Source organism: Puma concolor, chromosome B3 (genome assembly GCF_028749965.1).
Source record: "Puma concolor isolate L17-30 chromosome B3, mPumCon1.1.hap2, whole genome shotgun sequence".
Taxonomy (NCBI): domain Eukaryota; kingdom Metazoa; phylum Chordata; class Mammalia; order Carnivora; family Felidae; genus Puma; species Puma concolor.
In genome coordinates this window covers 57,582,848-57,871,205 of record NC_141672.1, presented here as the reverse complement: position 1 = coordinate 57,871,205, position 288,358 = coordinate 57,582,848, and positions in this window count along the sequence as shown.

The following is a 288,358-nucleotide window of genomic DNA, read 5'->3' as shown; positions in this document are numbered from 1 at the left end:
GGGTGCTCATGTGGGCTAGAATCCTCCTAGGTTTTTTTTTTTTTTTTTGGTATAAGGTGCAGAGGCACTTTTGTTCAGTTATGGATGTTTAATTAAGTTTAAAAAAGGAGAGAGGGGGCACCTCACTCAGTCAATTGAACATCTGACTTTGGCTCACGTCATGATCTCAAGGTTTGTGAGATCAAGCCCCACATCAGGCTCTGCACTGAAAGCATGGAACTTACTTGGGATTCTTTTTCCACCTCTCTCTGCCCCTCCCTTACCCATGCTCTCTCTCTGTCAAAAATAAACATTAAATAATAATAATAATAAAATAATAATAATAAAGTATGGGTGTGAGAAAAGAGAAATGAATTGTCACCATGATACATCATTCCTTGCTGACTTATTTTTTAATGTTAAACATTTGAGGATGTGTATACAATAAAGGAAGGACTTAACAGACAGGAAGAAGTTGAGCATAGTTAAGAGAGAAAAAGAGCTGTGGAGAAAAATGGCATAGGGTGAATAAAGGCAGAAGTGGCACTGTTGATGTTCAGCATCTAATTTTGTCAACATATTTGTATCTTAAAGAGCACATTAGAAGTTCAAGTGTCATCAAGGGGAGGGAAGCAAAAATAATATAAAAAGAGGAAGGAGGACAAAACATAAGAGACTCTCAAATATGGAGAACAAACAGAGGGTTACTGGAGGGGTTGTGGGAGGGGGGATGGGCTAAATGGGTTAGGGGCATTAAGAAATCTACTCCTGAAACCATTATTGCACTATATGCTAACTAACTTGGATGTAAATTAAAAAGATAAAATAAAATTTTAAAAATTTTAAAAAAAGTTCAAGGACCGGGTAGGGAAGATGGCGGCGTAGGAGGACGCTGGGCTCACCGCGCGTCCTGCTGATCATTTAGATTCCACCTACACCTGCCTAAATAACCCAGAAAACCGCCAGAGGATTAGCAGAACGGAGTCGCCGGAGCCAAGCGCAGACCAGAGGCCCACGGAAGAGGGTAGGAAGGGCGGCGAGGCGGTGCGCGCTCCACGGACTGGCGGGAGGGAGCCGGGGCGGAGGGGCGGCTCGCCGGCCAAGCAGAGCCCCCGAGTCTGGCTTGCAAAAAGCGGAGAGGCCTGACGGACTGTGTTCCGACAGCAAGTGCGACTTAGCGTCTGGGAGGTCATAAGTTAACAGCTCTGCTCAGAAAGCGGGAAGGCTGGAGGACAAAGGGAAGGAGAGCTGCTGAGCCCCCGGACGACAGAGCTCAGTTTGGTGGGGAACAAAGGCGCTCGCCAGCGCCATCTCCCCCGCCCATCCCCCAGCCAAAATCCCAAAGAGAACCAGTTCCTGCCAGGGAATTTGCTGGCTCCGCGCAAACACCCAACTCTGCGCTTCTGCCGAGCCAAACCTCTGGCAGCGGATCTGACTCCCTCCTGCTGCCACAGGGCCCCTCCTGAAGTGGATCACCTAAGGAGAAGCAAGCTAAGCCTGCCCCTCCTGCCCCTGTGCACCTTGCCTACCCACCCCAGCTAAGACGCCAGATCCCCAGCATCACAAGCCTGGCAGTGTGCAAGTAGCCCAGACAGACCACCCCACCCCACAGTGAATCCCGCCCCTAGGAGAGGGGAAGAGAAGGCACACACCAGTCTGACTGTGGCCCCAGCGGTGGGCTGGGGGCAGACATCAGGTCTGACTGCGGCTCCGCCCACCAACTCCAGTTATACACCACAGCACATGGGAAGTGCCCTGCAGGTCCTCACCACGCCAGGGACTATCCAAAATGACCAAGCGGAAGAATTCCCCTCAGAAGAATCTCCAGGAAATAACAACAGCTCATGAGCTGATCAAAAGGATTTAAATAATATAACAGAAAGTGAATTTAGAATAATAGTCATCAAATTTAATCGCTAGGCTTGAAAACAGTATAGCTGACAGCAGAGAATCTCTTGCTACAGAGATCAAGGGACTAAGGAACAGTCACGAGGAGCTGAAAAACGCTTTAAACGAAATGCATAACAAAATGGAAACCACCACGGCTCGGATTGAAGAGGCAGAGGAGAGAATAGGTGAACTAGAAGATAAAGTTATGGAAAAAGAGGAAGCTGAAAAAAAGAGAGATAAAAAAATCCAGGAATATGAGGGGAAAATTAGAGAACTAAGTGATACACTAAAAAGAAATAATATACGCATAATAGGTATCCCAGAGGAGGAAGAGAGAGGGAAAGGTGCTGAAGGGGTACTTGAAGAAATAATAGCTGAGAACTTCCCTGAAGTGGGGAAGGAAAAAGGCATTGAAATCCAAGAGGCACAGAGAACTCCCTTCAGACGTAACTTGAATCGATCTTCTGCACGACATATCATCGTGAAACTGGCAAAATACAAGGATAAAGAGAAAATTCTGAAAGCAGCAAGGGGTAAACGTGCCCTCACATATAAAGGGAGACCTATAAGACTCGTGACTGATCTCTCTTTTGAAACTTGGCAGGCCAGAAAGAATTGGCACGAGATTTTCAGTGTGCTAGACAGAAAAAATATGCAGCCGAGAATCCTTTATCCAGCAAGTCTGTCATTTAGAATAGAAGGAGAGATAAAGGTCTTCCCAAACAAACAAAAACTGAAGGAATTTGTCACCACTAAACCAGCCCTCCAAGAGATCCTAAGGGGGACCCTGTGACACAAAGTACCAGAGACATCACTACAAGCATAAAACATACAGACATCACAATGACTCTAAACCCATATCTTTCTATAATAACACTGAATGTAAATGGATTAAATGCGCCAACCAAAAGACATAGGGTATCAGAATGGATAAAAAAACAAGACCCATCTATTTGCTGTCTACAAGAGACTCATTTTAGACCTGAGGACACCTTTAGATTGAGAGTGAGGGGATGGAGATCTATTTATCATGCTACTGGAAGTCAAAAGAAAGCTGGAGTAGCCATCCTTATATCAGACAAACTACACTTTAAATTAAAGGCTGTAACAAGAGATGAAGAAGGACATTATATAATAGTGACAGGGTCTATCCATCAGGAAGAGCTAACAATTATAAATGTCTATGCGCCGAATACCGGAGCGCCCAAATATATAAAACAATTACTCATAAACATAAGCAACCTTATTGATAAGAATGTGGTCATTGCAGGGGACTTTAACACCCCACTTACAGAAATGGATAGATCATCTAGACGCACGGTCAATAAAGAAACAAGGGCCCTAAATGAGACATTGGATCAGATGGACTTGACAGATATATTTAGAACTCTGCATCCCAAAGCAACAGAATATACTTTCTTCGCGAGTGCACATGGAACATTCTCCAAGATAGATCATATACTGGGTCACAAAACAGCCCTTCATAAGTTTACAAGAATTGAAATCATACCATGCATACTTTCAGACCACAATGCTATGAAGCTTGAAATCAACCACAGAAAAAAGTCTGGAAAACCTCCAAAAGCATGGAGGTTAAAGAACACCCTACTAACGAATGAGTGGGTCAACCAGGCAATTCGAGAAGAAATTAAAAAATATATGGAAACAAACGAAAATGAAAATACAACAATCCAAACGCTTTGGGACGCAGCGAAGGCAGTCCTGAGAGGAAAATACATTGCAATCCAGGCCTATCTCAAGAAACAAGAAAAATCCCAAATACAAAATCTAACAGCACACCTAAAGGAAATAGAAGCAGAACAGCAAAGGCAGCCTAAACCCAGCAGAAGAAGAGAAATAATAAAGATCAGAGCAGAAATAAACAATATAGAATCTAAAAAAACTGTAGAGCAGATCAATGAAACCAAGAGTTGGTTTTTTGAAAAAATAAACAAAATTGACAAACCTCTAGCCAGGCTTCTCAAAAAGAAAAGGGAGATGACCCAAATAGATAAAATCATGAATGAAAATGGAATGATTACAACCAATCCCTCAGAGATACAAACAATTATCAGGGAATACTATGAAAAATTATATGCCAACAAATTGGACAACCTGGAAGAAATGGACAAATTCCTGAACACCCACACTCTTCCAAAACTCAATCAGGAGGAAATAGAAAGCTTGAACAGACCCATCACCAGCGAAGAAATTGAATCGGTTATCAAAAATCTCCCAACAAATAAGAGTCCAGGACCAGATGGCTTCCCAGGGGAGTTCTACCAGACGTTTAAAGCAGAGATAATACCTATCCTTCTCAAGCTATTCCAAGAAATAGAAAGGGAAGGAAAACTTGCAGACTCATTCTATGAAGCCAGTATTACTTTGATTCCTAAACCAGACAGAGACCCAGTAAAAAAAGAGAACTACAGGCCAATATCCCTGATGAATATGGATGCCAAAATTCTCAATAAGATACTAGCAAATCGAATTCAACAGCATATAAAAAGAATTATTCACCATGATCAAGTGGGATTCATTCCTGGGATGCAGGGCTGGTTCAACATTCGCAAATCAATCAACGTGATCCTTCACATTAATAAAAGAAAAGATAAGAACCATATGATCCTGTCAATCGATGCAGAAAAGGCCTTTGACAAAATCCAACACCCTTTCTTAATAAAAACTCTTGAGAAAGTCGGGATAGAAGGAACATACTTAAAGATCATAAAAGCCATTTATGAAAAGCCCACAGCTAACATCATCCTCAATGGGGAAAAACTGAGAGCTTTTTCCCTGAGATCAGGAACACGACAGGGATGCCCACTCTCACCGCTGTTGTTTAACATAGTGCTGGAAGTTCTAGCATCAGCAATCAGACAACAAAAGGAAATCAAAGGCGTCAAAATTGGCAAAGATGAAGTCAAGCTTTCGCTCTTTGCAGATGACATGATATTATACATGGAAAATCCGATAGACTCCACCAAAAGTCTGCTAGAACGGATCCATGAATTCAGCAAAGTTGCAGGGTACAAAATCAATGTACAGAAATCAGTTGCATTCTTATACACTAACAATGAAGCAACAGAAAGACAAATAAAGAAACTGATCCCATTCACAATTGCACCAAGAAGCATAAAATACCTAGGAATAAATCTAACCAAAGATGTAAAGGATCTGTATGCTGAAAACTATAGAAAGCTTATGAAGGTAATTGAAGAAGATTTAAAGAAATGGAAAGACATTCCCTGCTCATGGATTGGAAGAATAAATATTGTCAAAATGTCAATACTACCCAAAGCTATCTACACATTCAATGCAATCCCAATCAAAATTGCACCAGCATTCTTCTCGAAACTAGAACAAGCAATCCTAAAATTCATATGGAACCACAAAAGGCCCCGAATAGCCAAAGTAATTTTGAAGAAGAAGACCAAAGCAGGAGGCATCACAATCCCAGACTTTAGCCTCTACTACAAAGCTGTCATCATCAAGACAGCATGGTATTGGCACAAAAACAGACACATAGACCAATGGAATAGAATAGAAACCCCGGAACTAGACCCACAAACGTATGGCCAACTCATCTTTGACAAAGCAGGAAAGAACATCCAATGGAAAAAAGACAGTCTCTTTAACAAATGGTGCTGGGAGAACTGGACAGCAACGTGCAGAAGGTTGAAACTAGACCACTTTCTCACCCCATTCACAAAAATAAACTCAAAATGGATAAAGGACCTGAATGTGAGACAGGAAACCATCAAAACCTTAGAGGAGAAAGCAGGAAAAGACCTCTCTGACCCCAGCCGTAGCAATCTCTTACTCGACACATCCCCAAAGGCCAGGGAATTAAAAGCGAAAGTGAATTACTGGGACCTTATGAAGATCAAAAGCTTCTGCACAGCAAAGGAAACAACCAACAAAACTAAAAGGCAACCAATGGAATGGGAAAAGATATTTGCAAATGACATATCGGACAAAGGGCTAGTATCCAAAATCTATAAAGAGCTCACCAAACTCCACACCCGAAAAGCAAATAACCCAGTGAAGAAATGGGCAGAAAACATGAATAGACACTTCTCTAAAGAAGACATCCGGATGGCCAACAGGCACATGAAAAGATGTTCAGCGTCGCTCCTTATCAGGGAAATACAAATCAAAACCACACTCAGATATCACCTCACGCCAGTCAGAGTGGCCAAAATGAACAAATCAGGAGACTATAGATGCTGGAGAGGATGTGGAGAAACGGGAACCCTCTTGCACTGTTGGTGGGAATGCAAATTGGTGCAGCCGCTCTGGAAAGCAGTGTGGAGGTTCCTCAGAAAATTAAAAATAGACCTACCCTATGACCCAGCAATAGCACTGCTAGGAATTTATCCAAGGGACACAGGAGTACTGATGCATAGGGGCACTTGTACCCCAATGTTCATAGCAGCACTCTCAACAATAGCCAAATTATGGAAAGAGCCTAAATGTCCATCAACTGATGAATGGATAAAGAAATTGTGGTTTATATACACAATGGAGTACTACGTGGCAATGAGAAAAAATGAAATATGGCCTTTTGTAGCAACGTGGATGGAACTGGAGAGTGTGATGCTAAGTGAAATAAGCCATACAGAGAAAGACAGATACCATATGGTTTCACTCTTATGTGGATCCTGAGAAACTTAAGAGAAACCCATGGGGGAGGGGAACAAAAAAAAAAAAAAAAGAGGTTAGAGTGGGAGAGAGGCAAAGCATAAGAGACTGTTGAGAACTGAGAGCAAACTAAGGGTTGATGGGGGGTGGGAGGGAGGAGAGGGTGGGTGATGGGTATTGAGGAGGGCACCTTTTGGGATGAGCACTGGGTGTTGTATGGAAACCAATTTGACAATAAATTTCATATATAAATAAAAAAAAAAAAGTTCAAGTGCCATGCAAATGAAGCCCCAGCTTTGTTAGAAATGATAAAAGCTACTCTTGTTGCACATTTAACAAGGCACTATTAGTATTTTATACATAATTTACATGCAATTATCTGATTTAATCACATATTAACTAATGTGGTAAGCATATAAGAAATCTTGGTGCACAGAGTTTAATTACTTTTAATAATTATGCAGCCAGAATTTGAATCTAGACACATAGTTCCAGCACTTGAACCCCAAATGGCTTTCATTAATGTCTCTCAAATAGGTAAGAGCCTCTGTGGAAACCAGGGGTGGGCAGAGTGTCGGGGGGGGGGGACCCTACTGTGAACCTAACAAACTAGTTGAAGTCAATTGGGTCATGATAAAAGAGATGAGAAACTTCCCAGAGGTAAAATCAAGTTAAGGAAATTAATAGTTAATAAAAGGACAAGTATTTATTAATTTCTGACTATCCCCTATAATAGATTTTTATATAAGGTATCTATTTTCATGTTTATCAATGTGTTGAGATAGTTATTTTAACTCTTTTCTTATTTTAAGAGAAGAAACTTGAGACTAAAAAGGAAAAACAACTTGCCCACATTCACAAATTGAAATACTAGAGTTGAGATTTGAACCCAGGCCTATCTGATTTCATTGTTGACATATTTTTCTTTTTTACCTAATTCTATAATTCTGTCATGTATTTTGACAAAATGGTATATGACAAAATGGTAATAAGCAATAGCAACATACCTCCACTCACTCTTAGAATATAAATTTGCCATTCTATCAATGGCATAGAAAGTTGGTTATAATTTTAATGTAATTCTATAATAATCCTGACTTTTGGATCCTAATGTGAATTATTTGTTTTGTGCCTGACATGTTGCATAGCTTCACAGTCTAAAATCACAAGGCTTACTTTGTTGATTATATTTCATGGATTCATCTTTAGACATTTTGGTTCCTGGAGTCATATAAACCCCTAAATCCCATGAGTGAGTGCCCTGTAAGGTGTGTGATAGCTAAATTCTCAGGGATTGAGTATTAGTATGTACAATTACAATGAACCCAATTCTTTCTTCCAAGAAACATATGTTCACTTTTACTCACAGATACATGCAGAATATACAGCATTCTATGTTATCACTGTTGTAATTTAATACTTATTTTCTTGATAGATTCTGAATGTAAGTTTCTCCAAATATTTTATTGTGCTTACTGCAATAAACCATCCTACATTGAAAGTAACCCATTAAATGCCAAATTAGTGAAACTTCTACATTTTCTGAAAGACCACTGAATCGATAGATTTTCTTTTGTGTGACACTTGGATATAAGACTCTCTTTCAATGGATTAAATAAAAGCAACAGTTATAAAACAGTGTGTTAACATATTCTCAGAAATATGTGGAACGGTTGACAAGTAGGTTGGCCTGATTGAAGTTTAGATACCATTGTAATAAAATTGAAAAGTCAAGGTTTTGATATACTATAAATTTATTTTTTTTATTATCTGCAGTGTTTATAACATGGATTTATTTTGAGCTATAAATGATGAGAAGTTAATATTTTCTTACAATTCACACTAGTGTATTAAAATTCAACATTTAAAAGCTTGGTAGTAGAAGATCTTAATTGCTGACCTCAAAAATTGGAACGATCCAATACTAAGGTTAAAATTGGTGGGTAAACCCATCTTTTATGCCTTTTGTACTGGGATCCATGATTCCATAAACTAGAAACAAATTGTCTCCAATATGCTAAAACAAATAAACATATTTCATAGAGGCTTTCCCTATTGGAATACTCTCCAAAATACTATGTATACTTTTTATATAAAAATGTATATGTAAATTGGGACAGAAGGTGAGTTCTGGCTGTAGCATTCAGAATATTCTTCTCCCAGACAACAATATAAAACTATATTAGAGTAGTGTTAAAACAATTAACTTGGATATAGCTTTTTATAGCTCTTTGGGGACTATGACCTCCATTTCATGTTTAATACTATTGGTGTTAAATACTAGCTGTGATTCTGCCCAAGCATGGATTGTTGAACATATCTTATAGTGTTACTTACCTAAGTAGAATAATATTTAATAAAATGAATAAAATTGTTGAAGTATAACATAGGATTTTGAAATACAGTTTATAGATTGAAATGCCTAGTTCCGCTTATATTTTGAAAGCATCTAACACTGCCAGAAAAAAAAAAAAAAAAAGAGAACAAGTCATCTTAATTAATGAAATACACTTGTTATTTTTAGCTTATTGTGGGTTGAAAATAAGTCTTAAGTAAGAAATGTGACTAGTGGAATACCCAGGGAAGATTTTTAAAATAATGTATCAAAATGCCATTACGACATCTATGTTAAGTGAAATAAGTAAGAGAAAGACAAATACTGTATGATCTCTCTTATATGTGGAGTCTCAAAACAAAACAAACAAAAAAACAGCTAAAGCTCACAGATACTGAGAACAGGTTGATAGTTGCCAGAGGAGATGCTAAACAGTGAAAGAAACCAATGAACTGTTTTTTTTTAGTTTACATAAATTGAATAATGAAAAAAAAAAAAGAAAAAAACACTTAGATGTTTCAAACAGTCTACTTGCAAGCTGAATACAACAGTGTTATTTCAGTGAATGGAAGTGACACGTGTTCTGTAGTGCATGTAGTGAAAGGTTAAAAAACAATTGCAGTAAAGGTATATGTAACAAATGTACTTACAAGCTGTGTTCCACAGTGTGCTTTCAGTGAATGGAAGTGTTAATCATTCTGTAATGCATGTGGTGAAGTGTCCAACAACAATTGTTACAATGTTTCTAGTGAGACACACTCCCTGGGGCACTCACACATACACACACACAGAAAATGGATTTCTTTTATCACATTTTTGGAGGTTATGGACTTGCATTGATGGAATATATGGAGAAGCCTTTTCAGATGACACATTGTATCATCATATCATGAATTGGCAAATATCATTACCCAACAGGCTGCTTCGGCAGATGTGTAAGAACCAGAATAAGAGCTTAGAAGAAAAATGAATGAAGATGTAATTATGTTAATGCATCACTTGATTTCTAAGCTTGTAATAATATAATATAATATAATATAATATAATATAATAATGTACAACACAATATAATATATAATTTATAATTAATATATAAATAATTTTAAATACTTGAGTATTGATTAAATGATGTCTATTAGTTTTCATATTTAGTAATGAAGTAGTTCTTACTAGTATAATATGGGTATGGAAGGACTCTGTTCCCCCGTGAAAATTTTCTCATACCCCTAAATATAGGATAATTAAATTTCCTGTAACATCGGTAGTATACTTGGATAACAATTTCCTGAGCCTTAATAGGACAACCAACTTGACCAGAGTCTGTTAGCAAACAGATGTATCAATTTCCTGTTGTCTGGTCTAACATATACAGAACAATAGATTGTTCAAAGTATATTTTGACTATCCATAAATTCTAGACCAATGCAACTTTTATTATGGGAGATATTACTCTTATCAACAATGAAATATATTAATCATGAGGACAGAAAACCAGTGTCTCTTTTATTTAATGCTATTTTTCTTCTTTTAGTCCGGGGAGAAGGAATACTTCAACAGTGCAATAAATTATCAGGAAGAAAACTTTTCTTTTTAACTTATAAAATACCCTTGAAAAACCTTGGTAAAATATATAAAAATCTAGCCCTTTGAGATAAGCAATTGGCACCTTATAAACTTCCCTTTAATATGGTGACACTTTCCGATTATTTTTAAAGCATAGTGGCTAAAACTGGAAAATTTAATAGTTATATATCAGATTATAAATTTGGCCAAATCTGGATTAAAAAAAGAAATTAAACTGTGCATTTCAAATCCAGTTGCTTGAAGAAATATAAAAGAGGGGGCCACCTGGGTGGCTTAGTCGGTTAAGCCTCTGACTCTTGACTTTGGCTCAGGCCATGATCTTATGGTTCATGGGTTCAGACCCCCATGTCAAGCTCTACATTGACAGTGTGTAGCCTGCTTGGGATTCTTTCTTTCTGTCTCTCTTTGCCCCTCCCCTGCTAGCTGTCTATCTCTCTCAAAATAAATACAATTTTAAAAATTTTTTAAAAATAAAAATAAATTTAAAAAAGAAATACAAAAGAATGTCTTAAACATATATAGCAAAATGTCTCCAACTGATTATTTGGGGAAAAATATGTTGGAGCAAAACTAATGAGTTTTTAAATAAAGGGTCGCTTTTTATTGTATCTGCATGTTTGCTGTTTAGTTGTCACCCTAGATTTGAAAAATAAATGTTCTCCGGAAAAGCATGCCAGACCAACTATTACTCTTTTTTTTGACACAGAATGAAGGCAAGCTTTGTAATTTCTATTCTGCTTGTGTAAACTTTTTCAATTTTCTATTTGTTAAACTTGAGGTTAATTCTCCATGTAGACTTCCATCTTGGCTTGTCAGTTGTGACCACTTCTTGCTTACTAAAGTAGATAACTCTTATCTTTCCCAAGCCCATTTATTTTATCTTTATTACTGTAGAGCAAGGCTCTCAGGGTTTCTTACACTTATTTTATTACAGTTTTCTTATTACTGGGTTTTTCTCATAGAAGTGATAGATTGCCACTGCCCTTTTGTCTTTCAATTCTATCATAATAAAAAGAAAAATACCTCTAAAAAAGTCACATTGGAGAGTGTTCAGGAAGAAGATTAAGTCACAGTTTATAATCCTGCACCTTTATTTCTCTGAGTGAAATAACACCACACAGTTTCATGTTTATTAAAAGAAATTGGTCAGAAATGAACTTCAGAGATCTTCAAATAAATTGTAAAGACATAAGACAATTCTATAACAAAAAAAGCTGTTTTTGAAATAGTTGTTTCTATATTAAAAAAATTGTTTCTGAAATAGTCACTAGTTTATATACTGATATATGGTCTTGTGATATTTATGACCAACTCGGAAACTTGATTCTGCCTCCTGCCATGAATTTCAATATTCCTGTCCTATGCACAATTCTTTCTAAGAAGCAAAAAATGTGGAATTATTAATTAAAAATAAGCTCAGATGCTGTAGTAATACTTTCTGTGATGTAGATAGGAAAGTAATGAGATGAAACCAGTGTCAGAGATCGATAATGATAGATTATCCATAATTCTAAATATGAGCAGCATTCTGCGTCTGAGGAGAGTACTTGTTAGAATGATCCTATGAAAAAAATGTCAAAACCACTACCCCCAGTATCTATAGATGTCTCCATTGCAACAAATATGGTAAAAAAAAAAAAAAAAAAATGCTATTTGTCATATACTAGTAACGAAAAGTTTATTTAAAATGTTCTCAAGACTACATTTATAATGTATAATAGTGTGTGTGTATACATATATATACACATATATACTCACATGTGCTTGTAGGTACTATATGTATGTGTGTGTATACATATATATATATGTATAGACATATATGTGTACACACATGTATATGTATACACACATATATATGTATACACACATATGTATATGTATACATATATATGTGTATATGTATATGTATACATATATATGTGTATATATATATATGTATACACACACACATATAGTACCTACAAGCACATGTGAGTATATACTTACATTGGTTTCTATTACTGCCATTTGAAAACCATCACAAATTTAGGTAATAAATTTGTGCTATTTTAAATGGCTAACAGTTGTGTAGGTCAGCGGCCTTATGTACATCTCAGAAATCTGATATCTAGGTTTTGGCAGGGCTCTGTTTCTTTTTGGAGGCTCTAGGGGGAGAATCTGTTTCCTTGCAGTTCAAATTGTTTGCAGTCAATACCATGTGGTTGTAGGACTGAAGTCCTGTTTTCTTGCTGGCTGTCAACTGATGACTGTGTTCAGCTTCCAGAGACCACTCACACTGGTTGACTCATGATTTGTTTTCTCTGTGTTCAAAGCAAGAAAAAAGGAGTCTAGTTCCTCTCACACTTTGAATGTTTCCTGCTACTTATTCCATTTTCACATATTTTATGCCTTCTGTTCTTTCATTTTTTAGAGACTGTGTCATTATATTGAGTTTATCTGATAATCCAGGATAATCTATTTTAACATTACAACCGTAATTCTATCTGCAGAGTTCCTTTGGCCATGTAAGGTAACCTACTCCCTGACTCCAGGGAGTAGGGTGTAGACATTTTGGGGGACTCCATATTCTGCCCTTTTCAGTTCACCCTCTTGTCTCCAAAGATTCACATCCATAGCATATGCAAAATAGATTCACCCCAACCCAGGTCCCTAAAGGTTTGATCCTATTACAGCACGAAGTCAAAGTACAAAACCTTAACTAAATATTACAGGATTTAAACTCCCGAATTTTACTATCTCAATCCTCTAAATTAGGTATGGGTGAAGCTCTGGGTATTCTGAGACTAATTCCTCTCCATCTTTTGATCCATGCAAGAAACTAAAGGAGCATGTTATTTGTTCCATAAATGCCATGGCAGGGCAGGCGAAGAAAACCACTGACGGACATTCTGGTTCAAAAAGGGATACAATGGAAGGAAAAAGAGAGTCACTGGTTTCAAGCAATTTTGAAATCCACCTGTGAAAACCCCATTTGGTTTTAAGGCCTGGAGATAATTCTCTCTGGTTACTGATTCCACCCTCAGAGTACACTGCTACATCTTCTTAGTCATCCTTCTTTTCCATGAAAGAGGAGAGCAGGTTGTTGTAGTTGAAGAGTTACATCATTCTATTTCCTGCAGGTAGAATTTCTGGAGTCCAAAGATCTTTCATTTTGTACTGTGTCCCTTTCAGTCCACACTGGCAGTGTTTCTGCTGCTATGTAATTCTCAGTCACTTCGTGCATCTCCTTATATGTCATGGGGATTCGGGCCATTAAACATAACATCTTTACTAGGCAATACTATTTCTATTTGGCTGCTACTGAGATGGCTAAAAAAAGAAAATTCCCTCAAGTTTCCTCAAGACCACTGGTTAGTTTCAGAGGTTAAACTTGAGATGCTCACATTTCCTCAAAGAACCTTTTAAATAATATAATACCCTATACTTTTAATCTTAGCAAAATGTGGTACGGTCACATCTTTGACTTTTCCTCTAGAAATGGTTTCCTGACCCTCAATTTCTTAATTTTAGTGTCTTTTGGCCATGCGGGTAGGTTGAATTCTCACAATCGTTGTTTTAGTTATGTTTTATTTAAAGTTTTATTTTTTTTAATCTTAGCATTCCCCTCAGGCATTTTTATAAGGAGTCATTTGCTTTGTTCAACAAAAGGGGAACATGAGTCTTACTCTCAGATTGATGCACTTAAAAAACCCAGTGAAATTTTTATGTTCCTTTCTTTTTTCGCAGTGAGTGTTGAGAAATTAATTTCATAAATGGGTGAAGCTTTATCAACTTGGGACCCTACCACCTTTGTGTGTATTGCTAATTTAAGCTACGGAGTATTCAGGATTATTTTTTTTTTTTACTGCAGCATAATGTAGCCTGTGCTGACTATCACGTGAGGAATTTCAGTGGATTTCTGTTTATTAATGATGGACTACAGAGGTGAACCGAAAGGAGTGTTAAGGAAAGTCTCTGTAGAGAGAAGGACATTTTTTTTAGAAGCATGGATACAAGGAAAAGAAAATAAATAGGCTGTAAGTAGGCTGATCAAAGGCTACTTAAATATGGGTAACTTTTTATACTAAGTAAGCAGGGAATAAATAATGATTTTTTAATAAGGAAAGTATAATAAGACACAATATTTGTAGACACATGAAAGAGAACAGCATGTAAAAGAAAAGAGTGATTTATATTAAATAGCAGAGTAATTTGGTCTTGTAAGTAGATTTAAAACTGACTTTTTTTTTTAGGCTGGGTTGCACCAATTATTTCATGGCAAAGAAATCTAGTCTTGATATTTTCACGGAGCCAGAAATGGGAATGGTAGTATAACCATCTTTATGATTTTCACCTCCCTGCTAATCTACTTATTTATTCTTTTTCAAAACAGAAGAACACTGAACAGAAAAATAAATAAAAGACCAAACATGTTATCAAATATTTGATTTCCACCTAAGATTTTCTTTAAGTCATCAATTCAAGTTGAAATGAAATACATTTGATGGGATGAATTTGTAATGCTACTGTCCTTTAAAGTACCTATTAAGTATTCAGTATAATACAAGGCGTTGTGAAAACACCATTGGAAATCCTTCACAGTTAATGTGGTTTTTAATTTGTGAATGAAAAGGAATAATGGCTATTAATCTGCAGCTATGAAATTATGAATGGTGATAGAATTACTTTCCGTATTTATTGGACAGTTGATACAAAAATCTGATATATTTAAAAGTTTAGAATTACTGATGGCAAGGCTAATCTCTGGATATCCAGTATTAGCAAATAATTGAAGCCATAGTATCTCCTTGGTTTTTATTTTAAAGAAGTTTAATTTCTTCTCACCATTGAGTTTTAGTACATATTTCTATTTCCACCTGCTGAAAAGGAGTCCGTTTTATAGTTGCATGCTAAGTTCTTTTTTAACTCTGTATTCCTCAGGGAAACCTAATTAATAGTGATGGCGGTTGCAAAATGATTCCTTTATTTAACCTTTGTACTTTCCAAGTATTTTGAACATGTAAGAATGCAGTAAAAAAACAATTAAAATCCTGCAATTAAAATTAATTTCTTCTTTACTGTCGCATACTTAGAAATCATGCTTCACTTAAGATATTTTTCCAATATGCCTAATCAGGAATAGACTGTACTATAAAACTGAATATTCTAGATGAAATTATTTTTAATAAAAAACAGTTAAGAGTTAAGATTTTTGATTACCTCCGTTATCTAGGAGTAAGGTAAAAAAATTTAAAGTACTAAAAAATTCTAGTCTAGTTCTTTGATAAAAATTTCATGTTAAAACCAGCAACTTTAAGATTTTAATGAGAGTGTTATATGTTAAATAGGGATGTGTATATACACATTTTTTCTTTTTTTCAACTTGAGAGAGAGTGTGAGTAGAATGGGCAGAGAGAGAGGAACAGAGAAAATCCCAAGGAGGCTCCATGCTGTCACAGTGTCATGAGCCTGGGTGATGCCCCAGGATGTTTATTTCTAAAAGCTATGGTAAACCTGCATAAAACAGCTATCAGAAACAGAATTGTTCAACACAGCTGAACCACCCTGTCATTAAACTCCTGGTTTGTGTGAAGCACTTTGCCAAGACCTATACATATAATCACTCATACAATCCTCACAATTGTATAGAGTTGAGTTTACATAGGACAAATTTGGGCTTTGGGTAGGTTAGATAACTTCCCAAGATCACTTGGTTAAGAATTGATAGGATCTAGATTTAAACCTAAGTGTGTCTGACTCTAAAACTTGTGCTTGAGCAGAGGCAAAAACAGCCCTATACCTAGATCAATATTCTCCTGCCTTAGTGGGCATCAGAATTACCTGCAGCTTTTTCTTCAGTGGATCTGGAGTAGGACCCAAGCTTTAGTATTGCAACAATTTTCCAGTTACTGTTGGTCTGAGGACCATACTTGAGTACCACTGCTGGGTAAAAATTGAAAATAATACTATTTATTATTACTTGTATGCATGAAGAAACATTGGGATTATATTCACACTCTATGTAAGAAAACAAGGAAACATGTAATGCTTTTAAGAGCTTCTATCAGGAACCTCTGGGTGACTCAGCTGGTTAGACGTCTGACTTCAGCTCAGGTCATGATCTCATGGTTTGTGAGTTCGAGCCCCACGTTGAGCTCTGTGCTGACAGCTTGAAGCCTGCTTTGGATTCTGTGCCCCCTCTGTCTGTTCCTCTCCCCTGCTCACGGTCTGTCTGTCTGTCTGTCTCTCAGAAAATAAATAAACATTAATTTTTTTAATAAAAAAAAGAACTTCCAAACACATATTGTTCAAAGGATTAACCTGGAAAGATTTCATAAATTGAAAAATATTCTCTAAATTTGTTCAAAAGGGTGTGTTTTTCAGGTAAGAACTGATCGTGTTTTATTTCCAATATTATTCATTTGTGTGCCTTATGATTTTGTCGGGACATACTTGAGCAAGGTCAATGACATGTATAACTCTAACTACCAATCTGAGAGCCCTAGAAAGTGGAATCAAGATTTCATTGAGTCAGGCTATATTTTCAGACAAATGATAACCCATGCTCCAAACTTCCTTTACCCTCACACGTACACCATGTCAGTGTTAACTGGCCTAAGCACGTTCATTCTTTTGAATGATATAAATTATTTTTAACAAAACAATGAATTGTAAATGATAAATGTAATTCATTGGTAGCTTACAACTGAAATTACAGGTATTTTGAGTCAAAGTCTACAGTCCTGTATGGGTATATCAAGCTGTCACTTTGCTAAGAAATTGATTTGGCAATGTATCACCAGCCTTCTAGAAAAATCTCTCAGTGTCCTGTGTAGGGTAAAGATGAAAATTGAGATGCAGTGGAATTGTATTTCCTTATCTCAGAATGGAATGATGCAACAGCAGAAGCCACATATACATAATTTATATTTAGAGACAAGATGGGAACAATTATCCCAATAATGGTGATCAGAGTTTTGAAATACAAAAATCTCTGGTGATATTTAGTTGATTATAAGACCCCTAGAAATGAAATAGCTGGGCACTCTGTTAAGGTGCTTATTTGACGTTTATAGGCAAGAAAATTGCAGCTTTAGTGGATGAAACCTGTCTTTGAGGTAGCATGCTGTAGTGGAAATTCAGTGTTCAATCCAAAAGAGTTGGCAGACTCTAAGCTCTTTAAATGGGGTGTGTGTGTGTGTGTGTGTGTGTGTGTGTGTGTGTGTGTGTGTGTGTGGCAGGGTGAGGGTTTTCCATCTCTTTGAAACCATACACAGCAATGAGTCCACAAGTGTATATGCATGAATATTCCTGCAAGCCATATTCAAAGGCATCAGTAGCCACTTGTTTAGGTTGAATGTGCCTTCAGAAAAGAAAAATTCTCATGCCTTCTGTAGGTAATTTGATTTGGGCCCTGAAGTGATGGTAATCCTTTGAGACTAAATTCACCATAGTGGTCCAATTTGAAAATAAAGCTTAAAGGATTTAGGCAATGGATGAAGTCTTGGCTCTAGATGATGACCTATTGGTCTAGTGAGACTGTAGCTGCATTTTGGCTCTTTGACCAATTTCAAAATATATGTTGTGACCGGGAGAATCCCCGGATGAATCTCTGAACTGGGTTTTATGGTAGGGTTTTATGATAGGAAGGGCAAATGGAAACTACTGAAACTCCCAACTCTTACAACGTGGTTTACATTTGGAAATATTGTTTTGTTCCACCAGCAAGACATGAAAGATGCAGGGAGGTAACTCCTCCCACAGCCTATATTCCCTCACCCGATGGTCATAGAAAATGGCAGTAGATCATTGTGAATGTAATGAGATGGTGATGCTCACTAAACCTGTGATTACAGGTATACATATTTAATAGGGGAATCCACAATCTCTGATACTGGCATAAAGTTTTTGGCCAGGAAAATAGTTTTATGTTTCTACCCCAATCAGTAGAGAAACTGAGCAGAAAGAATCAGAAGCTTATTTACCCTTGATATGAATATAGGGAACTTTAGTCTTTGCCATAAATTAGCCTAGACACCTTGGTTAGTTTCACGTAGTGCACGATACCGAGCTGATCTATAATAGTATGCTAATTGGGCCTGGAAAGAATGAAGTTGTAAATATCCTATGTGATTTGGTAAGATATGTGCCAGAGTGTAGAAGATATACCTCATGGATGTTTGGCTAAAACTATCAATTGAGCTTTTAAGGTCTGAGACATGTTGGGATATATTTTCTAAAGGGAGAGATGAGGTACAGGCCTCTTGTTATTTTTGGCTATAAATAACCTATTAGGACAAGCTGCTTCAGTCATTTACTTGGCAATCTGTATGACTACCGATTTTTAAAGAGGCCCAGATAAATGGTGCATATTGCTCAATTGGGCCACTTATCCTATCAAATGCATTGGTAGTGGAGGTGGCTAGGGCAGAGAGATGTGCTTTGTGGACCCTCTGACAACCTCAGTAGAAAAATACTATGCAGACTTTGGGTTTTGGAAGAGAGCCAATCCCTCTGTTCCCTACTAGTCATTTCTGTGTGAAAAACAACTCCTGGCTTGCTACTGGACCATAGTAAATCTAAATGGCTGACCATGGGGTCCCATGTAATTATGCAACCAATACTGCCATCATTAATTTGGATTTTTATAACTCCTCAAACCATAAAATAGTGTGTAATGACATTTCATTATAAAATTGAAATGGTACATAAATAACAGGCTAAAACTGGCACAGCTCACAACTAGGTGGTTTACTTATATGATATCTAGTTCTACTGATTTGCTCTATCTCTCTTAATCAGACCCCTGGCCTCTAAATAGTTCATGGGAGGACAGTAATAGCTCTAGTTTAAAGATAGATCTATACATGATGCCATCTCTAACCGGAACTGAGTGGCTGCTTTCTTACAGCACCATCCATAGGTGGCTCTGAAAAATAGTGGTAAAGTGAAATTCTCCCAGTGAGAAAAAATTTCAGATGATACAACTGATTATTTGCTTTGTACAAAGGTAAACTAGAAACAGAAGGGGAAAAAATGGTAACAAGTCCTTTGGATAGCAGGCATGTAACTGGAGCTCCTGTAATGAACACATAGTGAGAAAATATTCAATACGTTTATGTGATGCATCTGTTGCAGAGGGAGTGATTGGCTTCTCTGTTTTCCTTACATTTTCTGTTTTTCCTAAATGAAATACACTTCCTAAATGAACCTCTTTCTTACAATGTGAAAAAACTCATGTATAAATGGATATTTCTAGCTCTTCATCAAAGAATCCTAGTTATGTTAATTTTGTCCACAATCCTTTAGAGTACTGTCTGAAAAAATATATATACAGACTGTAGTGTATAAGTATGACTGATTTGTTGGAAGACTGGGAATATAATCAAAAGGATTTCACCTAAAAATTAACTTCAAGAATTCTCATAATTTAGTACTTTTGTTTAGCAAAATCATCCTAGTGACATGATTTTAGGAAACGTTACTGTTACATGTGGTAAGTAGCAAGGCCAACTCAAACACTGTGCAGAATCATCATGAGGAAGGAACTCCAAATCCAGAATGTCTGCAATCCAAAAAAAATCATGACACTGGTCTCTGAGCAAAGAGAAAGCTGGAGGAAACTCAGACATATTGGCTACATCAGCCATTATATCAGCCATAGCAGGCATATTTTTCATTTTATTAATTGGCCTTCAACACATGTGAAATTGCTAAAGTGAATTTATCGATTAGAATGCAAGACAATACTTTTCAGTATTTTTCTGATTGCAAATTATATTTTGAGCAAAACACATACCCTCTTGAAGAAAAAGGAAAGAAATATAATGATGGCTTATAATGTGATATTTAGAAGTAATGAAAAATAATGGATACCAAAAGAATAAAGTCTAGTAGTTCATTCTTTTCTGGTGTGTAATGGATTACCATTCACTCTTTTATTTAAAAATAACATTCCATTGCATCTCCTGTTTTTCAATGGATGTATTTTGCTATTTCTCTCACAATGCTATCGATTACAAAATTTTAACTCAATGATAAATGCAAGAGTGTTAGCAAGATCTGCCTTTCAATTCATATTTATTGATATAGCTTTTATTTGAGTGAATTACAGTAGAAATATATCAAACAGATACTTTTCGCACCGTAGATTAGGAAGGGGCAGAGTAAATGTTATTTATTATCCATTTTAATCTTATTTTGTACTTAATTAGGACAGCTTCATTTAGGAATAGTGATCTGACATTAATCTTGTTTTCTGAATATAGATGAAATATGAGCTTCATAAAAATTCTGCAACTTATCATCTTTAATTCAAACAAGATTTCTAACCCCTTATAAAGCTTTAGCTTTTCCCAGCAGCGTGGTAATGTCAGTTATCATTTGTCTCTGTAAAGAAATTTGAGAACATAAGGATTTTTTTTTTGCATAAAACTATATTTGAAAAGTTTCATCTATTTTCTGGCTTAGCCAGAAAGCTTCACATAAAATGTTACATATGAGCATTTTAAATGTGTTATGTACACATAAAAAAGGACATTGAGAAATTATTTTAATTTTTGTGGGCAAAGAGAATACAATATGGAGAATAATGTGAGTTTTGACTTAAGTTTTTGAAATGATTTTTATTAAATTGATATTCTTAATTATGGAGACATTTTCTTATTTTATAACAGCTACAAGGAGTGTTCTTTATATGGACTGTTAACGGGTAAATGTTGGCTATAGAATGTTTGTTCCATTTGTCCAAATTTTGTTTCTCACAATAAAAGTGTCTAGTTGGATTAAGGGAGGGATAAGGTTTATTTTTCATTTACTCACACCACAAAATATGTACTTATTCAACATGCATAGATTCTTGAATTATTTTTCCTGAAACTCAAGTCATGTTTCTGTTTCAAAATGAAGAACAAAAAGGTGGAATTACTTTAGTACCATCTCTGTGTTGTGATATCTACAACCTAAAATGACCCACCCTTCAGTCTTTTAAATAAGGAAAAGCTCTGACTTATGGGTGTGTCCTTAGATTGTTTTCGGTGTGTTAATCACTAGTAAGATCACTTTCCTCCAGACTTTTACAGAGAAAATGTGCTATTTCCCCCTTGTAAAAAATATTATAGAGTTGTCAAAAATGAATATTGGCGTGTTTTCTAAATAAAAATATTGGCTTATTTCATTATACTCATTATACTAAATATTTAACAGCTATGCTCAAAGAAGACTTGTATATATCAGTTCTAGGAATGTGGTAGAGATTTTTGGAGTAATAGAAGATGAGATATTCTTTATAGAAGAACGTGGAGTTTATAATCAGAAGTTAGCTTTTATGTTAGCTTAGGTTTTTTTGTGTTTAATAAAAAACTGTAGATTGAAGAAGAAAACTACTAGAGGTTCTATAAATGGTGTAAATTGAAGTGTGATGTTTTATTTAAAACTTGTTTTTTTTTTAATTTATTTTGTTCTTTCTCCCTTTGGATGGGATATTTTCTGCATTTCAACATACATAGAATTCAGACAACTTATGTGATAATTTAAACTTTTACCTGGTCCTTTTTTGAAATCTGTTTTGTGTGTAGACTCTTGTCCACTTGATTCCAGCCAGCTGAGATGTAAACTCACCTAGTTATTTTTCAAATATATTCTAGCCGGACAGAGCAGTTCACTTTTCAGAAATGGTTCAAATAGCTTCTGATTTAAAACAGTATATGATGTTTATCAATAAAAGAACTATTCTCTTTTAGGGGCACCTGAGTGGCTTAGTCGGTTAAGTGTCCGACTTCAGTTCAGGTCATGATCTCAAGGTTTGTGAGTTCAAGCCCGGCATCAGGCTCTGTGCTGACAGCTCAGAGCCTGGAGCCTGCTTTGGATTCTGTGTCTCCTTCTCTCTCTGCCCCTCCCCAACCTGTGCTCTGTCTCTCAAAAAATAAATAAATGTAAAAAAAATCTTTTTAAAAATCTATTCTCCTTTAAAATAATACATATGCTAAAAGCATTGGACTTTTACCCAGATTAAAAGTCTTCCTCTTTTTTTTTTTTTTTGATTAAAAAAACAATTCATCCAATTATCAAGCAAAACTAAAATCATAAAGAATAAAACTGCCTTAGAAACCTTTCACTCAAAGTTATTCCTTTTAACACTTCTTTTTCAATGTTTCAAATTTTTATTTAATTCTAGTTAACATACAGTGTAATATTAATTTCAGGAGTAGAATTTAGTAATTCTTCACCTACATACAACACCCAGTGTCGATCACAGCAAGTGCCCTCAATACTCATCACCCAATTAACCCATGCCCCACATCCACCTCTCCTCCATCAACCCTCCATTTGTTCCCTAGAGTAAGAGTCTGTTCCTACTTTGCCTTTCTCTTTTTTTTTCTTTTCCCTGTGTTCATCTGTTTTGTTTCTTAAATTCCATGTATGAGTGAAGTCATATGCTATTTGTCTTTTTCTGACTGACTTATTTCAGTTAGCATAATACTCACTAGCTCTATCTGTGTCATTGCAATGGCAAGATTCCTTTTTTTGTGGCTATGTGATATTCCATTTTGTATTTACACTCCTAGGTACACACATACATACACACACATACACACACACACATACGCATACATACATATACATATGCATGCCATCTCTCCTTTATCCATACATCAGTTGGTGGACATTAGGGCTCTTTCCATAATTTGGCTGTTGCTGATAATGCTGCTATAAACATCGGGGTGCATGTGCCCCTTTGAATCAGTATTTTTGTGTTGTTTGGGCAAATACCTAGTAATTGCTGAATGGTAGGGTAGTTATATTTTTAACTTTTGAGGAACCTCTATACTGTTTTCCACAGTGGCTTCACCAGTTGGCATTCCCATCAACAGTGTAAGATGGTTGCCCTTTCTCCACATCCTTGCCAACATCTGTTTATTCCTGTGTTGTTAATGTTAACATTTTGATGAGCATCCTCTGAAACATTATGGGTTCATACACTTGACAAGCCCACGTAGAGAATAATGTTACCTGTATAGTACTGATTATTGTTGTAAAATATGCTTTTGTTTACCTAATATTATGCCATGAACAATTTCCTGTATTTCTGATTGTAGATATATGTATATCATCCTTATAAAGTTTTCTATAAAATGTGATGTAATGTTCACACTCTAGTTTATTTGCCAATCTATTTATGGTACTTAATTACAATTTTATTCCACAAATTGAATTTTCTGTATCATATAATAAGGGATGAAAACTAATTTCTTTACCATTTGATTTAACATGTAAATAGCATATAATTCTACTCTATTCCATTTATTTATTTGTTCTTAGTCCACTATACCCCAATGTTGATTATTATAGCCATAGGATTGGTAAAATCTGCCACTGAAAGTTTTCCAATGTTGTTAATTCTTTTTTATTTGATTAAAAATTTTTTTTACATTTATTTATTTTTGAGAGAGTGAGGCAGAGCATAAGCAGGGGAGGGACAGAGAGAGAAGGAGACACAGAATCTGAAGCAGGCTCCAGGCTCTAAGCTATCAGCACAGAGCCTGACGCAGGACCCAAACCCACAAACTGTGAGATCATGACCTGAGCCAAAGTCGGATGCTCAACTGACTGAGCCACCCAGGTGCCCCACAACATTGTTGTAAGTCTTAAGATTATTTTGGCGTTTTTAGGATCACTACATGTACATATTCCTAAGGGTCTTGGAGTCCAGAAAAAAAAGCCACATACTATTAATGTTACAACATAGATCTTTAGAATCTTTCTCTTTGCATATATGTATGTGCACATACATACATACACACGTGTGTATATATGTGTATGTATTCATGGTAGGAGAATAATGTCCCCCTAAAGATTTCCACATCCTAATGTGGAAATGTATTTGTATGTATACATTGAATGGATTGATGACATAAAAATGTATATACAAATATATGTCCACACTTGTGTTTGTATATGTGTATACAAATATTTCATTATTACTCTTGAATTTTTAGCTATATGTGTTTTTATATTCTTACTGATTTGGAAAATATATTATGCATATCTTCCCTGATTTATCTTCAAATATATGATGTTATGAACATGAGAAATTTACAATACTGTTATTTTTTTACTGTTTATTTTTGAGAGACAGAGAGATCGATCATGAGCAGGTGAGGGACAGAGAGGAGACAGAGAATCCCAAACAGGCTTCACACTGTTGGCACAGAGCCCAACACGGGGCTCAAACCCATGAATCTCGAGATCATGACCTGAGCTGAAACCAAGAGTTGGATGCTTAACCAACTGAGCCACCCTGGTACCCCTATAATAGTGTAATTTTTACTTGTCTCCCACATTTTGTGAGAATGTTGATGTTCTGTATTTTACATGTTAAAAAGACATACTACTTTTGCACTAAACAATCAAATGTATTTTAAGCAAATGGAATAAACAGATTATAAATGGCCATTTTTATAACCCTTCTGGTTCTCTTTATTCATCTTGCAGATCTAGGGCACAAGCAGCTAATACTTTGCCTTAGTCTGAGAAACATTTAACCATTTTTTATATTGCTAGTCTAATGGAAGCAAATGCTCAAAAACAAACCCCAATACACCCAGCACTCAGTATTTTAAATTTGAGGCTAAATCTTCTGGCTACAGCTGTATACATTGTACCTGTGTGTTTTATTTGTTAGTTGAATCATTTTTAGTTAGAATTGCTTCTCCAGTTTCTTAAAATAATGGTTAATCATTGACAAGTGAAAGAAATATACTAGGTTGTTCATAAGTTTTGAGGAAACTGTTTCTGAACCCCAAATCAATGGCTAAGAGATATTCACTTTAAACATCGTAAAGTGCCAGCCAATTACAAGATAGACAACACAAAGGTTTGGGTGAGTGAATAGTTTCCCAGTTTGTTGTACTTCAAGAACCAGAGAAAATCGCTTGTCCTCTGTCTCCCTGTTCTCAGGCCCATTAAAATGGGTAATAATGCAGTCATTCTCTTTAGAGTCATTGTAAAGAAAGTCTTTATATAAAATTTTAAAGCCATTAGAAAATGTAAATATTCAATCAGTCAATGAACTGTTGACTAGGGGTTGGTGTGTGTGTTTGTTGGTTTTCTTCTGACAATTAAAAATTGTTTTACATTTAGAATAGCAGTGAAATTATGTCAGAATAAACATAGTACTTTTATCTTCAATTTGAATTTTTTTCTTTTTTCTTTTTTAAATTTAAAAAATATTTATTTTTGAGAGAGAGAGTGCAAGCATGGGGCGTGTGGGGCAGAGAGAGAGGGGGACACAGAATCTGAAGGAGACTGCAAGCTCTGAGCTGTCAGCACAGAGCCCAATGCAGGGCACAAACTTACAAATTGCGAGATCATGACCTGAGCCGAAGTCGGATGCTCAACCAAGTGAGCCACTCAGGCTCCCCTTAAACTTGAATTTCTTAAGCAGAATGTGATATGAAGACAATTATGAATTCTTCTATTTGAAAGAAACTTTTATTCAACACAAAATTAACCCTCTACATGCATTTTTATATAATATGGTGTTCCTCCCTAACAGAAGACCTTACAAAAGTTGTGTTCAGTTTTATTAGTGTATTACAATTGTTCAATGTACAGCTCATCATTAACATAGTGTATTCTGGTCTAGTTAGGATTTGCATAACATTTTCAATTATAATTTAATAAACACCACTATAGCCTCAGCAAATCTTGTTGAGATTTAATTGGATTGTAAAATAATTTTATCTAGTTTTCATTTTATTAAGTGTTCCTGCAGTGTATTTGGTTTTAATTGAAGGAGTTAATTTTGTAATCATTAGTGTTTACCTTTCTGCATTCATTCTCTTTTGAATACATTACCTGGATCATTTCAGTCCTGTAATACTGTTACGTCAGTGGATTTGTCAAAATAGGCTTTTTTTTTTTCTTTTTTACTAAGTGGGCTATAACTAGGAATTCATTGGAAATTGACATCTGTAGGCAGTGGGGTGGTGGGGTAGAGAGGGGGGAAATGTGGAAATTGCTGCCTTTAATGTATCATATTAAGAATATTCAAAATTTTTGCTTCTTGAAGAGAATTTGGCATTAGCCAAAGTGAATTGAGGCAGATTTCCTCTTGTGATATTCTTCATTTCCAAATGACCTGATTTCCTGGTCTGATTGATTATAACTCCACCTTAAATATAGAATCTTAAGGAATGAGCTTGCCTGACTTAAGAGTTATTACTCCATGCTTTTAGTATGCCTTAAAGAAACTATTTCTCATGCCTGGATTCAGGATGTGATAGTACTTCTAGGATAAAAAGTAATAATGATTAGTTAGGAACTCACAGAAAGTAAATTAAGAGCAAAGTCACAAATACAATTCTTACACCTCTTTGAAATGAAAGATATTTTAAAAGTATTTTTTAAAAATCTGTCCAGGGGCACCTGGGTGGCTCAGTCATTTAAGTGTCCAACTTCAGCTCAGGTCATGATCTCAGGGTTTTTGGGTTTGAGCCCCACTTCTGGCTCTGTGCTGACAACTCAGAGCCTGGAGCCTGCTTCAGATTCTATGTCTCCCTCTCTCTGCCCACCGCCCCCCCCCACCCCCCAAAAAATATCAAGCCTCCATCTCTCTTTCATTCCAAAGTAAATAAACATTAACAATTTTTTTTTTGTATCTATCCAGGAGAGAAAGCTATTATTTAAAGGAATACTGCATATTGAATTAATTAACTGGTCTTATGATTATATGTTTGTATATATTGTAAGTCCTTTACATATATTTCTGAAAGTTTTATTACAGTAAATATGAAACATTCATTTTGTTAAATACCCATTGTATTATGATTTTTATGTAAAGCAACATATCAGGTATCCATCAGCAAAACACCATTTCTGTGATATATGAGATGACCGTTAAAACAATATTTTATGGAATAAAGGCATTTGAGAAATGCTAGGTACAAGAAATGTTGAAAAAGCTCCTTAAAGATGATAGAACTTTAATCAAAGTATAATTATTCAAAATGCATAAATAAGATACAATACTTTCCTTATATATTTAACCATGAAAACCATTAAGAATAAAACACATGAGGTCTGAATGCACTTGCTGTTTATGGAAAATGATTTGGTAAATATATTTTATATGTATTTGTAATTGTATGCTGGGAAATAAATTGTAAACCATATATTTACTCTACCAGCAGTACTTTTATGTTTAAAAATTTCAATTGAAAGTATTTGAATCACATCCAGCTGAGTAAAAGCCCTACATTTGAAAAGCAGATGATTAAATGTACTATGCTGTTTTAGGCACAGTTTGTCTAGTGTTGCTATTTAATATGTTATTAAAGTGAAGTTAGGGTTAGGACCAGTGAGTTTCAAACACACAATTTTATGAAGAGATTTCAGGAAATGCATTTTTAAGGTCCTACTCTTTAAAACTCCTCAGGAATGTTTATAGACAAGAAAAATAGGAAGACCTTGATCTTAATGATTGCACTGTAAGTAGAGAAACAGACCTGTATTTAGATGCGAAAATAAGTGAAGATCCACAAATAGAAGATTAATAGAAAAAACAGAGTGTTATCTTGGTAAAGAGGAAGTCGTGTAGCTTCCTCAGTTTAGATAATGATTAAAAAATCAGTGACTTTTGTGAAGGAAAAGGGCCAACAATAAAACAAACAAGTCAACATTTAGAACAGGGAAGTGGAGATGATAGTCATCGAAGGATATAAAAGAAATAAGAAAATAATGATGATGTCCAAGATAAAAATATTTTCTAGAAAAGGGGGATGGAACAGACGTTGCTAAACAGATTTTTAGGAAGATGAAGCCTGTGGAAAGGCCATTCATTGCACGTTTTCAATTCCAGGAATGGTAATGCTTTAAAGGAAACTTTCAGTGAGTAAGTAGTGGGGGGATGGGGAAGCATTTTAAGTCGTTCAACAATGAGTGATGAGGAAGTTGAGTAGTGATTGTAGACTTCTTTTAATAAAATTTACTTATTAAAATTTTACAAAAGAATGGCAATGATGCTAACTTTAAGTTAAATATTATTTTGGAAGACCCGAGATTTTTACCTAAGCAGAAAGTTTAGGGAAAGAGTGACAATGTGAAAAAATCTTTGATGAATTAAGCTTCTCGAGAGATTATAGGGAGATAGAGTTAATGCACACTAGAAGACTTAGCCCTGAAAAGAATACTTCTTTTCCCTGAACAAAGACAATGTGCCAGTGCGTTAAATATGAAGAGAATGAGGTGCAGAGAAAAGTGAAGTCAAAGAATTTGCAGTAAATGGCACTTCACTATTTTATAACACCACAAGTGAGGTTCTGTTAAAAATGAGGGTAGACAAATGGATTTGGTGCTTGAGGATAGAAGCATTTCCAAAGAACATATGATAACACAGGTTTTGAACTGTACAAGTCCATATATAAGTGGAATTTTTTTCAAGGAGTACTGTAAATTCATTTTCTCTTATGATTTTCTTAATATTTTCTCTAGATTTATTATAAAAATACAGTATATAAAACACAGAGCATACAAAATATGTATTAATAGCCTGCTATCGCTAAGGCAACAGTAGACTCTTAATAGTTAGGTTTTGGGGGAGTCAGATGTTATATGCAGATTTTCACTTGCATGGAGAGTCAATGCCCATAACCCCTGTGTTGTTCAAGGGCCAATTGTAAGAATAAACTTTATACCTATGAATATTATTTCATTAATATTCAGGTAGTAAGTCTTTATGATTCTAATCTATCATGTGAAAATAATTTTAAAGAATATAAACTTAAAATAATAAGGATATTTAAACGATGCATATGTGCTAAAAATGAATTCGCCAATAAAGTTAGAGACCTAGCAAACTGGGCGAGGATGCTGGCAATACATAAACAGCTGAGCATGCTTAAATGTTGACAGGAAAATTCTGGTTGTGACAAAGGAAAGCATTCTGGAAATTGTTACTATCGACAAAGTATTTGTTTTAAATCATGTTGACTACAAAGATATTTTGATCGTTCCCTGTGTGCACATACTTAGAAATCAGGAAAAATCTAATGCATCATGAATTTATAATTCCTAAAAGAAAATTCCAACTCCTACTGGATCTCAAGGGGGAAAAAATAACTGCTGGAGCATTCTGTGTGGTCAACATTAAGTGAATATTATTTTATATTAATAAAACGGCTGTTCTCTTTGATTCTAGAAGTTTTTGGTTTTGATTTTTAGATTACGTATTGATAGTAAAGGTGAGTTATCAGTGGAAGAATATAGGAGGAGGGTATTTTTATTTTTATCCTTTCTAAAACTTAGTAGAAAACTTTAGAAAACTTATTGCCAAGGGGAAATCCGAACTACTTTTTTTTGCCCTAAAGTTGTATATAAGAGCATAAGTAATATTCAGGATAAGACACATTTATCTCTTCAATTATTTGCTGAGCCACTACCACAACTATATCATATAAATGAAGTTGAATGAAAGCAAAAGCCAAAAAATATGCTTCAATATTTATGTAAAAATATAAAGCATTTAAAACGTACAGTTTAGAGGCACCCAAGTGGCTCATTAGGTTGAGCAGCCTTGATTTCAATTCAGATCATGATCTCGTGGTTGTGAGATCAAGCCCTGCATGAGACTCCACGCTGAGCATGGAGCCTTCTTGGGATTGCCTCTCTCCCTCTCTCTCTGCCCCTCCATGCTTGTGTTCTCTCAAAAGTAAACAAACATTTAAAAAATAAAATTTATAGTTTATCTGATAGATCATTTAGTACATTTCTAGTGGTAACCATAGATGTCTTTTTTTAACATGACTGTGATTATTGTAGATTGAGGAATAGTAGAGTAAATTTATTTCATATGAAGCATGCCAACAAGAGAATTTGGGAAACTTTAGTAACTTATTGACAACCCTCAGTGGATTAAGTAAGTAAGAGGCAGAATATATCTGCATTCTTAACTATTTTCTCTTAGACACATTGCTTGAAGTCTGATTCCTAATATATTCTAGACAGCAGTAACCCTAATATTTAATCTTACTGTCAAGGAAATTCAGTCTTTCAACTCATTTAGCCAGATAATCCATATGGAATCAAATGATTATTTAAAAATATATCTATGCTAATAACTGAAGTCCAGTGAAAACCATTCTTGTTATTTTGAAGCTATTATTGTCAGAAGTTTTCTCGTTCTTTCAAAATGTATAGAAAATATTTATTTTCCCCTTCTATATTAATATAGAAAGTTTTAAAGAAAAACAATCTATGAACAACAGGCTTGGTTTTCTTTTCTCATAGCATTTAGAATGTGCAATTACAACTCAGTCTATGCAAAATAATATTGCTGATAGCCCTCAATACCTTTTCTCCTACTTTCTTTTTTAAATATGAAATTTATTGTCAAGTTGGTTTCCATACCACACCCAGTGCTCACCCCAACAGATGCCCTCCTCAATACCCATCACCCACCCTCCCCTCCCTACCACCTCCCATCAACCCTCAGTTTGTTCTCAGTTTTTAAATGTCTCTTATGGTTTGGCTTCCTCCCTCTCTCACCTTTTTTTTTTTCCCTTCCCCTCCCCCATGGCTTTCTGTTAAGTTTCTCAGGATCCACATAAGAGTGAAAACATATGGTATTTGTCTTTCTCTCTATGACTTATTTCACTTAGCTTAACACTCTCCAATTCCATCCACGTTGCTACAAAGGGCCATATTTCGTTTTTTCTCATTGCCATGTAGTACTCCATTGTGTATATAAACCACAATTTCTTTACCCATTCATCAGTTGATGGACATTTAGGCTCTTTCAATAATTTTGCTATGTTGAAAGTGCTGCTATAAACATTGGGGTACAAGAGCCCCTATGCCTCAGCGCTCCTGTATCCCTTGGGTAAATTCCTAGCAGTGCTACTGCTGGGTCATAGGGGAAGTCTATTTTTTAATTTTTTGAGGAATCTCCACACTGTTTTCCAGAGCAGCTGCACCAGTTTGCATTCCCACCAACAGTGCAAGAGGGTTCCTCTTGCACATCCTCTCCAGCATCTCTAGTCTCCTGATTTGTTCATTTAGCCACTCTGACTGGCGTGAGGTGATATCTGAGTGTGGTTTTGATTTGTATTTCCCTGATGAGGAGCGACGTGGAGCATCTTTTCATGTGCCTGTTGGCCATCCGGATGTCTTCTTCAGAGAAGCGTCTATTCATGTTTTCTGCCCATTTCTTCACTGGATTATTTGTTTTTTGGGTGTGGAGTTTGGTGAGCTCTTTATAGATTTTGGATACTAGCCCTTTGTCCGATATGTCATTTGCAAATATCTTCTCCCATTCCATTGGTTGCCTTTTAGTTTTGTTGATTGTTTCCTTTGAAGTGCAGAAGCTTTTTATCTTCATGAGGTCCCAATAGTTCATTTTTGCTTTTAATTCCCTTGCCTTTGGGGATGTGTCAAGTAAGAAATTGCTCCGGCTGAAGTCAGAGAGGTTTTTCCCTGCTTTCTCCTCTAGGGTTTTGATGGTTCCCTGTCTCACATTGAGGTCCTTTATCCATTTTGAGTTTATTTTTGTGAATGGTGTCAGAAAGTGGTCTAGTTATATTCTTCTGCATGTTGCTGTCCAGTTCTCCCAGCACCATTTGTTAAAGAGACTGTCTTTTTTCCATGGGATATTCTTTCCTGCTTTGTCAAAGATTACTTGGCCATACCTTTGTGGGTCTACTTCTGGGGTTTCTATTCTATTCCATTGGTCTATGTGTCTGTTTTTGTGCCAATACCATGCTGTCTTGATGATGACAGCTTTGTAGTAGAGGCTAAAGTCTGGGATTGTGATGCCTCCCGCTTTGGTCTTCTTCTTCAAAATTACTTTGGATATCGGGGTCTTTTGTGGTTCCATACAAATCTTAGGATTGCTAGTTCTAGCTTCAAGACTGCTGGTACAATTTTGATTGGGATTGCATTGAATGTGTAGATAGCTTTGGGTAGTATTGACATTTTAATGATATTTATTCTTCCAATCCATGAGCATGGAATGTTTTTCCATTTCTTTATATCTTCTTCAATTTCCTTCATAAGCTTTCTATAGTTTTCAGCATACAGATCTTTTACATCTTTGGCTAGGTTTATTCCTAGGTATTTTATGCTTCTCAGTGCAATTGTGAATGGGATCAGTTTCTTTATTTGTCTTTCTGTTGCTTCATTATTAGTGTATAAGAATGCAACTGATTTCTGTACATTGATTTTGTATCCTGCGACTTTGCTGAATTCATGTATCAGTTCTAGCAGACTTTTGGTGGAGTCTATAGGGTTTTCCATGTATGATTGTCATCTGCAAAAAGTGAAAGCTTGACTTCCTCTTTGCCAATTTTGATGCCTTTAATTTCCTTTTGTTGTCTGATTGCAGATGCTAGAACTTCCAACACTATATTAAACAACAGCGTTGGAAGTGGACATCCCTGTCGTGTTTCTGATCTCAGGGGGAAAGCGTTCAGTTTTTCCCCATTGAGGATGATATTAGCTGTGGGCTTTTCATAATGGGTTTTATGATGTGTAAGTATGTTCCTTCTATCCTGACTTTCTCGAAGGTTTTTATTAAGAAAGAATGCTGAATTTTGTCAAATGCTTTTTCTGCATCAATTGACAGGATCATATGGTTCTCTTCTTTACTTTTATTAATGTGATGTATCACATTGATTGATTTGCAAATGTTGAACCAGCCCTGCATCCCAGGAATGAATCCCACTTGATTGTGGTGAATAATCTTTTTATATGCTGTGGAATTCAATTTGCTACTATTTTATTGAGGATTTTTGCATCCATATTCATCAGGGATATTGGCCTGTAGTTCTCTTTTTTTTTTTTTTTTTTTTTTTTTTTTTACTGGATCTCTGGTTTAGGAATCAAAGTAATTCTGGCTTCATAGAATGAGTCTGGAAGTATTCTTCCCTTTCTATATTTTGGAACAGCCTGAGAAGGATAGGCATTATCTCTGCTTTAAATGTCTGGTAGAATTCCCCTGGAAAGCCATCTGGTCCTGGACTCTTATCTGTTGGGAGATTTTTGATAACTGATTCAATTTCTTTGCTGGTTATGGGTCTGTTCAAGTTTTCTATTTCTTTCTGTTTGAGTTTTGGAAGTGTGTGGGTGCTTAGGAATTTGTCCATCTTCCAGGTTGTCCAGTTTGTTGGCATATAATTTTTCATAGTATTCCCTGATAATTGCTTGTATCTCTGAGGGATTGGTTGTAATAATTACATTTTCATTCATGATATTATCTATTTGTGTCATCTCCCTTTTCTTTTTGAGAAGCTTGGCTAGAGGTTTATTAATTTTGTTTATTTTTACAAAAAAAAAAACAACTCTTGGTTTCATTGATCTGCTCTACCGTTTTTTTAAGATTCTATATTGTTTATTTTTGCTCTGATCTTTATTATTTCTCTTCTTATGCTGGATTTGGGGTGTCTTTGCTGTTCTGCTTCCAGTTCCTTTAGGTGTGCTGTTAGATTTTGTATTTGGGATTTTTCTTGTTTCTTGAGATAGGCCTGGATTGCAATGTATTTTCCTCTCAGGACTGCCTTCCCTGCATCCCAAAGCATTTGGATTGTTGTATTTTCAGTTTCATTTGTTTCCATTTATTTTTTTAAATTTCTTCTCTAATTGCCTAGTTGATCCATTAATTCTTTGTAGAGTGTTCTTTAACCTCCATGCTATTGGAGGTTTTCGGGATTTTTTCCTGTGGTTGATTTCAAGATTCATAGCATTGTGGTCTGAAAGTGTGCATGGTATGATCTCAATTCTTGTATACTTATGAAGGGCTGTTTTGTGACCCAGTATGTGATCTATCTTAGAGAATGTTCCATGTGCACTTGAGGAGAAAGTATTTTCTGTTGCTTTGGGATGCAGAGTTCTAAATATATCTGTCAAGTCCACCTGTTCCAATGTATCATTTAGGGCCCTTGTTTCTTTATTGATCCTGTGTCTAGATGATCTGTCCATTGTTGTAAGTGGGGTATTAAAGTCCCCAGCAATTACCACATTCTTATCTATAAGGATGCTTATGTTTGTGATTAATTGTTTTATATAATGGGAGCTTCCGTGTTTGGTGCATAGACATTTATCATTGTTAGCTCTTCCTAATGGATAGACCCTGTAATTATTACATAATGCCCTTCTTCATCTCTTGTTACAGCCTTTAATTTAAAGTCTAGTTTGTCTGATATAAGTATGGCTACTCCAGCTTTCTTTTGACTTCTAGTAGCATGATAGATAGTTCTCCATCCCCTCACTTTCAATCTGAAGGTGTCCTCAGGTCTAAAATGAGTCTCTTGTAGACAGCAAATGGATGGGTCTTGTTTTTGTATCCATTCTGATACCCTCTGTCTTTTGGTTGGAGCATTTAGTCCATTTACATTCAGTGTTATTATAGAAAGATATGGGCCAAGAGTCACTGTGATGTCTATAGGTTTCATGCTTGTAGTGGTGTCTCTGTTACTTTGTGGTCCTTGCAACATTTCACTAACAGAATCCCCCTCAGGATCTCTTGTAGGGCTGGTTTAGTGGTGATGAATTCCTTCAGTTTTTGTTTATTTGGGAAGACCTTTATCTCTCCTTCTATTCTGAATGACAGACTTGCTGGATAAAGGATTCTCAGCTGCATATTTTTTCTGTTCATCACATTGAAAATTTCCTGCCATTCCTTTCTGGCCTGCCAAGTTTCAGTTGATAGGTCTGTCACTAGTCTTATCAGTCTCCCTTTATATTTTAGAATGTGTTTATCCCTAGCTGCTTTCAGAACTTTCTCTTTATCCTTGTATTTTGCCAGTTTCACTATGATATGTTGTGCAGAAGATCAATTCAAGTTACGTCTGAAGGGAGTTCTCTGTGCCTCTTGAATTTCAATGTCTTTTTCCTTCCCCAGATCAGGGAAGTTCTCAGGTATGATATGTTCATGTACACCTTCAGCCCCTTTTTCTCCCTCTTCCTCTTCTGGAATTCCTATTATACGGATATTGTTGCATTTGAGAGAATCTCAGCAATAGATTCTCTGCTGTCCTCTATACTTTTTTGAAGCCCAGCGACTGATTTTATGACTATTATTCTAAAATTCATGTCCTGTTATATTTCTTAAATAGTTTTTGATCCATTTGTTAGCTGTCTCTACTTCCTGGAGTTTCTTTTGAGGAGAATTCTTCCGTGTCGTTATTTTGGATAGTCCCTGTGGTGGTGTGGAACTGCAGGGCACTTCCTCTGTGCTGTCTGGAGTAACTTGTGTTGGTGTGCGTGACCGCAGTCAGACCTGATGTCTGTCCCCAGCCCACCACTGGGGCCACAGTCAGACTGGTGTGTACCTTATCTTCCCCTCTCCCAGAGGCAGGAGTCACTGTGGAGTGTTGTGGCCCCTGTCTGGGCTAATTGCACACTGCCAGGCTTGTGTTGCTACTTTAATGGGATCTGGCATATTCGCGGGGGTGGATCTGCAAGGTGCACAGGGGCGTGAAGGGCAGGCTCAGCTCAGTCTGTGGTCCCCTGCAGGAGGGGCCCTCCAGCACCTGGAGGGAGGCTGACCCATCAGAGGGATGGATCCACAGAAGCACAGCGTTGGGTGTTTGCATGGTGCAAGCAAGTTCCGTGAGGAGAACTGGTTCCCTTTGGAATTTCAGCTGGGGGATGGGAGAGGGAGATGGTGCTTGCCAGTGCCTTTGTTCCCCGCAGAGATGCGCTCTGTCTTGCAGGGCTCAACACATTTCCCTCCCAGTGTCCTCTCACCCTCCTGCTCTCCAAGCAGAGCTGTTGACTTGTAACATTCCAGATTTTAAGTCCCACTGGCTGTCAGAATTCACAGAGTCTGGCCCCTCTGCTTTTGCAAGCCAGGTTTCAGGGGCTCTGCCTTGCCCAGTGGGCTGCCCGTTAACCACCCCGGCTCCCTCCTGCCAGTCCGTGTAGCCCGCACTGCCTCTCTGTCCTTCCTACCCTCTTCCCTGGGCTTCTCGTCTATGCTTGGCTCCAGAGAGTCTGTTCTGCTGCTCTTCTAGCGGTTTTCTGGGTTATTTAGGCAGATGTGGGTGGAATCTAAGTGAGCCTAGCGTCCTCCTACACCGCCATCTTCTCCAATAATCCACAGTTTCTCCTACTTTTAACTAATTTTCTTCAGATCATTCATGCATTATCACCCCGTAAATAATTATTATGGTTATATAGGATTTATTAATATAGAGGAAGAATAAAATGGTAAGATAAAGGAAAATAACTAAGAAATGCAAAATGGAAAACTGAAAAAAATTATTAGGATTGGTTACTTCCTATTAGAGAAAAAAATATTTTCAGTAAAAGGATCTTTTCTGTAGAAGGGAAAACTCAGGTAGAGCTTGAGATATGAAAGTTAAGTTAGAGTGAAACTGTAAAATAGCTCTAAGCCCTTAGCCTTCATGCTTCAAATTTGACAGAAATTATGTATAATACTGTGATCTTTTTGGTTATGTGATATTATTTTATAAGTTCACAAATACAAAGGGGTAGAATTATTTAAGGCCACATCAGAACATTGATTATGCCACCTATTTGCTCTTAATCTTTCCTTTTCATGACCTACAGAGGAAGAAAATTCACTTAAAAAAAATTCCAAAACCTAGTCTTCAGGTCTTTTATAATCTAACCCTAATCTACATCTCTCTCTTAACCTTTTGTTGCTCCCCAGATCCATCACCCTGAATGTAAATTTCTCCTATTTACTTTTTCAAAATTACAAATTCTTCTGTGACAATTCAGAAAACTGTCAAACTTTTTGTCTCAGTGCTAATGACACCTCTATAATCTAATAGCATATAGTTATCTTCTTATGATAGCATTTACAATTTAGATTATGATTCTTTACACACTTGTCTCCATGAAAAGGACAATATCATTAATCTTTATATCACAAGTGCCTGTATGCTACCTGACAATACACGATAAGTAAATATCTCTTGGATGAGTAAATTAAATAACACCACATTCTTCTTTATGTTTCCTTATAACTTGTTTTTTTTTCTGTTACTTTTGAGCTTCATCACCCAAATAAGAGGTATAAAAAACCTCAAAACCCATTATATGTCTTTGAAAATTGCAGAAGTCTTTGTTTTATTACTCTACACTTTAGTCTTTCTTTTTAATAAATTTAAGTACAAAGGCCAATTACATTGGTGTCTGGATACTCATCACTATCATAAAAATGTCACCTTGATAGTACTTGTTAATCATAGAATCTTTTTCTTCTTTTTAGTTCTAGAAGATAAGTGATAATTGTGTATCCCTTTTGTGCTGTGCCCTACTCTTTTACATGAAGTAATTTCTCATCTTCTCAGGATTTAGGTGATTATATAGCAAGATTAATTATGTGCAAGAATTCCTATTTCCAGTTGTGTAATAACTATGTATCTCTTTGCAGAGTACTTGACTTTTCTTTATGAGGCTGTGACTGTGATATAGGTCATTCATTTAGATTCACAACTACTAGGAATCATCTTGTCTTTATATAGAAGAGGAAGTTACTTAATAGCTATGAACAGAATAATGTGTTTGGAAAAATATTCACTTAAAGAATTTAAGAATGTAAATGCTCTTTTCTCAAAGAAATAAAAGATATTTATCCCTTATTTTAATGAGCAACATTTTAGCTATTCCTTTTTTCTTTTGTCCCTACCTTTTTTTCTCAAGTTGTTGAGCAACTACTCTTATTACCACTTTGATAAATATTAATTGAACAAATTAAAAAGGAAGAAATTCTTGAAGATCTGTTTTTGAAAGATTGAAAAGAAAACCATGGGGTAAGTGCATTGGTAATATGTATTAGAGTTTCAAATTAGATGTTGGCAAAATTGAATTCCAAAATAGAACTAACTATTCTTTAGTCAGGACGTGAAAGTATCTTTCTCCTTAAAATAGTAAATAGGTTATATATTTAGTGATTATATATTTCAGTTTCTTTTGAGTTTGATGGGTTAGCAACATACATGATGTCAATTTGGGGAGTTCTTATGTATTTTTAAAAGTTCCTCAGTAATAGGGTTATTGCAAGAAATGGTTGTTATTGTCAGAGAAGTAACTAAAGAGAGTTTCAATGAAGTGTTATAAGTAGAGATGAGAGAGCCAATCAGGTTTGATGATGCATCCAGGGCTTAGTAAAAATATAAAGTCATAACCACCCCTGTCCCAACACTGCAAAAAAAGGCAACTTCAGGAGTAAAGGAACTTCAGAGAGCACTGAAATCACAGGGACTTTCAAACAGAGCTGTAGTGTTTGACAGTCATAAGACAACCACTGCCAAAAGATTGTTGGCTGTAGAGAAGGTTTCTGAAGGAATATATAACAACACCTCTCTCTGCCACCTTCAAATCTTCAGCTGAAGCCTCTTGTCAGCCAAACTGTACTTGAAAATATTCCACAGAGGTCATTCTCCTGAGACCCAGAGGGAGGGGAAGGATGGGGTGCTGAATTAAAGGACCTCACAGAGGTTAGTGAGCACCCACAGTTACTTTGCAACAAAGAGCACATTTCTAATGTGGAAGATGTTCATGATTTTCAGGTTTGATTTCCACCCATTTGCATACTTGTTTACATGGTAGATCAGTGATGAAAGGTGAATAAGGACTGCTTAACTATAAACCCTGAAATCAACTTTTAAAAGCACCCTTTCACATTTGAAAAGTGTAGGCACTGGACTTTGGCAAGGAAGGAATATGTGTCTATAAGACCGTCCTTGGATACAAATGATAATAAGTTTTGAACAATTTTTCTTCAGAGATATGTTAGACCAGGGGATTAGAAGAGCTAACACATGTAAGATGGAGTTCTTAGATAACTGAAGGTAGAGTCGAATTTATTCCGATCTACTCATACCCAGGGAAATTCTTGGTGTACTTTAAGTTTTTAGTATCAGTTGCATTGAACATGACAAAATATTTTGGTTTTCAGGACTGTCACTAGGTCTCTTAGTAGGCTTAGGTAAGTCATCTACTCAGCATCATTGTCTTTGTCTATTAAGTGGGATCAGTACTTACGTAAGGTTTCTCAAGCATTACTTAAGAGTATAAATTGACTTTCATAATTCCACCATTATTTTAGATCACAAAGATCAAATATCATGATTTCTTGTGGCTCAACCTAGTTCAGTGTAATCTCCTTTGTTGCTTCTAATGTAGAACATTGAAGGAATTAAAAATTTAACAGGGGCTTTCATTTCATTTTCAGGCTTGTCAAATAATCTTAGATATTAAGACTTCAGAGGCTTAAAAGAGGATCTCAGTTTTTTTTTTATTCTTGTATTAATAAAAGCTACTAATCATTAACATGAATTGAATGTTGTTCATGTGCTCTACTCCTTGCTAAAGACCTAGGTCTGTTTGTTTTAGTTTTTTCCATGATGCAAGAAATTTAAGTTTAGGAGAATGTTTTCCTTAAAAATCAATAGAAGATTTTACAGTTGAGTAGAAAAAAGTAAATCACAGCAGTCTAATCATTTCCCCTGAACTTCATATAGGAAAATGTTGCCCCCTTGATCACTAACCATCCCCTTTCTGCTAACATTTAGATCTCTAAACTGTGTATGTTTCAACTGATTCGGCTTTTACTCTCTAAAATATAATTGCATACAGTTGTGTTTTCCTGAGATTACAATTTAATTGGGGTAGGTGTTTTTGAACTATTCAGCAACAAACTTACAGAAATATCTAATTTTGCTCTCATAGAAAGATATTCATATTAACTATGATTAGATCAATGATGTTAGCTTTGAGAGAGAATTCTTACTTTCTCATGACTTTCAGTAATCCTTTGGCATCATCAGTGTGCTGTAAATGCATGGGCAAAGTGCTATGAGAGCATTATAGTAGCAACCAAGTTTTCCTGGTTAAATTAAGAATGTGATATGGCAGTATTTATAAAGTTAGCTTTCTGGGGAAAGAAAACTCATCTCATTCTTGATAGTGGGATATTCTTTTTTTTTTAAAGGTTTTTTTTTTTTAATGTTTGTTTTTGAGAGAGAGAGAGAGAGAGAGAGAGAGAGAGAGAGAGAGAGAGAGACCGAGCATTAGTGGGGGAGGAAAAGAGAAAAGGAGACACAGAATCTGACAGAGGCTCCAGGCTCCAAGATGTCAGCACAGAGCTCAATGCGGGGCTCAAATTCATGAGCCATGAGATCATGACCAGAGCCAAAATTGTATGCTAAACTGACTAAGCCACCCAGGCACCCCAGTAGTAGGGTATTTTTAATAGTATTGTTTCTAATTTATAGAATTAGTAGAACCAAAGGGGCCTTGTAAAAGTGTCTTCATGTTTAGCTGCTGTTGATTATTTAAAGTAGGGGTTTTATAACTATAGTCCAGAGGCCAGATAATGTCCACAGCTACCTATATTTGTAAATAAAAATTTACTGGAACACAGCCACATATTATCTTACATATTGTCTTTATCTGCTTTCACACTATAATGGCAGAATTGAATAGTTGTGACAGACATGGTACGGCCCACAAAGCCTAAAATAGTTACAATTTGGCTGTTTATTTTTTTTAACATTTATTCACTTTTTGAGAGACAGAAACAGTGCATGAGTGGGAGAGGGGCAGATAGGGAGGGAGACACAGAATCCAAAGCAAGCTCCAGGCTCTGAACTGACAGCACACAGCCCGACGTGGGGCTCAAACTCACAAACCGTGAGATCATGACCTGAGCTGAAGTTGGACCCTTAACCGCCTCAGCCACCCAGGCACCCCACTATTTGCCTGTTAAAAAAAAAAGAAAAGAAAAACTGTCTTGAAGTGGTGGGTTCAATGATACAGAGGAGTAAAGACTTGGACAGTTGTAGAGCTGTCTTAGAAGCTTTATTTCACCCAGATCACATTCAGAATTCTGATTTAAATTTTGAACAGCAAAATACTTGCTGACCTACAAAAATCTCCTGCATTGAGAGCCATTTTACAATTGCTATGAATCCTGGTGGGTCAAATAAAGTGTCATTAAATACTTTATGAATCACACGGTGCCTCTTAAATGTATGACATTTACTAATAACTCCTTCTTGAGTTCACATTTGAGTGCATATATGTACTAAGTACTGGATATATCCGTGAAGAAAACACACCCAACTCCATCCCTCAGTATGTTCACTGCTTTGGAGAGATGGACAAATAAAAAGTTGAAAGCTGTGATTGTAATTATCTTCATTGTAATATTTAAAGGGCTGTATAGCCCCATAGTGAACCTAACTCCATATGCTTGAGGACGGTGAGGCACGGTGAGGTGGGAAACGATAGCAAGTGTGCTTATCTGCCTTCAAAGCGGATGGATTTTAAATTTGTTTTGGTCTTTCTTTAGTATATGAATACAAGTTTTAAGAACACATAGAAGTCTTTAGTACACAGCCATTGGTGGGATCTGATACCAGAAATACTTCCTATTCCATAGTGTGCTGAAATTCTAGTATTATGCACTCCTTTTCCACCTTTGGCTTTTGGGCAGTATAATGGTCACCTTAATGTGTCTATAAAAACACTTGGTCAAAAATTATTCTTGTTATCTGTGAGAGTTTTGGGGATGAGTTTAATATTTAAATTGCTAAATTGAGCAACACAGGTTGGATGAGGCTGACACATATTTTTTTTTTTTTATTTTTTTTTTTCAACGTTTATTTATTTTTGGGACAGAGAGAGACAGAGCATGAACGGGGGAGGGGCAGAGAGAGAGGGAGACACAGAATCGGAAACAGGCTCCAGGCTCTGAGCCATCAGCCCAGAGCCTGACGCGGGGCTCGAACTCACGGACCGCGAGATCGTGACCTGGCTGAAGTCGGTCGCTTAACCGACTGCGCCACCCAGGCGCCCCAAGGCTGACACATATTAAGAAAAGCAGTCATTTGAAGACATGAACCAAATGTCTTGCTGCCTTCCCCTGAGCAAGAGGAAACCCTTCTGTCTGACTACCTTCAGATTTACAAAAATAATCTATTTACAGAGAAATAAACAGTTATCTGTCTATCCATCTATCTATCATCTGTCTACCTGTCTATCATCTATGCAGATCTTCTAGTGTTTGTTTTCTGGAGAACCCTGATTGATACAGTTACAACTTCCTATTGGTTCCTTTAATATGTTAGATCTGAGCAGTAATCTGCCATAAATCATGTTTCAAAATGTAAATATTATGAGGGAAAGAAGATAGGAAATTACAACAAATGTCAAACTTCCCTTTTTAGGAAAAATCAACATTAGCGACATGTGTTCCCCATGATGAATGTGCAACACAAGTAGAGAAAATCAAAGGACTGGTTGTAACCAACTCCTTCCATAGTATTACAGAATTTGTGCTGTAGTTGAGTTTATTCCTTAAGTACATTTAGACAGATTTATTTAGCTAAAACTCCATATCCTTGAGATCTATGTCAGTTATGTCCACATGATACAATATTCTGACTTTGCTAAAAACAGATAGCAGAGCACATACATGGGAATAGGTGGGACAACTGAGGTAATTTAATGTAATTTATCATTGCAGTAAACTTAGTATAACAAAACTGTATATCTTATATTACTAAGAAAATTAGGGCAGATTTTACTAATTATTTCATAACTTACAGTTTTTTTTGAACATATAAAAATAGGCATACCCCAAGAATACAGAAATCTGTTTTTTTACAGCATTATTCCATATGTGAAAATATTTGATTTTCTATGACTTTGTATATAGCTAATATTTATTGGCTTTTATTGTAAGTACTAAAATGATTAATAATCAGTCTAACAGTGCAACTGGCAAATGGGTGTATGTGTGCTAATTTGTACTTTTTCCATTTTGCATTAGCAGATAATAACTGTGAATAATATAATCCCTTTAAATGAAATAAATTGTTGGGATGCCTGGGTGGCTCAGTTGGTTAAGTGTCTGACTTCAGCTCAAGTCATGATCTCCTGGTTTGTGAGTTCAAGTCCCTTGTTGGGCTCTGTGCTGACAGCTCAGAGCCTGGAGCCTGCTTCAGATTCTGTGTCTCCCTTTTTCTCTGCCCCTCCCTGAGGTGCGCGTGCATGCTCTGTCTCAAAAATAAATAAACATTAAAAAATAAACAAATTGTTTACTTTTTATTTTTTTAATGTTTATTTTTTTGAAGGAGAGACAGAGTGTGAAGCGGGGGGCGGGGGGGGGGGATGCAGAGAGAGAGGGAGACACAGAATCCAAAGCAGGCTCCAGGCTCTGAGCTGTCAGCACAGAGCCCGGTGCGAGGCTCGAAGTCACAGACCACGAGATCATGACCTGAGCCAAAGTCAGAGGCTCAAGCAACTGAGCCACCCAGGTGCCCCTTGTTTAGTTTTTTGGGGACTAATATTATACTGGCAAAACTTAGTTTCTTCTCTTGTTTTATTTTTGATTCCATGACATTGTGAAAGCTCTGGTCTAAAATCTCTGGGCTCCAATTTCTCAGCTATAAAATAAGGGGGATGGGGCATCTGGGTGTCTCAGTCTGTTAGGCGTCCGACTTCGCCTCAGGTCATGATCTCGCGGTTTGTGAGTTCGATCCCCACGTTGGGCTCTGTGCTGACAGCTCAGAGCCTGGAGCCTGCTTTGGATTCTGTGTCTCCCTCTCTCTCTGCCCCTCCCCTGCTCATGATCTGTCTCTCTCTGTCTCAAAAATAAATTTAAAGAAAATTTTTAATTTAAAATAAGAGGGATGGATTAGATTGTTTCTAGAGCTTCATCCTAAAATTCTGCTGCTTTAGTAAAATATTTTTATGCCTAATTTGTTCAGTTTTTCTCGGCATCAATCAAAATTTTCAGATAATGATCAAATATTAGTATTTTTGAAACTTAAATACATTTTTGTGCATGCATACAGATGATTCAGTACAGAATAGTCTCAATTATTTGAAAGTTTCTTTGAAAATGATGTATTCCCATGCAAAATTAGTGTTCAAACAGGTGCTTTATTACTCAATTTTGCTCAAAGTAGCCACTTCTTAAAATTATGTTCTGTTGGTTTCCTGTATGTAGATGGATGCACAAGATAAAAGGATTGCTGCAGCCTTGGCTCTATATAAATAGTCATTTTTTTTTCATTTTAAAGTTACAATAATTCATTTGGCACCTTGTAGTTATATACCTTACTGAAATATATATCTCATGCCTTGATTTTTTTTTTTCATTCTTGCTGTTCTGTTAGTTCCAACTTTCTTGGTGCAAAAACAAACTAGACTTGGTCCCCAATTTGTGGTGGTTTGAGTTAACAATTGTTTAACTTTATGAGAGTGGTCAAGTGACATGCATTCAGAAAAAAACTGTACTTCACATTTTGAATTTGGTGTTTTTCAGGCTAGCGATAGAAGTATAATACTCCCTTGTGATGCTAGGAAGTAGGGAACCCCAGCTCCCAGTCAGCCATTTGATCATGAGTATGAACAGCAAATACACTTAAAATCATTCTAAATCCATATAACCATTCTGTTTTTACTTTCAGTATACAGTAAGTTGGATGAAATATTCATGATTTTCTTATAAAACCAGATTTGCGTTAGATGGTTTTGTCCTACCATAGGTTAATGTGCTCTGAGCATGTTTAAGTTAGGCTAGGGAATGCTATGATGTTCAGTAGGTATATTAAATATGTTTCAAACTTAAAATATTTTCAACTTACAAGGAGTTTATCAAGACATAACCCCATCATACATCAAGGAAGATCTGTATGTAGTTATGTTAATCTTGAAATTCTGCCAAAGTAACAAGAAACAATAAAACTAGCATAAAGGAAATAAACAACAAATTATTGGGAGAAGAAAATTTGACAACAGAAGCTAAACGAAGCACCACTTACAGATGCAATGCATAAAATAATCACTTTTATCCTTTTTATGAATTCTTATTTTTTAATACCCTATGAAAGTTATTTCATTGATAAATTCTGATTTCCCTTAAATATATTCTCTACTATGTGTAGGCAGGGAAAATTAAAAGGTAAGTTACCTTGATTGGCAAAATGATATCCACAAACAACCTCTCTCTTTCTCTCAACACATACGCGCGCGTGCGCACACACACACACACACACACACACACACACACACACACACATTCGTAACTTCCCTAATCCTTTCAGACTGTAGTTATTTTAGTATCATGCAAAGAAACAGACCACTTATGGGGCGACTGGGTGACTCAGTTGGTTAAGCGTCTGACTTCGCTCAGGTCATGATCTCACAGTTTGTGAGTTCGAGCCCCGCGTCGGGCTCTGTGCCGACAGCTTGGAGCCTGGAGCCTGCTTCGGATTCTGTGTCTCCCTCTCTCTGCTCCTCACCCGCTCACACTCTCTCTCCATCTCTCAAAAATAAATAAACATTAAAAAAAATTTTAAAAAAGAAACAGACCACTTATGAAATACTGCAAAGAAATAATGCTTCTTTTCAATACTTGCAAGAGTTTTAAGTTTTCTGGAAAGCCTTGTGATGGTCACTCTCATAGCATCGTGTACTTTTTAATACATTCATAAAAATTAGAATTTTACATTTATTATTGAAATCATATTTATCTTCCCTACACCTACCTTATAAGTTTCATTTGAGCATGGAGTGTTATTTGTGTGTTCATCATTGCATTCTCTTCATCGAACTACGTGGAAGAGGAGCTCAAGACTGTCAAATTAATAAAGGATGTGTGGTTCCAATGTTAGGGTTTAGTAAAAACAGATGGAATTAAAAGATAATCAGGTATTCTATCAGTACAAAGATTTTATGATATTTATAAATATCAGGCAAGAGATATCATTATCTTCCTATCTGTCAAACTTGGAGGATGGTCTCATAATGGATGGAAGATTGCCAAGACGTCTTCTAAAATTGCTTCTAGGTTAAGATTGTATCCAACAAAAGGGCATATTTAGTGAGTTACTGGATCAAATGATGTACATGACTTATAATAGTTTATATTACCTATATACTTTAAGTATGAAGGTATTTGATTTTTGATAATAGTCATCCTAACAGGTGTGAGATGACATCTCAATATACTTTTGATTGCCTTCGTCTGATGACTAGTAAAGTTGAGCACCTTTCCATATACCTGTTGGCCATTTATCTATCTTTGAAGAAATGTCTACAAAGGTCTTTTGCTCATTTTTTAATTGAGTTATTTGTGGGTTTGTGGGGCTTTTTTGGTTTTTTGTTTTTTGTTTTTTTGTCGTTGCAGCAGAGTTGTATGAATTCTTTGTATAATTTATTTATCCTTTATCAGGTATATGGTTTACAAATATTTTTTTACCAAACTGTAGGTTGCCTTTTCATTCTGTTGACTATTTACTTTGCTGGGCAGAAGCTTTTTAGTTTGATGTAATCCCATTTGTCTGTCGTTTCGTTGTTTGTTACTTTTGGTGTTACAGCTAAGAAATCATCACCAAGGCCACTGTCAAGAAAATGTTTTCCTATGTTTTCTTCTTGGAGTTGTACAGTTTCAGGTCTTAGGTTAGAGGCTTTTTTGTTTGTTTTGTTTTTTGTTTTTATCCATTCTGAGGTGAATTTTGCGTATGGTATAAGTTAAGGGTCCAATTTCAGTATTTTGCAAATGGATATCTAGTTTTCTCAGAACCATTTTTCAAAGGAATGGTCCAATCCCCATTGTGTATTTTTGGCTCCCAAGTCAAAGATCAGTTAATTTTACATGTGCAGATTGATTTCTGAGCTCTCTGTTCTCTTCCACTGGTCTAAATGTCTATTTTTATACCATTACCAAACTGTTTTGATTGCTACTGCTTTGAAATATGTTTTAACACTTTTAAAATATTTATTTATTTATTTATTTTTTTTTGAGAGAGACAGGGAGACACAGAATCTGGAACAGGCTGCAAGCTCTGAGCTGTCAGCACTGAGCCCAATGCAGGGCTTGAACCCACAAGTGGTGAGATCATGACCTGAGTTGAAGTTGGACGCTTAACCTACTAGGCCAACCAGGTGCCCCTGTAATATGTTTTGAAAAGAGGAAATGGAATGACTCCATCTTCTTGTTCTTACTCAGAATTGGTTTTGGCTATTTGGTGTCTTTTATGCTTCTAATAATTTTAGAATTTTTTTTATTATGTCTGTAAAATGACACTGTATTTTCATAATATTGCATTAAATTTGAAGATGGCTTTGGGTACTATGGACATTTTAAAAACAGGAATTCTTTTAAATCATGAACACAAGATACCTTTCCATTTATTTATATTTTAAATTTTCTTTTATATTTTATGGTGTTCAGTGTACCAGTTTTTCACCTCATTGGCTAAAGTTATTCCTAAATGTTTAATTCTTTTTGTTGCTATTATAAGTAGAATTGTTTTCTTGATTTCATCTTCAAATAGCTCATCGTCAGTGTATAGAAAGGATGGTCTACCACACACAAAACAATCAGTGTGATACACATTAAGGTAATGCAAGTTAAAAATCTCATGATCTGATAGGGGCAGAAGACATGAACAGACATTTTTAAATATAAGACATCCAGATACCTAACAGATACATAAAAAGATGTTCAGCATCACTCATCGTTAGGGAAATACAAGTCAAAATCATGATAAGATACCACCTCACACCTGTCAGAATGGCTAAAATTAACAACACAGGAAACAACAGATGTTGGTGAGGATGTGGAGAGAGGGGAACCCTCTTGCACTATTTATGGGAATACAAATTGATGCAGCCACCCTGGAAAATAGTATGGAGGTTCCTCAAAAAGTTAAAAATATAACTACCCTATGACCCAGCAATTGCACTACTAGATATTTAACAAAGATCAAAAATACTGAACCAAAGGAGTATATGTAGCCAAACTATGGAAAAAGCCCAAATGTCCATCAACTGATGAATAATTAAAGAAGAGGTGGTGGTGTCTACATATATATACACACATATACAGACACACATGCATGCATCACATATACAAAAAGGAATATTAGCCATCAAAAAGAATTAAATGTTACCATTGTCAATGATATGGATGGAGCTAGAGTATATCATGCTAAGTGAAATTAGTCAGTTAGAGAAAAACAAATATATTATTTCACTCATATGTGGCATTTAAGAAACAAAACAGATGAACATAGAGTAAGAGAAAAAAAGAGACGCAAACCATAAGAGACTCTAACTATAAAGAGCAAACTGAGTGTTGCTGGAGGGGAGGTGGGCAGGGGGATGAACTAGATGGCTGATGAGTATTAAGGAGGGCACTTGTGATAAGCACTGGGTGTTACATCTAAGTGATTAATTACTAAATTTTACTCCTGAAACCAATACTATACTATATGTTCACTAATTAGAAGTCAAATGAAAATTTGAAAATAAAAATCACATCATCTCAATAGATGCATGTAAAGCATTTGACAAAATTTAACACACTTTTATAATAGAAACTATCAATAAATTAGGTATAGAAAGAACTTAGCACAATAAAATCTGTCTATGAAAATCCCAAAAACTGAAGGATTTTCAAGAATTAGAAAATAAGCAAAGACGCTCACTCCCACTGCTTCTGTTCAACAGAATACTGGAAGTCTTAGAGTTTTTAGGAATCAGAAAAAGAAATAAAACACTAAAATCACAAGTACAATAATTTCTGTTTGGAGATAACATGTTTATATATTTATACCATACATCCAAAGACCTAAAGGCTCCATCACAAAGCTGTTATAACTAATAAATGAATTTAATAATGTGTCAGGTTTATAATCAACATACAGTAATTGTCTTTAAAAGAATCATATCGGTTACTCTTCACTTACCTATTTATATTTTGGAATATATCAAGTCTCTGGTTGCATGGAATCACCATTACCAGGAATCTTTTTTTGTTTGTTTTTCTAAGACTTTAACATTTTAGAGCAGTTTAAAGTTTACAACAAACTTTAGAGGAAGATGCCAAGATTCCCCACCTTCTTGTCTCCATACATGGGCAGCTTCATTCCTATCAACAATACTCATCAAAATGGTGCATTTATTTACCTATGATGAACCCACTGTGACACATTATAATCATTCAGAGTTCACAGTTTACCTTAGGGTTCATTCTTGGTCTTACACTTTCTATGGTTTTGGACAGATATATAATGATATGTATCCATTATTATAATACCACACAGTATTTTCACTGAGTAAAAATATTCTGTGCTCTGCCTATTCACCTCTCTCACCTCTGGCAACCACTGATCTTTTTATTATCTCTACAGTTTTGCCTTTCCCAGAACGTCATGTCATTGAAATTGCATACTATATAGCCTTCTCAGATTGGATATTTTCATTTAGTAATACAAATTTAAATTTACTCCATATCTTTTGATGGCTTAATACTTCATTTCTTTTTAATGCTGAATAATATTTAATTGTCTGGATATACCACAGTTTATTTATCCATTGAAAACTTAAAGGCATCTTGTTTGCTTCCAAGTTTGGGCAGTTATGAGCAAAGCTGCTATAAACATCTGCGTGCAGATTTTTGTCTGGACATATGTTTTCATATCCTTTGGGTAGATCCCAAGTACTGTGACTGCTGCATTATATGGTAAGAATATATTTATTTTTTTAAGAAACCACCAAACTGTTTTCCAAAGCTACTGTACTATTTTCATTCCCATCAGCAGTGTATGAGAGTTCCTGTTGTTATACACCTCACTATCATTTGTTGTCAGTATTCTCAACTTTGGCCATTCCAAAATATCTGTAGTGGTTTCTCATTGTTTTAATTTTCATTTCCCTGATAATATATGATGTGGAGGTTCTTTTGGTATGATATTTAGCCATCTGTATACCTTATTTGGTGAGATGTGTGTTAAGTTTTTTAGCCAATTTATTTATTTATTTATTATTATTTTTTAATATGAAATTTATTGTCAAATTGGTTTCCATACAACACCCAGTGCTCATCCCAACAGGTGCCCTCCTCAATACCCATCACCCACCCACTCCGCCCTCCCACCCCCCATAAACCCTCAGTTTGTTCTCAGTTTTCAGGAGTATCTTATGGTTTGGCTTCCTCCCTCTCTAACCTTTTTTTTTTTTTCCTTCCCTTCCCCCATGGTCTTCTGTTAAGTTTCTCAGGATCCACAAGAGTGAAAACATATGGAATCTGTCCTTTTCTGTATGACTTATTTCACTTAGCATAACACTTTCCAGTTCCATCCACATTGTTACAAAAGGCCATATTTCATTCTTTCTCATTGTCAAGTAGTATTCCATTGTGTATATAAACCATAATTTCTTTACCCATTCATCAGTTGATGGACATTTAGGCTCTTTCAATAATTTAGCTATTGTTGAGAATGCTGCTATAAACATTGGGGTACAAGTGCCCCTATGCATCAGCACTCCTGTATCCCTTGGGTAAATTCCTAGCAGTGCTACTGCTGGGTCATAGGGTAGGTCTATTTTTAATTTTTTGAGGAACCTCCACACTGTTTTCCAGACAGGCTGCACCAGTTTGCATTCCCACCAACAGTGCAAGAGGGTTCCCGTTTCTCCACATCCTCTCCAGCGTCTATAGTCTCCTGTTTTGTTCATTTTAGCCACTCTGACTGGTCAGAGGTGATATCTGAGTGTGGTTTTGATTTGTATTTCCCTGATGAGGAGCGACATTGATCATCTTCATGTGCCTGTTGGCCATCCGGATGTCTTCTTTAGAGAAGTGTCTATTCATGTTTTCTGCCCATTTATTCACTGGATTATTTGTTTCTTGGGTGTGGAGTTTGGTGAGCTCTTTATAGGTTTTGGATACTAGCCCTTTGTCCGATATGTCATTTGCAAATATGTTTTCCCTTTCCATTGGTTGCCTTTTAGTTTTGTTGATTGTTTCCTTTGCTGTGCAGAAGCTTTTTATCTTCATGAGGTCCCAATAGTTCATTTTTGCTTTTAATTCCCTTGCCTTTGGGGATGTGTCAAGTAAGAAATTGCTCTGGCTGAGGTCAGAGAGGTTTTTCCCTGCTTTCTCTTCTAGGGTTTTGATGGTTTCCTGTCTCACATTCAGATCCTTTATCCATTTTGAGTTTATTTTTGTGAATAGTGTAACAAAGTGGTCTAGTTGTATTCTTCTGCATGTTGCTGTCCAGCTCTCCCAGCACCATTTGTTAAAGAGACTGTCTTTTTTCCATGGGATATTCTTTCCTGCTTTATCAAAGATTACTTGGCCATACTTTTGTGGGTCTACTTCTGGGGTTTCTATTCTATTCCACTGGTCTATGTGTCTGTTTTTGTGCCAATACCATACTATATAGAATCTAGCCCATTTTAAACATGATTATTTTCTTATTGTTGTGTTTTAAGAGGTTTTTGTATTTTCTGGAATAATAACCCCTTATGAAAGAGGTCTTGAAAATATTTTCTCCCAGTCTGTGGCTTGCCTTTTAATTCTCTTGATACTGTCTTTTGAGTAGCAGAAGTTATAAATTAAATGGACTCCAGGTTATCAATTATTTTTTCATGACTAGTCTGGTGTTATATCTAAAAAGTCAACCTTACACTCAGTGTCATCTAAATTTTCTTGTATGTTGTCTTCTAGGAGTATTAGAGTTTTGAATTTTATATTTAGGCCTGTTGTACACTGAGTTAATTTATGTGAAGAGCATAAGGTCTGTCTCTAGATTCATCATTTTGCATGTAGATGTCCAGTTCTTCTAGCAGCATTTATTGAAGAAACTATCTTTGCCCCATTGCGTTTCCTTTGCTTCTTTGTTAAAAAGTCAATTGACTAAATTTTTCATATCTATCTCAGGACTTTCTATTTTGTTCCATTTATTTATTCTGTCACCAATAACACACTCTTGATTACTGTAGCTTTCTAGTAAGCTCTGAGGTCAATTATGTCAGTCCTCCAACTTTTCTCTTCGTCAATATTATGTTATTCTGAGTCTTTTCCTTCTCCCTATAAACTATGGGACCAGTTTATCAATATTGATGAAAAAACTTGAGATAAATTATGACTGGGATTACATTTAATTTGTATTAAATTGGGAAAAATTGACATCTTGGCAATATTGAATCTTCTTCTCCATGAACATGGTTAGGCATACAATTATTAGCTTTTCCTTCGATTTTATTCAACATACTTTTGTAGTTTTCTTCAGCTAGATCTTTCATATTTTTGTTAGACTTATACCTAAGTGTTTCATTTTTGGAGAACTTATGTAAATACTGCATATTTATTTTCAACTCCCACCTGTTCATTGCTGGTATGTAGGAAATCAATTAATTTTGTATATTAACCTTATGCCATATAGTATATATGATAACTATCATTTTCTGAGAATGGAAACAGTTTTATATTCACCTTTCCAATCTGTATGTATTTTTATTTCCTTTTCTTAGCCTTACTGCCTTAGCAAGAATTTCCAGTACAATGTTGAAAAGAAGTGATGAGAGGTATATTCTTGACTTCTACCTGATCTTAGTGGAAAAGTTTTGAATTTCTCATCTTTGAGTATAATGTTAGCTGTAGGTTTTTTGTAAATAGCATCTGTCAGGTTGGGAAATTTCCCTCTATTCTTAATTTACTAAGAGTCTGTCACGATTCATAAGTTGTTTTTCTGCATCTATTGATAAAATCATGTGATTTTTTGTTTCAGCTTGTTGATGTAGTCAACAAGCTGAACAAGGATGAATTGATTTTCAAATGTTGAACCAACCTTGCAAACCCAGAATAAATCCCACTTGATTGTGGCATATAATTATTTTTATGCTTTATCAGGTTCAATTTGCTAATATTTTGTTGAGTATTTTTGCATCTATGTTCATGAAAGAAATTAGTTTGTAGTTTTCTTCTAATGTCTTTGCTTTTGGTACTAGGGTAATGCTGGTTTCATATAAATAATTGAAAAAGTATTCCCCCTGCTCTATACTTTGAAAGAGATTATACTTTGAAAGAGAATTGGTATAATTTCTTCCCTAAATGTTTGTTTATATTCATCAGTGAACCCATCTGGACCTTGTGTTTTCTGTTTTATAAGACTGATTATTCAATTTATTTGATACATACAGTCCTGTTCAGATAATCTATTTCCTCTTGTTTTTTTTTTTTTTTTTCACCTTGCACCTTTCAAAGAATTGGTCCATTTTATGTTACCAAATTTGTAGGCCTAAACGTGTTCATAGTATTCCTTTATTATCCTTTTAATTTCCATGGTATTTGTAGTGATGTCCTTTCTTTCATTTTTTTTTTTATTTTATTTTAGAGAGAGAGCAGGCAGGGGAGAGAGAGAGAGAGAAAGAGAGAGTGAGAGAGAGAGAGACTGAAAATCTTAAGCAGGCTTCACGCTCAGTGCAGAGCCCAACATGGGGTCCAGCACATGTCTGGGATCATGACATGAGCTGGTATCAAGAGTCGGATGCTCAACTGACTGAGCCATCCAGGCATCCCTCACTCTTTATATTAGTAATTTGTGTCCTCTCCTCTTCTTGGTTTGCTTGGCTAGAGGTTTGGGTTTTTTTTATTATCTTTAAAAAAGAAAAAACAAAAACCTTTGTTTTTCATTGATGTTATATATTGCTTTTCTGCTTAGAATGTTTTTGATTGTTGCTCTAATTATTATTTTTGTTCTGTTTATTTGAATTTAATTTGCTCTTCTTTATTGTGGTTTCCTAGGGTGGAAACTTAGATTTTTAGTTATATATCTTCTTTTCTAATATATATGCTCAATGGTATAAATTTCCCTCTAAGTACTACCTTCACTACATTTTACAAATTTTGGTTAGTTAGTTGTGTTTTTATTCTCATTTAGTTTCTTTTGATATTTCTTTGACTTGTGTGTTGTGTAGAAGTGTGTTGTTTCAAGGATGCCTGGGTGGCTCAGAGGGTTAAGCATCTGACTCGTGATTTCAACCAGATGATGATTTCCAAGTCCTGAGATCGAGTCCTGCCTTGGGCTCCATGCTGAGCTTAGAGCCTGTTTGGTATTCTTTCTCTCCCTCTTCATCTGCCACTCCCCCACTCGTTATCTCTCTCTCTCTCTCTCTTTCTCTCTCTCTCTCTCAAATATTTGTTTAAAGTGTGTTGTTTAATCTCTATAAATTGAAGTATTTTCCAGTTATCTTTCCATTAATTCTAATTTTTTTTCCATTGTGGCTTGAAAGTCTAAATTAATTCTATTTTTTACATCTGTTAATGTGTGTTTTATGGCTTGGAATGTGGTCTGTTGTGTTGAATGCTCCATGTAAGCCTGACGAAAATGTCAATGCAGCTTTCGTTGGATGAAGGAGTCTAGAAAAGTCAATTTTATCCAGTTGGTTGGTGGTGGTATTCAGTTCGGCTGTCTTTGTTGATTTACTCCTTGTAATTCTATCAGTTTTTGTGTCAAGTAGTTTAATAATCTGTTGTTAGGTGCATACACATGAAATCATTTGCTGCTCTGTTTTTAGGTGCATATGCATCAGGAGATGTTTTCTTGGACATTTGATCACTTTGTCATTATGCCATGTCTTTATTGCGAATAGTTTTCCTTACTTTAAGGTTTGCTCTGAAATTAACATAGCTACTCATGCTTTTTTGTGATTATTATTACATAGTATATTTTTCTCTATCCACTTACATTAAATCTATATATGTCTTTACGTTTAAATTTTTTAAAAAATACTTTATTTCTTGAGAAACAGAGACACTGTGAGTTTGAGAGGGGCAGAGAGAAAGGGAGAGAGACACAGAATCCAAAGCAGGCTCCAGACTCTAAGCAGTCAGCAGAAACCCCGACATGGGAGTTGAACTCAGGAACCACAAAATCATGACCTCAGCCAAATTTGGATACTTAATTGACTGAGTCACCCAGGTGCCCCATATGTGTCTTTATATTTAAAGAGGGGTTCTTGTACTCTACTTAGAGACTACTCACACTTTTTTAACTACTCTGAGAAGCTGTCTTTTACTTGGTGCATTTAGACCACTGACATTCAAAGTGATAATTGATGTAGTTGGATTGATATTTACCATATTTATTACTGTTTTCTATTTGTTGCCTCTATTCTTTGTTCTTATATTTCTTTTTTTCTGCCTTTTTTTAAAGTGTATTTATTTATTTTGAGAGAGTGAGAGAGCAAGAGAGCAAGTGAGCAGCAAAGAGAGAGAGAATCCCAAGCAGACTCCATGCTGTCAGAACAGAGCCTGATCTGGCACTCAAACCCACAAACTGTGTGACCATGACCTGAGCCAAAACCAAGAGTTGGACACTCAACCAACTGAGCCACCCAGGCGCCCCTGCCTTTTGTGGTTTTAATTAGCATTTTGATTCCATTTATCTCCTTTCTTAGCATATCAGTTACAGTTCTTTTTTTTTTCTTTTATTTTTCTTAGTGCGTGTCCTAGAATTTGCAATATACATGTAAAACTAATCCAAGTCCATTCTCTAGCAACATTAAATCTCTTTACAAAAGGTATGAGTACTTTAAAATAACAAAATAATCCTACTATCTGCCTCTATCTCTTGTATCATTCTCTTTCACTCTACTTAAATATAACCATACATGCACATATGAATTGAATGAATTGCTATTATTTTGAACAAATTTATGTGCTCGACCAACTAAGAAAAAAATTTATTTTACATTCATGTTTTCCTGTATTGATATTCTTCATTTCTTTGTAGATTTTGATTTTCTGACTGATTTAGGGATCCCAGACACAGTTCCAACATGGCGGGCAGTTCTCTCACATGCCATATCAAACAGTTCTCAGACACCAGCAGCATGTCTAAGAATTCAGCTCAATTCATACACTATCCATGCAGAGATAGTATCAGATTCCACAGGGTAAGGGTTCTGGTCTACAAGACTGCTTCCCACTCTTCACTTCCACTGCCATTAGCAAGCCCCAGATTGCTACCTGTGTTTCTGACCACCAGTCACAGATTGGTGATTCCAGTGACTTCCTCCTTGACTTTTAATTTGTTAGAATGGCTCACAGAACCCTGGCAAATATTTTATGTCTATCACTTAATTTGTATCATTTATCACATCTTTTAGTAAACAGCCAGATGTGATAAATAATATGAATTAACAACCAGATGAAAGAACACTCCTAAACAAAGGAGTGTCTGACCTCTTGGGGCATCAGGCCCAGTCCAGTGGCATATGGTGAGAGGTAGAACTGAACGTTGTAACCTTATAACCACATGGTTGGTCCTTCTGGCAATCCATCTCTGTCCTTAGTAAGATCCATAAGTCACCTTCATTAATAACAGGTCACCCTTTTTACGTTCATGGACCAAAGCATTTTCAGGAGCTGTTGATGAAGACCAAATTTGTTGCTACTAGAACTTGCTTAACAAGAAATATAAGAAATTTACTTTAAACAAAACAAAAATAAGTCAGTATGATATAATGATTTATAAAAAATACATATTTGATCATTTCAGATAATTTTCTCAGATATTACACTGACCTATTACTTTGTTTAAAGAACTTCTTAACATTTTTTGTAAAGAAAGGTCTGGTACCAATAAATTCAATTTTTGCTTGAGAAAGTCTCGATTTCTCCTTTACTTTTTAAAAATGAGACCTAACTGACATATAACACTGTATTAGTTTCAGGTGTACAACATGATTTTGATATTTGTATATATTGTAAAATGATCACCACAATAATTCTAGTTAACATCTCTTACCATATATAGTTTCAAATTGTTTTCTTGTCGGAAGAACTTTTAGATTTACTCTTAGCAATTTTCTTTTTTTTTTTTTTTTTTTAATTTTTTTTTTTTCAACGTTTATTTATTTTTGGGACAGACAGAGACAGAGCATGAACGGGGGAGGGGCAGAGAGAGAGGGAGACACAGAATCGGAAACAGGCTCCAGGCTCTGAGCCATCAGCCCAGAGCCCGACGCGGGGCTCGAACTCACGGACCGCGAGATCGTGACCTGGCTGAAGTCGGACGCTTAACCGACTGCGCCACCCAGGCGCCCCTCTTAGCAATTTTCAGATACGCAGTATAGAATTAACTATAGTCACCATGCTGTACGTTATATCCCAATGACTTATTTTATAACTGGAGATTTGTACCTTTTTACTCCCTTCAGTGCTTCCAGGCTTCACCATCCCCCACCTCTGGCAACTACCAGTCTGTTCTTTGTATATGAACTGGGTGGAGTTTTTCTGTTTGTTTATTTAAATATTTTTTTTTAATGTTTGTTTTTGAGAGAGAGATGGAACATAAGTGGGGAAGGACAGAGAGAGGGAGACAGAATCTGAAGTAGGCTCCAGGCTCTGAGCTGTCAACACAGAGCCTGATGCAGGGCTCAAACCCATGAACTGTGAGATCATGACCCGAGCCGATGTCAGGTGCTTAACCGACTGAGCCATCCAGGCAACTCTGTTTTTTTTTGTTTGTTTGTTTGTTTTGTTTTGTTTTTTTAATTGTTTTAGATTCACATAGAACTGAGATCATATGGCATTTGTTTCTATCTTATTTCACTTAGCATAGTGGTTTCAAAGTACATCCATGTTGTAGCAAATTGCAAGATACCCTTGGTTTTAATGGCTGGGTAATATTTCATTGTGTATATATACAACATTTTCTTTATCCATTCATCCATCCATAGGCACTTAGGTTACTTTCATATCTTGGCTATTGTAAATAATGCTGCACTAAGTATGGGGGTGTGTATGTCTTTTCAAGTTAGTGTTTTCATTTTCTTTGCATGTTTACCCAGAAGTGGAATTGGTGGGTCATATGGTAGTTCTCTTTTTAATTTTTTTGAGGAACCTCCATACGGTTGTCCATAGTGGCTGCACCAATTTATATTGCTACCAACAGTGCATGAAGATTTCCTTTACATTCTCACCAACAGTTGTTATTTATTGTCTTTTTGATTATAGTTACTTTAACACGTGTGAGGTGATAACCCATCTTCCTTTTTATTTGCATTTGCTTGATGTGTAATGATGTTTAGTAAACTTTTCGTTTACCTCTTGGCCATGTGTGTCTGTTTTGGAAAAATGTCAGATCTTCTACTCATCTTTTAATCAGTTTTTTTTTCTATTGAGTTGTATAAGTTCTTTATACATTTATATACTCCTGACCTTTTTTTTAAAACAAGGTTTGTTGTTTGTTTTCTTGTTTATTTATTTTTTAGTAAAGTTTATTGTCATATTGGCTAGCATACAGTGTGTACAGTGTGCTCTTGTTTTGGGGGGTAGATTGCCATGGTTCAACGCTTACATATAACACACAGTGCTCACCCAAACAAGTGCCTTCCTCAGTGCCCATCACCCATTTTCCCCTGCCCTCATCCCCCCCATATACCCTCAGTTTTCTCTCTGTATTTAAGAGTCTCTTATGGTTAGCCTCCCTCCCTCTCTGTTTGTAACTATATTTTTTTCCATTCCTTTCCCCCATGGTCTTCTGTTAAGTTTCTCCAGTTCCATATATGAGTGAAAACATATGATATAGGTCTTTTTCTGACTGACTTATTCCACTTAGCATAATACCTTCCATTTCCTTCCATGTTGCTGCAAATGGCATGATTTCATTCTTTCTCATTGCCAAGTAGTATTCCATCGTAAGTATAAACCATATCTTCTTTATCCATTTGTCAATTGATAGACATTTAGGCTCTTTCCATAATTTGGCCATTGTTGAAAATGCTGCTATAAACATTGAGGTATATGTGCCCCTGTGAATCAGCACTCCTGTATCTTTGGATAAATTCCCAGTAGTGCTATTGGTGGTTTGTAGGGTAGTTCTAGTTTTAATTTTTTGAGGAACCTCCACACTGTTTTCCAGAGTGGCTGCACCAACTTGCATTCCCACCAACTGTGCAAAAGGGTTCCTGTTTCTGCACATCCTCTCCAGCATCTGTAGTTTCCTGAGCTGTTCATTTTAGCCACTCTGACCTGTGTCAGGTGGTATTTCAGTGTGGTTTTGACTTGTATTTTCCTGATGAGGAGTGACATTGAGCATCTTTTCATGTGTCTGTTGGCCATCTGGATGTCTTCACTGGAAAAGTGTCTATTCATGTCTTCTACCCATTTCTTCACTGGATTATTTGTTTTTCGGATGTTGAGTTTGGTAAGCTCTTTATAGATTTTGGATACTAACCCTTTATCTGATATGTCATTTGCAAATATCTTTTCCCATTCTATCAGTTGCCTTTTAGTTTTGTTGATTGTTTCCTTTGCAATGTAGAAGCTTTTTATCTTGATGAGGTACCAATCATTCATTTTTGCTTTTAATTCCTATGCCTTTGGAAATGTGTCGAGCAAGAAATTGCTATGGCTGAGGTCAAATATGTTGTTGCCTGCTTTCTCCTCTAGGGTTTTGATGGTTTCCTGTCTCACATTTAGGTCTTTCATCCATTTTGAGTTTATTTTTATGTATGTTGTAACGAAGTGGTCTGGTTTCATTCTTGTGCATGTTGCTATCCAGTTCTCCCAGCACCCTTTGCTAAACGGACTGTTTTTTTTTTTTTTTTTTTCCCATTGGATACTCTTTCCTGCTTTGTCAAACATTAGTTGGCCATACATCTGTGGGTCCAATTCTGAGTTCTCAATTCTATTCCAGAGGTCTGTCTTTGTGCCAATACCATGCTGTCTTGATGATTACAGCTTTGTAGTAGAGGCTAAAATCTGGGATTGTGATACCTGATGCTTTGGTTTCCCTTTTCAGTAATACTTTGGCTATCGGGGTCTTTTGTGGTTCCATACAAATTTTAGGATTGTTTGTTCTAGCTTTGAGAAGAATGCTGGAGCAATTTTGATTGGGATTGCATTGAATGTGTAGATTGCTTTGGGTAGTATTGACATTTTAACAATATTTAATCTTCGAATCCATGGGCACGGAATGTTTTTCCATCTCTTTGTATCTTCTTCAATTTCCTTCATAAGCTTTCTATAGTTTTCAGCATACAGATCTTTTACATCTTTGGTTAGGTTTATTCCTAGGTATTTTATGCTTCTCGGTGCAAGTGTAAATGGGATTGATTTCTTTATTTATCTTTCTGTTGCTTCATTATTTGTGTATTGAATTGCAACTGATTTCTGTACATTGATTTTGTATCCTGCAACTTTGCTGAATTCATGTATCAGTTCTAGTAGCCTTTTGGTGGAGTCTGTAGGATTTTCCATGTATAGTATCATGTCATCTGTGAAAAGTGAAAGCTTGACTTCCTCTTTGCCAATTTTGATGCCTTTGATTTCATTTTGTTGTCTGATTGCTGATGCTAGGACTTCCAACACTATGTTAAACAACAGTGGTGAAAGTGGACATCCCTGTTGTGTTCCTGATCTCAGGGGGAAAGCTCTCAGTTTTTCCCCATTGAGGATATTAGCTGTGGACTTTTCATATATGGCTTTTATGATGTTTAAGTATGTTCCTTCTATCCCGACTTTCTTGAGGGTTTTTACTAAGAAAAGATGCTGTATTTTGTATATACTCCTGACTTTGAAGGGTAATGTTTTATAAATTATGGAATTCTAGGTTGTCTGTTGTTTACTCTCCATATGTTAAATATTTCACTCCACTGTCTATCTTGCATGGTTTTTCAGTAGAAGTCAGATGTAATTCTTATCTTTTTTCCTCTATAGGTAAGGTATTGTTGTTGTTTTTCTTCTTGTTCTTTCAAGGTTTTTAAAAATATGTATATTTGATTTTCTGTAGTTTTTAAATAATATGTCTATGTATAGGATTTTGGTATTTTTTCCTGCTGTGTGTTTGATCTTCCTGTATCTGTGTTTTGGTGTCTGATATTAATTTGGGGAAATTTTCAGTCATTTTTGTTTCAAATATTTCTTCTGTTCCTTTCCCTCTTCTCTTTCTTGTATTTCCATTTCCTGTTTGGTATACCTTTTATAGTTGCTTCACGATCCTTGGATATTGTTATTTTTGGGTTTTGTTCTCCTTGCTTTTCAATTTTAAGGATTCTATTGATAGATTCCCTAGCACAGAGATTGTTTCCTCAACCTTGTCCAATTTACAAATAGGTGCATTGAAGGTATTCTTCATTTCTGTTAGTGTTTTGTTTTGTTTTTGCTTTTTTGTTTGTTTTTTATCTGTAGCATTTCTTTTGCTTCTGTCTTAGGATTTTCACCTCTCTTCCTACATGCCCATCTTTTCTTAAATGATATCTACTTTATCCATGAGCACCATTAGCATATTAGGCATAGTTGTTTTAAAGTCACAGTCTGATAATTCCAACATCCATCCATGTCTGGTACTAATGTTTACTCTGTCTCTTCAAATTACATTTTGTTTTGTGTTTGTTGTATAGTATGCCTTCTAATTTTTTTTCCTAAAAGCTGAATATGATATATTGGGTAAAAGGAACTTTTGTAAGTTCCCTGAGTGATGTGGTGGTGAGGTGTACAAGAGGGGAAATGTTTGATATGCTGTAGTTAGGTCTCAGTCTTTTAGTGAGCCCATGCCTCTGGACTGTGAACTTCACTGGTATTTTTCAGATTTTTTTTCCTCCCTCTTAGGTGACACAGGATGGTTACAATGGGCTGGAGTTGGGTATTTCCTTTCCTACAAAGGGGAAGTTACTGCTGACTAGATTTTGGTATTTCTCTTCTCTAGGCCTTGTTAAGAACAGAATGTTTGGCATAATTCAAACTGGTTCCTTTTCCTCTCCCCTTGCTAGAAACCAGAGGTGATTTATCTTATATATTTACTGTGAAAAGCTGGTTGAGTTTCTTGAGATAAATGTCAGAATATTGCGGGGATCCTCCTACACGTGGGTCCTCCTGGAATTTTTAAATCTTAGTCTTACCCATACAGAGTCTCCAGCAACCTGTTAATTATAGTTCAGGTTTTTCAACTTGGTTAAGGTTCAAGTGGCATTGTCTGCTCATGAGTCTCTACTCTGTTAATCCACAACTCCCTGTATTCAGCTCTCTGTCTCTGTAATTATGGGAATAGAGGTTTGCCTGAAGCTTTCCCTCTATGGATGCAAGAAGTGTTGTTGATTTTTTTAAGTCACTTTACCTACTTGTTGTAGGACAACATGGTATCTTTTAACCCCTGACCTGCAGAACCAGAAACCGAAGTCTCCAGGAATCCCTTTTTAAATGAATCATAACCAAAACCCTCACCCTATTGTAAAGTAAAATGCAACTTCTTAACGCAGCCCTTTCTCCCTTTCATCAGCATGCGGCAGCATCAGTGAGTTTGAGGTATTTGGTTTCTAGTTTGAGTTACTTACCAAATCCTGTCTTATACTCCAGGGTGTCTTTGGCAAGTTTTTGAGATAAACTTTTGGTGATGCCTTCCTTTCACCCAGCTTCCCATGAAGGGGAAATGTTCTTTGCTTTTTTAATAGTTCTGAAGATATTTTACCAATAATATTTATAAATCCTGCCCTAAGATATGCCTTAAAAAGGTAAATCATATTGTATGGACTCCAAGGGCAATATGATTAAGAGAAAGCAGGCATAATGCAACCTAGAAGATTTTGTTGTTTAAAGTGAAACTGGAGTGGGGCGCCTGGGTGGCGCAGTCGGTTAAGCGTCCGACTTCAGCCAGGTCACGATCTCGCGCTCCGTGAGTTCGAGCCCCGCGTCGGGCTCTGGGCTGATGGCTCAGAGCCTGGAGCCTGTTTCCAATTCTGTGTCTCCCTCTCTCTCTGCCCCTCCCCCGTTCATGCTCTGTCTCTCTCTGTCCCAAAAATAAATAAATGTTGAAAAAAAAATTAAAAAAAAAATAAATAAATAAAAAAAAAAGTGAAACTGGAGTAAAATTTGTACAATTTCCTAATACTACAATACTAAATCTTTCACTTAATCATTACACCATTCCTTTGGATCCAGACTTATAACAAAGGCAAGTACACTTTATTTTTGGACTTTAAGTATTTGATTTTGAATTAATAGTGTTTAAGAAGTAAATTAGATCATTGCCTAAAGTCACTCAAATGTGTCAGTTTGGTTGAGAGTGAGCATGTAATTTTCCATTCAAACGTGGACACATTTCATGGTGAACAGGAGCACACATTGTAGATGATGTCAGACAAGAAGTATAAGGTGGACTCTACCCTGGCAAAGTAGACACATGGTCACTCAAGGCAGGAAGCTTTTAGCCATATAGAAACATCAACTTAAATTGACTTAAAGTCTGAAGAAGTGTATTAAGGCATGTTATAGATGTCTCACCTCCAAGCAAAATGTTCTATATCTTGCTTTGTTGTACTGGTCTAGAACTCAGCAAGTCATATTGTTGATTTGCCACCTTATTCCTGTTAGTTTCTGTCAGTAGCAAGAACTAGAGGGACCCAGGAAGGCAAGAAAAAGAAGGGTGTTGTTCTGTTTTGATGAAAGGTCTTTTCCCTTTCACACTCCTGTCGGTAATACTTCACTCAAGCAGTGGCAGGTCGTTGGACCGACAGTAGTTAAAGTCAATTTGCAGTCTTTCTAATGCATGCAAAACCATATTCATTATAATCCTTAAGAGTCACCAGCACAAATTATCATACTCTCTTCCAAAATTGGGATCTTAGTATAGAGGGACCCGTCCATGCTCAAAGATAAAAAGAACCACTGCTTAGCAACATATTCTCAGATGTATAGGTTACAGATCCATGGGCTTGCTATGACACTTTTTGTGTCTCCTCCAAAGTCATATGTCGAATCCCTAACACCCATTATGACTTTATTTGGAGATGGGGCCTCTCAAGAGGAGATAAAAGTTAAATGAGATCATAAAGGTGGTGCTAAGATCCATGAACCAGGACCCTCAATGACTCTTTCTTAGGTGCATGGTGAACACAAAGTAAGAAGGCATCATGTGCAAGCCAAGGAGAGGGCTCTCACCAGAACCCAGAAGACTGGCATACTTACCTCAGACTTACAGCATTTAGAACATTGAAAAAACAGATTTCTGGCATTAGAGCCACCCAGTCTATGGCATTTAGTTATTGCAGCTCAAGAAGACTGTTGTAGTCCCTTTCCCCCAAGATACTAAGTTCCAATAATTTTAACCTTTTTTTTGTAGCCCAGCTGTATGGTAGCTGCCCCATTCTTCTGTGATCCCTTTGAAATCTTTGTTTGTTTTCCCCTTCAGTTCTTCACTTTCTAATGAAGAGTTCTTTATATTTGTTTCTCCCTGTTTAAGAGCTTCAGGTGTGTTTTTGTTTGCTGACTGGCTCTTGTTCACTGTACTTAAAAATACACTCAGGGGCGCCTGGGTGGCGCAGTCGGTTAAGCGTCCGACTTCAGCCAGGTCACGATCTCGCGGTCCGTGAGTTCGAGCCCCGCGTCGGGCTCTGGGCTGATGGCTCAGAGCCTGGAGCCTGTTTCCGATTCTGTGTCTCGCTCTGTCTCTGCCCCTCCCCCGTTCATGCTCTGTCTCTCTCTGTCCCAAAAATAAATAAACGTTGAAAAAAAAAATACACTCAGTTTTTTTTTTTATATGGTGTAGGTCTTGATTTAAATCAGTATAAAAAAAGAAAGACTCATATTCAAAGTTTTAATACCATCATCCATAAATGAAGTACCTGTATATGTATATTAATATATATTAATATTTGTAAAGCATAAGACATAATACCCAGTATAGAGTTAAAGTTAACTAATTTAGGGGCGCCTGGGTGGCGCAGTCGGTTAAGCGTCCGACTTCAGCCAGGTCACGATCTCGCGGTCCGTGAGTTCGAGCCCCGCGTCAGGCTCTGGGCTGATGGCTCAGAGACTGGAGCCTGTTTCTGATTCTGTGTCTCCCTCTCTCTCTGCCCCTCCCCCGTTCATGCTCTGTCTCTCTCTATCCCAAAAATAAATAAATGTTGAAAAAAAAAATTAAAAAAAAAAAAAAAAGTTAACTAATTTATTAACTTTGTGTAATATTAGGTGTGGATAGGGGACAGGATGGAATGAATGGGAAATTGAAATATGGTAAATATACTCAAAACCACTGAACTACACATTTTAAAAAGATGAATTTTATAGCATGTGAATTATATCTCAATAATAAAAGAAAAGGTATGGGGATAAATATAAAAAAGAAAGACATTCACAGGGCCCCTGGGTGGCTCAGTCAGTGAAGCTTTGACTCTTGATTTCCACTCAGGTCATGATCTCATGGTTCATGAGTTCAACCCCCATGTTGGGCTCTGCACTGGCAGTGCAGAGCCTGCTTGGGATTTTCTGTCTGCCTCTCTCTCTGCCCCTCCCCCACTCACTCTCCATCTCTCTCTCTCTCAAACATCAATAAATAAACATTAAAAAAAAGAAGACACTTATGAGAATATTAGAAAACTTTGCTGACAATATTGGATGATACTGATAACTATGATTTTAGTAATAATTTTGTGATTTTAGTAATAATTTATTAATTTTAGTAATAATGAAATGTTAAAAATTAGACTTATGTTGTAAAGTACTTATATATTCCAAAGTTTGAACTTAAGTGATGGACACACAGGAGTTTATTATTTTGTCCATACTTTTTTGTATATTTGAACATTTATATAATCAAAGTTTGTTTTGTGCATATACATATACATGCCTAATTAAATCTGAAATCCACGCACAAATTCAATCTCCTGTGACTTCTTACACCACTGCTACTATTCCCCATCTCCTCACTGCTACAATACCCTAACTGATCTTTCACCTTCTCTTTCCTCCATAGAGTTTCTTTTTAACTGAGCAGTTAGAATGATGACTTCTAAAGAAAACCAAATCTTTCCCCTCCACAGAGATCCCTTTGCGTTGCACTCCATATAGAAATAAAAGATCCTACAATACCTCATGGTGTTCTGCATGGTCTAATCCCAATCTTTCAACTTCTTCAATGCTTCCCCTCATCTCCTGCTTCTCTCTCCTTAACTTGCTCCACTCCAGACACATTAATCTCTCTCTCTCTCTCTCTCTCTCTCTCTTTTTTGAACACACCTATTTTACTCAAACTTCTTGAAACACACTTCCCCAGATACTTGGCTGGACTCCTCACTTCCTACAGTTCTTCTGTGGCTACAATATTTAAAATTAGACACACTACTGTCTGTCCCCCTAAACAGATTTCTTTTCTCCCCTATTTTTTCATATTATATTTAATAATAATGTAATGCATGGTAACAATAGTAATTGAAATACAGTGACTAGGGTTTGTCAACTGACTTTTGTCTGGCCTCAGTTGTAGAGGATTCATGGTTAGGATGATATGACACATTTGGGAAGTGACAGGCAACTTTTTTCTCAGGAAACTGGTGAGTCCTCAGATTCCTAAACTTTCTCTAGCTTAGTCTCCTAGAATAGGGCTTTCAACATGAGTGCCCATCTCAAAGAGGTGTAGGGATTCCTGGAGTTGCTCCTACTTCCATAAGTATACTAGCCACCAGGACAGAATTAGACTGACTTTGCATTCCTGCAGAATCCTGGCTTATGTTAGTGGTCTTGGTATAAAACGTTAATAGAGGGTCGCCTGGGTGGCTCAGTCGGTTGAGCATCCGACTTCGCTCAGGTCATGATCTCACAGCTTGTGAGTTTGAACCCCACATCAGGCTCTGTGCTGACAGCTCAGAGCCTGGAGCCTGCCTTGGATTCTGTGTCTCCCTCGTTTTCTGCCCCTCCCCCATTCATGCTCGCTCTCTCTCTCTCTCTCTCTCAAAAATAAATAAACATTCAAAATAATTTTAAAAAAACATTAATAGAACCACGTTTTACCCTTTCATTATAAAAACTGCTCATGCTTTGAAATAAGTTATAAGGCAGTCTTACCCACAATCCTCCCAGTGAGTATTTAAAAGCTGGAATGGACATCTGCCACCCAATAATGTAAAACTACAGCCAGAATGCAAATATATCTGAAGGATGCTAAAAACTCTCAGAACTCTTGGTTTGTTGGGACTGCAGTGTTTTGTTACGTTATAATGATTTAACCCTAATGTTACCTGAGTAAATATTATGTGTCATAGTCATTGATGAAAGAAAACATTTATTATACTTAATGCATTTGGGGGAACCATGTATTTTAGTTAATTTTTGTTTATTATCCCTCTTCTGTATATGTGTAATAAACACTGTGAAAACAGTTTTTTTTTCTCTTTTTGATTCTTTTTCCCCTTTTTACTTATGTATCCACAAAACACAACAGACTACTTGGCACGTTGAAGGTTCTGAATAAATATTTGTTGAAATGAAAGGAGGTTCTAGAATTTATTCTATCCTTGCCATTTCTAAAATTGATTTTGTCATTATGATATTGCTTTCTAATATGCTTTTTTTTTCCCCTCCCCAAAGACAGAAAAGTCATTTTGAATGAAAATGGAATTCTAGCAGAGGATACTTTTTGTGAAATTTAGTTTATTACCTCTTGCTTGTGAAGCACTTAAATTTCCCAAAATCTCCATGGTGTGATAGTTTATATCTTCAGTCTATGATTCATTCACTTTTAAAAGCTAAATAGTAGGTGCAATCTTGCAAAAAGGAACATATTAAAAGGCACACAGTATCAATTCATGAGTTTGGGGAATTTTTTAAAAGGATATTTAGATGTTATTCAAAAGCTAGAAATCAAAGAACTCAAACAGTGTTTTCTAGAAATATCATCTGAAACACTTTAACTCAAAAGTAAAACAAATCCAAATATTTTATATAAAGAAGCTTTCCAATTATTTTTATATACTAAATCCAAATATGTTGTTGTGTCATGTGGCCCATGTTTACACACACATGTTGAACTTGAAATAGCAAAATTAAGTAAGTAGAACCAGTTATGAACATGGACGATGTTATGCTATGTAAAGTAAACTAGTCAGAGAAGAACAAATACTTTGTAATTTCATTTACGTGAGATAGCTAAAAAAAAGTCAAACTCATAGACGCACAGAACCGAATAGTGGTTGTTGAGGCTCGGAAGAGGAGAAAATAGGGAGTCAGTTCAGTGGGATACAGTTATAGTTATGCATGATATACAACATTTTGCATCCAGTTATCAATACTGTATTGTGCACTTAAGGATCTGTTAAGAGGATAGATCTCATATATGATCCCCCCATCCACACACACACACAAACACAAAAGAGGTAATAGATCTCATTACCTTGATTGTGGTGATGATATACCAGATGTTTCCCTGTGTCCAAATTCATCAGAGTACATACTAAATATATGCATAAGCTCTCTGTATATTAACTATACTGAAGCAAAACTACTGAAAAAGTTTCTCCTCTGCAAGATATACAGAACTGGAGGAGGACATATTAAGAACCAGACCTTTTATACCTGGTTGAAAATAGAATAAAAATGCATTAACTCTATACATCACCCCTCTTTCCATTTAAAAGTAAATAGGGGCGCCTGGGTGGTGCAGTCGGTTAAGCGTCCGACTTCAGCCAGGTCACGATCTCGCGGTCCGTGAGTTCGAGCCCCGCGTCAGGCTCTGGGCTGATGGCTCGGAGCCTGGAGCCTGTTTCCGATTCTGTGTCTCCCTCTCTCTCTGCCCCTCCCCCGTTCATGCTCTGTCTCTCTCTGTCCCAAAAATAAATAAACGTTGAAAAAAAAATTAAAAAAAAAAAAGTAAATATTGTAGTTTGGGAATGAACATGAATGTAAGACTCAAGAAACCTTAGACCTTATCTTTTACTCCTCATGAACTTGTAAAAGTCACTCGTCTGTACACTTAGGTTTTTTTCATCTGTTTAATGAGAAATTAAACCTTAATTTCCTCTGTGCTTTGCCGAACTAAAATCCAATGATTAAACCCCTTAGAAATAAAATAAATTAGGTTTTTTATGATACAATGAGGATTTAAATTTACAAACAAGTTAATGTTTAAGACACTGGTTACTATTGTATTTTCAACTACTTTTCGAAGAGATATGTCAATACAGTTAATTGATACAATTGAACTCCTATCACTGGATAACAATGTTATCTTTATAAGAGCAAATAGAAAAAAATATCCTTTTCATGAAATTGTTCTTAAACTCTCATTTTGAACTGAATTCCTGTAAAAATATTTTTTCAGTTTTTTCAGCAGTTTGGACTATAATATTCAAAACCTGTGGGCCACCTGCCTTCAGTTCACATTAACGCTCAGTCTCAAAATTTTCTTCTGCATCTTTAGGTAAAATGCACAGAAGAAAGCTTACTGTTCCATTGATTTTTGCAATATAAAGCCTTTTCCATGGCATAGTCCTACCCACAACCCTCACATGAATGCCACCCATCATTGTTTTTTCATGCCAACTTTCAGTGACAGCCTAGACTCTGAAATACATTAGGTAGTGACTGAAGTGAAATGGGGAGAAGCCAACCAAAATTTTACATGCTGTGGTATGTTCTCTCTCTATCTTACCCTCAGCCTCACAAATGATTGAGGAAAACAAAGGAACTGGATGGAAATTTATCATCTTCAGGCAATGAACTCTAGAATCTTCTAGAATCTTAAATCTACCTGTTCCTACAGTCTATCTCTTCAGTTACAGAAATCTGCTAACAAGCCCAGTTCTTCCACTAGTTCTGTCCTACTTTTCCTCTTCTTGGGTCACTTGGTCTCTTTAATCTTTCTCAGAGATCAGCATGCTCTCTCTCATATGTTAAATCTCCATTTTTTCCATTTCCAGTAATTGAAACTTCTGCATCTGCTGGTTCAAAACAAGAGTTTGAGGTTTTCATTCATTATTTTTCACATCGGTGGTCTGTTGTTTCCAACTAAAAGAGTGTGACTTGCAGGGAGGCCTCACATCTGCCATTCATGTTAGGATTTATTTGTAAACCGAAACCTTATGGGGAAGCTGATTTGATACTATTGTGGCTCAGGTTTAGTAAATATTGCAATACACTTTAGTCTCTGGAGTTGCCATAAAAAGATGAAATTCTTAACCTGAATTGTGAATGCCTTTTCTTTAAGCAAGGGGAATATATGCCAGGTGGTTGGGGCAGCCATTGCTAACAAGACTGGACTGTATTGCTTTGAGACTCGATAAAACAAAACCATGTTTTCCTTCCCCTTTAACATGGCTGCAGCATGGTCTGAACCAAAGACTACCAGAGTGTTGACTGGCATATCAAACTTCTTTAGTATCTCTGCCAGACTGATATATACTGTTTCCCTATCTCTATACAAATACTGAAGCAAATCCAAAAGACAAACATGGAATTAATTATGAAATGCAGACATATGAATACAAAGAGTCTCTCAAGTGTGGTACTTTTATTTGGCATATTCTACCTAGGAAACTGTATTTTAGGCACAAAGTTGAGTGCATAATTTCCCAAAACTCAGTTGTTATTTTTCCTTATCCATTCCCAGTGCATGGAAAATTATAGAATAATAAATAATGAACCTGCTTATAACTGAGAAACCAGTTCATCAGTTACCAAGTCCTACTCAATCTTTAGTCATCTGTACCTCTTCCACTCCATCTTCTCAATGGAATTGCTTTAGCAAATCCAAACATATGACTTCAACCTGAAGTATTTCAGTATGTGCTCCAAAAGTAAAAAAAAAAGAAAAAAGAAAAAAAAAGAAAAGAAAAAGAAAGAATAAAACTATCATATAATACCATTTTCACTTTTAAAAATTAATATCTTTAGTACCTTCAAATTTGTTGTTCTAATATACCCCAATTATCTAATAAATATTTAATACCTGATTTTTTCAAATTATGACCCAAATTCCAACACTGTACTTAATGTCTCACATTTTCATCTCTTTTTTCTTAATGGACATATTTTTGAAATATATATAAATTACAAGCATACAGCTTAATAAATTGTTAAAGTAAACTACTGTCACTCAATAAATAGAATATCAATTATCCACCAGAATCTTTCTTCTAGCCCCTCCCTTGAAAGGTAGCAACTGTTTTGATTTCTATCATGGCAAGTTACCCACATCTGTAACAACTTCTGTAGCGTGTATTACAAGTAGACAATTGCTGGATAATACCTTATGTGTATATTGAAATTTAGTATATTGCCAAGTAATTTTTCTGACGTGTTTGTAACAAATTGTACTGCCAGCAGCAATGTATGAAAAATTCAGTTTCTCTGTAATATCAACAATACTTGCAGTTTTACCACTCTTTAAAGATATTTCTCATTTTTGTGACTATGTGTGGTTTAATGTACATTTCTATGGTCACTCATTTTTTATTTATTTTATTTTATTTTTCATTATGAAATTTATTGTCAAATTGGTTTCCATACAACACCCATTGTTCATCCCAACAGGTGCCCTCCTCAATGCCCATCCCTCACTTTTCCCTCCCTCCCACCCCCCCTCCCCTGATCAACCCTCAGTTTATTCTCAGTTTTTAAGAATAAACTTATGGTTTGGCTCCCTCCCTCTCTAACATTTTATTTCCTTCCCCTCCCCCAAGGTCTTCTGTTAAGTTTCTCAGGATCCACAAAAGAGGGAAAACGTAGGGTATCTGTCTTTCTCTGTATGGCTTATTTCACTTAGCATCACACTCTCCAGTTCCATCCTCGTTGCTACAAAAGGCCATATTTCATTCTTTCTCATTGCCATGTAGTTTTCCATTGTGTATATAAGCCACAATTTATTTATCCATTCATCAGTTGATGGACATTTAGGCTCTTTCCATAGTTTGGCTATTGTTGAAAGTGCTGCTATAAACATTGGGGTACAAGAACCCCTATGCCTCAGCACTCCTGTATCCCTTGGGTAAATTCCTAGCAGTACTATTGCTGGGTCATAGGGTAGATCTATTTTTAATATTTTGAGAAATCTCCACACTGTTTTCCAGAGTGGCTGCACCAATTTGCCTTCCCACCAACAGTGCAAGAGGGTTCCTCTTGCACATCCTCTCCAGCATCTCTAGTCTCCTGATTTGTTCATTTTGGCCACTCTGGTGTGAGGTGATATCTCAGTGTGGTTTTGATATGTATTTCGCTGATGCGGAGTGACATTGAACATCTTTTCGTGTGCCAGTTGACCATCTGGATGTCTTCTTCAGAGAAGTGTCTATTCATGTCTTCTGCCCATTTATTCACTGGATTATTTGTTTCTTGGGTGTGGAGTTTGGTGAGTTCTTTAGGATTTTTGGATACTAACCCTTTGTCTGACATATCATTTGCAAATATCTTTTCCCATTCCAGAGGTTGCCTTTTAGTTTTGTTGATTATTTCCTTTGCAGTGCAGACGCTTTTTATCTTCATGAGGTCCCAATAGTTCATTTTTGCTTTTAATTCCCTTGCCTTTGGGGATGTGTCAAGTAAGAAATTGCTCCGGCTGAGGTCAGAGAGGTTTTTTTCCTGCTTTCTCCTCTAAGGTTTTGATGGTTTCCTGTTTCACATTCAGGTCCCTTGTCCATTTTGAGTTTATTTTTGTGAATGGTGTGAGAAAGTGGTCTACTTTCAGTCTTCTGCATGTTGCTGTCCAGTTCTCCCAGCACCATTTGTTAAAGAGACTGTCTTTTTTCCATTGGATGTTCTTTCCTGCTTTGTCAAAGATGAGGTGGCCATACGTTTGTGGGTTTAGTTCTGGGGTTTCTATTCTATTCCATTGGTCTATGGTCTGTTTTTGTGCCAATACCATGCTGTCTTGATGATTACAGCTTTGTAATAGAGGCTAAAGTGTGGGATTGTGATGCCTCCTGCTTTGGTCTTCTTCAAAATTACTTTGGCTATTCAGGATCTTTTTTGGTTCCATACAAATCTTAGGATTGCTTGTTCTAGCTTTGAGAAGAATGCTGGTGCAATTTTGATTGGGATTGCATTGAATGTGTAGGTAGCTTTTGGTAGTATTGACATTTTAACAATATTTATTCTTCCAATCCATGAGCACGGAATGTTTTTCCATTTCTTTATATCTTCTTCAATTTCCTTCATAAGCTTTCTATAGTTTTCAGCATACAGATCTTTTACACCTTTGGCTAGGTTTATTCCTAGGTATTTTATGCTTCTCGGTGCAATAGTGAATGGGATCAGTTTCTTTATTTGTCTTTCTGTTGCTTCATTATTAGTGTATAAGAATGCAACTGATTTCTGTACATTGATTTTGTATCCTGTGACTTTGCTGAATTCATGTATCAGTTCTAGCAGACTTTTGGTGGAGTCTATAGGGTTTTCCATGTATGATATGTCATCTGCAAAAAGTGAAAGCTTGACTTCCTCTTTGCCAATTTTGATGCCTTTGATTTCCTTTTGTTGTCTGATTGCAGATGCTAGAACTTCCAACACTATATTAAACAACAGCGTTGGGAGTGGATATCCCTGTCGTGTTTCTGATCTCAGGGGGAAAGCGTTCAGTTTTTCCCCATTGAGGATGATATTAGCCTGGGCTTCTCATAAGTGGTTTTTATGATATTTAAGTATGTTCCTTCTATCCCGACTTTCTCGAGGGTTTTTACTAAGAAAGGATGCTGAATTTTGTCAAATGCTTTTTCTGCATCAATTGACAGGATCATATGGTTCTTTTCTTTACTTTTATTAATGTGATGTATCACATTGATTGATTTGCAAATGTTGAACCAGCCCTGCATCTCAGGAATGAATCCCACTTGATTGTGGTGAATAATTCTTTTTATATTAGTTGAGTTCGATTTGCTACTATCTTATTGAGAATTTTTGCATCCATATTCATCAGGGATATTGACCTGTAGTTTTTTTTTTTTTTTTTTTTTTTTTTTTTTTTTTTGCTGGGTCTTTATCTGGTTTAGGAACAAAGTAATGCTGGCTTCATAGAATGAGTCTGGAAGTTTTCCTTCCCTTTATATTCTTTGGAACAGCTTGAGAAGGATAGATATCATCTCTGCTTTAAATGTCTGGTAGAGACTTTTAAAAACTGAGAACATACTGAGGGCTGATGGGGGGGAGGGTGGGTGATAGGTATTGAGGAGGGCACCTGTTGGGATGACCACTGGGCGTTGTTTGGAAACCAATTTGACAATAAATTTCATATATTTAAAAATGAATGAATGAATGAATGAATGTCTGGTAGAATTCCCCAGGAAAGCCATCTGGTCCTGGACTCTTATCTGTTGGAAGATTTTGAATAACTGATTCAATTTCTTTGCTGGTTATGGGTCTGTTCAAGTTTTCTATTTCTTCCTGTTGGAGTTTTGGAAGTGTGTGGGTGCTCAGGAATTTGTCCATCTTCCAGGTTGTCCAGTTTGTTGGCATACGATTTTTCATAGTATTTCCTGATAATTGCTTGTATTTCTGAGGGATTGGTTGTAATAATTCCATTTTCATTCATGATATTATCTATTTGGGTCATCTCCCTTGGCTAGAGGTTTATCAAGTTTGTTTATTTTTTCAAAAAACCAACTCTTGGTTTTATTGATCTCCTCTACCCTTTTTTTTTAATTCCATATTGTTTATTTCTGCTCTGATCTTTATTATTTCTCTTCTTCTGCTGGCTTTGGGGTGTCTTTGCTGTTCGGCTTCTAGTTCCTTTAGGTGTGCTGTTAGATTTTGTATTTGGGATTTTTCTTGTTTCTTGAGATAGGCCTGGATTGCAATGTATTTTCCTCTCAGGACTGCCTTCCCTGCATCCCGAAGTATTTGGATTGTTGTATTTTCAGTTTCATTTGTTTTCATCTATTTTTAAATTTCTTCTCTAATTGCCTGGTTGACCCATTCATTCTTTGTAGGGTGTTCTTTAACCTCCATGCTTTTGGAGGTTTTCGAGACTTTTTCTTGTGGCTGATTTCAAGCTTCGTAGCTTTGTGGTCTGAAAGTGTGAATGGTATGATCTCAATTCTTGTATACTTATGAAGGGCTGTTTTGTGACCCAGTATGTGATCTGTCTTGGAGAATGTTCCATGTGCACTTGAGGAGAAAGTATTTTCTGTTGCTTTGGGATGCAGAGTTATAAATATATCTGTCAAGTCCATCTGATCCAATGTATCATTTAGGGCCCTTGTTTCTTTATTGATCCTGTGTCTAGATGATCTGTCCATTGTTGTAAGTGGGTTATTAAAGTCCCCAGCAATTACCACATTCTTATCTATAAGGTTGCTTATGTTTGTGATTAATTGTTTTATATATTTGGGGGCTTCCATATTCAGGGCATAGGCATTTATCATTGTTACCTCTTCCTGATGGATAGACCCTGTGATTATTATATAATGCCTTTCTTCATCTCTTGTTACAGCCTTTAATTTAAAGTCTAGTTTGTCTGATATAAGTATGACTATTCCAGCTTTCTCTGACTTCCAGTAGTATGATAGATAGTTCTCCATCCCCTCACTTTCAATCTGAAGGTGTCCTCAGGTCTAAAATGAGTCTTCTAGACAGAAAATAGATGGGTCTTGTTTTTGTATCCATTCTGATACCCTCTGTCTTTTGGTTGGAGCATTTAGTCCATTTACATTCAGTGTAATTATTGAAAGATATGGGCTAAGAGTCACTGTGATGTCTGTAGGTATCATGCTTGTAGTGATGTCTCTGGTACTTTGTGGTCCTTGCAAAATTTCACTCACAGAATCCCCCTCAGGATCTCTTGTAGGGCTGGTTTAGTGGTGATGAATTCCTTCAGTTTTTGTTTATTTGGGAAAACCTTTATCTCTCCTTCTATTCTGAATGACAGACTTGCTGGAAAGATTCTCAGCTGCATATTTTTTCTGTTCATCATATTGAAGATTTCCTGCTATTCCTTTCTGACCTGCCAGGTTTCAGTAGAGAGAAACGTCACCAGTCTTATCGGTCTCCCTTTATATGTTAGAGCATGTTTATCCCTAGCTGCTTTCAGAATTTTCTCTTTATCCTTGCATTTTGCTGGTTTCACTATGATATGTCATGCAGAAGATCAATTCAAGTTACTTCTGAAGGGAGTTCTCTGTGCCTCTTGGATTTCAATGACTTTTTCCTTCCCCAGATCAGGGAAGTTCTCAGGTATGATATGTTCAAGTACACCTTCAACCCCTGTCTCTCTCCCTTCTTCTGGAATTCCTATAATATGGATATTGTTGCGTTTGATGCATCACTTAGTTCTCTAATTCTCCCCTCATACTTCTGGATTTTTTCTCTCTCTTTTTCTCAGCTTCCTCTTTTTCCATAATTTTATCTTCTAATTCACCTATTCTCTCCTCTGCCTCTTCACTCCATGATATGGTCACCTCCATTTTATTTTACCCCTCATTTATAGCATTTTTCAGCTCCTCATGACTATTTCTTAGTCCCTTGATCTCTGTAGCAATAGATTGTCTGCTTTCCTCTATACTTTTTTCAAGCCCAGCAATTAATTTTATACCAATTATTCTAAATTCTTGTTCTGTTATATTGCTTAAATCATTTTTGATCAATTCGTTAGCTGTTGCTACTTCTGGGAGTTTCTTTTCAGGAGAATTCGTCCATTTAGTCATTTTGGTTAGTCCCTGCAGTAGCTCCAAACTGCAGGGCATTTCCCCTGTGCTGTCCAGAGAAAGTTGTGTTGGTAGGTGGGCCGCATCAGACTGATGTCTGCCCCTAGCCTCCGCCGGGGCACAGTCAGACTGGTGTGTACCTTATCTTCCCCTCTCCCAGGGGCAGGACTCACTGTGAGTGGTGTGGCCCCTGTCTGGGCTGGTTGCACACTGCCAGGCTTGTGGTGCTGCTTTGATGGGATCTGGCCAAGGACATATTAGATGGGGTGGATCTGCAATGTGCACAGGGGCGGGAGGGGCAGGCTTAGCTCCCTTTGCCCTCAGTGGTCCCTGTGGGAGGGGCCCTGTAGCACCAGGAGGGAGGCAGGCAGTTTGGAGGGATGGATCCACAGAAGCACAGGGTTGGGCATTTGCGGGGTACAGCAAGTTCAGTGACAGGAACTGGTTCCCTTTGGGAGTTCGGCTGGGGGATGGGAGAGGGGGATGGCACTTGCTAGCCTAGCTGAGCTCTGTCTCCCAGGGCTCAACAACTCTCCCTCCTGGCATCCTCACCCTTGCCACTCTCTGAGAGCAGAGCTGTTAACTTTTAACATTCCAGATGTTAAGTCCTGCTGGCTGTCAGAACTCACACAGTTCTGGACCCTCTGCTTTTGCAAGCCAGACCTTGGGGGCTCTGCCTTGCCTGGCTGGCTGCCCCTCCACCACCTGGCTCCCTCCCACCAGTCCATGTAGCACGGACCACCTCTCTGCCCTTCCTACCCTCTTCCATGGACCTCTTGTCTGTGCTTGGCTCTGGAGAGTCCGTTCTGCTTGTCTTCTGGTGGTTTTCTGGGTTATTTAGGCACATGTGGGTGGAATCTAAGTGATCAGCAGGACGAGGTGAGCCCAGTGCCCTCCTACACTGCTATCTTCCCCTAAAGACTCTATGGTCACTCATAAAGTTAACAATTTGGACATCCTTTTGGCCAGTTATTTTGCATATTTATGTTGAGGTTTTGTGGCCATTTGTATTGCAAAATACTCTTTCCATTTGTGGCTTATCTTTTAATTCTTGTTAGGATCATTTTTAATTCCCAAAGAAGTTTATAATTTAGTCCAATTTATTGATTGTTCTCCCTTTTTGGTGGACAGATGATGAGTCATATTTAAATGACTTTTCCCCCCTTCCAGTTTATAAAGTATTTGTCATTGTCTTCTGAAAGATTGTGTAATCTGCCTTATGTATTTATTTATTTATTTATTTATTTATTTATTTATTTATTTTTAAATTTTTAAAAAGTTTACTTTTGAGAGAGAGAGCTAGAGAGAGAGCATGAACAGGGGTGGGGGGCAGAGAGAGAGGGAGACACAGAATCTGAAGCAGGCTCCAGGCTCTGAGCTGTCAGCACATAGTCCAACATGGGGCTTGAACTGACAAACAGCAAGATTGTGACCTGAGCTGATACTGGACACTTAACCCACTTAGCCTTCCAGGCACCCCTTATCTGTCATATTTAAAGCATCATCTGGAATTGGTTTTTTAATATGGTGTAAAGTGGGATTCAAGCTTCATTTTTGCGTGTGCGTATCCAGTTCAACAGAAACTAATTATTGAAAAGACCGTTTTTCTAACTTATTTGCAGCCTCAGCTTATTTAAAAATAGATTGACTGTATATTTATATGTTTATTTTAAGACTTTTCATTTTGTTGTATTTATCTTTCTGTCCCTCTTTATTATTATAGCACAGTTTTGATTACTGTAGTTTTCCTAGTAGTACTAGATATCCTACATGTGAGTTCTCCAACTTTGATCTTTTCCAAACTCGTCTTCCTTTTTTCGGCCCTTGAAATTTCCATATAAATGCTAGAATTGTCGATTTCCATGAAAATCAGAACATCATCAACAACAGCATCGTCCTAAAATCACACTGAACCTATACATCCATAGAGAGAAAAGTGACAGCTTTGGGTGTTCAAATCTATGAACTTAGCATATTCCCTGGTTAAAGTCAAATATTCTTTAATCTTAATTGTAACAAAGGTTTTAGAGTTTTTGGAACATGGTTCATTAAACTTAGTATTCACAATTCTAGCAAAGTATTTCATAGAAATGATGATTAAGCATCCTTATTTCTTTTATGATCTCATCAACTAGCTTTCAAATAATTCAGAAATAAGTGATGTTTGCTATAAGTTATTTGTAGATTTCTTTTAAGAGACTAATTTCCCTCATATTACTAATCAAATTAAAGGTTTTTAAATCATAAGTGAGAATCATTAAATGATTCTTCTAAAATAATCAGAAATAAGATAATCATGAAATAAATATGGTTATTCTCCTTTATTAATTGTAGGTATTATTAAAATTCATTTTACAATATTAAATATACCAGGCTTTCTTGGAAAACTTTTAACTTGATCAAGATACATTATGCATTTGATGTATTGCTGGTTTCAGCTTGCTTATATTGGGCTTCCGATGCTCTGCATTTATGTTCAGAAGATAAACTTATTAGAGTCTTTGCTACATTGTTTTCCAATCACTATTTTCAGGATGTGAGATCAAATTTATGCTGATCTAACAAAATTAACTGAATGTGTTCTTTCTTTTTCTATCCTCTATTCTTTTTTGAAGATTTTGCTTTGAACGCATATGATCACTGAATGAATCATAATAAAATATTTCTCTACATTTATAATATTACATATATAATTCTTCAGATTTTAAATTCTAATCAGTTTGGTAAGTTGTATTTTACCTATTTTTTTAATCAATTGGCACAATATTGTTTAAAATACACCCTTATTACCAATATAATCCTTTTTTAGATTCTAGAGTGATATTTTTTTTTTATTCATCTTCCTGTTACAGTTTTTCTATTTGTTTCTTGATCGGTATTGCCAGAGCTGATGATAAAAAAAAATATTTTAGAGGTGCCTCGATACCTCAGTTGGTTAAGTGTCAGACTTCAGCTCTGATGTTTTGGCTCATGATCTCATGGCTCTGTGCTGACAGCTTGGAGCCTGGAGCCTGCTTTGGATTCTGTGTCTCCCTCTCTCTCTGCCTCTTCCCCACTTGTGCTCTCTCACTCTCTCAAAAATAAATAACACTAAAATTTTAAAAAAAATATTTTAGAAGATTCAATAGTAACTAAAAAGGTTCTATTAGACATTTGCTTTCAATTTTACTAATTTATTGTTTCTATTTCCTTATAGTTTTTATACTTACACTGTGTTGGAGTTGTTTAAACTTACAGAGGTGTGCAATTTTAGCACTGAGTCACTCTTCTTTTCAACAAATTTCTTTAACACTATAAATATCCTTGTGAGTAAAGTTTTAACTGCACCCCATAAATTTTGAAACATCATATTTGATATGTCATTCACTTTAAAATTCTAATTTCCAGGGGTGCCTGGGTGGCTTAGTCAGTTAAGCATTTGTCTTCGCCTCAGGTCACAATCTCCTGGTCCGTGGGTTAGAGCCCCACATCTGGATCTGTGTTGACAGCTTGGAGCCTGGAGCCTGTTTTGGATTCTGTGTCGCCCTCTCTCTTTGCCTCTTCCCCACTTGCACTCTGTCTCCTTTATCTCTCTCAAAAATAAAAATAAACATTACAAAAAAATAATAAAGTACTACATACCTTTATAAAAATTTTAAAAAATCTAATTTCTAATGTGACTCTTTTTTTAATTTAAATTTTAGTTAGATAATATATAGTGCAATATTGGGTTCAGGAGTAGAATTCAGTGATTCATCACTTACATACCACACCCAGTGCTCATCCCAGCAAGTGCCCTCCTTAATGCCCATCACCCAGTTAGGTCATCCCCCACCCACCTTCCTCCATCAACCCTCAGTTTGTTCTCTACAGTTAACTGTCTTGTGGTTTGTTTCCCTCTCTTCTTTCCACTCCTTCACATATATTCATCTGTTTTGTTTCTTAAACAAATATGAGTGAAATCATATGAGTGAAATCATGGTATTTGTCTTTTTTGATTGACTTATTTTGCTTGGTATAATGCATTCTACCTCCATCCATGTTGTTGCAAATGACAAGGTTTTACTCTTTTTGATAGCTTAATGATATTCCATTGTATATGAAATATTCTTCTTTATCCATTGGTTGATGGATATTGGGCTCTTTCCACAGTTTGGCTATTGTTAATAATACTGCTATGAACATTGGTTGCATGTACCTCTTTGAATCTGTATTTTTGTATCCTTTGGGTAAGTACCTAGTGGTGCAATTGGTGGGCCATAGGGCAGTTCTATTTTTAACTTTTTGAGGAACCTCCATACTGTTCTCCAGAGTGGCTGTACCAGTTTGCATTACCACCAACATTGCAAGAGATTTCCCATTTATAGATTGTTGGATCTACTTTGTCCCTTATTACAGTAAAACCTTGGTTTTTGAGCATAATTAATTCCAGAAACATGCTTACAATCAATAGCACTTGTATATCAAAGCAAATTTCCCCTTAAGAAATAATGGACACTCAAATGATTCATTCTACCACCCAAAAATATTCATATAAAATGATTGCTGTGGGGTGCCTGGGTGGCTCAGTCAGTTAAGTATAAAACTCTTGAGTTTGGCTCAGGTCATGACGTCAGTATCATGAGATGAAGTCCTGCATCTGGCTAGGTGCTAAGAGTAGAGCCTGCTTCAAATTCTCTCTCTGCCCCTCTCCCAGCCAAGTTCTCTCTCAAAATAAGTAAATAAACATATAAAAAAATTATTACTCTAATATAATACAAAATAATAAAGAAAATAAAAAATAAAAAAAAAAATTAACCTGCACTTCCTTTGAACCCTTCGGCTGGTGTGAGGGAGACAAGAAAGAGGATGGTTATTGTGTAGGACGACTTTCACTATCACTAAAGGAATTGCTGCTGTCTATTGGCTGAATGGGATCTTTTTATTTTCATGCAACTATAACAAGGAACCTACCCAATGACACTTGCTTTTGCCTCCTTTAGAGGATTTTGCAGAAATGTGACATTGCATTGATGAGCACTCACAATCCCACAGTGAGAGAGAGGGAAGAGCCATTGGCTCAGTCTTGATCGTGTGATGTTTGGCATCATGTACTAGTAGTATTGCAAGGCATTGCTCATTTATCAAGTTAAAATTTATTAGAAATGTTTTCTCATCTTGCAGGACACTTGCAAAACAAGTTACTTGCAATTCAAGGTTTTACTGTATTTAGGTTTCATCAGTATATTTATTATTTTCTAGGTTGATTCCACATTGCCTCTTGTAATTGAAGGTCCTGCCCTCTCCTTTTGTATCCAATAATCTACTTGTGGGAAAAACAAAACAAAACACAACAAAAATGGCGAATAATTTGTCCTATGGACTAGAACATATTTAGATTATACTGATCATATCTCCATAGGGTTATTTAATATCTTCCTTTTCCATCATCTGTTAGGTAGATCTAAAGACTTGTTTAGATTCAGAGTTTTGTTATTATTGACAAGAATACTTCTTGGATGATACTATGTGATCCCATTATGGGACCACATACTATGTGAATCCATTTATGAAATTTCTCATTTGTATTTTATCTAAGTGTTTTTGTATTCTTTCAGAATGATTTCTTATGTAGTTTGTTTCTACAATGATTTTAAACTGAACTTGTTTAATCTTTAGTCTTCATTTATTGCTTAGTTACCGTATGAATAGATGAGGTAGAAGAGGCAGAATAAATGCATCATTATTTCCTTTTTTTTACCATTTATTTTGAAATTAGAATTTTGAAGAATCCTCCAATGATTATTCCTCTCCTTATTAAGCAGTACATTCTTAGAGTTCTCTTAACATGACCTTGGTACTCTTTGATAGCATCTTTGATCTCTGGTAAAATAAGTGTGCTAGACTCATTTTGTACATTTTCTTCTCTAGACTTTAATTTAGCCATTACTAGAAAACATTTGGTTAACTTTCTAATTACTGATCAATTTCCTTACCAATAATTTATCTGTCCAGGTTTTTATATTTATTCATGTTTCAGTCTTCATAGGTTACATTTTTCTAGACATTTATCCATTCTAGGTTTTACAATATTTGCATAGACTTGTTCATAGTAGTCTCTTAGGATCTTTTGTATTACGGTGGTATGTTGTAATGCCTCATCTTTTATTTATAACTTTATTAAGTTCCTTTTTTCTTATTAATTCTAGGTAAAGGTTTGTCTATTTTGTTTACTTAAAAAAACAGCTCTGAGTTTTGTTGTTATTTTTATTGTCTTTTTAGTCTCTATGTCTTTATTTCCATTCTGAATTTATTTTCTTCCTTCTAACTTTGAACTTAGTTTGCTCTTATTTCTTTAAATTCTTGAGGTGTGAAGTTAGGTTATATGAACTCTTTTTGGTTTTTGATGTGTGCATTTATTTCTATAAATTCCCTTATTAGAATTCCTTTTGAAGTATCCTCTAAGTTTTAGTATGTTTATTTTCATTTGTCTCAAGATAATTTTGATTGCTTTTTATTTTTTTTACCCATAGATTGTTCAGTAGCATGTTGGTTAATACGCACATATTTGTAAGCCAGTTTTTTGTTTGTTTGTTTGTTTTGTTTTTTTCTTTGGGTAATTGATTTAATTTCATACAATTGTCTTATGAAAAGATACCTGCTATGATTTTAGTATTTTTTAATTTGCACTTAAAAATGTGTATTTTGCTGTTTTTGGATAGATTGTTCTATAAATGTCTAGCCCATCTGGTCTAACATGCTGTTTAATTTCAATATTTCCTTACTGATTTTCTGTTTGGATGATCTATCCAGTATTGAAAGTTTGGTATTGAAGTCCCCTATCACTGTTTCCTTCTTCAGGCCTGACATTTGCTTTGTATATTTAGCAGAATCTATGTTGGGTGCATAAATATTTACAAATGTTATATCCTCTTGGATTTACTCCTTTATAATTATTTAATAAACTTTGTCTCTTATTACAACTTTTTAGCTTTAAGCCTATTTTTTTTCTAAGTATAGTTATTCCAGCTTTCTTTAGGTTTTCATTTGCATGCAGTATCTTTTTGTGTCTTCACTTTCAGTCTGTGTGTGTCCTTAAAGCTAATGTAAATCTCACGTAGGCAGCGCATAGTTGGGTCTTGTATTATTATCAGCCACTCTGTCCCTTTCTGGAGAATTTTGTCCATTTACATTTAAAGTAATTGTTGATAGGTATGGACTTACTCTTATCATTTTGTTAATTATTTTCTGTTTGTTGTGATTACTCTCTTCCTTTTTTCTTCCCTTCCCTATTTAGCTTTTTGATTTCATGATTTTCAGTAGTAGAATTCTTAGACTGTTTTCTCTTTATCTTTTGTGTAACCACTATAGGTGTTTGCTTTGCATTTCATTGGACTAACATGAAATGTTTGTAATAGTCTTTGTTAATTGGTAGCAACTTAACTTTAAACACATACTAAAGTTCTGTATTCTTTCTCTCCATGTCTTATTTTTTTACTTTTATAATTAACACATTTTTACCTTGTGTATCATTAACAAACTATTGTAATTATAGTTATTTTAATACTTCTGAGATTTAACCTTTATAATAGAGTTATAAGTGATTTATACAACACTATTTCAATATTGGAGTATTCTGAATTTAACTCTGTATTTACTATATTAGTGAGATTGATTTTTTAATATTTTCTTCTTATTAACTCACATTATTTCACCTTGAAGAATTCACTTTAATATTTCTCATAAGGCTAGTCTATTGGTGATGAACCACCTCAGCCATAATTGTCTGAAAATTCTTTGTCTTTTTTTGAGATATTTAATGAATATTTATTACTTAACTTATCACAACATTAAAGTTGCAAGTTACCAAAAAGATTTTCAAAACTATTTTTAGGCAGATGTATATATTATAAAACATAATTATTATTAAAGAAAATCCACCCATATATAATATGTTTATTTCATTTATATCAACAATCTGACACACATGTTCTTAACAGTTTGCTTGGATTGTTCATGAAGATTTCATTAGACAGTAAGCAAAGCTAGACATCATCAAATTATTTCCCTGTTAACTATCTATAACACAAGCATGTTAGGCAGTTATCTAAAAAATGACATAAGCAAAAGCCTTAAGAAAGTTAAATGCATGTTTTTTGTTTTGTTTTGTTGCTGCACTTGATATACATGAAGTAATGGATATCAAAAAATTAATTTTTACTGCAAATTTGCTTGTAATTTGTTCTTAGGTTGATTTATAATTGGTATGATCTTAAACATCTAGTAGATAGAGTATTTAACTAATAAACCCAAGTGGAATAACAGTGTATGCTCATATTATACTTAATGATGATAACTCAGAAGACATACCTGTTCTTATTAAACTGACAATGTCAAACTGATCTTTACACATAATTTGAAAAGCATTGAGTTAGTTCCTATATTTCTGGGAGTTTTAGGAATATTTAAACTTATATCGGTGCTTATGTCTCTTAAGCCAATTAGAATAGAGCATAATTGTCTAGAAAACTCTTTGTCTTTTAATCCTGAAGGATATATTTGCTGGGTAAAGTGTTCTTGATTGGCAGTTTTTACTTTCTGTTCCTTGAAAATATCATCCAACTCACTCTGGCCTGTAAAGTTTCTGCTACAAAATTTGCCGATGATAATCTGGTGGTTCTCTTGCATAACAAGTTGTTTTCTCTTTATGCTTTAGGGTTCTCTCCTTGTCTTCAACATTTGACAAATTAATTATAATGTGTGTTTGGTGTAGGTATGTTTAGATTCATCCTGATTGGAATTCTCTGTATTTCCTGGATCTGGATATCTCTTTCTTCAGGTTAGGGAAGTTTTTGTCATAATTTATTTGAATAAATTTTCTGCCCCCTTTTCTCTTTCTTTTCCTTCTGGTTTATCTATAATGTGTATATTTGCTTGTTTGTTGGTGTCTCAAAATCCCTTGATTTATCTTCACTCTTTTTCACTCATTTCATTTTTTTCTTCCAATTAGATGCATTCCACTGCCTTGTCTTTGTGTTTGCTTTAGTCTATTATTAGATCCCTCTTTGCAATTTTTTAGTTACTGTATTTTTCAGCATTATGATTTTTGTTTGGTCCTTTACTTTCTTCCATTTTTTTGTCTCTTTGTTGAAATTCTTTAGTCATGCATTGTCCTCCTGACCTCAGTGAACATCTTTATGAACATTACTTTAAACTCCTTATCATGGAAACCACTTATATCTGTTTCATTAAGGTCTTTTTTTCTGGAGTTTTATGTTCTTTTGTTTAGAAACACATTTCTGTAACTCTTCATTTCCCTCTACTCTCTGTACTAATTTCTGCATAAGAGCTGAAACAGCCACCCCCCCCTCTTGACAGAGAGGTCTTTTGTAGGAGATGAATAGTGCTTTCGACCCAGCGTGATTTCTTGGTTGTTTCTCAAAGCTTTGTGATTGTATATTCCACTTTCTTTGCTCTTAGTTGAGGATGTGGCAAGATCTGTAAAGGTCCCAAAAGGGAGAACCTCAGTCAGCCCTAAGATATAGTCTCTATGGAAACCAGACCCTCAAGCAGCAGCTTTTGAGGTATAGAGAGATCTCTTTCAAGGAAAGATAGGGAGATGAACAGTACTGTCTGTTCCTTCTGTACTGAGTCCTTGCCAGTTAAGAACTGTTTCTTGTGTTTACTGTAGTCCTGTGGGGCCAACAAATGCAGCCCCCCACTGATCACCAAAGTCAGTTATCAAGGGATGTTTCCCTTGGCTTACACCTGTAAGATCAAAGCACCCGTCATGTGCACAAGCTCCTTCCATAGGAATGTAGGTGATGTGGGACAGACTACAAGGAGAGTGTGGAGATAGTGAGTTTGTTGGGGGAGAATTACAGTCAGCTGGCAGATGTGTGCTACATTAGAACTTTGACCCTCAGGCAGCAGTTCTTAAAATGCAAATAGGACTCTTGGGAAAGACTGGGAAATGAGAATGTATCTGCTCTCTCTGTACTGAACCCTGGAGAAATCGCTCTTTAAGAACTGCCTCTTTGTTGCAGACTTATGGGACTAGCTAACACAAGCTTCTTTGACCAACAGAAGCCGGTGATCTAGAGATGCATCCCTTGGGTGGCACCATAAAATGTGGGGTGCCAGAAGTATGCACAGATTTCTTCTAGGGAGATGCTGGCAACATGAAGCAGACCAGAGGCAGAACCTGGTTAGAGCATCAGCTTCCCTGGTCTCAGGAGGGAGGGTAATTAGGCATTATATGAGTGCAAAATTAGCAGTGTTTCCTTCAGGCAGCTGCTTTTACTGTATGAAAACAGGACTCTGTTGGGGAAAGACTGGGAGATGAGCATTTCTATCTACTCCCTCTTCAGTGAACCCCAGCGGGGGTAGCTGGTTAAGAAATGCTTCTTTGTTGCTATAGCCCTGTGGGACCAGAAAATGAGAGCCCCATTGGTCACCAGAGGTTGGTAATTGAGAGATGCATCCTCTGGGTGGCACCTGCAAAAGGTGGGTCCCCAAACGTGCACAATTCCTTCCAGAGAAGTACCAGCAACCCACTGAGCAGGCCAGAAGAATGTGGAAACAGCCCCCCACACCCCCCACCACTTATTTCACCAGTGTCCAGGGAGGATTGCTGTCAGTTCCTAAATGTGTGCAAAACAAGATACCTTACCCTCAGGCAACAGCTTTTAAAGTATGGAAATAGGCCTTTTTCAAGGAAAGGCTGGGAGTTTCCATCTGCTGCCTTTGTACTGAGCCCTGGGGGAAGCTCTTGAGAGCTTGTTAAGTAGTGTTATATTATTTTGTATAGTCTAGTAAGTTTCCTGGATACAAGTCCCATTGGCTGTCAGAGCTAGATGTTTTAGAGGCCTGTTTCTCAGATGGAAGTCTTAAAAGTTGGGTGCTATACTTTGGGTCCAATATTTTTGCTCTTCAGAGAGTTGGAAATTCTCTCCAGATTGTATGTCACTGGGATGTGGGTGGGGTTCTTGGGCATAGTGTGTCCCAGACTTTCCTATTAATTTGGTTGTAGGTATTTTCTCCTCTACCTTATGTGTAGGAGCCTATACTTGGTGTGTCTGTGGAAGAGGTGAGTTCACGAGCCTCCTATGTTACCTTTGTGGGCCCGAATTGTGGGATGTCTTTCCATTTTTTATTCTCGTTAAATTCTTACATCAATAGTTTACAGTATATGTGTATTTCACACCTTAGTTCAGTTTATTCCTAAGTATTTTATTATTTTTGTTGCTATTGTAAATGAGATTACTTTCTTAATTTTCTGTTCAGATAATTCATCCTTTCTGTGTGGAAATGCAACTGACCTTTGTATGTTGATTTTTCTTATATACCGCTACTTTATTCAATTTGGTTACCAGGTTTTTCTTTGGCTAGGGTGCAGGATGAAGACTCTTTAAGGTTTTTATATTTAAGATCAAGTCTTTTGCAAACAGGAGCAATTTTACTTTTTAGTTTTTGGTTTGAATACCTTTACTTTTTGTGCCCTAAGTACTCTATCTAGAACCTCCAGTACTATGTTGAGTAGAAGTGGTGAGAGTGGGCATGCTTGACATGCTCTTGAAATGGGAGGAAAAGTTTTCAACTTTTCATCAATGCGTAAGATGTTAGTTGTAGGGTTTTCTTACATTGCTTTTATTATTTTGAAGCAATTTCCCTCTATTCCTAGTTTTTGGGTTTTTATTATGAAAGGGTGTTGAATTTTATCAAATTTTCTAAAGTACTTATTAGGATAATGACGTGATTTTTATCCTGCATTCTGTTAATGTAGTATATTAAAAATTGCTTTATATATGTTCAACCATCCTTGTTTCTCAGGGGTCAATCCCTCTTAGTCATTGTGTATGACCTTTTTATTCCATTGTTGAATTCAGTTTGCTGGTATTTTGTTGAGGATTTTTCAATCTATACCCATCAAGGATATTGACTTGTTTTCATTTCTTGTGGTATCTTTTATCTACCTGTGACATCAGGGTCGTGCTGACCTCATACAATGAGTTTGGAAGTGTTTCTTTTAAAATTTTTGGAAGACTAAACAGGATAACCATTATGTCTTCTTTAAATGTTTGGTAGAATTCACCCATGAAGCCATTTGCTACTGGGATGATATTTGTTGGAGGGTTTTTATTAAATTTATTTAATATATATATTATATAATAATATAATATATACTATAATATAATAATATATAATAAATAAATTTATTAAATTTATTAAATTACTAATTTAATCTCTTGTAAACTCATTCAGATGTTCTATTTATTCATGAAATAGTCTTGGTAGGATATATATTTCTAATAATTTAATCATTTATTCCAGGTTATCTAGTCTGTGGTATATAAATATGTACAGCAGTCTCTTACTATTTTTTTTCTATTTCTGTAGTATTTAAGCACTTATTTTTTATATTTTGAACCTTCTCTTTTTTCATTAAACTAGATAAGGAACACACAATGGGGAAAGGATAGTGTCTTCAACAAAGAATGTCAGGAAACTGGATATCCACATGTGAAAGAATTTACTTGGACCCTTATCTTACACTGTATACAAATAACACAAATTAACTAAAGACCTGAAATGATAAAATTCATAGAAGAAAGGTTAAGGGAAATGCTTCATGACATTGGTCGTGGCAATGATTTCATAGATAGGATACCAAAAGCATAGGCAACTAAAGTAAAAACATATGTGATCCCATAAAACTAAAAAGCTTCTGCACAGCAAAGAAAACACCAGGAAAATCCAGCTGTAGTATGAGAAAATATTTGCAAAACCTGTATCTGATAAATGGTTAATTCCCAAAATATATAAGGGACTTCTACAACTAGATGGCAGAGAAAATCTAATAATTCAATTAAAACTGAACAAAAGAGCCAATAGACATTTCTCCAAAGACATACAGGGATCAACAGATAAAATAAAAGATGTTCCATGTCACTGTTACTCAGTGCAGTCAAAACCACAATGAGATACTATATTAGGATAAATATTATTAAAAAAAAAAGTTTCAGGGTGCCTGGGTGGCTCAGTCGTTTAAGAGTTGGACTTCAACTCATGTCACGATCTCATGGTTTGAGAGTTTGAGCTCCACATCAAGCTGTCTGCTGTCAGCACAGAGTCTGCTTTGGATTGTCTGTCCCCTTCTCCCTCTGCCCCTCCCCTGCTGGTTCGTTCTCTCTCTCTCTCTCTCTCTCTCTCTCTCTCTCTCTCTCTCTCTGTCAAAATAAATAAATAACCTTAAAGTTTGGGTGAGGAATTAGAGAAATTAGAAAACCAGTACACTGTTAATGGGAATACAAAATGGTACAGCCACTATGGAAAACAGTAGTTACGTGTCTCAAAATATTAGAAATAAAACTGCCATATGGAACAGCAATTCCAATTCAGGATACTTATGCAACATAATTGAAAATAGCCACAATGTGGAAACAACATGTTTCCATCAATGGATAAATAGTTAAAGAAACTATGACACAAAACACATTATATATATTATTTACCCTTAAAAAAGGAGGAAATTCTGCCACATATAACAAAGTGGATGAACATGGACAATTATGCCAAGCAAAATAATCCAGTTATAGAAAAACAAATTCTGCATGATTCCTCTTATGTGAAACCTCATTTAAGTCAAATTTATAGAAAAAGAGAGTAGAATGCTAACTGCCAAGGTGTGGGTTGACAAAGAAATAGGGAGTTGCTAGTCAATGGGTATGAAGTTTCAGTTATGCAGGATGAATAAATTCTAGAGATCTGCCATGAAGCATTTTGCATACAGTTAACAGTACTGTATTATACATTTAAAAATATTTTAAACAGGCAAATCTCATGTTAAGTGTTCTTTTTTTTTTAAATTTTTTTTTCAACGTTTTTATTTTTTTATTTTTGGGACAGAGAGAGACAGAGCATGAACGGGGGAGGGGCAGAGAGAGAGGGAGACACAGAATCGGAAACAGGCTCCAGGCTCCGAGCCATCAGCCCAGAGCCCGACGCGGGGCTCGAACTCACGGACCGCGAGATCGTGACCTGGCTGAAGTCGGACGCTTAACCGACTGTGCCACCCAGGCGCCCCTTTTTTTTTTTTTTTTTTTTTTTAATTTTTTTTTTCAACGTTTTTATTTTTTTATTTTTGGGACAAGTGTTCTTATACTACAGTAGAACCAAACGTGCACAATTATACACGTACCAGTAGATACAAAAAAGGTGAAATCAGACCAAGGTCATTGGATTATATCAGCATCAATTTCAATTTTAAAATGCTTACAATACTGTAGTTCTGTGGCTCTAAATATTCTAATATAGGTATGTGCTCATCATAAATATCAAAAATATGCACATGTATATATCCTTATATTCACATGTAGAAGTGTTTTTGTGTGTATATGTGTGTGGATGTATGTGCAGTGTCTCCATAACTGCCCTCATCTGGGTCACGTTTTATATGTCACTTACATAATCATCTAGAAGCCTGGTTCTGATTATGTCACTCATGGGTTTGTAAAGTTTTCATCTTTTACTAGATTAAGTTCAACTTAAAAAATCTGGCTTTAGGGTAATTCTTAACCTGACCTAGCAGGATTCTTTGTAAGGCATAAGATACTGAAGTTAAGAGGTGAGAAATTTGATCAGATACCAAGGGTGAGGAATTTTAGCTAAACTGACAGATCTAGCGGAATTTTTGCTAAAACTGAATTAATAGGCCAAGGATAGAGGTCAAGGTGAGGTCTAGTTAAAAGAGGGATTCAGAGGATCCTGACTAAATGAGTCTTTGTCAATGCTGAAATAGAATTCTGGGTGCCAAGTTTATTAGGGAGACCTTTATGTGATCAATACCTGTGACAGAAGAGAAAGAAGTAGTAGTGGGCAGAGAGGGAAGATACCATCACATGCAGGACACAGCTCTGGGTATGAATTTAGATCTTCCTGGACATGGAATTAAGGACCAGGCCTTTATACCATCCCCTCTACCAGTCTTGGATTTAGGCTGTCCCCAGAATGGGTTGTGATTTGGGTAAGCCAGTTCCCTTGAGCAGATGACACATTAGCCTATAGACTACAGAATTCTTAGGCTTGCAAAACACCATTCTTAGCCCTGAAAGGATATTTGAGAAGCACAGGATAGCATTCACTGCAGCTTAAGATCCAAGGTGCTCCAGTTACTCCCTTCCTTAGGATTGCCAATCAAATACAGTGTGGCTTAGAGCAGCCTCTCTCCTGACATATGGGCTATTGAAAATTAAACTGAAGTATTAAGCCAAATTTCTACCTCCATGACTTACAAAGAAAAAGTTTAGCAAGAATAAAGAATTAAACAAATGCAAAGAAATACACAGATGCAAGAAAGAAAATGAAGGTCTTCAACTTATTCAGAGTTTAATTTTCCTTGGGATTAGAAAATATCTAGTATTTTGTGATAGATTTTTAACTTCTATCAGTGAAATTTACTTTTTCCCCCCTTTTAGTGTACAGGATTCTCTTACCTCCATATAAAAGGCATCTAATTGATAGAAGTAGATCTGTTACTTGCTGACTATGAAGACTTGAGTAGATTAGACTTTATTTTATTTTTATTTTTTTAAGTTTATTTATTTATTTATTTTATTGTATTTTGTTTATTTTTATTTATTTTTTATTTTATTATATATTATTTTATTTTAAGTTTATTTATTTATTTTTTTATTTTATTATGGGAGGGGCAGAGACAGAGGGAGGGAGAAAGGGTCCAAAGCCCTATGTGGGACTCAAACTCACAAACCACGAGATCATGATTTGAGTTGATGTTGGATTCTTAATTGACCGAGCCATCCAGGTACCCTGGGGGTATATTAGACGTTTTAAACTTGAGTTTCTTCCCTGTAAAATAATGAGTACTTTAAGATCAAATACAAACTAAATTAAGAGGCTAAATTCTGCCTCCTTAAAACTAAGGGAAGAAATTCCCTTTTTCTTTTTTCTTAGAGCATTTACGTTATGAAACTTGGAATTTAAGTCCTTTCCCTATCTGAAATGTGTGTAAGTCTTTTAAAAAGCTATTTGAGTCTTTTGCCAGCTTTAAGACACTGGAATATCTTTCTGAAGAACTATCTCTTTGAAATGTCATCATCAAGGAAGACAGTGCTCCTATCTCCCAGTCTTCCTGGCTCTCAGTCTCATTTTGGCAGGGTCCCTGGTTTCAAGTTGTAAAACTGCCCCCTCTCATAAAGATACAAGGAATTTATTTTTCCTTTGGATAAACCCAATTAACTAACACAGATGGTAATTCCAACTACCAAGTAAATTTAGGATGAACTCTGTAAAAAAGTAGTGCTGTCAAGTCCTCTTACTTGAGAACCAGTTATTTATCTTGAGAACATGTGTGTAATGGGTTGTATCTGCTTGGCTATGTAAAGGGTGAGATTTCTTTCTGTCTCTGCAGTCTCTTAGCAGATTGCCTGTGATGCACGTCACGTCACATTCTGGTTTCATGCTTATTCAATGAAAAAATTCTCTTCTCTTCTACCTTGGTTGAGTGGTTTCCTGGGTTTGAATGAGATTTTATTAAGTTTCCCCAACACTACTTAGCTTTCAGGATTTGTGCATGTATTGTGTGTGGTTGCAGATTATATAAGTCATTATTAATATTATTTTTACCAAATCTTACTTTGAGAGAAGTTTGAGTTGAACTCACTTGTTAATTGTTTTTTTTTTTTTTTTTTAATTTTTTTTTTTTTTCAACATTTATTTATTTTTGGGACAGAGAGAGACAGAGCATGAACGGGGGAGGGGCAGAGAGAGAGGAAGATACAGAATTGGAAACAGGCTCCAGGCTCTGAGCCCAGAGCCTGACGCGGGGCTCGAACTCACGGACCGCGAGATCGTGACCTGGCTGAAGTCGGACGCTCAACCGACTGCGCCACCCAGGCGCCCCAGTTAATTGTTAAATATCCATTCTAGTGCTTATAACTGCTGAGTATGTACTTATTCAATGAATACATATATTCTGAGAAGTTCAGAGTTTCAGTTTTGATCTTTGCTCTCTTTTTCTAGGCTAGAAAATCAAAAAGGGATTGTGAAGTCTAGTAAATGAATACGTGGGAGTAAAATGAATTACTGATTTAGACATTAAAATACTTTGATGTTGTGGAGACACGTATATATTTTGTTGTCCTTTCTATCCCCAATTTAGAAACTTAAATGGGGCAGGTACATGTAAACTAAAGCTCATGTCAACTCATGTGAATCTCAATATGTTTTAAGACACCACAAGTTGTGTTTATATATTTTTCAAAATATGTGACTCTTACAAATTAATATCACATAATTATTGAAACTAATATTTCCAAATATAGGACATTCCTAATGATTTGTTTTAATGAACCATAAGAAAAAAAAATCTCTTACAGTTTGCCTCCCTCTCTCTCTCTCCCTTTGTTTTTTCTTTTCCCCTATCATAGGTATAGGGAAATTATATGTATTATCATTTTAAAATTTCTCATAATATGCTACACTGGAGACTGACTGCCCTAGGCAAAACAACAACAAAAACCCAGAATTTTCAAGTCAAACCAAGTTATCTTTCATCATTTTCTAAAAATGTAATTGTGTACATATATAATTTATGGACTTGGGGTGGTGATGATGTATCAATGTAGGTTTATCAGTTGTAACAAATGTGCTGGTCTGGGGGCAGGGGGGACCTTGACAATGAAGAGGCTGTGCAGGTGAGGAAGCAATGTGTATATGGGCAATCTCTATACCTTCCCCTCAATTTTGCTGTGAATGTAAAACTGCTGTAAAAAATAAAATCTATTAAAAAACATAACAGAGGTGGGTATTTTAGTTATCACCTTTGGAATTAGTTTATTTCCAATACCAGTGATAAAAGCCTGAGGGCTAAACTGATTGTGAAGTTGTCAAGAACAGTGCTAAAATACCTTAGGCAACTTGACAGTGTTTGAAATGCTAATGACAACCCCTTCTGTTACTTTGGAATTTATTCTTATTAAATTCTACATCTAGGTATGTACAATAAACATCTGTGAACACAAAAATCTGAAACTAAAATGATACAAACTGTGAAACTGCTCTATTCTCTATTGTTTGCTTTAACTTTTTTCTAAGGAGTGGGGAAAAAGGGGGGGGGAATCTTATCCATCCCTATAAAAACAACGCCTTTAACATGTTAATAGACTGTACACAAGGCTGAAAATCTAATCCATTCTATCTAAACTATCTCTGTAAAATCTCAGATGGTGTTATTATCTGAGGGGTGACTGGTATTATCTGTGAGGAGACCCATGGTGTTTTTCCACCTGAGGCTTTGATATGGATTAATAGTAAGGAGATGTGTCTATGAAGACCTGGAGTGAAACTGGGCAGTGTATAAATACGGAAGTGAGGAATACATCCTGGTTTTTGATTTCTAGTTGGGCAATTTTTATCCAACATTGTTAATTTAATTGTTATCAAAATACACATGATTAAAATAAATGTTAATAAATTTGGAAATATTAAAATTGCTTTTAAGATACTATTTCTTATCTGTATTTTAGAATTCTAGGCATTTATAAGATCCTTCAATGACATTTTACAATGTCTACAGGGTAGATGATATCATAAGTTTTGCATCGGGCCAATCTGATCTTGAGTATCATTCCAAATATAGCAGGTTTTTATTCTCGTTAGCTTTTTTCGAAAGTAGTTTTTGGACCTTGCATTAAAGTTCTCCAGAGAACCAGAGAAACATTTAGTTTGTCTATCATCTCTTAAGAGCTCATAATATCAGGTAGTATTACATAGAATGTTTACAATTACTAAAATAAAGTTTTAAAAATATCATCACTTGTAGAGTTTCCATTAATGTTCTTGACTTCCATAATGATCTTTAGCTACTTTTTATATTTATCTGCAGTATTGAGACATTAATAATGGGTAGAAAATACTGAATATTTTAATTATGCCAAAATTATTCCTCAAGTACATTTACTTGTTTGATCCTCACAACAGCCTGTTAGATATATACTATGGTTTTCATTTTTGTACATGAGGAAACTGAAGCACAGAGAGATTAACCATCTTGCCCAATATCACACAACAGGTAAGTGATGAGACTGGGACTTGAACTTAAATACTCTAAATGCGATGCCCACATCTAAGCCAGGATCCCTTACTACTTCTCTGTAAGATAGGCCTAGTACTTCTCTATAATTATCTGGCACTGATTCATAGTATATAATAATCACCGTATTGCTGTGATTATATTTTTGTATCTAGTGTCATCTTGGTAAAATGTGTAGAAATAAGTGAAAATGCAGTCTTCTAAGATATTTTCAAATTAGTGGGAAAGGCATTTTGTAAATGGGATAATTGTAATACGGTGTATGGTGGAAACACAGGAGGAATGCACTCTCTTTTTGTTTGGGACATACACTTTTTGATGTGTGTCATTGTCGAGCAATTTCTAAGCAGCCACTTGGAAACTGACAGGTTGGCTTGCCACACTCCCATATATTTGGCTTATGAGGGACAAGGGGTTCAAGCAGGTGTAGAGAGTTTACCATGGCACAGCAGGAAGAATGAGCTTTCTGTTTGCTTCATTTCCCCAATCCCTGATCCCACTGGAGCAATCACAGAGGCAGACTGGGGAGGGTGCTGTGTACACAACGGGTCTGTGTCACAGCTGAGGATCACTGAGCTCTGGAAAACCCAAATCTCCTTACAGTGCTTCTGGAAAACTTTTCAATGCTTCCCTCTGCAGAGACATTATCTTCACTCTCCTAGATGATAAGCAAACATTCAGAGAGAAGAATTAGAGAGTTTTTGCTTATTTTTAAACTATCTTTGAATATCCAGGAATGGAGTTGTTTTGTGTCTGGAATTTATATAAATCTGAGCTCAAGGACTTAATTCTTAGACACGAAGAAATGTGAAAAATTGATGGAGAGTTATATCTCAAAGTAAGACCCTTTTGGACAGCCTTTCTAGAGTAAATAAATGCTAAAATTTGAAGCTTGTACGAAAGTTATTTAGAATATTAAGGGTCCACAGCATTCCATTATAAACACAGAGAGAGTTGGGGTGCCTGGGTGGGTCAGTTGGTTTAAGCGTCCGACTTCAGCTCAGGTCATGATCTCGCGGTTGGAGCCCCGTGTTGGGCTGTCTGCTGATAGTTCAGAGCCTGGAGCCTGCTTCAGATTCTGTGTCTCCCTCTCTCTCTGCCCCTCCCCTGCTCACATTCTGTGTCTCTCCCTCTCTCAAAAATAAATAGACATTAAAAATTTAAAAAAAAAACACACAGAGCAAGAGTTTTGATATGGCTGGAATAGACACACAGTGTTTGGAAAATTATGTTGAAAAGGCCTCTATTCTGAGCATTTCAGGTGTAGTAAAAGAGATTTACATTTGATCCTGAGATGAGTAGAGGGCCTTTGAATTCTTTTACATGGGTCACAAGTAGTCTTGCTTTAGAGAATTTAACTTTTTGGAAGTATGTCTGGTAGGAGGAGGCTCAAAGCTAATTTTGCTGTTTCTTCACAAACAGAACATAAGCAAACCTTACCCAAACATTAGCCTTTTCAGGTCACATGTTCTTTAATTCTTAGTTTTCTCTATCCTTTTTTTCAGATCCAAATTACTACTTCCTTTCTTCCTCCTCCTCCTATATTTTGCCAGTCCTTAGTTTAATAGAAAACCAGATTTTCCATACCCTCACCATTCCAGAGTCCTTTCTTCCATGTCATATCCATAACTTGTCAAGGATAAATCTTTCATTTTTCACACAGGGCCAGGAAGTAGAGTAATTCATCTAGATTCCCAGTGCTGCCTTCAAATCACTTGTCTTTCATGTTCTTATAAACCTCCTTTCTCGGTCTTGGCATATAAAATTTGGTTACCCACTTTAACTGTTGCTATGTGTAAAATTTTACATATTTATGGAAGATTTTGATATATAGCATAACTGTACTTCCTTATCTCAAGTCATAATATTGTCCCTGTTGATTTGTAGGCTCTTATAGAAACCCTAACAGCATAGTGAATTCCATTTTTTTACTTCTTTAGATCCAAACATTTCAGATATACTCGATTTCAGCTACTCAAACCCACAGCTATATTCTCCAAACATAACAGCATCAGCAAAACCACTTATAACTGCTTTGTTACCAACCTTTTCCAATTGCATTTATTATTTTATCCCCCACAAACCATCACTTGATGCCTTGATTTTCTCCCATTGTAAACTGCCCTCCTTGTCTTAAATTTCTTCTCTATGTAGACTAAAGAACACAAATTTAATTTTAATGATGTAAATGCCTCCAACTCTGTTGTCTCCTTGCCCTTTCTCATATCTGCTGAGAAAACACAATCATAAATTTATCAACTATCTATCTTTTTTTACCTGGGTTTCTGAGCACTAAAGAAAATCCAAGCAAATACATCAGGGACACATTCAATTCATCATAATAAATCTCTAGGTCCTAATCAATAATTTACAGAACCATTGATATTTAATTTTAAAGCTCCATGGGATGTTATCTCTGAGGTCTTTGAACTAAGTTTACCAAATATCAGTGAGATTTAGAAAATATCCTTTAATCCATAGAGTACATGCAAATTTGAATAGGAAGGATCATCCTTTATGAAAATCACAACTCAATATAGCAATAATTCTTGAATGTCTTGCATACTTATGGAAATAGTAAGAGCTTATGTTAATCAAAACAATTTGGATGGTGGATATTCAAAATAAACAGGTATTTCACAAATTGCTTTAAGTATGACTTTTATTATTTCAAGCAGACTTATCTTGTCCTTTAGTGTCTGTGGACATGGTAATTTCCATTCTAGTAATTATTATTCTCTGATACAAAATTTACTTATTGTAGATGCATTTCCTTTCAAGTATAATTCTCAAGTTTGGTGTCTGTGTGTGTGTGTGTGTGTGTGTGTGTGTGTGTGTGTGTGTGTGTAAGTGCACGCACATACTTCAGATCTGGTTTTACATTTATAAATGGAATCTATTTATTATAGCTATAACTAGGGCCTTTAAGATTATTAACATGCCAGAAATAGTTACATTTTTCTTCTTTTGAATCTAGGAGATGAAAGGGCAGAGTACATGTCTGAAATATTCTTTGGCCTTGAATTAACGAAGAGTATTTAATAAATTTTCAAAGATGGTTATAATTTAGAAATATCAAGAAAATTCTGCTGACATTGCTATCATCCCTTTTTATACCCCCCCCCCCTTATACATGAACCCCCAACAAGCAATTTTTCTTTTAAAGCAAAAAAATTTTTTAGGCAAAATCTTTTTTTTTTATCATGCCAGCATAATACAAAGCATGTTTACTTAAGCTTCACCTAATATGTTAAAAGGTCAAGACAAACTCCTTTAAAAGAATAAAATCTACCTTCCAGGACATTTAGATTCTATATTGTTTATTTCTGCTCTGATCTTTATTATTTCTCTTCTTCTGCTGGGTTTAGGCTGCCTTTGCTGTTCTGCTTCTATTTCCTTTAGGTGTGCTGTTAGATTTTGTATTTGGGATTTTTCTTGTTTCTTGAGACAGGCCTGGATTGCAGTGTATTTTCCTCTCAGGACTGCCTTCGCTGCGTCCCAAAGCGTTTGGATTGTTGTATTTTCATTTTCGTTTGTTTCCATCTATTTTTTAATTTCTTCTCTAATTGCCTGGTTGACCCACTCATTCGTTAGTAGGGTGTTCTTTAACCTCCATGCTTTTGGAGGTTTTCCAGACTTTTTCCTGTGGTTGATTTCAAGCTTCATAGCATTGTGGTCTGAAAGTATGCATGGTATGATTTCAATTCTTGTAAACTTCTGAAGGGCTGTTTTGTGACCCAGTATATGATCTATCTTGGAGAATGTTCCATGTGCACTCGAGAAGAAAGTATATTCTGTTGCTTTGGGATGCAGAGTTCTAAATATATCTGTCAAGTCCATCTGATCCAATGTCTCATTCAGGGCCCTTGTTTCTTTATTGACCGTGTGTCTAGATGATCTATCCATTTCTGTAAGTGGGGTGTTAAAGTCCCCTGCAATGACCACATTCTTCTCAATAAGGTTGCTTATGTTTATGAGTAATTGTTTTATATATTTGGGGGCTCCGGTATTCGGCGCATAGATATTTATAATTGTTAGCTCTTCCTGATGGATAGACCCTGTAATTATTATATAATGCCCTTCTTCATCTCTTCCTACAGCCTTTAATTGAAAGTCTAGTTTGTCTGATATAAGTATGGCTACTCCAGCTTTCTTTTGGCTTCCAGTAGCATGATAAATAGTTCTCCATCCCCTCACTCTCAATCTAAAGGTGTCCTCAGGTCTAAAATGAGTCTCTTGTAGACAGCAAATAGATGGGTCTTGTTTTTTTATCCATTCTGATACCCTATGTCTTTTGGTTGGCGCATTTAATCCATTTACATTCAGTGTTATTATAGAAAGGTATGGGTTTAGAGTCATTGTGATGTCTGTATGTTTTATGCTTGTAGTGATGTCTCTGGTACTTTGTCTCACAGGGTCCCCCTTAGGATCTCTTGGAGGGCTGGTTTAGTGGTGACAAATTCCTTCAGTTTTTGTTTGTGTGGGAAGACCTTTATCTCTCCTTCTATTCTAAATGACAGACTTGCTGGATAAAGGATTCTCGGCTGCATATTTTTTCTGTTTAGCACACTGAAGATCTCGTGCCAATTCTTTCTGGTCTGCCAAGTTTCAAAAGAGAGATCAGTCACGAGTCTTATAGGTCTCCCTTTATATGTGAGGGCACGTTTATCCCTTGCTGCTTTCAGAATTTTCTCTTTATCCTTGTATTTTGCCAGTTTCACTATGATATGTCGTGCAGAAGATCGATTCAAGTTACGTCTGAAGGGAGTTCTCTGTGCCTCTTGGATTTCAATGCCTTTTTCCTTCCCCAGTTCAGGGAAGTTCTCAGCTATAATTTCTTCAAGTACCCCTTCAGCACCTTTCCCTCTCTCTTCCTCCTCTGGGATACCAATTATGCGTATATTATTTTTTTTGTGTATCACTTAGTTCTCTAATTTTCCCCTCATACTCCTGGATTTTTTTATCTCTCTTTTTCTCTGCTTCCTCTTTTTCCATCACTTTATCTTCTAGTTCACCTATTCTCTCCTCTGCCTCTTCAATCCGAGCCGTGGTTGTTTCCATTTTGTTATGCATTTCGTTTAAAGCGTTTTTCAGCTCCTCGTGACTGTTCCTTAGTCCCTTGATCTCTGTAGCAAGAGATTCTCTGCTGTCCTCTATACTGTTTTCAAGCCTTCCAGGACATTTATAGAAGACATGTAGAGATTTGTTCTTAAGAAATTAAAGACATATTTGTTTATAGCACATAGTGATGCTTAACACATTTTTCTCCCTTTCTTTAGATGAGGATTAATTTTTCAGTATGAATTGCTGAATTTGAATTCATATTTTATACTTTATTTTTAAATTTAACAGTGTGATAAAACTGAACGTTGTAAACAGAGATTATTACTTGGAAGAAACACTGGTTTATTTCCTGTTTGAATCAGAGATGATCCAATATATTTTTTTTATAAATGTCATCAACTTCTGGAAGAAATCCCCTTTAGAACCTTTTAGAAACTCACTGTTTATATGAATGGCTGAAGGGAAAAAAATAGAATAAGGGAAAAGAAAGTAGAGATTGTTTTTAAAACATAAAGGAGGAAATTACCAGGTTTAGTAAATTAATACTGTGGCTTGCATAAAAACATGGTTGATGGTTCTAAACACTTTTTCCATGTTAAAAACTAAATATTACATTATTAAGAGTTGAAAACAAAAATAATTTGCTAAGAAGGTAACTCTTGGGGCGCCTGGGTGGCTCAGTCATGTAAGCGTCTGACTTCGGCCCAGGTCATGATCTCAAGTGAGTTCGAGGCCCTCATTGCACTCTGTGCTGACAGCTCAGAGCCTGGAGCCTACTTGAGATTCTGTCTCCTTCTCTCTCTGCTCCTCTTCTGTTCTATCTCTCTCTCTCAAGAATAAACAAACACTAAAAAATAAAAATTCTCTACATTAACAGAAACTAAGAAAAAGAAAGTACATATATATGTATATACATACATACAAAAATATTTATTTATGTATTTTTGAGAGAGAGAGAGAGAAGACAGAGAGAGAGAGCATGAGTGAGGGCATGTGGGGGAGGGGCAGAGAGGGAGGGAGACAGAGAATCTCAAGCAGGCTCCAGGCCCAGTGTGGAAGCCCACATGGGGCTCTACCTCACAACTGTGAGATCATGACCTGAGCTGAAATCAAGAGTCATATGCTTAACCAACTGAGCCATCCAAGCGCCCCTTATTTATTTTTTTGATGCTTTGTTTTCTCTGAATGTCTGTTCCATTCTCCTTGCCATCTGCTCATTGCTCTGATTTGCCATTGGTGTCAAAGTAGAGCATTATGTTACATGCTCCAACAAGGCCAGTGCCCAAATGGTTAATGTAGTTTCATATTTCTCCTCTTTCAAATTTTCATAAAAGAGAAGTATGATTGTTTAAACTCCTTAATCTGTTGACCTTCATCAGTCTTCCTTTGGTCCAATAATACTCATAAATAGATCTTCATCATGGGGTTCTTATCAAGATTGAGATAATACCATTAAAATTTTTCCTAAAGTGATTGGCATTAAAATAGTAGCTAGTCTTAATACCAATATGAGAAATATTGTTAATATAAGTGTCAGTAAATCAAACTATTGGATATAGAAAAGAATAAAAATATCAAAATTGGCCAAAGTCAAGAAGATATAAAATCACAAAAGTATAAAGACACTAAAATGAAATTAGAAATAGTAAAATATTAAAATAAGTACAAGTGCTATAACATTGATATTATTACTATCCTGATTAATACAAAATAAAGAAAAACAAATACTAGAAATGAAGGGAGAAATACCTGTCTATCATTTGGTAGTGACAAAATTAATAGCATTAAACAAAGATTTATTTTTTTTTTTAAATTTTTTTTTTTTCAACGTTTATTTATTTTTGGGACAGAGAGAGACAGAGCATGAACGGGGGAGGGGCAGAGAGAGAGGGAGACACAGAATCGGAAGCAGGCTCCAGGCTCTGAGCCATCAGCCCAGAGCCTGACACGGGGCTCGAACTCACGGACCGCGAGATCGTGACTGGCTGAAGTCGGACGCTTAACCGACTGCGCCACCCAGGCGCCCCTAAACAAAGATTTAAAAAAATGGAAACATAAGTCTTTTTACTGATGTGTGACTTTGGGCAAGTCATTTAATCTTGTCATGCTTTATTTTCTTCATCTAAGAGTAGAGATATTAATAACAAAATTATGAGCTTTTGGTACATAACTCAGAGTATAATAGCTATTCAATATATGGTAACTAATAATCAAATTTAATTTATTAAATTTGGTTAAATTACTTACATTTTGGATAAGTTTTTAAAAAACATGTTTATTGAGAAATAATTGGAATACAGTAAATGACACATATTCCCAGTGTGCATTTTTATGTGTCAGGATTTTGTTGTATCAGCATTTGTTAAGTACAACCTCAGGGTGCTGGATGGTGAGCGGCAGTTCTCAGAAAAGACTGCAAGAGAAATTGAAATAGAGAAGTTTATTGGTCATGATCCTGGAGGGAGGTACACAGCATGCTATGAGGTGCCACATGGGGAGATGGTGACAGAGTGCAAGCTGAGAGAGAGGCAATACCTGACGCATAAACCCTTATGAGGGTCTGTGGCTGGAGTGCTTTGGAGTTCCCAAGGTATATCCAGATCTGTCCATTCAAAACAAAGACAGAGGTGTTCTGGGTAAGCAATGTGGGGGTCTTACCTAAAGGGCACACAGGGGAAGGACCTGGAAGGCAGAGACTTTACACAAGGACTATTGGGGAAGTCATATCAGGAAATTAGTTTTACTTGTGACTGGGGTTGGCATGTAGGGCATGCACTTGCATGAGGCACTATATAAAGGTGTCAGCACCACCCCCCTCCCAAGCTCACTCGGTCAAAGGAAATGGATGCTGAGGTGGCAATACTATGCAGCAGCTTACCTAAACTGTCAACAGTATGTTACAACATGTATATGTCAATGAAACCATCATCACAATTAAAAGTTTCCTCATATGCCTTTGTAATCTTTGTAATCTTTGTAATCTTCCCCTGTATTCTTGAATCTGCCCCTTGCTATCCAAACTTATTCTGAAAACAATTTCTATTACTAGACCTTGGTTTGCATTTCTTGGAATTTTTTTATGAATGGAATCATAGAATATGCACTAATTTTTGTCCAGCTTCTTTTACTCAGTGTAATTATTTTAAGATTTATATTGTTGTGCATTTCAAGAGTTAATAGCTTTATTCCTGAGTAGTATTGTTTTGCATGTATGACACAGTTTGTTTAATCCATTCCCATGTTGATGGACATTTTGATTGATTTAGGTGCTGTAGTGAACATGTTTTTGGTATAATTTCTTTGTAGAAATATAAATTTCAATCCTCTTGGGTAACTATAGTGGAATGGGGTATATTTAAATTTTTTTTAAGAATGCTAGACTATTTTCTAGAGTGGCTCTACCATTTTATATTCCTGTCTATAGTGCATGAAAGTTCTTGTTCCTTTATGTCCTACCCGAAACTTGCTCTGGCCAGTATTTTTAAATTTAGTCATTTTAAGAACTGTGTGTTTACTTAATTGTGTGTTTGTGTGTGCTTAAAGTTGTTTCAAGTTTACAACAAACGTGAAAGGAAGGCAGAGATGTTCCATATACCCAATGCCCTCAGACTTGCATACCCTCATCCACTGTCGGCATAACTCACCCCTAATTTTGCAGGCGTTTTTTTTTTTTTAACCACGGTTGAACTTACAATGATATAATCACTCAAAATCCATGGTTGGTTCACTCTTACTGTTAAGACTGATGAATTAATGACATATATCTATCATTATCATAGCATACAGAATATTTTCAGTGTTGTAAATTCCTTTGTGTTCTGCATATCCAATCTTCCTCTTCAACCCCCCATCTCTGGCAACCATTAATCTTTTTATTGTGCCTGTAGTTTTGTGTCTTCCAGAATGTCGCATATTTGCAATCATATAGTATAGTGCTTTCTCATATTGGCTTTATCCATTTTAGCAACATACATTTAAGATACCTCCATATGTTTTCTGTCTTGATAGTTTCTTTTCTTTTAGTTTTTTTTAGTTAAATTCCAGTTAATATACAGTGTAATAGTATTTTCAGGTGTACCACTTAGTGATTCAACATTTACCTACAACAACTGGTGCTCATCACAGGTGTTCTTCTTAATCCCTATAACCTATTTAACCCATACCCCCATGAGCCTCCCCTCTGGTAACCATCAGTTTGTTCTTTGTAGTTAAGAGTATGTTTCTTGGTTTGCCTCTCTTTTATTTCCCCTATGTTTATTTGTTTTGTTTGTTATATTCCACATGTGAGTGAAATAATATGGTATTTGTCTTTCTCTGACTGACTTATTTCACTTAGATCCATCCACATCATTGTAAATAGCAAGATTTCATTTTTTTTTAATGTTTATTTATTTTTGAGAGAGAGAGAGAGAGAGAGCAAGCATGAGCAGGGAAGAGGCAGAGAGAGAGAAAGAGAGAGACTCAGAATCCGAAGCAGGGTCCAGGCTCTGAGCTGTCAGCACAGAGCCCAATGTGGGACTCAAACTCACAAACTGTGAGATCATGACCTGAGTGAAAGACCCTTAACCGACTGAGCTACCCAGGTACACCAAGACTTCATTCTTATTTATGGCTGGTAATATTCCATTTTGTGTGTGTGTGTGTGTGTGTGTGTGTTTCTGTTCATTTATTATATAGAGTTTGTTTTTCTTATTGAGTTTTGCAGTCAGTTGTCTATATCTTCTGAATTTATGTTATCATATATAATTTGCATATATTTTCTCCCAGCTTGTGGGTTGTCTTTCCAAACAGTATCTTTTGAAGAGCAGAAATTAAGTTTTATAATGCCCAATTTACCAATTTGTTCTTTTATAGATTGTTCCCCTTTTTTTATCTTAGAAATTATTTTCTTACCCCAAGGCTACAAAAGCTTTCTCCTGTATTTTCTTTAGAAGTTTTACAGTTTTAGATTTTACAATTAGGGTGATCTATTTTGAGTTAATTTTTATGTAGGTAATAGGCCAAAGTTTTATGTTGTTTTCGTGTTTGTTTTTTCACATGGATATCCAGTTACTCCAGAATAAATTTTTGGAAAGTCTATCACTGTCCATGAAATTTTCTTGCATTTTAGCTGAGAAACAATTGTCTAAGTATGAGTGAATATATTTCTGTACTCTATGTGATCTATTTTGCTGCATTCATGCCTAAACCATTCTCTTATAATGTCTCCAGATTAAGCATTCCTCTTATTTCATTTTTCTTTTTCAAAATTGTTTCAGTCCTTTGAGGTGTTTTATTGTTTTTGTTTTGTTTTTTTAATTTACTCATGGATGTTAGAACCATTTTGCCCATTTCTATAGAAAAGCCTGCTGGTATTTTGACTGGAATTTCACGTAGTTTTAGATTGATTTCAGGAGAACTGACACCTTAACATGATATCTTCTTACCATGAACAGGGTGTATTTCTCCGTTTTTGAAGGTCTAATTTAATTTCTCTCAGTTATGTTTTGCAGCTATTAGGGTACTTTTTTTTTCTTTAATTGGAAGCCTACTATCTTTAGAGACCAATTTTCTGAATTAAGTTTTCTCAATTTTAAAATACTCAGAGTTGTTTGTACTTTCCCATGTTGACCTTTATAGGAACACTCTCCAACTTCTCAACTCCTTTAGTTCTTTATTAAAAGCAGTATTCTGAATAAGTCAACCTGAGCTTCCCCAAAGTAAAAATCAATTTGATTGTTGTAAGAGGAGTGACCACAACAATTACTTAGACTTCCTTCCAGTGTAAATAGACTGATTCTGAGTTCAAAAGGGAATAGATAGAAATGGAGAGGATAATACTTACATTCTTCCTAGGTGAGAAAGAGTCATCTAGAGCACTAAAAAGTGGTTTGTAATTTTAGGAAGTTAGAATAGATATCAGAAAAATTGCTTTCATTATGATAAAGAGTAGATCTGAATAGATGGGTACAATTCTGAAATTTAGAAATGGGGAAATAATTTTTAATTTGATAGAACTGGTTTAAAAATCACTAGACAATAAAATATGGTATTTTTGTTTTGTTTTGTTTTCTTAAGATATACAGTGGTCATGTGAAATCAGATTATGATGACACTGTAATGTTCTGTTTAGATATGTTTTTTAACAATTTTTTTAATATTTTATTTTTGATGCAGAGAATGAGTGTGAGCAGGAGAGGGGAAGAGAGAGAGAGAGAGGAAGACACAGAATCAAAAGTAGGCTCCAGGCCCTGAGCTATTAACACAAAGCCAGTGTGGGGCTCGAACTCACAAACTGTGAGGTCATGACCTGAGCCAAAGTCAGATGCTTAGCCAACTGAATCACCCAGACACCCCTGTAATATTCTACTTAGGAGTTTAATTTCACTCTTTATGTAATAATCAACTATTAAATGTTTTTATTTGCAAGCAATTAAATCAAGCATAAATTTAGGATTATAATCTGGGACCAGTGTGAAGGATCATAGGAGGAAGCACAGACACTGTCATCATGAAGTACTAGAATTACCTCCAATGAGGGGAGTATTTAGGGCAATGAGGTTGGAAATGGGAGCCTATCAGTGATGTGCCCTACAAGAGAAGGAACACAATACATGTGACTTTGACAGGACATTGTTTTGCTATCTGGACTCTCATTCTCTGAATTCTAGTAGACTATTGCATTTCTGTAATGCATGGAAGAAATCCAGCCATCATTAGTCTGCCTTTACTGTGTGCTAATTGTATGTGTCTATAATTAAAATGACGTATTCACTGATGTATGCACTCATTTAACCTGCATTAATTTAAAAATTGTGTTAGTATGTGCTTGGTGATATTTACTTGCTTACTATATGAAGCATTTAGCAGCTATCTGGATATGAATCTATACTTTTATCCCAAATAATTAAAGCAGGCCTAAAGAATGTATATTGACAAAACATTATTGGAATTTAAGTTATAAATAGCTGAAAATAATTTCTTTTGAACATTCTATAATTTTAAGCTTTCCAAAAATCTTTATTTTTGGGCTTCTAATTAGTATGAATTAATGAGGTTCTTGCTATAAAATTCATTCCAATTTTCTCACTAATCAAAATTCATTCTTGCCTGCTATGAAGGTATGGTTTGGATGATTGAATATTATGTTCTCTGTGGTTTCTCCACTCATAGGTCAATTAACTCCTTTGCTTCAACTCCTCTGTTTGGAAAATGGCTCTCTCACTGCTTGTAATTCAGCTTTCTCACAGGAGTGCTGTGAAGTATAATGAAGAAGGAAGCAGCACTGACAAATTGAAATTGAATGGAACTGAGAATTCAAGGATCTATGATTTGCACCTGGTCTTGCTAGTTAAGAAACATTGTAAATTAAACAACTTTTTCTAGACCTAAATTGTCCTTGTATAAAAGAATGGAATGAATTTTTCCATTATTTTTTTTGAAAGACTTAAGTACCACCTGTGAGAGAAGAGATAAAAAGGGGGAAATAATAGCCAGAAGTAAAAGTAAAGAATATTAAGTTGAAATACAGAAAGATCATTCTGGAAAGAGAAAAATGGGAGGGTGGGGGAGGTGAGAAGGAACATCAGCAGATCCTGTGCTTCAAAGGAGAGGACAGAACCTGGGACTCATTTTTCCTTAGGTACTTTTAGGCACATTAGGGTAAAACTTCAAACTAAGAAAGGTGTGGGAAGAACTGGCATTGTGAGTGTGGGAAAAGGTAGCATTAACAGAAAGCTGATCTCCCTGGTAATAGGTTGGCTACCTGTTGGTTCTCATCTGGAGGGAAAAAAAAGAAAAGATGAGTTGAGAAAACAAAGACCCATACAGGAGGAGCAGACAAGTCATGAGAACATCTAAAGGCAGTTCTTTGTTGGAACACATCAGAGAACATTGCAGTGGATCGATCCTTGGGTAATTTGAAGAGTATTGTGAATGCCTTTAACAGATCCTAGGTATGGGAGAGCATTCTGTTAATTGTAGAAGTCTATGCATATGTTTAAAAGAGTATTAGAAGGAAGATGATTAGATTCAAAATATACAGGATTTTTTTTTTAATTCTGGAGGTGGTCTACGTTGGCATTAATGTCATTACACAGGGCAAGGCAAAGTGATTTAACCTATTTAGAATTTTGTTGTTTCCTCAGATGACAACTTCCTATTTAAAGAGATCAACTTCATTTCTTTTCATGAGACTTCCAGTGTGATTGTAGGAAAATGACATAATGAGGAAGTTAATAGCTCATTACTAATACCCTTTAAAGAAAACCGATCATAAGTATAATTAGTGACATGACAGCAGCCATAAATATATAAACTGAAGAGTCAAATAAATGTGCCTCATACTTAAGTATAGACCTGTGCCCAAGGAAGACTACATGAAAGAGGTTTCTATATCAGCATGTATTTGTAACATCGAAAATAGAGGAAACTGATGTATGACCACTAAACCTTATTCAGGTCAATTTGAAAGGTCATACATTTGTATCAGAATTTATCAGAATTTCATATTTACTCAAACATGAGTAAACATGAACATTTTTATTCTTAAAAATTCATGTACTATTCCTTAATAATTCCTAAGCTCTGTTGCTGTCAAACAGTTTAGTATCATATGGTAATATCACCAGTATAGCAATTTTAAATTTATATTTTTATTAGAATTTCACTTGGCAATTATTCAAAGAAATACCATCTCTATCCTTGTCTTACACTCTTACCTTTCACACTTAAATACCATCTCTATCCTTGTCTTACACTCTTACCTTTCACACTTACAAGTGTTTTCTTTTTTCCCTGATTCTATTTGAGACTCAACCCCCACATGGATTCTTACAATGAGGATAATAAAGCAGAAGAAACTTCTTAAACAGATCATAGCTTGTCGGTGGAAGAAGGATTTTGCATAGCTTGTCAAGGCCATTTCTTTGCTTATCTAACTACTTGGTTGTTACCTACTCTGTTCCCTACTCTGTTCCCTACTGTTCCCTACTCTGTTCCCTATCATCCTACTCTGATGATAATGACATACTGCATAATGTCTTTTTAGGTGAACTCTGTAGATGGGAGCATCTTAGTGATATAAATATGTTTTGGCATTCACTTTCACCCAAATACTATTCTAGAAAATCTCCTGAGATCATCTATGTTTATCTTATGTTTAGGAAGTGATACATGTCCTATCTTCTCTGGATATACTTAGACTAGCATTGCTTTTCCAGGTAAATGTCTGGCAGACCCCCTGACTCTTCCTCCTTAGCTAATGCTTTATTCCCTTACATAGAGCCATCAGGAATTGTTTCTCTTCCTCTCTTTCCTTAGATCATGAGGAGGGACCAAGATGGGAGTGTGGTAATAACCCTCCAAGCTTAGCAACCCTTTTACATTCTGCAATCTCCAGATAAAAAATAGGCAACCCCTTGTTCAGGCATACTCCCAAGTTCCAGGGGTATTTCTATTAATCACTATTTTTCTCACCAGAAATATAAACACATTCAAGGAGAAAAAAGTATTTTAAAAAACCCAAAATTTCCAATAGCCGGAAATTCTGTGTCCATTGTGAGAGGTAGTCTCAAAGGTGTTCCCCATGACTACTACCTTCTGGTGCTCATACACGTGTGAAACGCCCTACCCTTGAAAGTTAAGGGAATCTTTGAATTGCTTCTAACCAGGAGAATACAGCAAAGGTGAAGGGATGTATACATGATTACAGTACATTTTCACCTATCTTATCAGGAAATTCTCTCCCCCATCAGATTTGTAGAGGCAAACTGGTCTGCTGTCCACATCTACATGGAGAGGGTCATGAGGCAAGGAACTGAGGACAGTCTCTGACCAACAACCAGGAAAGAAAGAAAAAACAAGAAACAAACAAAAACAACAACAAAGAAAATAAGATCTTTCTTCAGCAAGAAGCAGCTCTTTCCAAACTCAAGCCTTAGATGGTGCTCCAGTTCTGCCAGACATCTAGATCTCAACTTCATGAGATTCTGAAGCAAAGGATCAAGGTAAGCAGTGCCCAGAATCTTGATCCCTAGAAATTGTGAGCTAATAAATGTGAGTGTTTTTAAGGACCTAAATTTCTGAAAATGTTGTTATAAAGGAACAAATAACCAGTATGTTGAGGAAAGGCTAATCTCTCTTCTCTAGCAAGCTTTATATTTTGCATTGGTCAGTAAGAGATAAGTTTGGAGAGAAACTAGTCCTTCTAGTTTGCATAGACCTTACTTCTCTCACAGTGACAAGTTTGCCCCAGCCTTACCAAAAGTGATGGAGGTGGCTGGGAAAGGGAAGTGTTAATGATCTCGAGGAATGGAAATAAATAAAAAGGTGATGGAATTGCAATAAAAAAAAAGAACAAAAAAGGAAGCTTTCATGTGAAGCTGTAATATAGGAGGGACCTGTGGGAAACGGAAGAGAATACATAATAAGAAAATGCTTACTAACAGTGAAAGCATGAGTAAAAGAAGAAAACCATACAAATAATTGTATACTATGAAAAATCTGTCTTCAATCCACCAACACAAATAAATGAAGCAAAGTGAAGGAAGTGGAATACTATAAAACATCCAATAAGATTGTTTTTAATGGAGTTGTAAGGGACAGAGGCCAGTTTGATGTTACCAAAGGAAAATTAAGGCCAGAAATGATCAATTTTAGTAAAAGTAAGGTTCCTAAGTACAAATATGCATCCAATAAAGGAATATTTATTTTTCCAAAAGTTTACTCCTACAGGAAGACAAACCCAATTCAAAAAACATGCCTGCTTTGAAAGATAGGCATGTCAGAACAAACCCAGAAATTGGCAAATACTATTAAATATGCATCTCTTAATGTAATCATTGAAAGTGCAGGAGGCAGAAAACTAAAGTATGGTTAATTTTATTCACATGATATGGCTTCCTTCTCCTATGCTATAATACTCACAGGCTGGAAAGCATAAATTTGTCCCTAGGAAGTAAAGAACATTTTAAAATTCCCACAGAAATGGGGCACATTCAGTCAATTTAGTAAAGATCTTTCTAGCTGTTTGTTAACCTTTGGCAAGTGTTTTGAATGTGATTACATTTTAGAGAACGAGAAAATCAAAATATAGGTGGACATATTTGACGACTCCAAATCTACACAACAATGCAAAATATTATTTTGAAAAGAAAAGGGAAAGTGCACATTTTGAGGCTTTTTAAAAAATTAAATATTAATGATAGTTCAACAAAAAATTAAATTCAAACTGAAAGGAATCTATTCAAAGCCTTCCCGAGCCACACTTAACACACTTAATAAAACTCAGGTGTCTGCATCTGGCCCTACATTGTCAGAAAGTAGACTCCAACTACAAGCATCTCCTTTGCTAGACTGACCACAACCCACATCCCAGACGAGTCCAAGACAGAACCCCTTGAAAAACCTTTCACCTCCTGTCCTGCCTGGCCAAGAGTTGTCCCCATGCCCAGCCCCTGCCATGGGCACAGCTGCAGCCCTCTCTCAAGTCCTTCAAAACCCTTTAAAAGCTCCAGCCTGACAAAAACCCAAGGCCAACATTTCTCTTGATGTCTGTCCTCTCTCCTCCCTTGAGGAGTGAATAAAGTCTGTTCTGCTTCTTGCTCTACTGTTGATGCAATTCTTCTTCCCTAGTGTAACCAGCCACTCTACACAATTGTCAGATATTTGTAGGGACTTGCTGAACTTTTGACTTGTTATCTCTGGTGGTGACATATTTGACAAAAAAATAACAAGAAATAAACATATCACCACATACATCATTAATTTAGGAGCAATAGTGCTTGGAGACACAACAAAATAGAGTGCTTATATCTGAGGTCAGAGCAGCCATCTGACAATGTATCTGGGATTCTGTTTTACAATATGTCAGGTTATTAGTTTTCATCAAATTTAGTGTTGAACTAGGTACCAGTCAATGGAATAGAAAGCAGAAAAATATACTAACGCTCAAGCATTTGTTGCATAAAGATTTTGATGCAGCTTTTAACTCTGAACATGTGCAGTTGATAAGGAAAAGGAAAATGGTGTGTTGAACCCATGGCTGGTAAACAAGGGTATGCTTTTGAAAAGTGATGTGGTGAATAAAATGCATTATGACTCCTACATTTTCAATCTGCACGCAGAGAAAGGAGATGATGAGGAAAAGTAGATCATGAAAGAATTGAATACATGCTATCCTTCATTGTTGGATTTTTGAAAAGTTTGTGAAAAGGCTCAAAGATAACAGGAGAATAAAGTGATTATTTTCCTTTGTAATTGGAATGCAGAGGAAACGATGCTTGAAATAGAATTTGGCAATAAATAAAAATCACCTGGTAGAGAAAAGAAGGAAGGACATTCTAGAAAGAGAAACGACATATGCAAAGGAATGTCAACAGGAGATCTAAGTAGTTTCTTGTTGCTGGTTTTGTCTGTTAACGAGAGGCAGGAAGCAAAATGATACAGTCGGGAGACAGAAAAGAAATTGAAAAATCTGAGGAAAAGTACCAAGAGAACTGGAGAACCGGTAATTAATACGGGAGTGAGAAAGGGTGGAGTACAGGATGTCTAGGCAAGGACAACTGTGTAGATAATGGTGTCACCTACAGAGACAGCAAATATAAGAATGATCTGGGGCATCTGGTGGCTCAGTGGGTTAAGCATCTGACTTCGGCTCAGGTCATATCTCGCAGTTTGAGTTCAAGCCCCATGTTAGGCTCTGTGCTGACAGCTCAGAGACTGGAGTCTGCTTCAGATTCTGTGTCTCCCTCTCTCTCTGCCCCGCCTGCTCACTCTGTGCCTCTCCCTGTTTCAAAAATAAATAAACATTAAAAAAAATAATAAAGTGTTTCAAAAACAGGAATGATCTGATGTGTAGTCCTGAGTGATTAAAAAGAGAGCTAGCAAGAGTAGTTTGAGATAATTTTACTATGTAAGGTAGAAGTGGGGATGCCAATTAAGGCATTTGATATAAGGGGCTAAAGTAAATTTATGATGTGATTTATAGATTAAAATGTATTTTAAAATATCTCACGTTTAAAAAAAATGTTTATTATTTTGGGAGAGAGAGCGTGTGGATAGGGGAGGGGCACAGAGAGAGAATCCCGAGCAATCTCTGTGCTGTCAGCCCAGAGCCCAGCACTGGCCTTGGTCAAACTATTGGGAGATCATGACCTGAGCCAAAATCAAGAGTGGGTGCTTAACTCACAGAGCCACCCAGGCGCCCCATCTTACACTTTTTATTGAATTAAAACTACCTACAGAAAAGTACACCAATCTTAAATATTTATTCCAATGAATTATCATAAAACTGCACACACTGTAACCTCCAGGTTGGGCGATAGAATAAAAATATTATCACAAAAGGCCTGTTTGTGATAACTCTGGAACACCATACACTCTGTCTCCTCAGCAGTAACCAGTATATGCAGTGTTAATATAACAGATTTGTTTTGCCTCGTTTTGATCTGTGTACGGTGGAATCATAAAGCGTATTCTTTTCTGTCTTACTTTCCTCTTTGTTATTATTTTTAAGTATCTTCCCCTGCACCTGTTGTCATTTTTCACTGCCTTTTCATTCAGGATTTTTAAAAAATTTAAAAAAATTGTCCACTGTTCCCCGCACCCCCCCACCCCCGTGGTTACTTCTATTGTTGACTCAGATGACAACATTTTTGTTTCCTTTCTTTTCTTTAAGATCATTCTCTCAACCCCCGCTGACAATATGTAGCCACTATTTTCAGAGTTTTATTTTTTTCAGAGTTGTATATATGTGATTTATTTAACTCTCATGACAACCCATTGGGTAGATATTATTAATATTACATTTATTATATATAATTACATAAATTATTTCCATTGAATTTCTAGTATAATATCCTATAATATATAAAATATGAATAGTATTATGTTTTGTATATAATATTACCATTCCTTTTATACATAAGGATTCTGAGTCTCAAAGTTCAAATGACTTGCTCATTAGTTGTTAAGTGGTATAGTGAGGATATGAATTCATAAATGACTTAAATGTTTACATTTGGCTTATATTTACATTATCCATAGAGAAAAATCTGCATCATGTGAGAGTTGTGTCCACATGTATTAGAATTTAAAATTGTAGTCGCCAGAGGAGAAATATCAGGATCAACCAGGAACTTTTTTAGGAATGCACATGCTCAGGTTGCACCCAGAATTATCGAATCTGTATTGTAACAAACTTATCCTTATGCATGCTAAAAATTTGAGAACCACTGCTCCAAAATACTCTTTGCTATAAAGTTTGCGTAAGGCTGAACTAAAATGAATTAATTTTACTAAAGGCACAAACTCTACAATAATTACTTTGTTAATATTTGCTAATGGCAAGGTAATTTAAAATATCTTCAGGGATATTGATACAATGCTGTGTAAGAATAATAAAGACATGTTGAAAATATGAACACTTCATTTGAATTTTAGTTGGTAAGGCAGTGAACTAAAAATGAAATTTGAGGATCCTATATCAGTGGAAAGCACTTACACTGTCACTTTTATGAGTTGCTGGAATTAAATTTGAGTGCAGAAAAAATAGGTAAGGGTAGAAATGTGGAACACTATCTTATAAAGAGATTTCTTTTAGGGAAAATTGTATTTGAATAAATTTTTAAATGAATCGGTGAGCGAAAAAGAGTTCTTGGAAAAACTGGTTAAGGGATATTAAAAGTCACCATTTTAGAGGAGATTACAAAGAACTATTTTTATGTCATGCAAAATGAAGACAACAGACATAAGATATTTCAGTTCTTTGCTTAGGACTCAGCTTTTAAAATCTGTTTTCAATCTTACTGTCTTATTTGAAAGTAAAACTGAATTAAATCCACTTCAGAATTATAATGTTTACTTGTCTTTTAAAATTTAAATTAGTTTATTTCGGAAAGTCTTCCTTATTCTCAAATTTTTGGCTTTGACTTGCATGTTACTGGGATAATGTACGATATGGGTCAATTTGCAGATCTGGAGACAACTGCACCAAAGATGTGTAATGAAGACATTTATCATATTTGGATTTATGTTTATGGAAAAAAGTGGAAAAAGCCTAAATGGTCAAAAAATATTTGGTTGAGTAATTGTGGTTTATCAGTATAATGAACTGCTATAAAACTAATGTAAATTTATACACTTTCCTAGTTCAGGTTGACCTCAAATCTGAAAAATCTGCAGTAGGAAATATAGCTATAGTCCACATTTTCCTGCCTTTACTGTCACTGTTTGGAACCTCTAGAGTTGCAGCTATAAGGCAGAGGAAGTAGGAGGAAACTCAGAACATCCTTGACCTTAATAATTTGCTGTTAGTATCCTCTGGATGCTGTAATTGCACAATTTTCTGCTCTTTCTCTTGTGGGATCTCCTAGAGGTCACCTTCCTCCTTTGAGAATTTCTCATTACAAATTCTCTTTACACAGTGTTAAATTCTCAGGCTTACTACTTCATCTTCCACCTTTGGTCTCCAGTGATTCATCCCTTATATAGTGTTACTTATCCATCCAGGCAGTTCTTGTCTTTCAACTTCTTCACAAAATGAACCTGGTCCAGCTGTATTCTGTGGGATCTGTATCTCAAAACTGAGAAACTGCTAAGCTACTATCTTCCTCCAAATTTTGGGAAAGCAGGCTCTTTACAGTCTAGTCTCCTTCCTCTGACATTAGAGCAGGCAGTTCTAGGCACTGATCCCTGTGTCACCTGGGTGGCACAGTCTGTTGAGTCTCATTTTGACTCCAGTCATGATCTCAGGTTTCATGGGATCAAGCCCATCACAGAGTCTGCACTGATGGCACAGAGCTTTCCTGGGATATTCTGTCTCTCTCTCAAAAATAAATAACCTTAAAAAAATTTAAAAACAAATTCTACCTATGTTCATTTTGCTGGGTAAACTATTCATCAAGTTTATAGTAGTAATGCTTATATTTTTCATTAAATGAAATTTAAATAAATCTACCTTGTTACATTTAATAGCATCTTGGTCTTTGGTCACTTTTTAATCACATTTATCTAGATTATATATATATATATATATATATATATATATATATATATATACACACACATATATATATGTATATATATATATATATATATACACACATATATATATGTATATATATATATATGGTAATTTACATTCTATTTTTAAATTGCAATACTTGATGTCTCTAGAGGTATAATTTTAAATTATATCTGGTAAATCCTATTTGTTTTTAAGTTTTAATTTTGTTTATGTATAGCTCATATTTAGCTAAACTCACTGTAATGGGTCTGCTTTTTTTTTTCCTAGAGACAGTTTTCATTTGGTATTGCATCTAGAGGTGCTACCTACTTTAATTTGCTTACCTGTCTTAGACATTTCCTAGAAACCCTTCCTAGAAATCAGAAAAGACTGTTACATAGTATTATCTTGAAATACCTCATACAGCCATCACTAACTGTAAGGGAGGCTGTTACATTGAGTACTTGAGTAACGTTTCTGTGTTTAATATCTCCCAAACAAAAGCAGGCTTATCCTAGAAAGCAGAAGAGAATGGAAAGGGATAGGATACGAGCAGTCACAATATGGTCTATTTTGAGGATGATACTGTTTAAACATTCCGGATATAATGTAGCTGCATGAATGTTTCATGTAAAATTCAAAACAAAGAAAAAACATATTTGCATTATTCCCTCAACTTCTTTAATTAGGCTCATAATATTTTTAGAGTATGGTAATCATGTTAGGTATCATTTCTAAAAAAAAATGCAACAAGATACTGTAGTCATTCTATGAAACTTTGGTATAATTTCATGCACTCTCTTTTACACCAGTGAAGATAAAAAGTTGAAGTATGTCAAACACATATTCACAATAAAAATAAAAACTGTGTATTTTATTTTTCATTCATAAAAAATATTTTTAATTATCATTGTTTTTTAGGAAAAATTGTAGTGTCCTAAATATTTTATATTGATAGTTGTTGTAAGGAAATATTTCAGCCTTTAGCTTTTTGTTTTTATTTTTGTTCTATCCAGGAATTTTAGCTAAAATGCTGACTAAACGTATTGCAAGAGAAAGTTTATTGAGTAAAATTAACTTAAATTTTATTTACACTGATCTTTCTATACATTGAAAAAGTTTATGAAATTCAGACATTACTAATCAATATACTTAACACTGTGACCTGCAATTCTTTGGCTCAGGAAATAAATATATTTTTAATCATTTTATGTTTGGCCTTGTCAGAGGTGGTTGAAATTTCATAAGCAAAATAAATGATCCTAGCAGATTAATTTTAAAATACATTTAAGGATGGACCTGTAAGGTAGAATGAGAGGAAATAGTGATATTATCTGACTCTATTATCAAGAAAGGTTTCACACCAGGGGTAAAGACTTCTGTGGCTTGAGAAGAAAGAAGTATTTCATGTCCCAGAGGGGTGTGTTCAGTAAAGGTATTTCAAACTGAGAAAACTCATACACAAAGATGCATAGTTTCAAGGCAGAATGACCTGTAGGTTGGTGTGGTTTGCAGGGAGAAGAAAAGCTTGAGAGTAAGCTCCTATCAGATCACACTATAAAACAATATACAGATTTGAACTTCATTTCCAAGGAACAAAGCCAGCAGATTTTTCTTACTGAACATAAGAAGTCTAATTTCAATAAATAAACAAGCTCATTCATCTTAATCCATAAATATTGGGATTTTGTCTTAACAGTTTTAAGCACTGGAAAGTTGTAAACATGGGAGAGATTGTTACTGATTCATTTATAACACATTTTGATAATTATCCACTTAGCGTGTATTGCCTGTTGCTTGGCTCACCTCTCCATGTGGGAATTGAGCAGGAGTGATTTACTCTTCGGAGGTCAGATGAGATCAGGCGTGTTCAGGGTGGTATGGCTGTAGACAGAAGTGATTTACTCTCAAGTAAGGTTTTGGCATTAAAGCTTATTTACCAGAATGATCTAGAAAAATAAAAAAAGCTTACCTGTTGAATGAATGTATTTTAAACTCATGATAATTATAAACTTATGGGAAATTTATCTTGCCGAGAAGAAAAAAGAAAGAAACTAATAATGCTATTAAGTTTAGCATAGTAAAAATAGTGGAATTACACTTTTTCACATATTTGTGGTTTATTTGCAAGGTTTTATTTAACAAAAGAAGACGAAAGCCCTTATCTTAAAATAGGTTTTATAGTGAATTTTCCAGCTTATCTACTGAAAGATCTTAGCATTCAGAAACTAGTTTAAATTTCTGTAAAATATAAGTTTTAGTAATTTGTTTGATCCTCAGGAGGAACAGAAAGTCAATTTGAAGAGCGTTATGTTTCTCTTCTTCAAGTAAAAGAAGAGTGGCTAATTTAAGAATGTCAGGCTTATCATTTTAAGCCTTTACTTCAAATTGATGTGTGTTCTTGAAAGAATGTAGTTATTTGCATTGCTACTAATAAAGAAGGTATTGTTACATTAAAGCATTTCTTTCCAAACTGAAATTTTGGTAGAAATAGACTCCTCAATGGAAAACTAAGAATCAAATTTGCTTTCCAGTCAACAAAAACACCAAAACTTCTTACGTATTTCTGTGAGGGGGAGCTCTCCTGTTGCATTGGATGGAGGTATAGGCAGTCAAGTTAATGTTCTAGTGACATTTTGTGTGATGATTATTGCAAACTGAAAGGATAAGGTGTGGTAGGTTGAAAAGCAGTCTTCCACACTGACCCTGGTCCTCTTTCCTATTCTAATCAGTCCCTGGTCTCCGCTACCACCATTATTGACCCAAACTTGTCTTGAGCCATTTCTGACACATTCTGTTAAAATCCAACTTCCAAAAAGAATTCCCAAGATATTTTGAGGCAGAACACTGCCCATCTAGTAATTTTATTGAAGTGCCTTCAATCACCGGACAGGCAAAACAAGGACTCCTGTAGCAAGGATCTCTGAAAATAACTTAATGAGCAGCAAAATCACCCTTTTGGCATGCATCTTCTTCAGATCTGTGTGACTGACCTCTCATTTGATGAAGGTCCTTTTGTAAACTTTGCTGGTATTTTTAGTGAGGGTATTGCTATTCAGTGAAGAACTGCACAAACCACCACAACAGTGACATCTTTAGGCCTGAGGAGTCTGATCTGTCAGCCCTTGCACTTGTAAAATGGTGCCAAGTCCCATGACAACTTTTCTACTCTGGTTGGTATTCTAAAATCAGGGAAGGGAATGATGTACTGTTGAGACCTCACACTTCAAAACCTAATCACTCCATTTCTATATTGGTTCCTGGTAGGTAGAAGGGCAGATTGTATTGTTCATGTCAATCATGACTGGGTGAGTACAAATTTGGGTGTGCCTTCACTCTGAAGATGCATCTTTACGATAATTTTCACTGGGCCTTGTGTAGTTAGGTGCATTATCTACGCATCTCCTTTGCAAATACTCTGCAGTCACCAGAGGTCTCCACAGATCAATTTTGGTGGCAGAAAATGTCTTTGGTTGAAGCAGAGCTCAATGATCAGAGAAAAAGACAGGTATTCTGGTGCATTTGGGATATGTTTTGACATGACACTTCTAGTAAGCAAGTTTGGATTTAAGGGATGAAGAACCTCAGAACCTTTCTCCCTATTCCATACATGGACAGCCACTGACAAACGTCCCTCTGCAGCAGACACAGGCAAACCTATCCAAAACCTTGACCTACTCATTTTTTTTAATTTCAAGTTTTTATTTAAATTCTAGATAACATGCATGGTAGAAATGGTTTCAGGTGAAGAATTTAGTGATTTGTCATTTACATACATTTGACATACATGTCAAAACAACTGCCCTCCATATATTCATCACCCATTTAGCCCATCCCACACCCACCTCCATCCATCAATGCTTAGTTCTCTACACTTCAGTCTTTTTTTTTTTTTTAATTTTTACTTTTGAGAGAGACAGCATGAGTGGGGAAAAAGGCAGAGAGAGAGGGGGACAGAGGATCTGAAGTGGCCTCTGCACTGACAGTTGCGAGCCCAATGTGGGGCTTGAACTCACAAATCGCAAGATCATGACCTGAGCTGAAGTCGGACACACAACCAACTGAGCCACCCGGGTGCCCCAAGAGTTTCTTGTTTTTCAAGTAGGCTTCATGCCCAGCACAGAGATCACACAGGCTTGAACTCATTGGTAGTTAGAAGTTATCTAAAGTGTTGGTGCGTGTGATTTAGAAGGGAGCTATGAGTGGCAATGAATGATGTTTATGCTTGAAGGTTTTTAGCAATGACTACAGTTATTCTGAAAAGTTTGGTGCAGTTATATCATCATAATTCTTAGTGATATTTAAAATGGAATGGTATCCTAGCAAAATGGAAATAGCCCAAGTTTGGAAACAATAGGTTGCTATATATACAAACATTATATAGTATTACAAACGAATATATCTATATCTCTCTCTATATATATCTATATAAATATCTATCTATATCTATATAGATATATATATAGATATAGATATATACATATACACACACATGCTTTAATTTTAACTTTTACGTTGTTTCCTCAATTTGATAATTTGAATTGTAATTGTTTCTTGGTACAGTTTTTGTTGGGAGATTTAAGATAAATATCCTTAGAAAATGATTCATTAGGGCTTGTTAAAACCATCATCTTCCTCACTTAAGATAAATACTAAAGAGAAGTTATAATTTTTTTTTTTCCTCTGGTCATTTTCATGATGTCTGTTCCGTCCATCATTCATTACCATGCTTTTTTTCCACTTAGGCAAAACATTTCTATCAAATACTTAAAATGGGACAGCCTGTCTTGTAGATGTTGGAAGTAGAACAGTGAAGTAAAAAAACAACATTCTCAGGGGCGCCTGGGTGACTCAGTCGGTTAAGCATCCAACTTTAGCTCAGGTCATGATCTCTCAGTTTGTGGGTTCAAGCCCTGCATCAGGCTCTGCACTGACAGCCTGGAACCTGCCTCCGAGTCTGTGTTTCCCTCTCTCTCTACCCCTTCCCTGCTCATGCTCTGTCTCTCTCTCTCTCTCTCCCAAAAATAAGTAAACATTATTTAAAAAAAAAAAAAAAAAAAACGATCTCAGCATTCGTTAACTGGTGCCAAGATAAACCTGTAACTTAATATATATTTAATAAGCATTAATTGATCAAATAAAATTATGAATGAATGAAAAATGGATTATAATTACTTTTCAGAATGCGTTTGCCAATTATTTTTTGGGGGTTCATATGTCTGGATTGGGTAGCTTATGGTACAATAAAGGACAGCCCTGAAATTCATGGTGGTTTAAAATAACAAGAGTTTAAGGCATCTGGGTGGCTAAGTAGGTTAAATATCCAAATTCTGCTTGATTCATGATCTCCAGGTTTGTGAGTTTGAACCCCATGTCGGGTTCTCTGCTGTCAGCTCAGAGCCCACTTCAGATCCTCCCCCACTTGTGTTCTCTTTCTCAAAAACAAAAACACATTAAAAATAACAAGAGTTTAGGGATTCCTGGGTGGCTCAGTTAAGCATCTGACTCTTAATTTTTTTTTTTAATATTTATTTATTTATTTATTTATTTATTTATTTATTTATTTATTTGAGAGAGAGAGAGAGAGAGAGAGAGAGAGAGAGAGAGAGAGAGAGCAAGCAGGGGAAGGGCAGAGAGAGATGGAGGCACAGAATCCTAAGCAAGCTCCAGGCTCTGACCTGTTAGCACAGAGCCCAGTGTGGGGCTTGAACCCACAAACCATAAGCTCATAACCTGTGAAGTCCACAGCTCAACCAAGCGAGCCACCCAGGCACCCCTTGTGTCTGTCTCTTGATTTTGGCTCAGGTTGTGATCTCATGGTTCGTGAGATCAAGCCCCACATATGGCTCTGTGCTGGATTGGGATTCTCTCTCACTCTTTCTCTCTGCCACTCCCCACCCTCTCTCTCTGTTAAAATAAATAAATAAATAAATAAATAAATAAATAAATAAATAAATAAATAAATAAATAAATATTTTTTTAAAAGTATTTAGCCTTTTTTTTTTTTTTTTTTTTCTCAGACTACTTGTCATCACCAATCAGCACAGAAGCATTTAGGGACCCGAGCTGATAGAGCCGCTACCATCTCAAATATTGACAGTTTCTGTTTGACAGAGAAAGAGAGTACATCACTGGCCAAACAGCTCCATCTAAAGACAAGTGTAATTATGCCATGGGAGATGAATCAGGGAACCACATAAAATGTTACGTAAAATGCAGTAATGACTTCGATTAGGTGTCTTGCTAAATATTTGATGGAGAAAGGAGATTCACTTCAGCTGATCAGGCTAGGGTGCTAAAGAAAATAATGTAAATAGAAAGGAGAGTTGTAGTAAGACTAGACATGATAAGATCATGGACTCAGAAGTGAAAGCAAAAGCGGAAAAATGGATTTTCTCATTGTGTGATATCATTTAAAACAAGTCCACCTATGCCAATTATTTATTGCATTAATTATAAGTTCTATAAGTGTCATCTGAGTTTTTTGATAATCATTCACTCTATATTAGAACAGGTTTTTATTTTTATTAGTTTTTTTAAATTTTATTTAAATCCAAGGTGGTTAACATATAGTATAATAATCATTTCAGGAGTAGAATTTAGTGATTCATCCCTTGCATATAACACCCTGTGCTCATCACAATAGGTGCCCTCCTTAATGCCCATCACCCATTTAGCCCATCTCCCCATCCAACACCCCTCCAGCAACCCTCTGTTTGTTCTCTATATTTGAGTCTCTTATGATTTAACTCCCTCTCTGTTTTTACTTATTTTTCCTTCCCTTTCCCTAGGTTCATCTGTTTTGTTTCTTAAATTCTACATGTTAATGAAATCCTATGGTATTTGCCTTTCTCTGACTTATTTTGCTTAGCATAATACACTCCAGTTCCATCCACATTGTTGCAAATGATAAGATTTCATTCTTTTTGATCGCCAAGCAGTATTCCATTATAAATATATACACACCACTTCTTTATCCATTTGTCAGTTGATGGACATTTGGGATCTTGCCATAATTTGGCTATTGTCAATAGTGCTGCTATAAACATTGGGGTGCATGTGCCCCTTCAAATGAACACTTTCATATCCTTTGGATAAATACCTAGTAGTATAATTGCTGGGTCATACGGTGGTTCTATTTTTAACTTTTTGAGGAACTTCCACAGTGTTCTCCAGAGTGGCTGTACCAGTTTGCATTCCCATCAGCAATGCTAAAGTTACAACAGATTTTGATTTTGTGCTTTGTAAACATTACACTTTGTGCTTGCACTTACCAAAGTAGCCTAAAGAGACAGCCTTTGTCCTTAAAAAATTAAAATGTCAGCATGACAGTTTTCCATAGTTGTAAAGGAAACACTGCTAACACCTAAAGACTATTCATATATATGGTAAGAGAAGAAAATCTTTTATTAAAATATTTAGTGTTTTAAGGAATTATTATCAATCAAGAGATATAAAATTGTTTTTACTATCACTAAGAATCACTGAGTGACTCTATCTGTATTTCTATTTTAACAACCTTTGCCTGTTGTGAAAACTCTGGACTTAATCCCCACAGGAGATGTATGCCATATAATATTTTGTAATGAAATACTGTATTTTCATTTGTTATAGCATATCCATAAAATTAAATTTAAATGTAATATTGTGACTTACTTTAGGAAAAATAATTTCTTGTATTTTAGATATGAATTTGAAAATTTTAAGATGATTCATAAATAAGAAAAAATGTTATATTAAAAACCATCCTTTTTTAGTATTGTTATTTAAAAAGCTATATGTTGTTAGGAACTAGAGCAATCTGTGAAATAAATTTAAATCTATAAATTAGTAGTCTAATTTTCCATGTGTCATATTATATTGTGTGACATTTTCCACCAAATCACATGTACACAAATATGTTTAGAAATAGTAATTTCCCAGGGCATTACAATACATCACTGAGATGTGGCACTATTATATAAGTGTTGATAAGTTTAATTTTCTTTGCTTATTAAAATTCTAATTTTTACAGTGTAGTCATTGTTTCATATTGTAATGTGGGCACAATGTGGAAAATATATTGCCCTACTACATTATAGTATACAATGTTTTCATTTAATAATTTTGACACATCCACAGAGTACATAATTTTAATTGATAGATATAGATTTTTTGGCTAAAAATTGAAATTTCAAAATATTTAAAAGCAAATCCTAATATCACTGGTATATCATTTTGTATCACCTGACAAAATTTTGATTTCCAAATGTACTAAAGGAATCTGGTAGATTTTTTGTGGAATGCTCTGAAACAACAAATTTATAAATATAAAAGTTTGAATCTGAGTAAATAAGATCATTTTCTGAGGTTTAACGTGGATTGTATTGTCATAATCACTGAAAATCTATGCTAAATATGCTGATTTTCAATAAGCAAAGGTACTTAGAAGAGTATGTTCATTTGATTTAGGTAGTTGTTGGTTAGAGTTGGTAACAAAACTCAAAAAGAAAAAAATATATATATAAAGGCAACTTAATCTCAGACTAAAGAGTATAATCTTATTCATTTACTCATTATATGGTTTTAATTGAAGAAGTAGAGAATAAAAACCTGTCCTTTAACAATATTAAGTTATTAGTAATGTGCAGAGAAGATTGGAGGAAAGCTAGAGGCAAGGAAACATTAAGAGGCTTTTGCATTAGTCTAGGAACAAGGAAATATAAGAGCTTGGATTAGAAAAGTAGCTGTGGGAATAGAAAACAAAGCATAGCTAATGGATACATTTCAAGTGTTTTACATTATTTAGCAAAATATTAGCTATCAAGTTAGAGTTTGAAAATGATTCATAATTTTGAGCTTGATTGACAAGAGACATAAAAAATTACAAAGAGGAAGAAGGTCAGACATTTTGGCCATGGGGATACATAGGAGTCTAATTTAAACATGTTGATCATTCAAGAATATATTGTAGCAAGCAATTGGACATGTGGAACCAGAACTTGTAGAATATTTTTAGTCTCCTAAGGAAGAGATGAATTATATACAATTGTGTAATTCTGCTTGAACTATGACTTAAACCTTTACTTTAAGTTAGTCATTTATTACAAGTTGTAAAAGTTAATTTAGAGATTGCAAATTATCATATATCTGTAGGAGCCCTTATTTTTCTCTACCCCAGTGGATCAGAGCTAAAAATAATTTTTGAAAAATTTAATGAAAATACAGTGACCTACTTTATTGGGAGAGGTCTCAAAAACATCAAGTTTATTTTTCTGATTAAAGTAATTCAATCATCATTTTCAAGAGTCTTTATTGACAGTAATAGTATTCATGATAGGCTCTGCAGAAGAATGCTTATTATAGATTTTGTACCTGGACATCTTTTCTTCTGTAAGTAGATAAAACATTAAAAAGGAAAATAACTATGATGAATCAGGATTATTGAAGCACATGTCAAACTAATGAAATAATTTACTTCACAAAAGGATCAATTTTGAATAAACGTACAAAGCCCATCAAAAGTAGTAGGATATTTAGGGCAAAGGATTTATGTCATGTAAAGCATGTGGCTTCTTATCAATTTCCTTTGTCAATGCAAATGAGCAATTTAGTCATTTTGAAGGCATGGTATTAATGCTAAAAAAAAGCAAATATAATTATAGCAAAGAATTATTTGGCTCTCATAACTTTCAAAAGGGATTTTGCAAAATAAATAATGTCCTATCTCACAATAGACAAAAATATTTCTGCATTTTTATATCACCAATACCAGGTTTTCTCAGTTGAATTAAATTTTTTTTCCTCTTAATTTGGATATTTTTGAAAAGCATGTTTCAAATATTATATTTAACATTGATTAAAGTATAATTAGAGTTCTCTCCATGACTGGTGAGATCTCTTTCTGTCAGCAAAGAGAATTTTTATTTGCTGAACTTTTTTCCTCAAAAGCTGTTATGTTCCTGCTCCACGTATTGGCAATATGATGGTGAGTAAGAAAGAATATTACTAACATTCTGAGGGGAGGATAGATAATAGAAAAAATAACTGCATATAAAATATCATATTAGAAAGTCTGAAGTCCTATTCAGACCAAAAAGTAGAATAAGTAATGAGAGGGTAGTGTTAATGTCAGTTAAAGTATTTAGGGAAAGCCTCTGAGGCATTGAAAATTAGCAAAAAGATGAATAAAGTGAGGAAACAAGAGTCAAGGATCTCTAGGACACATGTTTTCCAGTCAGTAGAATAGCAAGTGATAATGCCAAGATGGGAATTAATATGGTATTTTGAGAAACCAAAAGACCATTGTAAATGGAGCAGAATGTGCAAATCAAAAGAAGTAGAAAATAATTTTAAACACCAGGGTCATATCATGTAGGTCCTTAGATATTATTCTCAGGATGATAGGAATCAATGGAACATTTTCAAACAAGAAATAACATGATCTGATTTTAATAAAATTTTAGATTATTGAAGAAGGAGGTCTGGGCTTGGTCAAATATAATAGCCTAAAAATTATAAAGAAATGATTACATTGGGGTCCAGTCCACAGGTAGAGATGGAAAGACTTCCTAAAGTTTAGATAGATAAAGGCTATGAAAAAGAGATAATTAAAGGATAACTCCTTTTGGAGTTTTTGGGTCTGAGCAAATGCTATTTATTGAGCTAGACAATATCAGGGGTGCTACAGGTTTGATTTGCTTACTAGCATCAAAATGAAGATGCTTAATATGAATTTGGCAGAAAGGGCATAGGTTTATGACAAGGCTACCCTTCCCATCATTCATATAGGTGGTTTTCCCTTAAGCAGCATGTTATCATTCCCCTCTGCAATGGAAGCTCTAGATCAAAATTCAGTCTACAGTGTTTAAAACTATGAAATTTGGCTAGATTATACAGCTAGACATTTTTTATAGAGAAGGGTTCTGAAGACTTAGTCTTGGGGAATTGTATCTTTTAATAATGAGAAAGAATATAATCCAGCAAAAGAAATGAGTAGAAACAAACACTGAGGCAGAAGAAAACCAGTAAAATAGGATGTTCTATAAAGTGAAGTGAAACACATATTAAGAAGGAAGGAATAATAAAGTATAATACATACTGCATGGCCGAATATGGTAAAGAATGGAAACTGTCCGTTAGATGTTGTGACATCTAAGTCATTGTTGACAATAAGCAAAATGATCAGCGGCATTGGTAACAAATGCCTTGAGTCATTTTAAAAGAAAATACATAAAGAATTATGTGTGTACAAATTTAGGGAAATTTTGGTGTAAAGGTCTATGAAGAAAATGGATTATAGTGAAGAGATACATAGACTTTTTTCTCATTGCACTGAAACATGCCTCCACGTTTGTTTATGGTCATGGGAATGATTCAAGTGAAGGAAAAAATAATGTAGTAGAGATTGTGTTAATTGCTGGATCAAAATCCTTGTATTGATAATAGGGAATGGATCCATAGTTCAAGGGGAGAAATTGTAAAGATCATATTAACAGTATGAAATACACAGAGTATTTACACAAATACATGCGAGTTTGTAGCATTTAGGTGGGAAGATGAGTTTTCTTCTTCCTTGGAGATTATTTTTGTAATGTTTATTTATTTTTTACAGGGGAAGAGAGAGAGGGAAAAAGAGAATCCCAAGAATCCCAAGAACACCAACATGGGGATCAATCTCATGAACTGTGAGGTCATGACCTAAATCGAAATAACGAGTCAGATGCTTAACTGACTTGGCCACTCAGGCACCTCTCTTCACAGATGATTTTTAAGTAAACTACAAGTGAGAGTATCAAGTGAGAAAGTAGGAAAGGTTGAAGGGTGCAAGAAAGAAGAACCAGTATGAGGTGGTTGAATGCATAGGAGGATGCATTCTCTATATTTGACATCAATGTTACCAATGTGGTATTTCCCTCAAATAGTGCATTTGAATCTAGAAAGGATGGAAGTAGTTGATTTTGCATTTGCTTGAGAGGCTTAAATTCCAGGATCTACTCTGTGTCTTTTAATACCTAAATCCTATTATCTCTGATAAGTTTTCTAAACTCAGGGAACCTCCAAGTCCTCATGTATTAGCATAATGTCCTGAGTTTTTACTGTGTACCAAGCAATTGATATTAATATGGATCATCTCATCAAATACTCAAAACTGTTGAGTCAATGTTATTAACTATTTTATATATTACACCCTGTTTTGAAGAAGGTAAGGAACTGATCCAACAAGACTTAGCCAGCAAGGGTAAGAGTTTGAAATAACATCCTGATAATATGACTCTAGAAGCAGAATGCTTAACTACAAATGTTACTGCTCCCTCACTGCATTTTAGTCTCACAAGAAAGGTAAAGAGTTAGGGGTTTCTGAGTGGCTCAGCCGGTTGAGCATTCAACTCTTGATTTCAGCTCAGGTCATGATTTCATGCTCATGGGATCAAACCCCGCATTGGGGGCTCTGCACTGGGTCTGGAGCCTACATGGGATTCTCTCTCTCCTATTCTCTTTGCCCTTCACATGCTTGATCTCTCTCTCTCAAGATAAATAAACATTAAAAAGAAGAAGAAGAAGAAGAAGAAACTTAAAGAGTGAAGCAAAACTGGAAAAAAAAATGCCCTTTAGCTTAAAAGACTAGATTGCCACTGGTAACTTTTGAGGAGAGTTGGCCAGCATTTTCTGGAAACGTCCAGGTATAAATAGTTTAGTCTTTGGGCACAATATATATCTGTTGCAACTATTCCTTATCTGCTATCATAGTCCATTAGCAGCCACAGACGGTATGTAAGTCAATGGGCGTGCCTATATGCCAATAATTCATTATGTACTACGGGACACGATCTGCTTTCCTATGCACAATGAGTGTCTATGGTGAACAAACTGAAATGAGAGCCATGTGGAATTCCTTAAGGACAAACTGTATAAATTTAATAAGCACGCATTTGCATGTACTCTTTGCCAGCCATGAGGCTCCAAGAGGGTCTTACTGTTGAGTGGGACAAACAAGTTTGACTCTAGAAGATTTGACTCTAGAATATTTTTAGCATATTTAGAGGAGAACAAAGAATATGACATAAGTAGAAGGGGGAAGCTCTAATACCTAAATAGAGATTAATAAATTCCTAATAAAATGATGAAAGCAGTAATGAGAAATTGAGAATGTAATTGAAAAACTTGATGTAGTATTACAGATACTTTAATTGCTTTGGCTTTGAATTCTTCCATAAGAGTTTAAAATACAAATAAATCATACATATTTTTCAAATCAATGCCTTTTCAGAATATATTAAATGATATGGCAATCCCATACCTTCAGAAATTTTATTTAGAATGTATTACCATATTCAGAGACTCTCCAAATGTTTCAAGGCCATGTTAAATAATATATAAAGTATAATGTATATGTATATAATAGATAATTATATAACATATCATTATATAATAGATAATTTTATAGTAGATAATGATGACTACCTCAACATCTTTCTAGTCAGTCCCTTCCATTTTTGGATATTCTTAAGACTTAAAGAGGTGTTTCTATATAAGAAAATACATCCAATCTCTCTTCTTTGACAATCTTTCAGGTACTCAAATACAGCTATAGTATATTTTAACTGTTTTTTTTTAAGTTTGTTTATTTTGAGAGTGAGACAATGAGAGAAAGAGAGAAAGAAGTGTGCATGTATGATTGGGGAAGGGGCAGAAAGATAGGGAGAGAGAGAGAGAGAGAGAGAGAGAGAGATTGAATCCCAAGCAGGCTCATGCTATCAGCACAGAGCCTAACATGGGGCTCGGTCCCATGAAGCATGAGATCATGACATGAGCTGAAATCAGGATTTGGACGCTTAACCAACTGAGCCATGCAAGCACCCCTGGTATATTTTAACTGTTAAAGATAGCTAAAGTCAACTACACCAAACATAGAAAAATTAGAAATACATAAAACTTGATATTCCTCTTATTTAATAGATAAGGCAGAGGGCACACACAGCATATATAACATATAACAAATGGCACATATAATTTCATATAATAAAATTAAATGGAAATTATGAATATAAATTGCTTAATGAGTACTTTCAAGAATACTGGAGATTGGATTGGTAATTAACATTATAAAGGTATTAATAAGACTATTAATAAATCGGTTGCCATAAAAACTCAAATAACAAAATTATGAGAGATGTGGTTAATGAATTTCCAAATTTATTTTAATGATAAATATTTTGTCATTATGAAAATGAATTTTGCAGAAAAAGCAAACATTCTCCTATGATATTCGTTCTTAGAAAAAATATGTTTTGCTAGCCTATAGAATGTTGCTTTTTGTGCCCATTACATTCTTATTTTAGGAGTCTGTTACATAAAACTGAATGTGTTGGAGGAGATTGAACCTATTCACTGAAGCTATAATGTACACACCATCTGTAAGATGACTAACATATTATCTGAAATATCATTAAATTGTAGCTCTAATTTCTTTAGTGTATAGGTGACATAAATCCACTTGGTAGACGGAAAATTCCAAAACTCTTTTCCACCTCCTCTCTAAATTCTGTAAAGGAAATTAAATTGACAGTACTGACAGATTTACTTTAAATTCATAAGCACTTTTTTTCTTTGACACTCTGTGTCAGGCTGATTCCTCTTTAAGCATCTCTTAACATTCAGTTTTTAAAATTACCTTAATTGAGGCAAAATTTATATAGAATAAATATTACTAAAGATTTTTATTTCTTAAGCTCTTGCTTTCTGTTGGTTTTAGTTCTTTTTAGTCAAAAGTACTCCCTTTAGCATTCCTTAGGGTGCTGGTCCATTGATGAGAGTATCTCTTGTCTTTACCTGAAATTCTCATAAATTTGCCTTCATTCTTTTTTTTAAAGTCATTACCCTTATGCATTCATTCTTGATATATTTTTCACTAAATAAAGAATTATGGATTCAATTTTTTTCCAAAAATATTTTAATGATATTCCATTGCCTTTCGGTCTATGATGGTTTGTGATAAGACCACATTCAATTATTTATTTTCTATATATAATGTGTTATTTTTCTCTAGCTGCTTTTCATCTTTGGTTTTTCTTGCTGCTTGACTGTAAGTTACCTACATAGAATTTTCATGGTATTTATTCTATTTGGAGTTCACTGAGCTTCTTGAATTTATACTTTTTTTTTTCTTTTATAAATTTTGGATAGTTTCTTTCACAATAACTTCTTTTTCCTGCCTGTTTCTCTCTTTGGTTCTTCTGGTATTCTGAGTACATGTACATTGTATCTTTGACATTGTCCACAGATTCTTAGGTTTTAGTCATATTTAAATCTGTCTCCCACTTTTTTATTGTATAATTCCTATCAATCTGTCTTTAAAATTTTAAATTCTTTCTTGTGTCAGTGCCATTCTATTATTCTTTTTATTCATTTATTTATTTTGAGAGTGATTGAGAGAGAGAGAGAGAGACAGAGAGAGAGCACACACATGCATGCAAGAAGGGGAGAGGCAGAGAAAGACAGAGAATTCCAGGTGGGCTCCATGCTGTCAGTGTAGAGTCAGATATGGGGCTCGATCCCATGATGATGAAATCATGACCTGAGCTGAAATCAAGAGTCAGATGCTTAACCAACTGAGCCACCCAGGTACCCCAACTCCATCATGTTTTTAAATTCACTCAGAAATTTTTTTCAATTTAGTCATCAAAATGTTTAATTCTAAATTTTTTATCTCTTTGCTAGATTTTCTAACATTTTATTATTTTTTCAAGTTCTTGTTTTAATTCCAGTTAACATACAGTATAATATTAGTTTCAGGTGTAAAATTTAGTGATTCATCACTTACCTACAGTACCCAGTGGTCATCACAAGGGCTCTCCTGAATAAAAATTACCCATTTCTAAAGGCAGTGTGGAGGTTCCTCAGAAAATTAAAAATAGACCTACCCTATGACCCAGCAATAGCACTGCTAGGAATTTATCCAAGGGACACAGGAGTACTGATGCATAGGGGCACTTGTACCCCAATGTTTATAGCAGCACTCTCAACAATAGCCAAATTATGGCTATTGTCCATCAACTGATGAATGGATAAAGAAATTGTGGTTTATGGGGCGCCTGGGTGGCGCAGTCAGTTAAGCGTCCGACTTCAGCCAGGTCACGATCTCACGGTCCGTGAGTTCGAGCCCCGCGTCAGGCTCTGGGCTGATGGCTCAGAGCCTGGAGCCTGTTTCAGATTCTGTGTCTCCCTCTCTCTCTGCCCCTCCCCCGTTCATGCTCTGTCTCTCTCTGTCCCAAAAATAAATAAACGTTGAAAAAAAAAAAATTAAAAAAAAAAAAAGAAATTGTGGTTTATATACATAATGGAATACTACATGGCAATGAGAAAAAATGAAATATGGCCTTTTGTAGCAACGTGGATGGAACTGGAGAGTGTGATGCTAAGTGAAATAAGCCATACAGAGAAAGACAGATACCATATGGTTTCACTCTTATGTGGATCCTGAGAAACTTAACAGAAACCCATGGGGGAGGGGAGGGAAAAAAAAAAAAAAAAGAGGTTAGAGTGGGAGAGAGCCAAAGCATAAGAGACTGTTAAAAACTGAGAACAAACTGAGGGTTGATGGGGGGTGGGAGGGAGGGAGGGTGGGTGATGGGTATTGAGGAGGACACCTTTTGGGATGAGCACTGGGTGTTGTATGGAAACCAATTTGACAATAAATTTCATATATTAAAAAAATCACCCATTTCTATCATTTTATTATTATAAGTATGTTCTATTTTTCTTTACATCATTGGCCATTGGTATACTACATGCTTTAAAACTTTTGTCTGGTGATTCCAACATCTAAGCTATCTCAGGGTTGTTATCTGTTGACATTTTCTTTTTTTCCCCTCTAGAGTCCTGTCACATTTAATTTGTTAAGTCATTTTAGATTGAATCCTGACCATTGTGGAATGTTACGTTGTGGGAACTCCGTGTACTAATGCATTTCTCCCAAAATGTTGATGTTTTAGTTTTAACATGCAACTAACATATCCAAACTGTAAGCTTTGTTACACTTATGGACAGGTGCTGTTCAGATTCCAGTTTAAAGTTACTTTAGTCTCCTCACATGTGATGGGCTCATGATCAGAAAGAGACTTGGACAGTTTATACGAAGAATCTGAGGTTACATTTTGTCAGTTCACTTTTAGCCAGTGATTCCCTCTCATTCTCAAATGGTTCTTATCACATTAGGATTCTTCCTCTTGTAATTATGTCCAGAAAGATGGTGGCCTTTCTCTCACAGTTTTTGGTACCTCACAAAATATATCTATGATTCTATCTGCCCCCAAATCAAAGCCACAAAAATAGAAAATTCATTTATTTTATTTTCTTTTTTTAACGTTTATTTATTTTTGAAAGAGAGAGTGGGAGTCTGGGAAGGGCAGAGAGAGAGGGAGACATAGAATTCGAAGGAGCCTCCAGAGGCTTTGAGCTGTCAGCCCAGAGCCCCACGCAGGGCTCAAAATTATAAACCGGGAGATCATAACCTGAACCAAAGTCAGATGCTTAACCGACTGAGCCACCCAGGCACCCCGAAAATTCATTTTTTTGGTAGTCATTTCCTCCAATTATAGCTTTCTTTCTAAAATGTGCCTGCATTGTTCATCCCTATAGAATCCTCACGTGGCTGTATTTTGTATGTTGGCAGGAGTCTATGTTGTTATTTTCAAGAGTGATAGTTTACTAGAAACTTGTTCTGTATATACAAATACTTCAGATTTGGTTCTCTTATGTTTTTATTTGAATTCATTTCAAAATATTTTATACTGTCTGTGATTTCTTTTACCATGAGTAATTTACTAGGAAGTTTAATTTTCAGGTAAGTGAGGATTTTCCAGGAGAGTTTCTACTTCTAATTACTCAATTGATATTATTCCTTACAAAGAATATATTCTGATTTATTTAAGTCCTTTTACTTTTAATATTTTTCAACTTCATGGAGAAATAATTGACATATAATGTTAGGTAAGATGAAGGTGTATAATGTGATGATATGATACAAATATATGTTGCAAAATAATTGCTACAACAAGGTTAGTTAACAAATTCATTGCATCACAGATTTACAACTTTGTGTGTGTGTGTGTGTGTGTGTGTGTGGTGAGAACATTTAAGATCTGTATTAGCAACTTTCTAGTGTATAATACAGTATTGTTACCTACAGTCAACTATCCTCAATATTAGCTCTCTAAAACGTATTTATCTTTAACTGAAGTGTGTACCCATTGACCAACATCTCACCATTTCTCTGACCCGTATCACTGAGAATAATGACCTGAAGATCCATTCTGTTGTTGGGAATGGCAGGATTCCCTTCCTTTTTTTTCTCAATAATATCTCATTGTGTGATATACAGACACAAACACACACACCCACATACATAATTTACTTTATTCATCCATTAATGGATATTAAGATGGTTTCCATGTCTTGATTATTGTAAATAATGGTGCAATGAACATGGGGGCATGTATATCTTATTGAGACTTTGATTTCACTTCCTTCAGATATAGACATAGAAGTGAAATTGCTGGATCATACAGTTCTGTCTTTAATTGTTTGAGGAAGCAACATATTGTTTTTCATAGTGGTTTTGCCAATTTACATTCCCACCAACAGTGTGGAAGGGTTTCCTATTCTGCCCTTTAAAGAAAGAGCTCAGCGTTTTTGTTTTGCATTGAAACTCACAAATTACGTACCTGGCCCATTTTAGCTACACACACCCACATTTTTATTTTTTAGTATTTTATCCAAGATTCACTATATTCATCTTTAACTTTCACAGTCTATCTGCAAGTAATACTATACCGTATCACATTTAACATAAGAAAACTACAGAATTCTCTTTGCTGCCACTTGTTCATGTGCTATTGTGCCATATGTTTTACTATTTTTTAAGTACTTATAAATAAAAATGAAATAATTTTCCTTTATAATTACCATATATTTATCATTTCTGATATTATTTATACCTTTTTTAAAAAGCTTTTCATCTTGTAGCATATTCCCTCAGCCTGAAATATTGTCTGAATTATTTCCTGTAGTATAAGTCTGCTACTGGCAAATTCTGTCAGCTTTTCTTTGATTGGAAAAAAAAAATGTGTATTTTACTTTTTGGAAGATGTGTTTAATATATATAGAATTTTAGGTTGATAGTTGGAAGGTATTCTTTCATTGTTTTTATTTTTCACAGTTTCTGATGAAGTTTGTAATTTGTTCTACAACATGTGATGTGACATCTCTCTCGGTTCTTTTGTAACTTTGTCATTATCATTGCTCTCCAGTAATTTTGATATTTTCTTCTTTGGTTGTTTTGTATTTATTTCCCTAGAATCTCTGAGTTTCTCTGTTGAGTTTAGGCCTTTCATCGAGTGTTGGAATTTAATACTCTGTTATGTAATATGTTTCCTGTCTCCCTCAAAATTTTCAACTACATAAATGTTAGATGACTTGAATTGTTCCAGCAGTCACTGAGGCCCTCTTCTTTTTCTTTTCTTTTCTTTTTTCCTTTCTTTTATCTTTTCTTTTCTTTTCTTTTCTTTCTTTTCTTTTCTTTTCTTTTCTTTTCTTTTCTTTTCTTTTCTCTTCTCTTCTTTTATTTCCTTCTCTTTTCTTTTCTTTTCTTCTCTTTTCTTTTTTTTTTCTTTTTCTTTTTTTCTTTTGTCTCTTCTCTCTTCTTTTCTCTTCCCTTCCTTTCCCCTCCCCTTCCCCCCTCTTCTCCGGTCTTCTCTTTTTTCATATTTCCTTTCAGTGCTTTAGTTTGAATAGTTTTTTATTGCCAGGTCTTTAAATTTATTCATCTTCCACAGATTCTCTTCTATTCTTAATCTGACCAATTACCTCTTTCTTTCAGATTTTTTTTCCATCTGTAGATTTTTTTCTTTGATTATTCTGTTTCTATATTTTGTTCCTTTAAATCACTGAACATACCATACCTATTTTTAATAGGATTTAAATTTCTTATACATTATGTCTGTCATTTCCTGTGTCATTTTTTTCCATGGATATATCTTTCTCATGCTGATTAGCCACATTTCCCTCGATTTTCTCTTCTGTGGTAGTTTCTCACTGGTTACTAGACATTATGATTTTATATTCTTCTATGCTAGAAGTAAAAATTACTTGAAGAACATGAAGGACATTTAGCAGAGATCTCAGACAAGTCAAGACTCACCAATAATTATCCCCTTACTAGTAGAGTTAAAGCTACCTTAAGCCTTCAAAATTTTGATTTTTTTTTCTTATAAGGAGTTAAGTTTCTTGAATACCACCTTTATTATTTTGAGGTTTATTTTCAATGGTGTCTTAGGGAAGGCTTAAAGTAGCCTTAACTCTACCAGTAAGTGGATCCTTGACCCATCTGAGTTCTCTACTAAATGTTCTTCATGTTCTTAAAGTACTTTCTATGACTGGTCAGAGCTCAAATATATTTTGGTTCTTTCTTTGATCTAATAATTATTTGATTTACCTCATTCTATTTGGAATTCTCTCAACTTCACAAAGTTTCATCATAAATATTTGTATTTGACTTAGTATTCAGCAGTTAATTCAGGAGAATCTTAAGTTGACTATCAAAGTATTCCTTTGCACTATTATATGTTATAGAATAATAATAAAGTATTAGAGATAATATGTCTCTTATATTGAAATGTCAGCATATGGTAAGCAAATATTTGTTTTTAATACCTAAAAAGACTTTGAAAATTATATTCCTTAATAAGCAATGAAATAAAGTTATACAAAAGCTATCTTAGTGGAAAAACTTTTATTTTCTCACCATTATTTATCACATTACCTGTAGGGTTTTGTATATATTCTTTATTAAGTTCAATAAGTTCCCCTATAGAGGCACCTGTGTGGCTCAGTCAGTTGAACATCCAACTCTTGACTTTGACCCAGATGGTGATTCTGGAGAAGTAGGATAGAGCCCCACATTGAGCTCTGCACTAAGTGTGGAGCCTTCTTGGAATTCTTTCTCTCTTTCTCTGTCTCTTTCTCTCTCTCTCTCTCTCTCTCTCTCTCTCTCTGTTTCTCTTTCCCTCTTCCCCTCATGCTCTCTCTCTTTCTAAACTAAAATTTAAAAATAATTTAAAATTTCCCCTATATTTCTAGCCTACCAAGAGTTTTTATTATGAATGTTGGATTTTGTAAAACTTGTTTTTACATCTATTCATATGGTTATGTGATTTTCCATTTTTAGTCTCTTGAGAGCATAGGTTTCCTTAATTGATTTTTGAATAAATCAAATTATTTCAGAATAAATCCCTGGTCATGATGTAAAATTCTTTTCATAGGTGGTTATATTTGATGTGCTAATATTTTATTGATTTTGCATCTGTGTTCATGAGAGATACTGGTCTGTAGTTTTCTTGTAATGTCTTTGTCTGTTTCTGGTATTGGGTAATACAGGTTTCACAGAATGAGTGGAGAAGTATTTCTTCTGTCTCATCATCTCAGAGATTTTGTGATGAATTGGTATGATTTCTACTTACGTGTTCAGTAGAATTCAGTAGTGAATCATCTGGGTACTGACATTTTTTGTAAAATTATTAATTCAATTTCTTTAAAAGATATAGGACTATTCAAATAATCAATTCTTCTTGTGTTATGTTTGGCAAGTTTTATCTTTTAAGGAATAAGTCCACTTCCTCTAGGTTATCAAATTTGTAGTCATATAATTGTTCATAGTGGTTGTTTATTATTCTTTCAATGTCCATCTGTTCTGTAGTAATGTCCCCTCTTTCATGTCTTTCTTTTTTTTTTTAATTTATTCATTTTTGAGAGACAGAGATAGAACACAAGCAGGGGAGGGGCAGAGAGAAAGAGACACAGAATCTGAAGCAGGCTTCTGGCTCTGAGCTGTCAACACAGAGCCTGATGTGGGGCTCAAACCCATGAACCATGAGATCATGACTTGAGCCAAAGTTGGACACTCAACAAGCTGAGCCACCCAGACACCCCACCTGTTTTTTTTTTTTTCATTTCCTTTTTCTTTTTTTTAATTTTTTTACATTTATTTATTTTTGAGAAACAGAGTGAGACAGAGCACAAGTGGGAGAGGGGCAGGGAAAGGAGACAGAATCTGAGGCAGGCTCCAGGCTCTGAGCAAGCATTCAGCACCGAGCTTGATGCAGGGCTCAAACCCACGAATCATGAGATAGTGACCTGAGCCGAAGTTGGTCACTTAACCAACTGAGCCACCCAGGTGCTCCTTTTTTATTTATCATTTACCATATTAGTAATTTGTGTCTTTCTAACTTGCCTGATGAGAAGTTTATTGATTTTATTGATCTTTTCAAAGAACCCACTTTTGGTGTAGTTGATTATCTCTATTGATTTCCTATTTTCAATTTTATTGATTTCTTTTTTTCTTTTGCTTACTTTGGATTTGATTTGCCTTATTTTTCTAATATCCTAAGGGAAACATGGATTATTTATTTTAGATATTTTTCTTTCTTAATATATGTATTCAGTATGATACATTTCCATTAAGCACTGCTTTTGCTGCATATCACAAATTTTTGTAAGTTGTGTTTCATTTTCATTTAGTTTATAATATTTTTTTAAATCCGCCTTGAAGATTCTTCTTTGACCTGTGTGTTAATGAGAAATGTATTCTTGATATCCATTTATCTTAGGATTTTCCAGTTAGCTTTCTGTGGTTGATTTCTAGTTTAATTCCATTGTGGTCTCAGAGCAGATCTATCCTCCTCCATTCTCCCTGTTCTATGTGTTTTTTAATATTTCTATGTTTCCCTTTGGTGTTGTAATCTCCTTACCTGAGATGTCTAGCTTTTGTGAAGGTATTTTCCCACATGGGTAGTTTTTCATGTTGATGTTTCTGTGAGGGAATAAGTGCTAGATAATCCTATTCTGTCAAATTGATCTACCCAAAACATTTTATTCAGAAAGGCAGGCAAGGGGTGAGATTATTTATTGCTCTACTTAAACTAAGTTATATTTTAAAATTCCACACATAGATATTGATTAATTATAAAACAGTGCTGCTTCAGGGAGCCTGGATGGCTCAGTTGGTTAAGCATTCGACTTATGCTCATGTCAGGATCTCATGGCTTGTGAGTTCAAGCTCCACATCAGGCTCTGTGCTGACAGCTCAGAGCCTGGAGCCTGCTTTGGATTCTGTGTCTCCCTCTCTCCCTGACCCTCCCCTCCTCATTTTCTCTCTCTGTCTCTCAAAAATAAGTAAACATTAAAAAAAATAAAAACCTATGTTGTTTCTTAACCTTAGAATAAACTGCTCTATTTTATAGTGTCAACTAAGTATCTCTGCTGCATGGTAAATATTATAGCAACATAATTGCATGTTTCACTGTTCAAATGCTTAAGAGTTTGCAATAATTCTGTTCAGTAAATTCAAGTATATATTTCTTTTTCTTTTTTTCAGCAGCTTTTTATAAAGATTTTTTTCATTTATTTACTTATTTTTTAATTTACATCCAAGTTAGTTAGCATATAGTGCTATGATTTCAGGAGTAGATTCCAGTGATTCATCCCCTATGTATAACACCAATTGCTCATCCCAACAAGGGTCCTCCCTAATGCCTCTCACCCACAACCCCTCCATTAACCTGAAGTTTGTTACAGTATCTCTGCATTTAAGAGTCTCTTATGTTTTGCCTCCCTCCTTGTTTTTATATTATTTTTGCTTCCTTTCCCTTATGTTCATCTGTTTTGTATCTTAAATTCCTCATATTAGTGAAGTCATTTGATACTTGTCTTTCTGACTGGCTAATTTCACTTAGCATAGTAACCTCTAGTTCCATTCATGTAGTGGCAAATGACAAGATTTCATTCTTTGCCAACTAACACTCCATTCTGTTACACACACACACACACACACACACACACACACACACACACACACGCCACATTTTCTTTATCGATTCATCCACGATGGACATTTGGGCTATTTCCATACTTTGGCTATTTTCAATAGTGCTGCTGTAAACACTGGAGTGCATGTGCCCGTTTGAAAGAGCACACCTGTATCCCTTGGATAAATACCTAGTAGTGTAATTGCTGGATCATAGGGTAGTTCTATTTTTAATTTTCTGAGGAACCTCCATACTGTTTTCCAGAGGGGCTGCACTGGTTTCCATTCCCACCAGCAGTGCAAAAGAGATCCTCTTTCTCAACATCCTTGCCAACATCTCTTGTTGCCTGAGTTGTTTATTTTAGACATGCTGACTGGTGTGAGATAGTATCTTAGTGTGGTTTTAATTTGTATTTCCCTGATGATGAGTGAAGGTGAACATTTTTTCATGTGTCTATTAGCCATCTGGATGTCTTCTTTGGAGAAGTGTCTATTCATGTCTTGTGCCCATTTCTTCACTGGATCATTTGTCTTTTGGGTGTTGAGTTTGATACTTTCTTTATAGATTTTGGGTACTAACCCCTTATCTGATATGTCATTTGCAAATATCTTCCCCCATTCCATTGGTTGCCTTTTAGTTTTGCTGATTGTTTATTCCACTGTGGAAAAGCTTTTTATTTTGATGAGGTCCCAATAGTTCATTTTTGCTTTTGTTTCCCTTGCCTCTGGAGACATATTGAGTAAGAAGTTGCTGTGGCCAAGGTCAAAGAGGTTTTTGCCTGCTTTCTCCTCTAGGATTTTGATAGCTTCCTGTCTTACATTTAGGTCTTTCATCCATTTTGAGTGTATTTTTGTGTATTTTGTTAGAAAGTGGTCCAGATTACTTTTTCTGCATGTTGCTGTCCAGTTTTCCCAGCACCATTTGCTGACAAGACTGTCTTTATTCCATGAATGTTCTTTCTTCCTTTGTCAAAGATTAGTTGACCATAGATTTGTTAGCCCATTTCTGGGTTCTGGGTTCTGTTCCTTTGATCTGAGTGTCTGTTTTTGTGCCAGTACATACTGTCTTGATGATTACAGCTTTTTAATACAGCTTGAAGTCTGGGATTGTGATGCCTCCAGCTTTGGTTTTTCTCTTTCAGGGTTGCTTTGGCTATTCAGGGTCTTTGCTGGTTCCATATAAATTTTAGCATTGTTTGTTTTTAGCTCTGTGAAGAATGCTGGTGTTATTTTGATAGGGATTGCATTGAATGTGTAGATTGCTTCGTGTAGTATTGGCATTTTAACAATATTTGTTCATCCATGAGTATGGAATATTTGTCCATTTTTTGTGTCATCTTCAATTTCTTTTACAAGCTTTCTATAGTTTTCAGTGTATAGATTTTTCACCTCTTTGGTTAGGTTTATTCCTAGGTAATTTATGGTTTTTGGTGCACTTATAAATGTGATTGATTCCTTGATGTCTCTTTCTGTTGTTTCATTATTGGTGTATAGGAAGGCAACAGATTTCTGTACATTGATTTTATATCCTGTGACTTTGATGAATTCATGGATTAGTTCTAGCAGGTTTCTGGTGGAAATTTTTGGGTTTTCCATATAGGATATCATGTCTGCAAAGAGTGAAAGTTTTACTTCCTCCTTTGTAGATTTGGATGCCTTTTATTTCTTTGTGTTGTCTGATTGCCGATGCTAGGACTTCCAATGCTATATTGAATAACAGTGGCAAGAGTGGACATCGCTGTTGTGTTCCTGATCTTAGGGTCAAGCTTTCCACTTTTCCCCATTGAGGATGATATTAGCAGTGATATTTTGTATATGGCTTAATGATCTTGAGATACGATCCTTCTATCCCTACATTCTTAAAGGTTTTTATCCAGAAAGGATGCTGTATTTTGTCAAATGCTTACTCTGCATCTATTGAGATGATTGTGTGGTTCTTATCCTTTCTTTTATTGATGTGATGTATCACATTGATTGATTTATGGATATTGAACCAGTTCTGCATCCCAGGTTTAAATCCCACTTGGTCGTGGTGAATTAATTCTTTTAATGTATTGTTGGATCCAGTTGGTGAGTATCTTGTTGAGGATTTTTGCATTCATATCATCAGGGAAATTGTTCTGTAGTTTTCCTTTTTAGTGGGGTCTTTCTCTGATTTTGGAATCAAGATAATGCTGGCTTCATAGAATGAGTTTGGAAGTTGACCTTCCATTTCTATTTTTTTGGAACAGCTTCAAAAGAATTGGTGTTAACTCTTCTTTAAATGTTTGGTAGAATTCCCCTGGAAAAGCATATGGCCCTGGCCTCCTGTTTTTTGGGAGATTTTTGATTACTAATTCGATTTCTTTACTGGATGTGGATCTGTTCAAATTTACGATTTCCTCTTGTTTTAGTTTTGGTAGTTTATATTTCTAGGAATTTGTCCATTTCTTCCCAATGCCCATTTAATTGGCATATAATTACTCATAATATTCTCTTATTATTGTTTGTATTTCTGCTATGTTGGTTGTGATCTCTCCTCTTTCATTCTTGCTTATTTGGGTCCTTTTTCTTTTTGATCAAATTGACTAATGGTTTATCAATATTGTTAATTCTTTCAAAGAACCAGCTGCTGATTTCATTGATCTGTACTACTGTGTTTTTGTTCTTAGTTTGTTTTTGTCTTTTTGTTTTTTGTTTTAATAGCATTGATTTCTGCTATAAACTTTATTATTTCTGCTGTTTTGGGGTTTTATTTGTTGTTCTTTTTCCAGCTTTTTAAGTTGTAAGGTTAGGTAGTTTATCTGAGACCTTTCTTCCTCTTTAGGAAGCCCTGGATTGCTATAAACTTCCCTCTTATGACTGCCTTTGATGTGTCCCAGAAGTTTTGTGCTCTGGTGTTATCCTTTTAATTAGCTTCCATGTACTTTTGTTTTGTTTTTTTATTAAAATTTTTTAACGTTTATTTATTTTTGAGACAGGGAGAGACAGAGCATGAACAGAGGAGGGTCAGAGAGAGAGGGAGATGCAGAATCTGAAACAGGTTCCAGGATCTGAGCTGTCAGCACAGAGACCAACGCAAGGCTCGAAATCACGGACTGTGAGATCATGACCTGATCCGAAGTCGGATGCTTAACCGACTGAGCCACCCAGTAGCCCCAGTTTCCATGTACTTTTAACTTCCTTTTGAATTCTCAGCCCATTCATTCTTTAGTAGGATGTTCTTTAGTATCCAAGTATTTGTTATCTTTCCTAATTTTTTCTTGTTGTTGATTTCAAGACTCATAGCATTGTGTTCTGAAAATATGCACAGTATCATCTCATTCTTTTTGTACTTGTTGAGGGCTGATTTGTGTCCCAGTATGTGATCTATTTTGGAGAATATTCCATGTGCACTCGACAAGAATGTGTTTTCTGCTTTAGGGTGAAATGTTCTGAATATATCTGTTAAGTCCATCCAGTCCAGTGTGTCATTCAAAGCCATTGTTTCCTTGTTGATTTTCTGTTGAGATGATCTGTCCATTGTTGTAAGTGGGGTGTTGAAGTCCCCTATTATTATGGTATTATTATCAATGAGTTTCTGTATGTTTGTGATTAATTGATTTATATATTTGGGTGCTATCACATTTGGAGCATAAATGCTTATAATTGTGTGGTGTTCTCAGTGGATAGACCCCTTAATTATGGTATAATGCCTTTCATCTCTTGTTACAGCCTTTATTTTAAAATCTACATTGTCTGGTATAAGTATGGCTATTCCACCTTTCTTTTGGAGACTATTAGCATGATAGATGGTTTTCCATCCCCTTACTTTCAATCTGAAGCTGTCTTTAGGTCTAAAATGTGTCTCTTGTAAATGGCATATAGGTGGATCTTGTTTTCTTATCCATTCTGTTACCCTATGTCTTTCGATTGGAGAATTTAGTCCATTGACATTTAGAGTGAGCACTGAAAGGTATGAATTTATTCCCATTATGTTCCATGTAGAGTTTGAGTTTCTAGGGGTGTTCCTTGGTCCCTTTTGGTGTTTGTTGCTTTTGGTCTTTCCCCCCCCCCATATTTTCTCCCCTGAGAGAATCCCCCTTATAATTTCTTGAAGGGCTGGTTTACTGGTCATGAACTCCTTTAGTTTTTGTTTGTCTGGGAAAAATTTTACCTCTCCTTATATTTTGAATGACAGCCTTGCTGATAAAGAATCTTGGCTGCATATTTTTCTGAATCAGCACTTTGAATATCTCCTGCCACTCCTTTCTGGCCTGCCAAGTTTCTGTGGATAGGTCTGCTGTGAACCTGATCTGTCTTCACTTGTAGGTTAATGACATTTTTTCCCTTGCTGCTTTCATGATTCTTTCCTTGTCTGAGTGTTTTGTGAATTTGACTATAATATGCCTTATTGATGGTTGGGTTTTGTTGAATCTAATGGGAGTTCTCTGTGCTTTCTGGATTTTGCTGTCTGTGTCTTTCCCCAGGTTAGGAAAGTTTTCTGCTATGATGTGCTCACATAAACCTTCTACCCCTTTATGTCTCTCTTCATCTTCTGGGATCCCTATGGTTTAGATGTTATTCCTTTTTTTTTTTTTTTCAACGTTTTTTATTTATTTTGGGACAGAGAGAGACAGAGCATGAACGGGGGAGGGGCAGAGAGAGAGGGAGACACAGAATCGGAAACAGGCTCCAGGCTCCGAGCCATCAGCCCAGAGCCTGACGCGGGGCTCGAACTCACGGACCGCGAGATCGTGACCTGGCTGAAGTCGGACGCTTAACCGACTGCGCCACCCTGGCACCCCTAGATGTTATTCCTTTTTAATGAGTCACTGAGTTCTCTAATTCTTGTGTAGTGTTCTTTTGCCTTAATTTCCCTCTCTTTTTCTGCTTCATTAGTTTTCATAAGTTTGTCCTCTATCACTGATTCGTTGCTCTGCTTCATCAATCCTTGCTGCCATGGCACCCTTTCAAGATTGCATCTCAGTTTATACCATTTCTAATTTTGTCCTGACTAGATTTTACTCCTTTTATCTCCACAGAAAACGATTCTATGCTTTTTTCAACCCCAGCTAGTGTTCTTGTTATCGTGATTCTAAATTCTGTTTAGAAATCTTGCTTGTGTCTGTGTTAAGTCCTGGCTGTCATTTCTTACTGTTCTTTCTTTTGGGGTGAATTCTTTCATTTCATCATTTTGAAGGAAGCAATAGAATAAAATAAATTTTAAAAGTTAAAATTAAAAAAATTAAAACAACACAAAAAAATAAAATAAAGGATGCTATCTCCTAGGTGTGTTTTGGTCTGGTTGTTCAAAGGAAGCATGATAGAATAGGGAAAAAAGGGAAAGAAAAGAAAAGGAAAAAAAGTTTGAAAATTAAAAAAAAATGAATACAATAAAATAGTATAAAATGAAATGATGAAAGTAAAATAGAATTTTAAAATTTTACAAAAAAGTAAAAAACATAGTTGAAAAAAGTTAAAGAAAATATTTTTTATAAAAATGGAAAATAATTTTTTTCTCATTCTATATTCAAGAATAAGAATAGAAAAGATAAAGCAAAAAATGAATAGATGGACCAGGGCACAAAATGAAATACGATTGAAATTACATCCAGTTCCCCCTAGAAGTCAAATTATGAAGCACTTTATTGTCCATGAACTAAGTAGGTGGAGAGATTTATGGCGTTCCTCTAGAGCTCAGTTGGCCCAGTTGGGCAGCGCTTGGTGTAGTGGCTCCATTCTCCACTAGATGGCACCGCTTAGTTTGCTGGGGTGGATCATTATGGTGCATATATGTGTGCATGCGCATCTGCAGGAGGGGTGAAAATGGCTTCACCCCTTACCCAGTCTCTAGTATCAGAACTGTGCTCTTGCCAACCGGCAATCAAGCACCCGTCTTTGTCTCCAGCTTCCATCCATTCCCCACTTCTACACTGTGCGTGACCACGCCATCAGCCTTCCAGGCAGCACATCCCTCCAGAGTTTTATATCACATGGGGCTGTGTTTCCAAACCTCTCACTTCTGAGGGCCCTATAGTTTTGGCCCACTCAGATCCTCTTGGGGATGGTCTCTGCAAGCAGTGGCCGGTGCCAGCCGCCACTAGGAATGTTTGTGCAACTGTGCTGCTGCAGATGTCCAGAGACTGTGGCTGGGTGCCAGCTTGCCCCAGAAAAAGTTCACATGATTGTGTAGCAGCAGTGTTTCAGTGATTATGGTAAATCACAACACACACCAGGCTTTACCCTTAATATCCTTGTTCCAACACCAGCTAATGTGACTCTTCTCTGGGGTCTGCTGGGACCTTTTCCTATGGGGAGGCCACATAGCCTCTACCAGATGTTCTCCCAGCAAGGGAACTGACTTTCTCTATGTGGGCTGATGACCTCATGACCTCACTGCTCCTGTGGATTCTACCTTTTCCCCAGAACTCCACCAGGTATCGAGCTGTGGAGTATCAGACTCTGCACTCCCCTGTTTATAGCATCTTAAATGTAATTTAAACCTTCTCCTTTCTCCTTTCTCTCTTTTTTGGTTCAGTCCCTTGCAGTCCCTTTCTCCCTTTTTTGTTCAGTCCACTCTTTCTTTTTCTCTCCATCTGCTTTCAGTTGTCGGGGGGGCGGTTCTGTACTCTCCCTCCTGTCTTTATCCTCTCTCTGCAAGCAAAAACAACTCCCTACCCTCCACAACTCCTCTCTCCCCTGGTTCACCTCTCTGTGCTGTGTACCTGCTGAGTTCTGTGTTTCAGGTTGTGCAGATTGTTGTGTTAATCCTCAGATCAGTTTTCTAGGTGTGCAATATGGTTTGGTGTTGATATAGCTGCATTTCAAGAATGAGAGAGGCAAAAAATATTCCATGCTACTGTGCCATTTTGATCCTTCCCCTATTTTTTCAATTTTACATAAATGTTTATCTGTTTTACCATTCCTATTTTACATGTATATTTCCAGTAGTATTTATGACCTATTAAACAAATAATTTGATTTGAAATTCATCTATATAATAACTTTGTCTCTAATTTATCTGTGTGTATGTAATGATCAGAAATATAATATTTAATTTTGATCCACATTGGTTGAAATATATTTAATTATCTTTGGTTTCTTTGCATTTTTTTTTTTATAAATTAACTGATAGCTGTTCTCATAGTACTTATATCTGAACTATTATAATGACTTATATTTTGTAAATTTAGCTTATTACAAGTGAAACATTATAAGCTATTTTTATAAAAATTATTTTAAAGAACCAATGAGTTAACTACCAATTTTTACTACATTTTGTTTGAGATTGTGTCTTTTTAAACCGGATGCCTGATATTCAATATTGGTTCCACAATTTCCTTCTTTGGACTAGGTTTTTGTACAATTTGGGACCACTAATGCACCTTCCTTGTAATATTGTTTAAAAGATTAAATCATTTAGAATTTACCTTATTCACAGTAAGAACCCAATACATTTTTTAATTAAAAAAATTAAATTTATTTTTGAGTGAGAGAGAGAGACAGGAGTATGAGTGGGGGTAGGGCAGAGAGAGAGAGACACACACACACAGAATCCAAAGTTCTAAACTGTCAGCACAAAGCCTGATGAGGAGCTCAAACTCAAACCATGAGATCATGACCTGAGTCAAAGTCTGACCCTTAACCAACTGAACCACTGAGCCACCCAGGCACCCAAGACTTTAGATATTATACCAAGACAACTATATTCTTATTCTGAGCTATGTTTTAGACACTGTACTTATGTATAGGTTAATTTTATATAATTGTATATAATCAGAGTATGTGCAAATTTGGTGCTTTTCTAAAATATAGTATACTTCCATGTCAAATATTTTTCTTAGCCTTTTATCCTCTCAATTATAATTTGGATCAGTTCAAATTATTCAGTAATGTTGTTAATATACTCTAATATAAATGCTTATTTCCAGTAGATAACACACAGGTAGTTTTTAATAGATAATGATAAAGCTAGTATAGGCATATATTTTTATTTTCAAATATTTTCTTATACATTGTCAGAAATGAAACTCAGAAATAATTGTTCAGATCTTTATCAGGAGCAAGGTCCATTTGCACAGTCTATTCACTAGTAAAATGTTTCTATAGCATGTAAAGATAACTTGATAAGTTCAGAAAAGTATAATAGCATAATATGTCCATTTCCATTTGGCAAAGAAGAAATCTATTTTGCAAAGAAATATAATGTAAGTATGAATAACAGTTATAACTTAAAAATTCAACTCATATCCATGGATACATCCTGGGTATAAGGTATTTCAATTAATTTATCTTATTTAATTGCTAGTAATAAAGGTGGCCTTATTTATACTTCAATTTTAGGATTAGTTTTAAAAGGTAACTGGTCTTGTTAAAATACCTGAGTTGGTTATAAAACATTCCCTCTTAGCATCTAACACAGTGTAGTCTTTTAACAAATATAAGTTGAATGAATGAGTAAATACAAATAAATAACTGTACTAGATACTAACAAGATGTTTTTTATTCTATCTAAATGCATGCACTCAATAATGCTTATCCATTATCAAAATATTCTGAAGTTAAAATATTTTTAGATATATATGAGATATTCTAAGTTTATTGATTGATACTACATACTTTTAGACTGAGAAGTGTTTTGTATCCTTGTGTAGGGAGAGGTAGGAGAAATCTAAGGGTTCCTATTAGAATTTAAAAAATCTCATCATCTAAAGCAACATATAAGCATTATTTCAATCATTCCTGAGAAATAATATTTAAAAACTACAATGTTGGTGCAAAGACTAATTGTAGTCAAATTCACCTAAATTTTTGAATGACCTGATTGAATTAACCAGGTAACCATGGTTTGTCTTTTAATTGTTTAGAGACTCAAGTTTTCTTACTTGTGAAATTGGAACTAATAAAGGCACCTGATTCTTGAGATTATTGTAAGCAAAAATTGAGGCTGCTTATATAAGTGGAATATCAATTCCTATTAGACTTGTTTTTTGCTTTCTTAAAGTGCATCTAGAGTAGCTTTTTATTTAAGTCTAGTATAGAAACACCAATAAGTTGTGACCTTTATGGTATCTTAATTGAATACAAAAGCTATTCTGTAAGAATTCTCTATTATATGTGTTTGGAAATCTCATGTCTTCCAAGAAGGTGTGATCTTCAAAATATTCATTTATCTCCTAGCTCTTTAGTGTCTGTTGTCTGCCAGGATATGAGGGTCTCAACTTGTGATGTGCAACTTAATATTTAGACAACTTAGGAGGCTTCTGTGAGATGTCTGGAACCTCAAATTTCTGCTTTCTTTGGATTTAATTTGCAATTTTCTTTCTCGTTTCTTAAGAGGATAATTTAGATTGTTGATTTTAAATATTTCTTCTTTTCTAAAAATATATTCAGTGCTGTAATTGTCCATCTAAACACTGATATCTGTGTGTTCCCCAAGCTTTGATAAACTGTTCTTTCATTTTTATCTAGTTCAAAATATTTTAAAATTTCTCTAGAGATTTATTCTTTGCCCCATGTGCTATTCAGAGTGGTAGTGTGGGATTTTCCACGATCTTTTTGTTATTAATTTCTTGTTTAATTCCTTTGTGGTCTGAGAGCAGGTGTTGTGGGAATTCTATTTCTTTAAATTTGTTAAGGTGTTGTTTATAAGCCATGATGTGGTCTGTCTTGGTTAATGTTTTATAAGTGTGAGAAGAATGTGTATTCACCTATTGTTGAAAGAAGTAGTCTATGGATGCCAATTACATTGAGTGATTTGACAGTGTTTAACCATGTCCTTATGGATTTTTCTGCCTGCTGGACCTGTCCATTTCTGCAAAAGACAAGTCAAAGTCTCCAACTATGATAACATAGTCATATATTCATCCTTGAGGTTCTTTGAGTATTTTTTTTGCCACATTTTGTTTGACATTGTATTGTCAGGGGCATATACATTAAGGAATATTCTTTTGTCTTCAAGAGCTGAACCATTTGTCATCATGCATTCCTGCTCCTTATTCTTGGTAATTTTCTTGCTTTGAAATTGCTTCTGTCTGGAATTACTATAAATAAGTCTGTTTCCTTTTTATTACTGTTAGCATGGTGTATAATTTTTCTATCCATTTTCTTTATTTTTCTTAATTGTTTTAATTTTACTTTTATTTTTCCCACCATTTGCTTTTAATCTGTATGTGACTTTATATTTAAATTTGGTTTCTTGTAGACAAGATATAGTTGGGTCTTGTTTTTTTTTTTTTTATTTTTTTTTCAACGTTTTTTATTTATTTTTGGGACAGAGAGAGGCAGAGCATGAACAGGGGAGGGGCAGAGAGAGAGGGAGACACAGAATCGGAAACAGGCTCCAGGCTCCGAGCCACCAGCCCAGAGCCTGACGCGGGGCTCGAACTCACGGACCGCGAGATCGTGACCTGGCTGAAGTAGGACGCTTAACCGACTGCGCCACCCAGGCGCCCCAAGTTGGGTCTTGTTTTTTGATCCACTCTGACAATCTGTCTTTTAATTGGTACATTGGACCATTGGCATTCAAGGTAATTAAAGAGATATTTGGATTCATATCCAGCACATTTATTTTCGTTTTCTATTTTTTGTCCTTATTCTTTGTTCTTAATTTTGTATTGTACTCTTATATCCTTTGTGATTTTTAAATTTTTAATTTTTTTTTCTTTTCAAATATTTAAATTATAATTAATTAACATACAGTGCAATTTTGGTTTCAGGAGTAGAATCCGGTGATTCATCACTTACATTCAACACCCAGTGCTCATCACAACAAGTGCCCTGCTTAATGCCAATGACCCATCTAGCCCATCCCCCTCCTCCCTCTCTCCCTCAATCCTCAGGTTATTCTCTGTCTTTAAGAGTCTCTTATGGTTTGTTTCCTGGTCTTTTATTTCTTTTCCTCCCATATATTCTAAGTCTGTTTCATTCCTTAAATTCCATAGATGAGTGAAATCATATGGTATTTGTCTTTCCCTGATTGACCTATTTCCCTTAGGATAATACACTCTAGCTCTATCCACGTCATTGCATATGGCAAGGTTTCATTCTTTTTGGTGGCTGAGTACTATTCCATTGTATATATATACCACATCTTCTTTATCCATTCATCACTCAGCAGACATTTGAGTTCTCCCCATAGTTTGTCCATTGTTGATAATGCTGCTGTGAACATTGACGTGCATGTACCCTTTTGAATCTTTAGTTTTGTATCATTTGGGTAAATATCTAGTAGTGCAATTGCTGTGTCATAGGGTAGTTCTATTTTTAACTTCTAGTGCAACCTCCATACTGTTCTCCAGAGTGGCTACACCAGGTTGCATTCCCACCAACACTGTAAGAAGGTTCCCCTTTCCCCACATTCTCACCAACATCTGTTGTTTCTTGTGTTGTTCATTGTAGCCATTCTGACAGGTGTGAGGTGGTGTCTCATCATGGTTTTGATTTGTATTTCCCTGAAGGTGAGTGCTCTTGAGTATCTCTTCATATGTCTATTAGCCATTTGGGTATCTTTTTTAGAAAAGTCCTCTATTAATGTATTTCTTCCCATTTCTTAACTGGATCATTTTATATCTTGGGTGCTGAGTTTGATAAGTTTTTTATTGGTTTTGGATACTAACCCTTTATCAGCTATGTCATTTGCAAATATCTTCTCCAATTCTGTCAGTTGCCTTTTAGTTTTTCTGATTGTTTCCTTTGCTGTGTAGAAGCTTTTTATCTTGATGAAGTCCCAGTAGTTTATGTTTGCCTTGTTCCTCTTGCCTCAGGAAACATATCTAGAAAGAATTTGCTATGACTGATCTCAAAGAGGTTGCTGCCTATGTTTAACTCTAAGATTTTGGATGGTTTTCTGCCTCACATTGAGGTCTTTCATTCATTTTGAATTTATTTTTGTGTATGGTGTAAGAAAGTGATCTAGTTTTGTTCTTTTGCATGTCACTGTCCAGTTTTCCAAACACCATTTGTTGAAAAGTTTGGATATTCTTTCCTGTTTAGTAGAAGATGAGTTGACTATATAGTTTTAGGTCCATTTTTCAGTTTTCTGTTCTGTTCCATTGATGTATATGTCTGTTTTTGTGCCAGTACCATACTGTCTTGATGACTACAGCTTTATAATATAGTTTGAAATCCCAAATTGTGATACCTCCAGTTTCCCACCCCTCCCACCCCCCCACAGGATTGCTTTGGCTATTCAGGGTATTTCGTGGTTCCATACAAATTTAAGATTATTTGGTGTAGCTCTGAAAAAAATGGTATTTTGTCAGGGATTGCATTAAGTGTGTAGATTGCTTTGGGTAGTTTAGACATTTTAATAATGTTTGTTCTTCCAATGTATGAGCATGGAATCCTTTTCCATTTCTTTGTGGAAGTTTCTTTCGTAAGTTCCACAGTTTTCAGCACAGATATTTTACCTCTTTGACTAGGCTTTTTCTTCAGTATCTAATTTTTTTTTTGGTACAATTGCAAATGGGATCAATTTCTTGATTTATTTTTCTGTTGTTTTGTTCCTGGTATATAGAAATGTAGCATATATCTGTATATTGATTTTATGTTTTGTGACTTTTCTAAGTCATCTATTCTATAAATTTTTTGGTGGAGTCTTCAGGGTTTTCTGTATAGAGGATCATGTTGTCTCCAAAAGGTAACAGTTTGACTTCTTCCTTGGTGATTTGGATGTCTTTTATTTCTTTTTGTTTTCTGATTGCTGAGTATAAGACTTTTAGTACTGTGTTAAATAGTGATGGTGAGAGTGGACAACCCTGTTTTATTCCTGACCATAGGGGAAAGGCTCCCAGCTTTTCCCCATTGAAGATGATATTAGCTGTGGGTCTTTTGTATATGGCATTATGATGTTGAGGTATGTCTCATCTATCCCTACTATGTTGAGAGTTTTTATCATGAATTGATGCCTTTGTCAAATGCTTTTTCTACATCTATTTAGAGAGTCATATTGTTCTCATCCTTTCTTTTATTAATGTATTGTATCATGTGGATTGATTGGCAAATGCTGAACCATCTCTGCTGCCCAGGAGTAAATCGCACTTGATCATGGTGAATAATTCTTTTAATATATTATTGGATTTGATTTACTAGTATCTTGCTGAGAATTTTCACATCCATGTTCCTTAGGGAGACTGGCCTGTAATTCTCCTTTAGTGAGGTCTTTGGTTTTTGAATCAAGGTAATGCTGGCCTCATAGAATGGGTTTAGAAGTTTTCCTTCTGGTTGCCTGGGTGGCTCAGTTGGTTAAGCATCTGACTCTTGATTTGGCTCAGGTTATGATATCATGGTTTCTGAGTTCAAGCCCCATGTCAAGCTCTGTGCTGATAGTACAGAGCTTGCCTGAGATTTTCTCTCTGCCTCTCTCTCTGTCTCTCCCCTACTCATGCTCATGCATGCTCTCTCAAAACAAACAAACAAACTTAAAAAAGTTTCCTTCCATTTCTATTTTTTGGAACACTTTGAGAAGAATAGATATTAACTCTTCTTTAAATGTCTGGTAGAATTCCCCTTGGATGCTATCCAGATCTGGACTTTTGTTTGTTGGGAGATTTTTTATTACTGTTTCAATTCCTTTGCTGGTTATGAGTCTGTTCAAATTTTTTATGTAATTCCTGTTTCAGTTTTGGTAATTTGTATGTTTCTAGGAATTTATGCATTCTTCCTGATTGCCCAATTTGTTGGTATATAGTTTTTCATAATACTCTCTTAAAATTGTTTGCATTCCTTTGGTGTTGGTTGTGATCTCTCCTCTTTCATTTATAATTTTATTTATTTGAGTCCTTTCTCTTTTTGATAAGTCTGGCTAGGGGTTTATCAATTTTATTAATTCTTTTGAAGAATCAGCTCTTTGTTTTGTTGATCTGTTCTGCTTTTTTTTTTTCTTTCTATATTGTTTACTTTTTCTCTAGTTTTTATTATTTATTCCTATTCTTTTGCTGGATTTAGGCTTTATTTGCTATTCCTTTTCTAGCTCATTTAGGTTTAAGGTTAGATTGTGCATTTGGAACCTTTCTTGCTTCCTGAGATAGGCATGAATTGCAACATACTTCCCTCTTAGGACTGACTTTGCTGCATCCCAAAGGTTTTGTATTGTGGTGTTTTAATTTTCATTTCCTTCCATGTACTTTTTAATTTTGTCTTTAGTTTCCCAGTTAACCCATTCATACTTTAGTAGGATGTTCTTTAACCTTAGGATGAAAACTTCTGAATATATTTGTTAAGTCCATCTGGCCCAGTGTGTCATTCAAAGCTATTGTTTCCTTTCTGGTTTTCTGCTTAGATGATCTGTCCATTGTTGTAAGTGGGTTGTTAAAGTTCTCTACTATTATTGTATTATTATCAATAAGTTTCATCTTTTTTAAATTAATTGATTTATATATGTTATTCAAAATTGGGGACATAAAGATTTATAATTGTTAAATCTTCTTGATGGATGAACCCCTTAATTATTGTATAATGACTCTCTTCATCCCTTGTTACAGTATTTGGTTTGAAATCTAGTTTCTTGAATGTAAGTATGGCTACTCCAGCTTTCTTTTGGTATCAGTTAGCATGATACACGCTTCTCCATACCCTAATTTTCATCTGCTGATGTTTTTAGATCCAAAATGAGTCTCCTGTAGGCAGCATATAGTTTTTTTTTCTTTTTATCCATTCTGATACTCTATCTCTTTTGAATGGAGAATTTAGTCCATTTACATTTACATTGAAGTTGATTATTGAAACATATGACTTTAATGTCATGGTGTTACCCATAAGGTTGGTGTTTTGGTGATGTTCTCTGTTCCTTTCTATTCTATGTTGTATTTGGTCTTTTTTTCCCACAACCCAGGGTCTCCCTTTAAATTTCTTGCAGGGCTAGTTTAGTGGTTATGAACTCCTCTAGTTTTTGTTTGTCTGGCAAACTCTTTATCTTTCCTTGTATTCTGAATGACAGTCTCATGGGTAAGTATTCTAGGCTGCATATTTTTTCCATTCAACATGTTGAATATATCCTGTCATGCCCTTCTGACCTCCCAAGTTTCTGTGGACATATCTGCTGCCAACCTAATCTGTCTTCCCTCGCTTTTGTCCCTTATTGTCCCTTACTACTTTCAGGATTCTTTCCTTGTCTGTATATTTTGTGAATTTGATATGCCACTGATATGCCTTGGTGATGTCCTGTTTTGTTGAATTTAATGGGAGATCTCTGTGCTTCTTGGATTGTGATGTCTGTGTCCTCCCCCAGATTAAGGAGGCTTTAAACTAGAATTTGCTTACATAAACTTTCTGCCCCTTTTGCTCTCACTTTATCCTTTGGGACGCCTTTTATACAAATGTATTTAGGGTGCCTGGGTGGCGCAGTCGGTTAAGCGTCCGACTTCAGCCAGGTCACGATCTCGTGGTCCGTGAGTTCGAGCCCCGCGTCAGGCTCTGGGCTGATGGCTCAGAGCCTGGAGCCTGTTTCAGATTCTGTGTCTCCCTCTCTCTCTTCCCCTCCCCCGTTCATGCTCTGTCTCTCTCTGTCCCAAAAATAAATAAACGTTGGAAAAAAAAATTTATACAAATGTATTTACATTTTAATACATCGCTGAGTTCTCTAAGTTTGCTTTCATAATCTGTTACCATTATCTTTGTTTTCCTCTTATGTTTATCTTCATTATTTTCCATAATTTTATCTTCAATATCCCTATTTCATTCATCTGCTTCATCAATCCTGTTATGACATGCATTTGGGTTTGCATCTCACTTATAGTCTTTTTAATTTTGGCCTGACTATATTTTAGCTCTTCTATCTCTGCAGTAAAGGATTTTCTAGTGTCTTCTATGTTTTTCTTCAAGACCAGTTAGAATCCTTATAACTGTTGTTTTAAATTCTAGTTCAGACAACCTACTTATATCTGTATTGATTAAATCCCTGGCCGTCATTTCATCCTGTCCTTTCTTTTTTTGGGGGTGAATTCCTCCATCTTCCAAAGGTCATTTTTTCTGTTTGTAAACATTCAACTTTTTTTTTCTAAGACTTCTGATCAATTTCTGCCTTTTTAACTCTAATTGAGAATTCTCTGCTTTGTTATTATATTAGTCATATTTACTATTTTTTTATTTTAAATGTTTTGTATCAGTCATATTTAAATTTTTTGTGTGTTCAGTTGGCATAGAGTTGCATTATATATTTATAACTATTTAAGGTCCATTTTATTTGTTTATTTATTTTTAATTTTTTTTAATTTTATTTTTTATTTTTTTTTAAATTTACATTCAAATTAGTTAGCATATAGTGAAACAATGATTTCAGGAGTAGATTCCTTAATTCCCCTTACCCATTTACCCCATCCCCCCTCCCACAACCCCTCCAGTAACCCTCAGTTTGTTCTCCATATTTATGAGTCTCTTCTGTTTTGTCCCCCTCCCTGTTTTTGTATTATTTTTGTTTCCCTTCCCTTATGTTCATCTGTTTTGTCTCTTAAAGCCCTCATATGAAATCATATGATTTTTGTCATTCTCTGATTAATTTCACTTAGCATAATACCCTACAGTTCCATCCACATAGTTGCAAATGGCAAGATTTCATCCTTTTTGATTGCCAAGTAATACTCCATTGTATATATATACCACGTCTTCTTTATCCATTAATCCATTGATGGACATTTGGGCTCTTTCCATACTTTGGCTATTGTTGATAGTGCTGCTATAAACACGGGGGTGCATGTGTCCCTTCAAAACAGCATACCTGTATCCCATGGATAAATGCCTACTAGTGCAATTGCTGGATCATAAGGTAGTTCTATTTTTAGTTTTTTGAGGAACCCCCATACTGTTTTCCAGAGTGGCTGCGCCAGCTTCCATTCCCACCAACAATGCAAAAGAGATCCTCTTTCTCCACATCCTTGACAAAATCTGTTGTTGCCTGAGTTGTTAATGTTAGCCATTCTGACTGGTGTAAGGTGGTATCTCATTGTGGTTTTAACATGTATTTCCCTGATGATGAGTGATGTTGAGCATGTTTTCATGTGTCAGTTAGCCATCTGGATGTCTTCTTGGAGAAGAATCTATTCATGTCTTTTGCCCATTTCTTCACTGGATTATTTGTTTGTTGGGTGTTGAGTTTGAGAAGTTCTTTATATTTTGGATACCAACCCTTTATCTGATAGGTCATTTGCAAATATCTTCTCCCATTCTGTCGGTTGCCTTTAAATTTTGCTGATTGTTTCCATTGCTGTGCAGAAGCTTTTTATTTTGATGAGGTCCCAATAGTTCATTTTTCCGTTGTTTCCCTTGCCTCTGGAGACGTGTTCAGTAAGAAGTTGCTGCTTCCAAGATCAAAGAGGTTTTCGCCTGCTTTTTCCTCGAGGATTTTGATGGCTTCCTGTCTTACAGTTAGGTCTTTCATCCATTTTGAGTTTATTTTTGTGTATGGCATAAGAAAGTGGTCCAGGTTCATTCTTCTGCATGTCACTGTCCAGCTTTCCCAGCACCACTTGCTGAAGAGACTGTCTTTATTCCATTGGATATTCTTTCCTGCTTTGTCAAAGATTAGTTGGCCATACGTCTGTGGGTCCATTTCTGGGTTCTCTATTCCATTCCATTGATATGAGTGTGTGTTCTTGTGCCAGTACCATATTGTCTTGATGATTATAGCTTTGTAGTATAGCTTGAAGTCTGGGATTGTGATGCCTCCTGCTTTGATATCCTTTTGCAAGGTTGCTTTGGCTATTCGGGGTTTCTTCTGGTTCTGTACAAATTTTAGGATTATTTATTCCAGCTCTGTGAAGAATGCTGGTGTTATTTTGATAGGGATTGCATTGAATGTGTAGATTACTTTGGGTAGTATCAACATTTTAACAATATTTTTTCTTTCTATCCAGGAGCATGCAATCTTTTTCCACTTCTTTTGTGTCTTTAATTTCTTTCATAAGCTTTCTATAGTTTTAGTGTATAGATTTTTCACCTCTTTGGTTAGATTTATTGCTAGGTATTTTATGGTTTTTTGTGCAACTGTAAATGGGATCGATTCCTTGATTTCTCTTTCTGTTGCTTCATTGTTGGCATATAGGAATGCAACCAATTTCTGTGCATTGATTTTATCCTGCAACTTTGCTGAATTCATGAATCAGTCCTGGCAGTATTTTGGTGGAATCTTTTCTATTTTCCATATAGAGTATTATGTCATCTGCACAGAGTGAAAGTTTGACCTCCTCCTGGCCAATTCGGATGCCTTTTATTTCCTTGTATTGTCTGATTGCAGAGGCTAAGACTTACAATACTGTGTTAAATAACAGTGGCAAGAGTGGACATCCCTGTCTTGTTCCTGACCTTAGGAGGAAAGCTCTCAGCTTTTCCCCATTTAGGATGATATTAGTGTTGGGTTGTTCATATATAGGTTTTATGATCTCGAGGTATGCTCCTTCTATTCCTACTTACTTGAAGGTTTTTATTAAGAAAGGATACTGTATTTTTCAAATGCTTTCTCTGCATCTATTGACAGGGTCATATCGGTCTTGTCCTTTCTTTTATTGATGTGATGAATCATGTTAATTGTTTTGTGGATATTGAACCAGCCCTGTATCCCAGGTATAAATCCCACTTGGTCGTGGTGAATATTTTAATGTATTGTTGGAGCCAGCTGGCTAATATCTTGTTGAGGATTTTTGCATCCATGTTCATCAGAGTAATTGATCTATAGTTCTCCTTTTTAGTGGGGTCTCTGGTGTTGGAATCAGGGTAATGCTGGCTTCATAGAAAGAATTTGGAAGTTTTCCTTCCATTGCTATTTTTTGGAACAGTTTCAAGAGAATAGGTGTTAACTCTTCCTTAAATGTTTGGTAGAATTCTCCTGGAAATCCATCTGTCCCTGGACTCCTGTTTTTTGGCAGATTTTTTATTACTAATTCGATTTCCTTAATGGTTATGGGTCTGTTCAAATTTTCTATTTCTTCCTGTTTCAGTTTTGGTAGTATATATTTTTCTAGGAAATTGTCCATTTCTTCCAGATTGCCCATTTTATTGGCATATAATTGCTCATAATATTCTGTTGTTATTGTTTTTATTTCTGTTGTGTTGGTTGTGATCTCTCCTCTTTCATTCTTGATTTTATTTATTTGGGTCCTTTCCTTTTTCTTCTTGATCAAACTGGCTAGGGGTTTATCAATTTTGTTAATTCTTTCAAAGAACCAGCTTCTGGTTTCATTGATATGTTCTACTGTTTTTTTGGTTTTGATAGCATTAATTTCTGTTCTAATCTGTATTATTTCCTGTCTTCTACTGGTTTGGGGTTTTATTTGTTTTTCTTTTCCCAGCTCCTTAAGGTGTAAGGTTAGGTTGTGTATCTGAGATCTTTCTTCCTTCTTTGGGAAGGCCTGGATTGCTATATACTTTCCTCTTATGACCACCTATGCTGTGTCCCAGAGGTTTTGGGTTATGGTGTTATCATTTCATTGACTTCCATATACTTTTTAATTTCCTCTTTAACTGCTTGGTTAGCCCATTCATTCCTTAGTAGGATGTTCTTCAGTCTCCAAGTATTTGTTACATTTCCAAATTTTTTCTTCTGATTGATTTCAAGTTTCATAGCCTTTTGGTCTGAAAATATGCATGGTATGATCTCGATCTTTTTGTACTTACTTAGGTTTGATTTGTGTGTCGGTATATGGTCTATTCTGGAGAACATTCCATGTGCACTGGAGAAGAATGTATATTCTGCTGCTTTCAGATGAAATGTTCTGAATATATCTGTTAAGTCCATCTGGTCCAGTGTGTCATTCAAAGCCATTGTTTCCTGTTGATTTTTTGATTAGATGATCTGTCCCTTGCTGTGAGTGGGGTGTTGAAGTCTCCTACTATTACGGTATTTTTATCAATGAGTTTCTTTATGTTTGTTACTAATGATGTATATATTTGAGTGCTCTCACATTTGGCCCATAAATGTTTACAATTGTTAGGTCTTCTTGGTCTATAGACCCCTTGATTTTGATATAATACCCTCTGCATCCCTTGACACAGTTGTTAATTTAAAGTCTAGATTGTCTGATATAAGTATGGCTACTCCAGCTTTCTTTTGTTGACCATTAGCATGATAGATGGTTCTCTATCCCCTTACTTTCAATCTGAAGGTGTCTTTAGGTCTAAAGTGGGTGTCTTGTAAACAGCATACAGATGGATCTTGTTTTCTTATCCATTCTGTAACCCTATGTCTTTTGATTGGAGCATTGAGTCCATTGACGTTTAGGGTGAGTACTGAAAGATATGAATTTATTGCCATTATGATGCTTGTGGAGTTGGAGTTTCTGGTAATGTTCTCTAGTCCTTTCTAATCTTTTGTTGCTTTTAGATTGTGTGTGTGTGTGTGTGTGTGTGTGTGTGTGTGTGTGTGTGTGTGTATACATATCTATTCACTCATCTTTTCTCCCCTGAGAAAGTTCCTCTTAATATTTCTGCAGGGCTGGTTTAGTGGTCACAAACTCCTTTAATTTTTGTTATGGATAAAGAATTCTTGGCTGCATATTTTTCTGATTTAGCACACTGAATGTATCCCATCACTCCCTTCTGGCCTGCCAGGTTTCTGTGGATAGGTCTGCTGCAAACCTGATCTGTCTTCTCTTGTATGGTAGGGACTTTTTTTCCCTTGCTGCTTTCATGATTCTCTCCTTGCCTGAGTATTCTGTGAATTTGACTATGATATGCCTTGTTGATGGTCAGTTTTTGTTGAATATAATGGGGGTCCTCTGTGCTCCCTGGATTTTGCTGTCGTTGTCTTTTCCCAGGTTAGGAAAGTTTTCCACTATGATTTGTTCACATAACCCTTCTACCCCTATTCCTCTCTCTTCCTCTTCTGGGACCCCTATGATTCTGATGTTGTTCCTTTTTAATGAGTCACTGATTTCTCTAATTCTTAAATCATGCTCTTTTGCCTTAATCTACCTCTTTTTTCTGCTTCTTTATTCTCTATAAGTTTGTCCTCTGTATCACTGATTGTCTGTTCTGCCTCATCCATCCTTGCCCCTGCAGCATCCATCCGTGATTGAAGCTCAGTTTAGAATGTTTAATTTCATTCTGGCTATTTTTTACTTCTTTTATTTCTGCAGAAAGGGACTCTAATCTATTTTCGACTGCAGCTAGTGTTCTTATTATCGTGGTTCTACATTCTGGTTCGGACACTTTGCTTGTATCTGTGTTGGTCAAGTCCCTGGCTGTTGTTTCTTTGTGCTCTTTCTTTTAGGGTGAATTCCTTCATTTTGTCATTTTGAAGGGAGAAAAGGAATTAATGAGGTAGAAAAATTGGAATTAAAAAAAATTAAAGTTAAAAAAATACTAAAATTAAAAATTAAACACACACACACACACACACACACACACACACACACACACACAAATTGAATAGATGATGATAGATCCTAGGTGTGTTTTGGTCTGGGTGTTGAAAGTGGTTTGACAAATTAGAGAAAAAAATGGGGGGGTGGGGGAGAGAAAAAAAAAGGAAATAGTTTGAGAATTTGAAAAAATGAATACACTGAAGTGGACTAAAATGAGATGATGGGGGTAAAGTAGAATTTGAAAACATATACACGAAAGTAAAGAATATAGTGGAAAAAAATTAAAGAAAAATATCTTTAATAAAAATTAAAATTAAATGATTTTTTCATTTTTTAATTTTCTGTAAGAAAAAAGAAAAAACTAAAAAGAGAAAAAAGATAAATAAAAGAAAAAAGAAGAAAAAATAGTTTGAAAATTTGAAAAAGTGAATACAGTGTAGTAGACTAAGATAAAATGATGGAAGTAGATTAGAATTTGAAAAAAATTTACATAACAGCAAAAATATAGTAATAAAATTAATTAAAAATATTTTTAATAGAAATTGAAAGTAAAAATGAAGTTTTTATCTTTCTGCATTCAAGAAAAAGAAATGAAAAAGAGAAAAAAAAGGATATTGAAAATTTGAAAAGGTACAAAGTACACTGAAGTAGACTAAAATAAAATGATAGAAGTAAAGTTGAATTTGAAAAAAATTACAGAAAAGTAAAAAATGTAGTAATAAAAATTAAAGAAATGTATTTTTAATAAAAATTGAAAATAAAAATGAATTCTTTATCTTTTTGTGTTCAAGAAAAAGAAAAAAATTGTAAAAGAGAAAAAGGAAAAAAGGAAAAAAAAAAGAAAATTGATCAGATGAACCGGCCAACAGATTGAATGAAGTAGGACTGAAATTGTTTTGTTTTCCCCTAGAAGTCAGTCTATGTAACTCTCTATAGTCCATAAACCAAGCTGGCAATGAGATTTGTATTCCTGAAGAGCAAAGTTGGCCCAGTTGGGCGGGGCTCAGTGTAAGAGCTCCGCTCTCCAGTAAGATGGCACTTGTAACCTACTGGGGTGGATTTTTGCGGGGTTCGTAGGTGCATATGAGCATGCGCGGGAGCGGTGAAAATGGCACCACCCAACCACCTAGTCTTTTCTCGCAGATCACAATCTTGCACCCATCATCTGTTTTTAGCTCTCATCCACTCACCGCTTCTTCACTCTCCATGACCAGGCCCCTGGCAGTAACTTTCTCCCAAGTTTTGTCTCACATGTGGCTGTTTTCCCCGGCCCCTTACTTCCCAAGGACTGTGGCTTCGACCCATTCCGCCCCTCTGTGGATGGGTCTCACCAAGCAATGGCCGAATGAGCAATGGCTGAATAACACCTGCACCCAGGTATGCCCACTGGACCCTGTTGTTGCCAGTCCCCGAGACTGCGGCCAGGTGCCAGCCCATCCCAGAAAATGTTCAGGAGCGGTGTAGCAGCAGTATCTCAGGTATTATGGAAAATCACAACACATATCTGGCACCAGGCTTCACTCTTAACAACCTTGCCCCAGCACCAGCGAATGTGGCTGCCTTCTGGAGTCTGCTGGGACCAGGTTGCTTCAACAGTCTTTACCAAATGTCCTTCCAGCAGTGGAACCGCTTTTCCCCTCTTGGCCTGAGAATCTCCCGGACCTCACTCTGTTCCTGGGGATTCGCCCTTCCCACCAAAGCACTGCCAGGTATCAAGCTGTGGGGTTGCAACCTTTGCGCTCCCCTTGTTTACAGTCTTAATGGAATGTAAACCCTCTCCTTCCTTTCTCCATTTTTAGTTTAGTCCCCATGGCTGTTTTCAATTTTCCACTTTCTCTCCAGCTACTTTTGGGGAGGGGTGATTTTCCCATATTCTCCCCACCTCCCCAGTCTCCATCCTCTCTCCTCCCTCAAAAGCAGTTCTCTACCTGTCTCAGCTTCTTGCTCCCCAAGTTCAGCTCTCTGTGCTGCATACCTGCTGAATTCTGTGGTTCAGGTTGTGCAGACTGTTGTGTTAATCTTCCAATCAGTTTTCTAAGTGTGTAGGATGATTTAGTGTTGGTCTGGCTGTATTTCATGGACTTGAGACACACAAAATGCTTCCATGCTGTTCTGCCATCTTGGCTCTTCCCTCAAGGTCCATTTTAAAATAAAATATATCACTTCACATTTAGTGTCAGTACATTATAATAACAAATCCTAATTCCTCCCTTCTGTCCCTTGTATCATTTATTTCACTTACTCATAAGCATACATAAATACAGGCATGTAGGTTTGTGTGTGTGTGTATGCACTCATATACAAGTGTATATTATCAAAAACATCTTTGCTATTTTGAACAGTTAGCTATTGTGTAATTAAATGTAAAAAAAAGAAAAAGTTTTATTTTACTTTCATCTTTTTCTTTATTGATTCTCTTTCTTTATGTCCATTCCAATTTCTAAGCTATATTATGTATCTCTATAGAACTTTTAGCATTCCTTTCAGGTAAGATCTATTGGCAAAAAAGGTACTTTAATTTTTGTTTGTATTAGAATGTCTTTCTCTACTACCTTTGAAGGATAGTTTTGTATAGTATAGAATTCTAGATTAGTATTTTATTTTCGTTTTTTCTCTCAACACTTTAAATATTTCATTCCAGTGTCTCATTGTTTTCATGGTTTCTGAGGAGAATTTGAACATAATTCTTACTCTGTTCCTCTCTAAGTAAGTTTCTTTTTTTCTTGTTTCTTTCAGGATTTTTTTCTTTATTTTTGATTTTCCATGCGTTGAAAATGTTATGCCTAGGCATAGATTTTTTTTTCTAGTTTTGTTATGTATCTTTTTGTTTTCTGAATTTCTGAACTTTCTGGATATATGATGTGGTGTCTTATATTAGTTTGGGGAGATTTTCAATTGCAAATATTTCTTCTGTTCCTTTCTGTTTCTTCTTCTCTTTTTGGTATTCTCATTATATTCATGTTACACGTTTTGTACTTGTCATATAGTCCTTGGATGTGTTGTTTTCCAGTCTTCCCTCTGCTCTTGGTCCCTATGCTTTTCAGTTGTGAAGGTCTCTACTGAAATACCCTTAATATTTCTCAATAATTTCTTAATAATATTGAAATTTCCTCTCCATGCCCAGTCCACTGATGAGCCATTCACAGGTATTGTTCATTTCATTTACCATGCTATTTTGATCTCTAGCATGCAGGTTCTTTTCTAGGATTCCTGTTTTTCTTCTCATAGTGCTTATTTTGAATGTTGTGTAGTTTTCCATTAGAGCCATTAGCATATTAATCATAGTTGTAGTAAATTGTTGCTCTGTTAATTCCATTATCTGTGTCATGTCTGAGTCTGGTTTTGATGCTTGCTTTGTCTCGTCAACCTGTTTCTTTGTTTGTGTTTTTTGTTTTTTTGTTTTTTTTTGTTTTTGTCTTTTAGTATGTCTTACAAATTCCCCACCCCTCTCTATTTTCTTTTTTAGGGGGAATATACCCAGACTCAATACACCCTGCACTGGTCTTATGGAGATGTTACTTTTCATTTTCTGTTCTAATAAATTGTGATTGTCTGTATTCCATTGGTCTCTTCAATTTTGGGGGCAACAGTTTGCCCCGTGACCTCATTTATGAATTTTTCATTTTTTTCAACTTCTTACTTTTTGTTACAATGGAGTATCTACTTGTGAGCTGCCTATGTGCCAGACCAAAAACCAGAAGTCTGAGCTCCATGCTTAAAATTATGTCTCTCAGGGGTGCCTAAGTCTGTCATTTATGCCCCTGACACTTAGTTTCAGCTCAGGTCATTATCTCATGATTCATGAGTTTGAGCCCTGTGTTGGACTCTGCTTTGGTGTGCGGAGCCTGCCTGGGATTCTCTCCCCCCCCACCCCCTGCCAAATATATAAATAACTTCAACAATAACAACAACACACCTCTGTCTCCTAACCTCAGGGAGATCTGTGTGCTCTGCTTGAGCTCCATCACCTAATATTTCAGTTAAAGAATTTTTAGGCTCATACCTCAGGTAGTGCTAATGTTCACATTCCCTCTCTTTCTTTTCTCTTAGAGGAAATAATCTTGCACTTCTTGTTTTACAGAATGTGAATAAATTTGTTTTATGTATTTTACGCATGGAAAGACTCTGATTATATGATTTCACTTATACAATTTCACTTATACATGGATTCTAAAAGACAAAACAAATGAATAAAGAAACAAACCAAAATCACACCAATAAATACAGAGAACAAACTGACATTTCTCCGGTTTTACATTTGTTTGTGGCAGGTATGCTAGTCTTTTCCCAGTTATGTAATCATTTTTAAAAGTAGAATCCAGTGAAAATTCACATTTCTATTGTTACACATCTATATTAATTTTAATATGTTTATGGGTTGTTTGAATAATAATGAGTTGTTAATTTTTTTGTTAGACACAAAACTTTGATTCAAATACTTAAAGTAAAAATATTTGTTTTAATTGAATTCAAGGAAATAAAAGGACTAAAAATGTCCATCAGAGAATTAACAAAATAAACTTTAATCATATACAAAGCAGTGAAAATCAGTGAAAAATGAGACTAATCAATGCATATGTGGAGAAAAGTAAATCTATGGCCATAAGAGTTTACTTGCAGTAAACACGCATAAAAATGCATGTCTATGTGTATTTATATGATATAAAATAACATTTATACATATATATGGTGGACACACACATACTTGTGCACACTCAAACACTTTCAGCTTTACATAGCTGAAGAGATAGATAACATATACTTGTAAGGGTGAATGGAGACCAAATTATGGAGAGCCTTGAGAGTTAAACTCAAAAATCAAGAACTGATATGTTACAAGTCAGTAATTTCAAATGAGGAAATGATATAATGTAAATACATGAAATACTTGTTTTAAATATATATTTGAGGTGAGTTTGAACTTGGAAAGTTAGAGACTGGAAAAGTATCTCAGATACTATTGGAATAAGCAAGATATGAAGTTTTAAGGTGGTGGATGAGGGTAATGAAGATGCAGAAAAGAAGAAAAAAAGTGTATTATGGAAAAATTTTGAAAGGCAGAAACACTAGATTTGCTTTTTTAAAATTTTTATTTAAATTCTAGTTAGTCAACATATAGGATAATATTGGTTTCAGCAGTAGAATTTATTAATTGCTCACTGACCTACAACACTCCTTATTCATCACAACAAGTACCCTCCTTAATACCCATCACCCATCTAGTCCATCCCTCACCCACCTCCCTCCATGAACTCTGTTCTCTACAGTTAAGAATTTCTTATGCATTATCTCTCTTTTTTCCCCTTTCCCTATGTTCATCTATTTTGTTCCTTAAATTCCAAATTTGAGTGAAATCATATGTTATTTGTCTTTCTCTACCTGACTTATTTTCTTTGCATAGTATATTCCAGCTTCATCCATGTTATTGCAAATCGAAAGTTTCCATTCTTTTTGATAGCTGAGTTCTATCTCATCGTATATGTATATATTACCTTTTCGTTCTCCATTCATCAGTTGGAGGACATTTGGGCTCTTTCTGTAATTTGGCTATTATTGGTAATTCTATATAAATGTCAGGGTATGTGTGTCCCTTTGAATAAGTATTTTTGTATCCTTTGGGTAAATACAAATAGTGCAATTGCTGAGTCATAGGGTAGTTGTATTTTTAAAATTTGAGGAACCTCCATACTATTTCCCAGAGTGTCTGGACTAGTTTGCATTCACACCAACAGTATAAGAAGGTTCCCCTTTCTCTGCATCTTCACCAACATCTGTTGTTTCCTGTATTGTTCACTGTAGCCTTCTGACAGGTATGAGGTTGTATCTCATCCTGATGTTCATTTGTATTTCCCTGATGATGAATGATGTTGAGAATCTTTTCATGTGTCTGTTAGCCATCTGTATGTATGGTCAACTAATGTTGGACAAAGCATGAAGGAATATGCAATGGAAGAAAGGCTGTCTCTTCAACAAATGTTGTTGGGAAAGAATGAACCTGGACTAGTTTTTTATACCATACATAAAAATATTTTCAAAATGGATCAAAACCCTAAATGTGAGACAGGAAACCATAAAATATCCTAGAGGAGAGCACAGGCAGTAACCTGTTTGACCTTGGACATAGCAGCTTTTTACTAGACACATCTCTGAGAGGAAGGGAAACAAAAGCAAAAGTGAACTGTTGGGACCTCATCAAGATAAAAAGCTTCTGCACAGCAAAGGAAATAATCAACAAAACTCAAAGACAACATACAGAACGAGAGAAGATACTTGCAAATGACATATATGATAAAAGGTTAGTATCCAAATCTATAAAGAACTTATCAAACTAAACACCCCAGAAATAAATAATACATTAAAAAAATAAGAGATTGGCAATCAAAATGGAGGGGAGAGAAAACATAAGAGATTGTCAAATAATTTATATATAAATTATATATTATATACATATATATAATGCAAATATAAATATAAATGCTTATTTGTTCTTTCTTATATACTTTTGCTGACCATTAAAAATGTTTTCTATGATGTTGTAATTAACCACAAAGTGGTAAACTCTAATATTTGTCAAACTAGCAACCAGACATTTTTTGCAATGATAATATTTTATTTTACATCCTAGATATGTCATTGGAAATACACATAATCCTATTTATATATTGCATATTCAATATCTAAAAAATACAAAGAACATGATATTTAATGAATTTACATATTTAAACCTTGAAAATTTGCTAGTTTTCTTTCTGTTTCCTCTGGATAAACTTGAATTTCCTTTAAATAAAAGAATCTTACAAATGAACATTTCTAATTTTTTTAATGTTTTATTTATTTTTGAAAGAGAGAGAAAGAGAAACAGAGTGCAAGCCGGGGAGGGGCAGAGATAGAGGGAGACAAGGAGTCTGAAGCAGGCTCCAGGCTCTGAGCTGTCAGCACAGAGCCTGATGCAGGACTTAAACCCACAAACCGTGAGATTGTGACCTGAGCCCAAGTCGGGCGCTTAACTGATGGAGCCACCCAGGCACCACTACAAATGTACATATCTAAAATTTTATTAAAAACTACGTAAAAATTGATAGAAACGTCTCATATTTGAAGAACTGACTTTTTTAAAAGGCAAATTTTTTACATGGTGTTTCATAAGTAGCAGTAGGAAACTTGTCTATATTTTGCAGATATTAAAAACATAATTATATAGAATTAGAATGGCTTAGAAAGATATTAAGTAATCCAAAATGAAATATAACATAGCGGTCATGTATCTTTATTATGGATACTTAACTTTTGTCTGAAATATGTTTATTGGAGAAGATGATTTCTTAAAGAGTTTGAGTAGTAGGAATTTCTCATTATTTTCATCACTTGTTAGCTCTTTGGAACCTGACATTTTCTTCTAAATTAATAGTTAGCAGTGTTAATCAAAGACTTCTTACACTAAGTCCAACGTTTGCATATTTACCTTTTATACAAAAAGGTTATGTCTACATAATATAGATAATTAAGGTTGTTATTAAGAGAGAAGACAAGTTCTCAGCCCATGTCTTTATTATTTGAATATGTTACACTAAATCACCTGTCTACTTTATAATAATAGGTGTTATTTTATGCAACAAGCATCATGTTAATAGCTTTAGATATATTAATTAAATTAAGCCTGCACATACATATAAGATATAATGTTAATTTTTTTTATAAATGATTATATACACTCAAGTTACCTGAGGTTTTGAAACTAGAAATGGTAGAGACATAAAAACTGGTAATCTTATGTCCATGCTTTTTTTTTTTTTTGTCATTGTTGTTTCTTTGTTTTTTTGTGTGTTTTTAAATTCAACTAAGTTAACATATAGTATAGTATTGGTCAGGAGTAGAATTTAGTGATTAGTCACTTATGTATAATATCCAGTGCTCATCCCAACAAGTGCCCTCCTTAGTGCCCATCACCCATTTAGCCCATCCCCCTACACACCTCCCTTCCAGCAGCCCTCAGTTTGTACTCTCTATTTAAAAGACTCTTATTTTAGGAAGCTTGGATGGCTCAGTCAGTTAAGTGTCTGACTTTGGCTCAGGTCATGATCTCACAGTTCTTGAGTTCGAGCCCCTTGTTGGGTTCTGTGCAGACAGCTCAGAGCCTGGAGCCTGCTTTGGGTTCTGTGTCTCCCTCTCTCTCTGACCCTCCCCTCCTCATGCTCTCCCTCTCCCTCTCTCTCAAAAATAAGTAAACATTAAAACAAAAACTCTTATGTTTTGCCTTCCTCTCTCTTTTGATCTTATTTTTTATATCTTATTTTATCTATATTTTTATCTTATTAGATTTTATATATTATTTTTTATATATTTTTCCCCTTCTTTTCCCCTATGCGCATCTGTTTTCTTTCGTAAATTTCACATACGAGTGAAATCTTGTGGTATTTATCTTTCTCTGAGTGAATTATTTTGCTTAGCATAATACATTCTAACTCCATCTATGTTGTTGCAAATGGCAAGATTTCACACTTTGAGATCTCAGAGTAATATTCCATTGTGTGTGTGTGTGTGTGTGAGTGTGTGTGTGTGTGTGTGTACCACTTATTTTTTCTTTATTCATTAGTTGATGGACTTTGGGGTTCTTTCTATTATTTGGTTATTGATAGTGTGGTCATAAACATTGGGGTGCATGTGCCTCTTCAAATCAGCATTTTTGTATCCTTTGGATAAATACCTAGTAGTGCAATTTCTGGGTCATAGGGTAGTTCTATTTTTAATTTTTTGAGATACCTCCATACTGTTCTCCCAAGTGGCTGTACCAGTTTGCATTCCACTCACAGCGCAAAAGTGTTCCCCTTCCTCCTCATCCTCACTATCTGTTGTTTCCTGAGTTAATTTTAGCCATTCTGATAGGTGTGAGGTGGTATCTCATTGTGGTTTTGATTTGTATTTCCCTGATGATGAGTGATCTTGAGCATCTTTTCATGTATCTGTTAGCCATCTGGATGTCTTCTTTGGAAAAGTGTATATTCCTGTCTTCTGCCCATATCTTCACTGGATTACTTGTTTTTGGGGTGTTGAGTTTCATAAGTTCCTTACAGATTTTGGATACTAACCCTTTATCTGATATGTCATCTGCAAATATATTCTCCCATTTGGTGGGTTGCCTTTGAGTTTTGTTGATTGTTTCTTTCATGCCCATACTATTAAATATTGCATATGGTTATCTATCTAGCAATTCTTGCCATTTCAGATGATAAAGCTCTTAACAACTATTAATGGCATTGGCATATTTAAAAAAAATATTAGCCTAATTAATTAATTAAGCGACTTGGTAAAGGTGATATAGACTCTTACCAGGAGGTTCCATGTTGGTTCCCAGGGATGCAGATTTCACTGCCGATTTTTACAATTGTATTAGCTCCTCTGATTTTTTTTTTATGTGTTAAGTATCTCTCACTAGAATTGGTATCTTAAACTGCCAGGAATGTTAATCTTTTTTGTTATGTAAGTGCTAAATATATCTAATAAAATATATCTATATAGAGAGATATCTGTAACTTGTATCCTGTGATAACATTTGTAACATAATCCCTTTCTGGATTTCTGCTTGTTGAGAATTCACATCAGTATATCTGTATTATTAGTCTCTCATGACTCACTGTTCTTTTTTCTCAAAAATTTCTTCTCTTTATTCAAATTTATCTGTTATTCTTCGTCATTTAAGACTTATATTTCAGTCTAGAAGTAAATTTTATCTTTCCTTGTATCTTCACATTCTGTTGTAATACAATATATAAACATTTTGAAAGTAAACATTAAATAATTTTTTTCATTAAGTAAATAAATGCACTGGATGCCAAATAATTATTTTAAGATATTATCTAACTGATAGCCTTCAAGTAAACAGTTTATTAAATATGACCAGTTATTTTGAGTGATTTCCTAGAGCAGTCCTTTAAAACGACATCTTGCTATATCTTGTAGAATTGGGACTTCACAGTTCACATAGAGATATTAACCCTATTCTCCATTTCAAGTTTTAGATGCTTCTTTATTTTCTGACTAAATCAAGAGCATATGTTTAACACTGAAAGAAGAAAAACCAAGACCATATGTTTGAAAAAGGGATTAACTGTAATGTCTAAATTCTAATGACACTTTTAACTAGTCTAATGATACAACTTCATTATTTTTCATTCTAATGTCAAACATAACTTTTCATTCTAAAGACTTCTGAAATAATCAGAATGACTAGAGAAAGACATGACTTAGAGAAAGACATTTCAAGTGATAGTTTAAAAATCTAGAAATTCGAGAGACGTAAGTTTAGATATTTAGAAATACCTAACTTTTTTTTTCAGTTTTAGCCATTGTAAAAACATCATTTGTTGCACTTCTGGTAATTAGTATATCCATTATTGGTATATGTGAATGACTTGGGTGTGAGAAGTAAAATTTTCCTGAAGGAATGGGATGATCTTTAATGTAGACCTTTGTAATTCTAATTTACTTTTGACTAATGGATACTAAAATAAGATTGACTAATGACAGCACCTCTGGTTTCACATAGATAATGCAAGAATGTTCATTCATGCAATCAGACTGTGAAAAGCATGTTTCTACTTGAAATTTATAGAATCATAGCATGCTTCACTCTTGATTTAGAAAGCGACAAAGATGCTGTAAATCTGACAGGCATTCTGGCAGCAATAGTTTATCATTTCCTCCTCAAATGAGTTGACTGAGCGATTACAAAAAATCAGAATCCTTTGATGTTTCCTCTGGTAAATAGCAAACTTGAATTATATTGAAAAGAATGCAGTGATGGCAAATCACTTAGAAACTAAGAACCTAATCCTTATTACAAATTTGCCAATGTAATGGAAGGCCTCAATGGTGTGTCTTTAAGAGATTAGTACCTTCATGTTAATATTTTGACACACATTGGTAGGGATCCCACAGCTAGTCAGTAACTGATTATTATTCCTACTTTTTAGTATATATTTCCCCTTCAATGCCCTATCAGTGATCTTTAGCCTGTTTTCTTTGGAATAGAAAAGGTTGTGTTGATATACTTACACTTTATACAGTTATTGCTTTTGACAGGTAGAGTTCAATCTTTCTAAATAGTCCCATAAATTATGCAAATGTCACCAAACTTAATTGAAATCAATGATTTAAATTTCTTTCTAATGAAAATTTGGGTGGATGGATAGATGGATGTTTTTTCATTACCAGTGAAAGAGTTTCTGTGCAAGGGCCCTGCACCTCTAGCACAAATCATATCTCCTTGCTGATACGTTGCAAAACACGGTTCTTTGTGAAGCTCCTCTGACTCACAATGTGCAAATAAAAGAAAGAGATTTTATTAAGAGTAGAGTTTTATTTTACTCATTGTGATTTTTTTCTTACCCATATAGCAGTTGGATATTTTGATCCTAGACATTATTATATGTGTGGAGTTGGTGCTGCTTGGATTAGGGTAAGGCTAGATAGATGGATTTTTAGCTAGTTATCCTAAGGGAAATACAAAATCATTTTACTTTATGTATGAATGCTTGAATCCAACTGTAAAGTAATTTTGCAAATTATATTCCATGAATCTACATACCACATCTTGTCATTTTTCTTTACATTTCCTCTCGGTGAGTCAAAAAACCATGTGTAATGCTTAATTTTTTCTTTAGAGAAATGTTTCTAGCTGAAAAGATTATTCCACAGTGTGGAAAGATAACTGTGGAGGAAGTTGTCCAGAGAAGTTCTAGCATGTCATTACAGACAATATTTTCAGTAAAGTTGGTGTTTGTGTCTCTGTCTAGATCAGGGCTTTATATTTGTTTTATAGACTTCATAATCAAGGTAAACAGAGCTGTAAATTGCTGTTTCTAGGTCTGTGTTAGGATGAGATACTTGTAAGAGAATCTTCCTTAAATTTTTCACTACTTTGTATCTAATTCTTTGCAGTGAGCTTTAATTTATTGACTATATAATTCAAAATATTGTGTATGTTCCTAATGAAGAAAGAAAGGCATAGATAGTTTACACAGTTCTGTGATAAGCCTTAGGGTTAGGTACAATTATTACTTATGTTATTCATTAGAGAATAAGGTTTATTTTGAAGAGACAAATAGTCTTGAATGCTTTGAATTCCAGTCAAATGTGCCAACCCATAGAATCTACTACTAGGCTATGATATATCTCAGAGCAAAGGGTAATTTTAAATATAGCAACTAAAAATAAACTAGAGCAGTTCTAACTCCTTTCTAGATTCAGCCTCAAGGTTTTGGTTTAAATGCCTGTTACAATATAAAAAGGCTTAACTACATCAGTGATTAAGAGAAAATTGAGAGATACTTGACTATCTTTTGGTTATAAATTCAATATTATGCTGATGGAGCTTTTTATTACATGAACTTTAATTAAGTTGATTACATTAAAACTTATAACCTGTTTCTTATTTAGTTGAATTATGCTAGCTATGGATTAATTTAGCAAGCTTATTTTCATAGGCAAATTAAATTACCGAACTTTAATTTGCTTAACCATTGAATATGATCTCCAAAAACTTTAAAATAGCTAAAATGGATTTTACAATTAAACTTAATTAGAGTTATCATTGCAGTGTCACAAAAGTTGAATAATAAAGTAAGGTAAATGAACTCTATGAAAATGTGCATTAAGTTATTTCATTTAAGTTCATTTTCTTACTGTAAGATAATTTTTCAATACTTTATGCTCTTACTCTATATGTATATACGTATGTGTTTGTACATCTGGGAATCGTGCATAAAGTAAAATTACTGTAAGTATACTCAAGGTTTTATTGACAAAAGAGAAATTGCAAGGGCCTTTTTGGGAACATACGGTATGACCTCTGAGAGTAGATGTTAACTTTTTCTAAAGAAGCAATGAAGAGTTGTAGATACAACAAAAGAAACTTTAACTCATAAATATTAACTCATAACATTATAGTTTCTAACAAGTAAAGCAAATTTATTTATTAAAATAAGGTAACTGATAGATTTAGTGACTTAAATCTCATATGACTAATTATTAGCAGAGAGTGATCTCTTGATTTTAAGAACAATGCTCTTACAAAACAAGACAAACTAGGATCCATAGGATGTTATAGCTGGTTCATAAATCTCTGCTGCTATAACTGGCAGAAAGAATTAATACAGATGATTCAACAAAAAAAATTGCTTATTAGGTTATTTGAGGAAATGGGTATCAAGTTGTATATATATCATACATACATAGATATTAGACAGTGGAAAACCTTGTATATATACATGTATGAGTATACACGCACAAATGCCTCACAAAAGGTAAATAGTTCTATACTTGGGAAGACTGTGAAGGTCTTGGGTCAGAGAAACCTGTAGTTGGATTGTCAGCCTGATATTCCCTAATATAGGTTGTGCAAAATAGTGCTTTATCAGTTTGAAGGATTGCAGTGAGGATTCATAGTTATATGTATAAATAGCTCTTTGCACTGTGTCTTTTTTATGATCAGAATTCAGTAATTCATGGTATTTAATGCCACTGTTTGTATCTATATTTTATAGATGTGGGTATAATATTAGAAATCTTTTTCAACTTTTCTGTTTCTGACATTGTTGGCTACCTTCTCATTTTTAAAACTTGTTTAGTTTTTGACATGGTTGTACTATCTTACTGATTTTATTACATCACAGACTTTTTTTCTATTGTTTCCTTCTAGTACTTCTTACTCATCATTAAAGTTTTGTCCTTCACACTCATTCTTTCTCTCTATAAATCTGTCCTTTTCTTCTTAATTTCATACTTTTCAACTAACACATGTGGTTGTAGGTGATTCTCATAGGTTTTTTTTCAAGAACCAATTCCAAATTCTCTCCATAGAGTGCAATTTCTAAACAGATGAGATTTTTGTCCAGTCTCAAATTTTAATATCCCTCAATCAAATGTCCATCTTCCTTTCTGTATCTGTTTTCAATTTTTTTTTATTTCATCATTGTGATTATAAACTTTAAGCTTTTAAAAATTATTTTTCTTGAACTGTCAGTTTTAGTCTTCACACTCTGATATCCCAATATAATATGGTAAAATTGTTCTTTGGTGATATTGCTTTATATGTATTACAATTACTTTTCAGGAGGTAAATTGTTAAGTGATTATTTTTTGCCAGCCTGTTTCTAATCTCTCCTTCAAGTTACATCACTTCCTACTCAGACATATTAAAATGTCAGTTCTACATTATCAAAAGAGTCCAGGGGTTAACTCCTAAAACTGAAATTGTAGATCATATAGCCTTTCTTAATTTCTCCACTAATATGTTAATTTACATATATTATAGTAAACTGTTGGTATTTATTTTTTTTTAATTTTTTTTCAACGTTTATTTTTTGGGACAGAGAGAGACAGAGCATGAATGGGGGAGGGGCAGAGAGAGAGGGAGACACAGAATCGGAAACAGGCTCCAGGCTCTGAGCCATCAGCCCAGAGCCTGACGCGGGGCTAGAACTCACGGACCGCGAGATCGTGACCTGGCTGAAGTCGGACGCTTAACCGACTGCGCCACCCAGGCGCCCCAGAACTGTTGGTATTTAAATAAAACTAGTGCTTTCACATATACTTTTATAAACCTTTCTCATATCTGCTCATGCAAATATTTTATAATCTTGAAAGACTGACTCATGATCAACTGTTCACTAAAGTCTCTGTGTAGAAGTAATTTCTTCCTTTAAAACTTCCTATAACAGGGGGCACCTGAGTGGCTCAGTCAGTTGAGCTTCCAACTTCTGCTCAGGTCTTGATCTAGGGGTTCACGGGTTTGAGCCCTACATATGTGCTGACAGCTTGGAGCCTAGAACCCGCTTTGGATTCTCTGGTGTGTGTGTGTGTGTCCAAAATAAACAAACATTTAAAAAATTAAAAAAAATACTCCTATGACAGAGGCTCCTGGGTGGCTCAGTTAGCTAAATGTGCGACTCTTGATTTTGGCTCAGCTCGGGTCATGATCTCATGGTCTTGGGATGGAGCCCCGTGTGTGTGTGTGTGTGTGTGTGTGTGTGTGTGTGTGTGCGCGCGCGCGTGCGTGCCACATCTTCTTTATTCATTTATTCATTGATGGACATTTAGGTTGTTTCTGTATCTTAGCTATTGTAAATAATGCTGCAAGAGCATGCGATGCAAATTTTTTTTTTGCATGTTTTCATTTTCTTTGGATAAATACCAGGAAGTGGAATTACTGAATTATGTATGGTAATTCTTTTTTAATTTTCTGAGGTCTCTGAATACTGGTTTCCATAGTAGCTTCTCCTATTTACATTTCTTCCAACCCTGCACAAGAGTTTCCTTTTCTCCATCATTGCCTCCCTTTGGTACTGTTTATCTTTTCAATAATAACCATTCTAAAAGATGTGAAGTGACATCTCATTGTGTTTTGATTTGCATTCCCTTGATTAATGATTTTGAGCACCTTTTCATGTACCTGTCGGTGTTCTGTATGTCATCTTTGGGAAAATTTCAGTTCAGATCTTTTGCCCATTCTTAAATCACATAATTTATTGTTTTTGCTGTTGAGTTGTAAGAGTTGTTTATATAGTTTGGATATTAATCCATAATAAGACATATGATTTACAAATATTTTCTCCAGTTCAATAGGTTGCCTTTTCATTTTGTTCATTGCTTCCTTTCCTGAATTGCCTTATTTTAATTGTTAACATGAATTTATATCATGGGGGTCCCTGGGTGACTCACACAGTTAAGCATGAGACTCTTTAATTTTGGCTAAGGTTGTGATTTCATGGTTGGTGAGTTCCAGCCCTGCACTGGGCTCCATGCAGACACTGCAGAGCCTGCTTGGGATTCTTTCTCTCCCCAGTCCCCTCTGCTCATTCCAAGCTCACACATACTTTCTCTCTCAAAACAAATAAATAAACTTAAAAACATTAAGTTGATGGGGGGGAGGGGAAAATGGGTGATAGAATTTGAGAAGGGCACTTGTTGGGATAGTACTGGGTATTGAATGTAAGTGATGAACCAGGGGAATCTACCCTCAAAACCAAGAGCACACTGTACACACTGTATGTTAGCCAATTTGACATTAAATTATATTTGAAAAATTGAAATAAAATACTTATATTGTGGTGCTCACATTTTCCATCAGTGATTGCCTTCTCTGCCCATGTCATATCTGGCTTTTCTTTCCCATTTAGATGTAACATGAGCCTTTATTTTAAGATTCTATAAATTATGATTTCCTATTTCTATGAGGAACCCTCAAGTAGCATTTCTTGAAAAAGTAACAATAAAACTAACTAAAGATAAAATCAAGTTTATAGAAACAAATGTATGTCTATAAATTAGAGCATTTCAAAATTATTCCACCCTTTCCTAGTGGAAAGTCTGCAAATGGCATTGTGTAGGTGGCATTATGTAAGTGAAATTGCACATATTTGTTTGTTTCAAGTTTTTACTTAAATTCTCATTAACATATGGTGTAATATTGGTTTCAGGAGTAGAAAGTGATTCATCACTTACATATAACACCCAGTGTGCATCCCAACAAGTGCCCTCCTTAATGTCTATCACCCATGTACCCCCACCTACCTCCCGTAAATAACATTTAAAGAATTGGACAAAAAGGAAGTAAATTTCATATTTCATAAGTTTGTTTTTGAGAGAGAGAGAGGGAGAGAGAGAGAGAATGTGTGTGCACACACACACATGTGTCACACATGAGCGGAGGAGGGTAAGAGAGAGAGGCAGACAGGATCAGAGGCAGGCTCTGTGCTGACTGTTTTCTCTCTGATTATGAAAATGTTTTAGCATTGAACTTTTGAACAAGTACAGGTTAATTGACTCTGTTTAACCTTCAATACTGCCTCCAAATAAAGATGGGTAAGATCGCAGAAAAGCATGTTTTATGCCAACCAAAATAGTAGAGTATAGGTGTTTTGGAGAACTGTAAGAAATTTTCCTGGAACAACAAGAATATGAGGTAGGGATTCCAATAGGTATCTCCCCCACGGTGTGGGATATTATCCTGCCGAGGCCTTCTGAGGACAGCTCTTATGGAGTAATCCTGAATGTCAACACTTAGAAATGCTTCTTCATCTTGAGTGGAGGATAAGTGTATCATATCTCCTGAAATATTATACTCTAAGACACAGTGAAAAACATGTAATCTATGTTGCTATATCATTTTTTTTTAATTTACGATAATCTCGCCTTCATCCCTCCATCTTTCATAAAGTAACTAATGATTCTCACTTAAAATCTCCAAATTATTTTTCAAGAAACTGTTCACCCCCAGACACCCAAAATTGACCCATAAACACTGTTTTTTATTATGAAGCCATTTGGGATAAAGGAGGTTGATTTGCCTTAAATTACCAGCATAATGTAGCCAATTTCACAGAAACAAAGTATGTTAATTTGACATTTTCCTCAATGATATTTAGCCTTTACCATGTACTGTGTGGATAATGTTTTATGAAAAAGCATAACTTTTAAATGAAACTCCAGTGTCCTTATCCATGCAGAAATTTTAAAGATAATTTTTAGGAAAAGCTGACAAGAAGATTCCCTATGAAGTCTAAAGAACATTTACTGTCTTCTCTAATATGTTAGTTAGTGACGTAGCCTATTGAAATTGTAGGATGTTTTGGGGCGCCTGGGTGGCTCAGTCAGTTAAGCGTCCGACTTCAGCCCGGGTCACGATCTCGCGGTCCGTGAGTTCGAGCCCCGCGTCAGGCTCTGTGCTGATGGCTCAGAGCCTGGAGCCTGCTTCCGATTCTGTCTCCCTCTCTCTCTGCCCCTCCCCCATTCATGCTCTGTCTCTCTCTGTCTCAAAAATAAAACAAAAACGTTAAAAAAAAATTTAAAAAAAGAAATTGTAGGATGTTTTGAAATACTATCATTTTCCCAAAGTATTTTTGTTTAGAAAAAATATAATTACTGTAGAATAATAAAATCTGGGCCGGCCATTTCTAATTTTTTTTTCACTTTTAAAGGCATTTCTTTCATCACTTCTCTGTTAACGGTATGTATCGACTTATGTGGTATATGTTAAATTATGCATAAAATAACCAATTTCTACCCGGTGAACAAGGAACGTATCATCAGTGCTTGTGAATTACTGCTTTGTTCCACAATTGTTAAATTATGCTGCTCAAATGTAGACAAATAAGAATTTCACAAGAACTTTTGCCCTACTGTAGAGTAAGTTAGGAATTTAGGACAGAATAAGAAAACAGTGGCTCCAAGTGGATTGAGTATAAAAGATGCTTTCACCAAAGGGCACTAGATGTGACTTTACCTTATACATACATAGGAAAACTAAGACATATTTAAACATAATAATAGTTCTTTAAAAAGTTGACTACAGCAAGGCATTGGATACATGATTAAGGTTAAATAAATAAAAACCTAATTTCAATAAATATGTAGAAGTTAAAATGTTCACAAATACTTTAAACCCAAACATAATTTTTTTACTAAAACAAAGGGAATTTTAAACAGAAAAATAATTGCTGGGGCGCCTGGGTGACTCAGTTGGTTAAGCGTCTGATGCTTGATTTTGGCTCCATTGTTTTTAAGTTCGAGCCCGGTGTTCGGCTCTGTGCTGACAGTGCAGAGCCTGCTTAGGATTCTCTCTCCCTCTCTCTCTGCCCTTTCCCTGCTCACACACACACTCTCTCAAAATAAATAATTAAGCTTTAAATAAAAAAAAGAAAGAAAAATAATTGCCATTTGTATGTTGAACATTACTACATTTTCACATAAGAGAAAAAAAATCACCAAGGATTTTCATGTTGAAATTACAAAAACAAAGAGTTTGTAACCTAAAAAAAATTAAAACCATTTAAAATTTTGAAGATATATTCCAGATTGAGTTAAATACTGTACCTCTCTATTAAAAAGAGATCTTCAGGGGCGCCTGGGTGGTTCGGTCGGTTGAGCGTCCGACTTCGGCTCGGGTCACGATCTCACGATTTGTGAGTTCAAGCCCTATGTGGGGCTCTGTGCTGACAGCTCGGAGCCTGGAGCCTGCTTCTGATTCTGTGTTTCCCTCTCTCTGCCTCTTCCCCGCTCATGCTCTGTCTCTCTCTGTCTGAAAAATAAAGATAAACATTAAAAAAAAAAAAAAGATCTACAGGTAAACTGAGTCTGTTAAACATGTGAGAGCTCCACCTCTAGCTTATTCCTAAAAGGTAAATAAAGAGCTAGTGTGATATAGTCAATAATTCCACCTGAATAATAGCTCCTAGGGGTGCCGGGGGCTCAGTCAGTTTAGTGTCCAACTTCGGCTCAGGTCATGATCTCAGGGTTCATGAGTTCGAGTCACCCTGTTCAGCTCTGTGCTGCCAGCTCAGAACCTGGAGCTTGCGTTGGATTTTGGCCTTCCTCTCTCTGCTCCTCCCCTGCTCACACACTGTCTCTCTCAAAAATAAATAAAACATTTAAAAAAATCTCCTAAAAGTCTACCCAGTGTATTTCATCAGTAATGGCTGGAGTAATTCACTTCTAAACATCCATAAATTGGTAAGTTTTCAAATGCTATAGTAGGAAAAACATATTTCACAATCAACACTTTTTGCAAATCCTGAGGGATTCCCTTTTACCTAATAAATCTGATCTAATAATAAAATATTATTAAAGGTAGGATTGTAATATATTTAGACACAGTGAATAATCCCATAATGAAACAGCTAGAATAGTGTAATGGTACTATCAATCTATCTATATTTTCTCACATTACCAAGCTAACACAGAGATTAACACAGAGATATTAAAGCCACAGTGTCCAAAATATGAAATTAAAATAGGATCCCTGGAATTAAGCTTAAAAGCTGAATTTTAACCATGAGGTTTTCTAACAAAATCTGTACAACTTGAGTTTGTTTTTTGTTTTGTTTTGTTTTGTTTAGTAATGGTGGCAGTAAGGGTATAAAAGGTAAATACAAGGTCCGTAAAGGAGAGAATTCCAATCAGGGACCTCTGCATAAATTGGGGATTTAAACAAACTTATACTTTTCTGTGTAAGGTTGTGTGAAAAAGAAACTCCACTACATGGAGATGAATAGGAAAGTAACTTGTCATCCTTAGTGTTATGTGGAGGGAAAAATCTCTAATTCACTCCCACAAGCCAGCCCTCGAGCAGTTCCAGAATCCTACCACTTGAAAAACGTCAAAAGGGGAATTGAATGTAAAGTGGTAATTCTTCTACAGGCAGACAAGTGTGAGAAGCAGCAGAAACAAGAAATAGCAGAAATACACATGCAGAAAGTAACTTTCCCGACCCTTAGTTTCCCAGTTGTCTAATATCATCATGAAGAACAATCATTGCATCTCTTTTTTGCCTTGTATAATGTATTTGTACTGAACAAGGTACCTGGTAATGTCTTCTAGAACTGTAAACCCAACTCATGAATAAACTGACACCACCCAAATATATTCTTTAGTCTTCCTTGTCTCTTGAGCTTTGGGAGAGGTCTTGGATACTTGCAGATAGTTTCAATCTACAATATTTATAACATTCCCCCTAAGAAATGACACACTAAGTAGGTTAAAACTGAAAGGAGAGTTTAATGTAGGGACAATTTACTGTAGTGTCAACAGAGTAGGTACATAACAGCAATAGAAACTAAAAAGTAAGTAATAGTTAAAAGCTGTATCACTCCTAGATTTGAAAGACCAGGAAGGAGATAATGTGTTTAGACCCCAGAGTGAATGAAAGAGATAGATACTGTCAGAACCTCAGTGATGCTGAGAGGGAGTATGAGACATGCCTGACGTTTTAGTAAGGCTGCCTTCATATCTCATGGAAGTATTTCTTTTGGCTTCACCCAGCCTGAAGAATGAGGACAAAGAAGTCATTGGGGATCAGAATCCAGGGCAGAGAATGGAACTTGATTGAAGTGGTAGGAATAAAGAGCAACCAGAATGATTATTTACTTTTGCCTCTAACTTATCTATCATCTTTCTTTCTATCTATAGGTGTGTGTGTATGTGTGTGTGTGTGTGTGTGTGTGTATGTGTGTGTATGTGTGTGTGTGGTGTGTAGAATACCAGAGGAAATAGAAAATCACATAAACTTCTAATTTATTACAGTATTGTTCTGTCATATCAAACTCCCATATAAAACAAGTTATAATGTAACCACCACCAGCGTTCTTTATATAAAATAGAAGGAAAAAGGAGAAATAAAAATAAATAATACAGAACGGTTCTATGCCCAACTCTGTAGGTGTTTGTAATGATTACCTGCTAATAGTCTACTTTCAATTGCCTATTCTCCTTAAAACTGCCATCACATTTGTGATGTGTGTGTATGATATATTCTATTATTTCCTGATTGTGTGTGTGTGTGTGTGTGATTTTAAATGTTAAATTAATTGTGCTGCTACAGTTTGAAAGTAAAATTGTGACTCTCTATGATGGCTCCATCTGACAAAATGTAGGATTTCAGCTTGAAAGGTTATATATATTTTTGCTTGAGAATTCATCTGACTTTTGGGGAAAATATGGGAAAAGAGTAAAGTATTGTCATACCTTCTCTTTATTTGCAGATAATTAAATATTAATTTCCCCTTGAAACCCACATGTTCTTTTCACATCCTGCAAAATATTTCAATCATGATTCCTATATTTGGCATTATTTCAATATGTCCTTTATCAAGCTGTGCATAATATATCATAATACTTATCAGAATATATTTCCTCTCTCTTATAAAATTTTTCAGTGATTCTCTATAACTAGATCATGGTCAACTAGAACTTTTTGTAATTCCTAAAAATATATCACACTCTAAACCTCTTAAGGAGACCATAAGTTAATCATGGACAAGTATTTTTTTTTTATTTTAAGTACACACCAACTAGTACAGTATTGTTAAATGTTTCAGACATAATGACACACATACCTATCTGAAACAGAACACATATGCCAAAAGTAAAAATAAGGTGAATGATTAATTATAAAGTCATAGAAATTCCAAAAGTGTTTTATTAGGTAAATGATAGACACATATCAATGGAACAGACTGAGTGTCCAGAAGGATACATACACATAAAGTGGCATCAGGTTTATGACAAAGGAGTAGGCAAATATTGAAGTTGGTAAATAATTATTCAATATAACAAGGGCTGGCCATAGAATAAAATTTTAATAAACTGGACTCTATTAAGGTTGAAAACTTTGTTCATTTCAAGACTCCCTTATGAGAATGAAAAGATGCCCCATGGGCTGGGAAAATATATTTGAAATTTATTTTGCCTACTTAATTACTGTAATTAGCTCTGAAGAAAAATTCAACTGTATAAACCAATAAAAACAAACAAAAATGTGAATAGACACTTTACAAAATAAAATATCCAAATGCCTAAGAAATAAATGAAAAAATATTCAACCTTATCAGTCACAAAGAAATGGTAAATTAACCACAATAGATACCTTTGTATACCTGCAGAATGGCTAAAATGAATACAGGTGATTCTACATGTTCATAAGGCTGTGTTAAGTCTGAAGCTACCAAATTTTTCGTACCCTGATGGTGGACATGTAAATTGATAAAACCACTTTGGGAAGCTGTTCAGTATTATCCATTAGAACTGACCATATATGTGTTAAGCTGCATAATGTCTTCAGGGATGTCAATATCCTAATCCCTAGAATCTATGAACAAGTTAAACTTACATGGTAAAATGACTATGCTCATGTGATTAAATTAAGGATCTTGAGATGTGAAATAGTGCTCATTATCTGGGTGAGCCCAGTGTAACCACAAAGTTCATATTAAGTGGGATCAAGAGGATCAAAGTTAGAGAGACAAAATGTAAGGATGGAAGCAGAGAGCAGAGAGGATGCTGGCTTTGGAGGTGGCAGGAGAGGCTTTGAGCCAAAGAATATAGATGGCATCTAGAAGCAGAAAAGGCAAGGACATGGATTCTATCCTAAAACCTTCAGGAGGAATGTAGCCCCGAGGAGCCATTTCTAGACTTCTGACACCTAGAATGAGGAGAATAAATTTGTGTTGCATTAAGCTTCCAAGATTGTGGTAATTGGATACAGCAGCAGCAGGAAACAAGTACAACATGCATGTCGTTTTGCACAAAAATTCTATCTTCCTAGGTGTATACACAACAACATTACAAACAGAAGTTCACCAAAACACATTCATTGCTAGTTATTTCTAACAGCTCCAAACTGGAAACTACACATATAATCTTATCAAAATTCAGTGGATGCAATGTAATATATTCACAGAATAAGATTTTATACAGCGTTGAGGATGTATGAACTACATTATACACAATAGTTATTTTTGAATCTCACACATGTAATGTTGAGTGAAATACAGCAGACAGAAAAGTTATACACTGTATATTCTTATTTATATAAATTTCAAAGACAAAACACATCTGTGGTAGTAGAAGTTATCAATTTTTTTACCCTTGAGTATGTAGTGACTGAATAGGGATATAAGGGGGTGCTGCAGGTCTGCTACTAAAGTTGTTTTTTATCTGCATGCTAGTAACATTTTAGGTTTGTAAGAATACATTAAAGTGTACCCTTAAATCTTTTCCATGAATATTTTACTTCATACATATTTTAGAAAATAATAGAAGACATTGGAATCATTTCTATCATAAACTATCCCTTGCATCATGGATGCTGGTGGATCACAAGAGCAAGAGATCATTTGTCACAAAGAAGATTTGAACTCAAAATATTCATCTATCATGAACACTTTGGAATGTGAAGGGGAATATCTTGAATGCTTAAAACTGTTAAAGACTCTTATATCAACTTAGATTGATAATTTTGAAAGCTTCACCAATCAGGGCAATGCTTTCATTTTTCTAATAGAGAGGCAAGAGCAATTTTATTTTGCCAAAACAATTTGTTTCCTGACTTTCTATTGACCTCAAAACCTTTGTTGGAAGGATATCAGAGGCCATCCTTGCCAAGTAGTTAATAACAAGGTGCATTTATGAAGGAAATGCAAGAGAAAAAGATGGTATATGTGCCCAAAGACCTTTGGAACATTCTGTGTTATCCATCACAGTAGAGGGCTACTTATATGCCCAGTGTTGATTCTTTATCTCAGTGGGGAGGGGGTTTTGGAAAAGACAAAGTTCAGCTTAATAATTTGCTGTTATGTTTTCTAGTATGTGATACCTTTTATCAAAGGCAACGAGACATGTAAATGGAACCATAAGATATTCTGCAAACATTTATCTTTTCCTGAACAACAAGAAAGTTGCCTCATAATGAAGCATGGTAGAGTAACAAATAAGGACAGTAAGTTAGGCATCACAAATCATGATTATCATCTCTGAAAGAGTGGAAGAGGACATTTTGGCTCTTGGAGACCGTCACCACATCATGTCCATTGAATATGGCTGTGGGTGAATCTCTCTTCATACATTCTTCTTCTACTCCCCCTCCCCCTCCTTCATCATCTCTCTAACCAACGCAGGGCTCAAACTCATGACCCTGAGATTAAGAGTCCCATGCTCCACCAACTGAGCCAGCCAGGAAATCCGATCTTCATAGTTTCCTCCTCTCCCTCTCCCTCTCCCTCTCCCTCTCCCTCTCCCTCTCCCTCTCCGTCTTTCTTTCTTTCTTTCTTTCTTTCTTTCTTTCTTTCTTTCTTTCTTTCTTTCTTTCTTTCTCTCTCTCTCTCTCTCTCTCTCTTTCTCTCTCTCTTTCTCTCCCTCCCTTTAAAATTTTATTTAGTTAACATACAGTGCAATATTGGTTTTAGAAGTAGAATTCAGTGATTCATTAGTTACATACAACACCCAGTGCTCATCACAAGTACCCTCCTTAGTACCCATCACCCATATAGCCCATCCTCCACGTGCCTACCTGCCTCCATCAACCCTCAGTTGGTTCTCAGTCATTAAGAGTGTCTTGTGGTTTGTTTCCCTCTCTTCTCTCCCCCTCAGCTTTCCATATAACTTTCCATATAACTTTTCATCTTTTTTTTATTTCCTAAATTCCATGTGTGACCTGAAATAATATGGTATTTTTCTTTCTCTGACGTATTTCACCTAGCATAATACATTCTACCTCCATTCACATTATTGCAAATGGCAAGGTTTCATTACTTTTGATGGCTGAGTACTACTCCATTGTGTGGTGTATGTATATATATACACACACACAACACATCTTCTTTACACATTCATCACTCAATGGACACTTGGGATCACCACATAGTTTTGCTATTGTTGATAATGCTGTTGTAAACATTGGGTGCATGTACCCTTTCAAATCTTTATTTTTGTATCTTTTGGGTAAATATCTAGTAGTGCAATTTCTGAGTCATAGGGTAGTTCTATTTTTTACTTCTTGAGGAACTTGCATACCGCTTTCCAGAGTGGCTGCACCAGTCACCAACACTGTAAGAGGGTTCTCCATTCCCCACATGCTCACCAACATCTGTTTTTTTTCTTTTTATTCATTCTGACAGCTGTGAGGTGGTATCCCATTTGGTTTTGATTTGTATTTACCTGATGATAGGTGATGTTGAGCATCTTTTCATGTGTGTGTTAGCCACCTGGATGTCTTCTTTGGAAAAATGTCCATTCTGGCTTTCCTTGGATGTTTATTAACATGATAGATGGTTCTCCATCCCCTCACTTCCAATCTACAGGTGTCTTTAGGTCTAAAATGAGTTTCTTGTAGGCAGAATATAGATGGATCTTATTTTTATATCCATTCTGATGCCTTTTGTCTTTTGATTGGAGCATTAGTTGATTTCCATTCGGAGTGATTAATGAAAGGTATGAATTTAGTGCCATTGTGTTACCTGTAGAGTTGGTATTTCTGGTGATGTTCTCTAATCCTTTCTAGTCTTTGTTGCTTTTGGTCTTTTGTGGTTTTTTTGTTTTTGTTTTTTTCTTCCACTCAGACTCCCCCTTAAAATTTTTTGCAGTGCTGGTTTAGTGGTCACAGACTCCTTTAGTTTTTGTTTGTCTGGGAAACTCTTTATCTCTCCTTCTATTCTGAATGACAACATTGCTCAGTTGAGTATTCTTGGCTGCATATTTTTCCCATTCTGCATGTTGAATATATCTTGACACTTGTTCCGGCCTGCCAAGTTTCTGTGGACAGATCTGCTGTGAAACTGATCTGTCTTCCCTTGTAGGTTAAGGACTTTTTTTTTTTTTTTTTGGTCTATTGCTGACTTCATGATTATATCCTTGTATGTGTATTTTATGAATTTGACTATGATATGTCTTGGCAATGGACAGCTTTTGTTGAATTTAATGGGAGTTCTCTGTGCTTTTTGGATTTTGATGTCTGTCTCCTTCCCAGATTAGGGAAGTTTTGAACTATAATTTGCTCACATAAACATATTGCCCCTTTTTCTCTGTCTTCATCTTCTGGGACTCCTACAATATGAATGTTATTATGTTTTAATAAGTATTGAGTCCCCTAAGTCTGTCTTCATGATCCCTAATCTTTGCTTTCCCCTTGTTTTCAGCTTATTTTCCACAACTTTATCTTCTATATTGCTAGTTTGCTTCTCTGCCTGCTCCATCCTCGTTTTTATGGCCTCCATTTGGTTTTGCATCTCCATTATAGCATTATTCATTTCTGGCCTGACTAGATTTTAGTTCTTTTATCTCAGTAGAAAGGGATTTTCATGTGTCTTCTGTGCTTTTTTCAAGTGTATCTAGTATCTTTATAATTGTTGCTTCAAATTCTAGTTTAGATATCTTATATATGTTTTGATTAAATCCCTGGCCCTCTTCTTCCTTTGTTTTGTCTTGTCATTTTGGAGTAAGAAAAAACAATAATACTATTAGTAAAATGAAATAGAAATTTAAACATCAAAAAAAGGCAAATAAAGGAAGCTAGATCCTATGTGTGTTTTGGTATGCTTATTAAGAGAAGGTTGATAGAAATAAGAGAAAAGAGAAAGGAAGAGAAAAAAAATTAAAAATGAAAAAAAATTTAAATAGTTAAAAAAATTTTCTCTTTCTGTATCCATGAGACAAAAGAAAAAGAAAACAAACAAACAAACAAAAACAATTAAAACAATGGGGCAACGGGGTGGCTCAGTCAGTTAAGCATCTGTCTTAGGTCATGATCTCACAGTTTGGGAGTTCCAGCCCCACATCAGGCTTTCTGTTGTTATTGCATAGCCCACTTTTGATCCTTTGTACCCCTCTCTCTCTGCCCCTTCCCCACTTGTGTGCACACTATCTTTCAAAAATAAATAAAACCAAACAACAAAACAAAAACAAAAACCATACAAACAAACAAGCAAACAAAACACAAATGAAGCTATATCCAGTTTCCCCTAGAGCTGAAACTATGCAGCATTTTATGGTCCGTATACTAAGCTTGTGGACGGGATTTGTGCTGGTGTTCTGGAGGAGGAACCTGCTGCTCTGATTCTCAGGTCAACTTAGTGGAGATGTGCCTGGGAGGGTGCAGAGAGTGGGGCTGGGTGTAATGGCTCCATTCTCCACTTGGCAGTGCTCTTTAGCTCATTAGGGTGGATTGTGTTGTACTAATTTTGAAAATGGGTTTGCCCTCACAGATGTATGATTATCACCCCTCCTGCGCCTTATGTTTCCATCAGCTCCCTGCCTTTCCCCTCTGTGTCTGAGCTATCTGCTTACTAGGCAGCATCTCCCTCCAGAGTTTTATCTCAGGTGCAGCTATGTTTCAAAGCCCCACACACTTTGGAGACCCCTGTGGTTTGGACCTGCAGTGACCCTCCAGGGAAGGGTCTTCCCATGCTGTGGCTGGTGCTGGCTTGTCCCAAGCCATGGTCCTGCGGCCACACAGTGGTAGCAGCTCCAAAATTTTGGTAAATTTCAACACACAGGAAGCACTGGAGTTTGCAGCCTTCAACCAATGTCTTTGTTCCTCTACTGGTGAACATGGCAGCTCAATGGCACTGACCAGGTCTTTAGCCCACACAGAGGCTGTATCACCTCTGCCAAATGCACTCCAAGCAGGGGAACTTCTTCTCCCAGAGCAACCCAGGGGACCCTCAGACTGTGCTGCCCACCCATGGCACTGCCCTTCTTCCTCCCAGAGAATAACCAGGAGTTGAGTTCTGAAAGGTCAGACTCTGTGCTCTGTTGTTTATAAGAAACTGGCACTATTGAAACCCTCTCCTTTTTCTCCCATCAGTGGTTTTGGAGAACAGTTTTCTTGTGCAGTCCCCAGAGTGTGTTGTCACTTTCTACCCAGCTGCTATCCGGGGGGGGGGGGGGGGGGGGTAGTGTTTTCTTGTGCAAACCTGATGCAATGCTCTCTCTCCACCTCTCTCTTTTTCCTCTTTGCGAAAATGTCTCCCTCTCCTCTGTGGCACTGAGGCTCTTCTCTCCCCCAATTTGTCTCTCTGTACAATGTACCTACCCTGTTATCTCCCTCAAATTACGCAGATTGTTCTGTTAATTCTCAGATCAATTTCCTAGCAGTTCAGAAAATATGTAAATATGTGGACAACTATTGCTATGCTTTGATCTATTGGTACAGTAAGTTGAAGAGACCAAACAGATACATAGCTACTTTGGATTGTGAAGATCTGAGTATATGGCTCAATTAAATTTTAGATATATTTGCATAAATGAATGAAATGAAAACTTAGAACCAGCATCTTACGGTTTGTAGAAAAGTTATTTGAGAAAAATAATGCTTTGATTTTATAGTTTGTTCCCAAATCAAAAATCTCGAGTAATTTTGATTCTCATTTTTAAAGCCTTAGTAAAATAACAATCACACAAGAACAGAAACAGAAACAAAAATAACATATGTTGCTCAGGAACAATTTCCCAGCATTCTTCATACAGACAAGTTTCACAGAAAGGAAGCATCTTGAGTGAGAATCAGGAGACATTCAAGAATGCTATGGACAAAAAGATTGTACCTCTTGTTTTATTGTTTCTTTTTAAATAATTTTGTTTAATTTTATATGTATGTATATACATGTGTTTTGTGTAAATACATAAATGTTTAATAATCAACAATATATCTATTATTACACTTATTTCCCTCCATATAACTACCCACTCAAAATAATGTATATTAGCCACCTAATAGGTAGCAATATGGGTCCTTTATTATCCTCAGTACTTACATGCTCCTATAATGATATATTGACATATATCATTATATATATTAATACAGATATATAAAACAGATAAACGTGTGTGCTTATAAATGATGATATATTTACAATATGGATAGCATTATAAATAATTAGTTACACTTCTACCATATGACTTGGAGGAATACTTCAAGAGGGGGAAATATGCCTTATTCATTTTCTTTTTGAAATACACCTCCTAGACACATGGAAGAGATATAACTAATTGATTTTAATGGTTATTATTCCATTATGTACATTTAACCATTCCTCAATGTATAAACATTGATTTAAATTCTTGTTACTAGAAGTAATGTTCTACTTTTTAAATTTTTCTGTAACATGCTGACTAAACATTGGCTATTTTTTCCTAAAGTGCTGGCTGAAAAACACTTTGGGAAATGTATGCTACTTTACATTATTATGAGTACTTATTTCTGGAAATGTTTGTGAAAATTACACTGAAAAGAAGTCTGATAAACAACAAAGGGGCAATATATCTTTCTCAAGTGGTAGGCTAAAAAAATAATCTTTTTTTAAGTCACAGATAAGGAGATGTCAAATCTTGGTTAATATGATGAGAATAGAAACTTTACTATATTGTTCAGTGCAATACCTTTATATTATTCCACAGTGCTGATAAATGATAAATTACTCTGTGTCTAAACGGTGTGCACTTTTACTCTTCCATATCCCAAACTCCTATAAAAATTAATGTAAATCTTTATCAGAAACAGATGCTGGAGTTTTATCATTGAGTTTTAGATAGAAAACTAAAAATATATTTCTTCTTAAGACGTGTGTGTGTGTGTGTGTGTGTGTGTGTGTGAGAAAGAGAGAGAGAGAGAGAGAGAGAGAGAGAGAGAGACCTCTCTATGGATATATTGTAATGTACAGAAATATTTAAATATAAATGTGTATTCACTTTCATGTCCACTGTAAGTTTTTAAAAAATAAATTCAATGTTGGAAATGTCCATGAGAAATTTGTAGAGAAAAGAATGTAGGTCTGGTTACAGAATGATTGTGTGTGTGTGGGTGTGTGTGTGTGTCAGTGAAAACTAGAGATTTCCATGCGAGTGATGTTACCCTTTAACATGAAAATTGAATATGTCGAAGCAATTGTAAGGATGTAAAAACAAATATATCAAATATATATATGGAAACTACTTTGAAGTTTTTGCAAGTATATAAGAAAAATTTCACGAGAAGCTATCATAATTAATTTACACATTTCTCTTTGATTTACTATTTTTACTCATTATTATGTATGTTTGATGTGCTCCAACATATTTGGCACATATTCAGTCTTTTCCCTAAAATAGCCAGTTTGAGACTTATTACCCACATATTGTCTATGGGATAATGGCCATTCAAAATTCAGTGTAATCAAGGAGCAATTTCAGAAAATTCTAACACTTCCAGTTTTTCTATGTTGAACCAGTATATTTTATTAGGATTCCTAATATGGATAAGCTTTGAACAGTTTTCCTAAAATATTTTCCAGGTTCTTTTAAAACTGTTTACATTTGAATTCAAATATGAGTAGCAGGGCAGGTTATTAAAGAAAGGGTATAGTTGAGATTCACAATATTCCTTCTACACTTTAGCAAGTTGATGGTGTTTTGTCACTGCATTACCTTTCCTATAAGTGTTTTATACATGATCCATGAATCAGAAAGCTAGACTTCTTAACTTCGCACACTGAACAGATTTCCACTGACACATTTGCCCAGTTCATTCCTTGATTCCCTTTCTGAGGTCTCTCCAGATCTTGGCGGATTTCTTTTTAACAGCTCCCAAGTGGCTGTCAACTCTGCCCTCTACTCCTGTCTTCGCTAACCCTGAATTCTCTCCCATCTGGGCCTCATCCGCTGCTTAAAGCTGTCCTCAGAATCAGTAGGCAGACTGGGACTCTTAGCATATATATATTCATAAAATATTATGAATATTTTATATATTCATATATATATATATATTAATGAAAATATTCATTAATTTTGCAGAACCAAAGGAAACTGCATAAACTGTATGGTAAAGAGCATATACATGAAAATGTATTGATTTTAAAAATATAATAGAAGTTGAGAATAGAGGGAAAAAAGAAAAACAAGTAAACAAGTAAACAACTTGTTGGAAAACTGTTGAATCTATTCTCTTGTGTTTCAAGAAGGATTTTATGCAACATCAGATAAAAGGTAAATTGGATAGCAAGGAATGAAAGAAAAATAAAAATTTGCTTTGAATGTCTTAGAATCAGCAAGTATTTCCTGGAATATGAGCTAAAGCTTCTTTGTAAATGGATATATTTTTAACACTGTATTTCTACTAAATGGAAAGAGGAAATATTCTGGTCCAAATATTACCATTGCTGACAAAAAGTGTATGGACACTTGTATGCAGAGAGGTAATTGTTGTCCCAGAAATAAATTAAAGATTTTTTAAGTTGCCTTATTTGGAAACATTTTGAAATGTAACAAATATTGTCTTCTCTACTATCAGGAACTTAATATTGTTCTTGGTTCAGTAACTTGCAATATAAGACGTGATTAAAATTATACAGCAAGTTATTTCAGCCAACTCTGCACATTCCTCTATCTTCACCCACATGGCGATTTTATGGGATTTCTTACTTTTCAGCTGCATTCATACCCATTTCATTTTTTCCTAATGCCACCCTGTGCCTTTATCTCAGTACCGCTCATTCGTATCTTTCCTCACAGTGCTATAATTTGTCTCCTCTTAACCTCATTCATTGTGTTTGTGCATCATATATTCTATTTTGGAAGAAGAGATTCTCTATTCTTACTTAAGTAGTATTTCATCTCATTGGAATGGAATGTAGTTTTTCTCAGAAGAAATAAAGTGTCAGTTCTTTTAAAGACTCTTCCTACTTGTACTTTTACAAAATCAAAGAGAAATTTTGTGAATAATTTGGTGAACAATATAGCCTTCCTTTGAATTAAACAAGAAGGCATTGTACTTCTGCCTTTAAAAAGCTTTTTACTCTTAAAATGCATGCTATCCACTTTCCTCTTCTTATTGTTATTACTTCCTATGCTTTTAAGATACACATCTCTCTTCAGTAATGATTTCAATTGCCTAGTTTTTAATTTGTCAGGAAATTATTCTTACAAGATTCACTGTCTTTTTTTAAAAAAAGTAATTTCCCCCTAATATTTAGGCCACAGACTTCTTGAAACTTTTGATTCCTGTGAATTTCAGTTATATTTTATTTTATCTCAATGTGGAAGACCACAATGAAAGTTAAACTAATATTGAGACTACTTAAAATCTTGAGGAACTTCCTTTGTGATTTAGTGTGTCTTACCCTTCTAGTATTAATAGGATTGCTTTGACTCAATTTAGCTCTTCTTAACCACTCTACAACATTGTGTCCCTCACCAGCTCACTATCTATAGACTCCATCTACCTTCATTTGTTTCCCCACCTAGTCAAGATTCCATTTAGAAGTCCTTCAAAAATTCAGTTAAGTCTGTTTCCATTCGACACAGCTGTCAATAAAGGCACAATAGCGGTAAGTATTCATATTTTATAAACTTGTGGAAGGTTTGTTACCAGTAAACTTACAGATACATAGTTCGATGCAGGCTAAGGTAAATCTGTGGGAAAATTTCCATATAAACATCCCAAATGGATACATAAGTAATATATTATCATCCTAGGAAATATATCTGTATTGTACTTGTGTAATGTTTTAGATAGTGACATTCATTAAAATTACTCTTGCAGTGAAGATAGTGCATATATTATCTCAAAAGTTTATAGTTGTGAAGACTAAAGAAAAATATTAATTACATAGTCAATGGCAAAATTTCAAGTCAGAATATCAAAGTAGATAGTAATACAAAAGCATTGCTAAGTAGAGGGCAATTTGATAATGATTAATGGTACACTCATCAGAAAAACATAACTAAAAAGAATAATCTATAATGCATGATTTTAATACACCACTTAGTAACTAGTATATGAATCATACCAAACAGCAATCATGAAAGTTTAACCAGTTCATGAACAAACATAATCTGATAGATACATATAAAATATTGTGCTTACAGTTGAAGATAAAATTGTGTTAGGATACATGGAACAGTTTTCAAAATTTACTATATGCTGAGCCACAAAAGAAATCTTAATAAAATTCAAGGAACTAAAATTTTATAGCATACTCTCTTTGATCAGAAAACTTTTTATATCTGGCAGTATAAAAATGTACTATTAAATATTACTTGAATAAAAAATGTTAACAATGAGTATTTGAAAAATACTTATTTGAAAAAAAAAACTAAACACCAAAACTTATTGGATCCAAGCAAATCAATTGTTAAAGAAATTTATGGCTATAAATCTATGTGCTAAAAAATAAGAAAGTCTAGAATGTTAGTGTGTTATGTATCCAACTAAAGAAAAGATATTCAAATTAAATAATAAATTAGAACAATGGAACATGATGTTTATATAGAGCAGACATTGATGAAATAAATAACAATAAAGAGAATCAAGACAAATGAATCTTAAAAAGACTAATAATAGCGTGTGTATATGCTTTCTTAAGAAAGTCAAGACAAAAATATCCTATATCAAGATCAAACAGCAGAAAGGGCTATAATTGCAAGTAGTATTAAAAAGATAAAACTTGATATTAACAAATAAAAAAATTTATACTTTATCATATTCCTGGAGTTATATAACATCAAAGCAAAAGGAAAAACTGAAATCCTGCATAGCTTGATATCTGCAAAAAATTGAGTCTATATTTAAAAATCTTCCTACAAAGTAAACTCCATGTCCAAATAATATAACACATTTTTTTCTACTAAATAATTAAAGAATTAATTCCAAATCATGCAAGTGCTTCTAGAGAATAGGCCAGGAAAACATTCAAACACCTTTTTATTGAATTTGACATATAACATTATGTAAATTTAAAAGGTGAGTGTGTTATTTGATACATTTACATGTTATAATATGATTGCTATTATAGCCATATTTGCCAGTTATATAATTATTGTACAATATTGTTGTCTTTGTTCATTGCATTGTGCATTAGATCTTGATGGTTTGTTTACTACTTGTTGCAAGTTTGTTCCCTTAACATCAGTCTTAATCTCCCCACCCTTATCTCCCTGTAACCACAATTTTATTGTTTTTCATGAGTTTAACATTTTTTAATTCTACAATAAAATGCTATACATTACTTGTCTTTCTCTGTTTGACTTATGTTACTTAGCATACATAATATGCTCAAGGCTCATTCCTATTGTGAATAGCAAGATACTGGGTTTTGTTTTGTTTTGTTTTATAGCCGAAAACTATTCTTTACTGTATGTATACCGCATATTTTTTTGTTCATTCATCTACTGATGGGCTTTTAGGTTGTTTCCATATCTTGGCTATTGTGGATGGTGCTGCAATAAACATGGGGGCTTACCTATGTCTCAGAAATCTGTTTTTTATTTCCTTTGGATATATACCCAGAAGTGGAATTGCCGGATTGATGGTAGATCTATTTTTAATTTTGGGGGTGTGACCTCTATGCTGCTTTCCACAGTCGTTGGACCAAATTACAGTCTCAACAACAGTATATGAGGTCTTTCACTGTATCCTCACCAGCACCTCTCTCGTCCTCTTGATGATAACCATTCTAACAGCTGTAAGATAATATCTCATTATGGTACTTATTTGCATTTCTCTGATGATTAGTGATGTTGAGCATCCTTTCATGTGTTGACCATTTTGATGTCCTCTTTGCAAAAATGTCTATCTGGTCCTTCTTTTTTTTATAATCAGTTTTTGCCCTGTTATTAATTTATATAAGTTTTTTATATGTTTTGGATATTAACCCCTTATCTGATATGTGGTTTGCAAAAATTTTCTCCCATTCTGTACGTTGTCTTCTCATTTTATTCTCTTGCTGTGCAGAAGATTTTGAGTTTGATGTAGTCCAATTTGTTGATTTTTGTTGTTATTGTTTGTACTTTTGCTACCATGTTCAAAAAACCATTGCCAAAACTAATATAAGGGAGGTGCTTCCCCATGTTTTTCTTTGAAGAATTTTATGGCGTTGGGTCTTCCGTTTAAATCTTTGATCCATTTTGAGTTACTATTCATGGCATTGAATAAGAGTCAATTTCCAGTTTTCCTGGCACCATTTGTTGAAGAGACCATCTTTTCTTCATTATGTTTTTGCCCCCTTGTCAAATATTAGTTGACATTATATGCCAGGGTTTAATTCTAGGCTCTGTATTCTGTGCTATTGGTCAGTGTGTCTATTTTTGTGCTACTACTACACTGTTTTATTATTATGGCTTTGTAGTATGGTTTGAAATCAGAAAGTGTGATACATTTGGCTTTTTCCCCCCTCAAGATTACTTTGACTATTTGGGATCCTGTTATTTCACACAAGTTTAAGGATTATTTCTTCTATTTATGTAAAGAATACCTTTAATATTTTGATGGGGACTGCCTTGAATCTGGAGATGGCTTTGGGTAGTATGGAATTTTAACAATATTCTTATCCATGAACATGGAATGTCGTTCTATTTATGTCTTCTTAGATATCTTTCAACAAAGTCTTATACTTTTCATTTTATGTATATATCACTACCTTGATTAAATTTAATCTTAAGTATTGTATTGTTTTTGTTGCTATTGTGAATAAATAGTTTTAATTATTTCTTTTTCAAGTGTTTCATCATTAGCGTAAAAAATGCAACTTATTTCCATATGTTGATTTTGTATCCTGCCACTTTACTGAAATTGTTGAGTAGTTCTAAGTGTTTTATTTGATTCTGAGATTTTCTATATATTATTAGCAAATGGGAATTTTACTTATGTCTTTCTGATTTGGATGCCATTTATTTATTTATTTGTTTGTTTGTTTATTTTTTATGGCTTGCCTAATTGGTCTCCCTAATACTTTGGGTATAATAGTGAACAGAAGTGGTGATAATGGGACTCCTTGTCTTGTTTCTGATCTCAAATGAAAGCTTTCAGTTTTTCCCCATTGATCATAGTGTTACATATGGGTTTGTCATACATGGCCTTTATTATGGTGACTTATGTTCCTTCTTTACCCAGTGTGTTAAGGATTTTTTATCATGAAAATGTGTTGTAGTCTGTCAAATGGCTATTGTGATGATCATGTGATTTTTATATTTTATTGATATATTACATTTATTGACTTACATTGTTGAACCATGCTTAAATCTAATTTGTTATTATATACAATATTTTAATGTATTTTTGAATTCAGTTTGCTAATTTGTTTTTAAGAACTTTCACATCTACATTTATCAGGGATATTAGTCTATTAGTCTACAGTTTTCTTGTGGTATCTGTATCTGGTTTTGGTATCAAGGTAATGCTGACTTTGTAGAATGAATTTGTAAGTACTCCTTAATTCATGAACAAGTTAAACATTATTTGGTAGACTAACAAAACAGTATTTAAGATAACATAGTATTGAGTAAGTAATAGAAAAAAATCAGTTGAAAAGAATTAGTATGCTAAGAGCCGACTATGTATATATAGTTTTCATTTTGGACAGAGCCTGCTGGGGAAAATGGTCTTTTGATAATGGTACAGAGTCATTTGGATGCCTATACAAAATAAAGTGAATCTTGGTTTGTTTTGGAAATCTCACCCCCACGTTCAAATTTGACAATTTGCTACAAATACTCAAGAGAGGCAATAGCAGCTTTGATATATGGCTAAGACTTATCACAACAAAAGATAACAGAAACAGGAAAAATATATGCATTGAGCAAATTCTGACAAAACAGATACAGGCTTCTATGTTCTTCCATTTCTGATATTGGACAGAATGCATTTTTCTAATTGTGAAATTCAGGAACAAATGCAAAGTGTCCCTTCCCAGGGAAGCATGTTTGAACATGAGTCCAGGGCTTTAATGGAGTGCTAGTCACTTAAACATATCCTGTTTTGTGCCCAGTCATGGTAACTGAAACTCAGACCCTCAAAATGAAACCTATCATATATAATTAACTTTGGTGTTTGTGCAAAGCAATTCTTGATAGGCACAATTTATTACTCCAAATGTAAAGGTTCATTAGTCATTAACATAATGAACCTTCTTAACACATTCTCAGGAATTGGCCAGGGTCTATCATGGTTCCAGGCAGCTTTGAGGATAAGCAAGGAATAAACAGACATGCTATGTTAACTCTTTCTTTGCATGATCCCTACCTTATGCCAAAAATTAATTTCAAGTAGAGTGTAGATTTATTTATTTTATTTATTTAATTTTTTAGAGAGAGATAATGCTCATGTGTGAGAGTGTGCATGAGTGGGGGGAGGGGCTAAGGGAGAGGGAGAGAGAATCCCAAGTAGTCTCCATGCCCAGTGTGGAGCCTAATGCAGGACTCAATCTCACAACTGCAAGATCATGACCTGAACCGAAATCAAGAGTTGGACAGTTAAATGACTGACCAAGACATCCTGAGCATAGATTTAAATAGAAAAGGAAAGTAACCAAACTTAAAGAAGATAATAGATCTATCCTTTACCCTAGGATTAGGAAAGATTTCTTAAATGAGGAACATAGTGTATAACCATAAATCAGAGAGTGATACATTAGATTTAAGTTAATAATTTCTGTTCATCAAAAGGTGGAGTTAACATATGTGAAAAGAAGGGCACACATCAGGGGAGATATTTGTAAGACACATACCTAATGAAAGATTTGGAACCAGTGTATAAAAAGGACTCTTAAAAATCAATTATAAGTCCAACAGAGAAAATATGTAAAATACTTAAAACAGGCTTAACAAAAGAGAATATCTAAATAGGCAATAAATATATGAAAGTTTATTCAATCTCCTGAGTAATCAAGGAAATGCAAATTAAAATTACAATGAGGTATTACTATTTATTCACAAGAATGATTAAAGTTCAAATACTTCAAATTAAGAAATATTGGTGGAGATATTGACAAGTTAGAATTCTTAGGCACTGCTTATGGAAATTGGATTTTATGCAGTCATTTTGGAAAGCTTATTGTCATTATTTACTACTGTTTATATATTAATGTCCTTTGACTTAAAAAATTATATTCCTGAGAATATAGCTAATGGAAATACATACACATATTTACCAAAAAATACACACAAAGCATTACCCGTATGAGGCAAAAAATGGAAAAAAAATTAAGATGTATATCAATAGAAGAATGGATAAAAATTGTGTTTTTTATGCAATATAAGATTATACAGCAATAAAAATAAATGAAATCCACTTGCATGCATCAACGTGGGAGAATTTAACAAACACAGTGATGTGTGTAAAGCTAGACATAGATATATATTATGTGATTCAATTTATATAATGTCAAATACAGGAACAATTAGGGGTGCCTGGGTGGCTCAGTCGGTTCAATGTCCGACTTCAGCTCAGGTCATGATCTCATGGTTCATGGGTTCAAGGCCCATGTCAGGCTCTGTGCTGACAGCTCAGAGCCTGGAGCTTGCTTCAGATTCTGTGTCTCCCTCTCTCCCTCTCCCCTGCTCTCTCTCTCTCTCTCTCTCTCACAAAAATAAATAAATAAACATTAAAAAAATGTAAAAAAAAATTGTTTTGACTATTCTAGGAGTTTAAAAAAACCAGGAACAATTATTAATGGAATTTTTGATATCTGGCTCGTGACTACTTTTATAAAGGAGATGATAAGTATTGGATGAAAGAAAGGATACTTAGAAATTCTAGCATTATGTTTTCACACTTCACAATAGAAAAAATTCAAAACATTAGTATTAATAACATTAATAAAAGTAGCAGTAATCATATTTTATTGAGCACATTGCTTGCTTTATCTCATTTGACTTTAGACATACTCCAGGAAAGTAGATCATATAGTTATGGTTCTTTGAAAGCAGGAAATTCAAAACAAACACAGTTAATTTGATTAAAAATCAAATTCATTGTAAGTACATGAGGTAGCTTAAAGTACTGAAGGAAAAAAAAAACAAAAAACAGACTTTGGAAGGCACACGAGCCAGAACAGCTATTAGGATTCAGTTTTCAGTAATGAATCAACATGTTTTTCTGAAGGCAACATTGGAAAAAAAAATCAGTTCAAGTAATTTCCTTCCTTTTGTCACTATATTAGCTTCTTATTGCAGCTGTAACAAATTACCACACACTTAGTGGCTTCAAGCAACACATATTTACTCTCTTATAGTTCTGGAATTCAGAAGTAAAAAATGTCTCTACAAGTCTTTGCTCTTCCTACAGGCTGTAGTAGGGACTCTGTTTTCTTACCTTTTCAAGCTTCTGGAAACCACCTTCATTCATTAATTCATGACCACTTCTTCCAGCTTCAAAACCAGCAGTATAGTATTATCTCTCCTCCCTGACCTCTATTTCCATTTTCATATCTTCCCTCAAGTTCATCTTTCTGCGTCTCTCTCTTAGAGGAAATTTGTGATTGTATGGAGCTAGCCCTAACAATGCAAGATAATATTTCTCAAGATCCTGCCAAGTTCTTTTTAATTTGCAAGATAATATACTCACAGTTTTGGGGGATTAGGATAAAGACTTCCTGAGGTGCCTGGGTGGCTCAGTCTGTAAAGTGTCAGACTTCAGCTCAGGTCATGATCTCACACTCGGTGAGTTCAAGCCCTGCATGGGGCTCTGTGCTGACAGCTCGGAGCCTGGAGCTGCTTCGGATTCTGTGTCTCCCTTTCTCTCTGCCCCTCCCCTGCTCATACTCTGTGTCTCTCTGTCTAAAAAATAAATTTAAAAAAAAAGATTAGAAAAAAAAGACTTCCTGGATGATGGAGGGAGTTGGAGGGTGGGGGTAGTGTCATTCAACATGCCACAGTCATTTTGATGAAATTGATGACTCTTTTAGAGAGAAAATATGTTATGATTATTTTATATGCCTAATTTCTCATTAGGCATGTAAAATATGCCACAATTGAGCAGGCCATCATGTTCATATCATGATATTTCAGGAATTGCTGTTACCACACAAACAAAAATGTTAGGTAAAATTCAGAGCAGATCAACAACACCTCCATCAATTGATCATTTCAAAGTAGTGTGATAGTCACCCTAAACAAAACCTAGTGTGGCTAGCAAGACTGATGTTAGCAATGATGTGTCAAAGGGGTAGACAAAGTTCTACCAACCTTTACCAATGAAGTTTTCTGGGAGAAGCAGGGCTGACTCCCAAGCAAGTCTGAGATGGTTTGAGATAGCATGGAAGGGAGACTGGCTTGGGTTTTAATGTGGTTAGAGGGTAGGAATGGGTTGAGGGTTCTCCTGTAAAGGTTGCCTCAGGCCAAAGGAAAGAACACTCAGGGTCTTTTATCAGTTGGCCCAGATATAGGGTGGAAAGAGAAGGTGAGTGTGGAGCTTTAAAGCTGTAGGCAATCAAAACTAAAAATTGAAGTCACTGTTTATTACCTATCATACTGATATTTTCCCAAGAATATACATGTCTTTTGTTAGATTAAGCTCTATTCTCCAAGAGATCCCTGAGGGAAATTTCTATACAAAGAAATAAGATGCAGATTAGAAGTACCTTGTTATCAACAAAAACTTTATCCTGGTGATAACGTGGTGACTAAATACTTAAGGTAAAATATTTAATGTCACCCTCTGAAATATTTTAGACACCAAAACAAGACATATTAAATATGCATCATTAGGCACTACTGGCCCTCTTTTATTCCTTTGTGTTCTGTTGACTTCCTGTTAACTCTCTAAATCATTCATTGATGACTTTACCAATTGGTTCACAGACCTGCAACAGCTACTCCACTTCTGAAATCTGATTTCAAGTTTTCTGTGTACAAGTCTTGGAGTGGTGATTGACACACAAGAGAATCAGGACACTGAGGCTTTTCTTTCTAGGAAGCAGCTTCGTTTGTGCTGGCACAGTCTCAGCCTGCTAAGACCCAAAAGGCTGAGCCCTGAGTGCAGCAGGGTGTTACCTTTTGTACAATTTTTGCTCCTTTGTCTCCCATATATGGTAACATACAGTCTGAATGGGTGCTCTATGTTACAGAGTCATGAGGAATATCCCACAAACGCGCACATAGCCAGTTGCCTTCCCTTGTCTTGAGGTTTTCACCACATTCCTTACGGAGGGGCTCTCCCACAGGACTATAGTTGTTTTAGAGGATTATCATGGAAAATATTGGTTTTAAGGTATACTTGTTTTATAAAATGAATTTTTATATTTGTAATGATTTTAGGAAATTAATTGCCAAACATTTAAAATTTTATATGGCATACATTATAGGATTATTCATTATCCTTGCTTGATTTTTGTAAATTGTCATAAAGAAGGTCATTTAAAAACAAGGAAAACTGCATTTCACAAAACATTTTGTATCTTTTGCTATTAAAAATTTTCTAATTAAATGTCCCTATTGTCATTCCTAAAAGGACTTTTGTAGGTTTAACCTTCAGGATCTCTACTAGGTTCTGAAAATGAAGATTGGAGAAAAATCCCCCTCGTGTTTCCAGCTGAACAAAGTTTAAATATACCGGGGAGTTCTCTATAACAAAGGCTTTCCTTTTAAGAGAAATTACTTTACTCAGACTTCTACAACCTGGGACACAACACATAGAAAGCTCTAGCCTTCCTATTTCACTCAAAGGGGGTGGGGTGTGTGTGTGTGTGTGTGTGTGGCGGGGGGGGGGGGGCCCTGAGGAAACTACTGAAAGACACAGTTCATGAATGTGATCCCCATAGAAATCTAAGATGTATTCTTAAAATTACATATTGCTTCCCGTTCCCACACTCCTCACCACCAAACCAACTGTCAGTGCATTCCTGACAGCTGAAAAACACATACTCTATTTAAGAGGTTTCAGTGAAACTAAGAGACAACAGGGGAGGGGGAAAAAAGAAACCCGTGTGAGGATATTTAAGCCTTGGACATCTACACTTGTAACATCCATTGAACATACCAGCAACAAACCACATTAACATAAAACCTCACATTAGAAACCTAGTGACCTTGGTTCTTATTGCCTCATGTACTATGTTCAGCATTCAACAAAAATTTACAAGACATGCTAAATAACAAAGAAAAAGCACTGGCGATTTGGCTAGGTTGAGGACCAGTATTGCTCACTGGACTGCTCGAACTGTTCTGCTTCACTGCCAGCTGAGCAGATCCCAAAACAGATGTAGTTGCCCCACTCGATGTGTAGAATTCAAGGCCATCTCCAGCCTCCTGCCAACCCTCGCCTAGATTAAGTTTGGCATATTTTCCCTCTGATTCTTGAGCTGTTTCCAATTGCTTTCCTGTTTGGTGTGCCACTTGGAAGATAAAGACTGGCAAATACAGACACTCCTCTTTGGGGTGACAAAATGTGGAAACAAATCATGGCTGCTTGTGAAAATGTCTGGGTCACTCATGTGGATGTCCATGGTAGAATATCACTCTTTGATAGAACTGATTATAATTAAGTTGCTGATCAAGGCTGTACTCCTCAGATCACTGCCTAGGTCAACCATGATATCATACATGGAAACACATACATCCTTAGGAAACTGAGCTATCATTGTATGATACACCTGTGACTTCTGCCAAAGTTTATACCGAGTTCCTCCCAGTGAAGGATGTCTCCTTGTGGTAGGTGTTTCCCAGTGTCTGCTCCATACTGCAGATTGAGTGTATTGGGGCTTGGACCTCAGCTCAGGGCTATAGATCATGTCTTACCACTGTTGGTACGTTCCCAAGTTACTGTTACTATTCCAGTGGCCGACTGACCCCAGTCACAATATGGTGCCCTTTGAAACTAATCTGTATCTTTTTTGCCTACTTTATTAATTATCTACAGCCTGACAATGATATTATTTTATCACAAAAGCAATTCAATAACAGGCTGATAGGGTATTCAATGGTCCTTCCATACTTCCTGTCATCTGTAGGTATATCTTTTATTATTGCACCCTGGAATATATTTCTCCAAAATTAACTCAAAATAATTTTTACTCTACCTACTTCACCCCCATACGCTCTGAAGGTCACTTGGTCACTGAATGCAAGTGCTTTCAGAGAGGAATAATCTCATCTTAGTTGCTTACTGCAATTATGATATGGATACAAATTGGAACATTATATAGGTCTGTTTAAGAAAACTTTCAGTCTCCTTTCTGACAGAGAAACCAATCACATTCTCTCCATTTTTTGTCTTAGATTTTATATTAATTAAGGTTTTTGCTGTTGCTCTTGATATTTTTGCTTTTTCCTTTGACTGGAAGTGGTCCTCTGAAAACTACCATACATGTGAGTAGGGGTTGAGAAAATTTCTGGACTGTATCAAATGGCGGAACAAATGGACACTTACATACTTGAGTTTGTAGAACACAGAACATAAAGGCAACCACAGAGTAGACACATTAATACATTAATTTCTACAAACATCAATCTTCTCCTTTTGACCTCAATATTAAATATAATTAAATAAGGTAGTCATTAAATAACTTTAACATAAATATGCCCCCTACCCCTAACATTGACCCTAAATTTTGGTCCTTTTTCTATTTGGACTAGGATTTTTCTTTTTTTAAGTTCTGTGCTAATCAACAATTTTTGTTTTTGTTTTTGTTTTTGTTTTTTTGAAAAACCTGATTTATTCTAGGCTGGATCCTTTTATTTTACTTGTTTTTATTTATTTATTTTTTATTTTTATTTTTTTTTCTTAGTTTGGCAGCTAAGATCTGGATCAAATTGCATGATTCTTAACTAGAAATGAGTTTGTAAACAGCATTGGGGTTTCATTATTTTTTGGCTTTGGTGTCCTGGTTTACACCTGTTTGGATTCATCCTGCTATATTTCCCTAACTTTATGGAAATAGATTAAACAGTACTCAAAAAGCCATTTTCTTAATTCATACATGGATTAGTAAAAAGAAAAAAAAAACCCTCACAGGTGTTTGACCCTCCTTCTTCAATTTTTCCACTTTATCTAGTGTGACTAAGAGGCTGGAGAAAGGAATATGGTTTATTGTCCCCGGAAGTGATTGGGCCTAGAACTATGAAGGAAGAGAGTAGATTTCAAGGATGTTTTATTAATAAAGCTAAACTTGTCAAAATATTTTTTTTTATATCTTGACATTTGTGCATCCCCTGTGCACTTCAGCAAAATTATGTTTGATGGTAGAGAATAAGTATGTAAGGTCACTTTCTTTATGTTCCTTAGTTCATACAGAAAACAAAGGAACATGTTTAGTTACTGGTATTTTTGTAATGCTTTATTTCAACAATGTATATGTGCTTTGAGTGTTTTTAAGTCTATATATCAAAAGTAAAAGACAGAGGAATTTATGATGTATTCTATTCAAGGATGATCTTAATAAAGTTTGAAAATTAATCTTCAGAATCTCTGTATCCTTGGGATCCCACTCTGCATAAGCACATAAATCTCTGATGAAATATAGCCTGATATAACAGGGGAAAACCCTAGTATGAATTACTTTGGAGCATTTTTCCATATTGTGTTCTCCATTCCCTTGTCATGATTTGCCTTAGTATAAGCCCTGAAAATTCGATAACTTTTTATAGCAACTATTTAAACATAATTTATGAAAATGTGCTAATGGTTTTCGTTCTCTGATAATATTACTTTTGAACAGGGTCCCTCTAGAGATATACTACATCACAACATTAAGGGCAGAGGGGAATTTACACTTCCATCTTACAGTAGCTCATGTTTCTTTACAAAATGTGTCCCATAATGAGAAGTTACTTTGTATCTAAAACTGGCTCTTTTCTAACCACATAACAAATTTCCTCCTACCATCCAATCATGCTGAGTTGAATGGCAATTATTTAGTTTTTCTGGGCCCTGGATTCATCTCTCAAGACTTTCTCATATAATGGGGCGCCTGGGTGGCGCAGTCGGTTAAGCGTCCGACTTCAGCCAGGTCACCATCTCGCGGTCCGGGAGTTCGAGCTCCGCGTCGGGCTCTGGGCTGATGGCTCAGAGCCTGGAGCCTGTTTCCGATTCTGTGTCTCCCTCTCTCTCTGCCCCTCCCCCGTTCATGCTCTGTCTCTCTCTGTCCCAAAAATAAATAAACGTTGAAAAAAAAAATTTAAAAGACTTTCTCATATATTAATACTTTCACATAAATACATACATAAAGAGACATTAATGGCTATTAAAAGCTCACCATGATGTGTGTAGTCACTGTATAAGGTTATTAAATATTACTGATACATTCCCTATGCTTTTCCTTTCATCTCTATGGCTTACTTATAATCGGAAATGTGCACCTTTTAATCCCCTTCACCTATTTCTCTCATCCCCTCAAACATCCTCCTCTGGCAACCATCAGTTCTCTGTACTTTTTTGTTCATTTGTTTTTTCGATTCTACATATAAGTCAAATAATATGATATTTGTCTCTGACTTATTTCACTTTGCTTAATTCTCTTTAGGTCTATGCATCTTGTTGCAAATAGTAGGACCTCATTTAAAAATTGCTTAATGTTTATTTTTGAGAGAGAGAGAGAGAGAGAGAAAGAGAGAGAGAGAGAGGGAGGGAGAAAGGCAGAGTACAAGCAGGGGAGGGTCAGAGAAAGAGGGAGACACAGAATCTGAAGCAGTCTCCAGGCTCTGTGCTGTCAGCAGAGAGCCCAATGCGGGGCTTGAACTCACAGACCACAAGAGCATGACCTGAGCCAAAGTCAGACACTTAACCGACTGAGCCACGCAGGCAACCCTCTATTCATTTTATATTTGGAATTTTGTTCTATTGGGTTGTGGATTTGCTATGAGAAATGTTTGATGTATTACTTCACTAATGTGATTTGACATAAGAATTCCCTTTAATTATCTACACAGACTTACAGAGAAATATGAAGAATAATTAATATAATGAGTTACACCATCACGTTTGTAGGAATTTAGGTGGAATCACAGTAATAGATGCAGTCTAGTGAATAAGAAGTATGAATTTTACAAATGCAAATTGTCTTTATAAAATTTTTAAAAACCGTCCCTTTAGATGGACTGAATTACCCTAACACTGTACTCCATACTAGCAGAAGACTTTTCCAGGAGGAGAATCCTATACATTATTTTAGCTAATCACAGAATTATGTATCCTATTGACAAGATCTGAATTAAAGAGGGACAGATCATACTTTTTATATATTTTAATTTTGACGATGATAATAGCATGATCTGTCACTCCATTTTCTATCTGAGAGCAGGAAGAGCTACTTCATAAATATTGGCAAAGTTTTAATAGTGGATTTTATGCCCAAATGAAGATTATTATGAAAAATAAATGAGAAGTTGCTTGTTCCGGTCTTGTTTATCAGAAAAGGAAGACATCAGATAGATTAGGATAAATAAATCAGTCCCATAATATTTCTTTGCCTCAGTTTTTGCATATACCTCCAATCCATACATATGATTTCAAGGTCTCAGTAAATTTATTCTTGAAACTTTACCAAACGACCTCTTTTTTTCATCTTGTAAAGGAGTACACATTTTTCCTGTTCGTCATCCTGGTTAAGTCTTTGTTTCAAATGGTAGAAGATATGTTGCAGAGGATAAACTAAACGTAAGCATAGTGACCTCTTTTTCCCTCTCAGTAATGCATTCCTTCTTAGATGTTAGGGTATGATGTCACATTTATTTATTATTCCTTGTCTCTAGATTCTCAACACTTACTCATACTTAAATATTTTACCATTCATGGACTCTCAGACATGCCCTGCTTTTCCAGCCCATTTCCACTGGTCGCCTCCAATGAGTTTGCTTTCTCTTTTGCATAGCATGATTTGCATTAACAATTTTTAAAGCATGATGACCTTTGATTTTCATTATGGTTAATTTTGCATGCGTGTGTGCGAAACAAAGCTTATTGTCTGTATTTCAAGAAGCATTTAATCCAGAGAATTTTGCAATGCGCCATTAAATATTAATAAAGTCATGTTATACACTAGGTACTTGTGCACAAAGGGTACTGCATTGGGTAATTAGAGCGAAATTCTAGTGTTGGGTACAAAATTTAAAGCCACATAGATTTTGGCATAAGATTGGCCTGGCTTTGAATATCAGGGTTGAAAATACATGTGTAATTTGAGCACTTTACCTATTATTACTGTGATACAGAGCTCAGTCATCTCAAACCTGGCCTCTTGTAGCCTCTTATACCTCTTCCTGCTTCAGTGCCTGTTTGCTTAGCTATGTTTTCAACATTACATCCAGAATGCTTCTTTAAAACAAAGATCTTTTTTTTTCTCCTCTGTAGAAAACACTCCAATGAGTATTCTGTTTACTACAGCAAGTTACAAAAATTGATAAGATTCTCTATGGTGTGCCCCCTCCACCCCACCCTAACTTTTTGGTCCTATCCCCTACTACTTTTTCCTCAGGTTTCCTCATTGTCTTCATATTTTAATGCGAAAGACACTCACAGAGCATCTCCTAGCTACACTGTCTGAATTTTAATTACTCTCAGATACTATCTATGCTATTATCCTGCTTTATTTTCTTGTAGAATTTACCATATCTATAATATTATAGATTTTACTCATTATTATTGGTTTTTTCTGCACATAGCCACTAGAATGTAAGCCAGTGGGCTTTTGCTTTGTTTTATTGCTATGTTCTTCAAGCCTTGCTTGGTTGGCATTCAAGAATAATTGTTGAATAAAAGAATGAAAAAGTACAGAGCTGCTATTTCTTACATATGTGACATCATAATCTTGTCAGTAACCTGAGCATCAGTATTTTCATCTTTGGAAAGACTACAATATTATAATAATCAAAATGTCACTGAGAAAATAAAATATAATTTACCAATGGCTTAATGTAAATAATGATTGCATTGATAGTAGTTATTACTATTACTGGTTACTGTATCACTGATATTAATTATTATAATCTAGATAAATTTAGTTACATTTTTGTTTGAACTAACTACAGTAAAGAGATGCCTTCAAAGGAAATGCAAATCTGATTTTTGATAAAAAAAACGCTTATCCTCCTATTATAAAAATCTTGGACACTGTGCAACTTTCAGATGATGGTTTTCAAACACTGCACAACAGTCAACAAAGAACTGAGATATATCACTAAGAGAAGCAAAATAAATGGCAGAAGGTGTTGGAAATCCCTTGCCTTCTACCTGGAGACAATTTCCAGACTACAGAGCTGGAAAGGGGCAAGAGACAGAGCCTAGTGGTCTTCTTGAATTGAAGAGAGAAACACCTGTGTTCCAGGAGACAGACTCAACTAGAATTTTCAGGGCAAAGTGTTAGGATTGAGGAATATGCAGATAAAGAGCTTCAGAAATCAGTAAAGTATCCTTTTGTGTCTTTGAATGCCAACCTTTATATCCACAGGGTAAAATTCCATGAATTCAGGCAAAGAACAAAAGCAGGAAAGAATAATTTCTGGAAAATCATGAATGGAGCAGTTCAGTCAAATGCTTATGAAACATTCAAGTTCATGCCAGTCAGACTGGAACAATTTTCTGACTATATAGGGCATTCACTAGACATAAAAAACATTCACTTCTTAGTAGTAGACTATGCACTTTGCTGCAGAACTGCCCTAAAGGGACACCTTCATGGCTCTGTCAGTTAACTGACTGACTCTTGGTTTCAGCTCAGGTCATGATCTCATGGTTGGGGAGTTTGAACCCCACATCGAGCTCCGTGCTAACAGCACAGAGCCTACTTGGGATTCTGTCTCCTTTTCTCTCTGCCTCTCCTCTGCTTGCACTTGTTCTCTCTCTGTCTCTCTCTCAAAAAATATATACTTAAAAAAATTGCCCTAAAATATGTATGTAAATAAGACTCAAAAGTTATAGCTTAATAAATAAATCTGTCAGAACAAAGCTAGATACTCCTTAGGTTTTTTGAAGTTTATTTTTATTTATTTTGAGGGAGAGAGAGAGAGAGAGAGAGAGAGAATCCCAAGCAGACTCTGTGCTGTCAGTGCAGAGCCCAGCACAAAAGATCAGTCCCATGAATTGTGAGATCATGACCTGAGCCAAAATCAAGAGCCAGACCCTTAACCCACTGAGCCCCAAGCATCCAAGCACTGGATTTTTTTTTAAATTCAGCTTTTGAGAAAGTTTAAGAATATTCTCTTTTTTTAAAGCTTATTTTAAACTTTGAAAGAACATGCACATGTGAATGTGCAGAGAGAGAGGAAGGGAAAATCCCAAGCTGCCTCCATGCTGACAGAGCGTGGGGCTCAACCTTAGGAAATATGAGATCATGACCTGAGCTGAAACCAACAGTCGGACACTTAACCATTTGAGCCACCCAAGCACCCCTTTAAGAATATCATCTATCAAAATTATAATCAGACAGAAAGCAGGAAAATATGATTCTAGAAGAAAAATAGATGATAGAGACATGATTCATAATCATAAATTCATAAAGATGTGCTCAAAGGTACAAAGAAAATAATAAATATGAGATAAACGAACATATAGAAAAGAACCAAATATCTAAAATAAAAATTATCTGTTAATATTAGCAGATTAGGCACATAGTTAATATCAGTGAAACTGAAGATATATAAATAGAAATTATCCAAATCATAGAAAATGATTATCTGATCTTAATGCTGAAAACATAATTAACAGCATTGGTGACCTGTGCCACATTATTAAGTGTTGTAACGCATGTGTAATTGGAATCCAGAAAGAAAGGTTGTTCTCCACTCAGGGGAAAGAAAGCATAGTTGCAAAAATAATCACCAAAAAGTTTCAAAATTAGATGAAAATTCCTTAAACCTATAATTCTAATTTGGATAGTAAATCCCAAGCTGGATAAACATTTTCAAGAAATGAACACACACACACACACACACACATCAATATATGTCATAAATGAGTTCTAGGAAACCACTGATAAAGGGTGATTTTTAATAATAGAGTTAAAGAGAAAATATAAAAAGGCACATTATGTTCAGAAAAAGATAAGGAAAATTAGAAAACTAAATATTCTTATCAAAATCAATGTTACTATATCCGGAAAACAATAGAATTGCATATTTGAAATACTTAAAGATTAAGGAAATGGTCTAAATCTATCTAGGATTCTATTGTTTAACAAACATATGGTACAACCACATTATGGAATAGTGCTCAACAATTAAAAAGGAACTGACTTTTAAAACTTGGGAACAACTTTGATGAACCTTAAGGGAATTGTGATGTGTGAAAGATAATTTCAAGTGAATACATGCTTTGTGATTTCATTTATATACTATGCATAAAATGATATTATAGAAAAGGAAAGCATATTTGTAGTTGTTAGGGATTAGAATTGGGAGTGGGTGGGGATACCTATGAAGAAAAATCATGAGGGAGGCCTTCAATGATGGTAGATTAATATCTTCATTGTGGTGGTAGTTACATGAGGCTACACATAATACAATTACAGATATTCTTTCTCTTTGTCACACACACACACATACACAGACACACACAAACACATACCAGTGACTCTATAACTAGTGAAATCTGATTATACTCTGTGGATTCCCTAGCTTTCATATTGTTCCATAGACATGCAAAATGTTAACATTGGTAGAGACTGAATGATGGGTACACATGACCTCACTTTACATTTTTTGGTTATTTCCTTTAAGTCCATAATTATTTCAAAATAAAGTTTTTATTATTTATTTTAAAAAATGTTTATTTTGAGGGAGAAAGTGAGTATGCAAGAGTGGGAGAGGAGTAGAGGGAAGGAGAGCAAGAGAGAATTGCAAGCAGGTTCCATGCTGTCAGTGCAGAGCCCAGCACAGGGCTAGATCCCATGAACCTTGAAATCATGACTTGAGTCAAAATCAAGAGTTGAACACTTAACCAACTGAGCCACCCAGGTGTCCCCAAATAAAGTTTTTAAAAACTGAGGCACATTGAAATGGAGGGGGGGAAAAGTCAACCTAGATTTTTATATGCAAATAAGATATCTTTCAAAATAATAAAGTATCATATAAAAGTTGACAGAATCCGCTTTGAACACTGATTCTGAACTACGAGAAATGTTAAAGGAATTATTTAGGTCAAATAAAAATAATATCAAATGGAATCATGGCTCCATGCAAATAAATAAAGAAAGTTCAGAGTTGGAAAATACGTGGGTAAATATATAAGACATTTTTACATTTTTAATCTCCTTTAAAGATAATTATCTACTTAAAGAAAAAATACGTGAGAGATTTATAGCATAGCTGTAAGAAAAGCATGTGCTAAAATTAACAAGGCCTATCAGGTGTGCTATTACAAATCTGTAACAATCTGTTACACAATTTTGCTAAGTCTTCTGAGTCATACCAGAGTTCCTAATTTAAGTAATTTTGCTATTGTTTATGAGTCCTGTTATCCCTACTTGCAACCCTCTTTCCATTGCTTTAATCTGCTTTGTTTGTATATTTAAAAATATACTGCTTAAATCTAGGAGACAGTATTGTCAGACTCATTCATTTTGCCCATGTAAATCAGAATGTGTGATCAGATTTGGGTCATTACTGTATCTAAGCCTCAGGTTCATTGCAGTCAGAAAGCATGATACATTGGTTTCAACTACTCTGACTTACCTTAGGAGATGCTCACCTTGATCAGGCATGCTGTGATTAGTAGTATAATAGAATTGCAAGTGACAAATTAGGTGAAATTATTTCTAGCTGTGTTTAGAGGCAGGAGGATAAGGAGTACATGCTGAGGACCTCCTGAAATAATCCCCATGGTGACATTTGTTTATAATTTATTTACTGGTAATAAGGTTTGGTGACATAAATATAAATAGAACAGCTTTCCCCCAATAAGAAAGTCTCAGGTTGTAGAAAAGGAGGGAAAACAATACAGCAAAGTTCTAACAATGAATGATTACCTTGCAATATTTTTAAGTTTTTTCTTTTTAAATTATTTATGTTTTAGTTAACATACAGTGTAATATTGGCTTCAGAAGTAGAATTCAGTCATTCATCACTTATAAACAACACCCAGTGCTCAACACAGGTGCCTCCTTAATACCCATCACCCATTTAGCCCATCTCCCACCCACCTCCCTCTATCAACCATCACCTCTATCAACCATCAGTTTGTTCTCTATTGTTAAGTGTCATGTGGTTTCCCTTTCTAAAAAGCCAAGTTTCTTATGTTTATATATTTTGTATAAATGGTATATAAATATACATATATACCTTATAATACACAAATATATCATTTGTATAAATGGTAAAGGTAACACAATGATAATTATTTAAAAAGAAAATATTAAGTTCAATATCTGCAAAACAATCAATGTGATTCATCACATCAGTAAAAGAAAGGACAAGAAACCTATGATCCTCTCAATAGAGGCTGAGAAAGCATTTGACAAAATACAGCATTCTTTCTTGATATAACCCTCAAGAAAGTAGGGATAGAAGGATGATACCTCGAGATCATAAAAGCCGTATATGAAAGACCCAATGCTAATATCATCCTCAATGGGGAAAAACTGAGAGCTTTCCCCCTAAGATCAGGAACAAGACAGGATGTCCACTCTTGCCACTGTTATTCAACATGGTATTGGAAGTCTTAGCCTCTGCAATCAGACAACACAAAGAAACAGCATCCAAATCGGCCAGGAGATCAAACTTTCACTCTTTGCAGATGATATGATACTCTACATGGAAAATCTAAAAGATTCCCCCAAAAAACTGCTAGAACCGATTCATGAATTCAGCAAAGTTGCAGGATATAAAATCAATGCACAGAAATCGGTTGCATTCCTATACACCAACAATGAAGCAACAGAAAGAGAAATCAAGGAATTAATCCAATTTACAATTGCACAAAAAACCAAAAATACCTAGGAATAAATCTAACCAAAGAGGTGAAAAATCTGTACACTGAAAACTATAGAAAGGCCATGAAAAAAAATTGAAGAAGACACAAAAAAATGGAAAATGATTCCATGCTCCTGGATAGAAAGAAAAAATATTGTTAAATGTCGATACTACCCAAAACAATCTATATATTCAATGCAATCCCTATCAAAATAACACCAGCACTCTTCACAGAGCTGGAACAAATAATCCTAAAATTTGTATGGAACCAGAAAAGACCCCAAATAGCCAAAGCAACCTTGCAAAAGGATACCAAAGCAGGAGGCATCACAATCCCAGACTTCAAGCTATACTACAAAGCTGTAATCATCGAGACAGTATGGTACTGGCATAAGAACAGACACTCAGATCAATGGAACAGAATAGAGAGCCCAGAAATGGACCCACAAACATATGACCAACTAATCTTTGACAAAGCAGGAAAGAATATCCAATGGAATAAAGACAGTCTCTTCAGCAAGTGGTGCTGGGAAAACTGGACAGTGACATGCAGAAGAATGAACCTGGACCACTTTCTTATGCCATACACAAAAATAAACTCAAAATGGATGAAAAACCTAACTGTAAGACAGGAAGCCATCAAAATCCTCAAGGAAAAAGCAGGCAAAAACCTCTTTGACCTTGGCCGCCACAACTTCTTACTCAACACGTCTCTGGAAGCAAGGGAAACAAAAGCAAAAATGAACTAGTGGGACCTCATCAAAACAAAAAGCTTCTGCACAGCGAAGGAAACAATCAGCAAAACTAAAAGGCAACTGACAATGGGAGAAGATATTTGCAAACGACATATCAGATAAAGGGTTGGTATCCAAAATCTATAAAGAACTTCTCAAACTCAACACCCAACAAACAAATAATCCAGTGAAGAAATGGGCAAAAGACACGAATAGACACTTCTCCAAAGAAGACATCCAGATGGCCAATTGACACATGAAAAATGCTCAACGTCACTCATCATCAGGGAATTACAAATCAAAACCACAATGAGATACCACCTCACACCTGTCAGAATGGCTAACATTAACAACTCAGGTAACAACAGATGTTGACAAGGATGTGGAGAAAGAGGATCTCTTGCATTGTTGGTGGGAATGCAAGCTGGTACAGCCGCTCTGGAAAACAGTATGGAGGTTCCTCAAAAAGTTAAAAATAGAGCTACCCTAGACTCAGCAATTGCATTACTAGGCATTTATCCAAGGGATACAGGTATGCTGGTTTGAGGGGGCACATGCACCCCAATGTTTATAGTAGCACTATTAACAATACCCAAAGTATGGGAAGAGCCCAAATGTCCATCGATGGATGAGTGGATAAAGAAGATGTGGTATATATACACAATGGAGTATTACTCGGCAATCAAAAAGAATGAAATCTTGCCATTTGCAACTATGTGGATGGAACTAGAGGGTATTATGCTAAGCGTAATTAGAGAAAGACAAACATCATATGATTTCACTCATATGAGGACTTTAAGACACAGAACAGATGAACATAAGGGAAGGGAACCAAACAATATATAAAAACGGAGTGGGACAAAACAGAAGTGACTCTTAAATATGGAGAACAGAGGGTTGCTGGAGGGGTTGTGGGAGGGGGGGTGGTCTAAATGGGTAAGGGGCATTAAAGAATCAACTCCTGAAATCATTGTTGCACTATATGCTAAGTTGGATGTAAATTAAAAAAATTAAATAAAAATAAAAATAAAATATTAAGCTGTATGCTCAGTTTTCTTCCTCTCTACTTTCAACTTTTTTTTTCTTTATTCTTTTCAATCTTAATTTTGTGTGTGTGTGTGTGTCTTTTGGCAATTGGGAGAAACCAAAAAACACTGGTTTACTTCAGACAATGAAAAGTTGAATTAATGAGAAGGGTTGAGGCTGGGGTTTGAGGGAGGTGATGGATAATAAAGAGATAACTCTTCCGTACACCAGAATGTTTTAAAAAAAGAATTTTAGAGAAAAAGGAGTGATTTGGGAGATTGTCAGAAAAAGTAGAATTTTGAGGACAGATAAAAACACTTTTTGGCAACATTTGCTGTTCATTATTCTCTATAAATTTCCCCAAATCCTCAGAAGACTCAGTTTAATGTTAACAGTGTTTACTTTCACAATGCTTATCATTTTTTCAGGTTTAATTTATACCCACTAAAATCCATATAGTTTAAAAATATAGTTCTCTAAGTTTTGACAAATGTAAAACCCATGGGATGACAATCAAAATCAAGATACAGGATATTCCCATCAATCATTTAAAAATATTTTCAAGTTACTTTACAATAAGTCCTATACCCTGATAAACCCCACAGCCCTGTCGCAATACCTACCAACCATAGTAACATTTCATCTATTTTATTTTGATTAAGTTTTGCTCTGTTCCTTTTTGCCTGACTTCTTTTGCCCATATTAATGGTATTGAGGTTCATAGAAGATGTTATAGGCTATCATTAGTCCATTAATTTTTAATTGTTAACCGTCTTCATTGTATGTTTATACTATTTCTTTTTCCATTTCTCTCGTACATGTTGTGGCGTTTTCTCCCTGGTTTTGGTAATTATAATTTCTAAACTTAAGCAACATCTGTATAAAAATAATTTTACAATTAACAACATATGTACAGACTTGTTACACCATCAGTTTAGATTAATAAATAGCGATGCTATCGTTAGAATAAGTTATCTTTAAATACATGAATTAGAAATATTCAACTTTAATTGAAATGCTGTATGTGTCAATAGTATGCCCTTGAACTGTACAAGAAGCAGAGTTTTCAGTTTTACATAAACCATTGAGGGAGTATGAAAGAAGTCAATAGACTTCTTGAACAAGGAAATTCTCATCAGTATTCCATTTTGCAGACACGTTTCTTGAACACAGAGAAGATTCTGATGTGACTGTTAATCATTAACATTTTTTGTTTTAGCGTAAGGTCCAGTGATTCTTCACACTGAATTTTATGAGTTGAATGACAATTGACACAATTGACTTCTTTGTATTAAAAGGGTTATCAATAAAAATAACATTGCTCCAGGGGCACTTGGGTGGCTTCTAGTTGAGTGTCTGACTCTTGATTTCCGCTCAAGTCATGACCTCAAGGCAGGTTTTGGGCTGACAGCAAGAAGCCTGCTCGGGATTCTTTCTCTCTGCATCTCTGCCCTTCCCCTGGTCATTCACTCATGCATGCTTTCTCTCTTTCAAAATAAATAAACATGAAAAAATAATGTTGCAATATTTTCTAAGAAAATGTATAAATGCAGCACTTTTGCTTACTATTGCATTGAACCTCCAGAACTGTTTTGACTCAAAACCACAGTAGGTAATTTAGGTTTTACATTGGTCATGACATGCAGTCTATACAAGTTTTGAAACTGAATCAATCATTCAGTAGCCCAAACAGACCACGAAGGTAGCCGAACTGAATAGTTAGCAGAGTCACAGCTCATTTGTATGTGTGCAGATCAAGCAAATGCTAAGAGAATAAAAATCTCACTGCAAGTGTATGTGCTCTTTAGGAAATGTGAATTGGTCTTGGTCTCTGTGTCAGTTTAGTTGTAAGTGATTTGGAAGGTTCAAAGGCTGGAATGTACCTATTTATTTTGTACCATTAGGACCTAAGACGTGAGATAAATTTCCCAGTCTGTTGCTGATACATTACTACTGTACTCTGATAGAGAGCCATGCAATGGATATGGTTACTGAAAATCTAAATGAGGAAAAGAGTGATTCTTTTCTGCATATTTCACCTCAACAAGTTAGAAATACACAATATACTCCATGTAAACTGTGTTTCCTAAACTTTCATAGGTACCTCACTAATTTATTTTTTTAAGGTTTTATTTTAATTCCAGTGAGTTAACATAGTGTTATATTAGTTTCAGGTGTACAATATAATGATTCAACGATTTCATACATTACCCAGTGTTCATCATAACAATTGCACTCCTTAATCCTCATCACGTATTTAATCCATCCACCCATACTCCTACCCTGTATGGGTATGCTGACCATCAGTTTGTTCTCTATAGTTAAGATTCTGGTTCTTGATTTCTCTCTCTCTCTCTCTCTCTCTCTCTCTGTTTCCCTTTGTTCATTTGTTTCTTAAATTCCATATATGACAGAAGTCATATGGTATCTATCTCTGACATATTTTTCTTAGCTTAATACTCTCTAGCTCCATCCATGTTGTTGCAAATGGTAACATTACATTTTTTTTGATGGCTGAATAATAATTCAGTGTGTGTGTGTGTGTGTGTGTGTGTGTGTGTGTGTGTGTAACATCTTTACCTATCATCAATCGATGGACACTTGGGCTGCTTGCATATCTTGGCAATTGTAAGTAATGCTCTCATAAACATAGTGGTTCATGTATCCCTTTGAATTAGTGTTTTGTATTCTTTAAGAATATACCCAGTACTGTGATTACTAGATTATAGGGTATTTCTGTCTTTAATGATGAACTTCCATAACGTGTTCCAGAGTGGTTGCACCAGTTTTCATGCCTACAAAATGCTATATGCATTTCTAGCGAATAGCATTTGCTTGATTGCTATGGCACTTGGATTGCTATGATTGATCAAATCACATTCCTAATCCCCTGTATTTTTTTTTTTAATTTTTTTTTTCAACGTTTATTTATTTTTGGGACAGAGAGAGACAGAGCATGAACGGGGGAGGGGCAGAGAGAGAGGGAGACACAGAATCGGAAACAGGCTCCAGGCTCCGAGCCATCAGCCCAGAGCCCGACGCGGGGCTCGAACTCACGGACCGCGAGATGGTGACCTGGCTGAAGTCGGACGCTTAACCGACTGCGCCACCCAGGCGCCCCTCCCCTGTACTTTTAAGACAAAGTCATAATCCACTGAATCAGACCTATACAATCCATCAAAATCTGACTCTGGATAACTATCCCATCATTATCTTTAGTCAATTTTGGCTCTAGCCTTAGTACATCATTCTCACAATGAGGTTTTTCACATTATGTGGCTTAGCATTCTCGGCTCTTTTAGAACTTGCAAGGACCTCCTTGAATGGTAGGGTGGTGGTGGATGAAGTGATAAATACATGAGATCAGCCTTCCACTGACACCAATCCTGAGAGCCTGTTTTTTGTTTGTTTGTTGGTTGGTTGGTTTGTTTTGTTTTTTTTTAAACCCTCTCCTACTTTTGCCTTTTTTCTTTTGCTGCCTTAGATTTTATTCTGGACCTTCTGTGGGTAAAGAGAGATTCTGTTTCCAAAATTTAGATTGAAATTATCATTCATGAATTTTCCCCTATTTATTCACATCATCTTATATGCTTCTTCTATAGTTTTCAGTCTCTTTTATTTGAGAGAGCATGGGTTTATCTTGAAGACACATAACTTGTGTTCAGATGATTTAAAACTAACATATGCCAGAATGGGTTTCTAAGCAGTTTGTTCATTCCACAGATATTTATTTGATGATAAGTAGGTGCAGGCACACTTGTAGGTGTCATGTGTACATCAGTGAATTAAAGAGTTCTGCCCTGGATACGTTATAGTCTAGCAGAGGGAATATGAATACTTCAACATGAGCAAAATAAGTAAATAATAAAGTGTATTAAAAGGAGAAAGTGCCATGAATTTAAAAAAAATGGTCAAGTAGGGTAAAAAGGGAATGGAGAATATTGCTAGGGATTGAGGGCAAGTTACAGTCTTATGTAAGATAGATGGGAACAGACCTCATTTTGATGATGACAAATAAGCAAAGACTTGAGAATGGTGAGAAAGCTAGCCAGGTGGCTAATATGAGGGAGGAACATTCCAGGCAAAAAGAACAGAGGATTTGCCAAGAGTGGGTCCAATGAGAAGAGTAAGTTTCCTGGAGGAGGTCACTTATCCATCCAATGAAATGAAACTTCGTGATATTTTTCTGTTTGTTATCTCTAGTTACATAATCATAAATATTAGTGATAAAAGGGAATCCTAACTACTTAAGTTACAGGAAGGAAATCAGTCCATGAGGTTAAGTGACACCTAGTGGCAGAAGCAGGACTGACTTCAGTTGCTCACTCCAGAGTAATGTGTTGCTCTAAGGCTTATAAAGTGGTTGAAATAGATTTTTTCTTTCTTTCTTTTCTTTTCTTTTTTTTTTTTTTGTGGGGGGTGAGGGAGGGGTGACAACTTTTAATAGACTTACACAAATTTAAGTTAACTGCTTTCACTTGAAGGGTTACCTGAAATTCTTATATTTAATGCCGTATCTACTTAATGTTAAACTGTTATTTTGTTTGTGATAGAGAGCTGTTGGATATATGGAGTCCATTATGGACCTTAGTCCACTGGCACCTATATAAAGTTCAGTGCACTGGAGGAACTACATTAAGGCAATATCTGCTCTGTCTTTAAATTCTCTAATATGCCTCACTCAGGAGTAACAGTTTATTTTGTAATGCAATCTCATGTAAAACATTTGATTTCCAGCTGACTTTTTTCCTTAAATATAGAAATGGGGCCAGTTTGAAAATACAAGGCATGAGTAGTGCTACTAGTCTCTGGTTTGCTTATTTAAGGAGGAAAATATACATTTACAGAACTAACTTTCACCATTGCATAGAAGAGTCTACACATGTGTTAGCTTCATTGAATATTTTCATTGTCAACACAGTGACTGTAGCAACAAAGAAGAACACTTACAAATCCAGGTAGGAGCTAATGTACATAATTGGTTGCAATATATTAAGCATCATGTAGATGTAGAAAGTGAGTTCAAAAGTATATATAATGCTCTGTGTTTATAAGAACATAGGTGCTGCCATAAAACAGATACAAATAATGTGCAAAAGCCAAATGTAAGGCATTTATATTTTTATAGTGATTAGCCATATGTTTCTGATTTGATAACGTATGCTATCCTAAAGTGAGTATTTTATTTTATTTTTATGTTTTAAATATTTGTTTATTTTTGAGAGGGGGAGAGAGACAAAGCACGAGCAGGGGAGGGTCAGAAAGAGAGGGAGATACAGAACCGGAAGCAGGCTCCAGTCTCTGAGCTGTCAGCACAGACACTGATGTGGGGCTTGAACTCAAGAATGGTGAGATCATGACCTAAGCCAAAGTCAGACACTCAAGCAACTGAGCCACCCAGGCGCCCCTAAAGTGAATATTTTAAAGTAAATAACACAGGATACAACAATGCAGGATACAACAGATTCAAAGGGGCATATGTACTCCAATGTTTATAGCAGCATTGTCAATAATAGCCAAACTATGAAAAGAGCCCAAATGTCTATATGTCTATTGATGGATGAATGCGTAAAGAAGATGTGTATACACACACACATACACACACACACACACACACACACACACACACACTGGAATGTTAGTCATCAAAAGAATGAAATCTTGCCATTTGCAAGAGGGGGCTACAGTGTATTATTATGCTAAGCAAAATAAGTTGATGAAAGGAAGACAAGTACCATATGATTTCACTCATATGTGGAATTTAAGAAACAGACAACCTTTGGGAAGAAAAAAAGAAGGAAGCAAACATAAGAGACTTTTAACTATAGACAACAAACTGAGGGTTGATGGAGGGAGGTGGTTGGGGGATGGGCTAAATAGGTGATGGACATTGAGGAGGACACTTGTGATGAGCACTGAGTATTATATGTAAGTGATGAATCAATCTATTCCTGAAGTCAATGTTAAACTGTATGTTAAGGGCTAGAATTTAAGTGAAATTTAAAACAGAAAAAAAATTAAACTGAAAAATCAAGTTAAAAAAGTAAATAGTATATACTAATGTCCAGTAGAAAGCCAAAATTTTAATCTCTGAGAAATGAAAACAGGTAAAAGATATAACTATTGCAAGGAGGTAAAATTCTTAGGATGCATATTTTTTGTGGATTGTAAAAGAGTATTAAACATTATCAGAATCATAGGAAAACTCAATACCCCATTAAACAAGTTTAATAAGCCTGAGCTTTTGGAAAGAGTATCTGTAAGGCCAACTGATAGGTCTACCTACCCTCTCCTTACCCTGCACAGCTCTCAGATGAAGTTGAAAAAAACTCTAGGAAATATACCAGAGTGACAGTGGTTTAAAAACTTCTAAGAGGTGAGGCACCTCAGTGGCTCAGTTGGTTAAGTGTCAGACTCTTGGTTTTGGCTCAGGTCATGATCTCACAGTTTGTGATATTGAGACCCTCAAGGGGCTCTGTGCTGACAATGCAGATCCTGCCTGAGATTCTGTCTCTCCCTCTTTCTCTGCCTCTCCCCTGCTTGTTCTCTCTCTCTCTCTCTCTCTCTCAAAATAAATAAAAAATAAAAAAAAATTTAAAAATACAATAAAAACTTCTAACAGGTAAAATTATTTTTTAAATTATGCAATACTATATAAATAGTCTATCAACTATCCAATAGTATGACTGAAAAAGAGTTAAGCATATACAACAGAATTGCTTGGGGTTAAATATAAGCTCACTGTATTTATTTAGAATCACTCTGTCAGGGGTGCCTGGGTGGCTCAGTCGGTTAGGCATCCGACTTCAGCTCAGGTCATGATCTCACCGTTTGTGGGTTTGAGTCCCAAGTTAGGGTCTGTGCTGACAGCTCAGAGCCTGGAGCCTGCTTCAGATTCTGTGTCTCCCTCCCTCTCTCCCTGTCTCTCTCTCTCTCTCTCTCTCTCTCTCTCTCTCTCTCTCTCTCTCTGCCCCACTCATGCTCAGTCTCTCAGTCCCTCTCTTTCTCTCAAGTAAACATTAAAAAAAAAACTTTAATAAAAAAGAAGTCACTCTGTCATAGAAAAGTGAATTTAGGAGCTATCCTGTTAATTAAATAGATGCAGGCAATAGATACTTAATCCTTTTTAGTAATGCAGTACTTGGCCCTGTAGATAAAAATGAGGAATACCTATTGTCTTTGCTCTCTAGAAATGTAATAAAATGTAGTGCAAGTCCTACATCTAAAGTAATCAATATAATGCACTTCAAGTATTTTCGAGGGTATTTATACCAAAATCTTAGAAGAGTGCATTCAATTTAACAGTCTGCAAATGTTTTATGATTATAAGAACACCAAACATAAAGGTTTTAGTGATTGAAACTTTTCCTTCCCTCTCTACTTCTGACTCTACTACTCTCTAGTAGGAAAGCCTACATGCAATATGTGAGAAAAGCCACAAATTAAGGGCGAAGGAGACAGTTCCAGCATGTATTTGTAATGAGTAAAAAAGGAGTCCCCTGTGGCCCAAATAAGAAGACATGAAGGGCATTTACTAAGGCTCTGGGATATTCAATCATTTTAAGGAAAAGAACTCATTTACTGAATCTTTTTCTCAGGTAGAATTTGTCATCCCTTTTCTCTGATGATAGAAGATGTTCTATAAATAGTTTTAAGGTGGCATCAGTTACTCCTTCGAAGTTTTTTAATACAAGGAAAATGGTCTTTTGAGAGGACAAGATATGTCTTCATGGTCATTTTAAACAGTATGTTTTTATTTTTACTTGACATTATAACAAATATTTTCTAAATAACTCTGTACTACTACAGATTCAAAAGTTTCCTACATACTCACTTATTAGGATGACTGAATATATTTTCATTCAAAATGTCAATCTATCAATTTAAGTTCCAATGTGAAGATCTTCAACAAACGTGAAAATTCCTGAGCTGTCAACTATTATGCACTTGTATTTTTTTATTATTGAAATATAATTGGCATACAATGTTTTATTAGTTTTAGGCAGGCAGTATATTGGTTCAACAATTCTATGTATTACTCAGTGCTCACCATGATAATTATAGTCACCATACATATGTCACCATACGGAGTTATTATGTTCCTGATTATTTTTCCTATGGTGGTTTCCAGAGGGGAGACGAATGGGGGTGGGGAGTGAATGAAATAGATAAAGGAAATAAAAAGCTACAAACCTGCACCTAAATAAGTCTTAGAGATGAATAATAGCACATGTTGTTTTGATTTATATTATTGCCATTGGGTTTTCTAATTCTCAGTAATATTTTCTAGTACTGAGTTATGAATACAGTCTCATCTGTGATTTTACTTTTGGACTGAACAGGTTCCAGTCAAAAATCAGTAATGTATAAAACATGTACATTTTCAATATTTCCCCAAAGTATTACAATTATAGGAAGTTAAAGTTTACTATGATTCTTAGGCATTTATTCTTTCATGTAAATTATGTCACTGTTTGCTTTATTTCTTTTCTAAATCCATGTTTCAATATTGCCATTGCTTAATCCTTAGTTAGGATTCTTTGGTTATAATAAAAAAAAATAGAGAAACAAATCAAACTCCCTTAAGCAAAAACATAATTTAGCCCTCACTTGGGAGGGATAAAAATAATGTGCTTTCAAGCGAAATTGAATGCAGGAACTTAGAGAAAACATCAAAATCCATTATTTCTCTTTTTTTCTCTCCTCTGCTTCTCAATGTGGGGAGAGAAATGTAGTTGACAACTCTTTATTCTCATTCAACTAGCTCTGTTACCAAATCTGCCTTTTCCTTCACCTCCTAACATAAAAAAAAAAACCAAAAAACAAAAAACACACCAAAACAAACAAACAAAAAAACCGTATCTTGGGAAGGATAAAGATATGTCTTAATTTAACATATTAAAATACTATTAGACAATATTCAATAATATTTAGACACTACTAAGGCACTATTAGTAATGAAATGTGGTAGTAAAACTATAATGTCCTGGAACATGTCAGATTTATGGCCAGTGATGAAGGATACTAGGAAAGTAGCCACCCCCATATCCCATTCTCATGATTGGGTGGTGAAGGAGAAGTTCCTGGACAGATGAATGTGACGTTAAAGTATAAATCTCCAAAAGTTAGAAGCATGACTCTGATAAAACATGTGTCAACTATTTATTAACTAACTCGCTGAGTAAACTAGTATATGGTAAAGCTGGTTCAGATATTAATGAAGAGCTGAGATACATACAACTACATTAAAATGGCACAACATAGAGAATATAGTCAGTGATACTGGAATAGCATTGTACGGTGACAGAGGGTAGCTGCCCTTGTGGGGAGCACAACATAATGTATAAAGAAGTTGAACCACTAGGTTCAACTGAAAATGATGTTAACCATGTGTATGCAAGTGAAAAAACGACACACAAATATATATATATTTTTTATTTTTAATGTTTATTTATTTTTGGAGAGACAGAAAGTGTGAGCAGGGGAGGGACAGAGAGAGAGGGAGACACAGAATCCGAAGCAGGCTCCAGGCTCTGAGCTGACAGCATAGACCCTCAATGCGGGGCTCCAACCTATAAACCATAAGATTGTGACCTGAGCCAAAGTTGCATGCTTAACCCACTGAGCCACAAGGTGCCCCCACAAATATTTTTAAATAAAGAAACTTACAGTTAATGTCTTATAGTGTTATACATCATAACCTTTATGGGTATCATTCTACTAGACAAGAGTCATTTACATTATTATGGGCATGAATCAGTTGCTTTGCTACAAGTAAATACCAGTGAATGAAAATCAAACAAAAGATACACACTCCTAGAGAATGAGATAATCCTCATTTGGTCCTGCTGGATAACATCCAGCAGAAACTGAAAGAACAATCCACGGTCCCTTTGGCCTATTTCCAATTTTGGGTTTTTTTCCCCTTAATTATTTGCAAAACACATAATTTGAGTCAGGGTGTCTTGTTTATAAACTTATTACTTAGACCAGGCATTATATCTCTCTGAATCCTGGTTCTCTACATCTAAAAATCTGTTTACCGAAATTTGAATGTATTACGTTTCTTAGGAAGAACAATTTTGTTTTCACCTCTGATATATATAAACTGATATATTGTCATTAAAAAAAAAAACAACTTAGTGTACTCCTATATGCCAGCTTTACTCAGGCCTAAATAACAGGTGCATTTTGATAACTGTTACATTTCAGATTATACTACATTGGAAATCAAAGGTCATTAAAATATGGGAACTGCTGTAAATGATGAGATCAGTTAAAAGAGAAATGTGTAAATGAGTATGTTACAGAATTGTAAGTGCTATAAATCTATGTCAAATATTTTCAAGCGGCATTGAAGTTTAAAATTGGACATGATTAATCCTATATCAGTGTTTCAAGGGGAGGGAGAGGTGCTTCACAGGGATTGACCCTTAAACTCTGGCACATAGACATATGTGGTAATAAGTGTGGACAACCATTAGCTCCGATTATGTTTTTCTTACCGGATGGTATATTTTATGAGAGCAAGCTATCATGTGTCTTTTTTTTTCCAGTGCTGCATTCTCAGTACTGTTAGGATAGCAAGCGGGTGCTCAATATTTGTTCAATGAATAGCAAAAAGACCAACGTAATCAGCAATACTCATTTTATACCTTAGTGCTCCATAACATTTCTTGATTCAAACTGAAAACCAAACTGAAAAACTTTACTACATTACAGTAATGGATATATTTCCTAAAAAAGGGTAGAACAGGGCCACGGGGTGACTCAATCACTTGAGCCTCTGACATCAGCTCAGGTCATGATCTCACACTTTGTGAGTTTGAGCCCTACATCAGGCCTGCTGCTGTCAGCGTAGAGCCTGCTTCAGATCTTTTATTCCTCTCTCTCTTTGTCCCTCCCTGACTTGCTCTCTCTCTCAAAAATAAATAAAACATTAGAAAAAATAAGGTGAGAATGTCCCAAAGAGTTTACATTTTTATAGTTAAAAATAATAGGGTATTCAGTATAACATGATTCTTAGTCTATATTCAAAGTTGCATATGTTACAATATTAACAACATATTTTAAGAACAATATTTAGAATGGCATATTTGTTCCATTTACTTCCACAAACAGTGAATCATTTTTTCCCACATTTTTCATCACCAGGATAACAAATAGCCCTCAACTGCTCATCAACATTCCTTAGCCAGACTTGTTAACGAGTGGAAACTTAAAAAAAAATTTTTTTATTATGGGATGTTTTCTCCAATCTCATGTATTGATTTGAGGAAAATAAAACTCACTTGGAAATGATGTTTTTCAGCTGGGAACATCTTTCAGTACAGTTCTTTGCCCTTCCCTGTTAGATCTCATTTTATCCCCATGTCCTTAAACACTTCAATAGCTTTTTGCTCTTTCCATTCATAAGCATGCCACTGGCGTACCCAAGTTCCTTCTCATCTCAGTTTTGATGTTTCTATACAATTTTATGCCTCATCTTTTTCAGCAAACATAGGGAATATTTTCAAGTAAGTTTGTTTATTAATATCTTCAACTTAAAATTGGCAAAATATATTGTAGAGTAAGAGATATTCTACTTACACCAACAATTCATTTTATTGGATAGTCATTAGTTTTAAGCACTGTAATTATTTTGTCTTTTTTGGAAAATGATTTCAGCTTTGGCATCTGGGTAAAAATCTTCTACTTTTGCCTACATCTTCCTTAAGTTTATTAAGTAGAGGGATATAGGTTTTTTAAGAAATACTTCCTCACAATCGTTTCTCTAAGTTGTTTGAGATTATTATTACAGCTTAAAGTTCATGATTGCCTGTAACTTACCAGCATTCTAATAAAATACAGTGAAAGAAATATAAATTGGTATGACATTTAAAGCTCAAAACATTGTGTTTGTTGGTGACCTTTTAGCTTTCTTTTTATTTTTGTTTTCATTTTTGTTTCAAGTTTGTATTTAAATTCTAGTTAGTTAGCATACGTGTAATAGTAGTTTCAGGAGTAGAATATAGTAGCTCATCCCTTACATATAACACCCAGGGCTCATCACAAGTGTCTCCTAATTTCCATCACCCATTTAATCCATTCCCCCCCACCTCCCCTCCAGCAACCCTCAGTTTGTTCTCTATAGTTAAGAGTTTGTTTTATGTTTTGCCTCTCTCTCTCTCTCTCTTTATGTCACCTATGTTCACCTGTTTTGTTTCTTAAATTCCACATGTAAGTGAAATCCTGTAGTTTTGCTCTCAAATGGACTTAAGTATCCTTAGATCTGAGTTTACTTATTTTCTGTTTCTAGTACTGTAATATTTTTGCCACTGCCAAATAAAACCCAAATTATTTTATTTTGAGAGAGAGAGGGTGAGCATGCATGTGTGCACACACAAGAGGAGAAGAGGCGGAGAGAAGGAGAGACAGAATCCCAGGTAGAATCAGCACCAGTAGCACAGAGCCCTGTGTGGGCCTTGAACTCACAAGCCACGAGATCATGACCTGAGCAGAGATCAAGAGTCCGATGCTTAACCAACTACAGCACCCAGGCGCCCCAAATCCAAAATTATTTTTATTTTTTAAAATTATTTTGTGTGCAATGTCATATTCAAAACCAGGAAAGTATCTTAAGGGAATTATCAAACTTCACCTTGTGTTTTTTGTACATAATAGAAATAGATGTGCTATCATTTACCTTTCATAAAATCAGTATAATCTTCTTTGGACTTTGCTCTATGAAATATTAATGAATTTGGCAATAGAGATATATTATTCTTTTTCAATACTGAGTAAATGAAAACAATACCTATGAAAATAATCCAGGCATTTTATATATCAAAATGTCTTTGGCTATCAACAAGAAAAAAAAGAGAAAATATATATAATCTTTATTTATAGGTATGGTGTTTCCCTTATGCCAAGTAATAAGTAGCTTTGGAAAAATCAATGTTACAATGTTAGAATAGGACTGTTTTACAGCTTTCATCCAGAAGTTTTATGTTTTTAATTTATAGCTTAATTACTATGGGTAACTGCCACCATTTGAGTACAGCTTCCAAAGGGAACTTGATAAGTACGAAAGTATTACTATCCTATGGAGAAACTGGGATAAATGGATAGTTGGATTAAAGGTCGGCTCTTGGTAAATGCCTTCATAACAGGGTCTGTGCTCACATAAACTCTTTTAATCCCCTGAAAACTTCTTGATGTCACTTTTATTTCTCAACTTAGAAATAGGATACTCATAAGCTGTATCTAAACTTCAAAATTACAAAATCTACAAGTGATAGTATTAGAATTTGAATATGGACACTTTGTGGAGGGTTTTTTGACAGTTTTTTTTTCCACTTTTAAATTTCTTTTAAAATCCAGTTATAGTTAACATACAATGCTATATTAGTTTCATATGTACAATATTCAACAATTCTGTATATTAATAATTGCTCATCAAGATAAGTATACACTTAATTACCTATTAACCCATCCCCTCACTCACCTCCCTTCTGGTAACAATTAGTTTGTTCTCTGCATTTCAGTCTGTTTTTTGGTTTGTCTCTCTTTTAATTCTTTATTTATTTTGTTTCTTGCATTCCACATGTGAGTGAAATCCCATGGTATTTGTCTTTTTCTGATTGACTTATTTCACTTAGCATTATACTCTGTAGATCATCTATGTTGTTGCAAATGTCAAGACTTCATTCTTTTTTATGGCCAAATAATATGCCATTGTGATATAGATCACCTCTTTTTTAAATCCATTGATCTATGGATGAACACTTGGGCTGCTTCCATCTCTTGGCTATTGTAAATAATGCTGCAATAAGAATAAGGGTGCATATATCTTTTCAAATTAGTGTTTTCATATTATTTGAGTAAATACCCAGAAGTGGAATTACTGAATCATAAGGTGATTGCATTTGTAATTTTTTGAGGATCGTCCATACTGTTTTCCACAGTGGCTGCACCAGTTTGCATTCCCACCAACTGTGCATGGTGCTTTTTATCCTCCTCATCTTGGCCAACACTTGTAGTGTCTTGTGTTTTGATTTTAGCTATTCTGACAGATGTGAGGTGATATCTCATTGTGGATTTGATTTGCATTTTCCTAATCATGAGTAATATTGAGCACCTTTTTATGTGTCTGTTGGCCATCTAGATGTCTTCTTTGGAGAAATACTTGTTCGTGTCATCTGCCCATTTGTAATTGGATTTATTGTTTTTTGGGGTGTTGAGTTGAGCCTTCCTTTCTTTTCTGTTTCTTGGAATAGTTTGAGAATACTGAGTATTAGCTCTTCTTTATGTGTTTGGTAGAATTCACCTATGAAGGCTCTCTGGTTCTGGACTTTCGTTTCATAGGAGCTTTTTGATTACTGAATCAGTTTCATTTGGTAATTGGTCTGTTCAAGTTTTCTGTTTTCTTCTTGCTTCAGTTTCAGGACGTTATATGTTTCTAGCAATTTATCCATTTTTTTCTAGGTTGTCCAATTGGTTGGTGTATAATTTTTCATAATATTCTGTCATAATATTTTGTATTTCTGTGGTGTTAGTTGTTACTTCTCTTTGATTTCTGATTTTGCTTGAGTCCTCATTTTAATTTTTGTAAGTCTGGCTAAAGTTTTATCAATATTATTGATCTTTTCGAGGAACCGTTCCGGTTTCATTAGTCTGTTCTATTTTTTAGTACCTATTTCATTTATTTGTGCTCTAATCTTTATTATTCCCTTCCTTCTACTGGTTTTGGCTTTCATTTGTTCTTTTTCTAGCTCCCTTAAGTGTAAAGTTAAGTTGTTTTTTTGAGATTTTTCTTGATAATCGACTTAGGTCTGTATTCTCTCTTAAAACCATTTTTACTGCATCTTAAAGATTTTGGACCAATGTGTTTTCATTCTAATTTGTCTCCATTTATATTTTGATTTCCTTTTTGATTTCTTGGATGACACATTCATTGTTTAATAGCAGATTATTTGCCCTACTGTGTGTTTGTGTTCTTTCCAGATTTGGGGGAGCGTTGATTTCTAGTTTGATAGCACTGTGGTCAGAAAAGATGCATGGTATGACTTCTATCTTTCTGAATTTGTTGAGACTTGTTTTGTGGCCCCAAATGTGATCAGTTCCAGAGAGTGTTCCATGTACACTTGAAAATAATGTATATTCTGATGTTTTAGAATGGAATAATTTGAATATATCTGTTAGATCCATCTGGTCCATTGTGTCTGTCATTGAAAACCACTGTTTCCTTGTTGTCTTTTTGTTTGGATAATATAGCCATCCATGTTAATGGGAGATTAAAGGCCCCTACTATTATTGTATTACTATCAGTTACTTCCTTTATGTTTGTTACTCTTTGCTTTGTGTATTTGGGTGCTTTCCTGTGGGGTGCATAAATATTTACAATTGTTATATCTTCTTGTAGAACTGTTCCCTTTATAATTGTATAATGGCATTCTTTGTCTCTTGTTACAGTCTTTGTTTTAATGTCTACTTTGTTCAATATGAGTATTGCTATCCCTGCTTTCTTTTCACAGTCATATGCATGATAAATGCTTCTCCATCCCTTCACTTTCAAGCTGCATGTGGTTTTAGGTCTTAAATGAGTCTTTTGTAGGCACCATATAGTTGGGTCTTGCTTTTTTATCCATTCTATCATCTTCTGTCTTTTTTATTAGAATGTTGAGCCCATTAGCTGAATATGGACACTTTGACATTTATAATCCATATCCCTTTATTTTTTTTATTGACAGTTATCAAACCATCTTTCTTATTTCCATATATCACCCATATGCTGTTCTTTTACTTTCAGGACTGAAGGTGTAATGATGATCGTGTTTTCTCTTCCAGCAATATTTTAATTTAAAGGTAAAACCTTATACTCATTTTATCAACTGGTAAATGAAAACTGGCTTAATTTGTTTTGGAGCTTTTTATACCTCTGTTTTTAAAAGCCACATTTCTTATTGTAGGGCCAATCATTTTCTTTATACAGACATTAGAATTTCTATATCTTCTCTTAATATAATAAGCAGTATACATCAGTAATTCTAGTATGTTTGCTATGAGAAAATCATGCAGGTCTGAACTCCACTAACTTGTTGCTGTATGAATTTTGGAAATTGGTTTGAATTCTCAGATTATCCATTGCTTTTGTTGCTTAACTTGTCAAATGAATCCCACAAATGTTGGGATTTGTGACAATGTGTTTAAAAGGGAGGGTGGGTGATGGGCATTGAAGAGGGCATCTTTTGGGATGAGCACTGGGTGTTGTATGGAAACTAATTTGACAATAAATTTCATATGTTAAAAAAAAAAGTGATGCTGCTTAGTTGTGATTAGGAGTATGATGTACCTAGGGAAAAATAAGAAATAAATGTACCTACTATGTGCCAGGAATTATTCTAGTCTAGGTAACAGATACCAAAGTATGTATTTTTTTCACCTTTTAAATTTTTGCGTGCATGCGTGCTTGTGCGCGTGCCCGTGTGTGTGTGTGTGTGAAGTTGATACACAATGTTACGATAGTTTCAGGAGTACAACTTAGTGAGTTGATAAGTTTATACGTTATGCTGTGTTCACCACAAGTATAGCTACCATCTGCCCCATTACTTAACTATTACAATATCGTTGACCATATTCCTTATGCTCTGCTTTTTTTTCCATGACTTACTCTTTCTGTAACTGAAGGCCTGTATCTTCTTTTCTCCTTCACCTCTTGTGCTCATTCCCCTACTCCCTTCCCTATGACAACCATCAGTTTGTTTTCTGTATTTATAGTTCTGATTCTTTTGTTTGTTTGTTTATTCATTTTTTTAAGAGCGGAATCTTATGGTACCAAAATATGTCCGTTTTGATTGAGATGCACTTAAAGGAAACTTATTCCCAGGGATTTAGTGTTGTTAAGAGCCAACATTATACCCTCCCTTCCCCCTCCTCCCTTTCTTTCTTTCCATTATCATTTGACTTTTTCTATCCTTCAAATAAACAGTCCTAGTTCAAATCATATTGAATCATAGTTGAAAGATAAGGGAAGTAGGTTCAAGGAAGTATAATTAATAGCCTGAAAATGGACAAGTTGTTCAACAACTTTCTCTCCCACATGTGAAATAGAACTTTCAATATATTTAAATTTAATATATATGTATAGATAATATATGTATATACAGTACATAAATATGTCTGAGCATAAATATGAATTATTTTTTGCTATGTTAACCTATTTATGTCCTATAACCACAAAAATTTATTTACAATATCACTGTAGAGTATTGTTGATGCATGAAAATGTAATTCCCTCTCATTATTCTTAGTAATTTTTTGGTTACAGCATAGAGAATGATTGTGACAAAATCATTTTTAAGATACCTGCAGAGGCAGGAGTGGAATTGATTATAGTTGGTTGTAATATAAAGAAATGTTTATGACAAGCCCTGGTATTAACAGAATCTAAATTATTTGAAGAGAGAAATTCTTAATAATAATCTATCATAATTAAACTAAGTCTTTAATTACCAGCTTTCATAATTAGATTGGGTTATTAGCCCCATACTTATTCCTGGTATTGACAAGTATTTTAATACTTATTGACAAGTATTTTAATTTCATGAAAAATCAACCTCACTGTTTTCCAATTTTGTCATTTAAAATGTGTTTCAGAAGTATTAAAGTACTTTTTACTCACGTCTGATAGAAAAATAAATTGTAAATATAGATGCTTAGAGTTTCCCTGGGGATTTGTTTTACATTTGGCTACCACCTGCTTTAGTAAAGCATATACAAATATAAAAATTCATCTAAATAATTAATCATTAATTAAATGAGGTTTCAAGCACAATGATATTTATTACAGAATTTGGGGAATTCTTATTCACTGTGCTGAAAACCTTGTGAACAGAGAATTTTAGTGGGAGTTTTATTCACTTATTTGGTCAATATAATTGAATAATAGAATATTGGGAATTTTGGTCATCGGTTCATTTCTTGTGATGACCTTGAAGGTGAGAATCTAAATTAAAGTTGTTTGGTTCTGCACAGATAATTATTAATTTTGCTATATTTTAGCATCTTAAGTTAATTTTATGTATTTTTTTAAACAAGGTAAAATACCAATAATTGTCTTTCTTTTTTAATTTTTTTAATGTTTATTTTTGAGATAGAGACAGAGTGTCAGTGGGTGAGTGACAGAGAGAGAGAGGGAGGCATAGAATCCAAAGCAGGCTCCAGGCTCTGAGCTGTCAGCACAGAGCCCGATGTGAGGCTCAAACTCACAAAGCATGAGATCATGACCCGAGCTGAAGTTGGATGCTTAACCGACTGATCCACCGAGGTGCTCCCAATAATTCTCCTTCTTAAAAGCTATTTTACCATTACCTCTTAATTAGTCATTTAATACTGATGAGCTCTTATGGAATTAAGTTCCTCAATTTATTTACAAAGGATCATTAGCACTTTATAACAAGTCACACCAAAAACTTAGGTGGAATAAAATCATGCCTTAAAAATGTGTGTTATATATTTATAACTCCATCTAGATCTTTATTCATAAAATCACTTATGTATGGCTAAATATACCATAAAACGCTCACCAGAGAAGTCATAGACATGGCAAAATGTAGATTTATGATGTTAATGGCAGCAAAAGGTGTAATACAACAATCTTGTGGAAAGATGTGGAAATTCATTAGTAGCAAGAGATAAGTAAATTATGTTAAACTGTAGCTCTTTCAATATATCGGACTGGGAATAATGAAACAAAAATTGTTTATTTCTCCCAGAGACATGACTTAGAAAGTATTCTCATATATGGCAGACACAGTTATTCTGAAATTAAGTAATGTCTGTTAAAAATTAAATTTGATAATAAAAATATAGACAGTGTGTGAACTGGTCTATTCCAACTCTTGGAACCTCTAGATTAAAAATAATGGCACCATGGTGTAAAGACATATCTGCAGTAATATTTGTTAAATATTGCCAAGAAAAAAATTGAAATAAAATACATACCCATGAAAGGGCTACATGTAGTATGTACATTACAACATATTATGATGTTATTAAAGTGAAATAGAATATTTTCAAATAACTTGGAAATTTTTCTATATGGTGTTATTGTGTGAGAAATGTGGATATTAAAAGACTGATCTTATTTTGTATACAAAAAACAGCTTCTGAAACCCCCCCTGTGAATAGAGTAATATGAGTTCAGGAAGAAAAAAAAAAACAGTGAAGAATGCATACTAATTTGTTAACAAAGATTGAGTGTTTTGGAAACTGACTCATGTGAGCACAGTTGGGAGTGGAGAGAGAAAATGAACCAAGCAATGGGGGGCAGGGGAGGGGAGAAAAATGAAAGGAAAAAATAAAAAGAAACATACACTTGATTCTGATATATATATGTATATATTAGATGTATTATATATATTTAATTATATATAGTTTATATATAATTAAACTATATATTATATATATTAAATATATATATTATATATATTATATATATTAAATATATATAATATATATATTATATATATTATATATTTATATTATATTATATATAATATATATTATATTATATAATTTATATATATAATATATATTATATATTTATATATATTTATATATATTATATTTATATATATTTATATATTTATATATTATATATATTTATATATATTTATATATTATATATAGTTATATATAATTAATATATATATTAAATTATATATAGTTTATATATAGTTTATATATAATTAAATATATACATATATATCAAAACATTAATATATCTTTTAGATACATTTTTTTTGTTCAGTAGATATGTTAAGTATGTTAAAATCTGCAATGTGTATTTGTGAGAAGGAGAGGAAGAAGGAATGTGTATAGGTTATAAAATAAAAGGAATAAAATACAATAGTTGCAAAGAAAGGGTCCTATATTCACTTATGTAATTTCTAATATTTCAAAGTAGCTCTCCAGTGAACTGTCTCCTGGAAGACTGACATTAAAAGAGGAATTGTTAGTGTTTATGTGGGTGGTATAAACTCAGATCAACTTTACATGGACTTAGCTATTTTATATCAATTAGGGGGATAATATTTGGCACGAGAAGTAAAATAATTGCTCTAGTCAGAATGAGTTGACCATTACTGATGTACCTCAATTGCATTGTGGATTGACTTACCTTTAGAACATACAAATGTGGGCTCCGCTTCTATTTTTCAGGATTAGGAAAATAGAAACAATATTTTCAGAGTTAAAAGTTGATATTTGTCTGGGCGCCTGGGTGGCTCAGTTGGTTAAGCATCCAACTCTTGATTTCAGCACCGGTCATGATCTTGTGGTTTGTGAGCCCCGCCTTGGGCTCTGCACTGACAGTGTGGAGGCCTGCTTGGGATTCTCTCTCTTTCCCCCCTCCCTTTGTTACTCCCCCACTTGTGCGTTCGCTCTCTCTCTCTCTCTCTCAAAATATACTTAAAAAAAAAGTTAATATTCATTTTACCTTTGATTATTTCCAACATAAGAGAACCACAGAAAAACTTAAGGAAATATCCTTTATATAATGACACAAAAATCAGTGGCTTATATATTCAAGGAATAGGTATTAAAGTATCATGGAGAGAAAACAATAGATACACACAGTCGTCTCCTAATGCTCAAAGAGTTAAAACTTATGTCCGTCTATCAGATGAACTGAAAAGTCAGAGAGAGGACTGGACATCATTGTATTTCTTTTAAAAAGCCTCGTTTTGGTGGAACATGAAAGAGTGTCAGAAATAGTATTTGCCAAAGAAATATGGTGGTATTTTCAAAGATTCAGTCCTTACTGCAACTTGTTTTCACATCTCCAGATGTTGGTGTGAATTCTTCAGGCTATGGGAGAATATAATCTTTCACAAGTTCAAATAAAAAATTTATAAGCAGAATTTGTTTCCAGATAAAACACAGAATTAATTCTCACTGAAATACAAAGATTGACTCTCTCTAAAGTTGAAACTTTTTGATTAGCTGTATGTACATATTTATATTCTTATATTTTATTTTTTATTATTTTTAAATGTTTATTTATTTTGGAGAGAGAGACAGAATGAGAGTGGGAGACGGGCAGAGAGAGAGAGAGCGAAATACAGAATCTGAAGCAGGCTCCAAGCTCTGAGCTGTCAGCACAAAGTCCGATGTGGGGCTCGAAGTCACAAATGGTGAGATCATAACCTGAGCCAAAGTCAGATGCTTAACCAACTGAGCCACCCAGGCGCCCCATATATTCTTATATTTTAAATGAGGCTAGAATTTTTTAAATATTAAAACATGTAGTGTTATTGACTTAAATAATTTTACAAAAAGATTATTTACACTGCAACCTTAGAATAAAGCTTTGAGCTCAAAATATGAGATTTTACTCATTATGCCTTTTTATTTTCAATAATTACTCTTGCAATTTATTACTTGAATGTGTTATAAAATGTGTTCATATGTATGTATGTGTGTGTGTGTATATATATATATATGTGTGTGTGTATATATATATATATATATATATATATATTGCTGAATATAGCTGGCATATAGTGTTACGTTCATTTCAGGTGTACAGCATAGTGATTCAATGTCTCTATATGTCATGTTAAGGTCACCACAAGTGTCGCTACCAAATGTCAGTATACAATGCTATTACAGTAGTATTGGCTATGTTCCCTTTGCTGTAAAATGTGTCCATATTAAGATTATTTCTGGTCTATAGAATTAAAGATTGGTAGTGAGCTTTCTCTTGTTCACGGTACCCAAAAAGCATGATAATATACATGGTGAAGAGCATGCCATTCACAATAACTCAAAAAATCTTAAAGCAAAATCCAGTGTGTTATCAACAGCACCACCCTGAACTGAATAGACTGCATAAGAGTTCTACACAAGTATAAATCTCTTCTTCATTCTAACTTTTGTTTTTCAACTCTATCTTTAAAAATACCTATTAAGACATTTCATAATTTTGTCAATATGGCATGTCAAAGTATTCACATTGTGTTTGTAGCCAATAAAAGTTTCCCTGCTGCAATGAAAAAATAATATAGTCAAAATAGTCCCATAATTGCTGTTCTATTGCAGAGGGTACATGGTTATTGATTTGCCGTGCCCTAATTTTCTCTTTCCCTCGAGATAACCTTATAAAAGGTCATTTCTTTCCTTCAACAGGTAAATGGCATATTTACAAGTTGACAATATGTAACCTTGTAGTAGGATACCAAATGGAGCATAGCAAAAACAAATGAAACAATTTGACTGGCTGATAGCCATTTCAAGCTATGCTAGTTTCAAGGCAATTATAGCAGTTAGAACATATCCGACTATTCAAACATTAACTGTATTTCTGTTAGTGCAAATCTATAACAATTATGTGATTAAAGTAATCTTCAATACTATGGAACAATTCCCATTACTTCATGTGACATGTATAGCTAACTGGCAAAGGAAAACTATGAAATTGTGAGAAATTGTTTTCTAATTTGACCAGATGAATTATTGTGGTTTGTCTCAGGAATCCAGTTCAATTGCCTAAGCACATTAATTTCATCAGAAAATCAAAGGGAATGGCAGAGATAATCTTTAGAGATAGAGAATTTCTTTACTAAGAGCTTTTTTTCCCTTTCTGTAAAATTATAGTACAAAAACTCTGTGTAAGCATAATTGTTGGGTTTGCCTGTAAGTATTGAAAATCTAAAGCAGTGACACTACTATTAAAAATATTAAGAATTTTATTGATGTACTTTGGTTCATGGTTCAGTGATAGTCACTTAATAATCTTTTCTAAAAAACAATGGGTTGCTACCTATAGTGTGAAGCAATAGAATTATTAGGCGAATGCTTCTATAATACTATATTATATTAATTACACAATTCATTGCTTTAAATTCTTGACATTTTCCAGGGATTCAACTAGGCACTGGAGAGGTAGTAAACAAGATACAGGCCTTATCCTTAAAGCTTTTATGTTCTACAGGAACAAACACACCAGACAATAAACATCCCAACGCTTTTTATAATTTAACACGTACAAAAGTATAAATAAAAAATGAAAAGAAGTAAAAATAGGATGAAGAGGAGCTGGTGCTAATTTAGCTGGGAAGGGCAAGAAAGGCAGAACATCTTTTATTAGGGGTATTTGAGATAAGACTTGAAACATGGAAAGGAAGTAGCCACATAGAGATCTAGAGGAAAACGTTCCCAAAGAAAGAAAAGCACATGTCAAGGCTCTGATATGGTAATAAACTTAGCATATCTCAGTAACATTAAAGTGGATGCTGTGAAGCATCAGGTTCTCCTGTCCCAGGACATAAGCATTTTCTAAGCTACTAGAAATTGCTGGGAATTTTGCCGGAGAGAGTTGATTATCTTTATATCTGTCTATTATGGAGTAAGATCGAAGCTCTAACATGAAAGCAGAGTTAGGGAGGGCAAAAAGCAAAGTCTTAGGGGTACACTGAGACGTCTGATAGAAGAGAAGGAAAAATTAAAAGAAAATTGAAAGGCACAATTAGAGAATTAGGAGCAGCTGTGTGATGGTAAATGTTTAACAACTGATTTGCCGGCGTGAGGAGAGGTGATTTGCAGTGTTTGTCGGCTCTTGGGATGCCAACACTCCCTCTATGGCTTATTTCAAACTATGGAAACAGCATCACTGAAGGAAGAGTTAGAGACATATAGCATATGTCTCTAACATATAAAATACAATTTCCATATACAGGCAATTGACGTAGACAACCTCAAGAGTATAATAGTAGTGTGATGTTCAGGACTGATAAGTTTTAAGTATTCGTTACTTTTGTTTTAATATTTACTTTTTGTAAGTTTACATAACTTTATTTTTATTATATATATATATATATATATATATATATATATATATATATATATATATATAAAGTGTATTTATTTTTGAGAAAGAAAGAGAGCATGCAAGAGTAAGAGCTAGGGAAGGGGCAGAGAGGGAGGGGGAGAGAGAATCCCGAGCAAGCTCTGCACTTTCAGCACAGAGCCTGATGCGGGGCTTGACTCACAAACCGTGAGATCATGGCCTGAGACTCTTAGCTGACTGAGCCACCCAGATGTTCCTAATTTAACTTTTTAATGGCTACTTTCAATAAGTGGCTTACAAAATACATGAAAATTTAAAAATCATATGAGTCTGTTCAAACTAGCAAGCACACCAGTGGATGGCAGGCAAGTGGGTTACTGATGCAGGTTGGGCCACAGACACTTGGATAGAGCTAGGAGTTCAAACATTTTTTTGAGAGGGAATAATATCTCTGAAAGAAGAAGTAGAGGAAGCAGGATTGTGCAGGGGGTGATGCCTGATTGTGATATGGACCTAAGGAAATGATAGCCAGCCCATTGCTGAGCTTTGGAGCAAAGATTGCCTATTAGTGGAGTCATTATATATATATTATACATATAATATATATATATATATATAATATATATATTATATTATATATGCTTTTTTATTTTTGAGGGGTGGAAGCAGGGGAGGGGAAGAGAGACAGGGAGACACAGACTCCAAAGCAGACTCCAGGCTCAGAGCTGTCAGCACAGAGCCTGATGTGGGGCTAAAACACACGAACTGTGAGATCATGACCTAAGCCGAAGTTGGACACTTAGCCAATTGAGCCACCCAGGCACCCCAGTGGAGTCCCATATTGGGAAGACATGATTTGGCTCTGTATTTTTGGCTTTGTCAGTTGTTGGCCAGGGATTATTCAGGCAGAGCATCAGTTGAAGGAGCTAACAGCTGGAGGCTATCAGCCACTTTCACTCCTCACAGGTGCTGGGCAACCATTCCTTTCTTGAAGGGACATCAAGTGGCATATTTGTGTGGGTTACACAATTATCATGAGATATCATGACCAACTATGATCAGTTATGCTCTGTAATTGAGTCAGACAAAAAAAGATAATTTACTATAGGGAGTAATGAGGTGTAAGCCATTGTCAGCCTTCATGAGTGGTTTTCAACCTGACATGAGAAAAAAAAAAAAAAGAGGAGTGGAAATTTTAGGCATAGATGTTTCTTTCATGTATTAAAAGGGAATGTATTCAAACTAAGATTCATATATTTAACGTGAGAAACGGTGATTGTAGAGTAAGTGGGAGCATAGAATAGAAATGTTCCAAAACATATGAAAAATTTCACAAGCAACTTAATTAGAAAAAAGAAAGTGTCCTTTGGAATAAAAACAGTTTGGTTGAAAACACATATCTCCATTTTTTTTTTTTTTTTTTTTTTTTTTAAGGAATGATCAGTAAATAGTTCTGGTTTTTATTATGGCCCTCTTTTGAAGTAAATCTGGAAGGAAGAGCTAGAATTTTTGTCAAAAAATGACAATAGACCTAAAGAACACTGGAAAAGTGATATTTCCTCTTAGGTTCTCTCACTTTTGCGGGTCAGAAATTCTTTCCCTGAACCTGGGGGTGGAATGCCTTTGTATTGGACAATTGTTTCTATTTCACTAGCCTTTCAGTGGTGAAAGGAAGCTTTAGTGAAATAAGTTTTCATTGGGGAGTTTTAACACATTTTCTGTCATTAAGCTAACAAGCAGCTGAGGAAGTGGTAAAAACTGTTAATCCCTCAGCTGATCTGTGCAGAGCTCCCAGTGTTGATATATATGTAAAGGTCTTGGTAAATGAATATTGTTAACATCACATTTAAAAGCTATGGAAATGAGAGGCATCACTGTGAAACTCTAAAAATCTAGATTTTTATTTCTTGTTTTCATTGTTTTTAATTTTTAAATTTTATTTAGATCCTAGTTAGTTAACATATATTGTAATATGATTTTAGGAGTAGAATTTAGTGATTTATCACTTACCTATAGCGCCCAGTGTTCATCGCAACAAGCACCTTCCTTAATGTCCACTACCCATTTAGTCCATCACCCCACCCAACACCCCTCCAGCAACTCTCACTTCTCTGTATTTAAGTCTCTTATGGTTTGCCTCCCTCTCTGTTTTTATCTTATTTTTCCTTCCCTTCCTCTATGCTCATCTATTTTGTTTCTTAAATTCCACATGAGTGACATCATATGATACTTGTCTTTCTCTGACTGTTTCTCTCAGCATAGTACACTCTAGTTCCATCTACATTGTTACACACGACAATATTTCATTCTTTTTGTTTGCCGAGTAATATTCCATTAGATAGATAGATACACACACCCGCACACATACCTACACACACACGCACACCACATATTCTTTATCCATTCGTCACTCAGTGGGCATGTGCGCTCTTTCTATAGTTTGGCTCTTGTTGATAGTGCTGCTATGAACACTGGGGTGCATGGGCCCCTTCGAATAAGCATTTTTGTATCCTTTGGATAAATACTTAGTAGTGCAATTGCTGGGTCATAGGGTAGTTCTATTTTTAATTTTTTGAGGAATTTTCATGCTGATTTCCAGAGTAGATTTTATTTTTTGAAAGATGATTTTCATTTGTTCCTCCAACATACCATGTTTGCCTCTGCATTTGCTATTGCCTCTGGCTGGAAGGCCACGCCACGAACAAGACCTTTGCATGACTGTTTCCTACTCACTCACACATCAGCTCCTTAAGCCCTAGGCAGATCACCAAATTGAACTATCCTTCTTCCCAGTCAAGTTCTACCATATTTTTCCAACAGCACTTACTAGTTTTTGAAATTGTGTGGTGCATTAACTTTTATTCTTAATTATTCTAATGAAAACAATGAGCTCCTCCTCCTGTTCATTGCTCTATGAATGCCGCTCTCAGCAGCTAGCACATAATGAGGCACATCGTAGGACCAGAATAAAGAGGTCTTAAATGAATGAAAACTCATTTAATACTTTCTTCATAGTTAACATTTGCTGAGGTTTAAAAATCAGCTTATAAACAGTCCATTTTTCTCATCTCCAAGAAAGGGATATTTTAGCTTCTCTACTCACTTCTCCTCTGACACACACTATGTTGTCTTTATGTTTTCACCTTCCACTTACTATTGAAAATAGTATAATACCAGGCTTAAAACATCAATAACCACAACTACTTCTGGACAAAATTAGCAATACCACTAATTACCAAACTGAATGGAATATTTTGGTGTTTGTCTTACCTACTATAAGTTTTACACTGTAAATCTGCTTCTCTGCCATATCCATTGGCTTCTAGGATACTTCTTGATCATTTTTCTCCTCCTACACCATAAGCATTAAATCCAGGTTTTTATCATAGGCTGTTTTTCCCTCTGTCCACTTTTAGATGATTATAATAGTCCTGTCCATGTTGTTCTCTTTGATTTGTGTTCGCATTCTAGCTGCTTTCTTATCCTGTTCCCTATCCCTCCTGCATTATATGTTTTCCTAAATAATTTCACTAGTCACTAAACTGGCCTCCGAGAATCTAGGTTTGTCTCCGATCCTCTACAAAGTTGTCAGAAGAATTTCTCCAAAACAATACTCATACTGTAGCTTGAAATTTAAAATGGTTTTCTTCCATTTTATAAACTTGCTGACAGTGGAAAATGTGAAGGAGTTTGCTCTGTAACCTCCACATGTAGTTGACAGAAAGTGTTCAATAAATATTTAAGGGATTGGGGTGCCTGGGTGGCTCAGTTGGCTAAGTATCCGACTTTGGCTCCAGTCATGATCTCATGGTTCATGGGTTCAAGCACTGTGTTGGGCTGTGTGCTGATGGCTCAGAGCCTGGAGCCTGACTCATAGTCTGTGTCTCCCTTTGTCTGTCCCTCCCCTGCTCATGCTCTCCCTCTCTCTCAAAAATAAATAAACATTATTTATTTTTTTAATATTTAAGGACAAGGGGCACCTGGGTGGTTCAGTCAGTTAAACTTCTGACTCTGGCTCACATTACAATCTCACAGTTAATGGGTTCGAGCCTCGCATCAGGCTCTGTACTGATAGCTGAGTCTGGAGCCTGCTTTGGATTCTGTGTCTCCCTCTCTCTCTGCCCCTCCCCCACTTGTTCCCTGTCTCTCTCTGTCTCCCAAAAAATAAATGAATAAATAAATGTTAAAAAAATATCTAAGGAAAAAAGAAAGAATGAGAAGGAGGGACAGTTGTTCAGACAATGACAAATTACTGTGAATAATGAACTTTCTCACTCCCTTGAAATCAGAACTTTAAAAGAGACCTGTATAAAAGGTAAGCAGTCTGGTATTTATAACTAGTGATCAAAACTCACAAAAAAAAAAAATAAATAAAAGGAATAGCCCAAACAATGCACTTTAGAAAGCTTGGCTGCAATTAATTACAGTAATTAATATAAATAGCATATGTATATATCAATTTACATGGGTATATACATTACACATTTACTAGCAACAGGAAACAGAAACAACATCACAGAGTTCTCCTTTTCTTCCTCCTTGATTTTGTATTCAAGGAAAGCAGTCTCTGTAAAAATGAAAGAAATAGAAGAATGAGACTGATGTAGCAGAGTTCTGGAAGGGAAAACTGGGATCATAGGAGGAATTTCTTGTTTTAAATGGAAGTGAACTCAGTATATTTTAATGCTGTTGGGAAGGTTCCTTTAGAAATGGAATAAGTAAAAGTAGAGATAATCTTAAACATACCTATGCCATCTAATAGCCATTTTCTTAGGAACAGGTTTGTAAATTCGTTGAAAACACCTACCAATAAACAGTGATCCTTAGAAAAATAACACATCGATACATTTTTACCTAATTTTCAGTATGTGTAGTCTTTCTAAATTATTATACTTAATAATCTAGTTTATTTTGTGCTTCTTGAACAGGTCATAAGATAGAAATATTAATATACTTATTGGAAAGCAAATAAGGCTTGCTTGCTCAGAGTGACCATCAGTGTGCGAAAATAATTTTCCTGGATAACAATCTCCTGATGAAAACAGCATTATAGCTTTCCTTTATACTCTTATTTGTCAGAGGTAATTTTCTTTTGGCATCTTTTGATTTTAGGGTCCCATCTTCTGGGAAATTTTAAATGTTTCCAGAACTCTTCTATATAAAATAGATTGTTTTCTGTTTTGTTTCAGTGCTTTAAACAGGGATACTTTAGGAAAAAATAACACTACCTAGTAATAAAGATGGCTTTTTTAAGGTACTAGGCATTTATATATAAATAAATGGCAAATTTTGTACTTATAGTTGGACATGAAACAAGATTGTTAACACAGTTCCATAGACTTCCTCATGTTAATTTGTATTAATATATTTATGGAAGACAGACAGCCTGGGTTCAGAGAGGCTAAAACACAAGCCATAATGTTTTATTCCTAAACACAATGTAAAGTTCAGAGGTAAGAAAAACATATACTCAGCTATGAGAGAAAAATTTAAATGTTAATTTTGTAACATGAAATACATTTGTTGTCATTGAAATGAAATATGTGGAGCCTGTTTGTAATTCTTTCTGAGAACTACAGTTGGATATTGGAATAATATTGGAATAATAATATCTGTGCTCTTTATTCCCAAATGAATACACACACACACACACACACACACACACACACACACACACACACGCACGCACACACGCACATATACACACACACGATTATGGCACAAATGTTAGTATTTGCATGACTTTTTATTTGTGAATCACACTGGTTCTTAAACAACTTACATAAAGGGCCACTGAACTCAAAGTTATGTATTATAATCCTTTATTTTCTAAAAACAATGACAATATTGCAGTAGGATGAATATGATAAATATCGCCAATTCATATCTCTAGAATTACATTTTATAGTAAGAAATAATAGATAAGGTCAATGATGCCTTAATTGCTCCATATAACTTTAGCTGGTGAGCACATTATACACACATTAGTAAGAACTCTACTAAAAATGAAATTCAAACAATAACAAATGTATTCTAACTTCACTATTTAAACTGCCCAGCTAGCTCAGTTGGTAGAACATGAGACTCTTAATTTCACTATTTATATTTTGGAGAAAATTACCAACTGTACTTTAATGGTTATTTGTCTTTACAGTTACAAAAATGTGGGGGATATATGACATATGATGGTTTAGAATTTCCTAATGAACTAAGGAGGAAGCTGAACCTAAGTCTTAGTTTAATCATAGTTAAATTCAATTCATAGATTAAATGAAGCAGGCTGTGCTAATTCTCACAAAATTGGCACATAGTGTTTTTCAAAAGGATGTGCTGTGAAGGAAGGAGATGTAATTTGGAAGAGGTTTTTGAATTTTACAATAATGCTCTAAAATATAAAACATACAAAAGTAATATTTATATAATGAAAACTACAAAAATATAGCTCCATAAAAAATCTTGGTAGCCTAGTGGTATTAGGCCGAAGTTACAAAAAGGAGGTCGTTCAAACCAAATTCTACAATTATCTTGCTCCGTGGATGATACATATAACACAGGCAATGGATTCAGATGGATCTAAATTTAAATGCGGTCTTCCTGCTGTCCAGCTTGGTAACATGGAGAGTAACATGAATGACCTTATCTTCTACCTAACTTTCCTCATCTAAAAATGAGCTGCTTGTGGATTCAATGGGTAGTACATAAAAATGACTTTGCGTCATTCTAGTTCATGAGGGAATATTCTATGAAAATTGGCTATTTTTTAAAAAATTGACATTAGATGCATTAGATATGGCACATTCACCAATGCAATATTCTTTTATATTTGGTTCAATCTTAGAGGATTTTTAGAAACATTTTAAACCTAGTTTAAATTTTAATGGTTACTAAAAGTGGTTTCAGTGCTTCAAATTTATTCTATTTATTTCCCATTTCATCTCATCCACGGATTAGTTTTTAACTGTTTTTTTTAAAGATAATATTTAAATTATGATAATTTATATTTGCTGCACATGCTGTTAGGCTGTGGTGCGTGTTCCGCTGCCAAAACAGGTATTTAAAGAAAATAGGGCTAACCCTTGACTGGATAGATGAGGCTATTTATAAAACTTCCAGGCTTCATTTACTGGTCTGGTATGTACTAGTATGAATGCAAAATCTCTTCTCATTCTCCCTTAAAAATGTAGCTTTTGAATAACAAGGACTAACAAAATCAAAATTGTATGGGCCAGACAAAAGTACCTTCTCAAATTTTACAAAGAGGTCCAAGAGTCTAGGAATGTAGTCTATCAAAAATAATAGATTTCAAAATGAATAGTATTTTAGTTCCATATAAGAAACATTTATTTTTAGGAAATCAGAGGCCTTTATTTTTCTATAAAGTATATGTCATTCAATATTATGGGCCTACATTATTAGAAATGATATACACATTTTCTTTCATGTCTAAGCAATACCCTCTTTGTTTTAAAGGTGAAGAAATTGTAGGAGCACCTGGGTGGCTCTATCGGTTAAGTGTCTGACTTCAGCTCAGGTCATGATCTCACTACTGAGTTCGAGCCACGCAATGGGCTCTGCGCTGACAGTGCAGAGCCTGACTGGGGTTCTCTCTGTCCCTATCTCTGCCCCTCCCCCACTTGCTCTTTCTCTCTCAAAATAAATAAATAAACTTAAAAAAAAAAGATAAACTGTAACATTTAAAGTCACTTCTCCAAGGTGAAACAGAAAGTGGCCTCCTGGAATTTAAAAATAATTGTCTCACGCCAAAGACTTTATTTTCCTTTACTTCACTATAGAGTCCCTGCAAGCCAATGAACTAATGTCTTGTTATTACTAAAGGAAATATGGAGATTTTTCTTATTCTAATATGTGATATTCAGTATTAACTTCATTCATCAGTATAGTGACATAATTTTGTACAATAACCATGGTTTGATTTTGAAAATACAACTTGGATATTTAAGAGCTACAGCTCACAAGTTATTATTTATAATTTGCTTTATGTTTTGTAGGCATAATTCTTAATCATTATTTGCAAAACACTTTCAAATAAAGTGATACTATTTTCTTCATTATAGTTGTGAAGAAAATCTGACATCCAGAGGTTAAGTGATTTGCTAAAGGCCAAATAAGAAGTTAATGGCACAGTCAGAATTTAAATCCTTACTATTCACTAGGTTATTTTATCCCAATTTACACATAATAGAGAATACAGAGAAAGAGATCAGGAGGCGGTGAGAAGGGGATGGGGTAATGGAGAAGGAGATGGAGAGATAGAGAGATTGAGAAATATTAAAAGGAAACATTATAAATTACGGCAGAGTCCAAATAAACTTAATTACCTTCTACATCACTAAACCTGAATGTGTTTCTAGTATATGTGTAAGGGAAAAAGTGGGAAAAGATCACATTTCAAACACACAGGACAGGAAATTGTTTTGAAATGCTAGGCATACATTATGATATAGACTCATTTGAAATAAAGAATGATTCAAATACGTATATCTGAAGATCATGCAGGATTTTGAGACAATCAAGTATATTTGAAGTCCAATGCTTCAGGAGACAAGAAGGGTCTCTACTTGTAAAGCTTTCTACAGGAAGAGCCAAACATAAGTGTTCTGATATGCATAAGGCAAATAAACAGGAGTGTCCCTATTGTCTGAAATCTTATCTACGTGGTAAAAACATCTTCAATAGCTTGGAATTATGGAGGCAGTTTATAGTAATTGTAATCATTGAAAACCTTTCCAACCAATCTTGTTACCCCCATCCATTCATGAATTTAGGTTTTGTTAGTGTCTTTCCAAGTTATTTAAATAACAATTGTTATTGGGAGTTAAATGCCTAGTGAAGACATTATCATTCTTACTGTTTCATTTATTACCAAATTTCTGAGATTAGTGTATGACTTTCTACAAGGTCTTTGTAATATAGTTGAGTGATGATATCAAAGGCAGAAATTAGCCAATAGATCAAAGAAGTAGTGCATAGAGAGGACAGGCCCTGAAAATTGTACAGAATTATCCTGGTGTAGTTATTCTTCACTAGCCGGATTCTTAGAAGCAAAGCATATAGAGAGTGTAGAAATCTGTGACTTAAAAGGCATCATTGGGAGTTAGCCAAGACTTTAAATAAACATAGGAATTCAAGAAAAGTTACATAAAATGGAATGATTGAAAACTAGCAGATGATATGTCTTAATATTAAATAAATTGACTTTTGTGTCTTGCCTGGGAAATGTTCAGGAATAAAGGTTGAAAGTGGAAAAAGAATACAAAGAGAAAAATGCTTTGAATTAAAACTTTGGATTGTATTATCTTGTTTATTAATAATTGACCTTATGACCTTAGAAGAGAAACAGCCTTTCTGAACATTATTCTTGAATCCATTAGATATTTATACTTACCTTTTAATATTCTTGCTGGATTTTTATTAGATGATATAAAAGTGCTTTGCAAATTTTATAATACAAGTGAACTCTAAGACACTCAGGATGTTGTGGATACTTGGTTCTAAGACTGAGCTTAAAATCTACTACCTAGAATATTTTTGGTGCCTCATTTTCAGGCTTCTAGGCATGAGGTTTTCAGAAAGTAGGGATTTCATGATTTTCTTTTTATGCTCTATGATAGGTTTTAATTACATCCAGAAAAATTCTTTTATTATTATTATTATCATTATTATTATTATTTTAGACTGAACAAGCTGGGGAGAGGGGCAGAGGAAGAGAGAGAGAATTTCAAGCAGACTCCATGCTCAGCATGAGTCTGACAGGGGCCGATCCCATAATCCTGGGATCACAATCTGAGCTGAAATCAAGAGTAAGATGCTTAACTGAGTCACCCAGGCACCCCTGCTTTTAGAAAAGTTATTAATAATTGGCCAGAAAATATGATAGTGTCTAGTTTTGTAGAAGATGGTGAAAAAAGTTTCCCCTAACAGTTAAAAAAAAGAAAAAAAGTAGAGTATCTGGTTTATTGAAATATTCTATAATAGACTAAGTTTCTAGTCTTGGATTTATTTTTTTATTAAAAATTTTTAAAAATTTATTTATTTTTGAGAGAGCACGCGCACACAAATGGGGGAAACAGAATCCAAAGCAGGCTCCAGGCTCTGAGCTGTCAGCACCGAGCCGGATATGGGGCTCAGACTCACAAACCGTGAGATCATGACCTGAGCTGGAGTCAGCTGCTTAACCCACCTAGACCACCCAGGCACCCCGGATTTATTTTTTAATAGCTAATAAAGACTTACAGGGTTATCTGAGATAGAAGTTTTAAATGTACCTATTTTGGTTTCTTGAGGTAAACTTGAATATTCAAGGAAAAGATGTCATAATTGTAGCAAATATGAAAGGTAATTGGAGGAGTTTGGGATTTTTTTTCCCCCATATGATTGATACAGAGTTAGAAATGTAATGTGTTTGCACCTGGAACTTTGTGCTCATTGGAAAACATTGGCAGTTATTGAGGCGGCAGCCTGCAGGGCATATGGCTTCGGTTCATGGAATTGCTCCGACCACACATAGACTCTGGTATTCTGTGAACATGAATGCTCTATTTAAAGAAATGTGACTGGATCGTGCCTCTGCATCATTGGTGTCAACAGGAACAGAAAGTAAGAGTCCTTGTCATTGAAATATATTTGGACTAAACTCTGCCCAAATGTCAGGGCTCTTTCATTTCTCATGGATTTTATATAGAAACCCATGAGTGAAACAGCTGTCATCTTGCACGAGCTGGAATATAGTTCTAGGCATGGGGTATTAAAGAAAAAGAAACCCAAAACCTATTTTAAAGAGAATGTCTTTTATCAGTAGGTGAATTTATAATTCAAATGTTTGTGTTCATCAAATTAAAATCCAAATAAATGTAAAGTAGCAATTCCCTAGAAAACAGACCAGAAAATTACACTGCTATAATTTGTTCTTTGTGCTTTTTTTGGTTTAAGTTTATTTATTTATTTTGAGAGAGAGATAGAACGAGCAGGGGAGGGGCAGAGAGAGAGAATCCCAAGCGGGCTCCATGCCATCAGTGCAGAGCCCAATGAGGGGTCGAACTCATGCACAGTGGGATCATGACCTGAGCCGAAATTAAGAGTCTGATGCTTTACCAGCTGAACCAATCAAGCACCCCTGTTCTCTGTGCTCTTTTTGCCGTTTGATTGTTTATTAAAAACCTACCTATGATCGAAAACAATAGTATTTTCCTAAATCAAACCAAAAGCTATTAAGGGGCTAAGGTATTGAGTATCTTCTATTATATTCCTTAGTTTTCAAAGACAAATACTTGAATTCTGCAATTTAAAGATAAATATTTTCTTCATCTACTGAAAATGGAAATAATAGGACTCTGAAGGTAATTCAGCATGTTGGCATGGATCTGAAGGATAATTCTGTAATCTTAAAAAATTATAGTGAACTAATGACTTTGAGCACCATGTATCAGGGTAACATATATGACTATGCGGATCTGCGTATTTTAAGAGAGATATAGTAAAGATATAACTTCTGATTTAATAAGAGTGGTATTTTCATACGATGGCTCAGCTATTTCTTTATATATCAACCCCCAGTGACTGGTGATAATATGAATATCTGGGATATTTGTAAACTGAATACAAAACTCATTGAAAATTTTTCTGAAATAAATTTTTCCCTAAAATTGTGTATAGCAGCCTCCCTTTTAAAAGTTTTTGCAGTATTGTGTCATTGATCAAAAAGCTAAAAAAATAACGCATAACTCTCATAAAATGTATTTATAACTGTATTTATATTTCCAAAGCATTTCTAAAAGAAACTAGTCAAGCTTAACGTACTTCAAAATATTTTCTCTTTTTTTTACAATCTTGTTTAGAATCATCAGCTATTTTGTAAAGGTCAAGATAAATTAATTAAAATGTACTTAATAAGTCTCTCCAGAGTTTAGTTTTGTTGGTTAGCTTTTTAAAACGACTGTGTGCTTATCAAGTGAGAAAAACTGCTTTGCAAAGGAACAAGAGGTTCTGTAAAATGAACTTATGCAAGCATCTTGAGTTGCTTCACATAAGGTGACAGGAGGAGGGCCCCATGTCTCCCAACCACAGGATTGGTGCTCAAGCTTCGTTTTACACAACTCTCTTGACTTTTTTTTTTTTTTTTCAGCTCAGGACGTATTTGTTACACACACGGGCTCCAATGCCCTGAGAGATATCCAGTCTCCAGGTGCAGACAAGCTGACTTTCCAGGACATTCCTGTAAACATCTGCCACCTAAATTGATACTGTCCAATGTCGACCTGCAAATATATTCTCCAAATAGCAAATTAGCATTCCCTCGATAGCCATTTTAAGAGGGAGCTCACAGTGGAAAAGGGTCTTACTCGCTAGAACGAAATCCATACCACATCCAGTGGCTGCTCTGGTCCTGGCATCCCCTCTCAGTGAGTGGTTTGGAGACTGGGGTATCCTCGCGCTACTGACCTGATGTATGTTTTTTCTCTTCTTTTTCCAAAAAAAGCCTCCTCCTTAACCTAAGCCAAACCTCTGACAGATAGTAGCCCTCAAAGGGCCCACGTATCCAGGAAAGTAAGCACTGTTTCTAAATTTTATAAACATTACTATGTTTTGAGATAGTTCCTATTTTCAACGAAAATATAATTTTAAAAATGTCAAGAAGTTTAGAGATACATAATCTAAATCCCTGATGACATTAAAAGCTCATTTAATGAATGGACTTTTTCTATTAAATATTTCAAACATAAAAATAACTTCAGGGGCTCCTGGGTGGCTCAGTCTGTTGAGCGTCAGATTTCGGCTGGGGTCATGATCTCACAGTCCGTGAGTTCGAGCCACCCCCCACCCCCGTGGGGCTCTGTGCTGACAGCTCAGAGCCTGAAGCCTGCTTCGGATTCTGTGTCTCCCTCTCTCTCTGCCCCAACCGCATTCTGTCTCTGTCTCTCTCAAAAATAAACATTAAAAAAAATAAAAAAATAACTTCAAAGGATAGTAGCCATTTTTACCCTTTGTGAAAAGACAGTTAATGCTATACACACCTCACAACCATCCCTTAAATTAAACAAGTCTTGTATCACACCTAATAGTCCGTGCAGGTGATGCCAATGTGTGAAATTGACCAAGTATGGCTTGTGGAGAGCATATTCCCTCCCTAATAAGGTCAAACAATACTAAGTTTTATCTGACCTGTGTTTATATGTTACTTTTTTTTTTTTTTTCAACGTTTATTTATTTTTGGGACAGAGAGAGACAGAGCATGAACGGGGGAGGAGCAGAGAGAGAGGGAGACACAGAATCGGAAACAGGCTCCAGGCTCTGAGCCATCAGCCCAGAGCCCGACGCGGGGCTCGAACTCACGGAGCGCGAGATCGTGACCTGGCTGAAGTCGGACGCTTAACCGACTGCGCCACCCAGGCACCCCTATATGAGTTACTTTTTAAAGAAAACAGTACCTTATTTTACTTTAAGACACTCTGAGCCAATAAAGCAAACAGTATCATATCACTACATGCAAATTTGTGAAGATTAAAGCATTCTGAAATAGTCTGTGATTCCTTTAACATGCAAAAATTAGTACATTGTACTTTTTTAAAGACTTTCTATTTTGAATTGAAGATGGTTTAGTAGCTTTAAAGATTTGTGACTAATAAAGACATTGCTTTAATTTTCAGTCATTCAAATCCAATGTTTTAGCAAGTAACCTTTTGATATTATTAGAATAAAACTCAGTGGAGAACAGGCTTGAGAATCTCTTAAGCAGATAAAACTATTTAAGCCATGTAAGAAAAACTAAATCTAACTTTTTTTGTGAATCTAAGTGAAATTAGGCGATTTCTTATAAATGTTTCTGATAATCATAAAATAATCTTCAGTCATCTTTTTAAAATGGTATGAGATAATTACTTTTAACTAATCCTCTTCCACTGGAAACCCCAGATATAATAACCAGTTGTTATAAAGGTTAAGTTACTTCCTCATTTTGCCTTTAAACCCTCCTGCAATATCATGCGCCTTAACTTCATAGCGGTTTTAGATTTGAAAGCACGCAGTTCATGATCTGTTCTTATGTGCACCCTAGACTTACTAAATACTAGTTTATTAATCTAGTGTTTTAAAAGTGATGGGTACTGAGGAGGGCACGTTTTGGGATGAGCACTGGGTGTTGTATGGAAACCAATTTGACAATAAATTTCATATATTAAAAAAAATAAAATAAAATAAAAAAAATAAAGTGCAAAAAAAAAATAAAAAAAAAATAAAAAAAATAAAATTTGCTATTTCTGAATTTTTTGCAGCATGTTTATTAACCTAAATGAAGAACAGTAAGGCAATGTATTTGTTTATTATATTGGAAAATAACCAAATTCTTCAGGTGTTAATTATTTCATCGGTATAAACAGTAATTCATATAAAGTAATTAATACATTTCAAATATAAAGTACATTCTCAGAGACATCTCCAGAAATGTTCACACAGAAGAGAATAACTATAGCTACAAATATTTTAATATACATTTTAGTGTATATTTTCTTTAAATGTGTTTTCTTAGCATAGTGAAAATGAAAAGGGATAAGTTTTGGTGGCATTCTAGAAATAGATAAATATTTTTTTATTTTATTTTATTTTCATTTAAGAAATAAAAGTAGGGGCGCCTGGGTGGCGCAGTCGGTTAAGCGTCCGACTTCAGCCAGGTCACGATCTCGCGGTCCGTGAGTTCGAGCCCCGCGTCAGGCTCTGGGCTGATGGCTCAGAGCCTGGAGCCTGTTTCCGATTCTGTGTCTCCCTCTCTCTCTGCCCCTCCCCCGTTCATGCTCTGTCTCTCTCTGTCCCAAAAATAAATAAAAACGTTGAAGAAAAAAAAAATTAAAAAAAAAAAAAAAGAAATAAAAGTAATTTAAGAGCTTGGGTCTTCCCTACAATGTGGAGTGAATACCTATGGATTTGTGTTGTAGCTGTTGAATCCAGGAATATGTATCCTTTTATATCACCTGATCCGATATACAAAATATTTGTACATTCTTATGGCACATATGAAATAATAGATTATTGTGTAAAAATGTGTGAGCTTGTTTCAATAAATTATGTAATATATTAAATATATCATTTTATAGCATGCATTAAAACAAGAATTTCAAGAAGTATATTTTGAAATTATACTTAAGGGAAATTTTGTTAGTTTCAAGTAATTAAATGTTGGCCTTAGTAGAAAGGTACCATTTCAAATTACAAAGTTGAAGTTGTCTGCAACTTCATAAAATTCTTGGTAAAATTTTGGTCTCTAAGAGCAAAAACTTTCTTGTATCTACAGCAATTATACCCAGTGTTTTGTTCAAGTTTAATGGAAAATGCAGAGCTGAATGTACAGAAAGAAGAAAAAGTTTCAGCTTAACTTGACTTTGATTTGATGAAAGCAGTCAAGTTTCCAATTCCAGTTCACTGTGTATCTGGATTTGGCTTTTCAGTTCACTAAGCCCAGCTAGCAAATCAATACAAATTATCACTAATTTGTCAGAATGTGATAAATGACTTAATGCCAGTGAGCTGCCACTGATCCTTATGTCATCTCTGTCTGCCTGGGTCAGCACATTTTCTTAATGCTCTGAGAACCTTAAAAAAAGACAGTACAATAAAAGTTATGTGCTTAATATCTTAACCCAAGTTTGTCCAGTAAAATGTGCTTATGCTAAAAATAGCGCATTATGTAATGTAATACATTATGTTCGACTCTATGATATTCTGGGGTTAACAATAATGGTGAACTATCAGGAAACATGCAACAAACGTGAAAAAGATGTAGCCATAAGGTTCATTATTTATGCATTTCTTTCCATAATAATTGTTTGGCAAGCACTAGGATTTTTTTCTTTCCGTTATCTTATTTTTAACATTTTATTCACAACTGGCTGAATCATTTATCTTAGTCACCTAATACAGATGATTAATCAGATAATGAACAAAAAGGTCACTATTTTATCACTGCATAGATTAACTTGCTTCTAAAACATAAAATATCCATTTTAACATAACAAACTCTACCCATTAACCCTGTTGTCATTGTTTAGAGGAGAGGCTAGAGAAAAATGGCATGAATGATGACTTAACCTGGGCTCCCCAAAAGAAAAGAAAAATAAACCAAAACAAAACAGTGTCTGAAGCCAAAGCTTACATGATCATGCTTTATTGGAGGGATGCAATCCCTGGGAAAATGGATTTAAAAATTGGAAAGAAAGGCAGGAAAGAGCAAATATAATGTGGTGTGTTTACCAGCTGGCTATAGCTTCCCAATAAACACATCTGCTTCTCAGTTAAATGCCATGTCTCCAGAGATGTATTATGGAACCATTGAATTTCTGGATGACCCTACATTCCCTTCTCACTTATTCAGAGATACCTCGTGAGACACTGCCTCCCTGGCACTTCTCTGTTCTGCTGCATAGCCCTTCCAGGTACTGTGGAAGAAGTCAGAGCTTGTGTGTGTGCAATATGGTCAGGGAGAGCAGTCTGTTTTGTCAGCTGGCACTGTATATGAGGGCTTCTCATTCCATGGTGACTACAGCGTCACAGAGAGCAGCAGTGCCTTTTCAACTACCGCATGGCATGAGCCAATGGAAGACTTGTTCTGGCCTAGAAGTAAGGCAATTGGCTAAAGCTTGTCAGAGTGGCAGGGAGGCATAGTTGGCATAAAGAATAAACTGAGTTTGGTATAATGATATAGCTCAATCCATAATCGATTTAGGCAAAGAACTCAGGGCATCTCAGTCTCAAAACGTACGGGCGGATTTAGTATAAGTAACTGTAAGAGGAAGATAAATGTGTGGAGTAAGGAGTTAATGAATATTGGGAGAGGAGGGAAAAAAAAGAACACTTCAGGTATATTGCACTTGTGCTCAGAATGGAAATATTTTTTATTACATTTTGATTACAAATAGTTTTGATTACACTCCGCATTGTTTTATTTCTTGCTGACTCAAGAGACAGACTACTTCCACTGTGGGGACCACTTCCTCATCTTTTTGGCCTAAGTTCTCCCTACGCTATCTCAAAAAAAATAGGCATAACTTCATCGTTTGTCGTATTCCTGATATCTCGTAAATTAGCATACCTCTTTTAAAATGTTTTATGGGTTTATTTAACTTTTATTGACTATAGCACACATCAGGAAAGGACACAAAAATAAATGTACAGTACAATGAATTATCATGAAGCTGACTAAACAAGAAATTAATAAAATAAAAATAAAAATAACTAAAACCTAAACCAAGAAATGAAATACCAGCCTCCCGATATAGTCCCTCTCAACCATTAATCCTTCTTCCGTTCTATTATTACAATTCATTTAATGTAATACGGTCATTGCAGTATATTTTATAAATGTATAAAATTGCATACATACACAAAATTGTGTGTCAATCACTGTGGATTTGTTTTTCAAGGATTGTCTATTTATATACATAGAATCATACAGTATGTGTTCTTTGTGTCTGACTTTCTTTGCACAAAATTGTTTGTGAGATTCATTTATGTTTTGCATGTTTAGCTCATGCATATATAGTAATCTATATATAGATATATATAGTATCTATATAGAGATATACAATATTTAATTGTTTAAAATACTATTTATATATCCTTCATACTTTTGAATTGTTATTGGTTTTTAACTATTATGAAGAACATCATTATGAATAATCTATATATGCCCTTTGATGCATACATGTCTGCAATTCCACTGGATATTGTCCCCCAGGAATACAATAATTGGGTGACAGAATATGTATATTTTTAATTCACTAGAAGATGCCAAAGAATTTTCCACAAAACTTCTAGCAATTTATAGTCTGAGCAGAAGCGTGTTAGTTTCCATTGCTTTTGCCAAAACTTGACCTTCAGACTTTTTTGGTCATTCCACTGCATGTTCAGTGGTACACATAAAGTGGTTTCACAGTGTGATTTTATGGTTTGAGCATCTTTTTATAACTTTATTGGTTGTTCTATATATTGTGTTCCTTGAAGTGCATATTCAAGACTTCCCAATTATTCTATTGAGTTATCTTTTATTGATATTTTGGGGCTTATTAAATTTGGGTAATAGCTCTTTGTTAGTCAAATATGAGGCAAATGTCTTTTCGTATTATCTGGATTTACTTTTTACCCTCTTAATGGTATCTTTTGATACCTTAGTCAATTTTAGTAGTTTTGTTTATGGTAAGCATTTTTTGTGTCCTCTTCAGGAAGAACTTTGCTATGCAAGGTTGTATTTTAGAAGCTGAATCATTTGACCTTTCACATTAGAGTAATAATCCCCTAGGGCTGGTTGTTTGGAAGAGAGTGAGTTTTGGGTAAATTTTATTTTTTAAAGCTTTTTGCGGAGACACCTAGGTGGCTCAGTCAGTTGAGCATCTGATTTTGGCTCAGGTTCATGAGTTCGAGCCCCACATCGGGCTCTGTGCTGACAGCTGCGCTGACACAGATTCTGTGTCTCCCTCTCTCTCTGCCCCTCCCCCGCTGATGGTCTCTCTCTCTCTCAAAAATAAAACATTAAAAAATTTAAAGCTTTTTTGAAGTATAATTTATTTTCTAATTTTTCAAAGTGTAACTTTTATAAAATAAACTGCATATTCGGAAGTGTATATGTTGATGAATTTGGTATTTGTATAAACCTGGAAAGCATCACTCCAATGAAGATAATATAATCATGGTCTGTTAAGAGTTTCCTTATGCCATTTTTCTGTCTTCTGTCCCAGTTGGCCACTTGTCATTTTGTGTCACAATAGATCAGTTTACAATTTCCACAATTTTGTATAAATGGAATCATGTAATATGTAGGTTTTTTCCTTGTTTGTTTCACATTTTTCATTTGACACAATTGGTTCCATTCACGTTACATATATCCATTTTCTGTTTCCCTAGGCTGAGTAGTATTTCAGTGTTTACCCATTCACCTGTTGATGAATATTTAGGTTGTTTTCAGTTTTGTGTTATTAGATGCGCAGACTTGGTATAAACATTCATATTAGGTCTTGGCATGGACATACATTTAATTTCTCTTGTCCAGCCCCCAAGAGTAAGAAGAATATATATATATATATATGTGTGTGTGTGTGTGTGTGTGTGTGTGTGTGTGTGTGTGTGTGTGTAATAACTATAGGCTTAACTGCCAGACTGTTTTCCAAAGTGATTGTGCCTTTTTTCATTTCTTTAAGTAATGCAAGAGAATTAAAAAGGTTATCCAATTATTTTATCACCATTTTGTTAAAAAAATATTCTTTGCTCATTGATTTGTTTTGGAATTTTTTTTTTCAAAATCAGTTGATCAGATATGTTTGCGGATCCATTTCTTGACTCTGTACACTATTCAGCTTTGTATATATATTTATCTTTATGCCAATAAGACAGTATCTTAATTACTGTGACTTTATAAGTCTTGAAATAAGGTTACAGAAATCCTCCAACTTTTTCTTTTGGCTGTTATAGAAACTTTCTATTTTTTTTTAAATGTTTAGTTACTTTTGAGAGAGCACAGGAGCAGGGGAGAGGCTGAGAGGGAGAGATAGAGGATCTGAAGTACCTCGGTGCTGACAGCAGAGACCCAATGTGGCGCTCAAACTCACGAACCAGAAGATCATGACCTGAACCAAAGTCAGACGCTTAACTGACTAAGCCACTCAGGTGCCCCAGAACATTTCCTTTTTCATAGAAACTATAGACTAGCTTGCTCTTTCTTACCAACCAAAACTGGTGGGGTTTTGATCAGAATTGCAATCCATTTTGGGAGGATTGACAAAATCACGATATTGAATCTTATAATCCATGTTTATCATATACCACTCCACGTATTTAGGTCTTTAATTTCTCTCAAGAATTTTTGGAAGAGTTCAGTGCACAAGTTTTGTTCATCTTTTTAAAATATATCTTAAGTGTTTTATGGTGTGGCTACATAATTTGTTTATTTTAATTTCCTTTTATTTGTTATAATATAGAAGTACAATTCATTTTTATGAAAATCTTCTAATCTGCAAACTTACTATCTCACCTATTAGTTTTTGTAGACTACTTAGATTTTGTATAAAAACAATTATGTCTTTTTTGAATAAATACGATTTTACTTTTTTGTTTTTGGTCTGTATGACTGTTATTTCTTTTTGAACGCCATACTACTATATTTCAGTACAATAATGAAGAGAAATGCTAAGAAACAAACTTTCTTTCCTTGATCCTGATCTTAGGTACACATCATTTAGCTGAGGATTTTTGAAGATATGTGAGGCTGTTGCCTCATTTTTACCAAAATGTATCAACAGAATGATAAATTATATGAATGGGAGACTCTTCTTTAACTAAACTTTGGGAACTGGATGAGCTCCAATTACTCTTTTCATCTTATTTTAGTTGTTTGTTCTAGGTGCAAATCTTTAGAATTACCTAAAGTCTTTCAACTGGTTAATTTAAACCATCGTCAGATTCCTAGCAACAAGGAATTTCAACTTTAATAAAGGATACATTAGGAGCTCTTGGGTGGCACAGTCGGTTGAGCATCCAACTTCAGCTCAGGTCATGATCTCATGGTTTGTGAGTTCAAGCCCTGTGTAGGGCTCTGTGCTGACAGCTCAGAGCCTGGAGCCTGCTTCACATTCTGTGTCTCCCTCTCTTCTGCCCCTCCCCCACTCATATTCTCTCTCTCTCTCTCTCTCTCTCTCTCTCTCTCTCTCTCTCTCAAATAAACATCAAAAAATAATAAAGGATATGATAGATGCAGGTGTACTCATACTCATAAATTTCGTACTCATAATTGTTCAATATGGTCTATCAGAAAACCTGATTGATCCTAGAGGCACGCTATATAGGACAAAATAACGTCACACTTCCAATAGTGTCAGTTGATGCAAGCTGTACATTGAGCAGAAGGAGATTGTTATTCTGTGATTAATTGGCTAATACATTCTTTGGAATGTTTCTCTCAAAAAGCCATTTTGCTTTCACATTGGGCAAGATTCCAATGCATACTTTACTGTTCTCTTACAGAGAAATTCAGACTATTGTGTTTGTTGTTATGGTTCAAGGAAAAGAAACTAAGGTTGTATTTATTATTAGTTATGTTGATAAAATAATGATGCTATCTTAGTCTGGAAATCACTCTAAGACCAAGTTGCAAATGCTTGGCAAATACTCGATAAACGAGTCAGGCTGATTAATCTGACTAAAGTATGGGGACCATCACAAGTACTAAAATATTTAGGTATAAATTAGGTAGAAATATTTGATTTTATCTTATAGGGTCCATTTCTGTGTTGAAATTCCTCATCTCATTCTTTAGAGACTTCAATATATTTATCATAGTTATTTTCAGTTCCTTATCTGATAGCTCAAACATCTGAGTCCCCTCTAAGTCTTTGTGTTTATTGTTGACAATGTTTGTATGTGTGTGTTCCATAATTTTTGATTGCATGCATAAATCAGTTTGAGAACAGGAAAGATTCAGATAGTGTTTTTTACCAGGAAATGGTTATGTGTGTCTTATACTAGGCTGCTAGTGTTGGCGTGTAAATTATTAATCCACTCATGGTTTAAGCTGAGTTTGTGCTTCATGGTTGTTGTGGTTAATTTTAGTGCACTAATGGCTCTACATTTATCTTGCAGCTGGATTTATGGAGGGGTTTTCTCCTTTTTCTGTCTCCCTGGCTTTCAGCCTATCGTGTGCACCTGTGTTTTGGGGAAGGTCTCTTTCCATCCTCTTGCTCCTGTTCCACTAGCAGTTCACTATTTCTTGTTCCTGGTCTTTGCTGGTGTGATGACAGTAGGCACTGGCTGTTCTCTTTTATGTTGTCCAGCTTAAGTGTTAGGCAGGCTCTGTGTTCCTAGGTCTCAAATATGCTTTCTCAGTGACCATGCCTCTCCTTTCCATTGTAGCCAAACTCTGCCTTGTATCATTTATGGATTTATATTGAGATTTTCCTGATAATCTTCTCAAAGTTCAGGGACTTATAGCCTTGCTATAGGCTTCGGACACACTCAACTCGCATTGTTGATGGATTTTTTTTTTCTTTTACCCTTCTGCCAGCTGCAAAGTGTCCTCATCTATACCCTGGGAGTATGGATGTCACTGATTATTCTCCAGGGGCTTAGGGCTTATTTTCTGTAGGGGGAGCGTCTAAGGGTGACTTTGTGCCATTCCTGTAGCACTGGCCGCTACACTCCTCTACACTGTATACCAACAGTACAGAGGTTTTCTACCATCTCCCATCTCACCCCAACTGTCTTGTGAGCACTGGTGAAGGTCTGTAGAGTAGGTCCCTTGAGTAGGTGTGAACTGCCCTCTTCCCGTGTCTCCCATTTTCTATCCTCTCCCTTTCGTTCACATTCAACGTCAAAATGTGTCATTTATTTCTAAGTTTATATAAAAATTAAATATCATTCAAGTAACACTGTTCTTCCTAGGTAGAGAAGTTAATTTTAATTTGTATGTGGACAAATAAGTGCGGAGAAGGGTGATGAAAACATTGAAAATATGGGAGAAAATAAGAAATTGAAGTACAAGCTTTCCTTAAAACAGCATGGTTGTCCTGTCTGAAAAGTCATTACCAATGGAACTGAATAGAAAGGCAAGCAATATGCTAAAGTACATATAAAAGTTTATGTCAAATGTGGCCTCTCAAATAACTCATGAAGAGATGGAAGTCTTTTTTTTTTTTTTTTTTTTAAGTTTATTTATTTTGAGAGAGAGGGAGACTGCATGAGCACTGTTTGGGGCAGAAAAAAAGAGAGAAAGAGAATCCCAAGCAGGCCTCCAGCTGTCAGTACAGAGCCTAATGCGGGGCTCAAACTCACAAACTGTGAGATCATGACCTGAGCCGAAATCAAGAGTCAGATGCTTAACTGACTAAGCCACCCAGGCACCCCCCAAGTGGGAGTCTTAATGAAGAGTTTTGAGACAACCAAGAAGTAGATATTACATTTATATACTACACAGTGTATTGCAAAGATGTCTATATAGATCAGATGTAAAAATGTAAAACTATGAAACTACATTAAGTATTCCAAAAATGGTATGCCTGTTTTACATTATAACTCCAAGACTGTGGTCACAAACCGATAGTAGAGAGATAAATTCAATTTGGTGTTTACCAGTGTTTAACATTTATTGTTTGTTTGTTTTTTGGTTTGGTAATTTTTGCCTGTAGAAAATATACTCTCTTTTGGATACATTCCTATCCCTCCTTATTGCCTTTTACCTAACTTTATCTATAGGGTCCCTGAACCTATTTTAGCTCTCTGATTCACAAATCCATCAAATAATATCTATACCAAATACAGGGAAGGAAGAGGTAAATGCTCACTTACCACAATGTCAGTGTATTCATTCTGAAGAAATAGTATTAGTAGATAAAGTGAAAACTTGCTTTAGAGACAAAAAGGATCGTATAAAACAAGTTAATACTTAATAAGAGATATTATGTTTAATTTTATATATGTGTTGGGTAAACAGACACATACCAGAATAGAGCACCTGATCGTACCCAAACTTACCACTCCTGTCATGCGTTAAATACAGGTTGCCCTTCCTGTGCGTACACATCTTTCATGTCAGGAGAGCCATAGAAACTGGAGAAAGACAAAATGGCAACAACTGCCAAGGGATGAGGAATTTGTCAGGCTTGACAAGAAGGAAATAAGTGAACAGGGATTAAGGAGAAAACTAGGAGCAGTAGAAAGTATAATTTAATATAGTTTATTTTCAATTTTTTAAGAAGTTTATTTATTTATTTTGAGACAGATATGGAGGGGCAGAAATAGAGGGTGAGAGAGAGAAATCCACGCAGACTCCATGCTGCCAGCACAGAGCCCAATGCAGGGCTCGAACCCCCTAAACCACAAGATCATGACTTGAGCCGAAACCAAGAGTCGGGTGCTTAACCAACTGAGCCACCCAGGTGCCCCTAGAATTTAAATCAGAGTAAGGACAAAAGCTAATCTTCACGATCTCTCACCTCACTTTCCCTTCTAGCCCCCTGACACTTGTCAGAGTTGAGTTAGGAAGATAGCAGATATTTAAACTATGTGCAAAATCAGAATTCGAATTTAGACATGTCTAGATTTTAAAAGCTAATGATTTTAAATGCTAAACAGTTTGTGTTTAGGGATGCAGATATGGCCTTGCCATAAGGACATGACTGGAAGTAAAGCAATATATTTTGATGAATAAAATTTAGTATTTTTACAACAAGAATTTACGTAATGGGGCTATTCATCATTATTCTATATAGAATTTCAAAATGAAAGCATTGTCTTAATTATAATGGCCCTAATATAGTAATTATGTGTAACTTTGTGTAAAAAACTCACATTTATGAGAAGTTACATAATTTTTTAAAGCAGACATAGAAATTTTTACTATAAAATTGTAAATTATATTTAAATTTTTCTGTTCCTTAACACTTAAGGCAAATTTCAGAAAGAAGTTTTATTACATACTGATAATTTCTTCCATAAAACTTGGTATTACTGTGCCTTAAATTTTTGCAATAGAGACTTTTTTAGTGAGTATGTCCTTTTGATCAGAAAAGTGGTTGCCCTTTGATTTTAAAGCCATATGGATACCATCATGTCACATAGATTCTGAAAAGCACAAGCATACATTATGTAGATGATTAGAATAGTACTGTAGTGCTATAGTTCTTGGTGGGATTTCATCACCAGGAAAATGCTTAGTTTCCACTGAATATTTATACTTCACTTTCACTCTGTTCTTAATCGCAAATGTTTTAACTAAATATTTGAGTATTTTAAACTAAATTTTGGAGAAACAGAAGAGATTAGATACTTATCAAATACTTAGGAGAAGTAAACTACTGATCTAGGCAGAGAAACAATGCATTATTAATATATTTTTTAAAATGTTTAATTATTTATGTTGAGACAGTGAGAGAGATTGAGAGAGAGAGAGAGAGAGAGAGCGCGAGAGAGAGAGAGAGAGAGAATGTGTGACCAGGAGAGGGGCAGAGAGAGGGAGACAGAGAATCCCAAGCAGGCCCTGTACACACTTCTCAAAGAGTTGGCACTGAGAAATATTGACTGTGAGTGTAAGGAAAAATATAATTGTTTTTTTTTTTGTTTTTTTTTTTACATTATAGAATATTTAGAAATAATAGAGGCGCGCTTGAATGGCTCAGTTGGTTAATTGTCCAACTCTTGATTTCAGCTCAGGTCATGATCTCACCATTGTGTCATGAGATTGAGCCCCTCATTGGGCTCTGTGCTGGATGTGGAGCTTAAGATTTTCTCTCCCTCTCTCTCTCTTTCCCTCCTTCCCTCTCCCTACCACCTTCCCTCCCTCTGCCCCTCTCCTGCTCTTGGTCTTGAAGGAAGGAAGGGAGGGAGGGAGGGAGGGAGGGAGGGAGGGAGGAAGGAAGGAAGGAAGGAAGGAAGGAAGGAAGGAAGGAAAGAAAGAAAGAAAGAAAGAAAGAAAGAAAGAAAGAAAGAAAGAAAGAAAGAAAGAAAGAAAGAAAAAGGAAGATAAAGAAAAAGGGAAGGAGGAAGAGGAGAAAAATTTCTATACCAAGTATTAGGTATAGTTTGATGGGAAACATGATAGTTTGGAAACTTTATTTTGGGAGCTTTTTAAGATATGGAAAAAGGTATAATTTTATAAGTTTTAGCACACTTAATAAAAATACATTTATAACCCATATGGATAGAATAGAACTGGAAATATGTCACTTCCAAGTACTCAGAGTTTGAGGTTAAAGAATGTATTTAAAAATCACTGAGGGGCGCCTGGGTGGCGCAGTCGGTTAAGCGTCCGACTTCAGCCAGGTCACGATCTCGCGGTCCGTGAGTTCGAGCCCCGCGTCGGGCTCTGGGCTGATGGCTCGGAGCCTGGAGCCTGTTTCCGATTCTGTGTCTCCCTCTCTCTCTGCTCCTCCCCCGTTCATGCTCTGTCTCTCTCTGTCCCAAAAATAAATAAACGTTGAAAAAAAATAAATAAAAAAAAAAAAAAAATCACTGAAGTTTTCTCTTCTCTCCGGCTTCACTGAAGCTTGGAAAAGGTAGGTCCTTACTACTTTGTCTATTTTTGTCTTGAACCACTCTGCCAAATGAAATACTAAAACCTTTATAGCAGATTAGAATAATTTCAGATCAATTAAGTACACATAGAGAAGAGTTTTCAGGGAAACTTTAGTAGAGTCATGCTCATACTTTAAAATCCAAACTTCCTTGTATGACTGTCATATGCCTTTCATATCTGTTCAGAGATGATATTCTAAACCATTTAATTCACTAGAGATTTCAGACCAGATTCTTCACTGTGTTTTGACTGGACTATTATTTCAACACAGGGTCAGTTTTGTACAAAAAAATGAAATTATAATGAATTATGTTTATTTAGAGTTTGCAAATGAACACATTAATTTGAGTCACACTTGCCAGAAATACATTGTTTCCACATAGCTGTTATTTTGGATGTTTTTACTATCTGGAATGTCATCAGAGCCTAGTAATTTGAAATGCCCACTGGCAGTACACACTTCTTGCAATTCTACATCATCATAATGCTTAATTTAATAATGGGATCCGATTTGTTCTCTGAGTATGAGCATTTTAATTATGTGAAATATAAATAGGGAAAGCTTGGTAATAGAAACCTTTTCCCTCTGAAAGGTAATTCACAGATCCATATTTTTCTCTCACTTCATCCACCATGTTATTGGTTCTTAGTAAATAATTAAAAATGAAGAATTTATTCACCTAGAGTTAGAGACCATCCAGATAAAATTTATCAGTTTCATAATCTGAGTCTTAAAATATACCTCTAACCATATATTATTATAACTGCTAAAATCAAATGATGTAGACAAGGTAATAAGATGATAGTATAATATGGATAGAGATATATGTGAAACAGTAAACATGAAAGTTACAATCCATATGGCTTATAATAAAGCTGGCAATGCTTTTCCTTCTAGAGACCTCCAAGGAAAGGATGAATTCATTAACATATTTATATTTACAGTAACTCCAGGATGTAATATTTGAGGAACGGATTATGAAAATGCAATTAACATGTATATTTCTTTTGTATGTTTTATCATTTTGAGATATGTGTTTTTAGATTTGTTCTTATAACACATTATAGTGATTTTCTTTAAAAAATAAAACATAAAGCATATAGGTTGAAATCTTCATCAAATTTGCCATAAACTCTAGGATTTTATTGTAGACAATTGTATATATGACTTAGACTAGGTCCAAGGGCCAGTCAAAGGAGTCCTTGGCTTTGTGTAGAATAGAAATCAAACTTTATCCAGGAGAAAGTGAGAGCAGAATTTATTAAGTAGCATAAGTTATAGAGTATACCAGATGGGGTGATGGGAAGTTCAGAAAAGTGAGTCTCCCGTCACTTGGGGTTAGAAGTTTATATTGGAAAGGGGTCCAGGGTACATGTTTTTTTCAGGCATCCAGGGTAGGGTCCAATCAAAGGTAACCATCAGGTATTATTACATAAATCATCAAAGACAGGCCACTGTAGACCAAAGTTTGTTCAAAGCTAATGTCCTGGTACATGCTTTGGATCTGTTTATTCTTAGATATTGTCAGGTGTATGGGCACCTAGGATGAAACTCAGAGAATAATCAACCTTCTTGATTCTCCTTTGGAGTGGGAACATAGCTTCTTTGGTTTACTAGGATTCAAGGTGAAATACAGAACATGAGTAAATGGGGCCTAGCAGGGAAACAGCAGGCATGGAAACTTTCTAAAATGAAGTCCATTCAGTTTCCCTATCTCATACATAGTAAGGAAGAATGAGAAAACTCATAAATAGGAAATAAAGCCTCAGATGAATTTATCTAAAATTATCATAGACACATTACCTTTATTTGGATTTTATTAAGTCATTATATTATGTTTTATTCCACCCTTGAAGTATGGCAACAAGAGATCAGAAATTATACATTTACCCATTGCTGTATTATATGCAAACTCTAGAAAGCACTTTACATACCATAGGTGAATTAGATTGTGTTAGAAGGACACTGATGCAAAGGATTGCTCAGAGTTTGTACTAGTAGAGTTAAAATAAATGACCAGTGGGGCACCTGGGTGGCTTAGTTGGTGAAGCTTCCGACTTTTGACCAGCTCAGGTCATGATGTCACGGTTTGTGAGTTTGAGCCCCATGTTGGGCTCTGAGCTGACAGCACGGAGCCTGTTTGGGGTTTTCTCTCTCCTCTCTCTGCTCCTCCCCTGCTCATGCTCTCCTTCTCTCTCTCTTTCTCTCAAAATAAATAAATAAAGCTTATTTTTTTTTAATGACCAGTAATCCAAAACATTGTTCTAGAAAATACTTCCCTTAAGCTATAATATAAATGACTAAAAAATGCAAGCCTTCTTTCTGGTCGTAGAATTATAGATTTTCATGACAGGAAATAATCTTTGAAAGCCAAATTATAGATCATTAATCGTGTTCATAGGCAGTGCAAATTATCCTACCCTGCTTGGTACCTGTATCTGAGACTTTTAGTCTACCTTTCATCTTTGCTGAATAGCTGGTCTTCCCTATCAGTTCACTGAATGAATCCTCCTTGTTCTTACCTAAAGTACAACTTATCTGTTTTGTAATATATAGCATTTTTTTCTCCACTATGTAAGTCCTCTTCTTATGAAGTACACTCTTTTTTTCCTCTGTAACCATTCACTCCCACAGAATAAAAATATGTAGTAATGTGTAGGTATAAAAATAATAAAATAAGGAAGACATTCATAGCACACCTTCTTTATCCATTCATCTATGAACACTTGGGTTGTTTGCATATTCTTGGCTATTGTAAATAATGCTGCAGTAAGCATAGGGGTGCATATATCTTTTTGAGTTATTTTCTTGGTAGGGTGGGTAAATAGACAGTAGTGGAATGACTGGAGATGACATTTCTATTTTTAATTTTTTGGGGAAACTTCATACTGTTTTCCGCAATCCCTCCACCAATTTACATTTCCACCAATAGCATAGGAGGGTTCCCTCAACAGTATTTCTTTTTTTTATTTCCTTTTCTTTTCTTTGTTTTTTCATTTCATTTTTCTTTTCTTTTCTTTTTTTTTTTTGTCTTTTTGATAGTAGCCATTCTACTGTTGTGAAGTGATATCTCATTGTGGTTTAGGTTAACGTTTCCCTGATGATAGTGATGTTGAACATCTTTTCATGTGTCTGTTGGCCATCTATATATCTTCTTTGGGAAAATATCTATCCTGCCCATTTTTCAATTAATTTTTTAATATTTATTAATTTTTTGAGAGACAGAGAGAGACAGAGCTTGAGTGGGAGAGGGACAGAGAGAGAGAGAGGGAGACACAGAATCTGAAGCTGGCTCCAGGCTCTGAGCTGTCCACACAGAGCCCGATTTAGGGCTCGAACTCACAGACTGTGAGATTGTGACCTGAGCCGAAGTCAGATGCTCAACCTACTGAGCCACCCAGAGATGCCTCTATCCTGCCCATTTTTTAATTGAATTTTTTTGGTGTTAAGTTATATAAAATCTTTCCATATTTTAGATGTTAACAATTTATTTTGATTTATCATCTCCCAGTCAATAGGTTGCTTTTCCATTATGTTAGTTTCCTTCACTGTACAAAGCTTTTTATCTTGGTATTGTCCCAACAGTTTAATTTTGCTTTTGTTTCCCTTGTCTGATGAGTGATATCAATAAATGTATTGCTAGGACTGATGTTCAAGAGATTACTGCCTATGTTTTTCTTTAGAGGTTTTATGGTTTCAAATCTCACATTTATGTCTTTATCCCATTTCAAGTTAATTTTACTGTGTAGTGTAAGTAAGAATGTGGTCCAGTTTCATTCTTTTGCATGTGTCTGTCCAGTTTTCCTAGCACTAATTATTGAAAAGACTGTCTTTTCTCTATTGTGTATTCTTTCCTCCTCCATTGTTGATTAATTGACCATATAATTATAGGTTTATTACTGGACTCTCTATGCTCTTCCATTGACCTCCATGTCTATTTTTGTGCCATTACTATACTCTTTTGATTATTATAGCTTTGCAGTATTTCTTGAAATCTGGAACTGTGAAACCTCCAGCTTTGTTCTTCTTTCTCAAAATTGCTTTGGCTATTTTGTGGTTCCATACACATTTTAGGATTATTTGTTAGAGTTGTATGAAAAATGCTATACATACTTTGAAGTGAATTGCCTTAAATCTGTAGATTGCTTTGGGGAGTATAACATTTTAAGAATATCCTTCCATTCTGTGAACACTAAACACCTTTCCATTTGTTTTTGTTGTCTTCGGTGTTTTGTTTTTTTTTTTATCAGTTTCTTATAGTTTTCAGTGAATGGGTCTTTCATCTCCTGAGTTAAATTTCTTCCTAGGTACTTATTATTTTATTGTAATTTTAAATGGGATGAGATTGTTTTCTTAAATTTTCTTTATGAATCTTCATTATTAGTGTATTAAAACTCAACAGATTTCTGTACATTAATTGTGTAATCCTACATGTTTACTAAATTCATTTATTCTAAATAATTTGTTGGTAGAGTCTTTTGGGTTTCCTTTCTCACTCTCTTTTCCTTCCTTCCTTCCTTCCTTCCTTCCTTCCTTCCTTCCTTCCTTCTTTCTTTTCTTCTTTTGAGAGGACACCAGTGTGGGGGAGAGGAACAGAAGAGAAGAAAGAGAATCTCAAGTAGGTTACATGCTCAGTGTGGAGCCCAAATTGAGGTTTGATTCCACAACGCTGGGATCACAGCGTGAACTAAAATCAAGAGTCAGATGCTCAACTGACTGAGCCACCCAGGTATCTCCTCTTGAGTTTTCTAAACATAGTATTATTTCATCTGCAAAACAAAAGATATTTTTAATTCTTCCTTATCATATTTGATGCAAATTTTCATTGTTTTTGGTCAATGATAGTCGAAGCAGTTGATCATTCATTCCACACTTTAAAGCTCATTTGTTTGGCTTCAAGTAGAATCGTGATTACCTTCTTCAGATCTCACTGGAGGCTCCAGCCCATTTTTCTTAAGTGTCTCTGTATCCTTCTCTTTTATCCCTCAATATCTTGGAATTGCTCAGTCCTCAACATTCAGTCCTATTCTCTCCAGTTGACCCATTCTTCAAGGAGCTCATCCAGACAGTGGGCCTTAGCTATTATCTCTATTGTAATATCCACAAATTTATACCTCTCCTTTTGAACTTTCTTCTGACTTCCAGACTTGCACAGTAAATGATCCTCTCAGTATCTAATTTGATGTCCAGTTGACACTTTAAACTTAACATGTCTAAAACAGATCGTTTGATTTCTTTTGTCCTCTACAGACATTTACATCTTCCTCTAGTCACCCCATTTCAATAAATGGCACAACTCAACATTTCTACTTTCATTCAGGCAAAAATCTAAAGGTTGACGCTTAACTCTCTATTTTACATTGAACCATTTATTTAATCTATTAGAAATCTTGGTTGACTCTGCTGGTATGGTTACCCTTTCATCTAAGCTACCCCCTGTGACCCTCATCACCTGGTGCTCATGCTCTATGTTAATGTCCTCCTCTTGAATGTGACTCTCTTCATGAGAGCTATCATTTCCTTCTAGCCAATAAAATAAGACAAAGATGAGGATTTTGAAAACATAATTAAAGTCTTGAATCAGTTGATTTTGAGTTAATCAAAAAGATTAGTGATCTTGACTTAATCAGGTAAAAGCCCTTAGAAGAGGCACTGACCCCTCTCTGAGCTCAGAAAGATGTTGAGGGATAATGGGACCCAGTGAGGCTTAAGGATATATGTTCAAATATGTGTAGTTACTTGAGAATAGCTCACTGAACCAGAAACAGTAACAACAGCAACTACTACTTATCCTGGTCCTAAAGATTGAAATTCAAACATTCTAGCTTATTTTGTAGTAAATCTTTGCGAATGAAATAACTTTGTAAAGAGTACCGTAGGAGACTTCCCAATAATTAATTTTCTAACAAAATTAGGTTCATATAACACTTAAATGAGATAAAGTATTCAAAGATACAGCTTGGTGTTATTGTGTACTTATGGCGGGAAGAGATGGTCATGCAGAATCAAAGTGTCACAGTATGGAGGAAAGGGAAAAAATATAAAATGGCCAACTTCACATTTCTGGTTAATGCTGAATTCATTTTGCATATGTTTCTATTAATATACCCGTATGTACAAATGACAGAGACAAAATGGCAGAATTCAGAGCTGAATATACAGTAGGACCATCTCAGTATAATGTTTTTATTTCTTTTTTTTTTTTTTTTTTTTTACATCCTGTGTTCTAGGCCCAGGTTAGTAGTCACAAAGTTAAATATCTTATTCTATGAGAATGAAAAGAGGAGTCTGCTTTCATAAAAGTTTAGGGATTTAGGGTTAACAACATGCATTTGTATTAAGAACGATAGGATTTACTATTCATTTTAAAACACGTCATTGCTTTTATTATGCAGCTATTTTTGACTTCTAAATGAATGAAGCTACATCATACATATGTATGTGTGTTTATTCTCAAGGACAACCCAGAGGAACTAGAGAAAATGATTCAAGTGCATAGCCACTCTCAGTGGCACTTCAGATGGAAACACACGTGCACTGTTATAAGGAGGTCAGGATCTCTGAGAGTTAATACAGAAATCAGTAGTCTTCTATAGAATACAGGTACAACATGAAAGAGACATGAGCTCTTTGGCTAGCATCATGCAAAGGATTGCTCCTTAGGGAAATTATGCTAGCAACTGGGTTGCTCATTTGTTATTGGATTTTTGTCTAGCAAAGTTGTTTGTACTCTGATCAGCAGCAACTTTTATTTATAATTGGAACCTTTCCAGTGCAGGTACCATAGGAATTAAATGATAATGGAGGGTGTTTCTTGTTTATGAGGTAATAACGATATTAAGTCTAGAGTTAACCTGGATATTAAAGACCTCTGAGGACCTAGTAATGACTGAGTTACTATCATTCTGATTAATAAATCAAAAGAAAAAAACCTTAACTTTTTTTTATCTTAACACATTTTTTTAAAGACCAGGAGTTCAAAATAATCATATTGAAATACAATTTATTAGGAAGGTTAGAGATAGCATTACTTTATTTGGCTTGGGTAATGTGTATATATTTTTTAAGTTTTTATTTAAATTCCAGTTTGTTAACATATAGTGTAGTATTATTTTCATGTGTACAATTTAGTGATTCGCTTACATAGAACACCCAGTGCTCATCACAACAAATGCACTATTGAATCCCCAGCACCTACTTAATCCATCCCCCTCACCCACCTCTCCTCTGGTAACCATCAGTTTGTTCTCCATAGTTAAGAGTCTTTTCCTTGGTTTGCCTCTCTCTCTCTTTCTTTCTCTCTCTTCTTTTTCCTTTGCTCATTTTGTTTCTAAAATTCCACATTTGAGTGAAAGCATATAGTATTTGTCTTTCTCTGACTGACTTATTTCATAATAAGAGCATAATACTCTCTAGCTCCATCCACTTCATTGTAAAAGGCAAGATTTCATTAGTATTTACAGCTGAGTAATACTCCATTGTATGTATAAATACCATCTCTTCTTTATCCACTCGTAGTCAATGGACACTTGGGCTGTTTTCATAATTTGGCTATTGTAGATAATTGTGCTATAAACATCAAAGTTCATGTATCCCTCTGAATTAGTATTTTTATATTCTTTGGGTTGAATACCTACTAGTGCAATTGCTGGATGGTAGTGTAGTTCTATTTTTAACTTTTCATGGGACCTCCACACTGTTTTCCATAGTGGCTGCAATAGTTTGCATTCCTAACAACAGTGCAAGAGGGTTCTTCTTTCTCCACATCCTCACCAACACGTGTTGTTTCTTGTGATACTGATTTTAGCCACTCTGACAGATGTGAGGTGATATCTCATTGTAGTTTTTTTTTTAATTTTTTTAACGTTTATTTATTTTTGAGACAGAGAGAGACAGAGCATGAACAGGGGAGGGTCAGAGAGAGAGGGAGACGCAGAATCGGAAGCAGGCTCCAGGCTCTGAGCTGTCAGCACAGAGCCTGACACGGGGCTCGAACTCACGGACCGCGAGATCATGACCTGAGCCAAAGTCGGCCCCTTAACCGACTGAGCCACCCAGGCGCTCTTCTCATTGTAGTTTTGATTGTATTTTCCTGATAATGAGTGATGTTGAGCATCTTTTCATGTGTCTGTTAGCCATCTGTATGTCTTCTTTGCAAAACTTTCTAATTGTGCCTTTTGGCCAATTTTTAATTGGATTATTTGTTTATTGGGAAAACTGGACAGCAACATGCAAAAGAATGAAACTAGACCACTTTCTTACACCAAACATAAAAATAAATTCAAAATGGATTATCCATTCTGACATCCTATATCTTCTGATTGGAGCATTTTCCATTTACATTCAGAAAATTATTGATAGATATGAATTTGGTGCCATTTTTTTTGTTGTTGTTTCTGGATATTTCCTCAGTTCCTTTCTAGTCCTTGTGGCTTTTGGTCTATCTTTCCCACTCAAAGAATCCCCTTTACTATTTCTTGTAGGACTCGTTTAGTGGTCACAAACTACTTTAGTGTTTGGGAAACTCTCTCTGCTATTCTGAATGATATAGCCTTGCTGGATAGAGTATTCTTGGCTGTAGCCTTTCCCCATTCAGCCTGTGGCATATATCATGCCACTCCCTTCTTCTCTGCCAAGTTTCTCTGGAGAGATCTGCTGCTAGAATTATTTGTCTTCCCTTGTAATTTAGAGATAGACTTCTTTTGTATTGATGCTTTTTAAGATTTTTTTCTTTCTACATTTTGCAAATTTAACTAGGAGAAAGGATTAAGGAACTAAATGTGGGTCCTGAAACCATAAAAATCCTAGAGGTGAACACAGGCAGTAACTTCTTTGATATTAGTCACAGCAACTTCTTTCTAGATATGTCTCTGAGGCAAGGGAAACAAGAACAGAAGTAAACTATTGGGATTTCATCAAGGTAAAAAGCTTCTGCACAACAAAGAAGGCAATCAACAAAACTAAAGGGCAATTTATGGAATGAGAGAAGATATTTGCAAGTGACATATCTGACAAAGGGTTAATATCCAAGATATATAAAGAATTTATAAAATCCAATGCCCCAAAAACAAATAATCCAATTAAAAAATGGGCAGAGGATGTGAACAGACATTTCTCTGGAGAGGACATACAGATTGCTAACAGACACATGAAAAGATGCTCAACATTACTTCATTAGTACTTCCATCATTGTTGCCTCATTATAATATCCTGATTCCAGGAATTTTGATCTTGCTCTACTTTACTTCTTTCTTATATACACTTTCCCTAGACGATCTCCTGTAATGGATATGCTACACTTTCCATATATTACCCCTCAGAGTTATTGCAAAAATCTGTACGCTTTGATCTGTTCCAATTGCTATTGCAACCATGAGCTTTCCCATCCATCTTCTAATTGGCTCTCAGTTACTCTTTTCTCTCTGCTTTAGCCCATTCTCTTTGCTGCCTATGTGATCTTCTCAAAAGTCTGGCTTTGTCTCTTTCCTGCATAAAGAACTCTGGTGGTAAACTATTGAACAGACCAGGAAGTCCAACACAGTTTATTCACAAGCTTTTACCGTTCTCCATGATCATCTCTTGACATTTCACCATTGCATTCTATCAACCCCTGCACTGCAAACATCGCTGTATTCTCTCCACAGTGAATGTCTTACTGATGCTTGAACATGTTGTAGTGCTTTGGTTGAGAGTTGCTTCTTCTCCTTTTGCCTGACTCCAATGAACTCTTGTCTGTGATATTTCTTCATTCAGCAGGCAATTTGTCGCTAAGCTTGCATTCTTTCACCAACTATGCTTACCTCCAAATGTGAGATAATGCATATGTTAATGACCTAACTTTCTTGAAAGATTTGAGTAGTGCACAAACATGTATGTGTTAGAAATAGAAGAAATCAGACAGAGAGAATAAGGGAGAGGCAAGTTGCATAGGCAAAGAATAAATAGTAACCTGAGTAATTCAGAACAAAAGTTTGAAAACCCCTCATTTTTTTCATTTAATCCACTGTTACCCCAATATTTGGTGAGAGTGGCAAGTTTTATTGGTTTCCCTATAAATATCAGCACCAAAAAATTTAGAAGTTACATTTCTATGGCCAATTCCATTTAAAGATGGAACAAACTGCTTAGAAAATTTAGGCAAAATTCCCAGCAGCTTGATTTTGATTATCTAGGCAATTGAAGCAAAAACAGTTTTAATGCTTGAATTAAGCAAGTGATTGCCTAAACTCTTCACTTCACTTTAGCTATGGAGACAAACACTTCATTGGCTTTCTCCCTAATCATACTTTTTCTGTCACAAGTCACTAAGCAGTTTCATGTATACATACTATTTAGAAACTCTGATTATTTAACTGGTAAGTTTAATAATGCACAAGGAATAAAGAAGGAGGCAAACTGTTTACATGGCCTCATTATTCAGAGTCATCCTAGAATTATTTTGGTAAATTGTCTCATACAATAGAAAATAAGTCTGAACACTGAGAAACTAAGAAATTATTTTTTCTCATGCTAGGAGTAAAAATCATATTTTAAAACACCAACCTGTGATATTTTTTCCTCTCCAGATATGTAAGAAGTGCTCATCATGTGACATATGAAATATTAATCATCTATATTTGCAAAAATATATACCATGGTTTATGAACATAATTACATTCTTAGAATTTCTCATAAATATATAAACATTGTAAATTAAGGGCATTGTAATTACTCTCTTAATTTTAAAGGTAAACTACATTAATTAGTTTTGACTCAACTTTTTTGTTCTTTTTTTTTCTCCCCCGCACAGGCATTTTCTGATTAATTGTCTTCACCTTCCTATTATAGTTCTTTATTTTTTTCTCACTAATTGATGCAAGTAACTATATATTTGTCAGCCATGTGTCTTACCAGTCCTCTGCATTTAGTATCTTGGTCATTGTAGCATGCATTATATTTTAGCTAACTAGCTTATGTGCAAAGCATTAAGCTGGGTGCAACCTGTTAAGACAAAACAGTCTACAGATGGAAAGCATGTCCAAATAATTTTTAGTTCTACTTTATTGTATTTAAGCCTACACACTTCCTTGAACATTATTCCACACCCCCCTTATATATTACCTTAAAAAATTATCATCTTCTTGTAGCACCTGGGTGGCTCAGTCGATTCAGTGTCGACTTCAGCTCAGGTCATGATCTCACAGTTGATGAATTTGAGCCCCACATCAGGCTTTGTGCCTTCAGCTCAGAGCCTAGAGCCTGCTTCGGATTCTGTGTCTGTCTCTTTCTCTAACCCTCCCTCACTCATGCTTTCTCTCTCTCTCTCTCTCAACAATAAATAAAACATTAAAAATATTATCTTATATTTTTAGTCTGTCTTTTTCTCTTCTTTTCTTTTAACCAGATTTGTTGTGAAGTATAATACATGATGAGTACATAAAGTCATAAATGTACTGTTTAAGAAATCAGGGTCCCTGGGTGGCTCAGTTGGTTGAATGTTCAACTTTGCTTCAGGTCATGATCTTGCAGTTTGTGATTTCGAGTCCCACATCAGGCTCTGTGCTGACAGCTCAGAGCCTGTAGCCTGCTTCAAATTCTGTCTCCCTGTAGCTCTCTCTGCCCCTCCCATGCTCACGCTCTGTCTCTCTCTCAAAAATAAATAAACATCAAGAAAATTAAAAAAAATAAATTACTGTACAGTGTTCAACTATATAATTGCTACACAGATCAAGGAATAGAATATTGCCAGTACCCTAAATCTGCCCTCAGCATGTCACCCTTCCTGAAAAGGAGCCCATTTTCTAAAACTAACTCCCCTGACTGGTTGCATCCAACTTTTCATTTTAGGATACTGTATTTGTCTGCTTAGGCTACTGTAACAAATTACCATAGAGTGGATGGCCCCAACAACAAACATTTATTTTTCACAGTTCTAGAAACAGGGTAGTCTAAGATGTGCAAGAGATTCAGATTTTGGTGAGGGCCCATTTTCTGGTTTGCAGATGTCTTCTCATCATATCCTCACATGGCAGAGGGCATTAGAGCAAACAATTCTTTCATACCCCTTCTTATAAGGGTAGTATTCTCATCATGAGAGTCCAACTCCCATGACTTAATTACTTCCCAAGACCCTATTTCCAAATCACACTGGCCATTAGGATTTCAACATATTAATTTTGGGAAGACACAAGCATTCGGTCCATAGCAGGTACTATCTGTTGGATTCCTAAAATTTCCTAAGTTTTCTCAGGTTTTAAATTTTATGTGAATGGAATCCTCTATTATTATTATGTATATGTTATTTTGTGTATCTGCCTTATTATTTTAAATGTTATGCTATAAAACATCCATATCATTGTATGTAACTGTTTCAGTCACTCATGTTTATTGCTGCATAGTATACCGCTGGTAATGATAGCATTCATCATTCAACCAGACAACTATCAGTGAACAGTTTCTCTGTGATCTTTCCTGTATATGGTTCCTGGTAAACATAAGCACTATTTCTGTAAAATATATTAAAGAGTGGAATTGTTCACAACCAGGGATTTTCCCTCTTTATCTGTTCATACAAAAAAATAAATGTATCCATGAATTTATCCTTGTAATTGATACTGGTATAATTTTAATCAGAATTGACTCCTTCCGTGCCTTCCTCCAAAATATATAACTTTTGAGGACTAATATTCTACCTGTACATATTGTCCAAGGTATTCCTCATCCTGCCAAAGTACTACAAAGCTCAAGAAGACAATAGATGGAATGGTTTAAACCTTTGACAATGAAATTCATGATTAAATGATGCTTATAATATGATGCTTTTCAACTGGTTAGTATACATTTCTTGTTTTTATTTTCTATTAAAATATGTTCTATAATAGCAGTCTTGGGTTATATCCCCATAGAATCCAAGACAAATTTGAAGCCTGGCAAGTATGGAATAAAATAAGACACAGTGTTATAGGCTTTACCTCAGTTCAATCAAATGGTTAGATTCAATAAAACTTAAATCAATAAATCATGAGTTTACAACATTTATTGTACAGATTAGTATTACAAATCAGATTTTAGAGTGGACAATAAAGGTTATAGCTTTTCGTTTTCTTACACCAAATGATTTTTTCGCAGTGACTTTCTTGATTTTGTGTAACTGAAGAAAAACACAACCCAGAGTCATCAATTGAAATTTACCTTGTAGCTTTCTGTTTGCAAAGTTATTTTATGATGGGGGTCATGAAGCTATTATTTTTCTTATTGGCATTTCTTCAGAAGACTTGCACAAATTAAAATGACTTTGAGTCAGTATTAGATTTGTAGATAAAGGCAGGTATTGAGCCAGTTGAAAAGGTCTGGATGAGGGGCACCTAGGTGGCTCAGTTGGCTAAGTGTCCAACTTGACTCTTGGTTTTGGCTCAGGTCCTGATCTCATGGTTTGTGGACTCGAACCCCTCATGGGGTTCTGTGCTGACAGTGAGGACATTGCTTGGGATCCTCTGTCTCCCTCTCTCTCTGCCCCTCCCCGACCTTCTTTCTCTCTCAAAATAAATAAACAAACAAACAAACAAACATTAAAAAAACGAAAATGTCTGGATGAAAAAAGGATAGTTTCCATAAAGCGATAGTCTCATCATTTGGGCAATAAACTCCTTCTACAATACAAGTAACAAAGTTGAAAAAGTAACCTCTTTGCTAGCTGTATGTTTTTGTACACATTAATGTGTCTTTTCTCTCTCATTAGAATGTAACTTTATCCACATCAAATTCAGAAGTATTCAGAGTTAAGGGACATTAAATTAACTGTTCTTTAATTTGCTATGTAAAACTGAATGATAAATTATGTTTTGTATGGTAGTGTTTGAATAAAAACACATTAATATCATTAAATTTTATAACTTAGCCAGAAAATATTTTAAAAATGTTTCATGAAAAGGTAAGTTATACTGTAACTTAATAAAATTATTCTTGCTTTAATTTATTTTTGCCAAATATTTGATCAGCCATAACCATTGATAGAATGCCTATTTAGAGGTCCAAATACAGATGCAGGTATTTTTAACATTTACATGGTTCTTCCTTTTTCACTCTATATGATCTGCTGAAGTGATTTATTTACCCCTGCAAAATCTATGTAATTAAGTACACCCAATACACAGTTATTGAATCCATATTATATCCCATGACCTATGTATGATGCCATGACAATATTGACTCAAAGCAGAATGGTTCCTCTTCACATGGAATTTATTTCCTAATGTGTCCAGTACCTACTGATTATATAAGCATCCTCATTTGAGATGACAACAGATCCTCAAACTCCATAGTCTGTTATCCAGTGCTGTTTAACCCTGAAATTGGACTGTCCTTTCCAGCTCTATCAAGTTAACGTATAGATTCAAATTACACACATCATTCATCATTCTATATTTCCGTATATGTTATTTCATCTTCCTTTTATGTCTGTACCTTTTATTGGCCATTCTTGTCAAATTTGAAATGGTGGCTTATCTTTCATGTATAATATGAAAGAGTGCAATAATTTATGATTTATTGAGTTCCTATAATTAAAAAGTACTATATTTGGCACTAGGGATGCAAAGCATTGTTTTAAAATATTACTTATTGATTTATTTAACAAATATTCATTAATTACTCTGAGCCAAGCACTGCTCTAGGCACAAATGATAGAGTTATGGACATTCCAGATAGAGTACTGATCCTATGAAGTTTACATTTCAGTTTAGGGACAGGTAATATTTGACAGTTTTGTGCAGAAAAAGAGAGAGAGACAATCTTCTCATAGATTTTAAATGCTGTAGAAGAAATTAAAAGGTTTAAAGCAATAATGAATGGAGAGTTGAAGGCTGTATTCAAGAGAATCTCTTGAATTACTAACATTTTTTTGTTAATAACTAACAATTAGACAAAAAGTCACCCATGGAGGACACAGACAAGAAATGTCACTGTGGCTGGATTATAATTGCCGTAGCAGTAACAAGAGGTAAACAAGGTCCAGATCATGGACAACCATGTGGGTCTTTATGGAAGATGGACATTAAGTAGCATAACACCAGAAGGTGTTAAACAGAAGCAAAATGATGTTTCATCATTATGATATATCTCTATTTTGCAGTATGACTTAATATTGCACTATTGTTTTCTACATGTCTGTGTTTCTTTCCACACGTGATGCTCTTTAAAATGCACAGAGAATCCTGTGCACTCAGAATGTACATTTTGAACTAGGGAATGAATGAATGAATGAATGAATGAATATAAGTAGTTTCAGAGGTCTCAAAATAGAACTCAAGTTATTTTAGTTATTTTATATTGCTACTTACATCCTGAATAAAGTCTAATATAAGAACTATGTTGTTAGATTTAGTCGTATACTAAATTAAAAAATATAGTAACTGCTAAAATAATTTATAATTTCCAGTCAGAGGGAAGTAAGATGATTTTATCTACTATATTTCTGGACAAAAGTATCAGTAATACAACAGAAAATGAAATAAAACAAACATTTGGGATCAACAAATTAAAAAAAAAAAGCTTCACTCTCTCTCTTTCTCTCTCTCTGCCCCTCCCCCACTGACACTCTGTCTCTCTCTCTCAAAAATAAGCACACATTAAAAAAAAACCAACATCTTCACTGAGTAAATGTCAAATAAGACTTTCTTAAAACATTTTTAAAAACCTCCCTTTCTTAAGTTATACTTTGTTAATACCTGTAAAATATTTTGTTAGTAATTTGAAGAGAACTAGAGCACATATTTTTCTTATCACCTCTAATTACTTCCCTAACACTCAGAGTAACAAACATATTGCTTATGTCTTGATTTATAAAACAAGTTCCTCCTTAACGTTTTGTGTTGACACCTATAAAAAATAGGAAGGAAATAGTCCAAAATAACCAGTCGGTGGAAAAGCTTGGAGAGCTGCAAATATTACCCAGTGCATCCCACTTATGAGGGCAATACTGTCTGAAATGACCTTGCAGCAGATGATTTGGAGGCACTTGAAATCTTGCTTCAACAGCAGATCTGATAGTTGTGGTTTTATTTATTTTTTGCCAAAGCTTAGCAGTTGGACACAAGAGTATTTGCTGCAGTAGTGAAAAATCAATATGATTACCTCTTTGCCACAGGGCTACATCTAACTACAATATCCTGGACAACACGTATAAGCATTACTCACAGATAATGCTGCATTGCAGGAGGGAGCTGAATGAGAACAAATAACGATGACATTTCTGCCTTCGAAAAAGTTACAGATGACATTAAGATTTAACACGAAGTGCATTAAAATGAAAGATTGCGGTTATCCCTGTGGTATTAAATTAGAAACTGGCTCCTTGATGCTGCTTTTTGAGATCAGATCGGGTGTATTTGACCAAAGGAGGGAGGCTCAGCCTACATAAAGATTGGGAGTCAGATATATTTTTATTATTTTCTGTCACATTACTAAAGACATCATCACCTCACCTCAACTTTCCTATATGTTCAGTTAAAACGACCTTACCTTTGAAATAGCATTTAAAATAAAATGGAAATCTTAGCATCCACCTTCAGCAGGTGGAAACTATGACATGGCTTATACTTTCAGCTCCATTGATTTAGGTAAAATTCTGAAAAGAAAGGAAACTATTTCAATTAAAGCAATTTGAGGGCTTATTCACGTTTACAAAAAGCAACATCTGTACTTCCATGTAATGCCAGAGAACTGTCAAACTAGCAGTTTTCACATATATCATCCCCATTTCAGCACTCATATTTTCTACATATATTGTGTTTCAAATTGTATTTCCTAGTTAATAACTTATTTTGAAAGTAAATAATTCCAGGATTTATTGGTGACTTAAGACAGAGTGGTAAAACTGTAATCTATTTCTCTATTAACATTTGTCTCAAGCTTCCTTTCTGTATTTTGCCAGGGAAAGAAGATAACTATACCTCAGTAAATTACCAAATAAAATTGTACATATGAAGGCCATTATCTCCCAAATAGAATATGCTTATCCACTTCACTTTTAGGGAAATACTATATTGTCTCTGCCTGGACATGCTATGATACAAATAGCAGGTAACAGCCCTTCTGACTTGGAGACATTAACTTCCATCATGACTGTCGACTTGTTCTCAGTGATTTGGACTGTGGTTCAGGCTGTTCTGTGTTTAAAACTACTTAGAAATTATGTGACAGATTCAGGCCAGAATTCAGAGTCCAAATGGAAAAACTGTAAATCTGTAGGCTTAGCATTCTAAACTAAATATATGACTCAGAGCAGGTGGCTATGCATAATTACAAAACCCCATCTTAAGCTTTTAAAAATATTTATCCACCTAAGATATTAAACTGTGTCAAACTAATAAAATTCTTAGGTGAAGAAAAATGTGAAGGTCTTCTGCCATGAAATATGTATGTGTGCTTATAGTTATTCAATTAGTATCAGTAATTCACCACATATAGGTAGAAATTTTGTCTTTATAAATGAGTTCTGGGCAGTGATGGATTCAGCTATTTTAAAAAGACAAGGACAATGGTTCAGGCTGGTGTTAAATGAAATTCAACTTCAAGATGTACATGGGCTACCTAGCTGGTCTAAGGACTCCTAAGCTTGTCTTCTACTCCAGCTTTAGGAATGAATTAGGACCCATAGGCAGGGAATGGGGAGGAGCAAAGGATGGATTTGATGTCTGAATGTATGGCATCATGCTATTTCATGCTGGACATTAACTGAGATTGAGGAGTTGCACCTGGTCCAGATGAGGTAGTTTCACAGTGGTAAATCTTAAAAAAAAATCTTTTCCACTAAATCAGGCACCATTTACCATTTTTATAATACTCATGTTTACATCATAAAAGTAAGCAGCTAAAACAAAACAAGTAGGAAAGTGTTTTTGTCCTGTGTTCAGTTATTTCCAGGCTGTAAAGTGTGTCCATTTTCTCTCTTGGCGATTTTATTGAGCACTTTTTGCTGTTTCTGTCCTTTACTTCTTCCTTTCCTTCCTTTATCTCTTTTCCTTCTTTCTTTCCTCCCTCCCTCCCTCCCTTCCTTTCTATAGAGGATCTTATTTTTTGAGTATACAATACAGTATTAACTAAGCTATCATACAGAGCATTCTTTCCCTAGATTTATTTTACCCACAAGTGCAGCTTTGTGCCTCTTGGCCAGCATCTGGTGCTTGATCTGTGTACTTGACGTTCTTTCTTTTTTTTTTTTCTTTTACTTTGAAAGGGTCTAGACCTCACCACCCAGAATTTTAAAATATTAAAACAATAATATGCATTTCTTCATATTTTATTTTATATATAAAACAAATAATACATTGAAAATAAAATGGATATTTTCTCTCTCCAATTCTGTGCACCCTTTCTTCTCCAAACAGGTAACCAAATATATATTTAATATATATCTTCTCCATGTTTTTATATTTATAGTTTATAAATATTTTCTATATAACAATATAGTGTTTTGTATGTTCTTTGAGGCCATGAACAAATGCTATCTTTCTCTTACTTTTCACTCAATATTATGTTTATATCCATATATTGATATGTGTAGACTGACATACTCAACAATACACTGTTGATGAATATTTGTTTTCTTTCAGTTATTTAAATTATAAGCAACGAACATCACTGTATATAACTTCTGTTACACATAGTCAAATACTTTTCTGCATCTAAAGTTAAAATGTTGAATCATCAGATATTAAAATTTTAACTTTAATAAATTTTGTAAAGTCTTTTGAAAGAGAGATGAAAATTACAATTTTAACATTGATGTGAGTCTGTGCTCCTTCACATACTCCCTAAAAATGGGCATTATCAATTTTTGCATCCTTGATAGGAAAACATTGTATCTCATGTTTATTTTCAACTGCATGTATATAATTCTAATTATGCCTTTTGAATGCTTATTAGCTATTCAAGATTTTGCTTATACAAATAGCCTAAATTCTTACCTTCTTTTCCCATTGTTTATTTTTGTTGTTGTTGTTGGGTGTTTGTTTTTGTTTTTGTTTTTGTTTTGTTTTGTTTTACTGATTCGTAGAAACATTTAATAGAGTCACTATTATTTTTTTATAAACTTCACTGGCTAAGTTTTATTTTATCTTAAAATGTCTTTAATGTTCACGTTTCAATCTGTCAATATTTTCTTTATTAGTCACGATTTTTTGCCTTTTGTATAAAAAGTTCTTTTTTACTTGAAACCCATAAATATATTTTCTGTATTTATTTGAATAGTTTTAAAGAAATTTTCTTATTTGTTTTTCCACATACAGTCCTTATATCATTTGGAATTTGCTTGATATATATAATGAGGCTTCAAATTATTTCCATTTATCAAGACATTTTTCTTATTATGAAATAGTTTACCTTTTCTCAATGATGTCTAATATAAATTTTATAAAATGTCTATTTTGTTGATGGTAGTTTTGAATTTTTTAGAGGTTGGGAAATGCATATTTTCTATTCTATTTTTTCTTTTTCAATTTTTTATTAAATTCACTTAGTTAACTTACAGTGTGATATTAATTTCAATTGTAGAATTTGGTGATTCATCACCTACATACAACACCCAGCTTTCATCATGATAAGTTGCCTCCTTCATACCCATCACCCATTTGGAGTTTAAATTTGAATTTATCTTTAGTTAAAAAAAAATATTGCTGATCACTTTGGTTCTAAATTAATTCTAGAATCAGTTTTGTTTGCATCTATGAATAGTCCATTGGGGATTTAACAAAATAAATACTGCTGATTAATTGGGAGAGATTTAAATAAAAACAACATTGACAACGTAGAAATCCTTATTTAGTTGTACAAACTTAACAGTGTTTTGTAATTTCATACATTATTGTTGGTACCTAGTTTGGTTGAGGTTATGATTAGTATATTTATTTAATGTTACTTTTATAATTGATTTCTAGTGAGTGGAATGCTTTAGGTTTTTAAAAATATTGAGTCTCATTATATGACTATGATTAAACTGTGAACTCAGTAGTCACACTACATGTTTTTAATAGAGATAGACAAACTGAGGGCTGATGGGGGGTGGGAGGGAGGGATGGGTGGGTGATGGGTATTGAAGAGGGCATCTTTTGGGATGAGCACTGGGTGTTGTATGGAAACCAATTTGACAATAAATTTCATGTATTGAAAAAAATGATATTGTGCTTAAGGGGGGAAAATCATATGATGACAAATAAAAATTTTTTATGCATATGAAGGATTTAATATAAATAAAGGATCAAGAAAAAAATTAAAAAAAAATAGAGACAGACCATTTAAACAAAGTGATTTCCAAGGAATAATAAAAAAAAGATATCAAAGAACTACTCTGCAAACAATACAAAGAAAGAAAAAAGCCTACCAGTTCAAGAGACTTTATTAGGAAAATTCTATGAAAATTTCAAAAATTCCATTCCCAAATCAATTTTTTAAAAAAAATTAATAAGTAACTTCAGAAACTAAGAAAAGATAGAAAGCTTCCAAGTTCTTTTTATGAAGTAGTATGACTTAGATACTTGTGGCTGATAAAGATTGCTTAAAAAAATACTACAGACCAGGGATGCCTACCTGGCTCAGCTGGTTGAGTATCTGACTCTTGATCTCTGCTCAGGTCATGGTCTTGTAGTTTGTGGAATCTAGGCCTGGGCTCTGGGCTGACAGCATGGAGCCTGCTTGGGATTCTATTTCTCCCTCTTTCTTTGCCCCTCTCTCCCTCTCTCCCTCCCTTTTTCCCTCCCTCCCTTTCTCTCTTTCTCTGAAAATAAATAACCTTAAAAAATGTTACAGACCAATCTAACACAACACAAAATTTGTAACTAAAATAGTGAAACAATTTAACTGCTCATTAAATTATAGATCTTGCCTTAGTGTTTGTTTTTTTTCTGAAAAATTCAATGTTAAAGGATATATATTATTCAATGTGGTAATAGATTTAAAGGCAAAATTATAGTATTTTCTGATATAATATTAAGACTAAAATATCTTAAAATTATCTTAATATCTTAGTATTAAAAACAGATGAAGAAAATAATATACAGCATAAAGAGTCTGGGTTTTCTTTATAATAGACTTCGGTCTAAATCACAACAGTGCTATGTGCTATTTGGGTTATCCCAAAGTGACTCATTCACTCTAAGTTTCCATTTTAATATTTACAAAATAGGCACTATAATTGTTTCTACTTTCCTAGCTGAAATCAGATAAACTTCAACCTACTCAACATAATTAATACAAACAGAATTACTGTCAAGATGGGGTGTCTATACATGATTTCTCTTTCCTCACACTGATATGACCTGTTCTTTGGTAAGCCCTGCTGGCTTAATTTTCAATATGTGTCTACAGTTCTGGGGTTCTTGCAGTAAAACTCTGATTTCTCTGCAGAATTCCATACTTGCGCTCTGGAATAGTGCTTCTCAAGTGCTTACTGGTGAATTATACACTCCCCCCCTCCCCGCCCCACCCCGAATTTATCGCACACTGTTACTTTTGAAAGATACAGTGAAAGTGAATTAGTTAAAAAAGAAATCACACACTTTTATATTTTTTGCTACTATATCACAGCGTTGTACAAGTTTCTAAATATTTACTCTCCATTCCTGTGCTTTTCCCAGAACAGTAAAACACAGTTCATGAACTGATATCCACCTAGATTGGACTATACGAAAATGTTTTCCTCAATTTCTTCAATGTTATAAAAACATAACTTACATCGTGTCTCTTAGTACTTCATACCAATGTCTTCTTACCCCAGTTAGAGTAATAGACACAATTTTCAGCTGGATTTTTCAAGCCTTGTTTGCTCTAAGTCCTGTTTTGCTTCCTATGCCTCATCTTTGGCTACTCTACTTGTTGAAGGTATTTTATTTACACTTGCCTTCTGGCTTTTCTCAACCCAATTAAGCATATTCCTGGTCAGGTATTCAAAAAAAAAAAAAAAAACAAAACCAAAAAACAAAAAAACAAGTTACAGAGAACAAATTAAGAAGAACCCAAGAACCCACAAT